This window comes from Ochotona princeps, chromosome 21 (genome assembly GCF_030435755.1).
Source record: "Ochotona princeps isolate mOchPri1 chromosome 21, mOchPri1.hap1, whole genome shotgun sequence".
NCBI lineage: Eukaryota > Metazoa > Chordata > Mammalia > Lagomorpha > Ochotonidae > Ochotona > Ochotona princeps.
In genome coordinates this window covers 29,414,216-29,702,573 of record NC_080852.1, presented here as the reverse complement: position 1 = coordinate 29,702,573, position 288,358 = coordinate 29,414,216, and positions in this window count along the sequence as shown.

The window sequence follows — 288,358 nt, the reverse complement described above, 5'->3', positions numbered from 1 at the left end:
AGTCCTGGCCAAGATGGCAGCCAATCCACTTTTAAGTTCACTCCTATGGGAGACTTGAAAATTTTTTGTGGAAAATCAAAATTAAAAGATATCTGTCTTGGTGCAAAAATTTCTTGAAAATTTATGCATGTTTTTTTTGTCATAGTTACACATTTCCCATAAACTTTTTGAAGACTCCTCTTATACATTGGTTTTGAAATTATTTTGCATCAGAATAAGCTCATCTTGAGAAATATTTCAAAATTTACTTCTTTGAAAGGCAGAGGCCCAAGCAGAGAGCTCCTGTCTGTTGGTACAGTCCCCAGATGTCCCTGCATGGCCAGGGCTGCAACCTGGAGCTGGCACTGTGTTCCAGGCCTCTGATATGGGTGGAAGGAACCAAACTACTTCGATCATCATCACTACCTCTCTCAGTCTGCCTTAGCAGAAGCAGGACTTTAGGACAAGAGGCCAGCCCCTGCACCTGGCCCTGTGGGCTGGGGCTTGCCGGCCCTTATTCTAAATGTTCATCCCTGTTGTGCCAAATGCAATGCATGGTTGTCTCCATGTCCTCACCTGCGATGTGACCTTGTCTCAAGTGTTTTTTTTTTTTTCTTTTTTTAAAAAGGTCCTTCGTTTTTGGACCTTGCCTGGAGATTGCGTTGTTGAAGCTCCTCCTGACAGCCCAATGACTCACTCCCTGCTTTCATCATTCCTGTGAACTCCGCATCACTGCCGGCTTCCGTGCTGCGGAGGCCTGGGGTTGGCCCAGCACTGGCATCTGGCTAGGGGACAAGAGATGCGGCTTTAGTCTGCCCCCTGGTGTGAGCTCTACACACACACACACACCCCTACACTCCCTCTCTCTCTCTCCTTCACTCTCACACACACACACACACACATACATACACACACAGACACGCAGATGAAGCCTTACATAGGAAAACCAAAGGCTGAGCTGGAAGCTCTCCCCCTGGCAGTGCGTGGCTGGCGCTCTGGGCTCCCCCGGTCACCTAGCCTCAACGCTCTTGCCCTGTCCCAGGGCTTTCTTGTCACTGACATGCAGTCCTCTGTTGGCACGGGAGGAGGGCTGTCTTCATGTTGTGTGTCTCACCTCCAATATCAGCTGCTTGCCGATCCCAGCGCTGAGCTGGTCGTGTCCAATGGGACAGTACCGCTCTCACGCGTGTATCTGTTTGTCGTCCACCTCTCTCCAATAGAATATGGGTTCCACGGGAGACAGGGGGCAGAGGCCCCACACCATGTTATGGGCTAGTTCCTGCCTGCTTCGTACTTGGCATGGGTAGGCCTGCACGGAAGAAAGAGTTCCAAGAGAAATAGAACAAATGATTGGGTGTCATTGATTCGTCCATGGGCAGTGGGTCAGTAGACCACAGTGCCATTGTCTAGCAAGTCCCCCTGCCCTCTGACAGTGACCAGAAGGAGAGGGGAAGTTGTCCTTCAACCCCACCCTGCTGTCTGCTTCACCATTAGATGAAACTACTCGGGAGCTTCAACGTACTTTCTGCACCTGCCTTTAGTTGCAGTTTGATCCTGAAAGCCCTTGTTAACTCCCTTAAAATATCTGATTGAATTTCACGGGCAAGCGAATGCCACAGATTAAATATATGTTGTGTTAAGAAGTTTCCCATTTTATCCCAGCCTGTGCAGTGCCAGAAAAGCATTCTGCATGTTAATTAAGATAGCTGGGGATTTGAGCAAAACTGCTCACTCACTCTCTCGCTTTAACTTTGTAACACACACAGGGGAAGGGACATTGAAGTTGAGCCGGGCAGCGTGTGGGGTCCCTGGGAGTGGGGCCAGGGCACCGCCCCTGCATCTGGCTGCCATGGGGCCGCGGGGAACGTCTCGACTTCTGACTTCAGTGGGCATAGTGCCCTTTTGGCTACGACTGGACGTAGGCCCAGCGCACTGTTAGGCAAGAAGAGGGATGGGAAGTGAGAAAGTTCAAGATTCCGAGCAGAACGGCTGAATTGGGATACTGAGAACGGGTAATGCTCTGATCTTCCTCCCAACTGCCACCTCGGCTTGGTGCAGTGCACACTGCTGGGACTGCTGGCACTGCTGCATCAGTACCTCCAGGGGCCCCAGCTCAGAGGCATCATGGTGGCATGACTCAATCATGGACTTTGAGGGGTGAAGTCCTGGCTCAGACACAGATCGCCTCCTGGGCCTCTGTGCCCCCTTCTGTGAAATGAGCCCACCGGCATTGCTCAATGTGGGATGCACACACGGGTGCAGCTTTGTGCTGGCAGGGATGCATGCTCCTCCTTCCCCTCCGGTTCCACCTTGGGCTCCCGTGTCAGACAAGGGTGGGGGGGTCCTCTGGATGTGGAAGGCAAGTTCCAGCCATGCACACAATCCCAGCTTTGCCTAGGAAGACCCCCCGCACTTGTGGTTGCACAGAACATTGTTGTGCGTCTTGGACTCCCTGTGCTTGAGCAAAACGGTGTTGCAACTGGAGTCAGGCAGAAAGCAACAAGCAGATGCCCGCCCGCAATTCCTGCAGGTTTCTCTTTGCCTGCACCCATTTTATTGTGGCGCCATTCCCAGCCGTGACCAGCAGGGGGAGGCACCACTCTCTTATGTCCATTGACCCAAGGCCGGAGGCAGGATGCACTGCCTCCCGTGCCCAACGGGGTCTCCTCCCAGGCGACACCTCTCACACACCCCACTGGCAGCCCTGGCTCCGTCCTCTTTCCTGTGGTGGAGGCTTGTGGGGCTGCTGCAACGCCTGTAGCAGAGAGCAAGGGCTCATCCCTGGGCTGGGGAGCAGACGCCCTGGGCACCGACATGGCTGCTCTCTCTTGCATCCTGATTTGGGTGCAAGCTTGACTGGACAGAGATGAGGGACCCTTGACCGTGAGACACGCCTGTCGGAGATGAGAGGTCCTTCAGAAGGCATGTCACAGCCCAGAGGCTACATGCCTGTGAAGCCACAGCATGCTCTGAGCAGAGGTGGCATAGCCCCCAGTATGACATGACCCACATCGGTAGCATGTTTCACAGAGGGCACAAGAACCCTAGCAATGACATGATCCAGGGCACTGACACGACAGAGAGGTGACTCTTTCCCCAAATGTCACAGCCCACAGAGTGGCGAGGTCCACCAAGGTGACATTCTCCACAGAGGTGCCACAGCTTGCAGAAGTCACAGAGGTGATGTGGCAGTGGAGGCTCGGCGTCCGAGCCACGTGGGAGACACAGCGGGCCGTGTGGTGCGCCACCCCCAAACCTGGCTGCTCAAATCCTATAGCCCAGAGACCTGCAGGAAGTCCCCGGTGCTCCCTGTCACCCCATGGCATCTCCTTTGTGTGGCATGCCGCTGCTGTGGGCTGTCACTCAGCGTAATTGTCTAAGCCCTGGAGGTGGGTGCCCCATCGTGGGGTCCCCAGAACAGGGCACTGGGGACCGTCACTCAAGTGCAGGAGACAGAGAGAGGAATCTGTGAGAGGAAGAGTCATTTATGATTTATGAATAACGAACTAATTTAATCCCCGGTTTCTCTTGGGCCTCCCATTTAGTAATTTGTTCCATTTCTTAATGGCTCGATTCTTTATCAGGCTGCGACAGAGAGGAGCGGTGAGTCATTAAGCTACAGAACTGGAAGGATGACCTATATATCAGGCCCCGAGAAGTGGGCGTCAGCTCCTCCCTCCACGCCCTCCCACGGGGTTGGGGACAGTGCCCACCCCTGCACAGAAGCGGTTGGAAGGACAACGGTGTGGGCAGCCATGCTGTCTGTGTTGTGGCTGGGGTGTGTCTGATGCCGTGTGTGAGACAGCATGTGTGTGCACACCCTTTGCCTGTGCTGAGATCGGGTGCAGGGGCAAGCAGCCCAGACACAGGCCATCCTTCCTGCACAGTGGAGGGGACTGGACCCTGGAGACGGCTTTGCTGCTGGTGCCTGGCCTCCTGCTCAGAGAAAAGGCCCCCCACGTGGAGGCTCTCCGCTCTGTCCCCACTGCACTGTCTGTGCTCTGAGATCTGCTGTTTCTTTTCTGTTTACACAAAAGGATGAAGGTCCCTGAACAGAGAAGGGGGGAGATCAAGCCTGTAATGGCCTAGAATCAGGGTCCTGAGGTTGTAGGGGAGTGACCCACATCCTGCTGAGCCTGCAGTCCCAACGGTGCCCTCACACAGGGTGAGCAAGCAGGGGGCCCACACGCAGCTGGGAGGCCTACAGCAGCCTCTGGTCGTCTAGCTGGGAGGAGGAGGAGGGAGGAGCAGCACGGGCAATGGGAGGAGGCAGTGGCTGGTGTTTGCGTAGTCACTGTTTAAGACACTGGTAGCATCATTAGCGATACGCCCCTAGCATTTAGCGTGGGCAGCAAACGTGCCTGCTTTACAGGCAGGTAAGCTTTGGAGTGCCTACAGCACACAGCTGGGGCGGGGTGGGGTCTGTCTTCTCCCAGCCTCTTCCCTGAATGCTGTCACACAGCCTCCTGCCAGGGCCTGGGTCTGTCAGGAGCTGCGTGGTGCGGAGCGTCCTTCCCTGACACCTGATGGTCATGGCCACGCGCCTCGGCCCCTCCAAGCCTCACGGTGTTTCTGGCAGGTAGATATGAGCAGGGATGGTGATGGAGAGAAACTAGAGACACGAGGACTACCAAATGTTTTTTGGGGAAAGTGGAATTAAATGCTAAGTTTATTTTGGTGCATTTTTTGAAGTCTACATATATGAGGGATCTTGAATAAGTAAATAGAAAATGCATATTATGGGAAAGCGACTCATATGTTTGAACCTCAACATTTTTGGCACCAAACAAATGTATCGTTAAATTCTATTTTTCCAAAAACATTTGCAAGTACGCGAATGGACAGGCAGATTGAAGATGGGTTATGAAAGCGTACTATGCAAGCAGCAAGCACGCATTTGTAAATACACAGCTCTCTGGATATTCATAAGGGCTGTTTTTAAAATCTAGTTTCACTTATTTGAAAAAGTTACAGAGAGAGGAGATGGCAGAGCGAGAAAGAACTTCCACCTGCTGGTTCACTCCCAAAATGACCACAATGGCCAGGAGTAGACCACGCCTGGAGCCCAGACCTTCTTCCAGGTCTCCCACGTGGGCAGCAGGGGCCCGGCCACTTGGGCCATCTTCTGTTGCTTTTCCCAAGCCATTAGCATGCAGCTGGATTAGAAGTAGAGCAACTGGGATGCGAGCCAGCACCCTTATGGGAGGCTGGCATTGCAGGTGGCGCTGTGCCTGCTTTACCACACACCAGCCCTGCCACCCACCTTTTTAAGATTTATTTTCTTTACTTGGACAGTGGAGTCACAGAGAGAAAGGGACACTTCCATCTGGTAGTTCACTACCCACATGGCCTCAAGGGTCTAGGCCAGGCCTGGAACTCCACCGGGGCCTCCGTGTGGGCAGCAGGGGCTCTAGGACTTGGGGGCCACGTTCCTCGGCTTTGCCAGTTGCGTTAGCAGGGAGCTGCAGCGGATGCTGGAGCAGTCATGACTCAAGCCAGTACTCGTATGGGGTGCGGGCACCCGCTGTGCCACCATGCTGGCCCAGGGCTATTCTTTTAGCCTCGTTTTACTAAAAGAAAACTGGGGCATATGATACGGGATCAGTGAAGCTCCAAGGCCTGTTTGTGAGAGAGACAATGGAAGTTGTGTTTCTGCCTGTCTGTGTTTTGAGGTGGTTTTTGTATTTCAAGCTTCGATTTTGATTTCTTTTGAGAGCAGTGCAATTGAATGGAAAATGGGAATGCTTTCCTCTCATCCACTTCATTACCACAAGTGCTTGTGGGAGAGGGAGAGCAGGTGTCCGAGCGACCCGCTCCTGCGCTCCTGCGTGCTCAGCCGCTTGGCTTTGGGGAGGCGAGTGCCCGCCGGAGGTGGGGGACAAGCGGCTGAGTGGAAACCACAGCTTTGGGAAGGCCGGTGGAGGGGCTATTTGCATCGGGTCCAGTTCAGCACTTTGGGGTGTATTGTGACCAACAATCTCCTAGGGAGCCTTGTGAGGAATGATCTGGTTTTCTGCTTGCCAGTCTGGCTGTGAGCAGTGAGGTGGCTTCCGAAGCCCTCTGTTTCAGTCGTCAGTGAGGTGAGGGGAGACGGGAGGGTCTCCCAGCTGCTGCACTGCGCAGGAACACCGACCCCCTCCCCCTTAGGATGCTCTGTTTGCCTCCTTGGGGGAGTTGGGAGGGGGATGAGAGCGCTCACTCACTCACTCACCCACTTCCCTGGATGGTATCGTGGCGCCCCTGAGTGAAAGAGGGTGGCAGGGGCTTTCCAGAGCTGGCTCCAGGTCCCCGAGAGGCCCGCTGGGGACAATTAAAGACCTCCTTAGGCATCTTTTCCTTTTTAAGAGGCGTCCCCGGGCCCGGCGGCGTGACCTAGCGGCTAAAGTCCTCGCCTTGACTGCCCCGGGATCCCATATGGGCGCCGGTTCTAATCCCAGCAGCCTCACTTCCCATCCGGCTCTCTGCTTGTGGCCTGGGAAAGCAGTTGAGGACGGCCCAATGCATTGGGACACTGCACCCGCGTGGGAGACCTAGAAGAGGTTCCTGGTTCCCGGCTTCGGATCGGCGCGCACCGGCCCGTTGCGGCTCACTTGGGGAGTGAATCATCGGATGGAAGATCTTCCTCTCTGTCTCTCCTCCTCTCTGTATATCTGGCTGTAATAAAATGAATAAATCTTTTTTTTTTTTTTTTTAAAAAAAGAGGCGTCCCCAGGATTTCCCTGCTCGGCCCTAGAACGGGAGCAACAGAGCCCAATCAATTAACCAATATCCGCAGACCCAGAAGACAGGCTGTGTCTGTCTGGGATTTGCCGGGCAAGCAGAACCTGGAGATGAAGCCCATATGGCAGGAGAGCGGAGAGGAGGGAACATAACCTCCTGAGGACTGGGAGGGCGACACCCGTGGCCTTGTAGCCCCCAGAACCATAGCAGTTGGTCTGGTGAGAGGTCCCAGGGGGCTGACTAAGGCGGCAGCAGCAGCAGCAGCGAGAGGCACTGCCCTGCTCCAGCCAAGCAGGAGACGACTATGCCAGCAAAAGCTGCAAGTCATCCTGCCGTGCCGTAGCTGCTGGTCTGCAGAGACGCGGCCCAGTGGCCAGGAGCGGCTGTGGGAGGAGGGAGCCTCTCCCAGCCTTGGTGCAGGCTAGAACTTGCCAGTCAGCTTTCAAGTGGACCACCCCCACCCCACACTGGCTCCCCCAGTGGCCGTGGGGATGATGGGATTTTGTCCCACTGTGCCATCACCCTGGGACTGCTGGACTCCTGAGCCCAAGGCTCCCCTCCCAGAGTCATAGGCACATGGAGAAGGTTTGGTTTGTTCCGGAAAGAGCTGGCTAGACGATTTTGCTATTTTAATGCAACCAGTGGTTCACTTTATAAAAATGGGAAATTTCACCTATAAACCCAGACCGACATCCCACTTGTTCTGCAAGCCCTCGGGCATGAGTGCTCTGTGGCGGCGGGGTATCTCTTGAATTTTGAGATGTGATTCTCATCTTCATGATCTGAGGAAGACTAGATGGGTCCAGTGATTTTGGTCTCAGTGGTTTCTTGGGATAGCACAGCTGACCTGTGCCACCAAGGAGCCTTTGCAGCATGGCCTCTTGCTCTGGGCTCTTCCACGAAGAGCATCCCAGGGAATGGTCCCTGAGCCACAGAAAAGGTGTCTGCTAGCCCCAGGCTGCTGTTTCAAGAGGACCCCGGTAGAGGGGGCTGCCTGGCACCCCGGGAGCCAGTGATCCAACAGGCCAGCCACTGGGGCTGACCATATTGAAAGCCCGCTTGCCACAGCCACAGACTGTGCTGGGAGCCGAGCCCAGCAGACCCCTTGCCAGTGCCGGTTCTGTGCCATCAACAGCAGCAGCACAGGGAAGTGACTCAGGGATGCTTTAGGGTGACTCATCATGAGCCGGGGGTGGGGGGGAAGGGGGGGAGATGAATTTCTGGCTGTTTTTATTTGCGTTTGGTCTGCCTAGCTGCTCAGACATGGGAGTCCTTTAAAACGCTTCTCCTCTCAGAAACAACATCCACAGTGAGAGAAATATTCTTCTAGCCCAAACTGGAGCCAGCATTTCCTGCTGCTCAAACCAGAAACTGTGGCTTGGAAACGATGGAAGACATTGCTGCACATAGCTGATGTTGAGTATCCCGGGGTCACACATCCTGGGGCAGACGGGCACGTGTGTGCCCTTCCTGAAGGCTTGCCAGAGGTGTTGGGCTTCCCTTCATGCCCTGTGGGAGCCCTGAGCAGTCAGGAGTGGTGATGATCCCCCTCCCTGCTGCCTGGAGGTGATTGGCCCCTGGCGTCCTGGGGATCAGCTAAGGCTGCGAGTCAGAGTTCATGTCTTGCTGAAGCATATCAGCTCTACGTCCAGGAACTTGCCTGATCCTTTGTTCCAAAGTGGGGCTCAAAGTGGGGGAGCTGTAGCCCAGGATCCCTAGAAAGGGCTTCCTACCAGAAGCAGCTGTGAAGGCCCCCCCGCCCGGGAGACTCCCCAGGAAGCCACCAAATCCACAGCCAGCACAGCCTGGAGCCTGATGGCATGCAGGCTCCTCTCCATTGACCTGCAGTGTGTGCCTTGTGTCTGGGGAAAAAGGAATGGTGCGGCAAGACTGGATGCAAGAGAAATTCAGAGCTGTACTTTCCGTGTTTACAACAAACCTGCTCCCAGAGGTCCCACGAGAACGACCTCATCACTTTCCCATGGGCTCCAGGACCACCTCTGAAGGTTTTCACCACCTCCCTACACTGCCACATGAGGATGGAGCTTCCAGCACCCTGGTCAAGGGAGAACACTGAAACGATTTGCAACATATAGCACAGATCACACCGTGATTTGTCGAAAGGCAGGTGCAGATTCGGGAGGCTGCTTTAGAACTGAGTTCTGTCTTTCAAACAAGTTCCCAGGTGATGTCCTTGGTCTATAGACCATGAGCTGTGTGCAGTAGGGGATTATACAACACTATGCCATTTATGCCTTCCCAAAGGGAAGATGGTACCCTCCAGATGTGTCTCACCTACTTACCCTCTGCCTGCAGCGGCAGGTCCCTTCTGGATCTCCAGTGAAAATTTTCCCCATCCAAGTGACTGCCCAGGCCTAATTCCAGCTCCAAGGGATTCAGGGGTGACAGAGACAGTGTCTGTTTTGTGGGATCTTACAGGGATGAATCAGGCTAACCAACAAACTGATAGAGTAATGAAGTTGGGGATGGGGCTGCTTCTCATCCTGGGATTGAGATCAGGTGGGAAAACTGGGAGGGCTCAGGGGTAGGGCGGTAGACAGTCTTGGAGGGAGCAGTATGCGTTGGGCAGAGGGAGACAATGCTGTGGGAGGAGGGAGGAAAACAGGATATTCACAGGGTCAGGGATTTCCAAGTCCCCTGGTTAAGTTTGGAAGGGACAGGGAACAGGTGATTCATGATTCCTGCCTCTTGATACATTCATATAGTCTGCTCCCCTTCAGTGTGGGCAGGACTTGCTTCTAACCAATGGAGTTGGGAGCCACTGGATGTGTCCAGGTGGCAAACGAGGCTGACCTGGCCAGTAGTAGGATAGGGATAAGATCAGACACAACACAGAGGGGGTGAGGTTGACAGGTTGGAGCCTGTCGGAGTGTATGGGTGATGGGCATGGCAAAGACCCCTCTGGCTGTAGGCAATAGAGGTGACCCTGGTGCAGGCTGACTCTCCAGCTCTGGGTTTAAGCAGCAGGTTCCTGCCTGGGAATACTGGATCCCTGAGACTGGGGGTCTTCTCTGTGAAGGCAGAGGGGACCTGGCATTGGGGCTTGTGCATTTCCCAGCCTGGGGCAGAACACAGATGCAGAAAATGTCCTGCCCCACATCCCCCCTTCAACACTTACTCATGACTGACCTTTGTTTTTGCCGGGTATCCTACTTGCCCTCTGCTGGATATGGCCACATGGCCGAAGCCTGGCCTACAGGAAGTGAAGGAAATTCACATACTTTTTGGGTCATACCTTCATCTTTTTTCCTTTCTTTATCCTTCTTGCTATTAGGGATGAGGGCACTGCCCGAGAAGGGCAGAGCATCCGGATAGGGTCATGACTTGGCAGAACCCAGCTGTTGTACAGCTAGGGATGCTGTGTGAATGAGGACTGTGTCTCAGCTAAGCCCTTACTGCTTTGGGTCCCTGTGATGGGGACCTTCCACAAGGGTGATGGAAGAAGTTGTCAAAGATGAATGTCTCAGTATGTGTTGTGTCTTTTCTCCCTCGATAAGGTTTTTTGTTGTTGTTGTTTTGCTTTTAAATTAGGCAATGAGTTAAGTAGGGAAATTGGAACATGGACAGAACTGTTTTTCATGGATTTGATAGTCTTGGCATGGAGCGAGTTGGGGTCAGTGAGGCACCATCGTGTGTGTTAAGATCTGATTCACAAGGGACATTTGGCATGTATGAGATGTAAACTTTTGGCTAATAGGCAGCTGAGTTTGGGGGATTGTTATTGCGGGATAGTTTAGTTTACCGTGACTAATGTGAAGGCCTTGACTGAGATGCATGCAAAAGATGATGGTCAAAATTAAAGAGGACAGAGAGAGGATGCAGGGATACAGCAAAGTAAGGTATAACTTAGGAAGTGGAATCACTGGGACTTGGAGGGATTTCTGAGGAACAGAAAGAGGTTTAGATGGCCTACCTGGTGTATGGTGGCGCCACACATTGAAACAGGTATCATTGGCCTAAGCTCAAGCCAAGAGACATGTGATCATAAAGCAGATGAAATTGGGACAGAGTGGCAGGTGACCCCGACACTGCTCCCCTGAGTGGCAGCGGTGGGGGCAGGTGAGGCCTTAGTGTTGAGAGCTTTGCTGGTGGAAGGCTGTGCTTCTCAGGAGACACCTGCTGTTGGCTTCGGGATTACCAGGTGAACCCTCCTGCCAGCATGCCACACATCCATGACAACATGACAAATCTCAGGCCTTGCCTTCCCCTCATCCTTCTCTACCAGGGTTAAATACTCCTCCATGAAATTCCATAGCTACCTCTCACCCTTCCCCGTAGGAAAATGGTACTAAGCCCTTATGCTCCAGCAAACTGTTCTTTCTTTTTTTTTTTTTTTCACTGAGAAACTTCATACATGGCACAGTGCCCTCCCCAACCTGACACTGATTGAGTGAAGAAAAGAATGTGTAAATGCATGAATCTTGAGTGAAGGACTGTATAATCCCAGAGATACTTGAAAACATGGGGAAAGGGATTGTTCATGGTGTGTGATGACCAAGAACCTGTAATGTACCAGCTAGAGACTCTGCTGAGATACTGACCAGTGGAAAGCTAACAGCAGCTACCTGTGAGTGGGGTCCCCACTGCAGCGTCCCCCAGGCTTCCCCGGAGCTTGTCTCCCGACCTTCTACCACTTTCCACAGGCACTACAGAGACACCTCCAAACCTGCTTGGAGGAAGCTGCAGAGTTACAGGGTGGCAGAGACGTCCTACCCACAAGGCCAAAGCTGCCAGCACCCTGGACAGAGTCCTACGGTCCTGGCCCAGTGTCCTTGAGCCTCACAAAGGTCTCTGTGTGCTTGATGGGGGAAGTTTTGAAGGTTGAACTTGACTGCTCTGCCCTGAGAGGCAAAGCAGGTGGCTCTGCCAATGACGCATTTCCACTTCTGCCCAGATGGGCTTCCCAGGCTTTGGCCTCATTCCCTGCAGAGCCAGCTCCTGGGGAGTTTGGCCTTTGGTTCCCATTTTTTGCCAAGCTCTTCCTGGCTGGGACTGGCAGGTTCTTGGGGACAGTGCTGACTCAGGGTCAGCGGCAGGAGGTGGGGACTGTAGTGTGTGGAAGAAGAGCCCAGGTGATGGCAATAGCCGGGACTGGCCTGGTGCCTGTGCGTAGCCTCCTCCACTCTCACTTGCAGGGGCCAGGGAGGAAGAGGACACCAACCCTTAGCTGGGAGGTCCACAGTGACCTCTAGGGCTGGGGCAGACTCCCTGGTGACCAGAATCAATCTATTCACAAGCAGATGAGACCCAAGAAGCATTTGGGAGTGGGTGGCAGTGGGAAGAAGGGAGGCAAAGTGCATGGTAACCTGTGTTCCTATGGACCCACTGCAGTTGCAGAAGATGGCTTTGTCAGAATTTAACACCGCAGCTGAGTTGAGGAGGGTTATGCAGGGGACCACAGGCTGTGCCATCTAGTCACTGTCTTCCCCCTTCCCACTCATCTGGGACCCCTGTATAGTGAGCTGTGCCATAGGAGCCTTCTGTGCTCAGGGCACTCGTCTTCTCCCTAGGCTGCAGCTAGAAGCTGGTGACTGAGAGCCAGGGTCCTCCCCTAGTGGGCAGGACACAGAGCCCTTGCTATAGCCACCCTTCCTCTCACTCCTCACTCAGTTTCCCAGGCTGTCAGCAAGAACATCAATGGCAGTTCAATCAATAATCAAAACTCAAATCCTGTGCTGTCAGTCGATTCATCGTAGGCTTAGCGAGTGCTAAGCACCTCTAACTGCTCAGGTAGAGATGGTGAATGAAGCAGAGGCACTGCCCAGAGCTGAGGGTGAGACGTGGGGTCAGCGAATAGTCATGCCAATAAAGACACTGTGAACTATTGGGAGCAAGGCTACCAAGGAAGGACAGAGAGGACACCAGAGGGTGAGCTTCAGCTTGGAGAGGCAGGGGACAAGGAACACCTCTCTGAGGATGGGGCACTGGTGCCAAGACCTAAAGGAGAAGGAGTTGTTGGAGGAGGGATGGTAGGGGATGCTATGGATGTAGTTCCAAGGTGAGGATAACTTGGGAGCCCTGAGCAGAGCTCCACAAGGCGGGTATGGCAGGTACTGGGACCAACTGCTGTGGTGGACATGCTGGGGCAGCATGTAAGTGTCCATTGTGTCCCTATACCTGCCGTCTCTTCACCTGGGCAGAGGCCATCTGAACACATGCCTGAGGTGACATGGAGCTGTTAGGCTCGTCCTGGGGGTTCAGTCTGATGGGTGCCCAGTTCTATGCAGTGCCCTTTGACATCTGAGGGGGCTGGCCGTAGGGTCTCTGAGTGAGTGGGAGGGTCTTGCGTCACTGTGCATATGGGTGACTTTATGGTTCGGGATCTAGAACCTAGCAGAGCACCCTGGGAAAGCCCAGGAATAGGAGTGGTGATGTGGGTGGGGCCTGAACCCTTGCTTACCTTGCAGTTAGTTGCCCATGCCCCGGTTGTGGGTGTCTCCCACCTGTGTTTCAGTAAATAACAATCATTGTTGAGGGGCGAGTGTTTAGCCTCATGGCTAAGAAGTCCATGTCCCACATCAGAGCACTCAAGCTTGATTCCTGGTCCTGGCTTCCTGTCGATGCAGACCCTGGGAAGCAGTGGCCATGACCAAAGTAGTTGGGTTCCTGACAGCACTGTGGGAAACCTGGATTGAGTTTTGAGAGCCTGGCTTTGGCCTAGTCCAGTCCTGGCTGTTTTAGGCATTTGGAGAGTGAACCAGTGGATGGGGGTTCTCTCTGTCATTTTTCTGCCACGCAAATGAATTGATCCGAAAAAAGAATAACCATTGGGCTGTCAGCCCGCCAGGGCCCCTCAGGATAGACTGACACTGCTGAGCTAGGAGAAGCCAGCACACCAAATGAGTGAAGGCTTGCAGTTGGAACATTTACTATTTTAAAAAGGTTTTTTTAAAAAATTATTTAAATCAAATTTAGAGTTACCAAAGAGAGAGGCAGGGAAAGGCTGGTTCATTCCCCAAATGACTGCAGTGACAAGGACTGGGCCAAACAGAAGCCAGGGGCTGGGAGATGCATCTGGATCTCCTGCATGGGTGGCCATCATCTGCTGCTTTCTCAGCTCATTAGCAAGGACCTTAGTTAGAAGTGGAGCAGTGGGGCCTCCAACTGGTGCCTGTATGGGAGACTGGAATTTTAAGCAGTGGCTTTACTTCCTATACCACAATGCAGGCCCTAGTCTGGACATTTCTTAAGCATTCTCTATGTGTCAAATTCTTGTTATGACCATGACCCCTCCAGGGCACACCTGCTGCTGCCCAACACCCACTCCCCGCCCACAGTAGGCTCATAGGCAGTTCCCTGGCACAAACCTCTGAACTTGGCCATGTTACTTGCTTTGGCTTAGTGGAGTGTCATCAAATGTGACACACGCAAAGGCTTGCCCTCCTGGACCCCAGCAGCCAGGTGAAGGATTCTGACCAAGGTGGCCCTGGTCATGGCTGGCCAAGTGCCCAAGCTGTGAGGAAGGTTGCCTTGGCTTTCCCCAGGCCTGGTCCAACCTCAGATGACTGGGGTTTTTGTAATCTCTGCAGGCAAGAGCATAGCAACACCCACTGGAGAACAAGCTGCAGTATGGGAGCAAAGAGTAGAGGGTGTTTAATGCAAGTGAGTGTTCAGGTGGCTTGTAAGTGATTGACACGGGCTGGGGTAGACATCTGCTATTTCATCTCCTGGATCTGCCCAAGCCCTGCGAGGACCAAGGTTGTGTAGTGAGCAAACCGTGACCCCACCAGGTCTGCAGCTTCCTCACTGGTTCTTGCTATCACCCTGAAAATGAGGCAACTGCGTCAATCTCCATTACCCAGTCAACAAGGGCACAGTTGGTCTGCCCATACCTCTCCTGCTTGTGAAACTCTGGCCAGTGTCAGATGCCACTGTCCAGCTCTGTGTCCACCCTGTGGGCCTGGTACAAGATTTTGGAGAAGTCTCATTTGTCTCTGTGACTCTCCCATGACCTTCACCTTTATTTTCTATTTTCATCTTCCCTAAATTATAACTCCTTCTTGATTCTACTCCCAAAGCAACCACAAGCATGGGGTGGCGGCTTCAAACAGTTCCTTTGCTAACGATCTGTGGGTTGTGAAGTGTTGGCTCAACCCCGCCTTCAGCTACTTAGAATCAGCAGCCAGGGACCTTGTCCTTAACCAGCCATTTTCCCCTAGATGCTGCATCCCACTTGGCACCTGCAGCATGTCATCATCTCCTCCCCACCTGGCTGACGCTCCTCCTGTAAGTGCCAAAGTCCTTTCTCTCCCTGTCATCTGGCTTCCAAATCAGGTGACACCCACATCACCCAGGGGTCTTCTGTTCAACCAGAGGCTCCCCTTCTGAGAAGACATTTGCAGGTGCAACCGCACGTGCATGCTTGGGGCTCAGCAAAGGGGCAGCAGACAGCATGTCTCCGACATCTGCCATTTGACAGCTGGCGCCCAGAGCCAGGCCTAGGGAGACGCAGGCTTCTTCACTTCTGGAAGGTTGAGTCTCTTCCACGTGGCAGGCAGAATCAGTGGAATTTGCCTGAGACAGAGGCAAATTCTGGGCTAGGACCTCGAAGGAAAGCCACACCAACATGCTGACCTGTGCCATTCTACTCCACCACCCACCCCTGTCTCCATCCCCGAGGTAATGCGCGCATGCCCAGCCCATAAATATCTTATTTTGTGTTCCTGCCAGCCCCCACTAATAGGGCTAATGCTTCCTGAGGTACAGCCCAAAGCTGCATTAGTCTCAGATGTTTGATTGATTTAAAACAAAAAGCCTGACCACCACCTTCTCCCTATGGTTTCTCTTCCTGCCACTTGGCTTGCAGGGTTATCTCTGAAATGCAATTAAGGCAGCTTCAAAGTACATTTTCAGGAAGATGCAGAATTGATGAGGGGAGCTGGCCCCTGTGGGTGCCTCCAGATTATTCCAGTTTCGGGCCAGGGAGCTGGAACTTGGCTCCAAGTGGAGTCTACACACCATGAAGTTTTGGGTCTCACAACCCAAACAAACTCCGGCTGGCCCCAGGAGCCATGTTGCGGCTGGGATGAGGGGCCACCTGCTGGTGGAGCTGCTGATTTGGCCTTCGTCCTGAACTTTGCCAAGTGCAGAGCCCCCTTTGGCGGAGGTGAGGAAGGTGGGATCACAGGCTGGGAACTCTCACCTACTATCCCAAGGCCTTCTGTGACTCAACCCTGTGAGCTGGAGGCTCCTGCTAAGTAGGGAGACAAGAATGGGTTCCACATTGGACAGAGTCCTTTAGCTCAGAATCCCCATTGTGATCATCACACCTGCTCCAGCTAAGACCAATTAAGCTGCCAAGGTCGGAGAACAGAGGGACAGGTTATCAATGCGGGCCACCTATGGGAGTCAGAGAGTCAACCATCAGGCACAGCTCAGCTGGCTCCGGAAAACCCTTTGTAAGCTCAGCTAAGTCCTGGACACTGTGCAAGGGGTCACAGGGCTGAAAAGGTAGACATAGTCAAGCAGAAGAAATAGGCATCCCCAAACCATCACACGGGAGCAGGTGGCTGCACAGCGGCCAAGAGCTGTTGACCTGTTAGAGTGACTACAGCACACAGAGAGTGCAAGGGGGAAAGACGAAGCTAGGTTCCAGAATGGAATGCTCTAATGGAAGGGCTCTCCTAGGTGGAAGAAGAACTTGAGATGGTGAGCAAGTGGGGTGGAGAACATCCATGGGTTGGCGCAGGCGACAGGAGAGCATTGCTTGGGCCAGTTGTGCTGGAGTTGGCGACTGGAGCTGACTTCCAGAGGTTGCCCATCCAAGTTGCCTGTATCCTGCTTTCCCAGCTCCCCTACCTCAACCCCGCCCAGCATCCTTAGTACAGGGTGGTTTTTAAAATGCCAGTTTTAAGGACACCCCCGTTTTTAGCCCTATGTGAATCACGTTCTTATCTCAGTCCTGTTCTGGCAGCAGACACGGGCGTGAGGTCACTGCAGGCAGTTTTCTCCTGAATTGTGCTGAGGGAGGCCTGGGGACAGGGCAAGTGCTGATGCTGGCACTGGGCAGAGTCTCTTGGGTCAAAGCATCAAGGCAGCTGTGAGAACTGTCTGGAAGGCTGCGTGTTGCCAAGTACAGGTGCTAGGTTCACTAAGTACAGAGCAGGTTGAAGGAAGAAGGCGATGGTATTCAGGGGCTTGGCCTCTTTGCCTCGGTGACGGGGAAGCATCTAAGATTCTAAGCATCTAAGCCAGGGACAGCAGGCTTCTGAATGACTTGAGCTGGCTGGAAGTGAGGAGAGAACATAGAACAGCTTCTATGGGCTCCTGGGGGCAGGAAATGATGTCAGCCTTTATAGGACAGGCACCTTTGGCATCAGGGTGATGACATGTGTCAATCACCAGGCCCAGTGCTCACCCACCTCAAATACATGGTCTACCCCTCCACTCCTCACTCTTCTAGAACCTTCCAGAATGTGACGGTTTTCTCTGATGACTGACCTGATTCTTTTGAGGAGCTCATGGCATTCAGTCACCCATGTCTGTTGTCATCCACTGAACTTCCAAACCCTCCCTTCATTCATCCAGGACTGGGGCAGGGACACAGACAGATGCTAGTGTCTCTCTGGCCATAAGTTCCATCTTTGTTATGGGAGATATCCACACTCCCATAGACACCGGCTCCCCGGCCTCTCAGCATCTCATCCTTCTTGTCCTTCTCCCCTTCTAGCCACTTGCAGGCTACACCCTGACCTTGATCACTGTTGGCCAAGGTCATCAACCCCAGTCCCCCCTGTGCCCACTGGGAATGCAACTGAACTGGAACTTGGCCCTGCCCATTCACATTTTGACCAGAACTGTTTTCTTGCTACGATGCAGAAACTAGTGGTTGCAAGAGAGACTGCAGGGCCCACCAAGCCTTGAACATGAAGTTTGCCAACCTTCTCAGCATCTTCTCTCTTTTCCTGCTCCGTGCCCAGCCTCCCTCTCACCCCCACTGGCCACATCATCCAGCAGAAGCTGGCTTGGATCCTTACTGGGATGTGGTCCCCAGCTCTAGAGCTAGCTCCATCTCTACTAACTGACACAGCTTCATGTGAGTCCTCTAAGCCAATAACATTGAGCAAGAAATCAGCAGATCTTAATGAAAGGATGAGGGGAGAGGCTCGACTCTCCTTGGGGTGATTTACCTACCAAGGGAGCATTGCCAGTTGCTTTGTCTCTATCTCCACGGTGCCGTCTTTGGGGAGAATGGGGTGAAGATGTTATTTCTTTCTGTCAGGGAGGATGAAATTTGATTTCTTAAATATGAACTTTAAAGTCAGAAGATGGGTAGCAAAATGTTTTCGAGTGGCCAAGAGCTTGAGCCCTTTTTGTGCATTCTGTAGGTTTCTTTGGGTCTCATTTTCCACAGGGATAAGGAGGAATCAGAAGGCGAATTTCTTTGGGCAGGGAGGAGGGCAAGGCCGGGTACCCTTCCAATCTTGATTCCAAGTTAGCGCTGAGAAAGTTGTGTGCTGGCCCTGCCCTCATTTTCAGCTCTTCCCTCTCCCACGTTATTCTGTGGGGAGGGTTGTTGGAGTCCTGGAAAGCTCCATTTCCACTTTTCGCACTCTTACATTCCTGGATTTTACCTTGGTCTGCCCACCATCCTGGAAGGTTTTCCAGAGAAGAAAGTTGAAGAGAGGGGGCCCCTCTTAGTGCCAGAGCTTTTTGCTAGCCGCAGTTATGTTTTCTGTAGAGTGATTCATGGGCATGCATTTACAGCTGAAGTTGTAGATCTGTTTTTAGAAATTATTAGCGGGCATTAAACAAAAACAGGCTTTATTAATAATTCATCAGAAAAAAAAGATATGGCGCAATATCCTGCAATAGTAATCTTTAGTGCCGGAATAAGTATTCCACTTATTTGCGTTTTTTTCCTTTCCTTCAGCCTGAGTAAGACCTGCATACTCTGTCAATGGAAAGAGAGGCAGCTTTGCAGGCACATCTGAGCTGGCTGAGCAGGGTAGAGTTCTTTGCTAAGAGTCCCCAAAAATGCAGGATGAATTCTCGGTGCCCACAGCTAGAAATCAGGTGGAAGCATCCGAAGCAAGAGGGAGGCATGAGGTCGATGTGGCTGTCATTGGCAGCTGCTACTCGTCAGCCTTCAGCATTGCTTTGCCTTCCAGGCTCCCCAATCTATGCATGGGTCGCATCCCAACAGCCCCCAAACTGCACCTCTCTGGCCCACCCAAGTGTACTTCCTGTTCTCGACCTCTTCCAACTGCAGGAAGGCTTGCTGCAGCACAGAAGTGTGCTTGGTGCACCTGTTTCTTCCTCAGAAAGTGCTCTAGAGAAGTGGGTAGATTCCCTCCCTTGCTTCCCCGCCTCTGTACTGACGTACTGTATATGCGAGGTGGCTGCCCAAAGTCCATGGAAAAGGAGAACCAGCACCATTTACTGGCATCAAGACAACGCCCTGATTTCTCAACCTAGATAATGTTAGAAGGATCCACAGGTAAGCTGGACCCCTCTGCCCAGCCACCTTCGTGAGATGGTGCCAGGCATGGCTTGTCACTACCACGTTTCATCCCCTGTCTTTGGTGTGAGTGTGCCCGGCAGACTGCTGAGCCTTCACCTCCATCTGGCACCACAGGGTGAAGTGCGTGATAGCTGATGGGGTTGGGTGGCACTCTCTTTCCCTTTTCTCCTCTCCCAGGCCCTTAGGAATAGATTTAAGAAAGGAGGTGGAAGCCTTCTATCCTAAAAACAACACAAGATTGTTGAAAGAAATTAAACCTCATCTATCAGGAAAAGCCTCCTGTGTTTATGGGTCAAAAGGCATATTGCTAAGAGAGCAACACCACCCACACTGCCCTATTCAAGTTCAAGCTGCCCTATTTGCAGAAATTGGCAACATTATTTTAAAATTCACATGGAAATACAACTGGCAACACAAAAGACTTCAAACAACTAAAGCAATCTTGAAAAAGAGAGTCAGTCCTGATTTCCAAGCATACTATGTTGCTATAAAGACAGTGTCAAACTAGCATGAGATAGACCCATAGATCAGTGAGGCTGAACTGAGGGCCAAGAAAGAAGTCCTTACCTCTGTGATGGATTGATTGTACGTGTAACTACCCTTCATCCTTCCCTCTTGTCTGGCAGGGAACTGATTTCACACCCTTGCTTGGCATCAAAAGACAGAAATGTAAGTCAATTCAATGGGAAAAGTGTAGCTTTCCAAAAAGGGGCACTGGGACAACTGGATATCCATATGTGAAAGAATAAGTTGAACCCCATCTCAACTCATATACAAAATTGAACTTAAAACAGGTTGTGTATCTAAGTATCAGAAGTAAAACTATAAAACTTTTAAAAGAAAACGTAGGAATTCACCTCCATGGCCTTGGATTAGGCAATGAATTCTTAGGTATGACACTAAAAGCACAATCAACAAATGAAAAATTAGACCTGTTGGATTTCATCAAAATAAAATCTTTAGTGCTTCAAACAATAGCATCGAGAAAATGAAAAGATAATCCACAAAATGAGAAAAAAAATTGTGCTTTGCCCCTCAAAGATTTAGTTATTTTTATTGGAAAGGCAGACTTACAGAGGGAGGAGGTAGAGAGAGAGGACTAGTTAGTGAGAGAGCTCTGTTTGCCGGTTCACTCCCCAGATGGCTGCAGCTGGGCCATTCTTAAGCTAGGAGCCTGTTGGCTGTAGGGGCCCAAAGACTCAGGCCAGCTCCCACTGTCTTCCCAGGTGCATCAGCAGGGAGCTGGAGCAGAAGTCGAGCAGCCAGGACACAAACTGGTGCCCATAGAATATCCTGGCACATGCAAGGTGAGGATTTAGCCATTGAGCCATCACATCAGCTCCAAACACCAGTTTCTTTCTTTCTTTTTTTTTATTTCATTATACAATTCCATTGGCTCTGGGATTTCCCTTACCCTTTCCCCATATTCCCTCCCCTCCCCACTGATTTTCCCTATATTATTACAATAGCATAGCCCTTGATAAACAGTCATAAGTCCATTATTCTCCTGTCTAAGTGTTTTCTGACATGTAGGTGTAGGCAATGGCAGAGAGTCCGGCATGCTATTGTCAAAATATACTGAACAGTTTCCTTGGGAGTCCATCTTTGATTTGGAAGTAAAGATGCATACGGCATCATACCTTTCCATCTGGATATGACAGTCTCCATTACACAGTTACTATACATTCCCTTAAATGAAAAGCCATAAAGTAAAATCAAAAGCAAGAAGAAAGTTTAAAAAAATGTACAAAGCCATGAAGTTCAATAACGCTACTGAATGACCAACGCAAACACGGGTTTCTACAGGGGTGTTTGTATACCTTAGAACTTACGTGCAGCAACAACATGAATCGATGTTCTCCATAGGAAAACGGTACTCTCCAATTTTGCATTATCTGAATTGTATAGCTAGGTCACAGAATAAGGCACAAGCAATGCAAAGGAGGATACAAATTTCCAGCCTGTATTAGATAAGAAGGCCAAAAATTGTTTTGAAAAAGTGTACATTTGGCCATATTTTTATAAAACCAGTTAGGAAGGTTCTCTACATGCCCACCAGGGCTAGTGTTTTACAAGACATGTGTAGAGGAGTGGAGTTGGTGGGTCACTCTCTCTGGCTTTTCTGGCCTTCTTGCCATACCTGCTAGCCCCACCTAATGGGAATGCTGCATAGCTTTTCTGAGGTCTGTTGGCTCCTGCAGTTACTCTAACGGGGGAGTTTTCTGACTGGTTTCTTTTTAATAGATGGTGCTTCAAGGGTAGAAATTGAGATCAGGCAGGGAAAGGCCTCAGGAGGGCACTGATTCATTGCTCCAAGCAAAGAGCCATTAGTTTTTCCTGCTGGATGCTCTGCCCATATTAGTCTCTCAGTCTCACAGGTGCCAGTATTGTAGCAGAGTGGGTTAAGCCACCGCTTGGGATGCCAACACTCCCTACTGGAGTGCTGGTTTGAGTTCTGGCTATGCTGATTCTGATCTAGTTTCCTACTAATCTGCTTAGACCAAGATGGAGTTCCTGGCCCCCAGTTTCTACCTGATCCAAACGTGCTGCTGTAGCTATTTAGGAAGTAAACCAGCAGCCCCACCTCTCTCATTCTCTTTATCTCTCCCTCGCTCCTTTTCTCCCTCCATTCTCATTTACTCTGCCTTTCAAATAAACAAGTAATTTTAAAAACATAAGACAAGCTTTATTAGATACACAATAATGTATTTATTTCCCTGTGATTTGATCCCAGGCAAAACGTGAACACTGTTCATACCGCAAAATGGCCCAACCTCACTCCTGTCCTGGCTGGATCAGAGTGACGGCTGCTGCCTGCCTTGCAGTTACCCCTGTCCCTTTGCCCTCTGTGGCCAATCATAGGCCCAATCATAGATCCCCAATCATAGGCCTGCCCTTACTTCCTGGCAGCATTCAATCCAGAGCCAAGTCCAGTTTCCTTAGTCCCTCCCCCAAACCGCCTGACCCAAGTCCAGATCCTGTCACCCTGTCATTGAGATGCACCATGCTGTGAGTTCTTCCTGGGAGTGAGCCGGAGGTGATGCTGGGAGGCCTCTGGCAGGCAGCGGCTGACTGGCAAGCCTTTGCCCTACCCTGGACCTCCCACTGTGCCTGCCCTCAAGGACCAAAAACCCCAGGGCTAAAGTTACTTTCCACCTGTAACAGCATCAGCCTCCCCTCTCAATACCAGTGTGTAGAGGGGGAAAAAGACCCTCAGTTTGTTTTCTACAAGAAGTTTAACTTCTGATTTCAAACTCCTCTTCCCTGGGATTCAACCGCAAGCTGCTCCGCTGCGGTTGGATTAAGGTTCTGCTGACTCATCAAATGAGGGCAGTTGCTTCTTAATCATTATTGTGTGTGGGTTTCCTGACCTCCCCAGCTTTGCCTGCCAGGGCCCTGCAGGGGTGGGGCTCTCAGCTCAGTTCTGGAGTGGAGGAATCTTCTGGGAGGCAGCCTGTGGATGTAGCTTGGGCAGCGCTATGTAGTCATTAACTTCTGGGGTCCTCCGGATCTCCCGGGTAGAGCTGTTGAGCAGGAGAAGGCTAAGCCTCCATTATCTTGTCATCCCCCCAGATGCTCCACCTCACCTATAGCTCTTTATCCCAGATGTCTATTGCAATGTGGCAGTATTGCTGTAAAGTTAGCATCCTAAAGTAACACACATTTGCCGTGTCACAGTGGGTCAGGAATTCAGGCACAGCATAGCTGGGTCAACTGCTTAGAGTCTCACCAGGCTATGCCAAGAACGCAGCTCAGTGCTCAGTGCTCCACTGGCCGCGCGTTACATCAGGAATGCATGGTGGGGAAAGGCAGTCAGAGAAACCTTCCTGGCTCCCTTGGTGTAGAGACCAAGTGTGCAGGTTTGCAGGCACGCACACCAGCATGCCCGCAGGCTGAGGATTACAAACCTGCACCTCCTACCAGGCCTCTAGTCAAGCTCTTTGGGGCCAGCATGACAAAGCAAAAGAAACCCCCAGATACTACTGGCAGAAAAGGTCAACTTGCTGGATATTTAGAACTGACCCAGTCTCCAAAGCAGGCTCCTTAGGAATCATCAGGTTGGCAGCAGCCATGGATGGCAGGAGACTGCAGCCAGGGACAATGCGGGGAAGATGCGTTATGGAGAGAACGCATCACCCCTGCTCAAGCTTGCTGCTGGAGAACAAGATGAACATCTACTTGTCCACTGCGGCAGGAGCTGGAATCACAGAGTGACAGGTTTCAGTCCTGCTGATTGTCCCTGGGTACCCACGTGAGACTGGCAGGATGCATGCTCGGGTAGACCCTGGTCAGTTCCCATGAGACTTGCTGATGCTGGGGCATCGCCAGTGTCTGGGTCCCCTCTGAGACCCCCTGGTCTCCTTTGTCGCTTTCCCTCTGCCTCAGCCTATCCTTTCTGGGGATCCTTTCAGAATTCCAGGGACAAGAAAGCATGCTAGTTGTCTTTGTGTGTTTCTCAAATGTTTCCTCTATGTTCTGAATCCTTTATCTCAATTTAAAACATATCAACAAGGAATCAAAATAAAATTAAAACTGACTATAGGCTGCTTAATCCCCCAGTGGCCAATACAATGCTTGTGTCCAGGCTGCAGTCTGCTGCTGGGACTTCCAGTGTTTTAGCTGCCAGTCACATCAGGCTGGGGTTAGAGATAGCATTCTCAGGATCATTGGAAGGATGAGGAGCAGGTGGGGCAGGAAGGAGAGACGGCCAAGCAAGGCTGCCAAGGTGAATAGAGTTCTACTGAGGGGCGTGTGCAGTAACCCTGCTGGAGGCAGTGGTGGCTGTAAGAGCACTGTTGGAGGCAAGGGTGTGGTGGTGCTTTTACCCCTACACTCATGAACCATTGGCCCGGGACCAAGTATGGCCACTTTCTGCTCCCCATGCACTCGGGCAAAGGAGATAGCCTTCTGAGAAAGTTGGGTGGGTGTTAACTGTTGGCCCACAGAAGCCACAAACAGAACATTGGAGGAGCACCAAATAAACTCTCACAGGGGTGAGACTCACTTGAGAGAAACTGGTCGTGGATAGAGTGAGTTTCCTCGCCTCAGGTGTCACAGGCTAGGAGTCACAGATCACCAACGACCCATTTCCTCAGGGTCCATCGACATCATCAGGGGCAGAGTCCACCTTGAAAAGGATGAGGGAACTTCCTAAAGTCCACGGAAAATAACATATGCTGCAAAAGGATGCTTGGGTGTCAAATGTTTTGCACCCTCAATAAATTTACCTTTGAAGCCCCCTGGCTCATGCATTTTCAGGATAGCTGTAAACTAGTGACTTCTTGCCAATGACGCCAGTAGCACATAAAGCCCTGAAGCCCAGAACAGAGAAGACAGCTTGGAAACCCAAGTCCAGAGACATCAGGGCCACAGCAAGTCACAGAGGTCAAAGATGCGGCATAAAGGATGAAAGAGGTCCTACACAGCTTCTCTTACATACCTGAGTCCAAATGCTAAGATCATGATTATGTAGCAGAGAGTGGGATGGTGTGAGGATTTCCCTAGAATTCCTCCTCGTCACACTAGACTCCACAGGGTTTAGAACAAAAATGTTCACCGTATGTATCTCTTCTCTGAATTTCTACACAGAACTTGGGAAGATCTGCCACCTTGGGATCAGAGGATTTTGATTTGCCTGTTGACACTATAATGGTTTTCTTGGCAGTTAAACCAATAGGCAGGATTAGTCCTTCCTTGGTTTGCTGGTTTTTGAATCCAGTAACTCCAGGAGAGTTGAATCACTCTAGTCTGACTCATGTGTTCTGAAAGCCCAAGTCATCAATACGTGTTCCTGGTGCTGGGATTGGCCCGGTAGTAAAGTCAATACTCTTTTGTTCAAATCCAGTAACAGTAATGAAGTGCTTACTCTACTCCCACCATTGCCATGTCTTGAAGGATATAACACTAATCAGATTTAGGTGCTAGTTCTGGAAGTTCTAGGTTTCAGAAGATCAGTAACACGAAATGCACTACTCTCTGTAGGAATTACACCTACTCGACCATGGCTGAGTGAGTCAGAGGGTTTATATCTTTGTTACAGAAAGGCTGATGGAACAGTCCTGGGGAGATCACCCAACCTCTTCAAAGCTGTAAAACCAGAATTCAAGGGAAGCCCCTCAGGCCAGAGAGAAGGCGAGGAAGAATTTTATTAAGCTGAGAAAACAAGAAATAATCTTGAAAACCTTCTGTGCCTGAGACCAGAAGCAATTTGAGGTATCAACTGACAGATCTATAACACAGTGGTTTTCTCCAGAGGATAGGATTCTGGTTGAGTTTAATTTTCTTTTTCTTTTTTTCATTCTTTTCTCTCTCTCTCTCTCTCTCTCTCTTCCTTTCTTCCTTCCTTCCATCCTCCCCTTCTTAGAGCCTTCTTTAGGTCCTCCTTCCTCCCCCTTATTTTATTTGTGTATTGTTTAATTCTTGTTCGTATAATTTACATTTGTTTGCAGCTTGACTGAGGGAAAATTGGCCAAAGTCGTGTCTCCCTACGGTGTCCAATCTAGACACTTATGGCTACATCAAATTCATCAACACATCCGTCCCTACCCACAGTTGTTACTTCATCTCTCTTTTTTCCTTATGCTATGTTAACATCCGATACACTTTCTATAGTGTGGCTTTATTTGCTTTTGAACTAAAGAGATCTGACTTATAAAATGCAGTTATGAGAAAGGAATCTGAGGCAACCTCTATGGGGGCTGAAGGCCGGGTCAGTCGACTCAAGGATGAACTCTGGGGTGGTGGGATTTAGCTCTGTGGATAAGATACTGCTTGGATTTCCCAGGCTCCACACTGGAGAGTGGTGGTGCCATTTCTTGGTTCCGCTTTGGAGTCTACCTCTCTGTTGATGGGCACCCTGGGAGGCAGCCGGTGATGGCTCAAGTACAGGCACCCCCGTGAGGAGACCTGGGGTGAATGTGGGACTCCTGGATTCTGTGTGGCCTAGCCCTGACTCTGTGGGCATTATAATGGAAAATGAGTCAGCAGATGGAAGATATCTGTTTCTGTTACTCTCTGTGCCTTTCAAATAGCAATATTTTTAAACAGCGATATTTTTTAAAAGATAAGCTAACTCTGTCCCGGGTTCCTCATTTCTCCCTACGCCTCTCCTACCCTCCAGCATTCCACTGTACTTCCTGCAGTGGCGTCAGTTCAGGGGAACTAGTGTTAGCTTAAAACATTTCCATTTCAAAATGTCTATTTGCTGAGATAATTCATGGGCCCTGCTGCCTATTTTTCTTCATACTACTGCTTCTCATTGAGAATGAACATAATTAGGAACCCAAGAGGCCACCCTGGCCAATTACTGATGTGGCTCCATTGTCATTCTTGAGTGCCCAAGGCTCACCTACAATAACCGTAGCCATAGTGCTCTATGGAATTCTCAATCACAGAGAGAAGCATCCTAGGTATAGTGGGAAGAGTGTTAACATCCATTCTATGTAGAAATAACATCCCACCTACCAAACACAGAAGTAAAATTATTTGTGTAGATTTAAAGCCAAAGGAAAAGTAGACTTCTGGCTGCTCCCAAGGAGTTAAGTCAAAGCGACCATCTGAGGCAGAAAGGATCGTGTTGGTTCTGTCTGTTTGACCCCTGAGGATGAGGGCTTTGTGTGCTGAGAAATACTTTTTCAAGTTTTAGGTTATAACTCATTAGTGAGCTCCACACTCCATTTAGTGGACTAAGCACATCTTTCTCTACAATGAAACAGAATAGGACAGAATAGGATGCAACATAAGCCGGAAGAGTGAGACCTGTTTCAGAGGAGTGCTCTGTGGGTGTGATGATGTGGTATGGTGTGTGGTGGGATGGTGGGTAAGCTCATTTCTCACTGTGTATTGTAGTGAAAAATCTGCGTGCCTGGATTCAAGACTTGGCTCTGTCCCTGATTAAAGCTTCCAGGTTATGCTGTAAGTGGGTAATGGCTCAAGCAATTGGGTCCCTGTTACCCACGTGGGAGACCTACATAGAGTTCCTGATTCCTGGTTTTGACCTGATTGTTGCGGGCATTTGGGAAGTAAACCAGTGAATGGCAGGTCTCCTTCTCTCTGCTTCTCCCTCCTCAAAGAAATCAAATGTTTTGGAAATCACTGCACTGGCCAGTCTGTGGTGCCATAGCCACCTCCTGCTGCCTTGGGGTGCGTGTGTGCTGCCTGGGAAGGCTTGATTGTTTTGATGGAGGTGAGGCAGTTGAACAAGCTGGCCTTTGAGGCACCTTTTAACTTAGAAATCCTGATTCAAGCATTCAAGAGTTTGTAAGAGGCTGATCACTGGGAGTTGGCTGTCCCAGATTTTAAAAGCAGGCTGTATCGAATCCATGAGCAAAATCATGGGCTTTTCAGCTAAATGTCTTTAAAGACCACCACAGGGGACATGAGTGTATTTTTTGAAAGTCCCAGTCCCCGTGAGAGCTCTGTTAGCTGTGGGCTCTCACACTGGCAGGATGGGAAGCCCTGGTATTGGCAGGCCACCCCCTTCAGTGTCCTCTGATACTCCTACCACAGCAACAGGTGTGAAAGCCGGGGAACTGGTGGGCAGTCTGGGTACTAAGTGGGCAGATGGGGCCAAACCCTCCTTCGCAGAGTGCACCCCCCTCCTTGGAGGAGACCAAATAGTGAACAGAGACAGGCAGGAACTCCTCCTTTTTCCCGCCATCCTCGCCTCTCCTCATCTCAGCCATGACGCCCTTTAGAGCGGTCTAGGAGCACCTAGACTCCTCGCTCCACCTCCTTTCCTGTCTTGAGATCTGGACTAGGACAAGAAGGAACAAGACCAGTAGTTGGAAGGAGATATTTGTCGTCATGGCATTGAGTCTCCTAATAGCCCGAACAGATTCGGGCCGGGACCCTGTGTGTCCTTGGAAATTCAGTTCCGTTTCGCAGTCCGCACCCAGCTGGAGCAAGGAGAGCTCAGGAGATGGGCAGCAGCGATCCCCGCCTCCGACGGGGGCGGGGGGGGGGCTGGCAGTCACATCAAAGTGGAGGATCAGAGTGATGTGGTCCATGAAGTGTGAAGTGCTTGTTCCGCACTCCGCAGCACCGTTTAGCACCTGGCCCCGAGTTTCAGGGAAAAGAAAATCTCGCGGAATCGATGCTGCTCTCATTTCACAAAATTACAGTATTGTGTGTGCTGTAAATGAGCCAGGAGCCTACTCCAGGCTTCTCTGGCTGGTGGAAACAGCTTTCCTGGAAGTGTGACTGTGCGCTGGGGTTCTTCTGCCACAGTCTCCCCTCCCAGAAAGGCTGGTGACCTGCGGTCAGAAGCGTCCTGCTAGTGAGGAGGTGTGGATTTCTGTCCCTGCTGTCAGCTGCTCCACGGCAGGTTGCCTTAAAGACTTTCTCTTCTTTTTCAGTTTTGTCTGCTGCTGATTCATTGAAGGCCAGAGGGCTGAGCTTGGTGGTCCTGGGTACCTTTCACTTCAGGCAGCCCAGGGACACGGTGGGTGTGGCCTCAGGGGTTGGGGTGGGGTGTGTCAGAAACATAATCCCATCCTCTCCTCCCCAGCAATGCGAACCTGGCTACCCAGCCTGGGAATATCCCCACGTTCCTTATATTTATTTGAAAGAGAGACAGAAGGATTGACAAAGGGAGAGCGATTTCACGTACAAGTTCCCTGCCCAGATGGCTGCAATGGCTGGTGCTGGGCCAACTTGAAGCCAGGAGCCAGGAGTTTCTTCCAGGCCTCTCACATGGGAAGTAAGGACTCAAACCTGGGTCATCCTCCACTGTTTTCTCCAGGTTATTAGCAAGGATCTGGTGGAACAGCCAGGACTTGAACCAGCACCCATATGGGTTGTCACCATTGCAGGCAGTGGCCTTACTCACTATGCCACAACCCTGACCCCTCCAAGTAGTATCTTAATCGCTATGCCAGATGTCCACCGCTGCCCACAGAGCATGCTCCCCAGTCTCCTTTTTATACCTGTCTCTGGTCCTAGCATGGTGAAAAGTACCAAATATGGCTGCCATGATTGCCAATGAAATAAATCCCATAGCTTTCTGATTGCCAAAACAAGAAGGGAAAAATAAATCCAAGTGATGGAATTCCAATTATCTGGGTTTTTAATGGCTACAAGTTCAAAATGCAACTTATGCTGATAGGTAGTTATAAAAGCACATTGGAAATCTAATGAAAGTATCTTTGATGCGGTTTTTACAAAAGATCAAGAAATATTAGGAACAGAGTAGATCCCTGAAAAAAAATAAGAGGAAAAAATAAGAGCAAGTCTACTGTTATGGTTGGACTATCGCAGTATTGTTACACATTTTAGAAAGTGGACATAGATGAATATCCTTTTAAATAGTATTTGTTTGCTATACTGATTTAAAAGGAAAAGAGGGAAATTGAACTCCTTCATCCACTGGTTTACTCCTGAAGCTGTGCCAGGCTGAAGCTGGGGGCTAGGAGTTCATTTGGGGGCTTCCATGTGAGCTACAGGGAGCCATGCACTTGAAACGTCACCCTGCCTCCCAGGAGCTGATTAGCAGAAAACTGGAGTTTGAAGCACAAAAGCTGAGCGTCAGACACAGGCTTTCTGACACAGGCCACAGGCCACAGGCCAAATGCCTCCCCTCATTCACACCTTGGGTCTCCAAGTCTCTCATTATGTATGAGATCAGACAAGAGTGGCCAGTCAAGGGCTGAGGTTGTGGCCTAGCCGATAAAGCCGCTGCCTCCAATGCCGGCATCCCGTATGTGGGTGCCGGTTCAAGTCCCGGCTATTCCACTTCTGACCCAGCTCCCTACTAATGGCCTGGGGAAAGCAGCAGAAGATGACCCAATTGCTTGGGCCCCTGCTCCACATGGGAGGCCTGGATGAAGTGCCTGTGTCCTGGCTTTGACCTTGCCCAGCCCTGGGCATTGCAGCCATTTGGGGGAATAAACCAGCAGAAAAAAGATGTTTCTCTCTCCCTCCTTCCTCTTCACCTCCTACTTCTTTCAAATAAATATCTCTTTTAAAAAGAGAATGGCCATATTCTAACGTTTCTTCCCCCCCCCCCCAACAGAACCTTCTAATCCTAAGTGTATTTTATTTATCCTTAATTATATTTTATCTATTTTATATGAGAGACAAATAGGACTGCTGTATCACTCGCAGCCTCGTCAAGCAAGTAAGAGCCACTCCAGGCATTTTAAACAGCGGGCAGTTAGCACAGTTCATTCAGAGATGAACCAAGCAGAGGCTGTGGCCCTGGCGCTGGAGAAGCTGGGACCTCAGTGAGCCGGAGAGGCCACTTACAGTGTCCTTCTTGAACCCCAACTTCCTCTCCAGTCTCACCATTCATCGTCCAAAGCTCCCAGAAACCTGGTAAGCAGGAAATGGGAGAAGTGGAGTGCACGGCAGCCCAGGGCCTGGCAGGGAAGGCTGTGTGGGCCAACGGGCACGTGGCTGGCACAGACGCCTGGACTGCTGCACCTGTTCGTGGCTCGTGCAGCCCCTCAGGCATTGCTGCTAAACCCAGGCTGCCTGAGAACAGTTTCATGGCATCAGCAGCTGTTTGTGCTCTGTATTTTTCCATGACTCACCTGTCTCTTGAGAACCGAACAGCATGCTTTCCTTTATCTAAAACCAACACCCATGGAAGGTAAGTAGGAAGGCGTGTTTCCAATCTCCTTCCACTTGTAATCATTGCCTTGCCTTTTGCTTCTCCTCTTCCCATGCTTGCCTGTATGTACTTCTTTCTTAGCCTAGAACTCCAACCTAATGTGTCCACCAACACTGGACCATCCAAGCAGGAGCTCTCCATGACCTCTTTCTTCCCTCACCCCCACCTTAAAATCCCATTTACCCTGTAAGGGGTCTTCTCTGGCTGTCTGGAGCAGAGAACAAGCTTGAGCGTCAAGGCCAGCCCCCTGCATGCCTGCTCTACTGCTGCCCTATCCTCACCACCTCCACTCTAGGTCCTTGACTCCAAGGGTCCCCAAGAAGGGATTATGTGAAGAGACATGACCTAGCGACTCTGGGGATCCAGCATAAAGTCAGCCTCTCTGAGTATCATGTTCTGGCTTCACGCACCACTCAAGCCTGGTGACTCACCCTCCACCTTGTACTTCCAGGAACCGAGTAGCTGCAAACAATTACTGAACCCCTGCCTGGCCTCTTGGGACTAGTGTCTGCCTTGTCACGTTGCCGGGTACTGTGTGCTATAACTTTTCTCGGCTTCCTTCCTCCCACCTATAGAATGTTCCTTGTTGAAGGATGCTCAGGTTCCTATAATGGGAAGAAGCCTGCTTGGAACCCTGGGTTAATGCTACTTAAAGCCATGAGGGGTAGACCCAGATTGTCAACCCATTTCCACTCCCAAGTTTGGCCACATGGAGCCTTTGGAAGTCTGTCTGTGACTCCGTCAATTTCTTTCCTTTGTCCTCCTGTCCATTCTTTTGTTCTCCATCTGTGTCTTGGTTCAGAGAAGTCTCTCCTGACCTCCCCAGGCTGGGTTCAATCCCTGCTGTCTTCTCCTGTGGTGCTCTATTTGCAAATTTGGCAGAGACTTAGCATGCCCGCCAGAACCGTGTTTGTTGATGCGGTGGGTGATTCCTGCCTCCAAAGGCTCTGACCTCAGCACCTCTCCTTCCTGTGTGTAAAAACGGAAACATTTTCAAGGCAAGCGATCAGGGTGGAAGGTCAGGGAATGACTTGTGATTTGCAAAGTTAATGCTTTCAAGTTGGCTTTCTGTGGCCCCCCCTCCTCATCTACGTCACTCCCCGGTTCACTGCATCTCCCTTACCTTGGAATGCAAGGTCTGAAGCAGAGTGGAAATGAGATTTTGTCTTGTGCGGATGTTGGAAGTCACTTGTAAAAAGTCCTATTGCTGTGGTTGAGATAATAGCTTGCATGTTGAACGCCCCACCTCCAAAACTTGGTGTGTTTTAGGCCTGGTCCCAGGAGGATGGAGCTGTTGGAAGGTGGTGGAGCTTTCAGGAGGTGGGGCCTCATGAGTGAGGGCCTTAGGTTGTTGGTTGTGTGTGCTGGGAAGGTGGTTCTTGGGAGATGGTTGTTACAAAGCCCGAGTCGGGCCCATTGTCTTCCTTGCTTTCACCTCGTCATCCTTATTCTAAATGCACTGTGTCATGGCCATCCACTCCTTTCACCAGACATCCAACAAATGGGGCCACTTGATCTTGAACTTGAATCCTCCCTCCCCCAAACCACATATCAACTAAATTTTAAAATTTAGTTGACCCAAGTATTTCATGGGAGTAAGAAAGAGCTGACTAATACACACGTCCTATTCCTCTGATTTCCATCTCTGTAAGGACTGAGGTGTGCAGACACTCGGCAGAGCACATGGAGAAGCCTGAGAGTATTTAGCCCTGCGTGCCATTTACCCACGATCTCTGACCCATCACAGAGCTGGGGGGTCCCTACAGGGAATCCCAGGATGCACAATTGCCTACTCCTCCCTCTCCCCCCTCACCCTTCCTGCCATCCTGGAATGTGTCCTCAGAGCAGCATCACAGAAGCCACAGTTAGATCCCTTCTAAGCATACCCCACCCCTGAATGTAGTAGTAGTAAACCCTTGCGGTGGGGGCAGGGGGCTCTCTATCTTCTGGCTTGGACTGTACTTGGTTACACTAGATGGATAAACAAATTCTAGGCCATTTCAAAAACTGAAATAATGCATCTTATTTCAAAGACTGACAGTTACTGGTTCATTCTGGTGTCCTCATGCTCCTGTAGTTCCTCTAGTCTCTGAAATTAATGGAGACAGGAGGCAGCCACGTGAACCCACAAGCATATATCCTAAGCTGTCCCCAAGAGATCAGGGCTATGTGGGAAGGAAGATTTATTCCACCGCTGGCTTACTCCACCCTGCAAGGCTCCCCATACCTGGCTGTCCTACACACACCTCTGGGCTTGGCTCTGCTACTTGCCGTGTAAGTCTGAGCATGTGTGCCCCAAGAGAATCAACATGTGGAGTTGGGTTGAAGAGGTTGAAGAGCTTGATACCCTAGCTCTGGGACTCATGGCAGTACTTACAAATGTTCCCTTCTGGTCTCTCTCAGTGCCTGACTCTCTGAGGATAGGAACTTGGCTTTTAACCTCCCAGGGGCTCCTTCCCCACATCTTTACCAGGGATACCCTAGCAGTGATCATCACAAAGGCCTTCCAGGAAACTTTAGGAAGATTTTTCTTTAAACAGGCAAATACTTTGTGAACACTTGATCACAAAAACTCAAAGCATCGTCCATGGCCCCCAAGAGTTTCTGAGACCTTTGTGGAGGATCTGAGTGATAGAAATCATTTTTTACAGATAGTAACGCAAAGGGGACCAGCGCGATGGCTCAACTGGCTAATCATTCCACCTGCAAGAACCAGCATCCCACACGGGTCCTGGTTCCATGTTCTGGCTGCTCTACTTCCCATCCGGCTCCCTGCTTATGGCCTAGGAAAGCTGTAGAGGACGGTCCAAGTCCTTGTGACCCTGCACACATGTGGGAGATCCGGAAGAAGATCTAGATTCCTGGCTTCTGATTAGCTCAGTTCTGACCGATGTGGCTATTTGGGGAATAAACCAACAGATAGAAGATCTTTTTCCTTCTATCTGTAAATCTGCCTTTTTCAACAAAAATAAATAAATCTTTCAATAAAATTAGTAAACTGAAGATGTCAGTTCCCCTTTTCCACTCATTCCCTGTTTGCACTGATGCCACAGGAGTGATGGTGAAACAACTGGTAGCTTTGCCTGAACTTGGGCAGTGCAAGCTGTGCAAGCGTCATTGCACATTTACCTTGCTAGAACTTGCAGACAATGCCAGTTGAAATTAAGAATGTCCTTGATGCACTAGAAAAGTTAGAGTCTCATAAAAACTATGTGTGCCTCTCTGAGCCTGCTGCAGTGGTGTGCTCATGACGCTGTGATGGCGTTGACACCTGCCGGCTTCTGATGCAGCATCCTGAAGCGTTGCAGTGGGGGCTGGTGTTTGGCCTCTGGGATTAAGATGCCTGTTAAACGTGTGCCCCCCCTTGTGAGGGTGTGAGTCCTCCTTCTGCTCCATGAAGGCAGATCCCCGGAGGCAGCAGTCATGGCTCAAGCAGCTAGGTCCCTGTTACCCATGTGGAAAATGGGGATGGAATTTCCACCTGCCAGCTTTGGGCAGACACAGACATTGCCAGGTTTTTGAAGGACTCTCTTTCTCTGTGTGTGTTGGTTTCTTTCTCTACCTCTTAAATAAATAAAAACTTGAAAAGAAATTAACATTTAGAATACCTGAGGGCCCGGCGGCATGGCCTAGCGGCTAAAGTCCTCGCCTTGAACGCACCAGGATCCCATATGGGCGCTGGTTCTAGTCCCGGCAGCTCCACTTCCCATCCAGCTCCCTGCTTGTGGCCTGGGAAAGCAGTCGAGGACGGCCCAATGCCTTGGGACCCTGCACCCGCGTGGGAGACCTGGAAAAGGTTCCTGGTTCCCGGCATTGGATCGGCGCGCACCGGCCCGTTGTGGCTCACTTGGGGAGTGAATCATCGGACGGAAGATCTTGCTCTCTGTCTCTCCTCCTCTCTGTATATCTGACTTTGTAATAAAATAAATAAATCTTAAAAAAAAAAAGAAGACCTGTATAGCCACTTGAACAAATATTTTCCAAATGAAAATAAAAAGATCCACTCAGAAGATTTCAAGAAAACAATCTATGATTTTAATATTGGATTAATGCAGGATTTGAATTCCATAATGCATGACAAGGCTACTTATATATGTTTAGAGTTCCCACTGCAATTAATCTTTAATAAATAAGTGCTAGCTGTAGAGTTTTAAAGTAATAGCTTCGTTTTTCTGAAGGTTGGTTTTTTTTTTAAAGATTTATTTATTTTTATTCAAAAGGCAGATATACAGAGAGGAGGAGAGACAGAGAGAAAGATCTTCTGTCCGATGGCTCACTCCCCAAGTGATCGCAACGGCTGGAGCTGAGCCAATCCTAAGCCAGGAGCTAGGAGATTCTTTCGGGTCTCCCACGCAGGTGCAGGGTCCCAAGGCTTTGGGCCGTCTTCGACTACTTTCCCAGGCCACAAGCAGGGAGCTAGATGGGAAGCAGGGCCGCTGGAATTAGAACCAGCTCCCATATGGGATCCTGGTGTGTTCAAGGTGAGGACTTTAACTGCTACGCTATCATGCCGGGCACTGAAGGTTGTTTTAAGATGACTTCTTTTTTCCTAATTCCATGATTATTTTAAACAAAACAACATATCCATATCCTAATAGATTGAATGAAGAAATGGTCATGAGAATCCAGCTACCTACGATTTGTAGGTATGTGAAAGATGAGACACAGAGGAGAGAGAAAGAAAGAGAGAGAGAAATGGAGATGATAGCAATGATTGGGGCAGGAGCCTGGAATTCCAGCTGGGTCTCCCCTGTGGGTGGCTGGTACCCAAGTACTTGGGCCGTCTGCTTTCCTAGATACGTTAACAGGACACTGGATTGAAAGCAGAGATCCCAGGACTTGGACTGATGCTGGCGTGGGATGCTAGCATTGCAAGCAGTGGCTTAACCGACTGTGCCCCAACACTGAACCCCAGCTGCCTACACTAAAGAGGCTGTAAAAATGTAAAACAATGCCATTTTCTATATTTCTCTTTCAAGGCAAAATAATCTTTTAATAAAAACTATTAACGTGGAATGGCTTTATTTTTGGTATCTTTTAAAGACAAATTAGTAAAATATTTAAATTTTTCTTACTCTCAACTTCTAAAATGGTAAATTGCTATAGATATAACTCATAAAAATTCTTAAGACTTGTGAAGAGTCTTATATTACTCCTGACACTAAATGTTTGAGAACTACTGCTCTGGAACACAGTATGAATCTCAGACTTAAAAAAAAAAAAAAATCACTTTCTCCTCCAATTCCCAAAATGTATTTCTAATGGGAGTTCTCAGACTAAAGATTCTGCTCTCCAAGTGTCACTGCCCAGCTTTCTTTTTCTAGAAATTTGAGGGTTCCAGCAAAGCTCTCCAAATATTCTCTACAAAAATATGTAGTCTTAAAGATAGATTTCTTGTCTAAGCCAGGGAATACAGTCTTAAAGATATATGCCTTAGAGTCACTCAAAAATTGTCCTCAAAGTCGTGAGATTTTCCCATGGATCCTTACAAGCACAGGAGCCAGTCAGTTTCATAGCAGGTGGCTTTCTACGGCTTCCGTCATGGGCACAGGTTTATCTTCAAAGGAGTGTGAATGTGGGTAAGGCTATTCCATCCACATCTTCATTGTTTTTATGCTAGATACGTGGCTCCACCTGCCCTGCCCCCTACTCCGTCTGTTTTTACTTCTGCTAGGTGCCCTCTGTGTGAGGTTCCAGGACTGGCTTTTTTTCCCCCTACAAGACTCTGTCCTTCTGACCGTGGCTGATTGGCCAATAAGAGCATGTCTCTATGATTTGGGTAGTAGGCGTCAGGGAGCCAAATCAGTATCAATTCAGGTCATGAAAGCCACAACTCAAAGCTTAAAAGTCTTTTATCCGGCCCCATTGTGACAGTCTAGTGGCTAAAGTCCTCACCTTGCATGTGCTGGGATCCCAAGTGGGCTCTGGTTCATATCCTAGCTACTCTACTTCCCATCGAGCCCCCTGCTTGTGGCCTGGGAAAGCAGTTGAGGATGGCCCAAGACCTTGGGACTCTGGACATGAATGGCAGACCTGGAGAGTCTAGGATAGCCCAAGACCTTGGGACCCTGCACTTGTGTGGAAGACCTGGAGGAAGCTCCTGTCTTTTGGCTTCAGATCAGCTCAGCTCCAGTCATTGCAGCCACTTTCTGTAAATCTGACTTTCAATAAAAATAAATAAATCTCTTTTTTTAAGTCTTGTGCAAAAACAAACAAAAAAAAGTCTTGGGTCTGGCGTGATAACGTAGTGGCTTAAGTCCTCACTTTGCATGCACTGGGATCCCATATGGGCGCCGGTTCTAATCCCATCAGTCCCATTTCCCATCTAGCTCCCTGCTTATGGCCTGGGAAAACAGTTGAGGATGGCTCAAAGCCTTGGGACCCTGCACCTGCATGGGAGACCCGAAAGAATCTCCTAGCTTCTGGCTTAGGATTGGCTCAGCTCCCTTGTTTGCTGCCACTTGGGGAGTGAACCATCAGACGGAAGATCTTTCTCTCTGTCTTTCCTCCTCTCTGTATATCTGCCTTTTGAATAAAAATAAATAAATCTTTTTTTAAAAGTCTTTCATCCGTGTTTTCTGCCACATCCACTGGGTCTGTCCCAAAGGATGGGCAAAGGCAATGTACAGAAAGAAGCCAACTCTGGAAGACAGAAAGAAACAGAGTTCTGCATCCTGGCATGCGTTGAGCTCTTCCTGTGGTCCTGCCACGTCCCTACGTTTCCTGTGGTTTAGCTGCCTTACACTTCCTAGTTTCTATGAGTCTCTGCTCCCACAATGTCATTTCCCTAACCTCATTTATGTTGTTTTTTCACTTCAGTGCATCTCGGTTGCTACTTAGTTCCAGACATGTCTCTTGCTAGCTTTGGCGATACACATCAACGGGAAATACAGTCATTTCCTGTGCTAAATGGACGGTGGCTAACTGCCATGGATGGGGGCGGTGAATCTGTTGTTTTTGGTTTTAGTAGACCGTGCTGATGTGCGGTGTGTGTGTGTGTGTGTGTGTGTGTGTGTGTGTGTGTGTGAATGTATGGAAGCATGTGTGTGCTTGGGCCAGAATCACCTGATGCCCCATGCTGCCCCAGGCAGCTGGACAATGTCCCCATCTTAGACCATCCACGGAGTCTCAGGTTTCCCTGGGGCTTGTGAGATGCTGCTAACGAGTGGGCAGATTCAGTCTGCCCTGGTCTGCCAGCTTCCACTGCCCCTCTGCACTCATGGATGGATGACTTTCAGGCCCAGAGTCTTTACTAAGAAGCACCAAGCTGTTCAGTGGCCAACTAGGTAGGTCTTAGTTCTCAACCCGAGATTTGAGAGTGGAATTAAAGTAGTCTGTGCATGAAACAAACAAGCCAACCTCTCTGCTTGCATTTACTTTTAAGTGAAAGAATCACCTTCGATATCTCTTAGGAAACTGTGACTGTTTGAGCAGATTCCACCAATGGAAATGTGAGATGCTATCCCATCAGACAGTTCCAGGCATCTCGACAAGTTCCTTGAGCTCATATCATTAGGATTACAAGTTTATAGCAGCTACTGAACTAATTCTCTTGTTTCACACATGTATCCCTTTATGAAATATTTCAGTGTTTTGAAGACTATATTTCTAACTTTATTGGTATATTTTGGGTTATGTATAGGAGAACACTATTCTAAGAATGGACTGACGGCATCCAAGCAAGTGTTCTATACAACCCATTTTCCAAAGCTGATGAAAGAAATAAATCCTAAATTTCAGAGATCACAATAAAATCAATGTAGTAAACTTGAAACAGCAAAACTAAAAAAATTTAAAAGTAAGCAAAGAGAAAGAAATACCTAAAAAGAACTACTATAAAATCAACCATAGATTTCTTATCAACTGTGATAAAAGCCCCATCCAGAGGAAGATTATCTTCAAAGTGTTGAGGGGGTGGGAAACAATTCAAGTGAGTTTTATATGACCATTTTTGCCTAGCGTGGTTTAGTTAAAATTATAAGTTACTATCCTTTTTGATCAAAGAATTATAATTACATATTACTTTAAAAGATAATGAAATATTTTGATAGATGTTACAGTGTGATGTATTTGGTCTTAGCCAAAAGGCCAAAAAGTGATGAGGTGTATGTTAACAATGGACATCAAGCACCGGGGTGAGAAAAACACACTTAAGAACTAGCAAAATGGTCGTGGATTATTTTCCAGGGACCTCAACTTCAGGCACTTCTAAAGATTGTCATATGGGAAGGCAACTGAACCCAGAAGGAAAATGGCACTGCAGTTCAGAGTGGGGCTTACGGAGCCCACAAACCGAGGGGAATGTAGACAGTGCGGCTTGCGTGTTTGTTGCATACTCTGTTATTGTATGGTTTGTGTATGTTATTGGATGAATGTTAATTCCCACAGGTGGAAAGAAAGTGTTTTGAGAAAGAAACACCTTAATTTGTACAGAAAAAAAAACGCCTTGTGGGTTTGTAGCAGCATAGCCCAAATATGTGGGCAAAAGGCAACAAATATTGACTGTGTACGAAACATCAACAGAGGCAATAATTTGTGATATAGAAATGAAACAAGGAAAGTACTGGATCCAAATAACATTTCAGAAGGGAAAGGTTGCTAGACAGAAAATGCTCTGAGGTTCTTCTGTTGTCCTGGAGCAGAAAAAGATTTGTAAAGATTCTCTGTTGCAAAAGAAAAAAAAAAACCACCTTTTTTATATGAGGTATTTTAAAATAGGGCAGACATTCTAACAGGCAGACTGCACATACACCTGCTTTCTCACCACTTAAAGGACACATGATGAAGAAGACAGGGCAGCAGCCAACTCCCGGGAGGGTAGAGACAGAGACGTGGTGCTCCCACCTGGGCTGCATCTGTCAGGGCTCCCCGCTCTCCCAGGAGCACCCTCCCCTTGCCACTTCCTGGGATCTTCCCCACTGAGCTTCCTTTGGTGTCTTCAAGATTGTCCTCTGTGGTTTTGGAGGCAACCCCAGGCCTCCCCTGGCTGCCTGGAGGGCTGAAGTTCAGCACACTGCAACCCCGACCCAGCAGGAAGCAGCACCCTGGGAAGGCTCTGTGTGAACCCAAGCCACTCAGCAAAAGTGGATGCTTCTCAAAAAACAGATTGCTCAGCACCCAAGTGACAAGAATTTGCATACATATGTCATTTATTGGAGGCTAAAAAACAGGGGCAACATTGCTATAGATTACTTAGGAATATGTTCCTATATAGAAACTATCTAAAGGCAGGAATGAAGTTAATCAACAGAATTGGAGACAGCGATTCCTGTTAGGTAAAAGTGACTGGGTGTAGTAAATCCAGGTGTTCAATTGTACTCACAATATCCACTGCTTACACTGAGTGATGGGCACCCAGCAGTCATAGTATTGGTCAACTTGACTTTTGGTCAACTTGAAAGCAGATTGGGGTTTTCGCACTGGAGTCACCACAGCCCAAGCAGTGTGGATAACAATGTATTGATACCTATTCATCATAATGGAATGAGAGAGTGTCTGTCGAAGATAGAAACATCTGAATATCACCAGCAGGTAACCCAGAAAAAGAGAAGGAAGGAAAAATAACAGTAGCTTTAAAAGGAGTGTAACTTTAGATATAGACTGTCTCAAATCTTGAAGTGGATGTACATATTCCATTAATTTTGTAAGCTAAAGTAGCAGCAATTTGGAAGTATATGTAGACTTGAACTAGGTATTAAAATATTGAATGGACCAACAAAACAAATTTTAGTGGTAGACGAACACCCTGTCAATATTTTGAAAATTCATCTGGTACCTTTGAAAAATGGGGCAGCTTCGAAGTTATAAGCAAAATTAGTTCTTGCTAACGTGCCTGGGAAGGCAGCGACACATGGCCCAAGTGCTGCTCCTAGTCAAATGGGAAATCTGGGTGGAGTTTTAGGCTCCTAGCTTTGGCCAGGAAGATTCTTTCTGTCTCTCCTTCTCCCTGTCACTCTGCCTTTCAAACAAATAAAGCTTTGACATTAAGCCTCTGTTCACATCATAGCCTCTCTCCCCTTCTGTGATGACAGCAGGTCACATGGCTGTGCTGAAGCCGGAGAGGCAGCCTCGGATCTCAGAGCCAAGAGAAGGAGGGCAGTGAGCATGAACCGAACAATAGACTGACTTCCTCCAGGTGCCTTGGAGGATGTGTCTGCAAAGTCCCAGCCTTTAGTTCAGTTGCTGCATGGCATGCATTTAGTAAATGTCGAATGAATGGAGGCAAGCATGTTGTGTTGTCGTTACCATGGTCCTAGGGATGGGCAGCTCAGAGACACACCACTGCACGAAAGTCAGAGCTCCGTTCCGTGAGTAGATCCCCACTCACCCCGACCATGTTTGAGCTCAGGTTTCTTCCCCTTGATGTACGCATTTTAATGCCTGCTTCATCAGCTGATTATGTAAATTGAGATTATACATGTGAAACACAAAGCACCGCTTCTGGAATTTCCTAAATACTCGTGTGTCTCTGTTATTATTGTTGCATCTACTTTATCCCTTTCTGCCAATCCGGGGTGGGGGGAACCCTGTTTCTATCAACTAGACAGAGGACAATCTCTCTGGTCTGAGTGTTAACACTTCCAATGGGACTCAACAGTCATAAGTGGATTCCTTAGTAACTTAGATTTGGAGATTAGGTGAAAGAAAGAAGTATACGCATAATAATGGGTAATCTACAAAGACCTAAATTATTTCTCTGTCCTAAGCCTTGGTACTAGGACGTGGTAAAGTGAGGAAGAGATTGCCAAAGAGCATCATGGTCATCCCCTCTGCTCTGAGACCTGGTGCTTCCCTGCGGAGAGAAGCGTGTCCAGGCTCTGCTTGGATGGAGGCCATTCCTGGACTACACAGGATGGTAACGTGAGGCTCCTGAGTCCAAAGTGCTGCAGATAGGCACCACAGGGTAACACTTCTGGGCCCTGGCGGGGCTGCTCCCATGTCTCCACAGGGGACCTCTTGTGCCCGCAGCAAATCATGCTGCCAAGGCAGAATCTTGATAGGACTGGGAGCAAGAATCAAGGGGGAGTTTGTGACCCAGTCTGGTACAGCTAGGAGCATCCTGATAGGAGCTTAGCAGGCCAGTGTGGGCTGCCACTACCACTGCATCCACCCAGCACCAGGATCCTCCCAGAAGTCAGAAACAGAGCCAGAACATGAACCAGGCTTTGCAGCATGGATACAGGCATCCCAAGCATCAGCTTAACCACGGCGCCGAATGCCCACCGCACAGCCATTCCTGACCAGCCAGATGCTGTCTGAAGCCATGGAGACAAAAGATCATCACTGAAGAGGCTGGCCCAAAGAACAGCCGGTTTGCTAAGATAACAAACAAAGCAAGTCTGGAGATTTGCAGGTGAGAGCCGCTGTAGTGGCTCCTCAATCACCAGGCACCCGGGCTACTTCTGTGGCTCTGCTGTGCTATTCTTGGCACATGACGTCCACCTTCAAGGTCACCTCATGGCCCCAAGATGGCGAATGAAACCCCAACCATTGCATCAGATTACAAGCAGCAGGAAGGAAGAAGAAAATGGTAAAGACAGAGCTCCCCCGCCCCCAGCTAAAAGCTTTCCAAGAAGCCTACAGAATTATTTATACGTGTATCTGATTGATCGCTTCCGTCAGTAAAACAGGCTGGGGGAGCAGCTTTCAAAGCTAGAGAAGGAAGACAGGATAGGAAATGCAATCTAGAAGTTCCGTCACAGCCGACAAGTTCTTGCCTCTCGAGCTGCAGCAGGAAAGTTAGAGAAACAACCAGAAAACAAGTACATCCAAAGTCCACTGCAGTAAGTTCTCAGCTTTGCCAGGGACATGGAATGTGGTGACAGCCTCCGGAGGCTGGAGGGAGCCCAGGGTGCGCCGGGAGGTCAGAAAACTTCCCTGGAATGTTCTCCAAACCCTTCTCATTCCCACTCTGATTTGCATTCAAAGAGCAAAGTAATACAGGCGAACAGGAAGGAGTTTTCCATAAGTAACATGGGCTTCCATGTCCTCTGTCAGCTCTTCCTTTCTCTGGGTACCTACATTCATACATCAGATGTGCACAGAGGGTCTCAGATCCTTCCAGCTGGCTTGGACTTTGGGAAATGGCTTAGATGTTGAGGAAGAGTGCTGTGTGACAGATCTGGAGATCCAGAGACAAGGATGATTCCGGGGTCACTGGCATCATCAGCTTGGTGGTTGCGTGGCTGCTGCTTGGCTCTGCCATGCTCCAGGGCTGGTCCGTCGTCTGCCCGATGGGGGGATGGCCGCTCCCCTCCCAACACTCTTTCCTTTTGACAACATCTAGAGGGAGAAGAATCTCTTCCTGTGTGACTTCAAATTCACTGATTTCTGAAATCTAGTTGAACCTGTCTAGCAAAAACTTCCGTTTGCTTTTCTTTTTGAAAAAGACACACATTTATTTGAAAAGCACAGAGTTAGAGAATCTTACATCTGCTGATTCACATCACAACGACCGGGACTGTGCTAGGCTGAAGCAAGCCAGCAAGCAGGAGCTTCTTCTGGGTTCCCACATGGGGACAGGGGGCCAAGCACTTGGGCCACCCTACACCGCTTTCCTGGGCGCAGAAGCAGGGAGCTGGATGGGAAGTGGAGCAGCTGGGCACTCTAGGCAGTGGCTTAACGTGCTATGCCAATCCCCGAATCTTTGCTTGCTAATTTCTTTTCTCTGACCTTGTCTTTTCCTTCCCTTCTCCAGATGATTTAGAAGTGTGTTGTTGACTTTTTTACATGATAGGGGATTTTCCAGATGACTCTGCTGTTAATTTCTCATTGAATCCACAAACTAATCAGAAAAAAAAAATCACGTTTGTATTTGTTGAGATGTTTTTTTCGGTTTCAAATACAGTCTGTTATAGAATGTTCTAGATGTAGTTGCAAAGAGTGTTCTGGTGCCGTCAGATGGGCAGGTCTACAGATCTCAATTAGACCAAGTTGTTTGACAATACTTTCCAAGTCTTCCCTGGCTCCGTGAATTCTACCTGCAGAGAGCGGAGGGCTGACGTCTCCCCTGCTAACCGCGGGCTTGTTTCTCCCTGCAGTTCCAGCTGTCTTTGATTTATGGTATTTGAAGATCTATTATTAGGTAGATACCATTTGGGTCTTTTACAATTTCTTGATTATTTGATCCCTCTGTAATTATGAAATTTCCCTATTTGTCTCTGGTAGTAATTGCTAGTCCTGGATCCTCCTCTGCCTGGTGTGAATTTGGCTACTCTCGCTTTCTTAGGGGGAGTGCTTGCTTGCCATCACATCCTCCAGCCTTTAGCTTTGAATGTATCTGTGAATGCGCTTAAAGTGTCTTCCTTGTACCTAGCACACAGCCAAGGCTTGCTTTTTAAAATTCTGACAATCTCTGTCTTTTAATTGCAGTACTTAGACAATTTACATTCAGTTTAATTAAGCATATAGTTGAATTTAAGCTATCCTCTTGCTGGTGATTTTGTTATTTTGGCCCATCTGTTCTGCTTTTCATATTTTTCTTTTACTAACTTCTTTTGAATAGAGTATTTTGTTGGGTCTGCTGTCCTGCTACCATTGGCTAATAATTTTTAAGCACATTCTAAAAATAATTTTTAAAATAATTTTTAAATGACTTTTTGTTCAAGTTCACAAAATATTCTTTTTAAAAAGATTTATTTATTTTTATTGGAAAGATTTACAGAAAGAAGGATCTTCCAACCACTGGCTCACTCTCGAACTGGACACAATAGCACCAATCCGAAGCCAGGAGCCTCTTCTGGGTCTCCCACGTGGGTGCAAGGTCCCAAGGCCTTGGGCCATACTCTACAGTTTTCCCAGGCCACAAGCAGGGAGCTGGATGGGAAGTGGAGCAGCCAGGACACAAACTGGTGCCCATATGAGCTCCCAGTTCATTCACAGTAAGGATTTAGCCACTGAGCTATCGTACCGGGCCCACAAAATATTCCTTTATCTTATTCTGTGGTTTATTTAAAAATTGTGAAATCACCTCGTGTATGGTATAGAAGGAACCTTACCACACCGGAGTGCTCTTTCTCCTGGCTATCTTTTGTCGTACATTTTTTCCAAGTATGCTATAAATCACATAAAATGTTATCCACATAAAATAAAGAAAAGAAGAATTTAAATGAGGGAAAAAACTATGCTTTCTGTTGACTTGTGTATTTAGTATTCCTTTAGGTAGATCTGAATTCCCATCTTAGATCGCTTATTTCTACCTGGAGAGCTACTCCTAACGTATTTTTAAGATGATCTGCGTAGTCGTTTGAAAGGCAGAGTGACAGAAGGAACACACACACACACACACACACACACACACACACACCCCATCTGTTTGGTCACTGCCCAGACGAACTTAACAGCTAACAGATAGTGGTGGGCAACGCCGAGGCAGGAGCCCGGAACTCCATCTGGGTCTCCTACGGGAGTGGCAGGGCTCCAACCACTTGGGCCATCCATCACTGCCTTCCCAGGTGCAATAGTAGAAAGATGGATCAGGAACAGAGCAGACAAAACTCTGATACAGCACTCCTATATCATATGTAGGTGTCACAAACAGTGGCTTAACCCACAGTACCACAGCATGCTGTTGCAATGCAAATTTACTGGTGATAAATTATTTTATTTTTTCTCTCTGAAGGTCTTTATTTTTGGACCCGGTGCGATGGCCTAGCAGCTAAATCCTCACCTTGTGTGCACCGGGATCCCATATGGGTGGCACTTCATGTCCCAGATGTTCCATTTCCCATCCAGCTCCCTGCTTGCGACCTGGGAAAGTAGACGAAGATGGCCCAAAGCTTTGGAACCCTGTATTTGCATAGGAGACCCATGAGAAGCTCCTGGCTCCTGGCTCTGGATTGGAGCCATTGTGGCCACTGGGGCACGAACCGAGAGGTCTGTGGAACTGGTACATTTATTCCTCTCTAAGTTATGTGTGTATTTTCTTTGGTTGTTGCAATGATTTGAGTGTTGAATGTCCAAGGACTCACGTGTTAAAGGATTGGTCCCCAACTGACCCTACTGAGTGGTGATGGCAAGTTTAGGCCCTGAACCTTCGGAGCGTCTTGTGTCGTTGGAGATGCCCTGGAAGGCAGTTCTTGTGAGACCGTAGCTGTGAGCCCCTGATTTGGGGAGAAGCTGCCTGCTCCCTGGCCCCTCGTGGGACTTGTGTCTATTCCATCGAATGCCATGAGACTTCCACCAAAATCATCAAGTAGTTTTCACTGGAAACTTACAGAAGTATCAACTAACTAAACCTCTTTTCTTTAGAGTTAGGCTGCCTCAGGTTTTTCATCATGCAATGCACAGTGAAGTAACAGGCTTTCAAAAATTTCCCTTTAGTCATGCATTTTCAAAAAAAAATTTTAAAGATTTATTTTTATTGGAAAGGCAGATATATAAAGAGGGAGAGACACAGAGGAAGATTTTCCATCTGCTAGTTCACTCCCTAAGTGACTACAATGGCCAGAGCTGAACCAATCTGAAGTCAGGAGCCAAGAGCTTCTTCCAGGTCTCCCACGGGGGTGCAGGGACCCATGGTCCTGGGCCATCCTCAACTACTTTCCCGGGCCACAAGCAGGGAGCTGGATGGGAAGTGGGGCTGCCAGAAGATGAACTGGTGCCCATATGGGATCCCAGTGCATGCAAGATGAGGACTTTAGCTACTAGGCTACCGCGCCGGGCCCAATTGTGGGGTTTTGTACTTCCGCCACATCACAGGTGAGCTAGTCAGTCCACCTTCTTCACTGCCAGGTCTCCAGCACCTCGTGCCTAACCTGGCCTGGTGGATACTTGCGGAACACATGCTGGAAAGTGAGGGTGGCGGTGACAAAATCAAATGTGCCGTCAGCCCCACCAGGTACGGGTCCTCGGAAGGATCTAGAGATGGGCTTTGCTGCTCCTCTCTGCTCTAGTCCCACCTCAGTGCAGGGCGCACTTCCTCATTGCCCACTTCATCATTCAATTATTCATCAGCCGTGCCTCATGGAACTTCCTCCTCCTCCTCCTCCTTCTCATAGCTGGCACAGTTCCAGAAAGCTCAGCTCTGCAGCTGTAATCAGAACGATTAGCAGCCCATTACGGGGCTCAGCCTGCCTGGTGCCAGGGGTACCCCTGCCCTCAAGTTTTCAGCCCTGCCCTGAACTTGGGTGTTTTCCTGTGTGTTTGGGGCTAGCCAGCCCCCTGGAAACTCAGCAGGCTCCTCATCTTCCTTGGTCAGGATCAACTAATCCAGTAATTGTGTGTGACCAGCTGGCACCTTTAGGTCCCAGTTTCCTTAGGTCTGGACAAACGGGGACACACACACACACACACACACACACACACACACACACACACACCCCACACCCCCCCACACCCCCCCACACCCCCCCACACCCCCCCACACACCCCCCCCCTCTGTCAGCTCTTTTGCAGACACTCCTTGATAGGTCCCGCCACCAGAGGGCGCTGGAGAGAGCAGAAGTGCTGGGGCAGGAAGCAGGGACTGCTGAATCCAGGGCTGCAGCTCTGCCTGCCATTCCTCACTCTGCCAGTGTTTGACTCCTGGCCAGAGACACTGCGCAGAAGTCCAACAGGCCTTCCTCAGAGGTCTCGGGCAGCCGCAGAGGTGCCTGTGAGTCTATCGGCTGCGCTCCGCACCTCCCCCAGCCAAGTGGGTCCCAGCTTTGCCGCAGGTCCTTAGAAGCCTCCCTTAGTGCCTCCAGATCTGAAGTAGCGACTGCCTTCTCCAGCTGCTACATTCTCTTCCCATCCTTTTAAATGTCCCGGTGAACAATTCTTGATGCTACCAATCTCTTGGTCCCGTGAACAGGTAGTTTCTGAACCCTCCTGAGGCATGAAATGATCTGGAAATGGAAGCCAGGAATAGAGGCAGGGAGGACAGCCAGCGGAGGATATGGGTCAGAGCAGAGGACGAGGGGGAGGATGGCAGAGAGCAGGTGCAGGATGCTGGGCGGAGCCACTCCTGAGACTGTGAGGATCCAGTTAAACCAATGGCAGCTGATGTTTGGTAAGCAATTACTGAGTGACTAGGTGGGTGGATGGACAGCCTCCATCTTCACCAACACAGGGTCAGGCAGCCTCGGGCAGAGCCACCTAGCCACCTATCACTGAGACTTTCTTGAGTTCCCGATACCCAGCTCCGTGGCACGTGTGCTGTCTACCCTTAGGGACACCTGTCTGGCTTTGGGCAAGTTTGTGATGGGTCAGGGCAAGGAGGAAAGGTGTAGAAGGAACAATACATAAATGATGGGGAGACTTAGACTCCAGACCCGTGCGCTCTCAGCCTCTGCCCCTGCAATTTGGCCATTGGGCCCTCCTGGGCATAACGCGGCATTCTCTGCCAATCATCTTCTCTGCTGTAAGAGTCAAGAGGATGGTTTAGAGCTTTTCTGTTATAGGAGGGACCCCAGTCCTGGAGATTCTGGGGGTCTGCGGAAAAACAGGAGAGAAGCCTTGGGGGTTGTATATGGGGACAGGCCAGGGTGATGAGGCGACAGTGGGCACAGGGTCCCACACAACCCCTTGCGTCTCAAGGACAGTGGGAGTGAAATTTCCAGGCGGAGCTGGAATTTCATTTGTGGGAATGCATTCAATGGGAGGAGGTCAGGCCCTGGCCTGGGTGAGACACACCTCAAGCAAACCCTAAGTTCAAGGTCAGTGTGCGGGACCACCTGCTGTGGGGACAGCCTTTAAGGGATCCACCCTGGCGGGTGGGCAAGGCCGGGCTAAGAACGGTTTCCATGGGGGCTCTGCAGAATGTGCTGGTTCCGTGGGCTGGGGGCCTGTGTCTGCTGGTATTGATCAGGGATCAGATGCCCTGAGGAGGGAGGGCTGTGACCTTGGGGGAGGGCCATGCTTATCTGTGCTGGCATCTGTGAGCAAGTGGAGGCAGGGCAGCTAGGCAAACAAGGCTTCCCCTCTGGGCATAGGGATTGAAGAAAGCTCCAGCACCTTGCTCCCAGCCCTTCTGCCCAAGGTGGGGCTCTGCAGGGAGCCTACGTGCTCTGGCTCTCCCTGGCCTCCCTGCCTCTCTCTCCCCTCCCCTGCCCTACCTGCTACCGGCCCCCTACTGCTCCCCCTGCAGCTCCCCAGCCCCCACCCTGCAGCAGGCCCAGCTTGGCATTAGCAGCTGCCGCTGCTAGGAAGATCAGCTCTCCAGAGAAGTGCGTGTGAATTACTAAATCAATAAACACAGCCAAGCTCTTGATTCACTGCTCTACTCTGCGGCCTGCGCTTCCCTGGGAGGGAGGGGGGAAGTGCTTAGCGGGCACAACCCACAGCAGGGCACAGCAGAGCAGGGCAACCCCCAGTGTCCAGGACCCAGGGAAAGGGACAAGCCTCCACCATGGCCGTGCCACCTGGCACATAGCAGTACTCAGAGGTGAGCACCCGATGGCCCCAATAGCCTCAGCCCAGATTCCAGCCTGGTGAGGTCTCAGGGAGGACCAGTCAGGGAAGAAGGGTGCAGGCTCTCTCATTTGTTCCAAGCAGGAAGTTTTGTCTGAACACTCAAAACTGTTTCAAAAAAGAAAATGATGTCATGTAAATTCATGCAAAGTCAGATATATATACAGAGAGAAGGAGAGACAGAGAGGAAAATCTTCCTTCTGCTGATTCACTCCCTAAGTGACCGCAATGGCCGGAGCTGAGCCGATCCAAAGCCAGGAGCCCAGAACCTCTTCCAGGTCTCCCACGTGAGTGCAGGGTCCCAAGGCTTTGGGCTGTCCTCTGCTGCTTTCCCAGGCCACAAGCAGGGAGCTGGATGGGAAGCAGGGCCTCTGGGTTTAGGGGCAATGTCTATATGGGATCCTGGTGCATGCAAGGTGAGGATTTTAGCCACTAGGCTATTGCACTGGGCCCTCAAAATGGACAGTTTTTAAAAAGATTTGTTTATTTGAAAGGGGAGAAAGAGAGAGAGGGAGAGAGAGAGAAAGAGAGAAGGGAAGAGAGAAAGAGAGAGAGCGAGAGAGAGAGAGATCTTCACTTAATGGTTCTCTCTCCAATTGCCTATAACAGCTAGAGTTGTGCCAGGCTGAAACCAGAAACCAGAAACCCCATCCGAGTCTCCCACATGGGTGGCAGGAACCCAAGTCATGAAGCCATCCTCTGCGGCCTCGCAGACACGCAGGCAGGAAGTGCTGAGTGGCCTGGGTTTGAACCAGGCACTTTGGTTAATCTGCCATACCACGATGCCAGTCTCCAAAATGAGGAAATTTGAATGACTAACACCTTCAATCACTTAATCCTGCAGTGTTCTCTTCCAGAATCTTCTGTGCACACACGCAAGTCAGCCAGATGCCACAAAGATGGGCTGCGTCTCTCTAAGTCCTCTCGCTGTGCCGTCTTCTGTGGGCTGGGTCACACACACTTGGAATATGTGGCAAGGTCAATGCTTTATTGTGTTCTGCTGTGTCCATTGCACTGGGGAGGGGACAAGCTCCCCAGACCCCACCTCAGTTAAGCCCCAGGGACCCTTCACCATCTTCTCTGAAAGCAAAGGGTCTCCAACCGAGGTCTGGCTGAGGACCCCTTTCCCACCCACTCTGATTCAATTTCTGTTACTTCTGGGTCCAATGACAGACACAAGGTGGTGGCCACTTCGCTGACCTCGGGGAAAACAGCAGGCGTCAGCTAAGATGACCCTGGACCAGCTCGCACACCTGTTTCCCCTGGTCCTAGCTGCTGTCATTAACAGAAAGCAAACATCGCTGTGAAGGGTGTGCTTGTCATACCCTCCTCTCGGCTCCCTTTGTGCTTGCTCTGATTGACCAAGCAGCAGGGCCTGGGCTCCTGAACCTTCTTGAACCTTCTAGACAGACTAGGGGCAGTTTGAAAGGGCGGGGGGAGTGTGACCTCTTGGGAGAGGCAGGAGAGGCAGCTCTGGTCTCTTGCGAGGTGGCGAGGACATGTCCTACAGGGGTGTGCAGTATGGAAACTCCGCAGGGTGGCGCCTGGGCCGTCTGCACGGGCTCTACTTCCCACAAGGCTGGCAGGGCACATGGAGGCTCAGGGGACGTTTGACTTGTGTTATGTGGTCAAGTGGACTTTCGCCCAAGATTCCCTCCTGGGTGGCAGAAGTTTAAGCCAGAAGTCAGCATGCTGCACCTGCAGGGAAGTCTGAGCAGTCCTCCCACTCCTCCTTCCTGCCACCTGTACTCTCTGAGACCCAGGAATCTGTATTTCCCATTGGATTTCCCACCTGGGTGCTGGAGTCTGTTAGGAGAGACGATGTGGCTCAGAGCAAAGAACTGGGGTTTTGGAGTTGGAAAGGCTGCGACTCAAATCCTGACAGTGTCCTTGGACAAGCCACTTTCTCCACTTACTTAGGAGGGAGTGTGTGCCACATGATTGTGGCCCAAGCACTTGTGTTTTCTGTGTAACCCACGCACATAGCACTCTAGGTGAGAAACCTTGGCCCTGCTAGTTAGTGCAAGGCTGGGACCAGGACCCAGATCGGGATGTTCTGCCCTCAGCCAGCATGCTGCCCACCTTCCTTATCCTAGGGGCCAGAGCTGTGGCTCAACAGGCTAGTCCTCCACCTTTAAGTGCTAGGATCCCATATGGGTGCCGGTTTATGTCCTGGCTGCTCCACTTCCCATCTAGCTCCCTGCTTGTGGCCTGGGAGAGCAGTGGGGGACGGCCCAAAGCCTTGGGACCCTACACCTGCATGGGAGACCTGGAAGAAGCTCTTGGTTGTTGGCTTCGGATTGGCTCAGCTCTGGTCATCTGAGGAGTGAACCAGCAGATGGAAGATCGTTCTCTGTCTCCCCTTCTCTCTGTAAATCTGCCTTCCCAATAAAAATAAATAAATCTTTTGAGATAAAAAGGAGTGATAGGTCATGTTTGGTGCTTTTGGCAAGGCCCTACAGGAATAAAATTGTTTTGGAGTGGAGAGATTGGGAGGAAAGGAAGAAGAAGGGTCAGAGTGAGAAACTTCTGGGTCTCCAGATCTCTTTGATGTTTTTCACTCAGCTTCCAAATTTGGCAAAGGAAGCTAATGAGGCCCCCAAATTAAAAGAAAAAAAAAGCCTGGCTAGGTTTTCCATCAGTGAGCTAAGGACAGAGCTGTCTTCCAACGGAACCATGGGGTACCAAAGACAGCACAGCAGCTGGCACCAAACAAGGAGTGGGTTGATGTCTTGGGGTTTAAAGTTTCATTTGTTCTTTGGCAGTTTGCTGCTGATGTGCACAGAAAGTGAGGTCACTGTGTCCCTACCTACATGGGTCAGGGTCAACAGTCCCTGCTTCTGCATGTAGCACAAAGCTTACCTCTCCCTGGACCCTCACACACTAGCCCTCTTGCTATGCAGGACCTGCCCCTGGACTACAGCCCTAGGGCACCTGCTCTCCATGCCAGGGAAATAAACAAATAAGGCCAAGAACAAAGAGCTCTCAAGCCACATCCAAGGTGTGTGATGCGACAGGCTGGCTTTTGCCAGGAGATGACAGTTATAAATCAGACCACGCTGGATGGAAATTCTGCTGCCTTTTCAAGTCCATTTGGTCTCATTGCTTGTTCAGCTTCTTAATGCATTAATGATAAAACATTAGAGTGCATATGCAGTCCAAAAAAAATTGCAGTTAATCAATACTGCACTTAATCCATTTGGCTGCAACTAAGTAATAAACAGGGGGAGTCAGGCAGTCTCTGTGAGCAGCGGGCTGTCCGGTCTTTAGGCCTTTCCAGGTAGAGGGTGGAGGAGCCCGGGGGCGTCAACTCCCAGGCAAGAATCGGCCCAGTCCTGAGAGCCTGGCCCTGCGCTAATGCCTGCACCCCTTTCTCATCAGGGAAAAAAGGCCTGTGGTGCCAGACCCACACCCACAATGGAGCCCAAGAACTAAGAGCCCAAGAACTAAGGAGGTGTTCTGGGTATTACTAGGGGCTGTGCCACCTGCCGTGGGGCATGCTCAGTGGGGCCTTCTTGCTGAATGTCCTTCCAATGGGGACAAGAGGAGTAGGTGGGCAACATGAGCTGCTGGTCCACTAGAGCAGGGCCATTGAGCACACCAAGGCCCAGCTCCACATCTGATTGAGCGAGATGAATTCTGTGACCCAGACAAGATGAAGACTGTGTTGAGGCTGCTACAGCACTGGACACAAGGCCATGCTAACATTTTAGTGGCCCGTGGGCCTTAGAATATCCAGGGCTTGCATCAGAGTCATCCTCTGCTGGGTGTGGCTATCACCTCCCAAGATGGCATGCACCCCTCCCCTAGGACCAGCTTGTGCAGCCAAATCCATTTGTCAGAATTGCTCTCCGTCTTGGTGCAGGCATGTGGTGCACTTTGCTTCCAGGGCAGCGTCTCAGCTACTCCCAGCTGAGTTCAGATGAAAGAGGTAGAACCTTGGGTTTTATGCTGCATTCAGTTCTACCCTGGGAATCTTCACACTGTGATCATGCTAAGAGCCGATGGCATCACCAATGTGCTTATGCCGAGACAAGAGAGCAGAAGTTGAGAGAGAATGGGCAGAAACATGCAATACCACCCTAGGGCCTTGATTCAGTGTGGCGAACACTGAGTTTCATCCTCTTCCCATTGCTTGAGGCCGAAGTCAAGGGTAGAAGAACTGCTTGGGGACAGAGAAAGGAAAGGAAACAATAGGCAAATAATACGATCTGTCACTGATAACAAGGGGATTTTCACAGTCAGATCACTGTGTAGCAAAGCAGCTAAAGTTACAGGTTAAAGTTACAGTTAAAGGACAGGTTTTTGGCCAAGTAGTTAAAATGCCTATGTCCCATATTTAGGGCCTGGATTCAGGGCCAGCTCTGGCTCCCGGTCCCAGCTTCCTGTCGTCGTAAGCCCTGGGAGGCAGAAGAAGTTCCAGCATCCAGCTCCTGTCCTGGACCCAACCCTGGCCACTGCGGGCATTTGGGGGGACGATTCAGTTGATGAAGACTCTCTGTCTCTCAAATAAGCAAATAAAGGAAGAGAAAACTGAGATGGGTTTGGGTTCTGTCTCTGCTACTGCTAAATGGCCTTGAGTAACTTCTCTGGGCTCCAGTTTGGTCATCTGGAAAATGGGAACATTAATAGCCCATCACTTTTAACATGATTGGAGGGATGAGAGGAATGACACAAAATGCTGAGCCTGGGGCCTGGCTTGCAAATAGATGCTGGGCTGGTACGTGATTAGGAAATTGTGCCAGGTAGCAAGAAGCGAGGAGGCGCAGGGGCTGCAGGGCTGGCTGCCTGTACAGCCGCAGGTGCACAGCCTGGAGGTCACGGCTTCTTCTCCCAGCTGCTCATTCTGCTGCACCCTCAGCCCCTTGCACACGAGGGCCTAGCACTTCATCACTCAATATCTAGCTGAGCAGGAATGGGGGTCACGACCTCTTCCACCTACAGTGAAGTAGTTTCAGAACCAGTGTCCAAGACCTACCGGCCCTTACGCTTGCTTTTCCTGTCTTTAAGGAAGGGATTCAACTCAAGCAGCTCCTCCAAAAACCCTCCTGGAGGCCCAGCCTCTGGCTCCCAGCCCAGGCTGTAGCCTCCACTGCCGGCCTCTCCCCCTTGCCTTCACAAGCACCCCTGGCCCCCACGCGTCCCTCATCCGAGCGCTGTCTGTGAGTGCCGAGTGCTGTTGTGCGTCCTGTACTTTGAGGCTTGGGAGGAATAAAGCTAATAGTGACAGCAGGTGGAACGGGCAACTTCCAGCACCAACCTGGAGTTGACTGCTCTTGGCTGCCCCCAGTTCTTAGCATTCCCTGGGGGGCTGTCCTTCACCAAGGGTCTCCCTGGCCCTTTGTTCCCAGCTACTGAGCCCCTCTCTCCTGACCCTCCTCTTTCCAGGGCTCCTACCATGAGTTTGACCCTCTCCCACCACCGTGTCCATGCTGGCTGTGACACTGAGGTCTCATGACCCCACCCTGCCACCGTTTAGCTCAGTATCACCTTCCCTCACAACCCCAGAGCAGGGGTCTTATATTCTCAACCACCATTAAGGAAAAGAGAAGAAAGGAAAGAAAGAGAGACCATTCCTCAGTTTGGGCCTTGTTCTTGTTTTGTTATTAAGTTTAACAAACAAGCAAGCTGAGTCCAGAGGTGAGCTGGCCCAGCCACGTGATTTCTGCAGTAGCCACCCCTTCGTATGGCTTCTCCCTTTGTGTGTGTGTGTGTGTGTGTGTGTGTGTGTAGGGGTGGGGCAGGCTGCATGCCTCCCCAAGCCTGTGGGGTGCCCTCCCCCCTGCTCCAGCTGCTTTCCCAACTCCGCCCTGCACACATGCTTTGTCTGTCTTCCTGTAGCTCCTGAATTGCTCCTATGGCAGCAAGCCCGAGCTGCAGCTCCCCTGCCTCTTTAAGGTGACTTGACATTTCTCTGCATGGATCCATGTTTGCTGGCTTCGTGGCTCGGCTGCTTTCCGTACTTTCTCAGGCATGTCCCCATGCAGCTGAGGCCTTAGTCACCCATCCCTCCTGCAGGGAGGTGGAGGGTGGGGTGGGATGGGGGGCCGGGAGCTGCACACCTGTCCCCAGGGACACAGCTGCTGCTGAGCCCCCTCCTCGCTCCTCCACTTTCCAATGACACCCAGGACTTTCACCCCATCACGCCTCCCCCCATCACCTGTGCACCTCTGGAATGCTTTGGCAACTGGTAATCGTTTTCATGGCAATGAGTGTCCATGTTTGTTGCAGAAGCAAAACAGAAAACTGCAGACCCACAAATGCCACTATCTGGATTGTCTGCCTTCAGGGAGCATGTGGACACAGTGGTCCCTATGATGCTAAAATGATTTTATCAGCCATGAGAAAGCATCATATAGTCAAAACTCAGGTCCTATCCTTCCAGGGGCATACCTTCCCCAGCCTCCAGAATCGTGCGTGGGTGCCCTCACTCTCAGTGCCTCAGAACCTGTGTTTAGGGGAAAGTAAGTGGGTAATTCAATTAAGATGAAGTCCTTCGGGTGGGCTCCCATCCAACATAACTGGTGTCCTCAGAAGGAAGTGAGGACCACAGCAAAGAGAGGAAGCAGCCATGTGAGGGTTCCAGAAGGGTAGGAGACCATCTGCAAGCCAGGGAGAGAGGCCTCAGAGAAGCCAGCCCCACAGACCCCTTGACCTTGGACCCCGGCCTCTAGAACTATGGCATGATCACTCAGACCTTGCATCCTGCCTTGTGGCAGCCCAGGAAAAGTATTACACCCTGCAAACCAACGGCTTCCCCAGGGGCACAAAGAATCGCAATAGCAGGACCAGCTGGGACATGGCTGGGCCGCCGGGCAGCTAGAGAGCCACTGGAGTACACCTGTCTTCATCCCTGCTTCTTGTCAGTTGCAACCTCAGAGCTAGCTTCCCCATGCAAGACCGTTTCCAACCTCTGGCCCCACCTCTACAGAGGCACTGCAAGCTCACAACATCCTGGGAAGGACTTTGACCGGCTCAGCTCTGCTAATGTGCACCCCAGGAAGCAATGGTTGATGATGGGTCAAGGACTTGGGGTCCTGCCACCTTCGTGAGAGGTCCTGGTTAAGTCCCCAGTTGCTGACTTAGGCCTGGTACGGTCTTGGGGACGAGAAGCATTTAGGGAGTGAATCAGCAGATGGAAGATTCTGTCTCCCTGTGCCTCTCAAATGAAATGAAAATGACTAAATAAATAAAAGAAAAGCCCGAACAGCACACTGCAGCTCCCGGGCTGTCTGCCTGTTTTATTCAGTCAGTTGTCTGAGTTACTGTTGCTCATCTACTCTGGAGCCGAGCCAAAGACAGAGAGCGTGGCCCCGAGCCAGCTCACGTTCCTTGGGACAGCGGCTGAGGTCGTCTGCTGGCTGAGTTCCTTCTCGCTCAGCGGAGGACAGTCTTTCTGTGTTCTGACCTTCAACTGATTGGACGAGGCCCACTTCAGGGTCTCTTGACTCAGAAGCCCACTCGTACCTTTGTGGATGATGTTGTGGCCACATGTTAAGCTTGTGATTGTGACCGTGGCATCTGCTAGGAATGCTGCTTTGAGTCCTGGCTGCTCTGCATCCCATCCAGCTTCCTGCTAATACAGCTGGGAAGGCAGCAGAAGAGGTCCCATGTACTTGGGCCCCTGCCACGTACACGGGAGACCTGGAGAGAGTTTCTATCTTCTGGCTTTGGCCTGTTCCAGCCCTGGCAGGTGCAAGCATTTGGGGAGTGAACCAGGGGTTGGAAGATCTCTCTGCCGCTCCTTCTTTCTCTTTCACTCTCCCTTTCAAACAAATGAAGTAAAATCTTAACAACAACATGAACAAATACCTTCAAAGAAACATCTAGAATGTTGCTGAGTAAAATACTTGGCCGCTGTTGCTGAGCCAAATTGGCACAGAAAATGAATCCCTGCAGACACCTCTTATTGCCATGACTGAAATTCTAATTGTTTTTTTCCTTCTGTATGCACACTGCACGAATCCTTTTTCTCCATAGAAAAGAATAATTCTCTGCATTTAAAAGGAAGAGACATCATTTTACATATCTTCGCATTTTTCTAGCAGAGTGCTTTGTATCAAGTAGCCCTTAAACGTGTGTTGCTTGGGGCCTAGCGCCATAGCCCAGTGGCTGAATCCTTGCCTTGCATTCACTGAGATCCCAAGTGGAGCTGGTTCATGTGCTGGCAGCTCCACTTCCCATCTAGCTCCCTGCTTGTGGCCTGGGAAAACAGAGGAGGGTGTCTCAAACCCTTGGGACCCTGCACCTGCGAGGGAGATTTGGAAAGAAACTCCTGGTTTAGGATTGGCTTAATTCTGGCCATTGCGGCCACTTGGGAGTGAACCAGAGATGGATGATCTTTCTGTATCTCCTGCTCTCTCTAGATCTGCCTTTCCGATTAAAACAAACAAACAAAACGGTGTGTTGCATGGTGGGTAGCTGTTTGTTCAGCCACTTTGGGGGCCTCTGTGTCTTATCTTTCCTTTTTGGCCAAAATTTCATGCAACCTTGTGGGGACATTTTGGTTGCTTTTCAAGACTCTAATACAAACTAGTCCAGGCACAAATATCAGAAAAGCAGACCTTTCAAGATTTTTTTTTTTCTCTTGCTTTTTAAATTCCTGTCTTTAAAATCAGCCTCCAGCACTTGACCTTTGAGAAAACCAGAACAGGACAAATCAAAGACCAGGCAGTCTTTCTGTGAGAAACATAGAAACTACTCCTCTGCAATTTCTTTCTCATCTCAAACGTAATCCTAGTAATGAAAACGATTTATCAGATTAAGACACAAATTAATCCTGTCTGAACAACTTGATGCTATCATGTTTAATTTCAAATTTAATTATTTTGGTATTTAATTACAAAACAGCTAATTACTTCATTGTAATTGTGTATCTTCTTAAAGTAGAAAGAGGAAAAAAAAATCCTTGATAATGGGCTACCCTCCGGTCAGAGCCACTTCCTGGTGTATCTCCAGCACGCATCAGTCCTGCATCTGAGTCCTCCCGGGGTTTAAGCTTCTCTTTTATGTCCTTTTCAATTTCTCACTTCCTATCGGGTTTTGGTCTCTTCTGCGTGCGCCTGGAACCACTCGCCTCATTCTGTAGTTCTGCCTGGTTTCCACCACCAAGCCCTCCACAGCCTTTCTTTTTTTTTTTTTGTAGGCATACGGCCACCGGAGTCAGGTGGTTAATTTATTTATTTTTTTAACATATATTTTTATTGCATTTCCTTTTTTTTTTTAAAACTAATTACATTGCATTATGTGATACATTTTTTTTATGCACTGGGATTCCCCCCCGCCCCTCCCCAAACCTTCCCCCCAAGGTGGATTGCTCCACCTTGTTGCATTTCCATAGTTCAAATTCATTTGACATTCTTTCATTGGAGGTATTTACCAAGCATAAAGTCCAGCATCTTATTGTCCTGGTAAGTTCAATGGTTTCTTGGTGAGACCATCTCTGGTCTGAAGGTAGAGCCGGCAGAGTATCATTCCAATCAATTAAAAGCCCCAACATAATATTTCCAACCATTTACAACATTATGGCATTAATTGACATGGTATTGATTAACCAATATGTTAATAGGAAAATGCAGGTTCTCAACCACAACCTGTGACTTCTCCATAGACATTTCAATTTTGGTTTACATTCAACCGTATTCTATACACCTTAAAATGGCTTAGATTGCTATTCAGCTGTCTTGTGCCTATTTTAATTTTAGTATTTAGCAGTTTATAGCATTGAAGCAGGTTTTCGCTGAACCTGGCTGTTTTTCGGGTGGTCTAACGCTATAATTCTAACAGGATATATGTCAACAGTTTAGGTGAGCATGTTTAGGAGGGATGTGCAGAGAAATCTTCCATACCCCAGTGAGGAGTAACTAATCTTTGTGTCCCACCCAGTGAGGTATAAGTGCATCCCCGCTGACCGTTTCCTGTCTGTTTCTAAGCTTTTCTTGTTCTCTGTCTATCTATTCTAGTTTTGTTTGTTTGTTTGTTTTGAGGGGTTTCTGGAGCGCTCCTGATGGTTATTACGAGAGGGGGTGGGGACCCAAAGTTGGAAGCAGGCAAGGACCAGAGAAAGCTCCTCTCCCTAGTCCCGAAGGAAGTTTACTGTTCTTCTGTTTCTGCGGACTGCTCAGGGATCCTGGTTGTTGTTCCAATGACCTTGGATCCTGCTAGGCAGGATTTGGGCTTCTTCCATCCCATGTGGTAGATCCAAATGGGGGTGGGTGACCTCAGAGTTCTTGGTCTCTGAAGGCACTCCATTTCCCCGTGGTCTCCTTGGCAGCAGGGATGTAGTCCTCGGTGCTCCTTGGTGAGGATCTGGGAGTCTTCAGGATTGGGATAAAAGCCTCCTCCTGTCCGCCTGCTCCACTCTGGGGTCCCCCCCTGCTCTATGCGTATGACCTCCTGTTAAGAGGTTGTTAGGATTACTCCTGATTCCCCCATCTGCCTTTGTAGTTTTGCTATTGTCTAATGCTAATTCAAGTCTGTTGTCTATGAGTTACCAGTTATGATCCTGATAGGTTATATTTCCCATCTTCCTCACACCTTCTAGGGTGATGTAAGATTTCTCTGCTCTCCCTCCCCATTTCCAAGTATCATGGGGCCTTACAAGTATATTAGGTTTTACAATTCTTTGATGTAGATCATAAGCAATCCCTCCACAGCCTTTTATCTGCCTGCCTCCACCTTCTCACAGCCAGATCCACACCAGCCAGGTCAGCACTTACAAAGCTGTTGTGAGCCTCATGCTGTCCCAGGCATCTAACCCTGGAGCAGGCACCAGCCAGCCCACCATGTGCCAGTCACAGCTCTGCTGGGGCCAAGGGAAGCGGCCAGTGTGGTTGATGCTGAGGAAGTTCCCCAGGGCAGGGGACACGTCCACTGGCATGGAGTATGAGGTGTCTTTGCAAAGTGCTTGGGAAGCAGATATCATGCAGAAACTGTGAATTTCTAAAGTGTTCTCCCCAGACTTCTCTTTAAATTCCATTCCCCCCTACCAAGGACTTCTTAAAGGACCCTTTGGATTTCAATATTTTCACTACTGTTAGACCCTTAGCCAAACCAAGTGGCTCAACCTCATCTCTGTCTGTGGGGCAGTCCTGGGGAAGCCAGCCTAGGTTGCAGAAATAAGAAGGAATGACGCACACTGCCTCACACCAAGGAAATAGCCTGTGCAAGAAGGCAGCTGGCAATTTTTTCTGAAAAAACCAAAAATCTAAATTATATTATGAGACCATTTCAGATTTGAAAATGTTCGAGGGCAGTTCAAGTTCTTTGTTGAACTCCTGTGAAGCGATGAAATATCATGGGCTGGGAGGTGAGTGTTGTGTGTGCTGACGCTGACCACTGGGCAGTCCTCTCCCCAGTTTTAAGTTATAGCCGTGGAGCCCGCCTGGGAGCTCTGTCTTCCATACTCTGTCTCACAGGGAGGCTGGACTTTGGCCTTCTTCTTCAGCTGCGTATAGCTGAGAAGACATCTTGGCCACCCTTGCGTTCATTCCCTGCTGATGTGCCCCTGGGTCCCTGCACCCACTGGGGACACCCAGTTGGATTCTACTTTCCCGGCTTCAGCCCTGTCCTGGCTTTTGAGGCTATGTGGGGAGTGAAGCACTGTACAGGAGATTCTCTCTTTCTTTCTCATGCATAGTTTTCATTTATAAAATGCCCGTTCTCCATCAATGTTTTGGAGAGCTCTCAAGGCCTCCTGTAGCTGGGGATGGCTCCGAATCCTCAGAAGGCCTCACTCCTGAGACATGGCAGTGTAGCACCTGGCCAGGGCTGAGGCTGAATGAGAACACAAAAGGCACGTTCCTGAGCCCACCCTGGGTCCTGGCTCTCCTGCCCCTACCCTCTGGGCTGTGGTCAAGCAAAAAGGCCCCAAGATAGTCTGGTCATCAGGTGGAGCAGCAGCAGCACCTGCGGCCAGAGAACTGTGAACTTGGGTCCTGCTGGTATTCCTGGAAGAGGCTAGCGTCTTTATTGGGTTAGAACGGGTCTTGCTGGAGTGGACGGAAGGCAGCGTTTCTGCTGCCAAGTGGCAATGAGAGCTCATTAAGGGAAGTACATGCAATTATTATTATTTTGTAAGTGCAGTTGGCCTCTCCAAGGCCCCACTTTAATTTGGCCATGAGCCTTGTCCTTGAGCATGAACCCCAAGAAGAGTCAAGCAGCCTCTGGCACTTGGGCAGTGGTGCCCATTTCTTTGACAACCATAACAGGGCTGGGGAGCCTCATCCGGGTGCTGGTGGCAGAAACTGCATGCCCCTGGGTGCTCCTGGCCACAGTGATTGGGGGAGGGAAGGTGATATCAGCATGGCAAGGGTTTTAATTTGAAAAGCAGATTTACAGAGAGAAGGAGAGACACAACGAGAGAGATCTTCCTTTTGCTGGTTTACTCCCCCAAATGGCTGCAATGGCTGCCACCAGGCCTATCCAAATTCAGGAGCCTCCTCTGGGTGGCCCAAGTGGGTATAGAGTCCCAAGGCATTGGGCTATTCTCTTTCCTCCCAGTCCACAAATAGGGAGCGAGGCTGAAAATGGAGAAGCTGGGACACAAACTGGTGCCCATATGAGATGCCGGTGGTGCAAGGTGGAGGATTAACTTATTGAGCCATATTGCTGGTCCCAGCAAGCATTTTTTTAAAACCATACTCTGCTGTTTGCATTCACTGTGAGCACAGCCTCAACACTTCAGTCAGCTTTGTGTGTGTGTGTGTAACAGGTAGGAGCTCAGTTGCTCTGTCACACAGACCTGAGCTTGAGGCCCAACCCTGTCACCAGCAATACTAAGGGTGAGCAGGATCTTAGTCCATAAGGGCTCAGCTCATCATGGAAAGCAGAAAGGTGCCATCAATGACACAGTGACCAGAGAGGACTGTGTCAACATGCACAAGCTCACCCTGGCATGGGTGCAGGGAGTGTGCCCTCTTGGCACTTAGAGACACCTGGATGCTCATCATGAAGGAAGCTGGGACTCCAGATGGACACACTGATACCAGACCCAACAAAACCATCAGGGCCAAGGGAATAAGCAGTTCTCTTTCCTGTGCTGCCCAGGAGATGCAATGAGGATGGGCCACCCAACACACTCTCTCCACTTTGGTTAGCCGTGCACCTGTCATCTCTTTCCAAAATCAACAGTCAGTGTGAATGAAAACTCACTACCAATGGATGTTATAACACTGAACCCCCTCCAAATAATAGTACATTGGGAATTATTTTTTTTTCCAGAAATTGTGAGTCTCTGTCATTATAGATGACTATCACTTTCCCAACCCAACTTGCTGTAGACACACACCGCTGGTGGCCCCATGGCCAGTGTAGCGCCCATGAGAAGGACTGAGTCATGCAATGGGAAGTGATCGGCATGGGAACAGGCACACCTTTGTGGGATGGCTATGCTTAGACGGGACCTGTGTCATCTGGCAGCAACAGCTCCTAACATATGGTGACTGCCACCACGGAGGAAAGTGTTTCTTCTTCAACAACCCAGGCGTTTCCCATAAGGTCTGCCATTTATCTGCTTGCAAATGAAGGCGAGGCTTCCTTACATTGGAACTGTCTCCTGTGCTCTGCAGACAGGAAGCCAAGCTTGTTTTAAAAGAGAAAGGATGGACACTCAGCCCCGATGCGAACATCAAGTGCTTCCAAAAGTCCCATCTTCAAATTGCAAGCATTTGAAAAATGACTCCGGTGGAATCTGGCAGGGATTTTCCAATCAAGAGGCTGAGCAAGGAAGACAGAACATAGCGCTTTTCTTTTAAAAATAGAACATGCCAGAAAGCTGGGTTCAACTTCTTCCTGCCCTCAACTCCACCCACCCCACACACAGTCACATTCACACCCCTCTACTCATACGGCCTCCCACGCACGTCAGTCCCCACCTGCTGCCCTCAGTTACGGAGTAGGATGGCAGGTCCAGCTCCGAGTCCTCTGGCATCAGGAAGCTTGCTGTTCCCTGCACAAAGCAATCCGGCCTGTGACAAGATTTTGTCACATCTGCTAGAGCTGTGCTACTTAGGATCAGGCAAGACCGATGACAAAATTTATTTTTAAAAACCCTTCTTGCTATTTAAGTCACAACAGATGATGGATGGGCTGTGCTGGGAAACGCAGAGGGGTGCCCTGCCGGGTGGGGGTGCCACTTCAGCTTGCTTCTAGAACTTGGGCGAGGGAAAATAACTCTAAGAAACATACTTGGGACATCATCTAGAATCTGAGTTCCTCTGAGGCAGCCTGTCGAATGCCCACATGCCAGGCTGTCCTAGTCCCTGTTTGGAGGCAAGACAGCTGTGGGGCTGTAGCAGTGCTACCCAGAAGCCACGGACCTTGGGGAAGCATCAGGTTGGAGAAATGCCAGGACTCCCTGCTCCTCCCCGCTCCCCGGGACTTCCAGGTGATGCATTCCAGAGGTGGAATATCAGCTCTTTCTCTGGCCCCCAAAACTCCCCCACACCATACAACATTCTCACTTTACCCCCCTCCCATAGCCCAAACAGATCATCAGGCCAAAGGGTATTTTGCACAACATCGAAAAGTCTCAACCATTTATTTCAATGTGGAATTGAATTCATCCCATCACTATTCCAGTAGTCCCCCTTCAGAGACAAATCCTTCATATGCAAGGGGAGACATATGAATTTCTCATTCCAAATAGGCACCTGTTTTGGTAATTGAAGCAGCATCAAAGCCTGTGTAGATCTGTATAGCCTTACACACTGTGAGGTTCCCAGTAACGTTCAATGTTCAAGTACCTTCCCTTTGAGAGCAAAACGTCACAGCAGGGATGGGTGCTAATGGATCTCTGCACAGGATGGGTGCAAAAGTCAGAGCTGCAAGGAATCAAAAGCCCACTTTTGTAACTCACCTGGGGTTTGCAGAGAAACGCCACCTAGGGCAGGAAATGGGGCCTTGAGTTAAAAAAATAAATAAATAATAGCCTACTCTCTCTGTGTTACAATGACAGTGTTCTTTCTTTTTTTAAAGCTTTATTTGTTTTTATTGGGAAGGCAGATTTACAGAGAGAAAAAGAGACAGAGGGAGAGATCTTCCATCCACTGGTTTACTTCCCAAGTGGCCACAACGGCCAGAGCTGAGCTGATCTGAAGCCAGGAGCCAGGAGCTTCTTCCAGGCCTCCCATGCAGGTGCAGGGTCCCAAGGTTTTGGGCCGTCCTCCACAGCTTTCCTAGGCCGTAAGCAGGGAGTTGGGTGGGAAATGGCTGGGACATGAACCAACGCCCGTATGGGATCCCAGCACCTGAAAGTGGAGGACCAGCCAGTTGAACTGTTGCAGCTGTCTTGACGGTGCTGTTTCTTTAAGGACCTGTGCTAAGTATAGTAATGAAAAGAAGTTCAGGTTTATTTTTAAAAAAATGGTTTTAAGCATTTCAATCTGATGCTACAGAATTCTGGGTAAACCTTCAGGTAAACCAAGCCTTCAGGGATTTTTCTGGGGCCATGCAATGACCTATAGTTATTTCTAACACTTTCCTCCCAACCCCACCAGGCCTCTTACAGCCCCTGATCATCTCCACAGCAGACACAGATGTCACATATCAGGGAGAAAGAATAGATGAAGATGAAATTGGTATTGCCCTTATTTCATAAGTTGCTTTAATAATTCATCTGAAAGAGAATTTTTAGCAGCATGGTTTGCATATAAAAGGGAACATGGCTTCCCTAAATAGGCATCTGTGATTTGTTTCATCTCAGAGAGGGCTGGAAGAAGACCGGGCAGCGGCCAATTGTGATGGCTTGCTGGCTAAATCCTCACCTTGCAAGTACTGGGATCCCTAATGCGTACCAGTTCATGTCCCTGCTGCTCTGTTTCCCATCCAGATCCCTGCTTGTGGCCTGGGAAAGCAGTCGAAAATGGCCCAAAGCATTGGGGGTCTATACCCATGTGGGAAACCCAGAAGAGGTTTCTGGCTTCAGTTTGGCTCATCTCTAGCCACTGCGGCTACTTGGGGAGCGAACCAGTGGATGCAAGATCATTTCTGTCTCTCCTTCTCTTTGTAAATATGCTTTTCCAATAAAAATGATTTACTCTTAAAAAAAATAAATAAAAAGGCCAGTTGGGTCCAAGTGCCTCTCTGACATTTGCTTGGGAGAGTACCATCTGCAGCCTATTGGACAGTTATTTCAGGGCAAAGCTTTGGGATGGAAAGAATCCACACCACACCCTGAACAGCTCTGTCACCCCACCAACACACCTATTCCACGAACACCTGCAGATTTTCACCTGTTCACGTCCTGATCCTAAGATTCACCCTGCCCTGACCCCTCCCTTCTCTGTCCTCATTGCCTCCAATAGCAAGCTAGTGGTGTCTTGGGAGGCAGCCAGCAGCTGGCAGCCGGCTTGAGGTCCAAAGGTCTCTAGACACACCCAAAGTGGTTGGGAATGTCGAGAAAATCAGTCACTCACACATCTGCTCCTCGTGCATAAAGGGCTGACTTTAAATATCCCTCCCTCCAACCTGCTGGTAGGGCGAGGAAGGGAAGCTGGTGTCTTGAAAGGAAAGACAAGGAACAGAAACCTCTAATTACCTATGTTGGCTGATTGAATATTGCTGTAGCAGCTCTGCTGCAGGCAGCATGGGCAATGCCCACAGCCCTGACAGCGGGAAAGGTGCCAGCGGCTAAGGCTTAGCAAGAGCAATGAACCTCGCCCTCTTTGTCTGGGCAGCATCTGCCCCTTGGCTTTCCAATGCCAGCTTTGCTAGTTGCTCTTTCTAAACTGTTCCTAGGTTATTGTTTCGTCTCCTTGCATCAGATAAGCATCCGAGTAGATTGAATTTTCTCAGCATTTTAAGCATCTGCAATCCTATGCAGTCTTTTCCCTGGAAACGCAGCACACTGCAGCAACTTTACCTGGTGGTTTTTTTTTTTCTCTAAGCAGGAGATCTGGTTATTAATAAAGGTCCTCTTGAGCCAAAGCATTGCTTTTTTGCAGAGGTATGTGGGCCTTGGGCTGAGTCCAAGGAAGTGGGGCTGGTTTGACGCGTTCTGTGTCCTGGCGGTTCCACTGCTCCTCGGCTGCCTAAGAGGGCTGCACATTGCTGCTGCTCTCTGGCCACAAAATGCAAGGAGCACTGCAAACATCACCAGAATGGGTGGCCCTGGAGTCTTTCTTGTTTTTGTTTAAGTTATACCTTAAAAAAATAATTTATTGGGAAAGCAGATCGGATTTATGAGAGAAGGAGATACAGAAAGATCTTCCATCCATGGTTTATTCCCCAAGTGGCCACAATGGCCAGAGCTGAGCTGAGCCGAATTCAGGAGCTTCTTCTAGGTCTCTCATGCAGATACAGGGTCCCAAGGTTGTGGGCCATCTTCAATTGCTTTCCCAGGCCACAAGCAGGGATCTGGATGGGAAGCGTAGTAGCTGGGAATTGAACCAGTGCCCATATGGAATGCTGGTGCTTGCAAGGTGAAGGTTTATCCACTGAGCCATTGCACCGGGCTTGATCCTTGAGTCTTACAGGAACTGCAGTGATGATCTTTTTGATGGAAGATCGTGGAGATGAGAAAGATCCCTTTCAAAGAGGGGGTGGTGTTGTGTTTACAAAATAACCAGGAGTGGTGGAAATGATGTTTCTGGGGCCACGCCCCATGCAAAGTCTCCCAGCAGCTGGGCCACTTAACCTCCTTGTGCTTTGCCTCCTCATCTCCAACGGACAGGAATCATAGTGTGGGTTGTTGCTGGGGGCTCCCTGGATCCTGGGGCACCTCTGGCATGGCCCTGGGCTAGGACACCCAAGATCGGGAAAAAGGCAGCCATGTTCTCCTCTACCGAGGTGGTGGGGATCCAGCTTGTGGCCACAACCACGCACTGTCTGCCCTGTCGAAATCTCACCTGGCTCCTTACCCGAGGCCTTTTTTTTTTTTTTTTTGGAATGAAAATTGATTTCGTTGTTAACACTTCCCGGAAAAATCGATCATCGCTTTTGTGATAGAAATGTCAAGCACTAAAATTGCAAATTTTATGTTGGCTCAGGCCTGCTTTCTCTCAGCAGCTTTTGAGCTTTTCAGAATAATAAAAAAAAAATCATCTTTACTACTTTTACTCAAGAACCAAAAGCAATGTTGACATAGTACAGTCTTGAATGGCAAAACTGCATTCATGGTCAGGTGAATTGGAACAGTTGGACCAATTTAGGGAGGGAAAAATGGACAGAAAAGTATAATCAACAATGAGACTGTGAATTCACCCAGTGTTCTGGGCTTGGAATCAACGCCTTTGCATCTTCCTTCTGTCCCATCCCTGTGTGTGTTAGCATCTGACAGATAACGGGGTCTCCCTCGGTGCTGCTTTAACCGTATTCCCCTTTTGGCAAAGCTTGTCTTTGTGTTTCCCATGCGCTCCCAACACCTTTGTAAATTACCAACAGTTTGGGCATGACAGCGTCATTTATTACATTAGCAGGTGCTGGCACTCAGGGCCCACCGCCCAGCACCAGCCCCCGCCCCCTTCCCGTCGGGCCCGTCCATCCACTGCTCACACTGCAAAGGACAGAATGCGAGATCCCAGATGAAGGGTGCATCAGAACCCCATGGGTGGCATTATTATTGTTGTTATTATTAATATTGCTGGAAGTAAAAGATTGCTGAGCTCAGTTTCCTAGTTTCCTTGGTCTTTGTGGTCCCCTTTGATACGCTTTGATAATGAGGATGATGGCAATGATTTGCTGAATATGGACTGTCTATTAGCCCCTATACTTTTTTTTTAAGGATTGCTCAATCCCTACAACAACCCTAGAGGGAGCGATCACTATTAATACATTTAACAGATGAGCAAACTGAGGCTCTGTGTTGAATGTCACTTGGTCTGTTGTCACCCATGTATGTCATAAGGAGAGGTGACCCCCAGCCCATGCATGTGAGAATTCTTCAAAGATTTCATGGAGCATGTGCCTGTGCTAACAGAAACTGTATGTGTCTTTCAGGCTGTTTTGCGCTAAAATCTGTTTTTCAAGTACATTTTACTTTTTCCGAGAACCGTTTTCTTTGCAAGCATGTCTTTGAGAATCAGTGGCACAAAGACTGTACTCGTGTGTGCCGGCTCGCTTCCCAAGTACATAAGGCTGAGCCTGGACCACGGACCCCATCTCAATGTCCCCATCACCTGCCGAGCCATCACCTACTGCTTTCCAGGGTCTGCCTCAGTGGGAAGATAACCCGGGAGCTGCGGCCAGGAATTAAACCCAGACACTCCAATACGAGACACAATGATCTTAACCTTAGTCTAAACATGGATCTCACACCAACTTGTTGATACACAGATGTGTGGGGGACAGTTTCTTTGTCCTCTGATGATGCAAGGCAAGGGGCTTATCACTTGTCACGGCAGCTGAATTACTTAATTTTTCAAAAGTTATCAAAACAATACATAATTGGCATGAAAAAATCCAAGCTGTGCAGAGAAATAAAAACATGTCAGGGCCCTTTCACACTCCTCATCTTACCATCGCATTCTAGCAATAACTGCTGTGGACAATTTCTTGTTGATTCAAAGGAGCCTAATGCTTCTTTCCTGAACTTGATGGGATGGAGTTGGGTACGGTGATAGCTTCAAAGGACGTGGCCCACAGGAAAGCTGGCACTACAGCACGGATAGGGGTCCTGGCTATTGGCTTTCAAAATCATTCTGAGTGGTAATTTTCTGATGTCTTATCATTGACTTCTGCCATCTGCAATATACAGAGGCCGAGATGGATGATATTTGCATGTTATTGTTCAAGACCCAGTGACCAGGGACAAACTATCGTGCCATCCTCTAGATGTGGGGTTCGAGGCTTAGAGGCCTAATGTGTTCACTGATTGCTGTTGCACTTCAGCCTGGGCTAACAGTAATGTGTGTATGTTAAATTGACATTGAATTAGTGGATTCAGAACCTTGGCAGATGTGACAGGTGCATTATTTTTTTAAAGATTTATTCATTTTATTACAGCCAGATATACAGAGAGAAGGAGCGACAGAGAGGAAGATCTTCCGTCCTATGATTCATTCCCCAAGTGAGCCGCAACGGGCCCATGCGCGCCGATCCGAAGCTGGGAACCTGGAACCTCTTCCGGGTCTCCCACGCGGGTGCAGGGTCCCAATGCACTGGGCCATCCTCAACTGCTTTCCCAGGCCACAAGCAGGGAGCTGGATGGGGAGTGGAGCTGCCGGGATTAGAACCGGTGCCCATATGGGATCCCGGGGCATTCAAGGCTAGGCCACGCCGCCTGGCCCTCTCTTATTCTTTTTATGTTGGCTCTGGTGGCTATCACACAATATTATAGAGCAGGTAGCTTACAAACACCATGCATTTATGGCTTACCATTTTGTCGATGGGTGAGCGTAAGATGAAGGCTCTGGCAGATGCCAGCTGGTGAGTGGCTGTCCCCTGTGTGTACCCCGCCCCCTTCCTAATGCTGCACAATGACGTGGCAGAAAGGGTGAGGGAGCTTTTAGAAGGGCACTGTTCCCAGTTGTGAGAGCTCCATGCTCATGACCAATCAGGCACCGAAAATCACCCTGTCCATGCCGCCTTCTGACACCGTCATGTTGTGGGTTAGTGTGTGAATGTGGGGAAGACACAAACATTTGGTCCCACCATTGCTACTGTAATATCCTCTGTTCCCTGGCTTTCCCCCCTCTCCGGTTCCTCCTGCCTCCAAAATAGAAGAGATACCATCAGCTGCAGATCTGTGGTAGTTCGTGCACTTGTGATCTTAAGCAGACAGCAAGCCTCACTCATTCCTCTCTGAGTGATTCACTAAAGCTCTAAGTCAAAGGAGGGGGGTCTCTTGAGGGGATGCTAGAAGGTTAAACCTGGTCTGAGTTTGCATTCAATCACCTGAAAACAGAAAGACATTTTGTGCAGCAGCGACCGGTGAGAGAGTTGTTGAATCTACGCCCTCTTCTCCCAGGGAACACAAAACTCCATTTCTCAGGTTGCTTTGCAGGGCCCCATGTCCATGTGCCAGTGGCAGCCAATGGAATACAAGCAGGAGTGATGGCTTCACTTCCAGATGGAAGAGCCCTGGGTCCCTAATTACCACCTGGAGGGGAGCTGCTCACCCAGCAAGAAATCCATTCTAGACTTGACCTGGCAGACAAAGAACCACTGCGAAACCACTGTTTGTTATAGCGGTGAGCCAACCATGGCTAATACACTGTTAATCTCTCCTGTCTGCTAAGCTTTTCTCATCACCACACTCTGAATGAATCCCTAAAGTTGGATGGCAGAGAGCAACGAAGCTCCACTTCCTTGACTAGCCAACAGGGCTCTGAGCAGTCCTCCTGCAGGGAACGTGGCCTTGATGTTCCCAGTTCTCCATGGACATTCAGGGAACTGTATCTTTCTCCAGTGGTGGCGGCTTTAGTCAGGGATCCTCAATTCCCTGCCCCTCCTTGTCAGGATGACACATCGGTCAGTCAATCAACCCTTACAAGCCTCAGAAAATCCCCTGGTTCGTGTGCAAGATGGACAGCAGTAACAAGAATCACAGTCGATTGTGGTTGACATAGAGACCAAGTTAGTATGTTAATAAGTTCACTCACTTAGTTGCCCTAGGCACCAATAACCTAGGTGACGTTATCACTATTTTGGCAAGAAGAGAAACCAAGGCACAGAGAAATAAAAATGTTGATCAGAGCTATCACTAGTAAATATCAGATTTCAACCTGGGCCATCTAACTCCTGGGCCCAAACCCACGTTCCTTGGATTGTAATATGCTGAGATGTGCATCAACATGGAGTCTCGTGTGGTTGCAGGGCTCCTGGTGCTGGCCCTGTGATAGGCCAGCCCTGGTCCATTTCCTGCTGTTCTCTGGGGCGCCCACCCTGCCATGAACATCTAGTTTTCTCCCACTGATGTCATCTGCTCTAGAAATGTACAGCTCTGGAAGCCATGGGATGACCGCCCTCTTCTTTGGTTGATTTAATCTGATTAGACACACATCATAATAGGTCTTGATTCAGAGAATTGCCCTTCACCAAATTAAGTCCCCCAAGAACTCTCACATGTGAAACTTGATTTATGAACACCAGACTCTTTCAGTCCTTTATGATTTTCTTTATTGAATCCAGGCAATGTCAACTTTCAAGCAAAAGAAACCCAGAGCCAACATCTTGGTTTCCTATAAATTTAGGGGAATTGGAGGACATCAGAGGTCATACATTAGAAATGCAGAGTTAAATTGCCTTGACTTTACTCAATGGGAAAAACAATTAGAAAATGACAACCAAATGAGTCCTGGGCTTTAATAGGACACCTGTCTCAACACTGAAATACTAATAACACTATTTGCTCTGACTGTTTTCCGTAATTCAACATTTTATTCGTCAAATGCCTCATCCATTCTGAATGTCTCCAATTGTATGAGATTGGAGACATTTTTTACCCTCCTGGACTGTGAGGAGGGTAAAAATATTAGCCACTCATTGTGATCCCAAGACTGTGCCAAGCAAACAGCATCTATTTATCTTTCCCTCTCCATTTTTTAGATAAGAAACTGGCCTTCCAAGGGGTTCAAGATGTCGTAGGCAAAGCAACAGCACCCCAAAGATGTTTGCGCTCTAATTCCCAGAACTTGTGCGTATGTAACTCTACGTGGCAAAAGCAGTTAGGCAGCTGAATTTGGAGTTTTCAGATAGGACGGTTATCCTGGATTATTTCAGTGGGCTCAGTGTAATCCCAGGGATTTTTGTAAAAGGAAGAAGGGAGGAGAAGCAGATGAGGAGCTGGGACAACGGGAGCAGAGATCGTCGTGATGTGGGACTGCAAGTTAAGGAATACAACAATCTTGATCCTGGAAAAAGCAAGCATGCGGGCTCTCCCCAAGTGCCCTGTAACTAGATTTATCACCTGCAGAACTGAAAAATAATAAGTGTGTCTAAATGTGAGCCTCGGAGGTTGTATACAGCAGCGACAGGAGACTGCTCCCCAAGGCCACATGGATGCTGAGTGACAGGGGCACAAGCTGAACCCTGTTCCCTGGGAGACATAGGCCATGCCTCTCGTTTCTGGGTTAAGTGGCCTTGGAGTTCAAATCAACAACTTGGAAAATATAAATCCCTTGTTACCACCAACATGATAATGTTCAACAAAAGGTGAACCCTGAAATCCTTTTAAAAGGTAAAATGTAAATGAAAAAGTAGATCAAAGGAACTTAAGAGAGAGCAGAGAGTCAGACTGTCTTTGCGGGGTTAGTTGGTTCAGATGATGGGGAAGGGTTGGATCGCTGTGCAGTAACATGCAACCAGAGCCCTACCCCACACAGCCTAGAGCAGGGCTGGGAATATGTTTTGTTGCCAAGGGCCACTTGGAAAATCGTAACATCATTTGTGGGCTGTACAAAATCATCAGCTGTTGTAGATTTATTGATGTTCAAGTCCCACCTGTGGTTGCCTTGGCAGGGCCAGGATAAAGGATATCATGGGCTTTAAACCCTGACCTAGAGGAAGATTCCAGAACAATTAAAGTCTTTTTTTATATATATATTTTTTAAAGATTTATTTATTTATTACAAATTCAGATATACAGAGGAGGAGAGACAGAGAGGAAGATCTTCCATCCGATGATTCACTCCCCAAGTGAGCTATAATGACCGGTGTGCGCCGATCCGAAGCCAGGAACCAGGAACTGCTTCTGGGTGTCCCAAGTGGGTGCAGGGTCCCAAATCTTTGGGCTGTCCTCGACTGCTTTCCCAGGCCACAAGCAGGGAGCTGGATGGGAAGTGGAACTGCCGGGATTAGAACTGGCGCCCATATGGGATCCTGGGGCGTTCAAGGCAAGGACTTTAGCTGCTAGGCCACGCTACCGGGCCCAACAATTAAAGTCTTAAATACGTAGAGGGAAGGTGATAAGGGCAACAGAGGCAAAAAAAAAAAAAAAAAAATCTAGACACCCAAGAGATGGGCAAAGACAGATAATTTTTTAAACCAATGGATTTGACTACATGAAAAAAATATCATGAAACAATAGTACATCGATTCAGTACAGATATCTTAAATAGATGTTACCCCGGGAAAAGATGTTTCCAATGATTGGAAAGAATAAAGAGCATTTCTTATCTACAAAATTCAGGCAGATGAATAGAAGGAAAGAAACCTAACAGACTAGGCAAAGCCTGGCTATAGTTTGTCCAGATAAGATTCTCTAACTCACTAATAATAGGTAAATGCATTGAAAATGATGAGATGACATATATATTACACCCGCAAGAACAGAGGCAAAATAGAAGCAAAATGAGCAGAAATTGGGAAATTGTGTGCACTGCTGATGGAAGCGTGAACAGGAATGGGCCTGAAGAACGTGTCCCAGGACAAGGACACCTTCATGCGCTATAGAGCGTGGATGTACCACAATGTGCCCTGCAGTACTTGGCTGTGTATTCACTGTACAGCAATATGGATCTCTTTGGAAGGCAGCTATGCTCACCACTATACCACCAATGCAATATGGATCTCTTTGAAATTAAAAAAAAAAAAATCACAAATCTTAAAAAAATTTTTTTGGAGCTAACACCATTGGGTTGTATGCTAAGTTCGCATTTGCAGCACCAGCATCCATATGGTCTAACTCCCAACCGCTCCATCCCAATCTAGCTCCCTGATAATGAATTTGGGAAAACAGCAAATGATGGCTCAAGCCCTTGGGCCCCTGCACCCAGCGAGGAAACCAGGAAGAAGCTTCTGGCTTTTGTCAGGCCTAGCTCCAGCCATTGTGGCCATGTGGGGGAATAAGGCAATAGATGGAGGATCTCCTGTCTTTCCTTCTTCCTATCTCTGCCTTTCAACTCCACCTTAATTTTTTTTTTTTTTTTTTAACCAGCATGATAGCCTAGTGGCTAAAGTCCTCGCCTTACACATGCCGGGATCTCATATGGGTACCAGTTCTAACCTTGGCGACCCTGCTTCCCATCCAGCTCTCTGCTTGTGGCCTGGAAAGTAGTCGAGGACGGCCCAAACACTTGGGACCCTGCACCTACATCGGAGTCTCAGAAAAAGCTCCTGGCTCCTGGCTTTGGATCGGCTCATCTTTGACCACGTTGTGGCCACTTTGGGAGTGAATCAGTGGACAGAAGATCTTTCTCTGTCTCTCCTCCTCTGTATATTTGACTTTCCAATAAAAATAAGTAAATCTGGTTCAATCCTCAAATGGCTGCAAAGGCCAATACCAGGCCAGGCTGAAGACAGGAGCCTAAAGCTGAACTGTCCATAGGGAATGCCAGCCTTCATATATCTTAAAGGACAGTATTGAGTGAAGAAAGAAAAGAAACAAGTTCTGATGCCATCAAACACATTGAAACAAGGACTCATACAGGGTGTTTAAAAATATGTGGAAACATGAAATTAAAAGATGATTTTATGTTGATGCAAAAATTCTCGAAATTCACACATCCAGTACGTCTTCAGAGAGTCCTTGTCCATTAGGAAAAGACTAGACGTGGATTTCAAAATTATTCTGTACTACCATGAGCTTACACTGTCAATCTTTTCCCACAAACTTTCGAAGTATTTTGGACTTAAGAACTTTTTTTCTTCTTTTTGATTAAGCCCATGCAGGTGGGTGCCCATGGAAGAGAACAGAAGAAAGGATCAGAAATGACAAGGAAAAAACCAAGAGAGTTGGAGGGATGCCTCTTATCAAGCAGTGATGTAAATATCTCAACAAGCTCCTCCTGCGCCTGAATCCTGGCTGAAAACCAGATACCCATTCTTGCGGTGAGTCACACCAAACTACAGGAGCCAGGGGTAGCCGTTTGACCCTGCTGTTTGGGTAGAAAATGTGAATTTAGGGACCGTCACCTGATTCCTAAATAGCAGGACCCGTGTCTAGAAAAGGCTTTTTAAAGTCACTCCACTTCAAACAAGGATCAAAATGATATTTGAAAAAGTGGAAAAAAAAAAAAGGTAAAGGATCTTTTTAAGCCTGAAAAGTGAAGCTGCATGTATTTTGCCTCCTATTTCACAAAATTGTATTTTCAGCACAACCCTGGTTGGCTGTATGCCTAGGGCTCAGAGGCAAAAGTGAGCAGTGAACATTTGTTGATTGTGTATTGGATGACCAGATGTTCTGAAAAAAAAAAAAAAAAAGCAAAGAAGGAATCAGGTATTACTGTCTCTCTATAACTTTTCACCATTTTTCTTTCCGAGTTTTCACTGGTTTTATTTTGCAAGGGTTTTGTTTTTTGCCGGTTTACATATAGGTCTGCCATTTTTCTAGTGTCACTTGCCTCATCTTTGTGAAACATTGACTGTAATTTTCCCCCGTAGTTTTCCTGCCTTGCATTTGCAGTGCCAGCATAGCCAGGACAATTTCTGATAGTATTCAGGACTGACAAATTGGGTGTCGTGTTCCCAACTGGATCATCATGTTGACTGAGCTCTCCATGCACCCATGCTCCTGTGCGAACTCTAAGAATACTTAAATGTCAAAGATGCTCTCTGCCACCCCTGACTTTGTGAATGAGGAAACTGGGGCTCGCCAAAGCTACGTGATTGCCCATGGCTTGAAGGGGGCAAATCACAGGAAAGTCAGTGGGAGAGAGACCCAGAAGACAGATCAGAACCAAGGAACTGCAGAGAATCTAAAGATTGGGGCTAGGGCTGGTGTGAAAGGGTGGGTCCACCTGTTACAAACAATTGTCCTAGTAGGAGTTATGACTAGGGAAATATTAGCAGAGCTGCTCTTCCTCTCTTCCTGCTATCCTCCACGGAGCAAGGAAACCTCCAAGTGTCAATATGTGATCTTTCCTTCTCCCTGGATCCAGAAAAGGTAGCAAGCCTTATAAGGAGTTTGCCAAATCTGGGAGCCAAAGAGACAGGGTCAGGGAGAGGGGTCCCTGGATCTCCCTAGCTTCTGTGGATATAGTGTCTCCCTCCTTCTGTCACTGCCACCAAGACTACAGCATTTGAAGATTGGGGATGAATCTGCTCTCTCTTGGTTATTCCAAGCGTCCAGTGACCCTGTCACAGCTGTAGCCCTAGGGACTCAGTTCATGGTTCCTGTGTCCTGTCCAGGACCTCCTCCTGCTCTGCACCGGTCCAACCCATAATCCTGGCCCACATTCGTAGCCTTTGTAAATGCTGAGCATTTGCTAATCATTTGCACATATGTGTTAGTCTGGTCAGCGTCTGAGGCAAGGACATGGGTGCAGGTGGGTGTTTTTGGCACGTGTGATGGTGGGGATTGAGGGGGATGAAAGCCACTTGAAAACTGTCACATTGAGATCATCACTCAGAGCACCTGGGAGTGTAGAGGATGTTCCTTAGAATTGCCCCTTCGTGGACAAGATCATGACCCGTCAGCTCCCACCCTCCATGGATGGAAACACTCCTGCACCTGCGGGCTGTGCAGATACTGCAGGTGACATCCAGGACTCCAGCAGGAACAGAGTCCTGTGTCCTCAGCTGTCCTCGGAGGCCCTGAGCTATCAGCACCGTAGAGGTGCTGCATCTGAGATCACACCATATCTCCAGGGGCAGCCCACATGCTGATCCACGCTGGGATGTGGGATGAAGCCTGGCCCTTCTGGAACTTCTGGAGGTGGCGTGGACTCTTGGAGGCACTGCATGCCAGCCCCACTGCTTCCTCTGTCCAGACCTGTCTTTGTACCCTCCCTTCTTGGGAGCACTCACTTTCTAGCAAGCACCCTGCACCATACTCTGCTCTCTCCAGAGAACCAGGCCTGCCATAGGTACTGTGCCACACAGCTGCCCCAGGGTAAGGGAAGCTCAGAGAAGGAAGCAGAGAACACACAGATGAGAGAGAGCATGTGGGGTAGAAGCTCCGAGTGACGAGGCTGCACACTGCCCTGGTGTGGCTCCCCTGTGCAGAGAGGGCTGGAGGCAACAGGGCCAAGAGTCTGATTCAAAAGTGATTCCAAAACCATTCAACACATCTGGCCTTTGCCTTGCTGAAGCTTGATGACTGAAGAACGTGACATTGTATCTTGGGCTTGTATCTCAGTGTGCCCAGCTGAAGAGGTGTTTGTGGGAGGGTGATGTGGATAATGACAACAGACATCTTGCCCTGGCAAAGATCCTGAGCCCCACAGTTGCCTTCTGGCTGCAGGTCTGTCCCCTGAACCCAGAAAAGAAACATTTGGTGCTCAGAAAAATGCTGAGTCACAGAGGGGGGATCCTGAGGGGGGATCCTGGAGCCAGTTCCTCAGAAAAGGCTGACTCTCCGAGGGAGTCTGGGAGCCAATTCCTTTCCTCCCAAATCGCTTATGTTTAGAATTACTCAGAATCAGAGGTCCAGGGACTCAGGCCACAGGGCCAGACTGTGGATGGAGGGAGTGGGAGGAACAGAAACCCAGTGCTCAGTGCTCCTGGGACTCCCCAGCTCTGTGTCCGGTGCTTCCTGTTTGCGTGTATTGGAAGGACAACTTCAGCTTGTTTAGCAATCCACTGCAAGGGACACTCCTTGCCGGTGACAAACCTGCAAAGGACCACAGGTTCAAAATTAGGAGACAGAGAAATTCTCTTTTTCTAAACAAGATTGGGAGTGAGAAGGAGTGAGGATAGTGGAGACGAAGGGGAGGACCAGAATAATGGAAAAAATAATGGCAGCACACATCGTGGAAAAACGGCTGACCCAAGGAGCTAGGAAGGACCACAGGTGACTGAGCTGTGTGGCAGGGTCTCTGTCACTTCTCTCTTGCATGTGTATGAAGTCTGGGCGGGGTTGGTCTGAGAGGACAGCCATCTCCAAATGGCACCTGCAGAAAGCAGGTCCCTTCATCTTATGACAGAGGTGGACCGCCGTGAAGGGGTCTGCACAACTCCTGCGGCATCTTTAGCTTTGTCTTGCTGGCCCTAGCCGAGAGCTGGGCACGGCCTCCGTCTTCCCTTCCGTATGAGAATTAAGCAGACAGTCCTCAGGAGAGGGAGCTATGGCAGACCTCTGAGGACTGGACTTGGACAAAGTGAGCCTCCAAGTTTTCCACAGCTAAGCTGTTTGCAGTGGACGCTCCTGGAAAAGTAGGCATCGGGCTTGGCAACGTTAAGGATTTCCCAGGTCACTCGGAAGAAGACAAAATTACGTAGTCTCATTTCTACCTAGCTTACTCTCTGATCTTCCCAACGGACAGAGGCTTTGAGTGGATGAGTCATTACAGTTCAGTTGCTACCTGATCATCCATCATCAGAAGGAATGCACCTGCTGTAAATCCCCCCCGATGCTGTCCCCTGCCTGATGACTGTGCCATCAGGGCAGGTAGCTGATGTGACCATCCAGCCTTCCCCACCCTCCACTAATGTCTCAGGGCTTGCGTCTCAGATCCACCCTAGCTGCCCCTGGGATTTGGTTTGAGCCTAGGTGTTCTAGACAATCTCATTCAGATGTTTTCAAAAAAAAAAAAAAAAAAAAAAAAGAGTGGGAAATAAAAGAGCAAAAAGCCATGGGCAGTGATATTGAAACAGGAGAAATCCCAAGCAATTAGAATAAAAATTAGGGAGGCGAGGCGGGGGGACACAGTGCGGAGAAGGGGGATCAGTAATCCTGGTTTTGGAAAATTTAATAGAACATATAATTGACCCTCATTAGATTCATTCACATGACAAAAAGGAAAAAAGAAAAAGGAAAGCTGTTTGCTAATGAGAAAAGCTTTATTCCCTAAATTTCAGATCATGAATTCATTTTCCCTCCTTGCCGGTTTGGCACATTTTTTAATGGCTTGGTTAAAACAATTATTAATCCCAAATTAAATATCCATGACAATTAATCCCCTAAGAGCTAAGAAAAGTTGCCACTTCTTCTCACCTCATTTTCTCTAGGTCCAACGAGTCATTTTCTTTCTCTGATGTTACATAGGAGCTACTTTGAAGCAGAAGAAATATACTCCAGGTTAAGAGAGAGTAGATAAATAAAAATAAAGCAGAAACAATGAAAAGGCTTGTTTAACGGGGCACAGGCAAGCATTTTTTTTAGCTTTGTTACTGTGGACTTTTTGCATTAGGGATTATATTTTAAAAGCGCAGGCTTTATTACTAGTTGTGTACCTCATCTGCAAGTTATGAATGGTAATTGTAGCTAATAAATTACTTCAAGGTTTAAATGAGTTAACCAATGTCAAGTGCTTAAACACTGCAGGGCATACTGCAAGGGCCATTTCCCTGTCAGCCCCTATCATTCATTCTCCCACATTGTCATGAGCCACTTAAGCTCCTATTTGGGTACTTCTTCAAATTATATTGTGTATATATATGTGCATGTGCGCACACATGTGTATATATGTAAATACATATATGTATATGTCTCCATATATGTATATGTACATATACAGTGTATATACATATCTACCTACACATTTGTATGTGTGTATGCGTTTGTGTTCATTCAGGAGCAGGAGTTTAGCCGAGCAGTAAAGACATATCTCACGTATTAGAGTCCCTGGGTTGGATTCCCAGCTCCGGCTCCTGACTCCCGCTTCCTGCCCATGTAGACCCCAGAAGGCAACACTGATGGTTAAAGGATATAGGTTCCTGCCCCCAGTCCAGTTCAGCTATCGCCCAGTTCCAGCCATCAAACATATTTGAGGCGAATCAGTAAGCGAGAGCTGACTCTCTCTTGCCTCTCAACTAAACAAATATGACAATTTTAAAAAATTTCCCCTCCATTCAATTTCTAGTGACTCTGAGAAACTAACATTGTGTTCATAAACCTATTTTTCTATGTTGAAAGTCAAAGTGGTCATATCTGTGGTTACATGCAGTTTTGTGAGCCAGAAAAACTGGGCAGCGTTTTGAAAGGTTTTGATATTTAGCTGATGAGCTATTCCTTCCACAGCTTACTTTTTTTTTTGCTTTGAAAACTTCAGAATCGGTAGCTACACTTGCAGGTTGTGGCATTCCCCCTCTGATAAGTAAATGACAAAATACACAGCAGAGTGCAGCCAGTCTTGGTCAGACATTTTTTGCTTGAGGTCCCATCTTCCTTAGCAGGAACAGAACCAATTCCTTTTTGTGGATTAGAACAGACATCCTGACAGCAAGAAAGCGTTTTCTTTCCACAGGAAGATGTTCCTCCTGGGGCACTTGACAGGGCTGCTGAGTTTCTGCTTCACCCAACACATGCAAGGAATGTCCTGCTCAATGTCCTGAGTTACAGGATAGCTGATTTCTCAGGTGTGTTTGAGCATCCCCTCCTGCTGGTACATCCGATTCGTTGCCCCAGTGGCCCACCCTGTGACGCAGCCTCAGATGACCCCACTCCCTATCTAGCCAGCACCAGCCTCATTAACACTCTTAAAATTCCCCATGTCCTGAAGCCTGGTTCTTTTAGCAGGACCCTCAAAGGGTTACAACACACAGATAAAGCAAACAGAAAGCAAGCAGAGGAAGGTGGAGGCCAAGAGATCAAGGAGTAGAATATTCTGGATAGAATATTCTGATAGTAGAATAATTTCTGGATGCATATTTCACCCTGAACTAGTAATGATTTGTTCTTTGGATTCCTGTAAAATCTGTGCTGTTCATCTGCCGACTCTCCGAGGTGAACTGGAGCATGGCTCTGTGGTAGTCACCTTGACCCTGAAATAGGCAATTTCTACACTTGTCCAAGTTGTTATGCCTGCCACTTTATCATAATTGCATTCACCCACCACTCAGAGTAACCCTAGTAGAGTGCTTTAACCAAAACAAAGGTTTCTTTCTCTCATATGATTAGAAAGTCACACATGGCAGTCTTGGGCTGGCACAGCTGCTTGAGGGTCATTAGGAACCCAAGACCCGGTTCCATTCCCCAAGCAGGTGGTTTCTGTCACCCTTGCTGAAAGACGACTGTCCCTGCCTCTTAACTGAACCATTGCCTACCCAACAGGGGCAGGGTCCTGTTGGTAAGAACAAGGGAGAGAATGGAGCAGTGTCTGCCACTGGTTTGCCTATGAGCAAACAGACACGGAGAAGACTTGACATCCCTTCTGGGGCAGGCAGCTGCCCATACACCCACCATGATGTAGATGCAATCCAAATGCACTTGGTGGCAGTGACTCAGGTTCTGTGTCCTTGGGTGAGCTCTTGGGCTTGTTTGCCAATGAGATGGATATAATTTATGCTTGCACCTGTTTTGCTCGTGGAAAAAAAGTTCAAGTGACTTACTCCAACTCTCCATTGAGTTGGTAGAGGCCCCAGAAGTAGTTTCTTGATGAACCGATGAGGAGATGAGCTGTCCCTCCTGTTGGAAATACAACTGTACCCCAGGAAAGAAACTCCAGAAAAGCCACAGGTGTATAAAGGTTCCTGGCCGATAAACAGCATCTCCACTGTGCTTTTATTTTTTTTAATGATAGTGACATAAAAATTCAAGAGAACGTCCAGGGATGGATGGACTTGGATCTATGATGATTGCTGGGGGTAGGAGGTTCTCTGGCAGAGCGGGCTGGAGAGTTATTTAGGTCCACTGCAGTTCTAGAATGCTGCAGTTTTCTGTCTAATTTCATAGCCATGTGGGCTGCACAGCGACAGAATCGGTCCCAGCACAAACCCTGGACTTGGGTGTTGTAATTTAGTTCTCCCTGCTAATCTACTCAGCCTTACTCCTTTTCTTGGCCATCTATGCTCTTTGACTTATTGTAATTTTTTTATTAGTAATTTTGGGCCCTCATCCTAGTCATAGAGTCACAGAATACAAACACAAATCTCTAGTGGCCCTAATGGTCGGTCCATGACCAGAACTACTGTCCTACTATGGCTTAGCACCTCTACCATGTAATTCTATTCCTGAAGGTTGGAGCCATCCCCCAGACCTTTGCATGGAGTAGGTCCTCTGCTGGCCTGACTCCTTCGCTTAGCCGCCACCAGTTAGTCCCTTCTCATCCTTTAGGTGCAGCTTGGTCATCACTGATTCTGAGACTGAGTTAGGATCCGATGTAAACAGCTCCTAAAGTCAGACCCTGACACCCTCTATGAATTATGGGTTCACACAAATCAGCTACTATAATCATACAAGAACAGTGAACATAGATGGAGACACATGCTCTACCCCAAGTATCCCAGAGATGTTAAAATGAATGAAGACTGGGTGCCTCCCACAATCAGAGGAATGTGGCATTGAACTTTGAAGGCTCTGCTCGGACAAGTGAAGACCTGGCCCTGCTATGCCCTTTGTGACCCATCTCTTTGTTGTTGCTTCTTTGCTAAGTGATGGACCCTGGAGTAAGCAAGCGTTAGAAATGGCAGCAACCATTTTGGTACAAGAGTGGAAAGCATCTCGATGGACCTGGAAAATATTTGATATTGTGCACCAAAAGCTTTAATAATCATTCATAACTTCTGGCTCAGCAATTCCACCTCTAGATTATTCCACTAAAAAATAATGAAAGGCCCAAAAACATGTTCTTTATAGTATTAGAGAAAAAGGAAATATTTGAAGTTTTCAACCTACAAAGTGTGTTAAATCCATTATGGTACCATTCTTTCGACAGAATACAAACCTTCTCTTGGATAGTTGCTCCACTGCCTGACTATGTTCTTGAACATACTCTTTTCTATCACTAAGCATCATCTTATAATTCATGTTGCTTAGTCCTTAGTACCATGGGATTTGGGGCCTCCATTTCCCTTTCAAATTTGATGTTTTGATGGATTTTTTTCCCCTTGGTTTTGCTAGACTCCCATATTCTGATAGGCTAGAAGGAAGTCCCAACCCAGAGAAAAGAACCGAGTCCCTCCATTTTCCTTCCTGCCCAGGAGACAGCGTGGGGCTGTCCCAGTCCTGAGGGGAGCAGGGAGGGTGGAAAAGACATTTGGGGGACCAGATTTATAATCCAGTGTTGCGGGAACTAAGGGCCAGTTCTGCATCTCCATTTTTGCTTCATCTCAACAAATTGTCCGCACCCAGCGAATGTTTACCGAATCCAATTTGGTTTGCACTGTTGCGCATCTTTTCTGTAGTCTCTCCACGGGAAAGCACTTTGCAGTTCTGTTTCTGAGCCAACGTACACACCACCATTGCTTTTAGCAACCTTCTGGGACTTGGATTAGCTCTGAGAAATCCACCAGCGCTGGGGAGTCCTAGGAAAGCGTGTGAGGACAAAGAGAACACAGCTAGTGATCAACAGCGGTGCGCTGATGGGCACGTGCAGTTGGGATGTTAACTAGCAGGTCTCCTCAGACTTACAAGAGCAGCCGAGGAGCTCAGCTCACTGCTCGGGCGAGACTAACTTGAAATGTCGGAGAAGAATGGAGGGATGGGATGAGCTTCTCCTTCCGAGAAGTGCATTGGCAGAGCTGACTAATTAAAGTTAAAAGCAAATGTCTGAGTCACACTTCCTGGCTTTCTGGCTCCCTTTCTGGGGTGTGCTACTCCACTAGAAAACACTGCGAATAACACATTTGACACTAATGTAGACACTAATGATTTTAAGTTTCTCCAGCCCAATCTGAGGAGTTTTCTGTGATACAAATAAATATGTGCTTTGGGCTGTGATTTTTCCCAGCTAAGCGATTCGGAGTTCCACATGCTTGTTTTTCTTTTCTTTTTTTAAGCATAAAGGTTTTCACAACGGCAGGATGGTGGAGGGGATGGTGAGGGGACTTACAAACCTTTTGTGGCTAAAGTCCTGTGGGAAGATGAATGTCATTGTCACTTTTTTCTCAGATAAATGGAGTGGAAATTTCCCATCCTTGGTTTCACAGCATATATTTCAGAAGGAGTCTCCTTATGGTGTTGTAATTAGTTTTCAAATCTTTTTTTTTTTTTTTTTGGTAAATGACATAATACTGCCAGTGTGGCAGTGAAAATCACTGATTCCATCTCTCCCCAAAGGCAAACATTTCAGTTATTGGTCCTGCAAATTCATCTTGCTGTTTGCAACTAATAGTATGATGAACGTCTTGATTCATCCGTATTAGAGATGATCTGCTGACCTCATGTTTAGACTACACGAGGATTTAACACTTGAACACACACTTCTCCCCCCTCCTCCCACTCCCTTGCCATTTTACCTTTTCTTCTCTTTCAGGAGTGACACAAGCAACCAAGGATTACATTGTGATGACTGTAAATATTGTTCACTGCTGAGGCAGGGACATATTCTCATCTTTCCATCTCTTAAACACGCTTTTGTTTTTCCTGGAATTGGTTGTTGCCTCAACTTTTCCCATCTACTTCATTTTCTATGTACTTATTTCTGCTTTTTCCTCCAAGCTTCTAAAAGACCTATACCAATGCCTTTGAACTACATTTTCTAAATGATCAAGGATGCTGATTGTTTTGTGAGTTCTGCTTTTTTAGAGGCCTCTCTTCATCATTCTATTTCCTGCTTTGTTCTTGACTGGATGTAGGCTTCCTAGTTTCCCTTCGAAATCCTCTGAGTTATTTATCCGGGTTTTGGATCTAATATCTTCCTCTTACTTTTCTGTTTTCTCTCTTACGTTGATTATACACATTCTCCAATAGCTTCCTAATACCAGCTGCTGAGCAAACTTCTGAGTCTGTATCGATCTGCAAATATTCTATTCCAAACTTGATGATTGTAGAAATACAGATTTCTTTATTCATACTTATTTCTCTTCATACGTCTAATTCATAGCTTAGGGTCACCTGGCATCCATTATGGTCTTACATTTAATGCCACAAATGCATTCTACTTCTTTACATGGGGCTTGTTTCTTTGCCAGCCAGGAAGCTTTTAAAATGTTCTCTTTATTCCTGATATCACTAGGCTGTGGATTTTTTCCACCTTCATTGCCTGGGTGACTATTGTACCTCAAAGAAAAGCTTTTGGAAATTTTTTTTGTACTGCTTCTTTATCATTCTTTTTTTTCTTATTGTTTTATTTTTTGGGAGACCTCCTGTATTTTAATCTTCTAATTCTGTTACACAATTTTTATGATTTTAAGATACTGTTTTTAATTTTCATGGCTGCCATTATATTCTGTTGCTTCTTATCTGTGATATTCTGTCCTTTGAAGCTATTTTTGGATTACATATATCTTCTGTCTCAGAGGGGATTAAGTTAATGAGCATGCTCACTTGCGCCGTGGGGGCAGGGCTGTCTGCCTGCATTTTCAGGCAGGCTGGCTGACATTGGCAGGAGGTGCTGAGGTTGTTCACAAGTGGAGCCTCAACCTCAGTGCCAGCATCAGGAGACTTCTTCTGCAGGCTGTGCAGTGTCTCCAGACAAGAATATTCAGCCTCCTGCCTGAAGCAGAGGTGCCCAGGTACCACTCCAGAGGACAAGGAAGCAACAGAGGGCCCTGCTCAGGAGGCACACTTCCTGGGCATATGCCTGCTGCATGCCACACACATCTCTGTCACGTGCAACACACCCAGGCCCTTGAATCTGAAAAGTCTAAAGGAAATAATTTTCTCTACGCAAGAAAACTTCTCACAAGGGCATGAGGGAAACCCTGGGATCTTGCACTGTGTATAGAGACAAAGTTAATGTATCATTACCTTCCCCCCTCCAATTTGTGCAGTTCTGGCATTTTGAAGCTCAAGACTTTTCCAGAACCCTGTAGAGTGGTCTCATTCCTTCTTAGTAACTGAGCCATGCCTACCTCCATGTCAGAGACTGCACCTTAAAGTGTTTTCTTCAAAACATTTTTAGAAATCCCTTGTTTCTTTTTGCTTCTATCCTAAGTGAATCCAATTTGTTTATTTATTTTTACCATCATTTTAGGGAAATTTTAGGATAGAGCAAGGATAAAGGTTTCTCTAAGATATTTGCACATGATACATTCGTTAGGGAACTAGTATCCAAAATAAAGAATGCCTACATCTCAACAATGACAACGTAAACAATCCAGTCAAGAAGTAGAAAAAGAAGTTATAGAAATGGACAGTAAGTACATGAGAAAATGTTGAACATCACTCGTCATTAGGGAAACACAAATTATTACCTCAATGAAATACCATTTCATATCCACTAAGTTGGAGACACATCAAGATGGAGTATTCCTAATTTTGAAATCCACAATCCAAATTGCTCCGCAATGCAAAGCTTCTGAGTGCCAATGTGATGCCCCAAGTGGAAAATTCTCCACCAGATCTCCTAGGTCACAGCCTAAATGCAAGCAAGCTAAAAATGTTGTGGAATGTTATCTTCAGTGTGTATGTCAAAGGTACCAATGTTGATAAAGTAATTTCATATCCAGATTTGGGTCCCATCTCCAAGATAGCTCATTATGGATATACTAATATTTCAGTCTGAGATAGTCTCATGCAGTTTGGATATGAATGTTTGACTTGTTTTCTCTCTCTCTCTCTCTCTCTCTCTATATATATATATATACACATATATATACACACATATATACACATATAATAATTCACACACATATAATTTATATTATAATTTACACACATGCAACTCAGAAAATAGTAAGTGTTGACAAGGATGTAGAAAAGATGGTACCTGCCTGCTGCTCTCATGGAAATGCAAAATAGTACTGTAATTTCCCCTACACAGTTTGCAATCAAGAAGGGGAGATGGGTACTGACCAAGCAGGTGCAGGAACACTGGACTGTAGCCACAACAGGTGCTGCTTGCTGCAAAGGCCAAGTACCTCTCTCTCGCATGGGAGAGTACAGCAGGAGGGCTGCCCTGGGAAGGCCTCCCTAAGAAAGTCCCCTCTGAAGCGTGCTGTGCTCTGTGTCCTCCAAAACGCTTGCTGGAGGCTCCATCCCTCTGTGAGGCAGTAAGAGGGTGGGAGCTCGCTGGATTCGAGGAGATTCTCCCTGGAGCTCCCTTGGTCCGGTCCCAAGGGCTGTGTAGGAAGAGGGAGCAAGACCACAGGAGACACACACCAGGCAGGGGGAAGATAAGATGGCAAGGCCTCTGAACGGGGGAGGCACAAGATTTCTTGTCATTCTCCCAGGGATTCTGCCTTGCACCCCCAACCCAGGCTTCTCTAGCGTTCTCCAAAGCCAAGTTCTTGAGCAGGTGTCTCCTCTCAGGCACTCCTGCTGCTTTTCTTCCTGGAAGGAGATGCTTTCCTGCCACTCAGAACCAAAGAATCAAGTTCCTGAATCTATACTAAACACAGTGTCACCCATGCACTGCCCAAACACCTCAGAGCTTGATATCCAAGTGCCAGCTGCAGGGCAGGGTTGGGTTCCAGACTTGGGGAAATCCGAATATGGGCCATATAGTGGATAATAACATGATAGATAAGTTAAATTTCTCTCCTGCTACCCTCGAACTGTTTGTCAGAAAATACCCTTTGTCTTAGGGGATATGTCTGAAGTGTTGAAGAATCTAAGGTCTTGTTCTTTACAATTTACTCTCAAATGTCCACAGATAAAAATAGGAGCAAATATAAAGAATACTGATAAAAATATGAAAAATAACAAGGCAGAAAATATACATAGTACATGAAAAATATTAAAATAGGAATAATGATGTCTATGTTTCACAGGGCTCAACCTTAGCTATTGACGAAACAGAAGTAAATGTGGCAAAATGTGAGTGATAAGCCAGAGCCCAGTGAGATGTTCTGGCAACTCTCTGAGGTGTCTGGCATTTGTTTCTCCTTAGAAGGGTGGCATTTTTAAAGGCACTCAGGTGGAATAGCATCCTGGATCACGCAATACAAAGAAGATAACGTGATAGCAGTGGTTTTCCTGGTCCCCTTGGAAGTCTCCCTCCCTTGTCTTTGAAGCATGACTGCAAATACATCGTTGGATCCCACCCAATTTCAAAATCACTCAGAAGGTTCTACAAACCTGCAAGTCTCCAAAGTATTGCTAATGGCTTCTGCTAGAAGCTGCCTTGACATTTGACTTACGATTTTCACTCACTCCCCGTTTGCTTTGAAAGACTAAATGGTTTTCCAAACTTGGCAACGCCTGTCTGGCCTTTCAAGACAGAGTCTAATGGAGAGCTCCATGCATTTACACTTTGCCTCCAAAAGTTCCGTTAGGTTTTCCGGGGAGTTGCTCCATCTACTACTACAGTTAATATGAAATGGCTTGGCAAAGGGCTTCAGAGTGAGTGCTTCTAGAAATTGGTCCATCAAGTGACTCTTCCCTTATGCTTTCTTCAAGTGCACTTCTTTGTGAGCCCAGTGAACCTGAGATGCTGGGAAGGCACCCATTCAGTCCATTTCACAGAAGCCACAATGCCCTCTACCCACCCCTGTGTGGGGAGAGGGTCTTGGAAAGATGGGTCACTAGAATCCAAAGAAATGAGACTTGTACAGAGCTTTGAGGGAAATTGTAGGCTGGTACCATGCAGGCTGGCTGGAGGTACCCTCACTGAGAAGTGGGCCAGGGGAGAAGCCATGATCCCACACACCTCCCACCTCTGCTGTCTTTGGGGGGCTCCTCTTCTAACCCCAATCAGAAGCCTTAGGATAGACTTTCCCTGGTCAAATGATCACTGACCGGACTCTGCAGTGTAAGGTATGTGGGGAGCCCTGTAATGCCTGCCTGAAGGGGCAAGGGGAGGTGGCTTACCTGTTCTGCTTCCTTGCCTGTAAAGTAGGAATAACAAAAATGACACCAACCTCATAGTGCTGTCAGCACTATAAATGAGACACCCATAAGTGGACAGACTGGCTGCCTTTATAACGTTCGGGAAGGAAGCCTTCAAGGGAGGGCTCTCCCGGGACAGTCTTCGCCCTTCTCTTGGCTTCCCCAGAAATGAAAGACCTCCCACAAACACTGCTGGTTGGAAGACTCATTTCAAGACCTATTGCACAGCTGTAGTCATGAATAAGCCATGGTGCTGGAGGAAGGACACATGCATCCCAGTGAAACGGAATTCACATTCTAGAAATAAACGCTTATGTTTGTGGCTGATATTAGACAAAGGCACTCTTTTTTTTCTTATTTGAACAGCAAACACACACACACACACACACACACACACACACACACACACACACACGCAAGATCCTCCATCCACTATCTCATTCCCCAAGTGTCTGCAACAGCCAGAATTGGGCCAGTTGGAAGGCAAGAACTCCATCGGAGTCTCCCACACAGATGGGAGGGACCTAAATCCTGGAGCCATCACCCGCTGCCTCCCATGGTGCACATTGGCAGGAAGCTAGGCACTCCGATAGGCTGTGCGGGGTCCTGAGCATTGAACACCCATCCCTGGTCAATGCATTCTGCGCAAGCTGGAGTCCCATGGTGAGTGCTCAGTAAATGCGTGCCAAATGAATTACTTGGTGGAGTTGGCATTTATAACAACCTTAGAGAGTCAAAAGGGATTTTCAAGTTCTTCTCAGGGGCAGTATTTTGTTATTTTAAATCTAAATTTGTCTTTATACCTGACAGATAGCAGCCCTGTATTTCTGGACACAGCTATGTTCTGTAAGATGGTTTATGGCGGAGTGTTGGGTGTCAGCTTATTGTTCCCAGTCTTATGGTGAGCCCCACCAACCACTAGAAACTCACCGGAAGCATTTTCATATGAACCCCAGAACTCAGCAACAAACCCATTAGCAGAACTGGTTATTTTTTTAAAATCTGTATTTCCAGCATCTGTTAGTTCATCAATAAAGTAATATGACTAGATTTTCAATTCAGAAAAGATTGCCCAAATATAAAGAACTGCATTTTTAAAAAATGCAGTTAAAGAACCGAACACACCCCACAGGAATTTTTCTAGCCTCAAATTCTCATGGCAGGAGATTCCTGGGTGTGCAACACTGGAACTAATTTAAACCTCTATCCTGTAATTTATAGTTCAAGAACTCATGTTGCCCTGGTATTCCTGGTCTGCCCGGCTCAGTGAACTTGGCACTCTGCAATGCTGGCATTTAGACCCATGGTTAAGTGTGTTCAGCAGTAGCCACCCCGGAGCCTTCCCTGATTTCTCCCTCCTCCCTCCTTTCTTCCCCAGCTCCTCTTCCCTTTCTCAGACAGCACTACGGTGTGTGGATCTGGCTCTGCCCCAAGTTCCAGTGAACATCTGGAGCAATTTTTCTATTGTTCTTGAACTGGCTTGGGAAAAAAATAACCACAAGTAACTTGACAAAGCACCATTTCCCCCTCACATTTAAACCTACCTAAGTCTCATCCATGGCATTGACCACGCTTCTGACTCCTGGACACCCATCTCATCCAGGTACCTTTTGACCTGGGTTTTAATGAGACATTTGCTACCTGGGATTCTGGGGCAAACTGTACAGCTGTTGTCAAGGTTGTGCTTTTTCTCTTCTGGTAAAGTGGCTTCAATATACCCTCTCCTATACCACCTCCCTCCCTCCCCGACCCCCCAGTAAAACGGGTGATCGTGAACCTCATGGTGTTTAGCAACGTGGCCCTCTGGACTCACACACAGAAAAATGGGATTGTTAGTGCTTTGCAGCAATACATGCAGAGAAACTAAAATGATAGAATTTTTGCACCCATAATCAAAGTGTAGGAACCAGCACTGTGGGTTAAGCCACTGCTCACAACACTGGTATCACCTGAATGCCAGTTCCCTGCTAATGTGCCTGCGAAAACAGTCAAAGATGGCCCAAGCACATGGGCTCCTGCCATCCTTGTGGAGACTAAGATGGTGTTCCAGGTTCCTGGCTTCCACCTAGCCCAGCTCAAGCCATTGTAAACATTTGGGGAGTAAACCAGAAGATCTTGGAAGATCTCTCTGCAACTCTGCCTTTCAAATAAATAAATAATTTTTTATGATAAAAATGTTATTGAGTGACTTTTTCTTCACTTTTAGAGGCAGGGACATAGAGCTCTCCCATCTACTAGTTTACTCCCCAGATGCTCGTTGCAACCAGGGGACAGCAAGGTCAAACCAGAACCCCAAACCTCGAACCCAATTCAGGTCTCTTATATGACTGTCAAGGATCCAACCACTTTAAGTCTTTGCCACTGCTTCCCAGGATATACATTAACTGGTAGCTGGAATCAACGGAGTTGGTACTTGAATCCTCACAGAGTCCCAAAGAGCATCCTAACTGCCAGGTCACCTGCTCACCCCATCTCCTCCTCCTTTGTTATTGGTTGCACTTACAGTTGGAACCATTTGCACACGTTGGAGTCACCACCCCATCATTTCATATCAGAACTCTTCCCATTAAACCATACCTTCCTATTCTTCCTCCTCTTGACTTCTGGGGACCAGTGTTTATTTTCTGCAAAGCCCATTCCTGCGCTACATCTCCACATGGATGCCACTACATATCTCCCCCTCCAAGCAGCTCGTCTGAGATCTACCCCCACTCCCACCCCCACCCAAGCACATGGTCCCAGGAACCCATCAGACTCCCGTGTGATGAGGGCCAGGAAGCGGCCTTTGCCTGAGATAGTCCCTAGAAGTAACCACACGACCAAAAGGGTGTGTGACTCAGGGCAAGCCCCAGGCACCACGCTTTGCATCGGGGTGTCCTTCACTCCTGCGCTCTGTGGCTGTGTTGGAGATTTTTCAGGGGGCATTCTAACCAACTCCTGTCTTAGGAATGCTGGCTTCTGCTTTAGATTCATTTTTCTCTTAAGAAGCCGGAGGGAAGCAGGTTGTGTAACCACAGACAGATCAGCCTTACAGACTATAAACTGAGCCAGGGTGGCCCATTTCAAGGGCATGGAGGGGGTCAGGGCAAGAAAGCAAAGTGGCAATTTCCTCCAGCCACATCATAGACATGCCAGCCAGGTTATATCTAAGCTATCACAGAGAAAGTGGAGGAGAACGCCAAGTCACAGGCCAGCCCCAGGCAGCAGTAATTACACCCCTTTTGGCCCAGCATGCAGAGGGGTTCCCAGTGCAGTGTGTGACCTTCAAACCAGGCCAGAAAGCTCAGGATGGGAGTGCCTGGGGCAAGCCAGGGACTTCACAGTATCATGAGTCCCAGAGGCCCCCTGTCCTAGGGGGTGGTCAGCAAAGGACAGTCATGTTCCAGACACTCCATGAGACCACATGAGATGCATTAGAGAAGGCATTATTTTGGAGTCATCCAGATGTGGGTTCATATTCCAGCTCTGTGCCCATCTATTCCCTGGCCACAGACTAGGAGACCAGGAGTTGGTTGCAGGTAGTTGGCTAGGAGATGATTCCAAGGAAACGCCAGTTAGGGATGTGGGTGTGAGAAGAGGCAAGACATAGAGGGGCCAGAGCTGTGGGGCATGAGGCTCCAAGTTTTGTCCCCATTCTCAGCCCAAGGCGAGGGAGCTGAGATATATGTCCAGCACCAACACCCACCCATCGTCAGCTGAGAACATTCACTCCCCAGCATGTCAACTTGACCTAGATGTCTTAGCGGCACAGAGGAGCCCTTAGGTAGGAAGTTCAGAGCTGACATTGGAAGTTGATTGGATGCCTTCACATTCAACCTTGACCCATGGTTGCCCATGTTGTGCTTTTAAGCTCTGGTCCTGCCTGGGGAAGTTTGAATGGAAATACAGCTGTTTTGGAAGTTTGATGAACAGCTACTTGTTTGCCAATGGCTTTGGTTGGCCTTGCTTTGGTTTCTTAGGAGGCAGAGTAGGGTCCAGGGCATGGTTGCTCTGGAGAGAGACAGGGTGGAGAACAGAGAGCTCTAGGCCCATGCCAAAAGGAAGGGTATAGGAGATGGCAAGAAGAGTGGGAGCAAGCCCGAAAGATGGCAAGGCCTTGGTATTCTTGTGCCCAGGGGTCTTCTGTGCCATCTGCAAGATTTGAGAAGAGACTACTGGGAGTAGATTTCTTTCGAAAGTTATGGGACTGTGTTGGATGTCCAGGCTGAGATGAGGCAAGAATAGAAATAGCCTCAACGTCCTGGGTTGGGGTAGCTAATGCATCTGGGAAGGGCTTTGGACTTCTCTAGGCCAAGGAGCTGGGGCAAGATCAGTCCCCCCAAAGACAACCTTGATACTAGGACCTGGGGCACATCTGCCATCCATTATACTCCACACACCTATGGGCCTGGGGAGGTGGTCCTAGGGAGAGAACTGTATTGGTGAGTGGGTGTCCACTGTGAACATCCAGGATTCTGCCTGGCTGGGGCCCTCTGAGGAAGCTCATAGGACATACCCTGTTATTGTTGCACAAGAGTTCACAAGAGTTCATTCTTTATACACTGTTCCCACAGCTCCGATGAGAGCTGCCCTAGGTGTACAAACATACAGGCTGAGCACACTGCTGCCAGAGAAAATCTTAGGCAAGGAAGGCCAGGGGCAGACCCTAGGTATGGCAGCTTTCAGCGCATGGGAACTCCCACTGACTCATTTCCTACATGACCACAACATCCAGGGCTGGACCAGGCCAAATCCAGGCGTTAGGATTTCCACCTTCGTTTCTCATGTGGGTGGTGGGACCCAAGCAGTTAGGCTGTCTCTTCTACTCCCTTCCCTGCTCATTAGCAGGAAGTTGGGTCAGAAATGGAGCAGCTGGGACTTGAACCAACATTCTGATATAAGATTCTGGCTGCAATTTAACCTACTCTAACACAACAGTAGTCTTGTAAGAGTATTTTAGTAAGACAAAAAAAATTGAAACCCATGCAGTCTGTAATTCATATTTTCTACATAGTTTCTGAAGACTCTTTGCATATGTACATAAATCAACATGAAGAATGTGTTACTGTGGGCTTTATGAGGTATCTGTGTTCCCAAGAGCAGGTTGGCAACGGCTACATGGAGCGTGGCAATGCTTGACAGACTACAGCCTCTGCCTGGGGTATGGCGAGCCAGCATAAGGGGTCCCTAGTTCCATTGCCTATAATGGAGGTGGTTTGTATCTGTTAGGATGAGCTTAGCTTTAGTAACCAGAGACTTCAAAATGTTATGACTTGCATGAGATGAATGTGACTCCTACTCCAACATAGGGCCTAACTAGCAAACCTACATAGGTTAAACCAAGCAGTCTTCCACCCCAGGCGCACAATGGTTCTGATGTCTTGGCAGACCTGGCTGAGTTGGGTGAGTTGGGAAGCAGTCTTCCCTTGTTCTTTGACACTTCCTGGGAAGCCTACTCACTGTCCCACCGGTAAATGGGCAAAAATCCACGTAGGATTACAGAGGCCCCAAACGCGATGTGGGCTCTGCAGCTGGACCCTTAGAAAGCACCTGACCATGCTTTGCCCCTGCCTGAGCCTCCCTCAGGACATGTTCTCAAAATCAGCATGGGGGGGAAGAGAAAGAACGGTGTGGGGGAGGGCAGAACATTTAACAACGATCTGGGAGTTGTTGCTTCCAGCCAGCAGACTCTTTCAATTTTTATACGTGGCAATGTGGTGATTAAGTGCTGCTCGTGCCAGCGGCTTACTGGAAGGAGGAGAGACAGAGCAGGGGCAGGAAGGGTGGCGCATCCGATGGAGCAGCCTCACTGGAGGCTAAGCCCAACTTCCGCCCAGTCTGAACCCTAAGGATGCCTCAGTGCTCCTTTAAGTGCCCTCCTGCCTTCCCAGACATCAATCATGAATCTTATGACTTCTGCCTCCTTTCTGTTTAAAGTGTGTGTTTTGGGTCAGGGGTGGTGACAAGGAGAAGGTGGAATGCACACTCTGTCCTGGCTGTTTGCTAGGAAAACAGGTACCTTGGTGAATGTAGACTTCAGCCTGGCCCAGTCCCAAATGTCATGGATATTTAGAGAGTGAACCAGCAGATGCTGGCCTCTCTCTCTCTTTCTCTCTCTCTCTGCTTTTGGTTTTTGTTTTGGTTTTGGAAGGGGAGACTGATTATGCTTGTAGTTTTATTCAGGTTCAATTTTAGCAAATGCGTCAGGGTGGGAGCCTGCAGGAGGAAGATGAAGCCATGGAGCAGGATTAACTCTCAGCTTAAGGTCCTTCTCATCCACATAAAAACTCCCAGGACAGAATGGAGTGTCCAACAGGGACTTGCCCCCATAAGCACCATCACACAGACAGCAAAAGAGCTTAACTGTGGATGTCCATTCTTTTTTTCAACAAAGCTGTAAAGTTTTGCTGATTTTCCTCTTAGATTCAATGGTCTTTCCAGCTGTGTGGAAGAGAGCTACAAGAGGAAGAGAAAGAACAATTTCGAGTAGGGGAGAGAGAAGGAGCTATCTATGAGATGATAATAGAATTGCTGGGTTGAAGCATTTTCTATTGTTTTGCTTTTCTTTTGCATTTTAGGATACAAGAAAGGGGAGATTGCAAATGTTGTTTGAAAAGGATTTTTTTTTTTTGGTTCAGAAAGAAATCCAGAGTTGCTTTGATTTCATGTTGTTTGTGTTTTTGTAGCTGGAAATCTTTGCCCATTTGGAACCCTCTAGACAGGGAAGATCTGCCTATCTTGGATTCATGGGCACCAAGCCCAGAGAACAAGGTCAACTTGACAAATCATGAACATTTATCCAGGTCGTGGGAACATAATAATAAGTTATTGGACGGGAGTTCCACAGAGTGTATCTGAGCTGGATGTGATTTTGTCAGGAGATGGTTGGCATCCTTAGCTAAAGAGTGCTTAGAAGCGAGCCTAAGACAGACTCTTGTTTGGGGATGCTCTTGGGGGGACTGAAGCAGATATACAAGGCAAAAAACTGAGGAAGGGCACAGGCTCATTTAGACCCTCATCCCCAGCCTGTCCCCACCGGGGAGTCCTAGAGCACAAAGTATCCCATTGCTGAGATAGGGTGGAGTAAGGGGATGAAGAACAAGGTGGTTCCTGTTTCCGAGGCCCCAGCTAGTACCAAGGAGGGGGACCTGCAGGTCTCACTCCCAAGGGATCTGAGTAAGGTCCCCACAGTGCCCACTGCAAAAAGAGATCCCCAACTTTAGACTCCCATCCACATTAATGGCTGACACCAAAAAGCACATTTAAAACTATTGTGAAGGGAGATGCATGGGGTGATGACCCTTGCCTGGAACTCTTCTGATTCCCAGCATGTTGAGAAAGATGGGTTCCTGGGACCAGTCTTGCGGTACAGTGGGTTAAGCTACAGCTGCCAGCGATAATAACATCCTATATGAGCACCAGTCTGAGTTCCGGCTGCTCTGCTTCTGATCCAATTCCCTGTGGATGTATGTGGAAAAACAATAGAAGGTGGCCCAAATACTGGGCCTCTTCCTCCCATGTGGATGACCCAGTTGGAGTTATGGGCTGCTGGCTTTGGTCCAATCCCACTGTCACGGTCATTTGAGGAGTGAATGAACAATTGGAATCTCTCTCTTTCTGTCCCTACCCCACTCTCCTTTTCTTTTTGTCACTTATTTTTAAAATGAATCTTAAAAAAAAGCAGAAGATGGACTCCTGAAAATTTTGATCTCATTTCCCTATGAGTCAGTGTAAGTTCCTGAACTTTCCATCCACTCAATCCTAATATTTAATGATCTTCATTAGTAACTGGATGATTGACCCCAGGGAGCTTTGCCATACTAAAATGTGTGTTTCTGATCTAGTGCTTACGTATGCCACCCTAGGTGAGAACGAAACCCAGGGTGAAAAGATTAGTTGATGAAATTCAAATGGAATTAGATCCATATTCTTTTCATGAGAGTGTGAATCAAAAGCTTAGATCAGAAGCAAATTTATATACTTTCCTAAAAGACTAAAACCAAGAAAAGCCTGAATGTCAAAATACTCTCAAAACTGAAACTGGTATTTTGGGTGCCATTTCATTTGGTTCAAGTCACGTGTGAATATGTGTCCCCCATAAGCAATGCGGTGAATTTTGTCACAATGTCTTCACCTCGGTTTCCTGAATCAACAGTCACTCAACATCTCACCGCTTCCCTTTTCAACTTGCCCTGTAATGTAAAGGAGGAAGAGAGAGGAAGGGCTTCCGTTTTAGAATTGCTGGAATAGGTAGGAAGGAAAGGAGCCAATCAGGAGACAAGATGCTTGCTTAAAAGCCACAGAACTAAGCCAGGGTGAGGGTTTGGCACAGCAGGTAGAAGTCCACTGGGGATGTTTATAGGCCGCCTTGGAGTGTCTGACTTCAGAAGTCCTGCTTCTGCTTCTGTTCCCAGCCCCTGCCCCTGCCCCAGGAGGCAGCAGGGTCTCTGCCACTCGCATGGGAAACCTAGACTGAGTTCCAGGGTTCTGCATTCGGCCTGTCACAGTGCTGACTGTGGCAGGCATTTAGCGAATGAACCAGCTGATTGAGAGGTCTCTGTTCTTCTCGCCTTTTCTCTGCCTTTCAAACGAAATTAACTCATCCCTTTTATGAGTCCCCTTCCTGCCTCTCTCTGTGTCAGCCTCAGTTCCTGTCAGCACACCCCACTGAAGTACAGCTTGGCACTGCCATGAGCTTGATGGATTCCAGGCATCCTTCTGGAATGGAATAGAACAGAACCGGCCTCTGCCATTTGGGAGGTATAGCTCTAGGGCCTTCAGGCCATTTCCAGGCAGGTGGGAGGAGACACAGATGACCTTCACTTCCCAAAAATGCCCAGGCTGTACCCAGACTGCAACTGGCACTCCTTCTCTTCCCTGCCTTGGGCTACCAAGGGACACAGGGCCTGCTGTTCTTTTTGGGGTCTGGCAGGATCACATCCATTATTTTATAATGCTGTTTAAAGAATGAGCTTTCCCCTCTTGCCTTTGAAGTATTTGCTTACATACATTTTCTCACTTTTCTTCCAGTCTTCCCACCCTTCCCACATATGCACACAGAAATAGCTCAGCTCTCTGGAGCGGGAGGCCAGGGCTCCGAGCTGTGCAGGCAGGGCTGCGGAAGCCCATGGCGTCTTCCCAGAGCTGGCAACCAGCCGGGTAGGGAGAGGAGGTTTTGGCCTTGAACCAAGGACGTAATTATGGACATGTTTAGCATCCGGCCACTCTTTTCCTGTGAGGGCTCTGCTAATGAGATAATCCGCCACGCACATCTTCTGCTGTGTTCATTTTGCAGAGAGAGAAAGAAAGAGAAAGGAGGGGGAGGGGGACAGAAGGAAAAATGGGACCCTAAGATGGCTCTTGAGGAGACTGCCGAAGAGAGGAAGCCCTGTGGCCCGGCAGAGAGTTCAGAAGGAACAAAAACCTGTATAAATCTAGGCTAAGTGCCCACCTGCACAGCTTAGTACCTACATGTAGTGTAAGCACCTACACTCAGTACCTACACTTAGGCTGCCAAGGTGTCACTTAACCAAAGCACAGTGACGTATTCGACTCTAAAATGAAGAAAAATTCAGTTTTGCAACCCTGGCCAGAGACCTGTGCCCGGAGATGGGGGTTGTGTTAAGTGACATGTGAGGTCCAGGCACTCCCTGGGACCTAGGCTGGGATACAGGGTATGCTCATGGCACCTGCTGTGCCTCTCCAGGTAAGATGAGCCACATGTAGAGACACAGCCAGGGGCTGCCGACAGCTGGCACTTTTGGGGGGCAAAGTCAAAAAAAAACTCCCTAAAAATTTTACATGAAATTTCTAATCTTTAAATGACTGTTGCTAAATACTTTGGTTTTTTTTTTTTTTTTTTTTTTTTTTTGAGATCTCTACAGGCCACACAGTGTCCTGAACTTTGCTTCAGTGCAGAGTTTTTGAGATCACTGCAAGTTTTTCAACCTTTTGGAAGATCCTTTCTATGCATGGATTTTGGCATGTTTGCACTAAAATAAATGTATCTTTTACTATTTTCCCCATGAATCTTTAGAAGTCTTCTTGTGTGGCCACATGGACTCTGTGTGTGTGTGTGTGTGTGTGTGTGTGTGTGTGTGTGTGTGTGTGTAGTCAGAGTGCAGGAGGTTTACTAGAAGGGTATCGCGAGGAGGGGTAGGAGCTGCAAAGCGCAGGACTGAGCTGGAAGGGCATTAGCTTGCCCAGCAAACACGCCCAAATTCCTGCCACCCTAGAGGAGTTCCAGAGCAGAGCTTGTCCGCTAGAAGAGTTCTGGGTTGACAAAATGGTTGGGCCCTAGTGCTCTTCACTGCTCAGTTGTCAGCTGCGGCTGCGTGGGTAATCACGTGGTCAGGGCTGGCAGCTGGGGTTGAGCTTAGGGCAATAACAGCTGGAGGGTCATCCTTGCACCTGCTCTGCCCCAGCTGAACAGCAGGCCCTTTCGTGACTCAAGATCCAGGCTCCATACTGTGGAGGCTGCCACACACTGTGCCTTTCCCCTTGGAGATTGTAAGGGGCCAGTTTCTCCAGGGACTGCTAGGGGCTAACTGTGGCATCTTCCCACTGTTTCAGCTGCCTCTTGAGAGGGACGCAAGAACACACTTTATCTCCTCTTCCACATTTTGAGGTTGGACATGAACCAGGAGGGAGCCCTGCCGGCTGATGTACCTCCCATCATGGGCTCAGTGGACATGTAAGTGCCTTTCCCACTCATGTCCACTCTCAGAAACCAAACCCAGGTTTGCTAGGATCTTGGCCTACAGAGTGAACTACAGAGTTCACTCCATTCATTCGTTCAACCCCCAATGTCTCTGGTGTATAGCAGATGTAATTGGGGTTCACCCCTGGAACATGGGGCCTCATTTGGATGAGCCACCATTCTGGCAGTGGGAGCTCGTCTGTATATGTATGGAAGCTGAAGATGCTTGAAACATCATGAATTTGAGGGAGGCCCTTACATTTGCCATCTTTTTCTATTGAAGCCCAAAGGAGCTGCTATTTACCACTGTGGAATATGTAAATTGGGGAATTATTGAAGATCTGAGGTCAGGTCTCTGTAAAATATCAACTCTTCCGTAATCACCATCATCATTTTCCTCCACGCTGTACATTCAACAGATTAACTTAATGAGTACTCACTGACGCCAGGCGCTGGCCTGGGAACTGGAGATGGAATTGTCCATGTGATTTGGCTCCAGGCCTCAAAGAGATCCCCACGGGTTGCTTGCACCCTGCTCATCACCAGTGCACATGCCACTGCACCTCTCTCTCTTTTGGAGATGGGAGTTCAGTGACTAGGCTTTCAACTCAGTGCTGGTGGCACAATTGGCACTCTGCTTAACACGACCAAGTTGGCAGTGTTTGTGTCAGCCCTGGGAACCCTGACAACACCCAGCAGCAGCAACAGCAGCTTCAGGGATACCTAAGAGTTTCATCTTCATGCCAGACTTGGTCCAGGAGGCAAGATTATGGAAGATGACACAGCTCTCCAGTTCATGGTCCTGTTTAATATGGATCTGCAAGGTTCTGCAGAAGTCACTCTGACCCAGTCTGAACCCATTCGCCAAGGCATCTTCAAAACAGCTCATAGAGAATGTGTATTATGAAAAAACTCTACATAGATCTCAAATAATTTTGCACCAAAGTAAACTTACCTTTTGTGTCCATTCTCTATCAACTTGTGTGTGGGGGGGGTCAAGACTCCATTTGGGAGATGGGGTCCCAGTTCCCCTGGCCAAGTACATTCCCTAGAGTTGCATGTCAAGTGTTCCACCGTGTCTGTGTACCACGGAAGTGGCCATTTGCTCACGTACTCCGTCTGTCAATCACAGACTCTACATCTGTCACTGAATGGCTGTGCATTAGGGAGCACACACACAGGAAGTTGGTCTCCGACCAGCAGAGCTGCAAAGTCAGTGATTGTAGGAGTTCTGGAGATGGACAGACCCTGACTCCATTCCCTATCTCTTCCCATGCTGGGGACATAGTGTTCCTAACTCTCATGGAACAACCACCATCGTTATTCTTATCACCATTCTGTTGTCCCAGAGTGGGATTAAATGGATTAACCAGCAGAATTGGTGAGCAGGATGAAGACGGCATGAGGGAGGTTGAGCGGAGGATCAGGAGACAGACATATGGAATTGTGTCTATAGCCTGCCACGCATCTCCACAGCAGTGCCCACGTGGCCTTTTAGTCACCCTGAAGACACCCGTGGCAAGTTCATCAGTGTCCTGCCAGTGTCACATGTGGGCAGTCCTTAAAGATGCAGGCCAATGTTCAAGGCAGGTCAGAGTGGTCTTGAATGGATGAAGGAGCTCCAAGAACACAACTCAGGCCCATCCACTGATGGGGACTAGTCATGTAAGAACCCTATCCCTCTACCTGCCCAAAGAGTCTCCGGTGAAACTTACCCTGTTGCCACTTGCCTTCCGTTAAGGCCTCTTCCCATCTTCTTGAGGTCACCTTCCAAGTAAAACACAAAAGGATTTCCAAAAGTTCAATGAAAGTGAAATGAAAAGAAAATTTTATTTTGGTGCAGAAACATTTGAAACCCACGCCTACATATTTTCCCACGAACGTTCTAAAGATCCTTTGTCCTTTGGCCCAGATCTTCGTGTCTAGGTCTGTTTCTTAGATGAGCATACTGAGACACCGAGACCCGCGGGAACTTCAAGGTCACAGGGCTGTGTGGGTAAGCCAGACAGTCAGAACCTGAGCTCCCAATCTCTAGCACAGGAGTTCACAAACTCAACCATGCCCATCTGAGGGTCCGAGCCCCTAGTATCTGTCATTCATCAAGCATGGGAGGGAGCCTAGAGTTGACAGTTCTAGCAGACTCCAGGAACTGCTGCTGGTTCTGACACTGAGCCGTTGGCATCTCTAAGGTCAATACTGAGGGCTCAGCAATGGGAACCCTGGTCCTCATGCTGCCGGAGGTGTTTGTTAGACTGGGTCCGTTTTATCAGAATGGTGGGGGCCTGTTCCCAGGCAGATCTCATGTCCTAGGGGAAGCTGCTGGGCTCTGGTGTGACTCTTGTAATCTGTAGTATAGCCACACACACACACTACCCATGTGGTCCCCCCCCCCCCCCCGGCCTGCTTTTTTTCTGGCGTATCTACCAAGGCAGGCTTTGTGTTAGATGCTCTAGGGACATGAAACCGCTAAGGTCAGATGTCTCACTTGGAGAATGTGGGGCTAGTTTGGAGTGAAACACTCGAATCCAGACCCTCACCAGGGTACGAGGCAGCCAGGTTTAAAAAACGGAGCTGTGGGCATTTGGCCTAGGCAGGTGCCCGGGAGGCCTGCATCCCCCATTGGAGCAGCTGGGTTAGAGCTCCAGCTTCTCTGCCGCTGCACGCCATGGGACACAGTAGGTGATGCCTCAAGCCCTTGAGTCGCTGCAGGTGACGTGGGGAACCCAGATGGGATGCAGGGCTGCTGGCTTTGGCTTGGCGCATAGAAGTGAACCAAAGAATGTATGTCAATTCTTTCTTTCTCTTTGGCTTCTAAATAAAAAGAAATGAATATTTTTAAAATTTTAAAAAACCCTCAGAGCAGAATTTGGTGCCGATTAATATCTTGGAAGAGAGAAGGCAAGATCCAGAAGATGAGCAGCCCATGCTTCAGGGGCAGGGTGGAAGTCAGGTCTGGCAGGTGGCCGGAGCGGGAGGGAACCATGGACACGGCTTTGGATTCTGTGATTTCTGTGTTATCTGCGGTTAACACTGCGCCCTGGAATGAAAGTCTACTGCGGTTCTGACTCCTGACATTGGAATTCGTTCCCTTGCTGTCTTTATTGTGCTGGCAAAAAGAGATTAACGCAAGTGATGAAAAGAACCCATATTCATGGAAGCCACCACAGGAATTTGCATTCGGGAGAGGCTCAGCAGGGTTCTGCTCCGACAGCAGCGAGAGGCAGGGAATGGCATGTGAAATTACCCCTGTCTTGGGCTGTCAGTTTCTAACACCTTTTGTGCATTCCGTTCTAAGACCAAAAAAATATGTGCATTTCACTCACAGTGGGAAAGCCACACGCTAACCTGAAGCACGAGCCCCTCCCTCAGATACAAAGAGCTCACGAGAAAGGCTTCTAAGTTTAACCAAAGAAATTGTTCCTATTAGCAGCATATTTCATGTAGATACATAAGATAGCTATTCATGTGTGTGTTGTATGTGTGTGTGCATGGATGTGCGTGACTTAGTGGCAATTTAAAAATAAAAAGGACAGCAGTGGCTTGAATCATAATGATTTGCAACTAAAAATCCATTAGCGCTGTCTATGGATAATGCTAAATATACCAAATGTCAGGATGTGGCAGGCTGCAAGGACAGCCTTAAAATAGTTCCTTTGAAAATAGCCCCTCCGGATGGCTTTTCTGCACAGATCTATCTCCTTGACATATATTCCTAGAGAAATAAAGCAAACGAGCACACTGCGGGGCAGATTCTAAGGAAGGAGAGAGGGGGGACAAAAGCCAGAATCTTCTGCAATACAAAGCCCTGGCAGTCCCAGGCTGGAGGGCCCCACACTTGGGGTCGCTGGCTCCCCAAGGCCTGTCAGTAGCCTGAATCTTGTCTACACTGGCCTGCGTGAGAAGCACATGGTCTCCTTGTAGCACATCTTCCCTGAAGCTCTGGGCTCGGGTGCTGGTCCAAGGGGCTGCAGCTGGAGGGAGCTGCTGGAAGAAGTTGAAGGCTGCTCATGACTTTTGAGTTTCCTGCACAACTTTGAGCGCTCTCTCTCTCTCTGTCTCTCTCTTGTCTCTCTCTCTCTCTCTCTCTCTCTCTCTCTCTCTCTATCTCTATCTCTATCTCTATCTCTATCTCTATCTCTATCTCTGCAAGGCCTCTCTTTGCTCTCTGAGCTACAGGTCCTGGACGCCATGGAACTCTGCCTGGAGAAACCCGTCTCCACAGACTGACTGTCTAAATAGATACACCAGCTCCTTCGCCCTCCGGTGGTACAGATGGGAGGTGCGCATCTTCAGCTGATTCCTGGAGCTGAGTGGCCTTCCCTTCCCTGCCTCCCCTCCTCCACTGCCCTCCTGCTGTTCCCTGGGATTCCCTTCTCAAGTCAGCCATGTGTGCTTGATGTCTCATCTCAGGGTTGTTTCCTGGAGGAATGAAAAGTGAGGCAAACACATCTCCTGCTACAGGGAGAGTCCTGCCTTATCTTTTCAGAGTGCAGATGGAAACCATGGGGACGGTGTGGAGTAGGGGGGAACTGCCAGGTGGGTGAATTTTGTATGCACTATGATTGTGTGCCAGAGCCTGTGGGCGGATGGCAGCTGGGAGCTAGCTCAATGGAAAGAGATGGAGTGGAGGCAGAAGGACTGTGCCAGTCCCAACCACGGCCCATCCCAGTTCCTGAGTTTGCGAGAGCTGCTTTGGAGGAGTTGAACTCTGCGTCTTGAAAACTCCAGAAGTTAGATCAGCCACCAGCATCTTTTGACTCTGAGATGGGGCGGAAGATGCAGAGCCGTGCTTATCAGATCAGAGGCTGATCCATGAGCATCCCTCTCGTGCTGGCTCTACGCTTAAGGCAGGGGCCTCTCATAGTCTGACTCCTGCCTCAGAACCTGTTTTATTCATACCATGATAACACAATGCATGCATGAAGAAGCCAATGTCATAAAGATGATACAGTTCTAACATTTCTAGAGGTTCAGGTGGCCTCATTGCTCTGATTACAGATGGGAATGGCCTTGGTAGTCACGTGGCAAGCTGGAAAGCAGAGATTGCTGGGCCCTATTCAGCATGCTGGGTGCAGGCATGAGAAATACCTTCCAAGAGTAGACCCCAAAGTGACCTTAGGGCCTCTCCCGGGACTCACCTCCTAAATACCATGACTGGTTCAAGCTTCTACCCTCTTAATACCATTACCTTACAGCTTGAGGTTCAAAGTCATGCATGACTTTAGGAGCCAAATCCTGTTCAAATCATTGCAGGATCCACACTCGTATGACTTGGCATTGCAGATTCTCAGCCTTTCTGTAGGCCTGAGGTTGCAGGCTTGTGTTTCAGTGGGCCACTCACTGTCTCACCTGCGCATCTGGAAGTTAGCGAGGGATGGTCACCTCGAGAGGGGACTCAGAAGGAAGCAAGAACTCAAATTAGTGCCCCCGGGATGCTGCCATCACAATGCTAACCCCTACACCACATTGCTGACCTTGCCAATCCTTTATTCTCTGCTACCACCAACAGTCCTGCCTCTTGGTGCCCACAGATAGAAATGCCACGGATCCATGTCATTTCACTATGTAACTTTCAGACATCCGAGAGTGAACGAGTGAGCGCTAACTTAATAGCATTTCTGTATACTTGTCTGATTACTCATTGACATACTCTTCCCTTCACATATTCATCTATTTTCCTACATATTTCCAAGTAGATTTGAGAAATCAATCGCTGAATTTTGGTAAATTTCACGCCTGAGCCTCACTAAGCTCGATCAAAATACAGGACATTTGCACCTCCCCGTAAAGTTCTCTCTTACCTGTCTACCCCTCCTCCCAGAGGCAGCTGGTTTTTGATATTGTCTTCCATCCTTTGGCCTCTCCCAGAACGTCATACATTTTAGATCATACAGTCTGAACTCTTTCTATATGAATTTTTATCACTCTGAATGCTTACCAACACTTGGCACTACTGGTCTTTTATTCTGAGCCTGTTTGAGAGGTGCATCGTGCTGGATGGGACTGTGTTCTTTTGAATTGTCCTTCTTTCATGACAGTTGGACACCAACTGCTTTCACGTGCTTATTGGATAGTCACGAATTTTCTTTCGTAAGGTATCCATTCAAATTTTGCCTGTTTTTCTCCACTTGTTCTGTCTTTTCATTGTCACAAAGATTATTTTTTTTGAATATGTGATGAATGCCAAGACTCTACTAGATATTTTTGATACTTCAAAAACCTCATGGGAAATAGGACTTAAAGTATGAATTCATTTAGACACAAAATATTTTTCCATGACACATGGAAGATGTATCTTATGAAAAAACTATGTGTGGATTTCAAAAAATGGTTGGCACCAAAATAAACTCATATTTTCAATTCCATTTGCCCATGAACTTTCTGATGTGCCCTTATCTGTCTCTCAGGTATTTATATAACTCCCAATTTATGGTTTGCATGTTTACTTTTCTATTAGTCTTTTGTGATGAATATGTTTTAAATTAGGAGGAAGGCCAGTGTATCAGTTGTTTGTTACGGCTTTCTATAAGCTGAGAAACCTTTTCTACGCTAGTTCGAGAAAGAGTCTTCAGCGCTTTCTTATACGGACCTCTTGGCTTTAGCCTTTACATTTTAGCATGTTGAATTAAGTTTGCAGTGTGGAGTAATGTAAAAGTTAAATTTCAGGATTTTTCATATGAATATCCAGTTCTTTTGCTGTAGTTGTAGAATGAATTATTTGGGTTATCATAGTTTTTGTAGTTGTTGTTGTTAAACATCACCAGATTATATAACTTGACTAGATTGCTGGGTTCCATTTTCTAACCTCTTTGCTAATGATCATTCCAGTACTACTCTGTGTTATTATTTTTTTTTAAAGATTTTATTATTATTGGAAAGCCGGATATACAGAGAGGAGGAGAGACAGAGAGGAAGATCTTCCATCCGATGTTTCACTCCCCAAGTGAGCCGCAACGGGCCGGTACGCGCCAATCCGATGCCGGGACCAGGAACCTCTTGTGGGTCTCCCACGCGGGTGCAGTGTCCCGAAGCTTTGGGCCGTCCTCGACTGCCTTCCCAGGTCACAAGCAGAGAGCTGGATGGAAAGTGGAGCTGCTGGGATTAGAACCAGTGCCTATATGGGATCCCGGGGCTTTCAAGGTGAGGACCTTAGCCGCTAGGCCACGCCGCCGGGCCCTGCTCTGTATTATTATGTCAGAGTCAGTATTTCAGGCAGCCAGTGTCAGTTCTCTGACTTCGGGATTGTTTGGGATATTTTAAGTTAACTGAATTTCCACGTAAATTTTAAAGTCCTGGAGCCTGCATCATGACTTAGCAGGTGTCACTGCCGCCTGCAGCATCAGCATCCCTCATGAGCGCTAGTTCATGTCTCCACTCCATTTCTGGTCCAGCTCCTTGCTAACAGCCCTGAGAATGCACAGGAATGCCGCGGTTCTCGGGTACCTGCTATCCATGTGGCTGACCTGGAAGAAGTTCCTGGCTCCTGGCTTTGGTCTGGCTTAAAGCCAGAACATTGGCCATTTAGGGAGTGACCCAGAAAACAAGATCAAGTCGATCTCTGTCTCTCTCCCTTTACATGAGAACTCGGGTTTTTTTTTTTTAAGATTTATTTATTTTTGTTGGAAAGACAGAATCAAATTTACAGAGAGAAGGAGATACAGAGAGAAAAATCTTCCATCCATTGGTTCACTGCCCAGGTGGTTGCCCTGGCCAGAGCTGAGCCAATCTGAAGCCAGGAGCTTCCACATGGGTGCAAGGTCCCGAGGCTTTAGGCCATCCTCTCCTGCTTTTCCCAGGCCACAAGAACTTGAGACATCACTTCCTGTCACCCAGGGTATGCATTGACAGGAAGCTAGAATCATGAGCAGAGCCTGGACTTGAACCCAGGAATTCCAATACAGGATATAATTGTCCCAAGAGGCATCTTACGCCCAAATGCCCTGCATGAAATATTCTTTTGCTATCCTTTATTTGCTTATTTGAAAGTCAGCGTTGCAAAGAGAGAGAGGGGGAGGGAGGGAAAAGGTGGCGTGTGGTGGGGGCGGGTAGAGAGGAAGAATATGAATGGATGAGAATCTCCTACCTGCTGGTTCACTCCCTGACAGCCAAAAAGTTACCACGTGAGAGGGGAGAGACAGAGAGATCTTCCATCCGCTAGTTCACTCCTCAGATGGCCACCATGGCTGAGGTTGGATCAGACTGAAGCCAGGAGCCGGAAGCTTCATCTGGGTCTCCCACATGGATGGCAGGGGCCCAAGCATTTGAGCCATCTTCCACTGCTTTTCCTAGGTCATTAGCTGGGAGTTAGATAGGAAGTGGAACAGCCGGGACTCGAACCAGCACCCATGAATGATACTGGTGTCACAGGCAGCTGCCTTATTTGCTACGTAACAATTACCAGCCCCCATTGGTTAGCCTTTCAATGGCTCTAGGATATTTTTCTTTCATGTTTGATATTGATGATTTGCATTGGTTTTTTTTTCTAGCTCTGAATAGCTGTTTGATTAATCTTACTTAATAGCAAACTTATAATGTTACTTTGTAGCATTTTTTGTTAGCTTTAATTTTATCATTTTTTCTCGTGTAAGTTTTAAAACATACTGTCCAATACACTTCCAAAAATCTACCAATATTTATTCCCAATAATGTATACAAAAACACCATTCAATCCATTCCCATTATTCAATCTTTGGATTGCATTAGACTGGGTTTTGGTTTTCACTTTCCTATTCAACTTTGAGTTATGACACGTATTTATTAGTCATTTGTCTTTCTATTTCTTTGAATTACTATTCATAATTTTTATGCTTTTAATTGAGCCGTGTTGGCTGTGTTATTGAATTAGTCAATTTTGACATATTCTTAATGTAAATTGCTTTAAAATATATTTACTCTTTATATTATTAGTATCAAGAAAAGATATTTTTGCTGTTATTCTATGTAGCAGATTTGTTGTATCCTTTATTAACTCAAATAATTCTAGAAGATGCAGTGTAAATAAATTAACTGAAAATGTACTACTAATAATTCATAAAGATGATTTTAATTGGTTATGGTGCTTATCATCCATAGCTATATCATTTCCAATTACGTTTAGGATTAGGCATGTTTAATAATGGGATACTACAATACCAAGTGCTGTCTGGACATCTTTGGGCCATACAATGTGTGCCCCAGGAGATTTCTGGGTCATGATGTGGTGTGCCCACACACTCACAGCCAACAGGAAAATCTCCCCAGCCAGCTAGTTTTCTAATCAGCCAGGCTGGATGCATCCTAGCCAACGTTGAATCCAAAAGGTCTCACCTCCCTCCCAGCCAGCCTGTGGACTTAAACGCCTCACATGTTTCTGTGGGGTCCAGGGGTATCCTAGCCTCTGAAATATTTATGTAAGAAAACTGACACTAAAATGTTTCTTTTGATTCCATTTTTCCATGAGCTGTTTGAAGAACCCTCGTGTGTGTGTGTGTGTGTGTGTGTGTGTGTGTGTGTGTGTGTGTAGCCTATTAGCTTCCCTGGAGAACCCAGACAGCACCACGCTCAGGGGGCTGTCTGCTGCTGTGTTTTGCTCACAAAGTCTTCAGACCTTGGGAGCTGGGTGCATCACCATTTTGGAGTTCTCTGTCATTCAAACAGCTCTCGTCTCTCTTTCCTTTTAAGATTCCCTGTCTCCAAAGAGAAGAGTCTTAGAAGCAGCCTAGTATATCAGTTTTCCTTTGTTCAGACACAGGTCTACTGGCACCCCTCTCCAGGTGTGCTGACCAGCTGCTGGCCAGGGCTGTGGCCTCGTCGGGGACATGGTGTCCTATGCCTGCATTCCTTGACTTGCCAACGGAACACAGTTCCCAAGAGCAGCAGCATTCGTAGTGGTTTCCTGGTTTTTCTAGGCACACAGGAAAGCACCTGCTTCAGCTAGGATCTTTCTGGCTTCTGTCCCCTTCTAGACCCAGGCTTTCGGAGTTTACATGGTCACATCAGTCCAGCTGAGCGAGTCTCCCTTTGGAGGAACTCAAACTGATTAGGGGTAGGGATTACATCTTGGCTGTGTGATGGAATCCACGCCTGGGAATGATACTGGGTCCTTTTCATTAGTCCTGCTTCCTCTCGGGGGGAAGAGATTAAACGAGGAGTGTTGCCGGAGGTGGGATGCATAGCACCATTTGCAGAAGCTTGTGGAAAATGGGATTACAAGGTAAATTTATTTTGGTGCAGAACATTTTGGGTTTTGTTTCCTTTTAAAGTTTATTTTCTTTTTAATATTATTTACATGGTTGAGAGGGAGGCACACCCATGTGAGCTTCTGATTAGCATAGGGAGGGCGGAGGTGTGGAGGAAGGTGGGGCGGGGTAAATGTTTCACTTCCTTTTCCTTCTGTGTTGGCAGCGGAGAAAAGACAAGAGGCCGCTCCTTGCTGCTGAACTATGTGGGCAGCCAGGGGTGGGGGGCAGTCATTCGGTGTCACCATAGAGAGCCTGATGTGGGGGAATGCTGTTCTGAGGGTGTTACCTGAGTGATCTTGATAGTTCTGAGATGTTGGCTTCGTTGTACCGTGGTTGAGAAAATCTTTCCAAGGTCTATTGGCTGACCAGGAGGTCCACCTTAGTGTATTCACAGACCCAGACTCTTGCCGCAAAGATCAACCAGGAGTGTTTTCCAACTTATTCTGCTTCTTATCCTCTGACAAGGCATTTGCTATCCTCTCTTGGCCTAGATGAGCTGGCTGTCATGTCCCCCATGTGCATCTGAGCATGCTCATCAGCAGCTGAGGAGACCCAGTCCTGACACATGCACACCAAAGGTCAGACCACATATCTTGTGATTTTCCCTGTGCCTGGGGTCTGAGTCCAGCGATCTAGTTGGGGAGTCCCCTCAAGAAACCTCACTAGGGTGACCTCAGACTTGATTCATATGTGTCAGTGCAGGGTCAGGTTCAGTCCATCACCTACACCAACCAGCATGGTGCAAAGCATTTTGAAATCCATGCATGTGATGGCTCTTCCAAGAGTTAATACAAAATGCATAGTGGGTACAGAGATAGCCTAGTGGCTAAAGTCTTCACCTTGCACATCCAGGATCCCATATGGGCACTAATTCATGTCCCGGCTGCTCCACCTGCCATCCATCTACCCTGCTTGTGGCCTGGGATAGCAGTGGAGGATAGTCTATGGCCTTGAAATCCTGCACCTTAATGGGAGACCCAGAGGAATCTCTTGGCTCCTGGCTTCAGATCAGTTAAACTCTGGCCGTTGTAGCCAGGTGGAGAATGGACCAGCAGGCAGAAGATTTTTCTCTGTAACTCCTCTCTGTATATCTACCTTTCCAATAAAAAAATCTAATGCATAGTATGCAAAAAAAAATAAAAACCCTAACCATGGAATTTCAAATCCATTGCACCAAAAAAAAAACCAAAAACTCATTTTTGCAAACACTTTCGTATGAGCTGTGTGAAGTACTCTCACACACAGTCTCTGCCTTTCTCAGCTCAGCTTCAATGGCTCCTGAGCCCTCCATGTAAAGTGTCTCCAGTAAAGGATCGCTGCTCTCCTTATTACCACTGCCCACCATCCCTCTGACCAGGGGAAAAGTACAACTTTTGTCCCTGCTCCATGTTAGAGTGCTGTCATTTTTGCCTTGAACATCACTATTTCTGGCCTTCATGAAAACTTTGTTTGTTTTATTTGAGAGGAAGATACAGAGGATGACAGATGCTAGAGCTCTCCCATCTCTTGTTCACGTCTCGACTATCCACGACAGCCAGGGTTGGGTCGAGCCAAAGCAAAGGGACACAACTTAGTCTGGTTCTCCCTCATGCATGGCAATGACCCAACTATTTCAGTCACCTCCTGCTGCCACCCGGGGTGTGAGTTCACAGAAAGTGGGACTGGAGTGTGGAGATGGGACTCAATGCCTGGCATTCCATCAGGGGGTGCTGCTGATATTCCAAGTGGAAGTTTAATGCTGCTCCAAACACCCACCCTGTTATCTCTTTTTATAAACTTTGGATTGCTAACAAGCAATTGTCTTATTGTGTCTCTCTCTTTTTTTTTTTTTTTAAGATTTATTTATCTCTATTGCGAAGTCAGATATACAAAGAGAAGGAGAGACAGAGAGGAATATCTTCCGTCCAATAATTCACTCCCCAAGTGACCACAACAGCTGGTGCTATGCAGATCTGAAGCCAGGAGCCAGGACATCTCAAAAATTCTGTTATTTAACTGAAATTTCACATCCTTTGACCAGCATCTCCCTCTCCCCTCTATTCCCTGTAGCCATCATTTTACTCTACTTCTGCGAGTTGAATGTTTTTCAATTCTACAAAAGATAAAGTGGTATCTGTCCTTCAGGGCCTGGCTGGTTTCACTTCATAGAAGGCCTTCTGTCACCACCCATGTTGTCACAGCGTTTCCTTCTTTTTAAAGGCCAAGTAGTCTTCCATTACATGCATAATGTATGCATGCTATACAGTCAGTAGTATATATTGGAATTACAGATGTATGTATATTCAGCATATTTTTCTTTATTCATTCTTGTGTTTATGGCTGCCTGGGTATATCTACTAGCTTGGCTAATGTGATTAACAATGGAACAAACAAGAGCATACAGATATCTCTTTTTGGCAAAGTAATTTCAGTTCTTTTAAAATACATACCCAGAAGTGAGTTCACTGGGTCACATGGTAATTCTATTTTGAGTTTTTTTTTGGGAAACTCCATCCAGTTTTCTGTAATAGCACAGTGTCTGAGCAATGTCCATGTGTTTGCTTCCTCCACATCCCCCCAGAGCTGGTTACCTCTCATCTTTTAGGTGGTAGCCATTCAGACAGGTGAGAGGGAACATCTTGTTGTGGTTTTAATTTGCATTTCCCTAGTGATTGGTGACAGGGAGCATTTTGTTTATTACTATTTTTTTAATGTATCTGTTGGTCACTTGATTGTCACACAAATGTCCTTTCAGATCCTCTATCCATGTATTCATTGGGTTATTTCTTTTCTCACTATTGAGTTGAGTGCCTTACAGATTTGGGGTATTAGTTCCTCATCAGGCATAGAGTTTGCCAGTGTCTGGTCACTCTGTTCATTGTTTTGAGTGAGAAGAAGCTTATTTGGTTTTATGCAATCCCATCTGCGTGTTTTTTGGTTATCTGAGTTTTTGGATCAAATTCAATGTCAAGGTTTTTTTCTTTTAGTAGCTTTACAGTGTCAGGTTTTATATTTAAGCCTTCAGTTCATTTATAGTTGACTTTTTTATGTACTGCATAAAATAATTGTTCAATTTCCTTCTTCTATATGTGGATATCCAGTTTTTCCCAACGCTGTTTATTAAACAGTCCACCCTCCTCTCACTGTTTGTTCTTCGCACCTTCACTGAAAATCAACTGATTCTAAGTTTACAACCTCGTTTCTGGGCTCTATTCTGTTCCATAAGTCACAAGGTTTGTTTTTATGCCAGTTCAAGGCAGTTTTAGTTACTATAGCTTTGAAATACAGCTTTAAACCAAGTAGTGTAATGCCTTTAGCTTTGTTCTTTTGTTCAAGCTGCCTGGCTATTCAGGGTGTTTTATGTATGAATTCACAAACACAAATTCATGTGAATTCAAGGATTGTTTCTTCTGTTTATATAAAAACAATACTAGTATTTACATAAGAATTGCATAGAATCTATGGATTGTTCTAGGTAATATGAATACTTTAAGAATAATATTTCTTGTGACACATGAACATGGAATATCTTTCTGTTTATATCTTCTTCAATTTTTAATTAAAGTCTTATAGTTTAGTGTATAGATATTTCAATTGCTTGGTTAAATGTATTTCTAACTATTTTTTTTTGTAAGTGGAGTTTTATTATCTTTTTTTTAGATAGCTCCTTGCTAGCATATAAAAATCCTATATGCTTTGGGTATTGCCTCTGTGTCTTGTGACTTTACTGTATTCATGTTTTAATTCCAACAACTATTTGACAAAAATCTTTGATTTCCTCTACATAAGATTTTGTCATCAACGAGCAATGACAATTTTATTCCTTTTCTTTTTTTAAAAAAGGGTTTATTTATTTTTATTGGAAAGGCAGATATACAGAGAGGAGGAGAGACAGAGAGGAAGATCTTCCATTTGCTGATTCACTTCCCAAGGGGCCACAATGGTCGGAGCTGCACCAATCTGAAGCCAGAAGCCCGGGACCTCTTCCAGGTCTCCCACATGGGTACAGGGTCGGTCCTAAAGCTTTGCAAAGTACATATAGAATGATTCCACAGAATAGATCATCCCATGTACTTTGCAACAATGTGTATTCTGTTGCTGCTGAACAAAAGTTCCCTATTTGTTTATTAGGTCCCATACATTGTTAGTAGCCCTTTGTCTGGAAGATCTGGCTGCTGTTGAAAGTGGGTTGGGGCTGGCACTGTGGCACACAAGGCAAATCCTCCACCCTGTGGCGTTGGAATCCTATATGGGTGCTGGTTAGTGTCCTGGCTGCTCCACCTATGACCCAGCTCCCTGCTTACGGCCTGAAAAAACAACAGCGGATGATGGAAGTCCTTGGGGCCCTGCACCCACATGGGAGACCCAGAAGAAGCTCCTGGCCTTCCAGTTTGTGATCAGCTCAGTTCTGGCCATGGCAGCTATTTTGGGGATTGAACCAGCAAATGAAAGGTCTTTTTCTCTCTGTAAAATCTGTCTTTGAGATAAAAATAAATTCTTTAAAAAAAAAAAGTGGGTCATTAAAGTCTTCTGCTACTCGTTGCTATCTCTGCAGGTCCTAGGTGCCCCTTGTTGGCTCAGCCCTTTGTAATTGGTACAATGATGTATTGACCTCTGGCTCATGCTCTTGCCATCTTTACTAATGCTGACTTAGAATCGATTCTCTTTGACATCAGGATGGCTGCTGCTGCTCTCTTGGCCTTCCACCAGCACAGAATACCTTCTTTTCATTTCAGCCCTTGAAAAACAGGATGGGTCCTTCTCCAGCAGGCTGCATACAGTTGGGTCTTGCTTACTTATCCAATCAGTCACATTATGTCTTTTTAATTTCTGAAATCCCAAGTCATGATTCAAGGAGGACTTCCTTCTGTAATTTGTCGCCTGGTTACTGTGCAGATAGCTCGTCTCTTGCTTTCTTCTCCCATGGCTCGGTGGCTTTCTGCTGTGCTACTCTGAATTATTTTTGTGTTTTGCATCCATTATATTTTTGTCTTTGGGCCAACACGAAGCTTGTAAAAACATCTTATAGAGGGTATTTCAAGCTCAGCTGATAACAGCTTAGCTTTGGTTGCATACAACACATGTACACTTTTACTCCCCCATCATACACATTTTGGTTTTGAAGTCAAAATTTATATCATTTTTCCAGTTTGCGTTCCTAAACAATTTATGTGGCTATAGCTATTTTTAATTGTGTTATCATTTAACTCTAAGTACTAGAGGGTTAGTATAAGTGATATTTTTATCACAATTACAGTAACAGCGTATTCTTCATTGATTCTATCATTTATATCGTGAAGTCTTATGATTCTTATTTTATATTATTAATCAGTAGCCTTTTCCTATGAGTTTAAAAACTCCTTTCAACAATTCTTATATAGCAGGTTTAGTGATAAACTCTTCTTTTCCTGGCTTGGGATAACTTTTTTCCCTCCCTCACTTGGCTAGGTATTCTTTCTGGTTGCTGAATTTTCCCTTCAGGTTTGGTCTGCTGAGAGCTTGGAGGACAGCTGTTTGGAGACTCTGTATGTGATCAGTATCTTACTTCCCTTGGTCTCTGAATTTTCTCCTACCTTGGATTTTTTTTTATAGTTGATTACTTAGTGTATTTATAAACCCCTTTGGGATTGAATTCAACTGGAGATTCTGAGCTTTCTGGACCTGGATGTTGATATCTTTCCCCAGATGCAGGAAAATTTCAGCCACTGTTTAGTTTTTTTTTTTTTAAGATTTATTTTAGTTTTATTGGAAAGGCAGATTTACAGAGAAAAGGAGAGACAGAAAGATCTTCTGTTTACTGGTTCGCTCCCCAAAGTGGCCACAATGACTGGAGCTGAGCCAATCTGAAGCCAGGAGTCCGGAGCCTTTTCCAGGTCTCCCATGCAGGTGCCTGGTCCCAAGGCTTTGGGCTGTTCTTGACTGCTTTCCCAGGCCACAAGCAGGGAGCTGGATGGGAAGTAGATGCAAACAGGCAAGCTAGATGAGATCCCAGCATGTGCAAGGTGAGGATTTAGCTACTAAGCCATCACACCAGGGTCACTGCTGTTTACTTATGCTTTCTGGGACCTTTTTCTGTCTTCTTTTTAACTCCTGTTATATAGATGTTGGTTCTCTTCATGTTGTCACATTGTTTTCATAGACTTTCCTCATTGCTTTTTCATTGTTCCCCTTAACTGTATAATTTCAAATGTTCTGCCATCAAACTGATGAATTACTCCTTCTCTTTATCGAATTTGCTAATAAAGATTTTTCTATTGAATTTTTGAGTCCAGATATTCTATTCTTCAGCTCTACAGTTTTTTTAATTGCCTCTTTTCATTGTCAAGCTTTCATTTTGTTCATGTGTTGTTTTCCAAATTTAACTTTCTTATCTGTATATTCTTTCATTTCCTGAACTTCTTTAAGCAAATTATTCTGAATTCCCTGTCAGTATTGTCATGGACCTCCTATTCTTCAGGGATCGTTATTGGAATTTCATTCATTTCATTCAGTGGTGTCATGAATCCCTGATCCTTTTTATTCGTGTGTGTTTTCATTGATGTCTGTACATTTTAGACACCACTTCTTCTGGTCTGTATGGACATAATTAGTTGGCAGAAACCTTCACTGTTTAGCTTCTGCATAAGCTAGCTAATGACAACCCGGGGCAGACAGAGGCTGTTGAATGAACCTCTGGCTTTGCTCGGAAGTCAGGGGCAAATGGGGCAGGGAGGGGCAATGTTGGCTGGCTTCCATGGCTTCACAGGGCCCCTCTGCGCTGTACAGGCATCTCCCAGCCTGGGCATCGCCTTGGGGTGGGTTTTGAGGTTATGCAGAGCTGCTGTTTGTACTCCTGGGTTGGGAATGTCTAACTTCTTTGTCCTGTAAAAATGTCTTCTTGTGGGCATTGGTCTGTCTGGACCAGGCCTTGGATGTCAATTTGTTTTCATTTATTTATTTGTTTATTTTAAAGATTTATTAATTTTTATTGGAAAGTTGGTTCACGCCTCAAGAGGCTGCAATGCCTGGAACAGAGCCAATTTGAAGCCAGGAGCCAGGAACTTCTTCCAAGTCTCCCACACAAGTACAGGATCCCAAGGCTTCGGGGCACCCTCCATTGCTTTCCAGACCACAAGCAGGGAGCTGGAAGGGAAGTGGAGCAGCTGGGACAAAAACTGGCACCCATATGGGATCCCAGCACATACAAGACAAGGGCTTAAGTCACTAGTCTACCATGCCAGGCCTGTCAATCTGTTTTTAAATTGGGTTTAATTGTGGGAATTATTTATGCTGTCTTGCCTTTAATTCCTTATCACATACATGATTTACAAATGCATGTTCCCATTTTGTATGTGACGTTGTCACTTTCTTGATAGTGTCCCATTGCCAAATCCAATAGCATAAAACCACACACTCTTTATTGGAAAATTAAAAGAAATTTCATAAATTTCCAAGAAGCATTTTATACTCATATGCTCAAATGCCATGGTATAGGCTTAATTGAAAGGGATGGTGACATAGCTATAGTTCGGTTTTTAATGAAAACAAGGGAACACCATGAAGATTTCAATCAAATATTTGAAAATTCTAAACTAACAAGGCTCAACCTGAATAAGATAATCTGAATAGTTCTAGAACCATTGCAAAGTCAAATTCATAACTTAGAAGCCGATTAAAGAAATTTCCAGGGATAAATGTCTGAAGAATTAACTGATGTTTGATCCATTTCTTCCAAAAGACACAGGAAGAAACACCTCTAGATTCACTTTTTGAGCCCAAATATCAAACCCAAACAGGAAAGAAAGTAAGGCACATCCCATTACCTATGATGACGTCAGGAGCAAACCCCATCAATATTGAACCCAAGTAGAAGAGTTAACGTACCACACAGAACCAAGGGGGATTTATTGCAGGTGATCAAGTCTGGTGCAACATTTGAAAATCTGTCATTGAATTACATCATACGGTCATATCTGCTGAGACAGAAAAAGCATTCAACAAAATCTCACACAGAAAAAGCATTCGATAAAATCTTATAAAGTAAGGAATAAAGGAGAATTTTTTTCAGCTTGATAAAACAGCATCTACGAACATCTCTACATCTAGTGTACTTTGAAGATTGACTGCTCTGCCCTTAAGGTCAGAAATAAGCTGGGGCTATTTGTTTTTGCCACTTTTATCCAGCATAACACTGAAAGCTCTAACCACTGAACTAAGTTTAAAAAAAAGAAGAAGAAGAAGAAAAGAATGGGGCCAGCCTTGCTATGGTGACGTGGCTGGTGTCCCATGTCACAGCAGCGCTTCTGTTTCTTCTGCTAAGGTGCCTAGGGGAGCAGAGGTAGGGTGGTCCACGTGCTTGGGTGGGGAGGCCCAGACTGGGTCTCAGGCTGGGGGCTTCAGCCTGGCCCAGCCATGGTTGTTGCTGTCATTTGGGGAGTAAACTAGTGGATGGTATCTCTCTCTCTCAGAAGACATAGAGATTGGAAAGGAAGAAATAAAACTAGCCGTATTCTCAAATAACGTGATTATTCCCACAAAAAAACCCTCCTAGAGTAAGTATTCATCATGACTTCAGGATACAAGATCAACGCAGAAATTGTAATTACATTTTATAGATTAGCAATGATCATGTGGAAACCAAAACAAAAATACAATAACGTTTGCAGTTAACCCCACAGAACATGAAATCCTTAGGTATAAATCTGACAAAATGAAAACGAGCTATATGCTGTCAGTGGTAAAATGCTGCTGAAATGAATCAATGAAGACCTTAATAAGTGGAGTGAGATACCGTACTCAAAGACTCGACGTGGAAAAGACATCAGCTTTCCCTCCGCTTGATGCGTAGACAGGCAGTTTCTAACAAAATCCCACTTTTTTTTTTTTTTTTTTTTTTGCAGACACAGAAAGGTCTGTTATCAAATGAATGAGGGATGGCACACGACACAGGACGGTCAGGACAGCCCTTCAAAAAGCACAAAACGGGAGGGCTCATCCACCTGGCATCAAGGCTTATGAACATTAACATTAACCGAGATAGTGTCGTATTGGAAAATAGATCAATACACTGCTTGACGAGGCAGCACAGGGAATGCTGAAAGAGACCCCCCCATGGATGCCAACTGTGTCCTGGAAGGCAGTTCAACAGAGAAGCAACATCCTTTTCAACAAACGATACCAGGATAACAGGATATTCAGAGAACTTGGTTCAAAATAGATCCCAGACTTCACGTAAAAACGTGAAAGTATAAAGCTTACTTTAAAAAGAAGTATTTATTGGGCCCAGCGGCGTGGCCTAGCGGCTAAAGTCCTCACCTTGAAAGCCCCGGGACCCCTTTTGGGCGCTGGTTCTGATCCCGGCAGCTCCACTTCCCATCCAGCTCCCTGCTTGTGGCCTGGGAAAGCAGTCGAGGACGGCCCAAAGATTTGGGACCCTGCACCCGTGTGGGAGACCCGGAAGAGGTTCCTGGTTCCCGGCATCGGATTGGCGCGCACCGACCCATTGCGGCTCACTTGGGGAGTGAATCATCGGACAGAAGATCTTCCTCTCTGTCTCTTCTCCTCTCTCTATATCTGACTTTGTAATAAAAATAAATCTTTAAAAAAAAAGAAGTATTTATTGAAGAGGTAAGGAGATATACAGAGAGACACAGAGCTGTCGTCTGCCCGCAGGATCAGGGCGGGCTGGGCCGTGGCTGGGAGCTTAGGATCAAATGCAGGCACGGAGATGTGGAACGCTCATGTGGGACGTGGGTGTCACAACCTGCATCCCAGCCACTAAGCCAAAGGCCTATCTCCAAAGTTAATTTTGAAATTGTTGGGAAACCACCTTAGGATTTAAAACTGGGCAGACATTTTTAGATGACGCTGTAAGCAAAATACATATGAGATTGATCAGTGGAGTACAGACAAAACGAAGATTTTTCTTCCATGATGAGGATGAAAAGACAAGCTAGAAGCTCAGAAAACAAACAAAATACCTTGCCAACTACATTATCTCCCCAAGGATGTTTTCTAGATTGTATAAAGCAATTTTCAAAAAACAATAATAAATGAACAAACCCAAAGCCCTCTAATTACAATATGGATAAAAAAGAGTTGAGTGGATAACATGAGAAAAGATAAAAAGAAAGGGGGTACAGATGGCCTTTCCACATATCAAAACGATGTTTAATACCACTAGCCATTTCGTCAATGCAAACGTCCTTGAGATAGTCCCTTGCCTGTCAGGATGGCCAAAGTAAAAACAGGGAGAAACAGTAAGAGTTATGAAGATGAGAAGCTAGGTTACCCATGTACCGCTGCAGGGAAGGTCACATCCCTGGACAACAGCATGGCAGCTTTTATTATTATTTTTTAAGATTGATTTACTTTTATTGGAAAGACAGATTTACAGAGAGAAGAGACAGAGAAGATCCTCCATCTACTGGTTCACTACCCAAGTATCCTCAACAGCCCATCCAAAGCCAGGAGCTAGGAGCCTCCTCCGGGTCTCCTATGCGGGTGCAGGGACCCAAGGCTTTGGGCCGTCCTTGACTGTTTTCCATTAAGCAGGGAGCTGGATGGAAAATGGAGCAGCAGGGACATGAACCAGTGCCTGTATGGGATTCTGCCGCATGGAAGGTGAGGATTTTAAGCCACTGAGTCATTGCACCGCTGCCCAAGCCTGGCAGCTTCTTTTTTTTTTTTTTTTTTTTTTTTAAGATTTTATTATTATTGGAAAGCCGGATATACAGAGAGGAGGAGAGACAGAGAGGAAGATCTTCCGTCCGATGTTTCACTCCTCAAGTGAGCCGCAACGGGCCGGTACGCGCCAATCCGATGCCGGGAGCCAGGAACCTCTTCCGGGTCTCCCACGCAGGTGCAGGGTCCCAAATTTTTGGGCCGTCCTTGACGGCTTTCCCAGGCCACAAGCAGGGAGCTGGATGGGAAGTGGAGCTGCCGGGATCAGAACCAGCGCCCATATGGGATCCCGGGGGTGGCAGCTTCTTAACAAATCAAAATGTATGCCTGGCATTTGATCTCTTATGTGTTTATCCCATAGATATCTTACATCCTTATGCCCCTGCCCCGCCCAACAACAACCTGTCCACTATACCGCAGAGCAGCCTTATTCTGGTAGCCCCAATCGGGAATTGACCCTTTGATGAGTGAATGGTTAAACTGTGTATCTGAGCCATGCCTTTGATAACTCCCTACCCCAGAAACCCTTAGTTATACCTTACCTGTGTGACCTCAAGAGAACCATGCTGAGTCAAGAATGACGGTGCCCCAAAGGCTACATCTCTAAGGAATTCCATGGGCATAACATTCTTGAGATGTCAACACTGGAAAATGTGGAGGACAGATCAGGGTGTCGTCTGGGATAACCCCCTTCAGGTGTGGCTGAAGGCTTCTTGTGTTGAGTTCAGTTGAGGGTCCTGTGGATGGATTCGTGACATTTCATGTTTTAAAAAATTGCATAGAAATAATCCCACACACATCCACACACACGAGGTAGGAAGGGAGAGGGAAGGGGGAGTTTGAACGAGATGTGCACACTGTATTGGTGCTAAGATCCTGCTTGTGCTAAGGGCTGGGGAATTGCTAACACTGGGGAAACCTGGCTGTGCAAATCTACAATTCTCTCAAAACGCCGCTCCTTGAATGTCTGAAAGCTTCTGGGTTATATGTTTACAAAAAATAAGCGCAATCCTCTTAGAAACCGCGAGGGCCAGGGCGCAAGGTTATTTCTGAAATGTTAAATAAGAAGGCACCACCTAGGTGAGAAGTGCCAGCCCCTCACCTTGCCCTCAGTGACGCGCTACACGCTGCAAGGTGCGGCAATGAGGAGAGGGAGGCGCTGGCCCTGGCCTCTCCATGTTCAGGTGTGTGCATAGGTGGGCGCTGATGTGAGAGCCAGAACAGGCGGAGCGCGAGCGATGCCTCCTGCTGTCAGGGAGGGTGGCCGGCTGCTGAGGGAAGGGGTGCCGGAGGGTGCTGCCGCCTCGGGGACACCCTCCTGCTGCACCCTCCGGAGGCCGTGGGCGGCGGATGGACAGCCCAGGTGAAGTGACTGAACCCCCCCACTCACACACACAAAAAGGTGAGCTCGGGCGACGGGGCGGGAGCTGAGGCCTCCAGGCTGTGGTTCAGGACCCCCGCGCTGGGCAGCCTGGCTCCCGGAGGCGACACTTCATTCTGGAAGCCTAAGAGGCTGAGAAAGCCTGGAGCAAGGCACAGTAGCCAGGGAGGGTGGGGCCGCCCGGAAATCCCGGCGGCGCCAGCCCGGTGGCATCTGCAGGCCGGGGGGCGCGCACACGAGGGGCACGTGGGTGTGGAGGACCCGGCGGCGCCCGCCTCCTCCCTGCAGCGCCGCGGCTGCCGGTGCGGGCGCTGGAGGAACAAGGGGTGGGGCGCGTGCCCCCGCGCAGACTGTCCCCTCCATCTCCAGTCCCGCACCCAGCGAGCAGGGACTAGGGACCACACGCTAGTCCGGCGACTGGAGGCGCCTTCCACGCGTGTCTCTTTCCCGATGCGAGAGCCTCCTTCTCGTTCATACTGTGGGAAGCCGGGCGGCTTTGTGCGGGGATGGCTGGGGGTTCGGGCTGGGGAAGAACAGGTTTCCTAAGTCGGACACCCCCGGACGAAAGCATGGTATAGGACGCAGCCCAGGGCGTGGGACAGGGAGCACCCTGGGGTTTCGAGGAAAGTGCACCCCTGGACACTGGCGCTGGGGACCTGAGGGGTCCACGTGGGCGGACCCCTAGCCACCGGCGGCAGTGGGGTCGCGGGTGGCCATTGTGCGTGCTCCCCCAGACTTACACATGGAACCCTCCCCACTGACCAAAGCCTCTGCCCGCCCCTGGTTGGGCGGTCGCCGGGAGCGCGCAGGAGCAGAGGCGGCCGAGCGTGGTGGCGGAGGGTGGAGGCAAGCCCGCGCGGCGTGGCGAGGGCGCGCAGAAGCTGGCCCCACCACCCCCCGCTGTCGCAGCGCCCCCTCCACCCCCGGTCGGCGCGGAGGAGGCGGCGGGGCTGCGTGTACCCGCACTGCGGTCTCTGCCACGCTAGGAATGGAAAGAATATGAAAAAAGGACCAGGGTACGGGGGCGTGGAAAGGCGGCCAGAGACTTGCAGATACCAGCGAGAGCGCAGGGATTTGGCTGCAGGGGCGAGAAGTGAAGCGCGGGGCGTTGCCTGCGGGCCACCGGGTGCAGGGTGGTTCCCCTTGGGGACAGAGACACCTGAGAGCGGGCACGGCCGCCTGTTCTGGCGTCCGCCCGTCTCGCCCCTCCACGCTGCTAGCACAGAGGCAGCAAAGCGCCCAGTTCTGCCATTTCATTTTGGGTTAAGAACCAGGACAAACCCGGCACTTTTTACCCTTCCTGCCGCAAAGTCACCACCAGGCAGCTTTTCCAGCCTCAAGGCGTGGTCACACAAACCCCGCAGCAAGTTGCTTGGAGGTCGCTGAAGGCCCAGGGTCGCAGCAGCTTCGCGACCCCCTCCCGGGGCGATCTTGGTCCAGATGCCCGGGTGAGAGTGTGGGGGGCGCACTTGGGCAGCGGCAAGTGTGGACACAGTGTGACCTGCAACCTAGCACACCGGCACTGTGCACCTTGCCCTTGGCTGCGGCCAGCTCTGGGCGCACCCCAGCACTGCCCAGCACCGCCCAGCACTTGGCTCCATACTTTCTAAGCGCTCGGGCAGCCACGCCCAGGCGGTCCCCACAGGCACTGCGTCCCAAGGGCGGAGCCCGTCCAAGTCCGTGGATCCGGTGATCTGCAACCTGCGCGCTGAAATCGTGCACGCGTGTGCCAAGCGTTTAACCGAGTAGTCTTCCGCAGGCTTGTGAGACAAAGCGTTTCCAGCAAAGATGGTCCAGAGTTCAAGTAAAAAAAAAAAGAAAAGAAAAAGAAAACTTGAGGCACGGAATCAGTGCCCGCTGCCCCTTGTGGCTTTGGGGGGGGGGGGGCGTGAACATGCGTTGTGTCCTGAAGAAGGGATTTAAGTTCTAAATCCCTGCAGATTCTGCCGGGAAGCCTTCGCTTCTGGTGGTGCCGCAACAAGTGACCCCCGCTGCCTCTCTGGCGCGCCTGAAGGGGCCACAGCCTCACCTGTCCCGGTGCCCCGTGCTTGGGGGAAGGGGTGCGAGTCATTTTTTTTTTTCCACTGTGAAAATTCTGTGTGCGTCCTATGTTTTGAATTTCTCTTGTCATAATCAACCTTTAATTTTAATTTGGTGGTCCCATCAATACCTGAATATGAATATTTTAACCACCTGCTTTATGGAAGGGTTAAAAAAAAAATACAGGACTTTGATATTTCCCCAACCTTTGGGGTTTGGAAAAATGCGGGTTGGGGGTGGGGAGGAAGGTGGGACAGAGTGTCATTGCCCAGAGAACAAGACGCCTCTTATTCATTTAGCGGGGCCCTTTATTTTCCCATCGGTGTTGCCTCCAAAACTCCTGAACTAGGGTCTGTACCCCCAAAGCTCCTTTTCCAAGTAAATTTGCTCCCTAACTCCACGCCCAGCCAAGTGCCGGAGCCACAGGTCTGGGTAGCCAACAGCGTTGGGAAGGCCCTGGGGTGAGGAAGGCGTCGTCAGGTGGGCGCCAGCCGGGAACCGAGGCGGAGACCACCTCCGCAAGCCCCCGGGGCCTCGGCCTCCGTGGCGAGCGCTGAAGTAATTCCCGGGGACCAAAGTTTGCAGGAATCCGGCGTGGAGACAAACGGCTCCCTCCAAGTCGGTTAGGAGAGATGGGCACCCGGACCACCACCCGAGAGGCCAGCGGACGCCCGCATGCTCGGCCCCGCTTGGCGCAGACGCCATCCGCGGGCAGGGCGGCGGGCGTGACACCGCATTTTCTGCGGATTCCGGCCATCCAGGGTGGCGCAGCCCGGAGAGAGGGGTCAGCGGCTGCGGCGCCCTCTCTCACTCTGGGCGCGCGCTCCGGAGCCGACCCGCGCGCCGCTCCCCGGGGTGGGGGAGTCTCGCCCAGTCGCACACCCACACCCCCGTGAGAGAAAAGCGCTCGTCTCTGGGGGTGCTCGAGGGCTGCGCTTCCCAGGCCCTCGCGGCCCCTCCACCTTCCTCGTTTCACTGCGACCTGTGTTGCTGAGGCGCTCCCAGAGGCTGCAGCCGCGTCCGAGTGACCTCCCTCTCCCCTTCCACCTGGCCTGCTTCCGGGGGTAGGGTGGCCCGAGACTGAGCTCCCCAGGGAGTAGGCCCGAGTCCCTCCGCCTCGGCGGCACCCCCGGGGCGTGGTCGCGGGGGGTACCCCGAACCTGGGCGGTGTCTGCCATGCGCCCCCCCGTCCCTCCCCGTGAGCACCTTTCTCGCGGACCACGCGCCGGTGTGCGCAGGGGAGGGGCGGAGCGGCTCCCAGGTGGCACTGGCGTCGAAGGGGCGGCGGTGTGGGCTACCACCGACAGTGCCCGCGCGCGCCTGGGGGTGGGGGGCTGGGGGACGCGCACTGCGGCCAAGAGGACCCCGGAGGCTGGAGGGCGGGGTGGGAACCTTGGCGTGTCCGGGCTCCGCCGCAGCGCGGCTGCAAGGCCTCCAGACGAGCCTGCGCCCCGTGCGCGCTATCCCTCCGCCTTCCCTGGGTACCCCCGGCTTTTCCAGGAGGAAGATGGGGTGCCCATCGCGGGAGGCGCGCGCCGGGCGGTCACGTGTCCCCCGCCCCCGCCACTGCGGCGGGAGTTCCAATCAGAGCGCGCCAGGGGGCTCCTCCCGGGCAGGAACCACCCGGCTCGGCGGCGCAGGGTGGGCCGCCGTCACCTGACCGCCCGCCCCCGCCCCCCGCGAGTAAGGGGCGGTGGTAGCGTCTGCTCGGTTACAAATGGCCCCTCCCGCCCGGCTCGCCCGCTCGCCGGAGCTCGGCGCGGACCCGCCCGGGTGTGCTCCTCCGGCCGGCTTCCCGGGGTCCCGGCGCGGCGTCTGGCTCGCGGGTCCGGCCACCGCCGAGGACGTGCCGGGTGCGCAGAGCCAAGGCCTTGCCGGCCCGAGGGGCGCGAGGGGATGTCTGCGCCGCCGAGGCGTGGGGCTCGCCCTCCGGCAGGTGAGTGGACGGCCGCGGGATGCTGCGGGAGCGGTGCGGGACACAGCCGGGGGTTGTTGGGTGTGGACGCGGGCCTTTTGCGACGTCCAACCCAGGTCAAGTTTGCAGGGCGAATCCCGGGTCTCCCCCTCTACTTCGGTTTTCTCTTTGCCACTGCCTTGGGGGTCGGGGTGGGGAATAGGGGGTGGGGGGCAGGTTTGGGCTAAAGCTTCGTCTCGAGGGGTGGGGCAGGAGGTGGGGTGGGCTTCGGAAAATTTTTGAGATACTTGACAAAGGTGGAAAAGACACCTCAGGTGGGAGCGAGTGACCGCAGCTGGTGGAGGCGAGACAGGTGCGTGTGAGTGTGTCTGCATGTGTGGGTGTGTGGCGAGAATCGGCCCCACGGCGGGTCCTTCTGCTCCCCAAAACCACTTGGAATAGGGAGAGGACAGGGTAGTGCAGGGAGTAAAGCCAGCAGCCGGTGGGTGTCCCCAAGCATTTCTACCACAGGTGTCCCTGTGGTAGAAATGTGTGTGTGGGGGGCGGCGGTCAAGGTTGCTGGGACGAGGGGTCCGAGGGCAGCCGGAGAAAATCCTTTTCATCTTGTAACTTCCTGCCAGAAATTAGTAGGAAAGTGCTGAATCACACAAAAGAAATGCGTGGAAAAAATAAGGTACTTGATGTCTTGGTAAAGTTGAGCCTTTTCCCCGCAAGGTGTGGACGCCGCGTTGAAAATGCTATTGGGTGACCATGCCCTTGGCTTTATGTCTGTGGTTCCTTTGCTTTCTGCAGGGTGAGTGGAATACAGGCTTGTTTCTTGCCACCCTCATCACCCTTCTCTCCTTAACACACACACACACACACACACACACACTCCCCTGGGGTGGGGGGGAAGGAAGGGAAAGAAATCCAAGACGTGTGTGTGTGCACGCGTGCCCGTGTGTGCTCACGATTGTATGAGGAGTGGAGGAAGCACTGCTGAGAGAAAACGCCCTTGCTGAGTGTGTGCGGTGATGGCCAATGTGATTTGTCATATGCCACCAAAGGGAATGTCAGACTGATAACATGCACATAGGAGAGAAAATGAAACCCGAGTTGTCCATTGAGGAAGAAATAAGCCGTAATCCAATTGCGCCCAGCCCAGGAGTGTTCAGGGTTAAAAGCCTCTAGTCTTGCCCCCAGCCTGGGTCCCCTATGGTGGGGTCCTAGAGAGGTCATTTTTGATAGGGGTGCTGAGGTCTGACCCCTAAATAGCTTCATGATGATTTTATTAATACTTTTTTTTTTTTAAGTCAGAGTCGGGGTTAGTAAAATGGGTGTGTCCAGCCGTGGCTGCAGCCGGGTTACTCCTGGCCACACTGTTGGAGCTGCCTGCTCCGTGGCCTGCTGACTCACGAGGGAACTAGCATAGCTTAGCACAGTTGGATTTGAGCTAAACTCCAGTTTCAAAGGGGAAAAAAAATTTTTTTTTCTTAAAAGCTGGAGAGAAGCAGCCCCTCAGGTTTACAGGGAGGCTGTTCCCGGTTCCTTGACGGGTCACCTTCCTTTGGGTAGCTATCAGCCAAGCTTGTGAGGTGACTACGAGAGCTGAACACAAAGGTGTTCATGTCAATCCGAATGCTGGAAACCGAGGTGCTTGCCGACTCCACAGCAGCTGCTGGGGGAAGTGGGATCTGAAGGTTCGTGGACAGCTACGGTCTCACTGCAGGCTAGACCAGTGAGCCCCACCCTGTTTGAGCATCTGCAGGCAAGACCAGCAAGGCACTGGGTGATGCCAATGGTGCAGGGAGAGGCGGTGGCTCAGCTGCTACATTCCTGCAAAGACTTGCAACCTTCCCGAGGGTCAGCTGGACCACACAGCAGAGAGCTGCAGCGTGTGAAAATGCCCACTTAACTTTTCAAGGTTGATTTTGCTAAAAAAAAAAAAAAAGGGAGGGGGTAGGAGCCCAGAGGTGCTTCCCAATGTTGAGATCCTAGAGCTGAGAGACGTGATGGAGAGGACGAATTTCAAACCGCACAAGGATGCCCAAAGAGAATTCACACTCTGGTGCAGTTCATTAAAAAACATTTTTTTTAAATGAGTTTTTTTTTTTTTTAAGAGCGGGGGCTCATTTCTCGGGGCTGTATGGATTCAGCCAGCTTGGGAGAGGCAAGCACCTGGCATCGCAGCCATGAGATGTGTGAACTGGAGCGAGACACAGATGTTTGCCATGGACTCGCTGGTCCTTCCCGCAGCCCCACGGTGGCACAGCAGGTTGAACGCAGGCCACTGCTAGAACGAGGCGAGGACGTTTCAAATCTGATTTCAGCTTTATGGGGAAGGAAATGTCCTGAGATCCACAGTTCACGATGGTCGCAGCCATGCTTGCCTGCAGCGTTGGCTGCAGATGGCGGATCCGACCTGGAGGGCTGTTGCTCTTTCCCTTTTTTTTTCCAAAGCCAAAACATGGCAAAACAACACCCCTCCCATTGCACCTTCCATTTTTTTTTTTTTTTTTTTTTTAGGGTAAATACAATTGCTTAAAGAAATGGAGACTTCTTCTCTGAGCAGCTGCAGGGGATTAACACATTCCCAGCTCTGAAAGCAGGTCTCAGCAGATATTGCAGTTTGTGGTGATTCCGCGTGTAAATTGCATGTTGTGTTCTAAAGTAATCCTGTCAAGCTCAAAGCCACTGAAGCTACCTTGCACTGTTCTTGCTGAATTATGCTACGCTTGCTCCCTCTCTTAAAGCCGCAAGCCACACCTGTCAATGCTGGCACCTAGGAGGCTGTGTGAGTCGCATCATCAGGTAAATTGCCTGTGATTGCTGGTCATTCTCAGATCAAAATAGATTTCAGCTGCGGCCTCAAGAATCCCCCTGGGAGAGCATCTCTGGTGTTGTGGCTGAGGTGCCGGCAGTCTGGTTTCAAAAAGGGTCTTTTCCCAGGAATACGCAATGGTGTGCAAACTCTGCCCGCTTATGCAGTTGATTGCGGCGGGAGAAGCTTCCAGAATGGGTACCGCCTTGAGTTCCAACCGTGAAGACGCACACAGCATTATGGGAGGAATGTTCGAGAACATCCACCTCCCAGTGAAATGCGTGTACTGGTGCGACAAACACCTGGACTGCTGTTATCATCAACAACCTTTTTTTTTTTTTTAACCACAAGAGATGGTGGTAATGTCCACTGAGCTTTAAAACAAAACAAAAGAAAAATAAGTTTTCAAAATCTGTTTTTGCTTGAAAGTCAGAATTAGAGGAGAGACAGACGTCTTCTGTCTGTGGTCCATTCCCCAAATGGATTCCACAGGCAGAGCGGAGGCAATCTGAAGCCAGGAGCTGCTTCTGGGTCTCCTACGTGAGTGCAGGGTCCCAAGGCTTTGGGCCATCCTCGACTGCTTTCCCGGGCCACAAGCAGGGAGCTGGATGGGAAGTGGAGCAGCAGGGGAAACAAAATGGCGCCCATATGAGATTCCAGCACCACAAGCTGAGGATTAGCCTGTTACGCCACTGTGCCTGCACCTCCATTGAGTTTGTTTGTTTGTTTGTTTGTTTGTTTGTTTAAAGAAAACCAGAGAGCCTTATAAGTTGGAGAGAGGCATCTGGTGTCTGATTTCTTTTGGAGTTGGCTTCCAAGCACCTACCTTTTTCCGTTTGAGGAAGTCAGATGAAGTGTGTTTTGCAAGAATTTGCAGGAAATAATATTTGCTCCACCACCTATCACAGGGAGTGTAAGGTTAGCAATACTAGTGGCTTTCAGGTTGAAGTTAGTATATGCTTGCATCTGGGGTTGTACTGAGGCCATGAAATGCAGTTTTTTGTTTTGTTTACTTCCTTTGGAAACCTCTCCTTTGAGTTCTGTGACATTAAACATTCACATGTACATCTTTGCATATCCCAGCAATGTGCTGGGTGAGCACATGGTGCTGCACACACACACAGCCTACACAAGCCAGACTTGCTAGCGAGGATTCTTCAGCGCTTCCTTGGGGAATCCATGCTGTGTGGAGACTGGTATTTCCTTTCTGGGGGCAGTAGGCCCTGATTCTTTGGGCGCAGTGTTGTTGGAGTTTAGGACCAGCCAAAAAGGACAGTGAATGAATATGTATTATAAATCAGAAAAGTATGTTTTTTTTGCAAAGGGTCCTATTTTAAATTGTTTATTTCTTACTTAAACATTTATTTATTTGAAAGGCAGAGTGACAGTGAGATCTTGCATCTGCTGGTTCCTGCCCCAAGTGGCCACAACAGCTGGGGCTGGGTCAGGCTGAAGCCAGTAGTGTGGAACTAACTGCATGCAGGTCACCCACAGGGATACCAGGAACGGACATTTAGGCCATCTGCTGCTGAAGCTGAGTGAGAAACCTGGAGGAACCAGGCCTCGAGGTGGTACTCTGAAATGGGTTGTGGATATTCCACAGAGCAGCTTAGTGTGCTGTGCCACAGCCCATGTGGGTTTGGTAGTTTCAGACTAGCCCAGCGCTGCATTTTAGAACTAAGAGTGTGGTGAATAACAGCCTTTGTTCCGTTGTAGCTCCGGCTGCTAGCTCCTCCATCTGCCATAAACCTCCTTTGATTTGGAATTTGGAAACCAGCCAGGCTGTTAATGCTCAAACTACGTTGGTCTTGCAGGTGTCGACGCTGATAGCACGGACAGGGACTCTGCTCTGCGACCTGAGAGTGGTTCAAAATGTAAGTTCAGCAAACCATGTAAGTCAGTCCGGGGACCTCTGGAGATCCATTCAGAGAAGTCCTTCCACCCAAGACTAGTCTCCTAAAGAAGAATCTAGAAGAAGGCAGCACAGTCGCTCGGGGAAGGGTGGGGGACACCTAACCTGACGCACACTTGCCGGCAGCTCAGCAGTACAGCCGTTGGTTGACATTCTTCTCCACCCGCCACCCTCTGATTGCTTATGATAGCAGATTGTGAACTGCTGGTGTCTGTGTGATGCCAGCTTGATGTGTCCCCAGATGTCACCTCTTCTGAGTGGCCCTGATGAGCAGCCACACCCAGGCTCAGGGGCAGAGTTCCCCTGGGCAGGCTGAGCTCCTAAGGGTCTTGTGCTGCCACACATATGAACCCCACTGCACTGTAGCCCAGCTGATTCAGGTCACACTGCTAGGCTCTGGTAAGTTCTAAACTGGAAAGTGTGGGGGTAGGTGGGAGGCTACTACTTTTCACACAAAGCCCTTGGAGAGTGTGGGGTTTGGCAGATTGACTGGGGCTCCAGTCGCTCTTTGTGATTCTTCCAAGTGTGGCGCTTGGTGCAGGGAGCTGTCTGCTCTCCGGAAGGGGGGTGCTGCAGTTGCAGACCGCCCTCCTTCCATAGAGATCCCAGCCTGTAATGTATTATCGCAAACGCCGCAGCCAGTTAACTGCTTGTGGTTCTTCTCTTGTCCCTTGCTTTGCTGCCTTACTCCCAGTGTGAATTTCCCCGTCGTTCAGTTCTCTTAAATATCACTTCCACTTGCGTTTCTCTGCAGAGTTCACTGCAAAGCTGCTAATAGACTTTCAACACAAATAGTATATTGATCAGTTGAAATCTCATTTGAGCTTGACTGAATATACATAATGGGGTGTCAGTCGGAGAAAAATCTCATAATAAATGGCAGGTGACTTGTATTCATGAGAAAAATGTCTTGGGCAGCGCACGAAATACCATGTTTACTGTAGCATGACGGAGTGATTCCGTGGGCCTCTGTCTCCTTTGACGGCTGTTTAATGGCAAAGGCAGGGTTAGCATACCAAGATGCTGGAAGTCCCTCTCTTTGTTTATATGGGAAGCGTTTTTGTACACGCTATGAAGTGTATAAACATCTAGAAGCCCAGCCAGCAAGAAAGAGCTTTTCTACCTGAGGAGCTCAGAAATTGCAAACAAATCTGTTGAAGTTGCTGTGTATTTCAAAGCAGCCCCTGATTTATGCATTCCACATATTCCAAGTTTTTACCATGTGTGTATCAGTGCATATACTCATTGTATGCAAATACCATTTTCTGCACAAATACGGGAATACGCGGTGTGTTGAGGGAAAACCCTGTTTTACATAAATTAATTTTTTTCATTAATTGTTTTTTAAGGACAACCAAGCGGCGAAGTAGCTGTAAAGTTTTGGAAAGCTGACTCCCCCACCCCTTTCTGGTTCCCAGTGAATAAGAAGTGAAGCACTCTCGTCTTTAAATTTTTGCGTGTGATTCTTTTTTTTTTTTTTTAGATTTATTTATTTTTTTATTGGAAAGGCAGATATATACAGAGAGGAGGAGAGACAGAGAGGAAGATCTACTGTTTGATGGTTCCACTCCCCAAGCGGCCGCAATGGCTGGAGCTGAGCCAATCCAAAGCTAGGAGCCAGGAGCTCTTCCGGGTCATCTCCCACGCGGGTGCAGGGTCCCAAGGCCTTGGGCCGTCCTTGACTGCTTTTCCAGGCCACAAGCAGGGAGCTGGATGGGAAGTGGGACCACCGGGATTAGAACCGGCGCCCATATGGTATCCCGGCACTAGCAAGGCGAGGACTTTAACCACTACGCTATCGCGCTGGGCCCTACATGTGATTCTTTAAAACTGGTTTTCATGATCCCACAGCGATGCTGGTGGTAGTTCTATCTGGGGAGGTGATGTTGGCATGATGTTAGCCAAGTGGATCGTTGACTCTCTCCCTTGCCAGCTCTCTGGGGAACCTGGCTACAGAAGGGTTGTAGGGTGTCTGTCCGATCCACCGTAACCCTGCTCCACCCAGACCCTGTCAGGGCATAGCTTCTTCCCAGTCTGGCGTGGATTCCATGCCAGCTTCCATCAGAAATTCGTTGCCTCCTGCAAATGATGCTAACAAGCTCTTGCTGCTCAAATTACACCGGCACCAATGTCTCCTAATTCCTGTGCCACATTGAGGATTTTTGAAAGTGTGTTTGTGGGACTTTCTACCTTTTCGTCTTGTGATCTGTCTGGTAGCCATCAGGATCCACTTATCATAAAGAATATGGAAAACATGACAGAAAAGGCTGTTGAGACAGCAAAAGACAGAGCGAGAGCCCATACCTGTTGTCATGGACTTTGTGGAAAAGCTCCTGGTTTCTTTTTCAGGTGTCTGATCTTAGGAACAAGTACGGTTTGGTGAGCAACTGGGGTCATGTGAGAGCTCACTGGATGCAGAAGTTCAGCATTGCATAGTCCTGGGAGAACTATACTTTCTGTAGTGGTGTCTTTTATAAGTAAACTCTTACATCTTGTGGATTCCGTTTTAAAAGAAATCTTCAAAATATGAAAACTTGCACTATGAAAAAAACTGGCCATAGATTTCATTTTTGTTTTCACCAAAATACATGTGTGTTCTGATTCTGTTTTCTATGAATTTCTTAAAGTATTCTCATGCATATATATGTATATATATATGTATGTATATATAGGTATGATTTTGTACCAATCAGTATTCGTAGGATGTGGCTTTTTGTACAGAGAATCAAATTGGATAGCATATGCTTGGTTAATGATGTCATTGAGATTATGGCAAAGCTAGGTTATGTAAGAACTTTAAATTCAGGAATTACCTATTTGAGCTTCATGAATTTTAGTGTACAGAGAAATGTACATCTATGCAATTTTTTAAAAGGTTTATAATTTTTATTGGAGAGTCAGATACACAGAGAAAAGACAGAAGAAAGATCCTCTATCCACTGGTTTACTCCCCAAGTGTCTGCAATGGCTGGAGCTGAGCCGATCTGAAGCCAGGCAGGAGCCAGGAGCCTCTTCCAGGTCTCCCACAAGGGTGCAGGGTCCCAAGGCTCTGGGCTTCCTCAACTGCTTTCCCAGGCCACAGGCCGGGAGCCGGATGGGAAGTGGAGTAGCTGGGATATGAAACAGGGCCCTCATGGGATACTGGTGCATACAAGGTGAGGAATTTAGCCACTAGACTACCGCCGGGCCCCAACTGCAAATTTTAAAGCCTGGAATTATTGGATATCATCGATATAAGGGAAAATCAAGTCACAAAGAATAAAACCTTTCTAGAGAAAGTTGCATCAGAAATCTACAGTTCTAGACCTTGCTGTTATCCTAAATTTTGGATTGTCTTAATATGAACTGAGAAAACCTGAGGTATTGAAAGAAAGGATTGCAGTTTTGGTCCCACGTACCCAGTTTGGTAGTACAGCTACTCACTGCCACTGGGTTCCTTTCTGCTGGTTGTGAACACGGGCAGGGAGCGTGTATAAGACAGAGAGAGCCAGTGTCAGCTCTCATCTTCTGTAACTAGCTCTTAACCGTAGAATGAAAGACGCCACCAGTAATACTCATCAAGTTCTTGATCTTCATCACTTTAAAGAATATTGAGCAAATTTTAATAACGTGCTATTTATAATCGTTTGATAGAAATGAACATAAAATTCTTGGGATTTTGGTTTGGACAGAGGACAAAGCAAGGGTAGAAAGTGATGGAAACACCTGGATTTTTCCTTCTTTTCCGTTGCAACCAGTGCATCTTCAAGCAACCAAGAGTCCAGTCCCGTCTGTTCCATGTGTATTTCAAGTTCTGTTCGCTTAGTACAAGAGCTACGTTGGGCTGACTCTTCTGATGATCTCAGTAAGAACTAGGTTGATGCAATGAATTAAGGATAATATGCCTTTTAAAAATTAGTAATTTTTTTCACTTTAATAAACACATCTGGGTAAGAAAAATAGCAGTGTATGTACTAACTCAATTATCAGTGAAGTCGTAGTTTGGTATAAATGACTTGGAATAAATTTAGCTTTCCTGTTAATAAAAAGTTAATTTTGAGGTTTAATTGCTTGCTAAAAGAAAATCACCAGGAAAACTGCTGAGCTTCGTGCATGTTAGTTGCACTAAAGGGAAATCCAGTAACACAGGAAAAGCCTACACACCTCCAGGTGCCTTTGAAGGGGCTGTGCCCTCATGGACAGCTGGATGATTTACTGTTTCACAGTTACCAGTGTGCCAGTATGTTCAGACTGCGAACACATGTGTAGTAAGCATATATTAAGAGTATATTATTCTGCTGAACTTAATGCGAACTGATAGTGTATGCGCCATTTCAAGGGAGCCTATCCATTTCTGTTTAGTTGAGCCTATTTCTGTTTATTTACTCAACTGTTCACCTTGCTGGTTTTTCATTTTTCAAAGATACATGCTGCTATGAAGGCTGCCTTTTTATTAATAGACCAATCTGTTGTAGTTACATAGGAATTTGGTGGAGAAGTCATGGAGATATTTGTTTGGCTTTCCAGTTTTTGAAGGAGAGGGCTTTAAAGGAGTGACTTTTAAAAACAGATTTTGAAAAAGGATTTATTTATTTGGAAGTCAAGAGATAGAGAGATCTTTCACCCATTGGTCTGCTTCCCCCAAGGCTACAGTGGCCAGGACTGAGGCCAGGAGCTTCACCTGGGGCTGCCACGTGGAAGGTGGCGGGGTCCCAAGCACGCAGGCCATCGCAGGCCGTTAGCAGGGGGCTTGGTCAGAAGCAGAGCAGCCAGGACAAGAGCAGGTGCCTGTATGGAATGCCTGCTATGTGATAGTGCTGGCCCCAGGGTTCTCATTAAAGTACTACTACTACCATTAATAATAATCCAGCAAAAGCAGTGTGCCACTGTCAGGGTCAGTTTCCCGCTCCATTTTGCTGTGGTCTGGGTCCCTTTCATTGTATTTGGTTCCCACTGATGTGTGACCACAGGACATGCAAACCCTGTATCCGAGGGATTGATTTTGTCTCATCCAAGCACAGGGGGTGTCAGGTCCCTGTATCCCATCCCCAAGGATTGGCATCTGCAGTATTACAACCAAAGTCCTTCTCCATCCAGGTGGCTATGCCCTCTCCCTAATCACCTTTGGACGGATGACATTCATTTTCTCCGTGTCTTTGCTCAAGTTCATTTTTCTTTTTGTACAAGAAGGCTTAAGATGAGACTTACCCAGAGGAACTCTACTGCAGATCCACCATCTCAGACTCTTCCGGAAGTCCCGGGGAGGCATGAACTTGAGCAAAGCTCTAGCCTCTGTGAATCCTCTCAGCAGGTGCCCCTTCACCCACTGTTTAAAGAGCCAGGATGTTAGGCAAAAGCGGACAGACACACCACAACCCTCCGAGGCTGGGGTTGAAATGAATGGTAAAAATCCAAACAGTCCAAGGTGAACCCTTTGAACAGATGACAGATGCTGCTGTTGGCAGGTGCAGGGAGGTCAGTTGAATTGTAGTGGGCTCTTCTCCTTTGTGCTACTCCAACAACAGAGGTGGCTTCAGTGCCTAAGCCTTCCCCTACCGTCTAGACTTGCCCAAGGAGCCCTTTCCTCGGGCAGCACTGTGCTGTGGAGCATTCTGCAGCTGTGGCCATGTTCTTCCTCTTCGCTGTTCCACGCAGGGCCACACTCTCCACTTGTACGCACTGGGCACTTGAAATGCGGCCAACGTGCCTGAGAAACTGGTTTATTTTTTAATCTTAATTAAAAATTGAAATTTAAAAAGCCACCAGTGGCTTGTGGGTGTGCATTGGACTGCATGGTTTTAGAGCATCGGAGAGGCGAGTGGACTGTGCCATGAAGTCTCCTTTGGGGACTGGGCACTCGGAGTGAATGCCTGCCTGAGAAGCCATAGCCCGCTCAGTGGTGCCCCAGCTTGCTAGCAACATGGTGGGCTACTGCAACACTAGCTTACAAATCACACTTGTGCTCACTGGGTTTTTGCTTTTACATTCAATTAAAAAAGAATTTTGTTTATTATCTTATTTGAAAAGCAGAGACAAAGATAGTCTGGCGCTTCCATCTGCGTGTTCACTCCCCAAATGTCTGCAACAGCCAGACTGAAGGCAGCACGGCCTGGACCTCAATCCACATCAGGTGTGTGCGTGGCAGGAACCCAAATCCATGAGTTCCCAACTTCTGCCTTCCGGGGTGCACATTAGCAGGGAACTAAATTGGATGAGGAGCGGGGACGCCCACCCAGACACTCCACTAGACACTCCATAATCCTGCACCTGCTCTTCCATTGCCAAGTGCAGTCCTGTGCCCTGATGTGCAGTCTCACTGGAATACCCTTGATCCTTCTAGAACTGCTCCAGGCCCTGGCTGACTCATCTGACTTGGAGCACATATGGGACCTGTGCTCTAAGAAAGGGTTCAGGGATAGAAGTCTGGATTTGCTCTTGCTAGGTCTCCTCATCACTGCACACCCTGTGTTGCGCATGACAAGCCTTCCTCTGCTTTGCCTTTGGATCCCTGTGTCTGAAGGGATTATAGCTTGAGCACATGTAAAACATAACACCGACAACCTCTGTCATGGCAAGATGGGTTAAGTAGTTGCAACAGCGATTCACTGCAGACACAGACCTCAGCTGCCTTCTCCCATGCCCCCAGCTTAACCCTGTTGCATCCACGTAGTGTGTCTCCTGACTTGGGAATGACCATGAACATTCTGAAGCCTCTCGAGGACACAGGAAGTCCAGACATTGCACCTGTTTCTGGTGCAGTGTGGTTTGTTATGCTACGCCATCCCAAGGCTTTAAGATGAGTGTGTGGGGAGGGCCACGGGATGCAGGGTACCTTGCAGCTGCAACCACCCCCACTGGGTGAGGGTGAACCCATGCTTCCCAGAACTCACAGGCCTTAAGAGAGGTTAGCACTGGGTGAAGCTGGGCGAAGAAGCTCTCCACTAACACCTCGCCATGTTCTGTTGAGAACAGAGATCCTGCAGGCTGACCAGCTTTCTGAGTCGCTCAGATTTATTTAGGGGAAAAAAAGTCTAGACCCACCCTGCATGGGCAGAATCGAAGCGTTCCCCTTTTTTGTCCCAACTCTGCTTTCGTGGCTGATGTCAGAGCACCCCGTAGGCTGAATCAGGACCTCGAGGATGGCCCTGGGCACTGGCAGGTGCTTCTGAGGAGGCTTGCGTGGAGGCTCTGTCCCATACCAGAGAAGGTTTAGGGAGTGTGACTTGCATTTCTGCTGGCGTGTCCATCCCCAGAGCTTGGCTGCCTCTGTAGGTCACCCGCTGTGCATCAGAACCATTCCTGTACCTTTTGCAGTCTCATTCCTTCTGTTGTGTCCACTGGGCCAGGGACCCCTGCGCTCATGGCCCCAGCAGTGCCCCATCCAAACCCAGCTTTCTGGTTCCTGCCAGGCATCCCCTGCGGTGTGGAGGAACCTAAGCCTTCCTCTCCCCCTTCCAGTGCTGCTCCTGGGAGTCGCCTGCAATCTTCAGGGGCCCCTGAGTCCTGTCACTTCTTGCCAGTGGTCCCTCCCATGCTTGCACCGCTGTGTTCACAGCACTTCACAGCTCCTGGGAGCTTCGCTCGGCCTTCCCAGCAGTCCCTCCCCATTAGGCTTGCGTGCCCAGCCCACCAGGCCCTACCTGCAGCCCAGGCCCTTCTGCTGGCCTGCCTTCCTCTTCCCTGTCTCCTCATCTTCTCCTTCCTCCAGATCTGGCTTAGAGGTCACCCTGCAAGCGTCCCCTGATGGCTGTAGTCAAACCTTGTTAAGACCTTGCGCCCTCTTCTGCACCTCAGGGCCTCCCCTCTCGCGTGACTGCTTGGGCCTCTGTTCATGCTGCAGGCATGCCTTGCAGTTGGGCCCTGCTTCCCTCAGCTCCTGGGCTTCATGGGTTCTCGTGCTGCCTGTGGCGTTGCTAAGGGCTGGAGGCTGCAGGCAGGGCCAGAGGTCCAGGAGTGTAGATGTGATGGGTCTTTATCTTGGGCCCCAGCCTGCTGCTCTTGTCTTCCTGCCCAACAAGTGTGCATGTGCATACACACACACACAGAGCACACAGTGTGCACACACAGGGCACCCTTTTGCATTCACACAGGCACTGTTGTATACACACACACATTTGCACACACAGGGCACTCTTCTGCATGCACATGTAAGTACATAGGCCCCTTTGCACACACATATATATGCACACATATCCCTGTGGTTAAAATCTATCCTTCCTGCATTTGCCTTCACCCCCCCCACCCCCGTCTAAGCAGCCCATCCTCACCCTTGGCCTCTCCCTACCTTCACTAGCCATCCTTGACTGTGTGGGAAGCTTTGTGCAACAGCTCTGTTTGGAGTTATCCTGTCTGTCCCCAGGGAGACCCCTTCTCGGGCTGTTACTTGGAGGATAGCCTCCGAGAGCTGAGCTGGGAACCTCAGGGCCAGCCCCCTCCTGCTCTGGGCCATCCCCGCCTGCAGAGCCTGGGGGAGACTGGGAAAGCAGGGCTTATTCTGGGAACTGCAAGTATGTCAAGTATTTCCATGTGGGGTGGCAGTGGAGGTGGGACAGGCAGTGCCCTGACAGCAGTTCCTGGGCCTGCCCCTTCTGGCACAGTCCAAGCCCCATGCTGCTCCCTGTCAGGCTGGGCAGGCTGGGCCTGGGCATGCCTCCCTTGGTGGGGTCCCTTGGGGTCCCCTGCTATATAGTGCCTACAGCCAAGGGAGGACACCCCTGGGGCTCCACACCCCCAGCCCCTGCACACTGATGGTTCTCTTGTTCCCCTCATCCTCCACTGGGAAAGGACAGCTGAGTCTGGAGGGACGAGGGCAACAGATCCCCAGCCTAGAGTGGCCGTGCCAGTGGGCAGTGGCACCTTGTACACGTGCCTTCCTCCAAGAAGCTCCCGAGTACTTCCACCCTGTTTGCAGCTTTCTTTGTAGGAGACTGCTCAGGAAGCGGGGCCATGAGTTGGTATGGTGCTTGGTCATCGCACTGAGAGTGCCAGCACAGGCTGCATTGTCCCTGGGCAGCAGCCCTGTGGCACAGGGCCAGCAGCCTAAGCTCGTCAGTGGGTGGCAGAGCCTCTGTCGCTGCATCTGGGGGTGGGAGGGCCAGGCACGTGCCCAGCCTGGCCCTGTGGCCCCACTGCAGGAAGACAGAGCAGCTCTGATGGGCCGCGAGGAGCTGCTGCACCTACACCTGCAGACCCAGGGGATGTGTGGGTGTCTTAGCCATTGGAGGGAATGATGTCGGTTGGTGGTGTGAACACCTCAGATGCCATAAATGCCCTGTGACCTTGGCAGGATGGTCTTGTAAGAGAGCCTGGTGGTGGTTTGGGAGGCAGTTCAGCCTACAAGAGGCTCCAGAGTGTCCAGAAATGTCTCACCTTCGCTACCATGCCATGCTATACCATTCCCTGCCTCGCCTCCCTCCACCTGACCGTGTCAGGTTACTGCTTCCCCACCTGCCAGCTTCTGTGCCTGCTGTGTCCCCAGGGGCCAGTGGACAAGTAGTTCTGGATCATGCCCCCTGGCTGACTCATGCCTGGGAGACCTCGTTGAAGGGAGATCGCCTAGGTGGGCGCACTCTTCCTCAGGCTGAGCTGGCCACCTGCTCCTTGAGCATACCCTGGGCGTCTAGGGCCGTGGCTGTGTCTCCCACCCCCAGGGTCTGTAACCCCTGCTGCTGTTAGCTGCACTCTAGCATTTCCTGAGCTCAGCCCTTGGCCATGAACTGGTTATTTTCAGAACCACATATGTACTAGGGCTGTGATCGCCACTTTGATGAAACTGACTCAGAGAGGGCAGGCCCAAGGCTCAAGGTCACACGGCTAGGAGGAAGTGGAGCTGGGTCATGTAACCATTTTGTCCTCAGAGGTCTGGGCTCTGGGCTGCTTCCAGCCGGCCTCCTGGGCCCCTCTCATACCTACTGCAGGTGTTTATGAATCACGAGCCACGGAACATGATGAGGGAGGCGTGAGGCAGAGGCCCAGGTGTGCGTGCTCCAGTGGCCTCTTTTCCTAGCCACCCCCTCCAGGCTGGGTCCCCAGGCTGCCATCACCGCATCCTTGAGGCTCCAGGGCTGTACTTAGTACTGAGTCATATCCGCTTGTTTTTTATCTGAAAGTTTCATTCCCACTGGAAGGAAACATTCCCTTCATAGCCGTTCATATCTGCCTCTGCAGATCATTTCATAAAGTGTTCCCAAGACCCCCAGGGCCACGTCTGCCCCTGACAGCAGAATTCCACCCCTGCATACTCCATGATTGTGTGCCACAAGCCCCGGGGTTTTTCACCCCCATAGCCTTCCGTCTCGGGCCCATCCAAATCTCGGCTGGAGAACTACCGAGTGGTTGGGGAGCAGTTTCACACACACAGCAGCCCATCATGTCTGTTGTTTCTTATCCCTTGTTGAACCTATGTGAGCAAGTGCAGGGGCCAGAGCAGGTACACCCAGACTCCAGAGAGAGGGGGATGAGGCAGCTGAGAGATGTGGAGGACACCCTTGTACAGCGCTGAGCCCCTGAGGCTGGTGCTCAGTGCAGGCTCTGCTTCTGCTGGCCTAGGTTCAAATCCCAGCTCTGCTACTTGCTCACTGCTGGGCTGGGTGCCTTTGGGCAAGTACCTTAGTTTCTCTGAGAATAGAAATGAGAATTGACTGAATGTGTGTGGGTCATACCCTGCCTTGCCAGCCAGAGGCACAGACTGGTTCCCCGGAGAGGCTGCTCAGCACAAATGGCTGGGGACATTGTCATCCCGGAAAAAAAAAGACCCAGTAGTAATCTCCATTCTCTGGAGACGGACATGGGTGACAGCTGTAGCAGAGGACCCTGCCAGCCACATCACAGGCTCCGGGGAAATTACATGATTGATTGATTATTTATTTCTTCCATGTCAAGCTCCATGCAGGGTCCGAGCTGTCTGCTCTTGGCTTTTTCTCAATGGGCTGTTGCTTCTTGATGAATGAGGTTAAGGCATGAATTGGCCCCAATTCTGGAAGTGGGACCGGGCCTGTCAGCAGAGTTCCATTGTTGGTGTGTTTGCCTGCAACTGCTGCATTGCTCCTGCTGTTGAGCCCCTCCGCCTGGCAGGGCGGGGAGAGAGATGTGCCCCGCGCTTTCTGAAGGACCCCAGCTGCTGATGCTGTTGAGGATGTCATTGTGTTTATGAGCTTGACCTCATCCAGTTGTGCAGGCCTCGCTGGGCTGGCAGGGAAGCTACCACATCAGATGGTGGCCTCAGGGTTCAAGCCATTATGTGCAGCAAGAGAGGTGGGGAGGTTGTGGCATGCAGACTGTACCCAGTGGCTCTCCCTGCCTGAACTGCTGTGTTGGAGGGAACAGTAAATCACTCCTGCTATCACCAAACACCAGGATCCCTAGACAGCCACCTGAGCCAGGCCCGATCCTTCTGCCATCCCGGGCACTCTCATCTCTCTCAGTCCTCGGAGTCACCTTGGCCGCCCTCCGGGAACCCTGCCCTGGCTCCCATCAGGCTTCTCTCGGGTGGCCTAAGGTGGTCTGCAGAAACATCCATGTTTGTGCCGTGCCTCTCCTCCCCCACCGTCATCCTGGATCCAGTTCCCTCTGTCCCTTCGTAACACCCTTGTGTGTTCCTGGGGTCTGATGGGCTCTTCTTGGTCCCCCTGGACTATCAGGGCCACACGGGCAGTCCCATATCTGGGTCACTCCGTCTGAATTTTGGTACCTAGCTTGGGCTCCCTGTTGGGGGAGGGGACAGGGCTGGGGTGGGCAGGTGGAGGGAAGAATCCCACTCCCTCCCTCCCTCCCTCCCTCCCTCCCTCCTTCCTGCCCATTCACCTACCATTTCTGCCTCTTGCAACCAGCTGGGAGAGCCCTGTCAAGGAGGCATAGTTGCTTTCTCCCCCTGGGAAAGGATGGTGAGCTTGGTCCAGCCCCTGAGTGAGTGAAATACCAGGTTAATCGGTCAAAGCAGACTCAGGACCAGGACATTTCTCACACACTGGCTCAGCGTTAGCTCAGGACAGCTATGCCTTAACTTGGAGCTCTTGGTTGTATCATCTATTCGGTTGTTGGGGTGGAAGTAGGGTGTCAGCCCTCATTGTTTGGGACTGTTGAGGGCTGATCAGAAATAAGGTCAGAAACAGTCGGGGAATGGACAGCACCAGGGAAGCAAGTCCTGGTGGAATTGGAAGAGACGATAGAATCCCAACTGTGGGTGGAGTCCTGGCCTTGGCTCTCCCGGCGTATCTGGGTTTTGAGATGTGAGCTCAGCCAAGAGCAGCAACTGGTATAAACTGGGGTGTGCATGTTGAGGCTGCGCAGTAACAAGGAGTGAGAGAGCGGCTGTCAAAATGGAGGGAGACGGACAGGAGAAAAAGCAAGAAGCTAAGATCACAGCAACCAAAACTTGTGGCTCACGCGCAGGCCAGTCCTGGGCTTGGTGAGTGTGAGGATTCCAGCACCTGTGCTTGCTGGCCCCTTGCCCCCCAGTGTCTGCAGCATTGGCACATGCTCTCAGCAGCGGGCAGTTGCTCCTGCAGCTACCAGGGAGCTGAGCTGGCATTCACAGGTCTCTAGCTGTGGGATCCCCGCTATTGGGATACTCACAGGTCAACATGAACAGCTGGACTTGGTTGTCACAGCTGCATAATTCCCCCAGGAGTGCCACGGTCATGGCCAGCTTCTTGAGTTTCCTGCCCAATCCTCTTACCTCTCCCTCTCCGCTCCCTGCTAGCTTGCCTACCCCCAGCTAGCTCCTCCCTCCACCCTCTGCCCTCCCCAGGCCTCATCCCTCCCCGCCAGAGCCCTTCGCTGCTGTAGGTGACACAGTTATCCTGAAGGATTTGATTCTTGCCCTTGCAAGATCTGCATTTGTCACCCCCACATCCCATCCTGCTTGCTGCAGGAGCTGCTCACGAGAGGAGCCTGCAAAACCTGGATCTCCTCCTGAGACCAGTCTGAACCGTCTTGTCTGATTCTTGCTTGCTGATCAGAATCTGGACAAGGCCAGTGGTGGGCGAGGAAGGCGGGTTCTGTTGTGCACACGTGGATGGAGTGATAGGGGAAGGGCTGTATCCTCACAGAGGTCTCCTTCCTCTGCTCTTGGGGGAAGGTCCCCTAGAGCCAACGCCCAGGCAGAGAGTAGGAGTGATCTTGAGAGTGATGGAGGCGCTGGGGCTCAGGGTTCTGGGAGTATTTGTGGGCCCCAGGCTTGATTTCCAAAGGGAACAAGGCTGGCCCCTGCCCACGCTCTGAGGGAGAACACCCTGATATCATGGCCATTCTGCAAGATGCATGGCTGGGTCACCTCCTCTCTTGCTGCGTGGCCACGCTGGCAGCCTGGAACCACCGCCGGCCACTGACCATCACCATGTCTCCCGCCTGTTGTGTTTCTCATTCTGACTTTGACCCTGGAGTCCAAACACTGGCGTTGGTTTTTGTGTTTCTCATGACAGACTCACAGGGCACAGGTGGTCCAGCTGGACTGCCTCCTGAATCATATGCAGCTCTCACATGGCTAGGGATGCTCAGTGCCAAGGCCGAGTGAGCGAGCAGCTAGAGGTAGAGGTGGGCTGGCTGAACTGTGCCCAGTGGTGCAGCACACCCCAGGGAGGCCTCCCGATTGCCAGTCCCGGTCTCCCCTGAGCCTCACCAGCGCAGTCAGCCAGGCTCACGGTCCCGGCCGTCTTTGCGACTCCAGCCACTCTGGTTCAGAGCCATTGACGGCTCTTTGGCTCCAGCTGGGGAATGATTCTGCCTTAGTCTGTTTGCGTTAGGGTCGTGGACAGATGCTCCCCTAACTTCCTATCTTGTACTACTGTGTGACAAAAGCAGAGGGAAATGCTAACACAAGAATTTTTTGCCCAAGCCCCAGTAAGGAAAGTGGACTTTGTCCAGCAAGCAGGTGAACAGAATGGTGGGATAGGTCCAGTTGTAGCCAGCGGCAGTCGAGATTAAGCAAAAACAAAACGAATCAAAAACAAAAACAAAAACCAAAAAAACCCTAAATGTTTAAACAGCTGTGAATCCTGTGAACCGTGCAAATGTCCCCAACATCCTAAGAGATTTCTCCTATGTGCTAATCACTAAAATAAGCATTTTTCTACAGAGGATTAAAAAAAAAATCCCAAATTGACACATGCCTGTGTTTTGTGCGATGCCGCGTGTGGTGAGATTTTGTTTTTCCCTCAGATATGAGAAATGCCCCTGCATTCTGCTTAATTAAAAATAAAATACCAAAGAGGAAATTGTTTATAATTAGCATTTGTCTTTCTAGTGAATATAGCTTAATAGGAAACCTGTGTTTTTCCTAGAAGACAATCTCTTAATGTGAGATACGGCGAGGGCGTTTGGTTTTCCTCCTGGCGAGAAGAATTTTCTCATGTTTTCCATGGCATTGCCAGACAGCTTGGTGGTGGTTCTTTCGGTGGAAACAGCAATGGCCCTGCAGTCTCACGCGGGTCGGTTTATGCGCCCTTCTGGCTTCCATGAATTCTCCCATGCAGGCTTTGTTCTGTGGCACACCTGAGCTGTGACGGTGGTAACCACTAAGCCAGGTAGAGGCTTTCAGCCAACCCACACTGCTTACTTCCTAAGGAAGGGATTTCGGGGGCTCTTTCCTTGCACGTAGATGCTATAACACGGTCGCCGATGTTTCCAGATAGAAATTTGAGGAGTTGATTACAAATCCTGGGGCCGCTTGCCAGGGGTTGTTAGGTGACATGCGGAATGGAGGGATAAAATGCCACAGCTTCTCAAGCTCTAGGTTAGAATGTAGTTACCCTGCCCGCCCTGGTCAAAAGCAAAACCAAAAAATGAAACAATGGATTTAAAGTAAAAGGAAAATTTGTTTTTTAAACATCAGCAGATTTCAAAATTCTAGGCCCCACTGGGAAGCAGGGAAGAGAATCTCCGTGTACTATTACGAGATGACTGCGTACGTGGCCAATATAAATTGATTCTCATGTTCAAATAAGCAGTGTCATTGTAACGCCGAGCCCAAAGTACATCTGTCGTCTCTCCTGGCCTGTGCCTTGTTTGCTGGGCTAACCTTGTCACCACGCCTCGCAAGGGGCATGGGTCAGGGAGTGGGCCGCCACAGCTGCTGCTCGCACACATAGTTCCCATCCGGCTGCCAGGTCCCGCAGTGAGTGCTGAAGAATCAAGAGCCAAAGTGATGCCTCCCATCCTGGGCCAAACACCTTCAACATCGGCATAGATGTGACAGTCGTAGGAAAGCAGAGAAGGCCGCGGGAAGCGTGTCTGCTGGCCTTGCCTCTAACATGGCTTTTGAAAGAAGACAGGTCTTCATGATGGATCTGAAACGGAGTTTTCTAAAACCTCTGATTGATCCGGTGGCGTGACAGGGAAGCCCGAGAGCCAATGCAGTCCCGCTGGAGTGCGGTCTACAGAAGAGCTGCAGCAGACACTAAGGGAGAGATTTCCTGAGCAGTTTCTGGTTTTAGGAACGAGAACAACGAGGCAGTGTGCTTTGTCTGCGTAGGGGCACAGTCCACGGAGGCCCCAGCTAGAAAACACAGTCGTCTCAGCACGCCACCTTGCCTCGGTCCACTAAATTAACTTGAACAGCAGCTTCTTCCAGGGGCTCCGTCTGCCTGGGTTCTCTGCTCGGGCCTGTTTCTCCTTTCCTGGCTGGCCCCGTGCTCTACTGGAAACACATGAGGAAGGTGATGTGCTGTTCGGGATCCCCTCTCCTGCGGTGGATCCCGAGCTCGCTGGCCCGCAGATGATTGGCAGCTACCAGGCAGACATTCCTTCTCCCTCATTCCCGTGAAAAGAACCCCGTGGAGGGAGCTGAGTGTGGCTTTTTTTCCCCCAGCAATCATGGTAAATAATTAGAGAGCTGGAGAGCGAGCCAGCAAGCGAAGGATCACCCTGGTGCTGTGTCTTGCTGCCGACAGAGCCCAGATCCTGTGATGCCATCATGGCTGCGGTTCTTAGAAAAGCTGCAGGCAGAGGGTGAGGTTGCAGCCAAACAGGTTCTTGGATTTGTTGAAAGAACTAAGGGCCATTTGTCCTTTATCCCTTGGGTAACAAACAGGAAAACAGCTGAGGCTCTTGAGCCGTGTCTAAGAACAGGTATCGTCGTCCGCCTCTCCCTGCCAGGGTTCGCGTATCCTTGTGCAAGGAGTCGGGCCTGTTGGTTGCTTTGTCCAACTGTATTGCCTCCTGTTTGTCTGCACGTGCAGGTCCCCTGGTGTGCAGGGGGTTCACATTTCTTACAAGAGACCCTGAGGGGGTTAATGGGTTGTTGTTGAATTTAGCACAGTTGTTCCTTAAAAGCCAATGAAAAGAAGAAAAAGCACTTGGGCTGTGTGTGTGTGTGTGTGTGTGTGTGTGTGTGCACGCGTGCGCACATAGCCTCTCTCCTGGCAATTTCTTCCATCTTACCCTGTTCTGGGCATTGCCCATGGAGGGAGAAAAGGGGAGAACTGAGGAGAGTGAGTAGTCTGAAGTCCTAGGGAAATTTCCAGGCTTTCCAACTTGAAGTTCATGGTAAGAAGAAAGATCTGATTTATGATAAAATAGTGGTTACAGCCACAGCATTTCATCACTTTTGAGAAAGGTACACCAGTTAGCAAAGAACCCAAAAAGATAATAAAGTCATCTGAATCTACAACAGGCATGTGTAACATGAGTATGTGTTAACCACCAAGCAACTCCTGGACCAAGACCTGAGAGGACACAGTAGGGCGACCAAGGTTCTTAGCCTGGTGGCCTCCCTGGAGGGGATACAGGAGACCCCTGGTTGCTGGAGAGTCAGCCAGTAGCCCCCCAGGCCAGGGACTGGCACAGATCAATGGGTTGCCATAAGCAGATAGGAAGCTGCCTGCTTCATACAGTTGTGTGACACGGCTGCTCCCATTCCTGCTGGGTGCGTGCTGTGTGGCCAGCCTCGACAGCGTGGCACATCCCAGGGCTAGATGACCCATCATCCGAGGAGCACTGCAAGGCAGCCCTGGTGTTTTCCCTGCAGTGTAGACTGGATCTCTTGGCTCAAAATGTTTGCTGCTACTGTCAACAATGTAGTGGGCTTAGTAAAGCCATGCAGTAGCCGATTATGCTTAGCCATGGTGCCTGGAAGTGGACAGACCCTAGAGTCTTCTGCCCTCCTTCCCGAATCTCTTCCTTTTCCCCTCTTCTCCCTGCTCAACTCTCCTCCCCTCCCTCTTTCTCTTCTTCCGCTCCTTCCCTCACTCTTCTCCCTCCTCTTCTTCCTGCTCCCTCTCTCCCTCCCCTGCTTCTCTTCCCTTCCTTCTCCTCCTCCTTCCCCCGCCCCTCCTTCTCTCCCTCCTAATCTACACGACTTTCCGAGGCTGTCCAGTGGCAGCTGAGGACAGTGTTTGGAGACAGACCAGCAGCCGAGATGGAGGATGAATTAGGACAAGGGATGTCAAGGAGATGGGTGGAGCAGGAGGCTTCCGGGGTGCCCTCCTGCCACACAGGTGTTGAAAATGGTCTTTGCAGAATCTGTGTCACTGCGTCCTGTGGCATAGACAGTGTCAGGATCCAAGTGTTTCGGGTGTCATCTAAGATGCTCCCCATACACTCCACCTCCAAGAAAACCTCGGCGTGGGCACCCTCTGCCAGCTCACTGCTCAGAGCCATGCAGAAACCACACTGGCCCTCTGTGGGGTGGGAAGGCTTTGTCTGCCTGCGCGCCTGAGCGCTCTCCCTCTCCAGCTTCCTATTGATTTTTGGTCCCTGCTGCCTGCTGCAAGTTGGGGGCTGGCGGGGAGTGAGGCTGTGGTGGCTGGGGGTGGAGTGCAGACTCCAGGACTTGGGATTTCCATGGGGTGAAAAGGAAAGGGTATCCTCCTGGAGCTAACTGAGCCATTTGCATCCATTTATGATGCTGCCGGGGTAAGTAGAGGTGCATACCTCTGGGCCCCACTGGCCAGCCTGGGGGAGGCCGCATCCTTGCTCCTGCCCAGCTGGCTTGCTCCTTTGGGGAGCGCTTGCTCTCGGTGGGCGAGAGGACCAAGCCCTGAGCCGGGTTGGAGCCTCAAGTGCTCTGCCCACCATCCTTGTGCAAGGTGCCGGTGGGTGGTGGGGGGGGGTGGGGAGAGCATGTGCATTGTTGGGGATGACGCACAGAGATGCTCCTGCACCCCACCCTGACCCCCAGCCCCTGCACTTCATTTTCTAGCTGGTGACCATTGACTTTTGTTTGTGGGAGGCCAATCAGGAATGGTGAATTCTCCTCCCAGAGAGATTGCTGATCTAAGTGTTGGTGTTCCTGAAGCCCGCAGCTCCTCCCCTCTCCCTTCTTCATTTTACACACAAAGTGCACCACTGTATCACCTGTGACTACCGGGGCAGGTGCAGAGCTGGGCAGTGTGTTGGGTGCAGGGTTGCAGGTTAGGGAGGACTCCAAGATTGATTTTGCTCTTCTGAAGTCGCTATTAGGTTTCCACTCCGGGACTTGAATGTCAGCCTTGCCCTCGCTTTACAAAGAATATAGCGGCGAACGGGGAAGTGTCACTCAGTCTGTCTGTCCTGTCTCCTTATTTTATTCTTTAGCCTCTGACCTCCATTTCTCACTGTCTTCACCCTTCTACTCATCCCTTCACCATCTTATTAAAAACTTTATCTGCATAGACTTTGCTGCTGGCTTGCAGAAACTCAGATTATGTCTGTACACTTGCCTGGATCGTGTTACTCGTTTGGAAGGTTGTTCTGTCATGCAGGAGATCACAGTCGGGGTCGCGAACACATGGGAACCCTTCTGCCAGGGACCTAAAAGAAACCTAAAAGGTTTCTGAAAAAGATGCTTCCAGGCCAGAAAACATTTCACAAAAAGAACAGGTTCGGACAGACCTGTTTTTGTAGTAGTCATACTTGAAAAGCTTATCCACACCCCTGCCAGCTGCAGTCAATGTAAAACATGCTCTAACAAGACATTGATACTGTTCATGATTAAAAATTATGAATTTCTTTTATGGGAATAGTTGATCCAACAATAGAAATTCAGCACCATAAAGTACTGCTCTGATTTGCTATTCTGGGAAATATGTGCATTTATTGTGTTTTAAGAGGAAGAGCCATGAAGGAATGAGTAAGTCCAATACATTGGTTTGGGGTTTATGGTTTCTATAAACTTCTACATTCTATTTGATCTGTTTCTGTTCCTTTTTACAAATGAGCCCCACGTGTTGCCAGTTTGTATCTGGAATAGACAAACACAACATACATCCGTACATGCATGCTTTAGTGGCTGTGTGAAAATGACGGCCGTTAGGGTAAGAATAATGAAGTGTTTGCCTCAGTGAGGAAGAATGAGAGAGAAACCGGCTCAGATTGATAACTTTATAAATAACCAGCGTGAAAAAGGGACAAGCCCTTTCCATTTGCTTCAGGTCTTCAACCAGCTTTTCCCCAGTGGTGTTACATTTGCGTTGAAGTGACTTAAAAACAAGAGAGGCGGTACGTGGTTTCCCTTCTGTATATTTGCTGCAGAAGTGCCTTTATCCACTGGAAGGTGATGGTCCACTGACGAAGGGAAGCGCAGTGCTTTTTAAGAGTGGCACTAGTAGCTATGCATGGGGACGCAGCTCTTGAGCTGCCGGCGTACCCGGCTGTGTTCTGCCAGCCTTCAAGGAGGCGTGTTGGCTCTGTGAACCGCAGCGCTGCTGAGTCCTCAGTGTTACAAACGTGTGAGAATGCGGCCACAGGGCACGCAGTCTTGCGTGCGGGACGCAGAGCTTTCCTGTGGCCTGGCGAGCGGGAGCAGCTGGCGCCAGAGAAAGTAAAGAAGGAAGGCTGTCGAGTTGCCTGCCCCCCCGCACAAAGGGACATTATGCCTTGCTTTAGTGGCACTGTCTCTGCGTGGCCTTTTGTTGATTGTAGAGGGTACTGGCGCTAGATCCCTGGGGAGGGGCATGGTGTCTGCATTTCACTGGGTGTTGAATGCTATTGTGCCTCTACCATGAGAGGCCACATACAAACATACATTCTTTATTAATACTCCCCCCCCCCCCCAGGATGTGCTCATTCAGTCTCTTCGTTTAAAAGACTGGATGAGAATTTTTTCCCCAAATCCCTGCTCCGAACCATTCCCCTTCAGATCTGTCATTCTGATTTTTTTTTTTTTTTTTAAAAAACCTAGAAAATGACCTTCTCATTGCCAGAAGCTCTTGTCATTGGAAAGGGATCATTTTGTTCTGTTGATTGCATAGGTTTGTGTGCTAAGAACAAAATAGGGTATTCCTCCAGAGCAGACACATTTCAGATGAACACCCTATTTGATATTGAACCCTTGACTCAAGGAGTCCCTGAAAAAAATAAATAGTACTTTCCTTGTTTTGGTGCCTGGTTCCAAAGGGACAGCTTAAGATGAAAGGCTTTCCCTAGAAAACTGAGCTGATATCATGGTCTGTTGGGGCTGAAGCATGGCACGGGGAAGGGAGATCGTTTCTACCTTGTCAGGTGCTGTGGGTCACCTCCCGTTTGTCAGGCTGATGGAGGGAGTATGGGAAATTATTTGTGGAAATGTCCACTGGCGCACAGCTCTATTGACTTTTTGCTGAGAAGTAAGATGGATTCTCTGAGTGGCTGGCTATGTTGGCCTCCCACTTGTCAGGGGCAGGGCCCTTCCTATTAGCGCAGGAGGCAGTCTCGGAGTGTGCAAAATGAGGCGCAATGCAAAGACTTTCCCACGGAGGTGGAGCTGGCCAGCCTGGGATGTAGAGATGGGCCAAGCCGTCTCTGGGCTCTCATGATTCCTTCCCCCTACTTAAAAAAAGAAAAACAAAACCCACTACCTCTTCTGTGTATTTGCAGAGGACACCATTCTGGTGTAGGCTTATAGAACTCCAGCCTAAGAAGACAGTGAAATACCTTAGAGGTTTCCTTTTTATGTAATTTACATATTTTCAGCACTCTATTTCAGGTCACTGGCCTATTTTGTTCCTCTAGATGATTGACCAATGTGAATCAAACCCAGTGTGTCTTAGAATCAATTAAGAACGGCTCTGCAAGGCCCCAGAGGCCCTCCTGTAACTAGTTTCTGATAAATTCAAGGAGAAAAACTTTTGCCCGTCTTTCCAACTTCATCCCAAATAGTGTTTTCATGATTCATAATCAATGACAACTCAGGCAGGACTTGATTTGTAATGTGTAATGAAGTGTCAGCCCCCCTCCCAGTAGGGTTTGTCTAAAATAGTCTGCAAGTGGTTAAGGCTCAAGTCAAAGTACCTTCTGCTGTGCTTGGGGATAGCCTCTAATTCAACAGAACAGTGGTAATAGGGTGCACATAGCCACTAAATGGTTTTTGGCTGTAGACATGAAGAAGGGTACTAGCAGGACCAGCATGATGGCTCAGTGGCTAAATCCTCACATGGGATCCCATGTGGATGCTGATTCATATCCCAGCGTCCCATCCAGCTCCCTGCCTGTGGCCTGGGAAAGCAGGCAAGGATGGTCCAAAGCCTTAAGACCCTGTACCCACTTAGGAAAACCCAGAAGATGCTCTGGGCTCCTAGATTCAGATTAGCTCAGCTCCAGCCATTGTGGCCACTTGGGGAGTGAACCAGTGGATGGAAGATATTTCTGTCTCCTCTTCTCTCTGTAAATCTGTCTTTCCAATACAAATAAATCTTTAAAAAAAAAAAAAAAGAAGAGTAATAGCAGCCTCTTGGAATATCTAGAGCTCTGTGGCAAACACTGCGTGTGGGAAGCAGCTCTGCAGCCTAAAGACAGACCTTTGGGTTGTGTTCTTTGCTTTTTACAGCATAACTTTTGGCACTTTGTGGAGCTTTTATATGTAATTAAGTAAAAGGCAAATGGATGGGAAAATAGGAATGCTCATTACTCCTGTCGGAGCACTAGATGAGGAATGGGAATGGACCAGCCTGCGTTTATCCTGAATCCTTGACGGGCACCTGTCCGGGGTAGGTTGGAGGCTTGTCGCTCTACAGAACAGATGATCGGTCACACGGGTTCTCAGTCACCTCTCTGGTTTTGCCATGAGGAGCTTCCCTCCTTCCAGAGAAGCTGCAGGAAGTAGGGGAAGTGAGAGCAAAACCAAGAACCTCGTGTCACTAGGGGCATGGATAAGGCGATTGTTGCAAAGCGTGAGGCGCCCAGCAGGCTGGAAGATGGTGGAAGGCAAACCTGGGCTCAGTCTTTCATGCTGGTCATTTGTGGAGACCTGGTGAGACCTCGTGTCTTCTTGCTCTGCCTGTACCACCAGCCCCATGGGCATGTCTGGCATGAAGGTGGTTGCTGGCACCCCCAGCCATCAGGGTAGGCGATTGTTTTCAGTGGCACTGCAGTAGTAGGACCGATTCACCGGAATTGGGTTGAGCCAGTGTTCGGCTGTTGCTGCCCTACTTAAAAAGAAATTCCTGTTTCTTCCTATTTCTGATCGTGCTCTACTTCTTTACACAGCAACCAGCTCATGTAATTCCCCTGCCTAAAAAATTGTCCCATCGGCTTCTCAGTGCACTCAGAATAACATCCTCGCCGTTGACCTTGACCTCCCCAGGGGTCCTCCAGACGCCCTAGGCCTGCCTCCCCTCCCCCCCCCGCCCTCCCTTGCATCTCAAGCTTCCTCTCTTCCTCTTAAGCTGGTCTGCTAGTGATTCCAAGAACCCACCAGCTCTCTTGTGGCCACAGATTTTTGAGCTTGCTTGTTAGCCTTCCGTCTCAAGCCTCATTCTCATACTTCAGCTTCTCAGGCCATTCCTGATCATCACAGCTACAGGAAGCCTCCCGTCTAGACCCCGCCCCCCCCCAGCCCACTGTGTCTTCTTCCAAGAGCTTTCTCTGAAATGACCCCTTTCCTTTGTGACAGGGGAGGAAGGCCTAGGCACCTTGCCTGTGTTCTCTGCCGTGTCACACCTGCCAGGAACCCAGCAGGTGCTTCCTGAGCCCGTGGGGTCTGATGTTGTTGAGAATGCTTATGGTGAAGAACTTAGGCACTGAGTTCAATTTTTTTTTTCCTTTTGGGCAACAAGATAAGTTTGTCTTTTAATTTCATTTTCTGTGAATTTTTGAGGTGCCCTTGTGTGTGGTAAGCCAGTCTCCTGGGCATCTTGTGCCCGGTGACAAGTCCTCAGCCGTAGCCAAGGCACACACTCTTAAAGATAAGCAGCGTCCAGCAAGTGCAGCTAGAATTGCCCTGCCGGGAGGAACTTCTACCTCTTGTTCTTGGCCCCGGGTTGGGACGCCCCTCCCTCTGGGGGCGAGCGGGGTGGGGGTGAAGGAACTGACTGACGTTTGCTTTCCCGTTCATTCTGTGATACTTCTGACGCCTGTTTGGTTAGAGTCCCTGCCTTGCGCAACACCCGTTCTCCTCACCTCTCACCCTGCCTCCTGCCCTAGGCCTGGGGCATCCCAAGCTAACGAATGCAGGAGCCTCATCCCAAGCTAATGAATACATGAGATCAAAAAGGGACCTGAGGTCTTACCTTTTTTTTTTTCTTTTAAAAAAATAAAATCATGTTTAGTAAGTTGCTCTCCAACTCCAGTCAGTGTGGTAATAGCTGGTAGTTGATAAGGACCTGCAGTTATAAGTCAAACAGTGTAATCTCACAGCAGCTATGTGAGAGAGAATCCCCACTGAATCGATGAGAAAAATCAGAGCACTGTGACCTTGGGCCACCCTTTACTCTCCAGGTTCACAGTTCCACTACGGGGATCCCTGTGCCCTCCTCCAGCAGACTTCCCTGCCCAAGGCTCACCTCCCTGATCTGGGCAAGAAGGAGCATCCCCACACACTGGTGACAGATGCATGCCAGTTTTGCTCCCTGGTCTCTGCAGGTGCAGGTGGATGTGTTGTCAGCATCCTTCCTCATTACAGATAGTGTCATCATAGACTGTGTTATTAGAGCTTGACACTGAGGGTGTTTCTTACCCAGGGACATACCAACAACTGGATGATAGCCCCTTTGCTTCAATGCAGAGGACTCTTAACTTGATGGCCAGGACTTTGGCTGTCCAGGCACACAGCACAGAGTCCAGGGCATTTCATATGGCATTTGCAAAACCCAGGAATGACAGTCAGGCAAAAATAGCTGATGTGGAAAATACCGCCCCCCCCCCCTTTCTCACCAGTTGCTTCCTTTGGAAGAGGTAGAACCTTTGAAAGGGCAATAAGGTAAATTAATGTAGTGTCTCTTAGTCCATGGAATTGCTGATGAAAAATGAAATCACCCTTGGAGAGATGCGTCTTTTGACTTTGCCCCATGCTTAGGGAAGGTGCCAGGGTCTTTGAGAAGAGCTGGTTTTCTCTTTAAGTTGTTCCGCCTTTGTGCCTAGACAAGGACCCTCTGTCATGGCGACAAGGACCTTCTGTCACAGCATTGTTTCCCTATTGTCTCTGGATCTTAGTGACCCACATAGTCATGCTGCCCAGCATGACTGTTGTCTGTTGACTATTTTGTGACTTTTTAAAAATTACCTTATTTATTTACTTTTTGGAAAGGCAGATATACAGAGAGAAAGGTCTTCTATCTGCTGGTTCACTCCTCAAGCTGCCACAACAGCAAAAGCTGAGCTTATCTGAAGCCAGCAGCCAGGAGACTCTTCCAGGTCTCCTATGTGGGTGTAGGGTCATAAGACTTTGGGCCATCCTCCACTGCTTTCCCAGACCACAAGCAGGGAGTTAGAAGGGAATTAGAACAGCCAGAGACAAGAATTGGCGCCCATATGGGATCCCAGGGGATGCAAGGCGAGGACTTTAAGCCACTAGGCTACCGTGCTGGGCCCTGAAAGATTATTGTTGAGTCTTCATTGTGACTCTGCTCTGCTCTTTCTCGTTCATACAGGAATTTTGATTTTTTTTTAAAGGGTTGATTTGTTTTAAGGACAGACTGAACGAAAGAGAATCATCCACTGGATGACTCCCCAAATGGCTGTAACAGCCTAAGTCTGGATGGGCTGCAGTCAGCAGCCTGGAACTCCATCCGGGTCTTCCCTGTGGCTGCAGGGGCCCAAGCTCTTGAGCCGTCCTCTGCTGTTTTCCCAGACCATCGCCAGGGAGCTGGGTCAGAAGGAGTGCCTACATCATGGGCAGCGGTTGAATTCGCCGTCCCACAGCGTTGGCCCCCGGAGTTGGGTGTATTGGAAGCAAGGTTATCCGGGCCCCCTTCTTCTGTTGAAGTGTGTTCCTATGTGTAGGTTCTGTGTGTTTCCGCCGCCTGCCGGAGGGTGACGGTGTGCACAGCTATTGCGTTTGAATCTACATGTGGTCTAATCATCTTTTCTAGATGAGCCGGGTCCTTATCTATCCTAGACTTTATAGTTCCAATTTGTTTGTGATTCCATGCTTCGTCTGGTCCGTTGTCTTTGAGGAAATGTCTGAGTGTTTTCAAGCCCCGCAGGGGAACTGGGTCAGATGTTTTAGAGTGTTTGGTTTTTTCATGTTACTCAAAACCTCCAAAAGGAGAAGCAGGTACTTGGAGGGATGTCGCTGTTCACTGGTTGTTGGCTTTGATGTGCAGCATTGCCAGCGATGAGCACGCTGGGCTACATGTGCAGGGGTGTGGCTGCCTGGCGCGGTGCATTCGAAGGCTGTCTCCAAGGACGGTGACTTGTCCTGCATACTGTTGACTGACACGAGTTGACTCTCACCCCTCTTCCATTCGGTTCTTTGTCCCAGTCCAGGGCCACTCTCTAAATTCCACCAGTTTTTCTTGGGCATCATTTTTCAAATCCATCTTGACGTCAGTACCATGTGAGTGACATTGCATGAATTTGTGACACTGTGTAAAGGAGTAAGACAGGCTGGTTGGGATCACCTGCGCTGGTCTCCCTGAGGCTCTCGACCGGCTTAGCCCCTGCAGTGGTGTTTTAAATCCCTGCCTGGTGGAACTTACCAAATAAGGGACAGTGCTCCAAGTGACCACTGGGTACATGGGAAGGGAAAGGTGGAGTGTGTCGGGGTGGGGGACGCCTAGCCCTGGGGTCAGCCAGGGACCTTCCCTTCTCCCCCATCTGAGGGTCGTCACTGCGCTCCTGTGACAGCTGATGAGCAGCCTGGCTGAGCTTCCCAGCTTCGGTTTCCAGAGCCTTAAAATGAAGGTGGCGGCATGGAGCCCACAGAGGTGGTGGAGAGAACTGAAAGCCCGGGTGTGGAAGGGCCGTGGGAACCAGGAAGTGAGAGCGGCAGCCTTGGTTCTCGGTCTCCTCCCCACAGGAGTTCTTCCCCTCTCTGCCTCAGACTGCGGTAGGCCTGCCGTGGGTCCCTGGATGCTGAGAAGTGTTTTGTTCCCAGGAGGATGCTAGTCTCAGTTTTCGTTTTTCTTCCTTAAAATGCCGGGAGAAGCCTTCTGGCCCCCAGCTCCCTCCGTCTCCCTCACCTGTCCCTCCCCTCCTTCCTTCTCTCCTTTGCTCCTCCCCTCTAATCCTCACATACAAGTGTATGCTTGTCATGTGCTTCTTTTTTTTTTAAAGGATTGCCTGAAAAAATTCTTTTAAGATGTATTTATTTTTATTGGTAACTCAAATATACAGAGAGGAGGAGAGACAGAAAGATCTTCCATCTGCTGGTTCACTCCCCAAGTGGCTACAGCGGCTGGAGCTGAGCTGATCTGAAGCCAGGAGCCAGGAGCTTCTTCCATGTCTCCACGCAGGTGCAGGGTCCCAAGGCTTTGAGCCATGCTCAATTGCTTTCCCAGGCTACAAGCAGGGAGCTGGATGGGAAGTGGGGTTGCCAGGATACGAACCGGTGCCCATATGGGATCCCAGGCATTCAAGGTGAAGCTACCACACCAGGGTTGTCCTGTGATTCTTGACCCAGTGTAGGACACATCCAAGAAAGAATGAGGTCTGATTTCTGCAACTTTACAGATAACCCTTAAGACTGTGTTGGCTCTAAGTAGTCTCCAGTGGTTCCCGAACACACTTCCTAGGAGAAAACAAGTGGCTCAAGATCATCTGGCCCAGCAGGTGGGGAGGAGAGCCTGTCCTGGTCCTAGTGCCTGGCCCCTGGCACCTGCAGCTTATAGAGATGGTCATGTCTCCCTCATTCAGCGTCTCAGCTTTATGATGAACACCAGTCCATGGAGAAGATATTCCAGATGATTCTTACGAGTTGCTGGAACCACGTTAGGATCCCAAAGAGTATGCTTTAATGAGGTTGCCTCGCCGCCATTGAGGAAAACAGCCATACAATTCCAGCTGGAATGGCATGGGAGGTCCTTCCGTGCTATGTGAGAATAGTAATACAGTATTGGTGCTCAGTCAACAGAGGAAAACCTGTGTCAGGCTGCATGGGAAATCTCAGAGAGGAAGAAGTCACGGGGACCGGCACGGAGGAAGTAGTGCACCTGGAGGGTCTGGCTGGTGAGCGGGAAGAGCTGAGATCGCCATCCAAGGGTGGGTGAGCCCCAGACAGACCACCTGCCTCTCCCAGCATGGATGGTGCAACTTGGTGTCCAGCTGATTTGGCCATGGAACCCTGGGTTAGGGACTTAATACCTTAGGGGCTTACACTCTCGTACTGGGATCCAGACTGACAGCCTTTCCCAGGTAGTTCCATGCAAGGACAAAGCCCATCTGTTGGAATAAGGCATTGATGCATCTGCATCTTACCAGCTCTGAAAATCCTCCTTCTTGGGCGAATAAGGAAACAGCCTCTGCAAAGCCCTCCATCCACTTTTAAAGGAAGAACAGAATCCTTTCCGCTGTGCTCAGGGCCCTCCCCTGTCACATGCACTTCCCGTGGAGGAGAGCTGTGCTGATGTGGAGTTCTTGCCTTACAATCCACACCGTCTGCTCTTTAGTCACTCTTCAGAACACAGCTCCCCAAGTGTTCCTTCTCGCTGTTATCGTTTAAGACGGTTCCATGAGAGAGGGAATGCCAAGGGGTCGAGGGACCTGCTCACTCCCGTGCCCCCCAAAACACTTCCTGGCCCCCGGCCCCCAGCTGCATCTGCTGGCGTGCTTCCATAGGAGGTGGAAGGACTTGAGGGACAAGGAATCGGGAGCCGGAACATGACTCGTCGAGTTTTGCAATTTGCCAGTCATCCCGAAATAAGAGGCAGGAGTGAGGTTCGGCTATGAATTTGGCTTCAGCTGTTCCAGCGCCAAATCTATCATCCTCTCCCCGGGTCGGCTCCTCACCACCACGTGTCTGTTCAGCACACCGCCCACCACCCTCTCCCCGGGTCGGCGCCTCACCACCACGTGTCTGTTCAGCACACCGCCCACCACCGGACCGCGCCAGCCGCAGCTCTCAGCATCACCCTTGCCCTTTGCTTCCTTCCTTCGGCTCATCTCTGATCTTTGCTTCCTCTCAGGTCCCCTGCCCGCAGGCACAGGTGTTGGGAGCCCTCCTCCACATCCCGCTAATGCAGTGCTCATAGGTGAGGCGGCAGCTTGGAAACCTAGTCCTCCAGCATAACAGATGACTCAGGGCAGGGGTCTAGGTGATTGGAAGTAGAATTTTTAATATTATCATTTTGTGTTTGGAGACAGAAAAAAGAAAAGAAAAATGCATGAGGAGAGGCGTGGTGGATCTTCCTGAGTGGTGGGTTTGTGCAATGTGTACCAGAGACCACCATCCTGAGCTCTGTGTGTGTGGGGGGGGACTTGGCATTTCAGAATTTCTCAAGGGGTTTAAAGTGGGTCATTTCTGTTCCATACCCCTGTTTGTCTCATCCACTCTGATCATTGCTGCTGGCACATCTTCCTGTGCCAGCACGGTGGGGGTAGTTGGGTAGATAGAAGGCTAGGAGGGAAGAAGTCGGGAATGTTGCTGGTTTTTGGAAGATGGATGATGGGAGTGGTTGCATGTTTGCTGAAAGACAGGGCCAGGGATGTCCCGTGCTGGAGAGCTCTTTGTGGATGATAGTGTCACTGCTGTGGTCTGCAGTGTTCACTGTGGAAGGATCCAGAACCTTTGGGCGTGTTCTGTAATGTGTGCAGTTCCTCTCATGTGGGAAAGGAGCCTGCTCCATCCTTGGAATTTCCAGGCGTCTCTCTCACCTTCCTGTCTTGTTGACCACTCACTGGCTTCCTCTGGGGAGCGGATGCCATCTAGCCCCTGCACCCGTCGTGGCTTTGGGGTGTGACTGGGCCTCCTCCTGAGCAAGGCCAGGGCCAGCTCCTCACTCGCAGGGTCCGCTGAAGATAGCTGGCAAGCCAGGGTGACCGTGGGCTGCACAGGGAGGGAGTTACGAAGCTTTGGACTCTAAGGTGCCCCTGCCTTAGCAGTGGTTTCTAACCATGCTACCTCAAGAGTTACATTTAAAACATTTTTTAAAGGTTATTTATTTTTATTGGAAAATCAGATTTGCAGAGAGGAGAGACAGAAATGAAGATCTTGCATCCACTGGTTCGTACCCCAAGTGGCCGTAATGGCTGGAGCTGAGCCGAACCAAAGCCAGGAGCAAGGAGCTTCTTCCATGTTTCCCATGCAAGGTGCAGGGTCCCAAGGCCTTGGCCCTTCCTCAGCTGCTTTCCCAGGCCACAAGCAGGGAGCTGGATGGGCAGTGGAGCAGCTGGACACGAACCGGGCTATGGACTGGCACCCATATGGACTCCCAGTGCATGCAAGGCGAGAACTTTTAGCCGCTAGGCTACCATGCTGGGCCCACATTTTCCAATTTTTAATTATTTGTTTTGTTTGAAAGACGAGAGACAAATAGATCAAGATCTCCCATCCCCTGGATCACACCCACATGCCCACAAAAGCTGGGGCAGAGCTGTGCCAAAGTCAGAAATTCAGTCTGGGCCTCCCACCTTGTGGCAGGGATCCAAATACTGGAGGCCTTTACCCAGTGTCTGCATGGGCAGGCAGCCGGGATCAGGAGCAGAGCCAGGATGAGGGCACCCCAAGCGGAATATTAACCACTGTGCCAAGCACCTGGCCCACCCCAATAATCAACCAGACCCGCCTTCTCCTGGTGGAGGGCGGAGTGGCTAGATCAGAGGCAGTTCACTCCTTTGGCCTTCTTTAATGTGATGCCCCCAGGAACTTCAGACATTTTGACAAAAAGAGCAGATATCAAAGATGATGCTGCACTTCAGATCCGTGGGTTAAAAAAAAAAAAGGAAGGTTGTGAGTACAAAATCCTGCTCCGTCGAAGCACTCGGAGCTGCGGACCTTTCCTGGGCTTTTGATTTGGAGATAAATTCGACTTTCCCATTGTTAAGATTGAGAAATCTAAGGCCATCCTCATTTCCAGAGAGCTTCCTGTTTTACAGAAAATATCCAGGATAATAGGAATTAACGCAAGGCCCTCCACGAGCAATTTTCCAAATCCCTTAGAAACATTGCCTTTGTCCTGTGACATCCTAAGATCGTTCTGAAGGCTTCGGCAATGTGCTGGATGTCTTGGACTTTGAGCCTGTGATCTTGAAATTATCAAAAGCCTGGGAGCAGCTCCTTGATGTTGGGGTCCCTGTCCCCATGCCCTCTGCTGAGTTTTTCCTGCTAGGAGCAACCCCCGTGACCACTTCGGACCCGTCCTCATTTCCCCACGACCACCTCTTGTGAGTGCCGTGAACGCGCAGTTCTTCCTGGCTGCGTGTCCCGTCTCTGATTCCAGCAGTAATGTATGTTCAGTGTAGAACGTTTGGAAAATGCAGAAAAATAAAAGGAAAAATAGATGCCCCAGGCAGTCGCAGCCATGGCTGCTGGCAGCCCCTCCCTCTGATTCCCTCCGTCTTGCTCTGTGCAGAAACAAGCCGTCAGTCAGTTCTGTGCAGCACACTTCCCGTCCTGCTTTCTTCCCACTTTGCATTTTTATCTCGAACACATTCTCGTGACAAAGCGGTCCCTGGAAAATGTGGTTTTGAGTAGATACATTTCTACCGTGCAGCAATACCTAAATTTATCCATTTGTTCACCCACCGCTGTATTTTCAGTGGCTCCTGTTTCTTCTCCCCTCGACCCCTCCTTGATTGAATGAGTTGTTTGTTGTTCAAAAAAACCTGCATCCCTGTCTGTGCACTTCGTTTTCAAATCGTGGTTGCTTGTGCCAACAGTGCATGTTTTCAACATTATGAATACACCGTGTGTTGTGTTAAAGGCCCTGGTAGCTGTTTCCCTGTATATCATCTTTGCTGGTGGGTGTTTGCAAATATTCAAACATGCAGTTACCAACGGCTTCTCCTTGAAGGTGTCATTTAATGACCGTGGGTACCCTGGGTTGCAGATGCTGCAGCTCTTCCAATTTTCTAGTTCAGAAAGTTGAGATTGTAACCACCCATATTGGCGTTGCCAGAGTTACATAGAAAGTAGGGGCAGAGTTAAAATCAGATCCCAGATTTGCCTGCACCCAGAGCTTCAGGCCTGTGTGTGAGGTTTTCTTCCAACATTCTTTGATGACAAAGGAAGCTATTGGGTTTCCTTTTGTTGGCTTTTCCCCTTGCCCTCATTCTCTGGGTTATAGCTTCTGGAGGTCAGCAGCAGGGAGTTGGTCTCGCCACTCTGCAGCTTGGGTGGTGGTTTGCTGGAACATTTTGCTCGGTGCTGGCAAGCGCTGGCAGCTGTCTCAGAGCTCCAGGCCCTAACCCACCCACTCACACCCCTCCCACACACGCGGGCTTTCCCCGGTTCTGTTCCCAAGGAGAGAAGCTGATGACAGCCAGTTCACAAGTTGTCTTGGATTTGGTTGCCAAGACACAGAGGGAGACAGCCTCCGTTAAGGTGCACAGTTTAGCTGGGAGGCGTGAGAGAAACTTCCAGTCTGTCTTGCCCAGCCTGTCCAGGTGACAGCCAGTGATGGGCAGCTCTGACACCAGAGGCAAAGGCCTCTGCCTGGTTCCAGCGCAGAAAGCCTCTCACAGGGCCAGTGGACATAGCCAGGGATGGATGGCTAGGTCTGCCAGAAGACCCTGTTTTCTCTTGAGGGCACAAAGACGAGAGGCAGTCAGCTTGGTTGGTGGACAGTCGAACAACGTGGGGCAGTTGTCTTCCCGGAGTTCCTTGGTGCATGAGTGAGGAATAAGCCGGTGGGGCAGGATGGAAGGAGAGCCCCTTCCCCACTCCAGGTGCCGGCGGGAGAGCAGTGGCTCAACAATGAGCTGTTTTCCACGGCAGAGGAAACCAGTGAGTTCTAGAGCTGTGGTTTGCGGCCTGGGCTGTGCCAGTCCACGTGCTGGTCTGGGGCAGCACTGCGCGTGATAGGCCGGGCCACACCCGGCAGTCCCAGCAGAGCAGCACGGTTTGTGTCCTGGTCGGAAGCCTGAGCCAGTTGCTCCACTTCAAGTGCAGCCCTGCGACTCCAGCTGAAGTCACTACCTGTGGCCCCAGAGAAGGTTGCTTTTGTGGGGTGCTTTCACCATCTTTGGGGAAGCAGAGCTGCGAGCTGTTGGGGCTCCCAGGCTGCCTCTGTTTCCTGTTTCCTATGGGACTTCAAGGATAACAATTATGTCCCTGTGGAAGAGGATGAGAATTAAATGAGACTGGGGGTGGAAATGATTGGGTTCTGTTTCTTTTTTTTTTTTTAAGATTTATTTATTTTTATTACAAAGTCAGATATAGAGAGAGGAGAAGAGACAGAGAGGAAGATCTTCTGTCCGATGATTCACTCCCCAAGTGAGCGCAACAGCCAGTGCTGTGCTGATCCGGAGCCAGGAGCCAGGAACTTCTTCCATGTCTCCCACACGGGTGCAGGGTCCCAAGGCTTTGGGCCGTCCTCGCCTGCTTTCCCAGGCCACAAGCAGGGAGCTGGATGGGAAGTGGAGCTGCCAGGATTAGAACCAGCGCCCATATGGGATCCTGGTGCGTTCAAGGCGAGGACTTTAGCTGCTAGGCCACGCCGCCGGGCCTGGGTTTTGTTTCCTCTTCCTGACTCTGACCCTGAATTCTACAGTTTTGGGTTTTTGTTGTTGTTGATGATGATGATTTTTCTTCCTGTTCTCTGTCACTGACACCGGGCCAGTGGTTTTGACAGATGGCTTTAACCTCGCTGCTACTCTGAGATTCGCATTGCTTTGCTTAAATTATTTAGAGTTAAGCCTCCCCTGTTTTTTCCTCCATAATTCTCCACATTTTTTCTTTTAAAGGACCCCAAACCGTATTAGTCAGTCACTAGACTGTGTTCCTAGAAGGTGGACCCTGCAGTACTTCGCCAAGATCATGGCTCAGAGAAGATGCTAGCAAACATTCACTAGGCAGTCATCTTCCTTACAGGGCAGGTGTTCAGCCGCGTAGCTGAGATACCCACATCCTACCTCTGAGCACCTGGCTTGACCTCTGCCACCACATCCTTGCTCCATCTTCTTGCTCATACAGCTCCCAGGAGGCAGAGATGATGGCTCAGCTCATGGGGCTGTGGGAATCCTGGCTTGAGTTCCTGGCTGTGGCTTTGACCTGACCCAGTCACAGCATTGCAGGCACTCAGGCAGTGAACCGGTGCAGAGGTGCTGTCTCTATTCCTCTCTCTCTGTGTCTCTTTGCGTCTCTTGCACACCCGGTGATAATCCATTCTAAATCACACGGACGGAAGGTGAACCTAGTGGTTTACTAGTAAGTGGTGCGTTGTGGTGAGAAGGTGGAAGGATGGCTTTCCAAGAGAAAACCTGTCGGCAGAATCAAACACGAGCACAGATTGAAGCATGAAAGGCTGCTTAGTTATCTCAGTGCATAATAATCTTACACAAATTTCATGCTTATTATCAATTAAAAAATTATTGACCAACATAAAAGGAGGAGGACCTGAGAAAAATCATCTAAAAGTCCAGCAGACACCTTGTGTGGGAAAATGAGATCTTGGGGAGAAGAGTACCATGCCAGGTTTCACTAGTGGGCCTGGCAGGGCAAGCCACCCGACACAGCAGGGAGAAGCACTGTCGGGTGGGAGGATTTCATTTTTTGAAACCCATAGGATAGTCTACTTAAAAAAAAAAGCCATATAATCTGCATGATTAAAACGATTTAAAGATTCAGTGGATTCAAAGTATGATTTCAGTAATAGCTTTGATAAAAATTTTCCATGCTATTTAACAAGCTGATCCAAAAATTCATGTGCAAAGATTGTGGGGCCAAGGAAACCCTGGGTAAAGAAGAGGGAAGGTCTCTCACACAACGAAGATCTGGTTTGAAAAGCGTGTGAGGAGCAGTGTTTGCCCTAACACTTGGATGTCTGTGTTCTACGTGGGAATACCTGGGTTAGAATGTGGCTTCAGTTCCCCCCAGTGAGGACTTCAGCAATGGCAGATGTGACTCCTATCATGAGATGTCCCCCCTCCCAGTCTCTGTAGGAGAAGTGGATTGGGGTCCCAGCTCCTGGTTCCAGCCCCAGCCATTACGGTATTCAAAGCCTGGATCAGAGGGCAGGCGATCTCAATGTCTGCCTGCCTTTCAAAAATAAAGAAGAAAGATGGACTTTTCAGAAATCCCCAGGCTGTCTTTGGGTCCGCTCATCCATCCTTGAGACTTCGAGGCATCTCCGAGTTCTGTTTCCGAGGCGCCGTTATCAATCAGTGGGAGGAGGGAGCCAAGTAAGGATAGGCAAGTGCTAGGATGACTGATTTCTCATACAGGGAAATATAAACTTAGAAAGTTTTGTCACATCTCACATAAAAATACATTCCAGATGGAAGTCCAACCTAGATGTGAAAGACCAAGTTTTAAAATGTTTCCAGGAGGGGGTAGGCAAAGATCTCGATGACCTCAGAGATGGAGGGGCTTCTTACACAGGACGACCCTCCCAGAAAAAGAAGACAGATGATGAAGGAAACAAGTGATCCGTATCATGCAAGAAAGTTCTAACCTAAGAACAGTAGGAGCCATTTTTTAAAGGTGACCCAGAAAAGGTCCTCATTGGTATTCGCAACTTGGAACAGGAATGAATTCAGACTGCTTGAGGACTTCCTCCTTCGATTCAGTGAGAAACCACACCGAGCGGCACAGAGATGACCCAGGCGTTGGCAGGTGCGCTGTGCACGGGGGCAGTTCTGAGTCATGCATCCACCGCCAAGGACAGACCCTAGAGGAGAAGGCACGTTGACACTGCGGCAGGCAGCACTGCCATAGCCAACAGATGAGTAACGTGTTGCTGTGGGAGAGGAAGTCTTGCAGGAGCCCCCGAAACGCCTGGGTGGCAGGATGGGAAATTTGCACAGGGCGTCAGCATCTGGTTCTTGTGCTGTGCCTCCTACCCGGCAGCTCAGCTTTAGTTTTGACTCCAGAGAGAGAAAAAAATGCTCTCTGAGCACAAGGAGAAGCACCAGAAGGTATACCCTGCAGTGTCTGTTCTAGAAAAACAGGAAACCACCCAATATCCATCTACAGGAGGGGGGAAAGAAGTGCTTCATGCTACAGCCAGTGGATACATTTCTGAGAGGCAGTAAAAAATGACAGGAACCCATGTTAGTATAGCAGCAAAGTGCAGCGATGTCTAGAAAGTCTGAATCACCTGTGTGTAGTGATGGCATCTGTAGATAGAAGAAACTGTAAATCCAAAGTAGGCATGTGTCGGTACAGTGGCCAGGTACAGCTGATGGTTGACCAGTCCATATAGCTCGAAGGTGCAGGGGGGGCAGATCCTGGCCACCTTCCAGGGAGGGACTGCTTCCAGGGAAGCCTACCGGCAGAATTTCCTGTGAGTCGGGAGCCTGTGTCAGGATTTATGAAACTTGAATTTGGACGCCAGGGTAGTTTCTGCCTCGTTCTCTAGACCTTCCCTACCTGCAGCCAACGCCAAGGAGGCACCGGAAAGCAAGGCCCATGGAGGGCACGTGCAGGTGTGGTCCAACAGGTCCCTGTTCTTCCTGTATCTGTGCTTCCTTCTCAGCTTGGGTGGTGTTGTTTCCGGCTGGGTGTGCTGAATGTGACAATGAACCAAGGAAGAGAGAAGCTTCTAGAGTCTTTTATGCAGATGAGAACTATCTTCCCTACAAAGCCCCACAGAACCTCTCCCTCAATCTCATAGGTTATGTGTTGAAAGCTGAGTTGTATCATGGGGCCAGGGAATGCCACCAGCTGAGATGTGTTCCTGAGCCCCGATCCCAGGCAACGAGGGGTGGGGCCTGAGGGGCAAGGACACTTGGTGATGGGATTATTACTGGGTCCTTGAAACGGGCTTTACCCAAAGATCAGTGTTAGGAGCCAAGTGGATACCTGAAGGATGTGAGAAAGAGGAAAGGGGAAACAGAGGCAGACCAGGAAATCAGCCCAACTGTGCCTACCAAAAGAAAGGTTGCCAGGCATGAGATTCAAGTCTATGAGAATATGTACTTTAAGCTGAAATCTGTGTTGTCAGATTGCTTTCTTAAAAACAGAATTAATTTAGACTTCCATCAGTGATACTGAACCACACCCTGCCTGACCCTCCAGTGGTGAGGTTTCTCACTTATCGAATCGGGGAAAAAATTAAACACAGCGAGAAGTGATCGCTCATTGTTACTGTGGTTTGTGTTTCCTTGGCAACTCCCTGGGTTGAGCATCTTTCCTCGTGTTCATTGGCCATTTGAACGTGCTCTGCTCTGAACTGCCTCCTCTTCTCTCTTGCCAAAACGAATGTTCTTGTCGTCAAGTTTTTGGATCCTTAAGCTGTGGATGCGCTTTCACGAAGGTCTCTGAGCTGGGAGGCGAGAAGACGTGATTCTCAGTAGCTGAGAGTGGCTGGGCAGCTTGGTAGAAAGAATGACCCCACACGCAGGACAGCCAGCATTCGTGTCCTCCCTGCCCTGTCCTGGTCACTGGTGTACAGTGCATGTGAAGCAGGTCGGGCCCAGAGGAGGAATGCAGCTTGCCTAGGCGAGTGGTCTGGAAAAGTTTCATGGGAGATGCAAGTTAGGAAGAAGCCGTGTGTAGTTTGCAAAATGACTTGCACCAAAATACATGTAAAGTCCAGTTCTCTGCTGACTCTTGGAAGGCTCTTTATCAGGTGGATGTGCTGCTTGATTATCTGTGAGGATTTTGTAGTCGTGATCTCTGCCGCTGCCTTGACATACCCAAAGTTCAAGTCTGTCTGTCCCACCTTGTTGCAGTTTCTCACTGTGTGGTCAACCTCTGTGACTGGAGGTTTCTTTGGCGATTCTTGATTCTTGATTCTAGCCCTCGGTTGGTTATTCCCATCTTGGACTTGCATCTCATCCGTCTCGCCCTCCCCACCCAGGGTGGCTCCTGTGTAGGGACCAGGAGGTGGGGGATTCTGTTTTGGGAGGTAGGTTAGATCCTTTTCTCTTGTCAGAGCAGCCCTCCTGAAGCCAAGGATGGCTTCAGGGCCAGTGCTTCACAAGGCAACAACAGTCATTGTTGGGTTTCCTCCCAGGCTAACTTCTAAATGTGCCAGTATGTGAAGACTGCAAATCCACTTGGCATCCTTTTGGTTACCACCTGAACAGGTAGGATACAGATTATGAAAGTCTGCTGGCTGGGCATGTGCTGGAAGCGACTCAGGGAAAGGTAGGGAGTTTACGGGAGCTGCCCCAGGTCAGGAAACTGACATTCATGCCCCAGAATTTCTGGAAGAAGGTGTTGGAGAGCAGAGCAAGCCACCCTCCTCTCCTTGCGACCGTGTTTGCAGTGCATGTGAAATGACGGGGTCAGCTTGCCAAGGTCATCCTCTTGCCTGCCCACATGGCCTTTTGGACACTGGCTTGCTAGAGCTGAGCCCTGTCTCTAGCTCAGAAAACACCTGCTTCCAGACTCTCCCTGTTTCCGTCCTATAGAATAGGGCTCATGCAGAATGCTAACAGTGTCCACCCTCAGAACCTCCTAGTGTGTGCCACCAGGAGTGGCAGATGCCAGTTCCTTCCAGTCCACAGGCTGTGGCATTTCTGCACCAGACTTGCTACCTTTCCCTTGGTGACAACAAAGAGGGGAAGGAGAGAAGTAGTGTTTTGTTTTGTTTTTTTGCCTGCACCCCACACAGTGTTCTTGATGGTCCTGGTTTGTACCATCACAAGCCTTGATGCTTTCTGTAGTTGTGTCACCTTCTAGAGAAATCCGAGTCATTATTTTGCTTATAGCTGCTCCCATTGAACTCTTACAATGCTCACATTCCCAAGCTTACATAGGCAGCCTCTCAAGGTGGGGCTGCAGGGCAGGCGTTGGCACAGCGGGTAAGGTGCTGCCTGGGCTGCCTGTGGTCTGTGTCCAAGTGCCCGCCTTTGAGTCCTGATTGTGTTCCTAATTCCAGCTCCCTGCTAGTGCCCACTCTGACAGCTGGCAGTGATGGCTCAAGCATTTGAGTCCATGCCACCCACACGGGAGACCCAGACTGAATTCAGGGTTGTAGCTTCAGCCTGGCCCAGGGGCTGGCACTTGAGGTGATAGAACATCTCTGAATGCTTGTCTCAGTTTCATTTTCAAATTAAAAAAAAAAAAAGTGGAATTCTTTATTCTCTTTGAATCATCAACTCATTGCATTCAATATGAGAATGCTTCAGAAAGTTAATGGTAAATGGAATTAAAAGATACGTTTAATGCAAAAATGTCAACATTTGGGCATAAGAGAGGGTCTTCAAAAAAATTCCTGGGTGTGATACTATGGGTTTAATTATTTTTAACTTTCAAATGAACTTATGATTAAATCCCATTCTTTGCGAGCATTGTTGGGATCCCCTCCTATAACGCACGCACAGAATGAGCACCACGTCCAGCCTGCTGCGCTCAGCACGCGGTAGATTCCCATCGATCACAAAGTTATTCTGCCCTGGTATTAAAGACTCAGAACCAGGATGTTGAGATCAAAGAACAAAAATTGTAAAGACAGATCTGGATGCTGCATGCCTCCTCAGTGTTTTGACTTTTCTGGGTGCCCCACTTGACACCAGAATTTGGGGGGAAGCATCCAGAAACCTGTGATGCACCTGCTCTGACAGCTTTCCGTTTGGTAGCTGTAGATTTCTGAGCAGAAAAAGAATCATCTTTCACTTAATCATCCGCTGGATAAACCAGCTGGCACAGATAGAGAAATGTGTCCTTCTCACTGTCTTTGCAGCGCCTTAGACCTCGGCCAGCTGCCCTGACGTCCCCCAGATCCTTGAGCCTTGTGGTGGGGGTGGGACTTTGAGCCTAGGCTGGAAGGAGATGCTGTGGGTCAGCTGCCAGGCACAGATGGTAGCGTCCGCTCTGCACATCTGCTTGGGGATTCCGAAGATGCTGGCTGGAGAGGGGTGTGGTTGGCGGGCTTTCTGGAGCCCCAGCAGTCCCCCAGTTAGTGGATCCCCAGCAGCCATATCATACTGCACTTTCTCCTCTCAGCTGCTTAAACTTGAGATCTCCTGTATGGGGGACACACAAGGGGATCCACATGGTGCAAGAGAAATTCAGACCATTCGACTAGAACAGCTGTATTCTTGTGCATTTGATAAAGGGCCTGCCATGGTGTTGTAGTAAAACACACACCTGCTTTATAAGTAAAGGTGCACCCAAGGCTTCTTCCTAAAGTTCTTGGAAATGGAATTAAAAGTTAACGGATTTTTTTGGGTGCAAAAAAATGTGATTTCACATAGTGTTTTGGTAATACACATTTTCTGCCAGCTTTTAAAAGACCCTTTGTAAGTTGCTGATCTGATCGGAGCTTTTCATCTTCCGTTTGGAGTTAAGCAGTCCAGAGATGACTGCGTTAGCCAGTTGCTGTTTGTCTAGAACAGCGGTGAGGGGTTTTCAGTTGAATGGATGAAGAGACTTCAAAGCAGACACCAGTTGTCTAAATTAAAGACTGTTCCCCGTGACACTGTGGTATGTTCAGAGTTCCCATAGAAGCCCAGGTGTGTTCCAGATCCTGCTCTCTTGGCATCATTAGCCTCTGTGTGTGTAACAGTAGAGTGAAGAAATTTCTGGAGGGGACTGAGTGCAGGCACCACCATCATTCTGCCTGCTACGAAAGCCACAGGAGTCAGTGGTAGATGGGATCACCACCGGCATTTCCCTTCCCAGTACACGGTATTTTTCTTCAGACATAGGCTTAATGCTTATCAAATGGTGATTATGTTGAACAACACTTTATAGCTTCAATTTTTTTTTCTTAGAAGAGATTTTAAACCTAATTTATTGGAGCAGCAGGGAGACACTCAGAGGGAGAATGAGATAAATAGACCAGTCATCTGTTGACTCATTCTCTGATTACCCATGACGGCCAGAGCTGGACTGAGGACAAAGCCAGGACTTGGGAACTCAACCCCAGGTCCCCAACGTGTGTGGCAGGGAGGGTCTGCATTGTTACCAAGCTGTCATCAGTAACCCAACTCAGGTGCTGTAATGTGCCAGGCAGGTGTCTTCACCTGCTAGCCTAAACGCCTACCCCTCCTCCCCATTTTTTGTTTAGCCAAATATGTATTTTTCCTTATTACAAGGTGCAGAAGACATGGTACATGAACACGTTGTTGATCATGAAGGTCACTTTCTGTGGTTTGGCTTGTTTGTGCAAGAATGAGAAAGCTTGCCCTTGCTGCATGGGCTTCTTTTGAAAAGCCACCAATTCAGGTGTGTTGCTGTGAGGACCACGGGATCCATCCGCACCGTGATTCCAGTAAACCTGGCAGTGCTTTCTCTTCCCAGTATTAAAATCACCTTAGAAAAAAATAGAGTGAGGGGAGGAGGCTCCGGAAGTCCTCCCAAGCCAGGCAGGACCTCAGGCTTCCAGGCTGAGCCCTAAGCAGCTGCCTCAAACACTGAACTACTTCTTCCCATTCCAAACTCTCGGACTAAAGAATCTGGGGGCTGTCTCCCCACCTCCACCCCAGACCCGGGCTTGTCTCCCCACCTCCACCCCAGTCACGGGCATTAGAGAAGATTGACCCATGAAATGCACTTCCATAGGTGTCCTTAGGAATGAGGGTCTCAGGGTCTCTAACACCCAGACCCCCAGGGGTGGTCACCCCTGTTAGCAGGGCAGAGGGAATTGGTGTGTTCCCCTGCAGCCCTGGTGCACTGCAGGCTGCCAGCTTTGAGCAGCTCCCTGCAGTCACCAGGAGTCACCCCCTCTCTCATTGGAATGCAAGAGATAGACTTGACAGTACTATTTTGGAAACTCAGTCTTGTTCTTGAACAGTTTAACCCTTTGTCAGCCGTGCCTGCACATCCTGGCTATGACTGTACCCTAATGTCCCTGAGTTTGAGGTCGTTGTCTGCCACCAACCAAACCTGCTCTAACTCAACACGGAGGGGATTAGGAGCCTGGCAAAACTTGCTGGGTTTTTGCAGCCCACTGTTTCACTGGGTTAGTATCCACTCATCTACATTCTTCTCTCTGTCTCTTAAAGTTTATTTGTATTTATTTGAAAGAGAGAGAAAGATCTTTGTGTGAAAAAAATTTTTTTTTTTTAATTTGAAAGAGCTACTGCGAGAAGGAGAGCGAGAAGAGAAATCTTCCACCCTCTGTTGCTTTCTGAGGAGTGTTAGCAGGGAGCTGGATCAGAAGTGGAGCAGCCGGACTGAAACCACCCCTATACGGGAAGCACTCCTAAAGGTGGCAGCTTGACATGCTGTGCCACTGCATTGTTCCTCTTTTTCTTTCTTTCTTTTTTTTTTCCTTTTTTAAAAGATTTTTTTGGAAGTCAGAGAATGAGAGCATGCATCCATATTTTTCTTTTTTCTTTTCAGATTTACGAATTTATTTGAAAGAGTTAAAGAGTGAGAGGGAAAGACGGAGAAGGAGACTTTCTGTGTGCTAGTTCACTTTCCAAGTGGCTGCCCCTGCAGAGCTGGGCCAGTGGACACCAGCAGCCGGGAACTTCCTTAAAGTCTTCCATGTGGGCAGTAGAGCTCTAAGCATCTGGCTCGTCCTTTTGCTGCTTTTCCCAGCCTCATTAGGGCACAAACCAGTGTACCTGTGGGGTGCTGGTGCCATGGTGTTACTGGCTACATCACGACGCTCCCCTCCTCCCCTCCTCCATGTTTCTTACCACTCCACTAAAAGCTGGGCACCTTTGTGGGGAGCTATGGATGCCTCTCTCTCCATCAAGTATTTAGTTCTCAGGATTAAAGGGGCAGGTGGGCTCCCACAGTCACTCCAGGGCGCCGCGGGTTCCCTTTCTCTTCACCAACAAGGCTTTCGATGGAGACTGGGGAGGGGGAGCTGGGCCAGCACCCAAGGAACGGCCACCCTGGAGCACCTTCCTAGTCATCTTTGGAATGCAGTGTGGACAGAAGACCCTTGGCTTCTAAATCATTTGAATTGTGTGTGTCTTCTCCAGTGGTTGACCTCCGGTGGCTAATCAGTTCAGGGAACCCTAGAGGTCTTTGGTGAATGGTCATCTCAGCTCTTTGTGGACGCTTCTGAATCAGGGCATTTCTCTATGAACAGCCCAGATCAACAAAGAGTCCTGTGTGTTGGGTTTCGTTGGTGTTTTTACCCAGTCTGTCAGGCCAGCCCTCTTCCCTGCCAAGCCAATTCTTGCAGAGCTGGAAGGCTTTTTTCAAGCACAAAAGCTTGTATAATTTGCTTCCTTTGTCATGGTCCGAAATCCCTAGATGAGGACATTGGCTTTTTGGGTGTAGCCTGGTTGAAGAGTTCTTGTGCATAAAAGGAGATGCTGCCAGGTTTCCGTGTCCAGAGGTGTGCCATTGTATTGGATTGATTCGTCATGCCTTCCATGGGAGCAGGTGGTGGTTGCCCAACTGTCACCCTACCCATTTAAAGTCCTGCCCCCGAGAGTACCTGGTTGCAGTCAGCCACAGGGAGGGCTCTTGTAAGTTGCAGGGTTAACCTGAGGGCCTCTGGAACCTGGGCAGGGTCTGTCTAAAGCCTCCCTTGTCTCCCAAGGTAAAGTGACTTTCCTGCGGTCAAGTCTGCTCAGCCTGGGTGTTCGGGGTCCTCTCGGGAGCAAAACGCTTACAATTCCATGAGGTTCCCTTCCGGAGCTGAGCCTGAGTTGATCGTTTTCGTGTAGGCAGAGCTGTCAAGTCTGATCCGGGCTTCTCCCACAAATCCCTCTCGCACAGGGCGATAAGAACTTCTCATACAGATTAAACCCCGCAGCAGCAAACTCCCAGAGCTCCTCTGAGTGCCATTAGGACACCATGGCGTGGAAAAAAAAAAAAACCAAACTTAGAGATGTTAAGTAGAGATCTCCTGGTAACAGGATGTTTTTTTAAAAGAGGATTTGATTTGGGGATAAAATTTCCCTGATGATTTTGGCTCACTTGTGCCTTTGCATACAATTCTTGAAAACTGGAGCAAATACAGAGATTTTTTTCATTTACTTCCTGGCCGTATCTTCATCCATCCTTTTTTTCGACTAATGTCAGAAAGGGGTTTTTTTCCCGCCTTTAAAGGGATTTTTATCAACACATCCATTCATCGTTACTTTCTGGGCTTCATGTTTGAAGGGTGATTGTTTTAAAAACTGTCCAGGGCTGGCATGTTTACTTCAAACATCAACTTGGGTTCCCATTCAGAAAGCAACACATTGTTAAACCACTGAGATTCACACCTACAGATTCAGGGGCTCACAACAAAAGGGGTCCATACCCTGGTGCTCTTGGCAATCCGTACCAGGTGGGGATTACGGGCGTGCAGAGGAGAGAGCATCAGGGCAGGGTGGCGGGGGAGTCGTCTTGGCATCCTGACGTTTCTGCAACATCCACATTGGGGCTGGTAGAGGGCCAGTGGTCCTTGGAGATGCACCGTGTGGGGTGAGGAATGTGCTCTTATGGGCAAAAGCCCAGAGGAGCCCAACTCAGAAGGCACAGTGGTGCCAGCTCAGGCGTGAGTGGTTTGATTGGCAGGGACAGTGCCAGACAAAGAAGCCCGCGGCTCCATCGGTGCAGTGCGACGCCAGGGGCTCGTGTGACTTGGATGCTGTTGAGCCTTGCCGAGACTGACTCTTCTGTCCCACAGCTGAGTGCAGTGCCTGCACCTGCTAGGACCTCAATACTTTTTTTGTTGAATTGAAACGGGTCCTTCATCATGGTCCTTCCAGCCCTGGCCCCGGGGGGTTGGGACCATCACAAAGGGCTTTCCATGGAACGCTGTCAGTCTCCAACACATCCTCATACTTCTCTGGGACCTCTGTGGCTGCTCCTCTCTCCATCCTCCCCTCCCACCCCAGGCAGCACATCTGTCCCCGTCACTGGCACAAAGGACAGAGCAAGGAGACCAGAATGGTCGCCAGCAATCCCCTCACTGTCTGTGGGCACTGCCGAAGCAGCAAGCCGTGTGCATCTTCAGCCTCGCAAGTGGACTCAGCCTGGATTTGGATTGTTTTTTTAAATCGGGCATTTATTTGAGAAGCAGCGAAACGGAGTGTGTGTGTGTGTGTGTGTGTGTGTGTGTGCATTTGTACATGCTCATTCTCTGGCTTATTCCCTTATGCCTGCAATGGCTAGGATGGGGGACTGTACTAGAGTGAAGCCACATGGGTAGCAGGGACCCCACTACTTAAATCATCACTGCTTGTTTCCCAGATGTTAGGAGCTGGAAGCAAGTCTTGAACCCAGGCTCTCTGATGTGGCCACACGGGCTCCAGAACAGGTGACCCGTTGACCTCCATCCCCTTTGTGACAGTGCCACTCTCTGCTCCGGGGAGACAGGCAGGGAGGGGGCAGTTGCAGCTCAGAGTGACAAGTGACAGGGGTCCCTTGGAGCTGCAGAAGCTTCTGGGAGAGGCAGGGACCTAGCCTTCAGGGTCAGGGCAGTGCTGGAGACCCCCTACTTGTCTCAGACCAGAGCGTGCAGGCCCAAGGGGCTATGGAGTGTCCAAGTCTAGGAGGAGAAGCAGAGCTGCAGCTCTGGCTTAGCTGTGCCTGGGCTCCTGGACCAAGAGGCAACCAAGCATAAAAACCCCAGGGGCTCCGGGGGTTCTTGGGCTGTGGTCCTGTGTGGCCTCTCTGGGAGGTGTGAGGTCCCCAGGGCTGGCGTGGGCTACATTGTACCCTGCAGGCAACCAAGGCATGGGTCTCCCTGTGCAGCTCTGTTTATTTTTATTGGATAGGCAGGTTTATGGGGAGAAGGAGAAACAGAAGGATCTTCTATCCACTGGTTCATTCCTCAGATGGATGCACTAACCTGAACTGAGCCAACCCAAAGCCAGAAGCCAGGAGCTTTTTCTGGGTCTCCCACATGGGTGCAGGGTCCCAAGGCTTTGGGCTGTTCTCTACTGCTTTCCCAGGCCACAATCAGGGAGCTGGAAGGGACGTGGAACATCCATGGTATGAACTGGCACCTATATGAGATGCTGATGCTTGAAGGGCATGTGGAGGATTATCCAATTGAGCCATCATACCACCCCCCACCTCCATGCAGCTGTTCCTCTGGCTTTCTGACTTGGAAGGAATCCTCCAGTCTCTGGAGGAGGAGACAGAAGTGCCATCGGGGTCGGGGAGGGAGAGTACGTGCCATTTGGAGAGTATGTGCTCAGTGCTGGCGTAGTTGTCATAAAGGTCCTACCCCCGCCCCAGTGACCTGATAGTGCCGAATGTATGCACACCAGGCACTATCTTATCTCAAGCTCAGGGTTCAGATCAGACTGTAACTTGCTTCCAGTTGAGGTCAGGAGGGTGCATTGTCAGAGAAGGCAGAAAGTAGTTGGGGAAGGGTGGACAGTCGGACAGATGAATGGAAGGAAGGGAGGGAGGTAAGGAGGGAGGAAAGACTTGCTGTGTAGGGTGTAGGAAAAATTATTTCTCTCTGCCCCTCCTGGGTTCTCTGGCTGTGACTGTATAAATCACATTGGCAAGACAGATTAACAGGAGGAAACAGGCATTGGCACACTGTGGCTCAATCCTCCACCTGCAAGCACCAGCATTCCAAATGGGCACCGGTTCGTATCCCGGTTGCTGCACTTCCCATCCAGCTCCCTGCTTGTGGCCTGGGAAAGCAAAGGAGGACCACCCAAAGCCTTGGGATCCTGCACCCTCATGGGAGACCTGCAGGGGGATCCTGGCTCAGCTCTGGCCATTGTGACCTTTTGGGAAGTGAACCAGCAAATGGAAGATCTTTCTGTCTCCCTCTCTGTATAAATCTGCCTTTCCAATAAAATTAATTAAATCATTAATTTTTTTAAAAATGCTGGGAGATGATAGCAGTGAGAAACCACCCCCTGCTCACCTTAAAAAAATTGGTAGTAAAACAGACATTTGAATTGTAGCGCATCTCCAGTGTACACACAGGTGTACCCAACTCCAGACAACCCGGAGGAAAACAGCTCCAGGCAAACTCTGGGAAAGGGGGGCTTTTGGATTTTTAAGCCAGGAAGGTAGGTTAGGGAGAGGGTACCGGGAAAATGGGGGCCAGTGGGGGCTGTTGCCTTCTACCTGGTAGAAGTAATTTTCACTTACAAAAGGAGAAGCCGTGGCCCCGTTTTAGAGCTTTTCCTGTGTCTACCCAGCAGTTCTTTAGCTCAAAATAATTGTATGCCAAAGCAGCAGGTGGTGGGACGGGGCGGGGCGGGCCTTCCAGTGGAAGGAGGGGGTGGGAGGCACTGTCCATCTTACCTTTGAGCTTCTGCTCTGTCTCCTTTTCCCCACAGCAGTACAAAGGTCAGTGAGACGTGCCTACTTTTTTAAAATGTAATAGATTTGTTGCACACTAATTACATCCCCAGTACTCACACCTATCCCGAAGAATAGGCACAATGGCCGCTTCCTCACTAGAATGACTGGCAGTTTTGCCGAGGGTCCCGTGCAAGGGGCATAGAAATGAGACCAGAAGTTTTGTCAGCCAGGAGCTGACCTTAACCATCAACTTGCAGAGGAGGGGGAATTTTTTTTTTCCCACCAAGGGCCATTTGGGTAGTATCATTCATGGGCCATTACCAACTTAAAGATTAGCCTGCTAAGAGATGCGCTGAATCGAGTCCCACCTGTGGTTGCCTCTTCAGGGCTGGACCAAATGACTTTGCTGGCTTCTATGTGGCCCATTGGTGGGATCTGTCTTCCCCACCCTTGCCTTTCCCCTCCACTGAAATGCCTGTCTCTCCCTTCTGGGAACTGCAAATGGTTCCTCTGGGTTTGTGTATGGTTTCCTTGGAAGTGGAGGGGAGAGCTGGCAGGCACAAAATAGAAAATGGAGATTAGGCCTTTATTATAAACAGCTGTAAATACCAGGCTAGGAAGCGTGGACACTTTTTTTCTGCCGAGCCTGGAGTCATCGACTCGCTGTCTTGGAATACCACGCCGTGCTTAGCATATGCACCGACAGGAATCGATTTCCGAGACCTAATGTTTAGCAAAAGAAAAAAAAAAAACAACCCCACATGCGAATTGCAGGAAAATCTGCCCAGTGTGCTATCAGCAGCGGAGAAACACTGCACACGACGAGTTTCTGTGTTTGTGTTTCCCTGTGGGTCTGCAAGGACCCACACCAGACAGCTAACAGCAGTTACCTTTGGGGCAGAATGAGTGAGCTGGGAGTGTGAAGAGGCTTGTCAGCATTTTTGGGTGACTCTTGGTTTTATCTTAACAGGGAATATGTTATCTCGCCAGTAAAATGTGAGTTTAAAATGCAGAAAGAGAAGGGAGTCCCTGGCTTGCTTCCTGCCTGAAAATTTCCAATGAGCACTTGCACAGTCTGACACTGTTCTCTTGTACTCAAAATCCATGGGTTTCAAAAAGAGGGGAAAAAAAAATCCCCGTGCCTTCGTTGGCCCACTTGCCTCCCAGGACCCTGGGGCCTCATCCAAGCGGCTCGCCAGGCTGCGGGATGCTCTTGACCCACGTGAACCTCAGTCCCTCGGCTGTGCTGCCTGGGCACCGGATGCCACCCTGTGGCACGTGGCGGTGGCTGGCTCCAGGCAGCCGTGGGGAGTGTTTTTTCTCTTCCCTGGCACCGGGATCATTTCTTGGAGAGTCTCTGTGGACGCTGGCAAATAGTTTTGGCCTTCGTCCAAGAGATTGGGTTTCTACCAGTCTAAATAAGGCAGGCATTTAAGCGGGCTGCAGCCCCTCTGGTGTCTTCTTGATAATTAATTTTTTAACATTTGTTTTCAGTATAAAATCTGGGCCTTTATCCTCTTTGCAATAAAAACATAGCATGCATATTAGACCGTATTGGCACCCAACTTCACACACCACTCTTTTATTCCCTTCCAACTGTTAACTCCTATTAAGCAAGGCGAGGGATTTAATCAGATCCCCCTGCCTGCTCCCCCGGCTCTCCGGCGCGTGCCGTGTCTCATCCTCTGTAATTGCCTGTTGCGGCCAGGCGCTTGCCTGTCATTACACCACATCAGAGGCCACTTGTTAGCGACCCGGCCAGCTCCCAAGCTGTCCACTTTGCCATGCATCCCAGCTACTGGGAGGCCCTGGTGGTTGACCATGGCTGCTGTTGGAGACTGGGGAAAGGTAATTTTTTTTTGTTTTTGTTTTTGTTTTTAACTTGATCTACCAGAGGTGATTGCCTGTTTGTGCCTTTGATTGCTTGTCCTTGGCTCCCCAGAATCCAGGTTTAGGTCTAGGAGACCAGAGCAGCACATGGTCCTGACCATGGCCCTGGTCGCCTGTCGGGTCTCCCAGGGTCTGGAGGCACTATTTATGGGCACGGTGTTGGTGTTGGTGAGGCCCGCCTTGAGCTAGGAGGGCAGTTGTGTTGGACTCAGGAACCCACGGCTGCCAGCGCAAGCTTGGAATGCTCCAAAAGGGGCCTCTCATTTTCCAGAGGGCCACTTCTGGGCTGCTGTGGGCCAGGCTGTCTCCCTCCTGAGGTGGGGGCTCACCTGGAGCACTGGTCTGGTAGGAGCTGGGTGGAGGAGGTAGGTGCACTGCTACGTCGGCTGAATGGTGGGCTCCTCCCGCTGCAGAAGCCACCCTGGTCTCTGTCTCTTGTGTGTGTGAGTCTGCCGCTGGTCTCTGTGCTGAGTGGGCATCTAGGTGTTTGATTAACAAAGACATTGAAGAAGCATTCATTGGCAGGTGATTTAGATCCCAGCAGCGCTGGTTAGTGGGCAGAAGAGAGGGCATGAGAATTCACTGGAGCCGCTGGGGGGTGAAGGAACAGGACAGGGCCTGCAGTTATCCAAGTAAATTCTCCAAGGCTGCTTGGTGCTTCCCTGAATGAGGCCACCTGCCACCCATGGGTACCGGTATGCCTCACTCAGCCTCGTCACCTCCACAGCAGCAGCGACAGGGCAGCTTTCTGGGCATCACAGCTCAGGTGAACTTGAGATGACAGTGGAGCTTTCCTGGCACTACAGGGAAGTCCATGCCCACACATGCCCTGCCTTCCTGTGAATTCCAACTGAGTCAGTGATGTCTTGAAGACAGTGAAATTGGTGCTCTGAGGACCTGGCTGGCATGAGAACTTTTCCGCATTGATGCAAAGAACTTGGACTCCGTGTTTCAGGCAAGAGGGCGCACGCCTGGGGCCTCACTGAGCATGCCCAGGGAGACACCTGCAGGCTGGCTTGCTGACGGTGCTGGTGCGGGAAGCTGACAGGGAACAGCAGGATCTGATTGGCTTTTTAAAACATCTCTTGCTGCCTTGGGGACAGAGAATTGGCCTGAGTGTGAGGAGAGGCAGCCAGTGAGCAGTGACTGCAACCTTCCAGGGAAGAGGGGTGGATGGCTGGTGCCTTAGCACAAGGTGGCATTCCTGATCCCACATGAAGGTCCGGGAAGAGGACACCTCAGCATGTCTGAGAAAAGCATCTGTAGTATCTCTTCGGGTTCCCAAGATGGCCTTTGCCGTCTTCCATTCGCCTACACCCCTGGGGGCGGGGCGTCATGCACCTGTCCCACAGCGCCTTTGGATGTGGAGGAAGACAGAAGGTTCACCTCATCACTCCAGAGATGTGGAGGGGACACGGCTGACCCAGAGCTAAATGTGTCTTCCGTAGCTGTTCTAGGCAGGCAGAAGTGGGACATGATTAATTGTTTAGTGATAAATGGCACAGAAAACAAGGAACCATAGGAAATGAGAGCGCGAGCAGTGGAGAGAAAAGTGAGTGCCTTCCCAAGGGTTTCTGGAGCCAGAGCTGGCCTGAAAAGGCTCCGGGTGAGAGGCTGGGCTGGGTGCTGTGATGATCTGTGTGCACGGCTAAGAGGAGGCCGTGGCTATGCTAGGCTGCATGCCACGGCGAGCAGCTTGTGTAACCTGTGAAGCCAACAGAGGTCTCCCCAGTGGGTAAGTGACAGGTTGAAAGCAGTGGGTCTAAGGACCCGTTTGCCACCGTAAGTGGGATGGCTAGCATGAGAGGCTGGGGTGGAGAGGCCACTCCCCAGGCTGAGGAGGGAACAGGGAACTTGATACAGGGCCTGTGAGGGGTGGAGGGGCCAGAGAGCTGCAGCTGGGCCTACCGCAGCTGGGCAGTCCTGGGACTGATGGGGCAGGGGGCAAAAGGAGCCATACCTTAAGTCCCTCCTGAGCACCTGTCTCTGGGAGTCCAGACAAAGGGGGTGATGGAATGGGGAGGGGAAGGCAAGCAGAGCGGGGGCGGGGTTGAGGCTGAGAGCAGGAGATGGACAGAGGCCAGGAGCCAGCTGGGGTGCCCATGTCCCATGGAGATGGAAGGGCTGTGGGGATAAGGGGGAGAGAGCTATTGATTTGGGAGAAGGTAGACTCAAGCATGGTGACCAGGCACAGGCTGTGTCACTGATCAGCCTCGGAGAGCCGTAAGGGAGAATGAAAAAATAGACTGGAGTCGCCCTTGGAGATGAGGAGGATGAGGATGGCCAGCAGCCAGCGGGCCTTTGTAGGCACTGCACAGGAGCCAGGACATCCCAACTCTGCCCCTTGTCGCTCCACCTTAATGCCTCTTACCTGAGTGCCTGCTCCAACTGGGCCCTGGAAGCATTTTTCTGATACCTGCAGCCTGCGAGGAGGGGGCCCTTTCTTCAGGGTGGAAGTAATAAGGCTGGCAGCACGAGGTCCTGAGAGGTGCATTCTAATGGTGTAGAAAGATAAGCAAGAGGCTAGGTGATCACGGGTAGGAGAAGCAGGCATCACACAGCCACGAGCCTCCTGGACCTGGAGTAAAGCCCGACGTTTCCCGGTAGACACGCTGCGCTGGTACCCGCCTGCTGCGGCCACTTCACCGCAGATGCTGCTGGTGGCCAAAGCCCCTCCTGCACCTTGTAAATTACCTGCTATACAAATAGCTTGGCCTAGTGGTTTGCACATTTTCTTCTTGAAATGATTCTTCCACACGGGAACCAATTTCACCTGCCAACCCTCTCACCCTGCCCTTGGTACACATTTAAGAAAAAAAAAAGTCTCTTTCCTTCTGCTTTTCTGGGAGTTCATGGAGGGAGACAGATCCTTTGCGCGAGTTCCTTTAATCACCTGCTGAACACCGCTAACTGCGAGGCTGGCCTCCCTGCTGCGCTTCTGACTGCTTCCAATAAATTTCAGGAGCCACAGATCCCGCTGCAGCCACTGTACTCCAAGGGGAGAGGGCTGTTTCAGTTTCCCTGGACGTGAAGGGCACAGGGCATCAGGGCAGCCAGCACTCTGGCTTCTCCGTTCGCAGGGTCCAGAGCTGGACGCACCTCTCTCAGGACCTCTTGTTTACTCCTAATCCCTGCAGCAAGGAGCTGGGGGGTAAGGGAAGGAGTTACCGTCATGACACAGCTTGTTTTGAAAGTTAAGCTGTCTGGCCCCTTCCCTCTGGCTCCCCTACCCCATCCCATCCTATCCAGTGCCTCTGGAACTTTTCATTTTCGAAAAAGCAGACAGTGGCATTGGTTTAGCCCACATGAGTCCAGCCGCTGCCGCCGCCTATTCCCAAGTCCTTGACTGTGCTCTCAAGAGCACAAGTTCACCTGAAATCCCTGTCTTGTGCTGGAGTGAGAGGACTTCATCTACTCCCTCCCCACCCTGGCTGCTGTCCTAGTAGGGGTTTGTCGCTGAGCACTCCCTGGGAGCCAGGGATGGTGGCTAGCACTTGGTGAGGTGGGGCTAGTGGCACGTTCCCATTTTTCCAGAAGAGCAGTCTGGGACTTGGTTTGGACTGGTACATAGGTGAGGGGTGCCCAGCCCCTACAGCACGCTAGTGTCTGATCCAGTGTGGCTGCTGGTGGCCTAAGTGTACTCCCTGCAGGCCACTGGCATTTGGGGATTTGGAAGTCAGGCGGCCTGAGTTTGAGCAGCCCCTCCCTTACACCAGGGCAGATGGACCATGTCAAGGTCTCCAGGTAGAACTGGCTGTTGAGTGTTCTCTGCTAGGTCCCTCTCCTCTCCCCCCCAACACACACACACACACACACACACACACACACACCGGCTTCTGGCTGGGCACTTGTCCCACTCCCACTATAGGCCCATGGCCAAGGAACCCCCCACTCCCAGGGATGCTTGGGGAGGGTGTTCCTTCCCAAAGTCTGGCTGCAGCTGTGTTGCCAGAGGCCTCAGCGGGTGTGGGCCCGTCTGCACTTCTGGGTCTGGACCCAGGGGCTGTACTTTGTTGGAGTTGGGCACTTGCTTTGTAAAACTGTCAGAGTCTGACTTGGGGTGCTGAGAAAGCTGGCCTGAGACAGCAGGACAGGTCAGCAGGAGCATCCCTAGCCCGCACCACACTGACTTATGACAAGTACTGGCAGGCCAGTGAAGGAGGAACCAGAGAGGGGTGGCCGGGCGGGGTGAGAGCCAGGAGGCATCCTGAAGGAGGTGGCCTTTGAGAAAAGACTAGGATTCAGGGCTCTGCGGGGAGAAGTGGGAGGCCTGTGCAAGGCGTGTGAAACTTGAAGTCATGACCCATGGGCTTAAAGAGGACAGCCATGGAAACCTCTCTAATGACCGAGCCAGCTGCTGGAGCCCAGGCCCATAGGCAGTGTCATTTTTTTTCTCCCATCTAGCCTCAGGCGTAGGTTTGGTTATACCCATTTCACAGATGCAGAAACCGAGGCCTTTCAGCTAAGAAGTTGCAAGGAGTTGAGTGAAACCCAAGCAGGTGCTGTCCAGGTGCCCTACCCCTCACCTGGCTTTGGAGTTGACCTATTTTTTTTTTTTTTCATTTAAACCACACAGAACTGAATCTGGCCTGCAGTACTGAAAGGTATGGAAGACTCCACCCCACACGTAATCAGGCCAGATGAACCTTTGAGCCCACACCCTCCTTGTATAGATTCTCAGGACCTCACAGGCTCAGTGTCACAAGCCTCACCATGGGACAGCGGCACCAAGAACTGTCCTGGCAGAGAGCCCCTAGGAGCCCTGGTGAGGCTCTGGGAGAGGGGACCCAGGAAGTTAAAGCAAGTGAGGTCATATGACTTGTGCTTTTGGGAGACGACCATAAATACATCAATTCTGGAGCCTCCTGTTCTGATTCCAGCTAGTATGTTTCATCCGTGGTCTGTGGGGTCCCAGAAAGCAGCTGTGAGGAGCAGAGCAGTAAATTGGATTGTGAAAGTGCAGGAGAGAGAAATGATTGCAGTGGGTTTTTTGTTTGTTTTTCTTTTTGTTTTTACAATTACTTGGTTTGCCTTGGTCTGCAGAAGAAAGAGTCTGCTCTCGCTCGCTCGCTGTGCTTCTTGCTCTAACAACACATCCAGGTTAAACCCCTGCCATTATTGTATCACCATCATCTGGCACAGACTGATGCCTTGGCACTGACCTGGACCTGACCACTCCCTGGGACACACAGCCGCACGCCTGGCACGCACAGCACTCAGCTGCGACCCTGTGCAGGTTCGAATCCACGCGGGGCGCTGGTGCCCATGGCAGCCAGGACCCCTCCCCAAGTCACCTCGGGATCCAGAGCCCACTCCTCCCAAGGGTGAAAGCTCCGTTTATTGGTGCAGGAAAATAAAACAGTTCTCATTTTTTTTAGGTCGTGTTTTCCTTCCACACCTGGCAGGGGTCGGGGGGTGACCATGCCCCCCAGGGCTCCCAGAAACTCCAGTATCTGTTCTCCCCAGCGCCCCCCACTTTGTGCGGGAGGCGTTGGTGCCAGCGGTTGTGTTCAGGCCTCCTCTTTGCTTCATCTCTCTGCACATTATTAAGAATCTCACAAAAGTGAACTTAAATCTATTGTACCAAGCACAAACCGCCCTTTTTTTTCTCTTCTACTTAAATTTTCACAGACTCTAAAATAGCAGTTGCCATTTTGGGCCACCTTCTCTTCTGAAATATTTAATTCTTCCTTGGGCGGTTTAACGTTCTGTTGCCCAAGGATTAACTTCCATTTTCCAAGAGAGTCTATTAGCCGAGAGAGGCAGAAAATGTGTTTCATCAAGTGGGAGAGATGGGGCTGGCCGCGCAAGCAAAGAGAACCTTTTTTTTCTTTTCTGAACTCGCTCACCCATCAGCAGAGCTGGGACCAACTGCTTTTATTAAACGCATGGTGATTTTTAAAAAAGCAAAGTTTCCCTGCAAAGGACCAATTTTAAGGGGATTAATGCTGGATGAATAATGCATCAGGGGAGCACCACCACAGTAATACTTAATTGGAAGGGAAAAGATCCATAGGGCTGCCAGGTGTGACTCCCGTCCACGTGGGAGGCAGTTCCTGAGCCTGCAGCCTACAGGGGGACGGCCAGGGTCACAGTGGCCACTGTTTCCCTAACTGGAAAAGAGGAGGGGGAAAAACGCGGACCAGAGAGGCCAGCTTTTGGTGACTCCGGCCTCTCCACTGGAAGGCCCTCATCAAAAGCCCAGTCCGTCCCTCCTAGATGGTTGAGTCTGACGATGCCACTCTAGGGTGACTGTGCTGCACGCCTGCGTGACTGTGGACCAGGAGAAAATGTGATGGCACCACCCTCAGCCCCTCAGCTGCTGGCAACTCCCCTGTGCCCTGCCGTGGGCAGCTGCGAGGGTTTTTTTTTTTTTCTTCCTTCCCTCCCTCTGCCTGCCTGCCTGCCTTTCTCTCTTCTGCTCAGCAAACTGGACCTCATTTCACCTGTGAGGGCAGGGAGGGGGCACACTGATGTTCTCTTTCTCAGACAAAATTGTTGGAATTTACTTACATAGCGGCAGTAGTCGGGGAACGCGCCGATTCCCTCGCTGGATCCACACGAGCCCCACGCCCTAGGCTCTCCAAGGAAGGGTCTAATGTACTCGCCAAGGCAGTTTGCGCCAGCATCACCCTGACGCTTTACAAGGCAGATTTTCCCCAATCCAGACGGGGCTGGGGGAACTGCTAACCCCTGCCAATGACTATCTCCCCACTTATTCTTCCTCTCCTTGAAAAATGCACTGGGAGAGGAGCCTCTAAGATCCCGTTTTCAGCATCTTTCCAGCCTACTGCTGACCAGGCACTATAAGATGCTTCCTGTTGCCCACTTGGTCCAAGAACCACAGATTTCTGAGGTTCAGCGGGTAGCAGCCTCCAGGGGTGCGCTGGGAGTGTTGGGCTCCCAGATACTTCACACATGGCATGTTTCACCTGTAAAACGGGACAACCCCGGGCCCTGGTGTTGTGGCAGATTGGGTAAAACCACCGTCTGTGATGCCGGCATCCCATATGGACACAGGTTGGTGTTACTCCACTTCTGATCTAGCCCCATGCCTGGGGAAAGCAACAGAGGACAACCCAATTTTTTTAGGCCCCTGTTACCTAGTTGGGAGACCAGGAAGAAGCTCCTGGGCTCCAGCATGGCCCAGCCCTGGCCACTGCGTGTATCCTGGCCACCTGATGTGGAGCAGGCTCTCTGGGGCACTTTTTACCTACCTTCCCCATCGCTGCTTATTTTGTTTTTGACATATTCCATTCTGTAGCTACCTTTCCTCTCCACACCCATTCAGGCATAGCCTTCTATGGGCATATTTCTTACCAAGTAGACAGTGCGGTCTTAGGCAATATGGGTGCTTGCACTGCGTCTGAGGCGGTGAATTGGCTGGCTTTTAACAATGGTAACAGCGATCTCACAATGGCCTTGCCACTGCTCTGATGCGTTTTATCCACTGTAAGAAGAAGGATGTGTTTTGGCTTTGCTTTTGATAAGATCATTTCAGACAGACTATTTTAGAAAAATAATTAAAGATGCTTAAAAAAAGATTTATTTGAAAATCAGAATTAAAGAGAGAGAAACAGACAGATCTTCCATCCTTTGGTTCACTGCTAAGGTGGCTGTAATGGCCAGTCCAAAGCCAGGAACCGAGTTTCTTCTGGGTCTCCCATTTGGGCACAAGAGCCCAAGTCCTTGGGTCAATCTCTGCTGCTTTTCCCAGGCCTTTAGCAGGGAGCTGGAGCAGAAGTGGAGCAACTGGGACTTCAACTGGTGCCCACATAGGATCCCAGCCCCAGGATGCATTTGTGCTTTATTTTGGAATTCTGCCACCAGAGTTTCTTTAGAAAACAAATAAGGCACTTTCATAGCTAGAATGCAGGCATGTCTGCATTAATACAGTGGGTTGCTAATAAATACTTATCATTCAGATGTTGCCATTTGAGAAGAACAGGTGGAATGCAGAAGCTTTCTGTGACTTGGGAGGAACGCAGTGCAAAGGCCGTCACCATGTGATGGCTCGGAGACAGCCTGGAAAGCAGGGCGGGGTCCAGCAGTGAGAATATACAGTGGTGCACCACAGCCTGCCCGTCGCTCAGGACAGCGGGCTGCAGGGCATGCCCGTATGCATATCCATATTCATGTTTCTGGGAAAAGCATGTAGAGTAGCCCTTCCTTTTCTGAGGTCTTGCTTTCTTCAGTCAACCAGGATCTGAAAAACAGTTCTATAATGCAATAAGGAAGTAACCAGGGTCTGAAAATAGTAATGTTAGAGAGAACATTTGCATAATTTGTACTGTATCATGTTATCATTGTTCTAGTTCAGCATTGGCTGTTAAGCTCTTAGTGTATGCCATTAAACCCAAACCATGATCCCATGTTGGTACAGGAACAACACAGGGTCAGGATCTGGCACTCTGAGGATCTTGGGATGTCCCCCCTAGACAGAGGGGGGACTGTGGTGTTACAGTGCTCAGATACAGAAGATGAGGCTGGTCTTCTTTCAGAATAATGGGGGTATGAATCAGAAAAGTAGCCATCGTGTACTGCTCCGTTCTCGGTAAGGGGGCCCTTCTCAACACTCACCTTCTCCCAGCTTCATCTTCCCACTGCTGCCACCTTCCTGGGGCTACCCACCCGGCACCAGGCAGTGTTGGTGGGTTGTCATCGACCATTTACAGTCCTGGCCCTTTAATAATCAAAACCAAAATGGGGACTGCATTAGGTTCGGTTTCATCTAGTTCCCACACTTATGGAACACCTACTATGGGCCAGGTGCTGGCAGGGGACAACATCAAAACACATCTGAAATTCGTGTCCTCTTGGCGCCTGGTACTCTGCGACTTAACAACTTTAAATAAACACAAATCTTTGGACTCTGAAATAATTCTGCAGTCACAGTATAGCGACATCCTGGGGTCCTGCATAGCCACTCCACTCTTCTCCACGCTGGTTCCCTCTTACAGAGCCGAGGTTCAACAAGCAGGGAGACCAGCATTGCCCTGGCCTGTGTGTGATCGCGTCTGTTACATGTGCATATGCGTGGCGGCAGCAGCCTAGTCGGGACCCAACCACAGAGATCTCCTGTAGACACACCCATCCCACTCGCTCCGAACCCCAGCCTCCTAGTTTTTTGGAGAATGTTGTGTCAATGAAATCTGGAGCGTATGTGCTCTTTTTGTTGGTTAACTTGAAGCAAAACCAAACTTGGCACATCGCGCTTGAGAGGCACCTGTATGCGTCGATAGTTTATTCCTTTGTATTTCTGACTAATACTGCGTGAATAGATGTTACCGTCGTTTGCTTAACCACTTGCTTATTGCCAGACCTTTGGAGTGCTGCTGCTGGGTCATGGAAACCAAGGAACGTTTAGTTCTTGAAGAAGCTGTCATGAGTAGCTGAACCAGGTGACGTCTGTGCAGACCGTGTAGGAGAGACGTGTTTCTCCCCGTCATCTCCAGGACTGTGTGCTCTCCCTGACTTTTTAACCAGCATTAAGTGATGTGCAGCATATTTAAATCTGGCTTCAACTGGCATCTCCCTGGTGATAGTTCTGTTGCATTTTCTCATGTGCTTCTTTGCTCTCTGTATAGGTGTCCTTTTCAATGTATTGTCCTGACCTTCAATTTCTTTTTAATGAAAGACTTTTTTATTAGTCTACTCCTCAGAAGCCTGCAGGGGTCAAGGCGGGGCCAGGTAGATGTGGGAGACAGGGATTTGGTCTGGGTCTCCTGTGAGTGGCAGAGGCCTAGGACTTGAGCCCTCATCTGGTGCCTCTCAGGGTGTGCACTGGCAGAAAGCTGGAATCAGGAGTGGAACCAGGATTCCAAGTGACATCTAAGCCACTAGCTCCAGCGCCTGCTTCTGCCCGTTTCTAATTGGAATGTCACTGTACCACTAAAGAGTTCCTTGTCCAAATATCTCCCAGTGTGTATACTGTCTGCTCCTCGTCTTCACTGAGTTTGTGGTAGAGCAAGAGGTCTGAACGTTGGTCAGAGTCATTGTCACATGGTCTCCAAGGAGTCTTTGTCTAAGGCACATCTTGACATCCTCTCCTGTGCTCCTATCCATGTGGCATAGTTCTACATTTATACATCCAGCTGCATTGTCCCTTTTGCGCTCAAGAGAATGTGAGGTGTGACGTTTGTGGTTCATGTTTTGTCTGTGAACACTGCTGCAGCAGCATTTGTAACAATGATGTCCTTCCCCTCCTGAAGTATTTTTGCACTACGGTCAAAAATCAATCTGGGGCAATTATGCGGGGTTGTTTGTGGGTTCCCTCTTCTTCCCATTGATCTGTGTGTCTCTTCTCCCACCAGTGGCAGTCTTAATGACTGGCTGGCCGGATAAGAAGTCTTGAAATCAGATTATTCTCACTTTATTCCAAATTGTTTTAGCTATTCTAGTTCCTTCACTTTTACTCACACATTTTAGAAATCTCTGAAGAATCACTTTAAACCTGCATCAACTTGGGAGGAATTGACATTATTGACTATGTTGTGTTTCCAAATCCTTTTGAATGTAGTATTCATGTGCTTAGCTCATTTCTGTGATTAGCATTTTACAGTGTGGCTTGTGTTTTGCTAGATTTACACATGAGTGAATGAAGGCAGGGTGTATTTTCCCTCTTCCCGTACACAACCTAACTCCTCCAGCACCAAATGTGTGGACTTTGCCACCCATGAAGCAGGTCCTCGTGGGCACCTGCTGGGATCCTCTGACTGTATTCCTGGAGTTAACGTGAGACTCACAGGTTAACAGCTCAGGCCAACCACACGGCCCTCAGTTCATTCTCCAGCGACAAGCCCAGCTGGACTCTGTGCTGACTGTGCAGGGCAGTCAGGCCCCACAGCCAAGCCCCTCTGGTTGGGCCAGTCTTCTACAGCGGCTCAACAGAAGCCAGGAAAACACCTGCCTTCTGTTTACCAACTGTTAATAAAGAATGTAATAAATGATACTGATGGCCCCAACACAAAGTAATGATAAATGAGTGATGAACAGGCCAGTTACCCTGACCTTACCCTAACATATTGTAGGTAGGTACTGAAATGTCACACTGTGCCGCACTTCACAATTAACTATGTGTCAAAATTAGGGGCAGGCATTTATTTGGCCTGGCAGTTAAACTGCCTGAATTAAGTTCCTGCTTCTGACTTCCTGCTAATGCACCCCTTAGGAGGCAGCAGGTGCTGGTTCCAGTGGTCAGGCTCCTGTCACCTATATGGGAAAGGCCATTGTCCTTCCTGGCTCCCAGCTTTGGCTCTCTCAGGCCACTGCAAGCATTTGAGGAGTAAACCAGAAGAGAAAAGGCAGTTAATGAGGTACACAGGGCTAAGTCTTCAGGGGTCCCAAGCCCTGCAGTTTCTGAAGCTGTGTGATTGGAGGGCACACCCTCCCAGGAACACTGAGGCTCTCGGAACCTCATGGCTCAGGAAAATGGACTTTTTGTTAAGATTTATTCCCCCAAATGGTCAGAGTTGGGTCCAGCCAAAGCCAGGAGTCAGGAGCTTCTTCTGGGTCTCCCTCTTGGGTGGCAGGGGCCCACGCACTTGGGTCCTTTTCTGCTTTCCCAGGCACATAAGCAGGGAGCTGGATCAGGAATAGAGCAGTCAGGACTCAAACCCAGCACCCATATGGGATGCTGGCATCATGGATAGCAGCTTATCGTGCTCTTCCACAACACTGGCCCCAGCTTTGCGGATTTTTATGGAGGCTTCAGCTCAGCTGTGTGGTCAAGGACTACATTTTCTGCCCCTTTCCCTTCTTTGGAGGGTGGGTGTAAGGTGAAACTGAAAGCTTCAAACTTCTGCTCCTGGCTTGGTGTCTCGGGTAACCAGCCCCAAGCAGGAGTCCGCTCCTTAGAACAGCAGGTGCTGCTGTCCGGACCCAGGGTTTGTGATCAGGTATTGGAACCAGAGGTTCCCTAGCACTCTTACAGGAAATGATAACGATCTGAGGGCCGTGCCAGGAACAGAAAGCAGAGACCGTCTTGTGTATCTCCCATTTCACTGCATGCATTTCTGCTCGTGATTGTGAAGGGCATTGTAGTTTTAAATTTGGCATTCACACGTTCACTGCTAGCATGCACACACAGTTTTTAATGTTCATGTTTCCCTTGTATTCTCTGACCCGGAATCTAACAGCTAGTTTTTGTTTTTTAGATTTCTTGGGATTAGCCTACCAATCTCATGCCATTTAGAAATGTGGGGGTCGCCTTTTGTTCTTTTTACCTTTTTATCCCCCTGCTTTTAACTACGTTGGTTAAAACTTGAACTACTGTGCTGGGCCGCCGTGGTGAAAGCAGGCGGGAAGAGGGACTTCAGTGTGACAGTAGCAGGAGAGCATTCCTTAGGCGCCTGCATCAAGCGGGGAAAATTTCTCTCTTTTCCTGCTTTTCCCACATAAATGGATATGTTCGTGTCTTTTCTTCTTTAGCCTGTTAGTACGAGTACGGGGGGACTGGATGGATGGAGTTCTGAATATCAAGGCAGCTTGGATCTCTGGAATAAATCCACTTGGTAATATTGCTGAATGTTATGTGCTAATTTAGGGAGCTTTACATCTAAATTTAGAGCGAGCATGATCTGTTGGAGTTTTTTGTACTGTCCCTTTCTGGTTCAGAGCTAGCTTAATAATCTAGGTATCCTGAGCTGGGAATTGTTTCTGTGTTTCCTCTTGCTGTGTCTACTAGAACAGGGTCTGAAGAACTGATCTAGTATTCATTCTTTTGGTGGGATTGCCCTGTGAGTCCACATGGACCAAAGATGCCTTTTTCAGGATATTTTCAATTACAAATTTGGTTTCCTAAACAGTTACAGGTCTATTCAAACTCTTTAATATTGTGTGAGTTTGTAGTGGGTTTTTTTTTTGTTTGCTTGTTTGTTGAGGTCTGCTTCATGCAAGTTGTCAAATGTATGTAGCTTAAGGTTGTTCCTAGGAACCCTGTAATAGCTTCCTGGTGTCTGCAGGGTCTCTGCTAATATCCTGTGTTTCAATTCCTGACGCCAGGAGCTGCTGCTTTCTTGTCTTGCATTACCAGTCTCGCTAGAAACTTGTCAGTTTTCATGATCTTCTCCCGAGGCTTACATTTTTACTCATCCATTTTCCCTGCGTTTCTATTTTCAGTTTTACCAATCTCTGCTCTTCATGAATTCCGTTCTCTGCTGACTCTGGGCTCATTTGAAAATGAACAGTCACATGCAAGGATATTTCAAAACGCCCGTGGAACATGGAATTCAGATGCTTGTTGTAGTGCAAAAAAAATAATAGTAAGTTGACATCAATGTACAATTTCTTGATAGAATGCATTTTCCCTAAATTTTCTCAGACCCACCCCCTCATACTTTGAACTTGCTTTCTCCTTCTTCCCAGTATTTGGATGACACTGCCTTTCCCAGGACCACTGGTGAACCGGGGACTAGCTGTGGCAGCAGTGAGTGCCCACCGCCTCCTGCTTTTCATCTTTCAGTGTGAAGTGGGTTATTTTGCAGGCTTCTGAATGGGATGTAAAGTTTTAACCAGCATCTTCACTGAGTGTATCCAGTTGATCTATTAAAAACTTGGTTTGTGGTAATAAGTGTTTCTAATATTGGATCACTGTAAGAATAAACCCTCTAAGAGCATGCTCTGTTGTTTTAAGACACTGCTAACTCTGATTTAGGAAATGCTGTTGTGATTCCTGCTTATGTGTGCATAAATACAATGGTGCTTATAGGCACTGTGGTTCGCCAAGCCCATGACCTCTTTTACATGGGTCATCTGTTCTCCCTGTGGTCACTCTATTGAATTAATATTAACATTCTGATTAGATATTAAATTTCTTCCTGTTCCGTGTCCTGCCTGGTTGAACTTGGGTCTGTTCCTCGCTATTTTGGTGCCGTCTTACCCATGTCTGGTATGCAAGTTATCCTTGCATCTTGTCTTTTAATCTATAAACTGAGAAGTTTCATATATTTTTTCTGCTCTGTGCAGTGTAGCACAGGAAAGAATATGTACTTTATAAACGTTGCTGAAAGTTTAAAAAAAAAAAAACAACGGCAGTTGTAAAATATGTGCCTGGGAAATGACTGGGAGGGGGCGGATCTTCCCCTACGTTTCCATGTTGTTCTGCCTTTAGATGCTGATCTGTCCATGGTGTCAGTATCTGCTTGAGTCGCTTCATTCCAGCAGTTTCTTAAATTATCTATTCCTATGTTTAAATTTCTTCTATATTTTTGAATGCGTGTCTGTTCTCCAATGATTACGCTATGAAGCCCATTTCCTTAATGATACACTCTTCATCATCCTTCATTTTGCTTTCTTTATATTTCTTCTTGGTGCTTTTCATCAGACTGGTCTCTTATTGGTCTTCATATCCTGTGAGCTTAATATTCAAACTGAGTTGCTTGCTTTCTGTTTCACCATTCTGATTTTTCCTTATTGAATCTAATTTTTCTAGATTTTTTTTCCCAAGTTCTTGAGATGATTACTTAGTGAATTTTTAACCTTCGCTGTTTTCAGAGTCCCTTCATGATGCAGCTTACAGCTTTGGAGTTGGCTACCCTCATTATTATTCATTGCTCTATGGTTTGTAGTTTCTGTGTTGATTTCTTTTGTAAATTATTCTTGGGTTACAGCTCCAAAAGGCCTATTATGTTTCTCTTTTGACATTCTACTGAGAATTTTTATTTGTGGCTGAATGATTGGTCGTGTTCTTGAAGTGTTCCACAGGAATTTGAACATACATGCTGTCTGAGTTTAAACATGAAAATCATCTTGCTTGATATGACTGTGTGTACAGAAACCATCCACATCCTTGCCTGTTTTCTAGTCTTTTAGAGAGAGGTGCTACTTTCCTGGCATGGTGATGGGTTTGACAGCTTCTGCCGTCATTTCTAACACCTGTTACACTGTCCCTTGCTGTATGATTGGAGTGGGAGTATTTTATGGATTGTGTCTTTAATCCATGTAATATTCCCATTGCTTGTGGCCCTGAATTCTATTTTTGAATAACACTAATTTTGCATCTTTTTTTTTCCTGACACCACTAGGTTTCTCTCTGGTCATTCTCTCGTTTTAACTCTTGAATATAACATGTGAAGGTACTTCCAAAAAGTCTGTGGAAAATGGAGTTCAAAGTTAAGTTTATCCTTCAGCGAAACATGTTGAAATCCATGCGCACTTGTTCCATATAGGCATCTTCGGGCACTTTGTGAAGATCCCATGTATATGTCTTTAAATTGGTTTTTTTTGCAAATATCTTTTAATTCCATTTTCCTCAAACTTTCTCAAGCACCCTCATCTCGTTTCATACTGGAAAGTCTTTTGCTGCACAGAATTTGAGCTAGCTGTCTTTCTTATGAATGTGATCTTTCTGGCTGCACTCTGGTCGTTTGCTTCCATTTTGTCCTTTACATGCCATGCCTTGTTGCTCTCCCGGCTTCCCTGCTCTTTGCTTGCTGGACTCATCATTGGGGTTTCTTTTTCTTTTTTATCTTTTGGTGCTTTGGAAGTGCTACAACCTGTGCTGCTGGTTTTGTTCTTAAAAAAGGACTATTTCATCTCTGTCGTTTGCAAGGAAAATACCATTTTAATTAGGAGGTTTCATTTACCCTCCCTTTAAGCCAAACTCTTCAGCACATTTGTTACATGCTTTTAACTTTTAAGGACCTTTTCCTGCCCCGACTGTTGGCTTTGCGTAATAGCCCTTTTTATTTAGCCACGCTACTGTGCATCTCTGAGGCTTTGCTTTTCTTTCCTGGTGAGAAGCAGAAAACAGACGTGCTTGGTCTACCATTTTGGACCAGAAGTCGGAAAGTAGCTTTAGGATATTGAAACATGTATTTTTGGGAGCAAACAGTCTCTGAAATACTGTCTCTATAACTGATTCCTACAGAGAAGTACCTTGTCACGTAAATGTAAGACTGATAAGTGAAATATAAGAGAGGGAGCCGCGTCTGTCTGCGGTGAGTGGACTGGGCAGCAGGGCTGGTGGCAGAGGCTGGGTAGGGGGCCGCGTTTGTGTTGGCAGCACTGGGTAGATACACTAGCTGCCTCTATTAAAATGTAGCTATTAGCAAATGAAATTAAATACTTCGGTTGCCTAGTAACTAATCCAATCTGAGAAAGAGGCAAAAATAGAATACATAAATTTAGAACTTTTAGACCACCTGCCAAACAAAATATTCTTGCTTGTATCCTTTTGATCATCCGTGATTTGGAGGGAAGAAAGTGCTTTGGTGTCAAAGAGGCACCACAGGCGTTGACATTTCTTGCTGAACGTGCAGGACAGTCAGGCTTCCCCCAGAGACCTCGGCCACAGCGGCCCTCAGAGTACCAAACAGAAGCTTGTACAAACTACCGGGAATTTGGTTTTGTTTTGTGATTTAATTAAAATGCCAAAGGGCATTTTGAGATTTCAGCCACATTCTGCCATGGCAAGAAAAGTATAAACCATCTGCTTTATCCATTTTTATGTAAAATAAGCACATCATTTTGCCTACCAATCAGTTTTTCAATAAGACAGAACATTAACAGCTTAAGATGATTTGGTAACATTAATTACTTAGCTTTAAGCGCTAATATTATATGATCTATGTACCACAGTAAATTAAAAAAAAATAATAGTGTATTTATACACTGACTCCAAGTACAAACACTTGAACGCTTCGGGTGGTAAGAGTAATGCAGTTAATTTCTGTATTCTTTGGAGCCAAATTAATTTATCACTTCTCTCCCTCTTTCTCACATACACATACACACAGAGAAAGTTTCTTAAGCCTTTTGAGTTTGTCTGTACATATATCAGCATGTATTTTCTGAGAACATAACCAAGTGTAATTCTACAGTCCTGAAAAATTGAACATTAAGCCTGAATTGTTACAATTGTATTGGTGTCATATTGACATCCATACAACCCATCTCAGATTCTGTCCCATATTTCAAAAATGTCCTTTATAGAAATTTCTCCCACCCTGAATCCAAGATTCAGTGCAGTGGTGCATGTTGCCCTGGGATGTGTCTCTTAGACCTTCTGTAATCCCAGAGTGTCTCTCAGGTTTCCTTGCCCTTCCTGACACTGGCATTTTTGAAGGCAATAAGAGAATGAGCTTCATGTGGGATTTAGATGGAAGGCATTTTTTGATCTTTAATCGATACTCTTCCAGATCATTACAGGCCTGAAGAAACTCGTGCAGATGATCAGCCAGCCTCCACACCCTCTCACCCCCAAGTGGGGCTTAAGGAGCTGTGGTTTCCAGTTGGGAGGACACTGGCTTCTCGGTGTCCCCACTGAACACCTGGGAAATGTCTCCTGACAGTGCCAGGGACTCATCCCACCAGAGGAAAGCAACAATCCCGTGAGCGGGAAACCTGTTTCTTTTGCTCAGTATAGAGCCGTAAACGCTCATCCAAAAGGATGGAGACCAGCTCAGTATTCTGACACCAACTGGAAATGTCTTAAGAAAGGCTGGCTGCTAAACTGCAGGGCTGAGCTGAAAGTAAACTTCCCTGGCCCTGCAAAGGGACTAGTGGGGTTGGGAGGGGAGGGGTGGCGGGGAGTTCATGGTTGGGTCATTGTAAATACTGCCTTCCTGCCTTAAAGTTAATTCTTACTACACATCCAGATTTTCAATGATGGATTCAGTTAGGAAGGGTTTTTATGGGAAGCATGTGTGTGTCTGAGTGTACGTTTTTACACAGGGTTAGGACTGGAACAACCTCGCCAAAGAACTTTCTGGCCCTTGGCACTCGGGCGTCTCGGGTCTGCACCTCCTGCAGTCACAGGCTTCCCGTGAGCAGGAGCCATTTCCCACCATGGCTGCACACACCTTCTACATCCCGGCAGCATCGGCCATCTTCACAGCCTCTGTGTGTGCTCTCTGCTGAGTGCGCTTCATCCTTTAACATGCTGCTTTTCCTCTGCTCCTCCTCCTCTCCATCCCTTTGCAGTATTTCCAGTCTGAAAAGTGCAGGCAGGAGGAAAGGATGTTTGGTGCAGTGACTAAGACCCCGCACCCCCATTGGAGGTCCAGCTCTACCCTCGATTCCTGCTGCAGCAGCAGGTGATGGCTCAAGCACTTGTGTCCCAGACACTCACAGGCCACTTGCCTTCAGCCTGGTCCAGTCCCAATTGTTGGGAGCATGTGGGCAGTAAGACATCAGACAGAAGATCTGTGTTTGCCTTTTAAATAAAGTGAAAAAGGAAAAAATTTTTCTAAAGAAGCGTACATGGGAAGCATCATGGCAGTGGCTTCCAGGCAGGGATGCCGGAATCTTGGAGCATCTCATCGTGGTGGTGCATGCCTCCCTCTGTGCTGGAACTCTGAGCGGGGCCCTGGGCTGGAGGCTGTCCCCTGCTCTCCTTGAGCTTTCCAACCCCTCCAGAGCAAGGCAGAAGTGAGCAGTGACATGGAATGTAGATTTAATTTCCCATTGTTTCCATCTGCCGCTCAGTCCTTCATTCAACAGGCGTGCTCCTTGCCCTGCAGCTGGAGGTGCTGTTAGCTAGAAGCAGGACTCCGGCGTGTAGAGGCCGACCCTGGCAGCAGAGAAGCAAGCAGTCCTTTCATAATCTGAGCAGTTTACGTCCTGCAGTTGTTCGAGGCAAAGCTAACAGAGCATGACTTGGGAGTCTCACCTTGTGTGTGCTTTCTAGACACACTGTGGGTTAATTCAAATGATGCTTCTCTACTGTGATTCGTTCACATGCTTGTCTGCACCTTAGTAATTACCATTCCAGTCACATCTGCCCCTAAAACCGGGCCATATGCCAGTCTCTTTTGTTACTACTCTTAAAATCGCAAGGTAACAGACTGAGATGATGATGTGAAATGGTGTAGGTGTCACTTCTTCACCTCTTTCCAAAAGGTCTCCTCTTCGAGCTAAGGTGTGAATTATGAGTGTGCACCTGGAGAGCCTGGCTCCGGCATGACGGCACAGGACAGCAGTATCAGGGTAGCTGCTAACGGGCCTGCAAGCCACGGAACCACAGCAGCGGGAGCAAGGCAGCTCTCATGCCTCTGGGAGGACAGAGCCTTTGCACCTTCTGTACACGAGTGCCTGATGTGTGTGAGAGGGAGACAATGAGAAAGGAACCTGAAAGAGAAAAGGGGAAACTTCAAGATTCAGAGAAGGTGAACTGCAGTGCGTACACTCTTGCTCTCCCTGGCTGTCAAAACTAAGCAAGGAGGACCATTGTTCCTTGATAATTGTGCGCATCCGTGAGCAGGACACCCATTCTTCCCAGCAGCTGGGATGACAGCCTCCCTCCTTGGCAGCTCACGTGGCCTTCTGTTCCCCAGCCGTGCCGCCCCCCTCCCAGGACGGGGAGACACCGCGCCCCCCGCCATAGGACAGGCAGTGTTTGTCGGGTGTGCCGTCATGGGTATGTGTTTCAGTCTCAGACACTGGAGCGCAGACACAGGATGTTTGTTGTCATCTTCTAGACACGGCTAACAAAAGCTTCACTCGTGCAGGAAAGCTAAACGTTGAGGCTGCACACCCCATGGCGGGGGTGGAGGCAGCGAGCTGCAGCAGGGCACAGGAAGTATCATTTCCTTTCCTCTAGGAAAGGAAAATACAGCGCTGGCCCTGCCCAGAGTTTCATCCCCCAGCTGTCAATTCTTGCAGTTAATGTGTTTTGTCAGGCAAGTCTTCAATACAGATTAAAATGAAATGCCAAGTAATTTCCACCTCTCGGCCATTGGTGTCTGGGAACAATGGAGTGTTTTGGTGAATGTCAGTTAATGGCACTTAGGGCTCGCCGCCAGGACCCCATCTCCCAGTCTAAGGACTGGGGAGGGGAGACTGTAGCAGGAGGGGTGGGGATGGGCCTCTGTAATCCGACTGCCTGATCACAGAGATGCAACATGAACCAGGATGCATCCCTTGCCAGGACCCACCGTTGTTAATGGAACACAGTTCCTTCACACCCAGGGCGCTGGCCAGGCAGATCATGGTTCCAGGGGAAGAACACGGGATGCTGAGTGTCTGTTTCCTTTTTGATGGAAGCAGGCACTACAGAGCCCCTGGGTGGAGCTGCGATGTCCCCCATCCTGTTGTAGGGTTTTTTAACCCCAAATACAGCAGCAACCTAAATTCTTGTCTCGCCGGAAAGAAGAATTTTTGTGCGGACACAGTTTGGTTTTTTTTTTTTTTTTTTAAAGATTTATTCATTTTATTACAGCCAGATATACGCAGAGGAGGGGAGAGAGAGAGGAAGATCTTCCGTCCGATGATTCACTCCCCAAGTGAGCCACAACGGGCCCATGCGCGCCGATCCGAAGCCGGGAACCAGGATCCTCTTCCGGGTCTCCCACGCAGGTGCAGGGTCCCAATGCATTGGGCCGTCCTCAACTGCTTTCCCAGGCCACAAGCAGGGAGCTGGATGGAAAGTGGAGCTGCTGGGATTAGAACCCGCGCCCATATGGGATCCCAGGGCTTTCAAGGCGAGGACTTTAACCGCTAGGCCACGCCGCCGGGCCCCACAGTTTAGTTTTAAAGCAAGATTTATTAGAAAAGTTGAGAAAGGAGACTCCCTTCCTAGTGACGGGAGGGGGCTCTGAGATAGAAAGGACCCTTACCCCCTGCCATAGTGGCAGGAGGAAAAGTGGAAAAAAGAGACCCCACCTTTTAAAGGTTTACTTCAAAGGGGCTCCCCAAGGACAAAAGGAAATTCCTGGTCTCCCCTGGTATTTGGCTTTGGGGCAAAAGACCAGACAGGTGTCAGACATTGGACATTCCTGGCCTTGGGAACAGGGGTACTGCACTTCCTGCAGTCCTCTTTTCAATGATAAGGAGATCAGCCTGAGGCCCTCCCACACAATGGCCAGAGATGCTTCGGGTGGGGAATTGATACGCTAATGTCACCCTTGTTCCTTGGAAGAGAGGTGCTCTGGTGAATCTAAGACTTGGTGGGGGATTTTATATTTGAGAAAAAAATGACTTGGGGACCCAGAATACCCTAACTGCCTACTACCCAGTCTAACTCCTCTCACAATCCAATGCATGTCGCTGCCTCTGCCATCACCCAGGGTGGGTAGTACTGGAGAGGGGGATAAAAACGGAAGCACCGGAACCCTTTGCCCTGTGGATTTCCATCCTCACCTTCCCCAAACTGGCATATGCAACAGGTTCATTTCTCTGGCTCCATTCTTAAACTTGATTGGGAAGATTTCCTTTTTGTTTATTCTTCATTCCTGTGGGGGAAAGGAGCTTTAGCTAGAAACTGCTGACTTACAATTTTATAGTTGTGCAGGTAACAGTGAATAATTCTGAGCAGTAGTCACTCAAAGGCTCAGGTCACGGCCGGCCCCCCGTGCAGTCACAACTAGCGGCCTGTTGCTCTACTTTGGTTTATGCGTGAGTGTTGTTGTTTTGTGTTTTTTTTTTAAAGTTATTTGAGAGGCAGAGAGTGCTTGAGCTCCCATCTACCAGTTCATTCCGCAGATGCCCAGACAGCAGGGACCAGACTGGGTGGAGCAGAAGCCAGGAGTGGGAGAACTTAATTCAGATCTCCCACGGGAATGGCAGGAGCCCACCATGGAGCCATCAGCTGCTGCCTCCCCGAATCTCCATTACCAGGAAGGTGCAGTCAGGAACCAGAGCTGGGACTCGAACCCAGCAACCTCCAGTGTAGGAACCAGGTACCTCCATGACGAGGAAAAATACCCTGTTGGCTTGTTCATTGAACCCCTAGTTGCCAAATGTTGTATGAAATGCAGCTCGCTTAGACAAAATTAGAAGGAAGTTCTTCCGCAGTGTGCTGAGCTCACTGGTTCTCATGCGCCTCTGAGCCTGGTCCCTTCTCCCCCACTGCACCAGGATTGATCCACAGAAAGATCCTGAGAGCATTACTGTCCCATTCTACCCACAAGGGGTCCTAGCCCACTGGCTCACTCAAGACCCCACACAGTAAGGAGTTAAGGGTACAGTCTTGTTATCCTTCCACCAATGCCTGGTCTTCAATAGTTCATAAGGGGAAGTCAAGAATTGAACCTCCTTGCGGGAAAAAAAAAAAAAAAACTTAGTACTTGTTACCAATGCTGAATTCTGTCTTAAGACTTAACTTTGTACCCTTGGGTCAATTAGTCTCAAGGCAGGTGTTGCGATGCATCTGGGTCAGCCACCATGCAGGGTGTCCTAATCCTGGATCAGAAAACCCGGTTTGTGTCCCAGCTACCTGCTAATGCACATCCTGGGAGGCAGCTCAAGTACTTGGGTCCCTGCCACCCATGGGAGACCCGGAAGTAGGTTCCAGCTTTTGGCTTCAGCCTAGGCAGCATAGTCCTGGCTGTTGGCTGGCTTTTGAGGAGGGAACAAGCAAATGGAAAATCTCTTTTGCTCTCTCTTGCTCTTTCAAATAAGTATTTTCCTTAAAAAAAAAAAAGATTTTTAAAAGTAATAGTCGCACAGCACAAAACCTAATTTCTGAACCTAATTAGCTGAAGCCACTCAGCTAAGGACTTCTCCACCATCAGGAATCGTATCCTGTCTCATGTTCGCATCCGAAACAGAATGAGTTTTGAAATTCCTATATGACCAAGAAGGTCCATTTTGCTGCCAATTCCAGGCTTTTCAAAACTACAGTCTTAACGGAGATGCATCTGAATACAGCAAGAATAAGACAGAGTGACAGGAGCAGGCGACCCGCCAGCCAGTGAGAGAATGGGGGCTGGCATGTGCTGAGGATGTCTGGGGGGCTGGTGAGCTATGCAGGGGCTGGAGGGGGGCTGTGTCTATTTCCTCACCCGTCAGTGGGGGCAGTGACACCCACTCCCAGGGGTCTGCTGCTGCAAGGCTTGGAGAGGAGGTGTGGGGAAGCACCTGACCCTGTCTGGCTTGAGGAATTTGGTTCCTGCAGCAAGAGTGTCCCAGAAACTGCTGGCCTTGCCAGGCGTCGCTGTGCTGCCGGACAGGCCTGCACACCTTGTCTGCTGGTTCCACGATGTGCCTCTGACGGCTCCAGGCCTGCTGGCCTTTGCAGGGAGCATGGAGTGTGAGGTCAGGTACTGAGGAGGCAAATATGGAGTCTTCAGCCCCAGCCTGCCGAGATCTGCTTGGTCAGGTGAGAGAGCTCCAGGACACTTGTGACTTCCTCTGGGATTCTTCAATTTCAATATCAAAGTAAAATCTCTGGCGAAACACTAAAGTAGAGCTGAGTGTCTCCATCAGCAAATTGTGCTTCCTCAGGAAGCATGTCCACAGCAGTCACTGGAGAAGCCTGACCTCGGCCTTGACCTCTGCTCTGGGCAGGGGAGCAAGTGGCACCAGCTCTCCAGGACCCGTGGGGTGGAGAGAGGCCGTGAGGGGCATCGCTGTGCACAGGGATGGCACAAGCCTGTGAATGTCAAACGTGTGTGAGAAATGGAACCAAAATTTTTTTTTGTACAAAAATAAGTTGAAATCCACAAATATGTGGGAATCTTCCTCATGTTCATGGAAAAGGCAAAGGGTGAAAAAAACTACGCTTAGATTTCCAAATTCCATCGCAGAAAGACCAACAACTTTTAATGCCATTTTCCCATGAGCTTTTGGAAGTTCCTTGGTGTATTTTTAAAAACTTAGGGGCTGTGTGTAGAAACAGACTCATAAACATATTTGACCTTGGAGGATGGGGTAGGGAGGTTATGGATTTAAGGTGTCATCTGGAAGCAGCTTTCAGAGGTTGCTTGACTGGCTGAAATTGGGGCCTGATGGTTGGACATTCATTGAGATTTCCCAAAGTTCTCTGACATGAAGTAGAGGGGAGGAGGTGAAGGCTGAAGGCACTGGGCCAGTGGGGTGGATTCACGTGGACACCCTGTACACGTGATTTCCCACTGTGAGCAGCCTTGGAAGGACAGTCCCTTTAATGAGACCAGGAGACATGCAGCAGCGAGGGGAGTGCCCACTGCCCACACTGGTGGGAACGCTGCCACAGGGATGGGCTCTGATTCTTGTGAGGAAGATGAAGTTACTGCATGGCAGAGGGCAGAGGTGAGCACGTGACTGCCAGGTGCAAGGCGGGCATGGCTCTCTAATGGGCACTGGAGTTGTTTCTTGGCGTAGCTGTTCAGCTTGCCTAGCCCTGATTGTGTCGCGCTTCCTTTCTCCGTTGCCTTTTTGTTGCTTTGCATGTAAGGCCGTAGTTGCTGCCTTAGCTGGGTAGTAAGTGATGCTCTATGAGGACTCCTGTCCTTATACAGGATGGACCCCACCCACGTGTCACAATTTGCATAACAGACCCTGATCCCAGAGGCATTCTTAGGCTGTTCCGCCTGGGCACTCCATGGCCATAGCTGGGTCCACTTCTGTGGCATTAGGGTTGGCTGCCAATGAGTACAATGTGAATATTCACTGAGCCCAAGAACTGTCTGTTTCCCTCTAAGAGCCTAGGAAACCGTGATCATCCCATTCTGCAAATAAACTATCCTCCAATCTTTGTGTCTTGTGGATCCCAACCCTTTACCCAGGGATGCAGAGTGGCTCAGCAGGAGGCTCCAGACTGGCTAAAGTGTGGTGCAGCCACCCGAATGTCCCTGCCACCGCACTGAATCGGAATAGATGTTATGAAAGCGCTGCCTGCTTCCGCCTCACTTGGCTGGTCTGAGCCCTTTACAGGGAGGAAAATGTAAAGCATCAACTGTGATACAGAGATAGCTTCAAAGGAAAGGCACAGAGGTTTCCGAAATGTGAATTAGCCCTCCCAGCCTGTGGTTTCCAGAAGGGTGAAGAGACTGCCCCAAACAAGTTCGCTTTGAGCTCCATCCCCTCCATTTCCACACGTGGCACAGTGCAGACAAAGCTATGACTGGTCCCTCACCTCCTCCTGCCCCATGTTATTACCTCGCATGGACAGGGGAACTGAGCCGCACACCTTCAACTGAGAAGATGAGCTCTGCTGGAGGAATTTTTCCTCACTTAGACCCTTCTCCTTAGAAGAGTGAGAGCAGCCAGGCTGTGGGCGCAAGGCTTTGGACTGTCTTGTGCCATCCTTTCCTTTCCAGCAAAGTGGAATGGGGTGGGCTTGGAGTCAGGGCAGCACAGCCCTCGCAGGAAGCCCTGCATCCTCTCACTGCTGCGCCTGAAAGCCTTGCGAATGCAGCTCGCTCACAGCCCTACTGCTGGCAGAGTGAAGAGGCACTTGAGGGTGCTGTGATAATGTCACTTTGTCAGAGAATTTGCAAGATTCCAGCAGTGAGTGCCCCCGGCTGGCATGGCTTCCCACCTGCCGCACGCTCCCTCCTCTCAGCCCGGCGTCACCTGCAGCTCTTCAGCACCAGGCTAAGCCAGCCTCAATGGATGGTGTTTGGACTGTGAAATGAAGCTGGGTCTCACGGTTGCTTTACCTGAGTCCCATAGAACTTCCCCTGAAGCTAGGGTGACAGAGTAACACTTTCTGGAAATTTCTTGCAGAATAAAGAAGGAGGTGGACATTCCATCGTGCATCCAGACAGGCAGGGAGATGCTCAGCGGTACGCACAGGTCAGTGGCATTTTTCTGTGACAAGTGACTGGGTCCTGAGTGGGCTGCGCCAGATGTATGAGTTCTTATTTTCAGATTTAAGAGTGTTTTGACTCCCATGTTAGCAAAAAGGAAACGAAGGCATGACACAAGGGGGGAGTGCTGGGCAGCCCCATGAGGCTTTAAGGTGCAGTACGGGTCGGGGGGCATCAGCTCTGGGTGGGTGTAGGGTCAAGATGCACCTATAACCCTGCTCTCTGCCCCTTCCTCTGCATCCCTACACTCCCATGGGGAAGAGTCCTTGACGTTTTCTGTGTCCCACGTGGTCCTTAAATGCCAGAATTACAGTACGCAGGGTCACAGAAGTGCTGTGCTTGGAACAGTTTCAAGGCTGCCTGCTGCACATTGCTCCTTCAATACCATGGATGGTTGCACAAAGAGTTGTTTGGCTTTGTGTTACCAAGGAAGCTGCGCCAGACCCTGCACAGGATTCTCTTCTCTGCCTTTTGCCCATCTCGCCTTCTGAGGAAGTCCCTGACCCCAGGTGTGGGAGCACCTCTCTTTCAGGAAAGCTGTTCTGTCCTCCCCAGAGGCACTTGCGAGGTGTGGCGGGCATGAGCTGCAGGTGCAGAGGAACTTACTCCTTCCTTTGGGAGCCAGCAAGTAGCTGTCCAATAATGGAGCATTGTGGCAGGCCACCAGGCCACACTGTGCCTGGTTCAGCGTAGAGTCGGGGGAAAGGGGTAAGGAGGAATCCTCATCAGGTGATAAGCCAGAGAACAGTCTGGACTTGCTAGCGGCCTCTCGGTTTTACAGTGTGCACCAGCATCTCCCTCACTTGGGGATGAGGGTGAAGGAGACCTGCTCCGCATCCTCACCCCGAGCACGCCGTGGTGCTGTGGAGGGAGCCTGTTCTGTTTAGAAGCAACACTAGTCCTGCCACTCTGCACACGCCATATTACATCAAAGGGTCTCCTATCCTCTAAGACCTGATCAGTGGTTGCATTTTTTTTTAAAGATTTATTCATTTTATTACAGCCAGATATACAGAGAGGAGGAGAGACAGAGAGGAAGATCTTCCGTCCGATGATTCACTCCCCAAGTGAGCCACAACGGGCCGATGCGCGCCGATCCTAAGCCAGGAACCTGGAACCTCTTCCAGGTCTCCCACGCAGGTGCAGGGTCCCAATGCATTGGGCCGTCCTCAACTGCTTTCCCAGGCCACAAGCAGGGAGCTGGATGGAAAGTGGAGCTGCCGGGATTAGAACCGGCACCCATATGGGATCCTGGGGCGTTCAAGGCGAGGACTTTAGCCGCTAGGCCACGCCACCGGGCCCCAGTGGTTGCATTTTTAAAAAGAGAATGTCCTGGCACAGACCGCTGAAACAGTGTTGTGACAGAGACCTTGGAGGCTGGTAGGGGTCGTTTTGTGGGGCTGTGATGCCAGCAAGTGTGGGCCTAAGAGCACCACAGTGTGGTCAGACAATAGACGTACCCAGGGCCCAGACCAGGGATGCCCAAAAGGAAGTGAGAGCAACTCTGCTCCATGTCCTGGCCAGAGTCTGAGATATGTCCAGAAAGTTCTCTGGAATCCCCCCAACCCCATCCCTCTGGCACCACCACCACCACGGACCTGGGCAAGACAGTGGGGTCGGTAACCCTGTGGACTCTGACCCTGGCCACAGAGAAGATTCTCTTGTTCACTTATTAGCAGGCAGTAGTCACACACCAGGTTAGGCAGTAATCCTCCCTTTGTCAATGTGCCTTAATCCTCCTGCTGTCAATAGGGCTCCTGGAGCTCCGGGTTGGGGGAAATGCTTTTTTCAGGCGGAAATCCCTATTCCGAGATAAAGGCACCCTCCCTCTTAAACTACCGAAGTGCCCAAAGCCAAGCTTGGTGCCCTGTGCACACATACCCACCGTCCCTCCCTCCGGCAGCTGAGGCAGCCAGCAGAGGCCCCCAAGAGTTCAGGAGGAAATCACTCCTTCCCGGGCTTTGTATTAATATTCTCTTGTATCAATATTCTTCAAGCAAGGTTTTCCTGTGTGTGACACAGTTCCTGAAATAGTAACCAGTGACCTTGTTCAGTGAGGTGCTCTTAGCACCCCGATGAAGGCGTGAGATCTTCACATGCCTGCTCTCACATCCTGCCTCCCCTCAGCAGGCCCCATCCCTGAGAAGGCCACAGTGTAAAAAGGAGAGAAAGGAAGATTCAGCCAGCTTCAAACACCTTAAAACTCTATAATGAATTAGCAAAACAGGGTTCTGAGCGCAAGCTCAGAAGGGAGTTCTCCTTCAGCTGTATGAAATAGAGCTCTATCCTTCGGCACAGAGAACCCAAGCCTTCCAGAGAGGCCAAGACCCACTCGTGAAGCACTGAAGTCAGTTTAGAAAGAAGAAATCTTAACCCCCCTCCTAATGCCAGGGTGGCATTTCATGACAAAAGCGGGTTCTCTGACACTAAATCAGCCACTGAGAGCACGCGGCTTGCCGCAGCCTTCCGGAGCCTCATGGCAGAGCTGCTTATTCTACACCAGGCCTGCACTTCCCTCCCCGCTCCTCCCAGCCAGCGGCAGTCAGATACAGCAGTCCACGAGAGCCACACCTCCCAGATTCATCCCAGCCAGAGGCCAAGCAGCTGGCCCCATGATGTGAGATTGATCCTTCGGGAGGAAATGCAAGGAAAGCTAATGAGAAGCGAATGCTGCCTGTCATCCAGGAAGCAAAGTACAGAGGGGTTTGCCTTCTGCGAGGTGATCACAGCTTCTCTCATAACCCATGGTGGCATCAATCCTTGCCAAGGCAACTGAGTTTGTGTGTGCCATGGTGGGCGTCACCTGTGCTGCAGGGGCCAGATGGCCAGGATGGCTAATTGTGCAAATAGCTTGATTCCATTATGTTTTAATTAGCATGAAGTATTTATTACATGTTGATTCCATTCAGGAAACTGCCAAGTGAAAACTAGCTTACAGTCAGCACCACAGACATGCTTCTACTGGGTTCTTGCTGACCACTGCAGTGTGCTGGCTGCAGGTGTCGCCCAGTACTTGCAGTAAGGATTCGCCAGAAACAACAGCAGGAAAATAATGTGTGTGGCAAAGCTGTGAGGTGGGATGCAGAAATCACAGAGAAGTGGTGATCCAGGAGACCCCCCCCATTGCCTTAGACACCCTGTAGGAGTGACATGACAGCAAGGACATGTCATGCAACTTTGAGGCCAGGAGAGCCAAAGCCCAGCAGCCCCTTTACTTGCTGCTTCAGGTGAACCGTTACTGCCAGGCTTCCATTTCCCTAAGCAGGAAATTGATAAAACAGTACTGTCTGCCTCTGTAGAACCAAAGGAGCTAGCAAGATGAAGTGTTGAGCCTGCCCTCGGAGCATAGTGAGTGTTCAGCTAAAGAAGGGATGCATTTACTGGAAGATCCAGCAGGATCCAGGAAAGGGGGTGGGGGAAGCGGCACTCACAGGTAAGGGGAGCCCCACCACTGTCCCCTGGAGTAGAATATCCTCACCAACGTCTGTCCAGACTTTGAATCCCTATGCTTCTGTCCTCAAGATGACATGGGCTCATGCTGGGGTGTGTGTTCAGATCTGTCCGTGCATGGGACACCACCAATTTCTACATCTCTCCAGCCTTCGCAAGGGTGACTTGCAGAGCTGACAATGGCTGGAATATTAAGGAACCAGAGGGGCTGTGGTCTGACAGCCACCAATGGTGCTTCATTTCCTAAGCCTGCAGTGAGAGCCATGCCCTATGCTGCCAGCTCTACTTCATGATCCAGCTAACTCACATCTCCCTGGGGCCTGGGACAGGGAAGCCCTGGTGCCGTGCAGGAACTCCAAGGTGATCACAGGCCTTCACTTTGGGCACTGACTGTCCCCAGTGGCATACCAGGCACCTCACCTGGATCTTTGTCCTTGAGTCCTCACAGTAACCCTGCAATGTGGAACCAAGTCCCACCCCAACCCCAGCCCCATATTGTGGGGATTCTGAGAGCCTTAGAGGCTAAGTATGAGAGTACTTCAAAAGTTCACAGAAAACAGTGTCACGGTAAGTCAAGCTGCTGCTTGGGATGTTGGAATCCTAAGATCTGGCCCCTCTGCTTCCAGTACGCCTGGGAGGTAGCAGACGATGGCTCAAAGGCTTGGTTCCCTTACACCCACATGAAAGACCCAGGTGGAGATCTTGGCTGCTATGCACATTTGGGGAGTGAACCAGCAAAAGGCAAGGTTTTTCTCTCTGCCCCCTGCCTCTCTGCAACTTTGCCTTTCAAAGAAGAATTTTTTATAAGATTATTTGTATTTGAAAGGCAGATATTATATATAAAGAAGACAAGACAGAGATCTCTCATCTGCTGGTTTACTCCCCAAATGTCTGCAACAACCAGAACTGAGCTAATCCAACTCAGGAGCCAGGAGCTTCCTCCGGGTCTTCCATGTGGGTACAGGTGCCCAAGGAGTTGAGGCATCCTCTGCTGCTCACCCAGGCCATAAACAAGGAGCTGAGTCAGAAGCTGGCGCTCCTGTCGGATACTGATGCTAGCAGGTGGAAGATGAGTTGGCAATACCACTATACCAGTCCTTCAATTTTTTAAATGAATTTTTATTTTTAAAATTAAGTTTTAGTATAAATCTTTTTTGAGATCTATGGATATGAAGGAACTCCTAAAAAGTTCACAGAAAATATGAGAAAATTATGCATAGATTTCAAAATTTCTTTGCACCAAAATAATTTTACTTTAGTTGCATCTTCCACCGGGTTTCTGAAGTGCCTGTGTAACTTGTTGAAGTTACACAACAGCACACCCAGGACTCAGTTGCTGGAGGTCTAATCACAAACCCTGTACCTTTCCACCCTGGAAGGCCTGCTTATATCCCACAAAGGCTGCCACTTTTCAGGAATTAAGAGACAAGATTGCATTCCTCAGAGCTTTAATTCTGTAGTTAGCAGGTAAGAGAGTGCCATTCACACATGAAGACCCTAAGAGATGTGCCATGGGGAATTTTCCCATGCACTTTGCATATGTTCCACAGGAAGCTGCAAATGACAGTGAGTTTTGACAAATTTCCCAATCTGTGCTAATATTATCTTACACCTACCCAGTGCCTGCCAGCATCATTCCAAGTGACTGACACGTCCAGAGGGCCCCCTACACCTCCAAGTTCCAGGTCTACATATCCAGCCAAACACATGGAAAAAAGTTAACTATACTCAACATGCATAATTTTTCCTTGTTACTCTCTGAACAATAACTGCAGAACATTTACATTAGATTAGACATTGTAAGTCATCTAGTGATGATTTAACACATATAGGAAGATGGGAGGATGGCATAAGTTATGTAAAATGGTGTAATATTTGCAGAGTTTGGTATCTGCTGGGAATCCTGAAAGCAATCTCTTACAAATTGTAAAGGATGATTGTGTCGGAGCCATGAATCCTTGGGATCGGGCAATGGGCTCAGGTCCATTTAGTCAATGAGCAAAGTGAGGCCAAAAAGGTAAGACATGCTTGAAATCACAGAAGTGGAAAGTGGTCTAGTGGGGATTTGCACTGGGACAAGCCTGCCCACAGGGTTCACCAATGCTCTTAATCCCACAGGGCAACACCCCAAGGGACATGTGTTAGGTGGACACCTGCCGAGGGTCCTGCAGGAGCAATGACCGAGGTCCGTGATTCTGCTGTGCCTTGCAGAGGATGGCACTGGTGGCAGTGACTGATTCCTGTGCCTTCCCTTCAGCTGCTCTGGAGCTCCTGCCTGGGAGGAGCCTTAGAAAAGAGGTGCTATAATATCCCTGTCCTAACCCTTTCTGTTTAGCATACTTAGCACATGGCTGGGTGGGGTACCAGACACAGTCTGGAGGCACCCTGGGCCCTGTGACATCTTGTCTGAAAGACCTTGGTGTTGGCAAGTATCCAAATACTGTGGCTGACTTTAAAACCACTTCATTGAAACCATATGTTTTTTTTTTAAAGGTGTGCCAGTGCAGGAGAAAGATGTTGGCAGAAACCTTACATGCACTTTTCACAGCATTGGATTGACCAGACAGAGCCACAAAGCTGATACAACAGGATTAGCAAAATTGCTTTGTTGGACATAGGCACAGCGTGACATGTGCTACAGCTGAGACATTTGGCAGGATTAACCTGCCAAGGATAAAGATGTAGCCGACAAGGGCCTGAATTAATGGATTGGCATGACCAAAGCGGGGAAATCTATTTGCATGTGATACTAACTGTGCTAATAAACCCTGGGCTGAGCTCAGCAAGTTGGGCAGCCTCTCTGACTGGGAGGATTTTTTTGTTATTTTAATATTTGTTTTTATTTATTTTAAAGGCAGAGCAGGAGAAAGGTCTTCCATCTGCTGATTCACTGCCCAAATGGCCACCACAGCTGGCACCAGGAACATTAGCTAAGAGCCCTGAACTCCGTGAGTCTTGCGTGTGTTACAGGTGCTCAAGCACGTAAGTCATCTGCTGCCTCCCAGGATGCGTTAGTGGGAAGCTGGAAGCAAAGAAGCCAGGACTTAAACTTAGGGTATTCTAAGGGGCAGCTTGTCCCACCAAGCCATACTGTCTGTTGTGGGGACTTTTATGTTAAAGGTAGGCTCTCTATTTTGGGTATTGTCTTAAAGTAGATGTGCTGTATAAATGCGGCCCACAGCCTGTTTGCTATATTGACTGCACAATCACCCTAAGGCCTCAGGACTGGGCACTAAGAGGTCCCCACCATTATCACCTATGCAAAATACACACTGGGAAACAGCTACTCTGAATGGTTTCTTTAACCTGATTTGAGAATTCTGATTCCCTGCAAGTCGGGACTGGAGCAAAGTGAGCCAGTAGGATGTCCAGGTTAGAAGGTGTGAGGAGGCCCCAGGGTCTGGCTCCTGCCAACATGCTGGCGAGGTCAGCACCTGTCAGGGTCTCTTCACTCTGGCCCTGCCCCCCTGAAAGTAGCCATGGGAACAGAGTAAGATATACCTGTTTAAAACGCGAAGGCAGTTGAGCATGCTAGATGCATACACTACCTGCACACTGAGTGTGGGGAGGTAGTCCCAGAAAACAGTAGGAGACAGGGAAAGGAACAGGTGGGATTGTGTTACCTAGCAGTTGGTGCTGTGGTACAAACCACTCCCTGTCTGTTCTCCAATTCCCCATCCTCGATGGCTGACAGCTGCTGAAGGCAGACTGACCTGAGGAAGCCGTGCGCTGCACGCACCCTACCCTGCTCTGCTGCATCCCTGCACAGGAACAGCAGTGTGGGCAAACAGAAATGCCTGCCACTGGGCACTACTCAGTCTTCATCCGAAGATGCTGCAGCCTTATCAGCCCCTTGCTATGCTGAGCCTCCTTAGAATATTGATTTTTGGTTTTGTTTGTTTTTAAATCAGAGTCGTGGATTTAGAGCAGCCATCCCAAATCCAAGTAATCAGACTCCCTGGTGTGAGGGGGTAGGTGTTGGACTCTGTGACCTGAGCAGTGGAATCAGGATCCCAGCATTGGGGCACAGCCCTGACTCACCCATCCCCTCACACAGTCCTTGGGAGGCAGTGGCCATCCCATGGTGATGCCCTGGAGGTTGTTACTGAAGAAACACAGCCTGCCTTTCTGTCCCATTCATCTCTTTCCAGAACCAAGAGGCAGAAAAACGCTTCACTCATTGGAGACCTCTGACGCAGTAAGGCTTGGATAAATGCCATGTCCTTGTGTTGCCTATACCCAGGAATCACTCTGGCATGTTTAAAGAAGCAAAGCAGAATGGGCTGCCCTGACCCTGCCATCCTACTAGTGCAGAACTCATGTAAGTGGGCCACAGTGGAAAATGAAGAGACAGAGACTTTGTTTAAAAGGGGTGCAGTGCATAGTATCAGAATACTGGGTAGCTTGCTTTCTCCTAAAATGCTCCTGGAGTGACTGCAACCTTAAAGAGACAACAGCAAGTGAAACAGCCCTGCACCATTCCAAGCAGGGCCCCTGTCTGTGAGTAAATGAGTATGGGAGTTCAATCCAGGCAGCACTGGGCAGGTCACACACCCTGCCCAGGTGCTGAGGACATTGTGAAGTAACTAAAGGCCCATCCACAGGAAAGACCCAGTGTGTTAGATTGCATAAGGCACCAGATGGCCCAGCACTGCATGTCCAGAGCTCAAAGCAAACACCGCCAGAGTCTACAAGGAGGGAAGTGGCGGTACATACACAGCCAGAACTCGTAGATTTTATTAGAGGTCGTGGGAAGCGATGAGAGTATGAAGCTACAGCTGGGACACGATCTGCTCCCCAACTCACCAGTTAGTGGTACTGGGAAGGTATAAACTCCATCCAGTGGAGGCAGGCCTGGTGGGAGGTCCTAAAGTCACAGGGGACATGTTCGGTAGAGATGGGTGATCCCATAGACCGGAGTGGGGCCCAGCCACACACTAGACAGTGGGCTTTCGGGCCCACCTTAGGCCAACTGAAGGACTCATCTCAGAACATTGACACCGTGCACCAACCTCCCTCAGCATCCTCCCTTGGGTGTTTAGTTGTAGCAATGAGAAGTTGGTGGGGGAGAGGAAGGGGAAGAGATCATGTGTTTTAAGGGTCATCCCAGCTACAAGGATAGGAATGCCTCACTGAGGGACCAGCTGAACACTGTATGCTCTGAATATTCCCTCAACAGATGAGCAACACCAACCAACCGAGAGGCATGGGGACTTGGCTGTGTTCATCCAGACCAGCTGTTGCCACAGCTAGAGCACATACCAGGTACCCTCTCCGCCTGGACAGTGCACGTTCCTTTGGCCCTGCCCCCCTCACCCTGTGAGCACAGTCACGGGATTCAGACCGTGAGATGCCCAGTGTGGTGCCTGGCACAGATGCCAGCCTTCTCTCTGCCACAGCACCCAGTGCTGTGCATCTGGTACTCTGTCCTCCCTGGGCTTTTGGCAAGAACAACCCAGAATGTGGGTCCTGCACACCAGAGGAGCCCCCAGGGATGGGGGCAGAGCCTGCAGCCTCGAGTCCCCACAGGGCTTCTCTGTCAGCAGGAAAACCCACTTTCCTAAACTCCAAAGCCATGGTGGTTCTAACTTTCTGCCTCCCCAAACTGTGGTAAGAACGTCTGGCGTGACTCCTGTGCCACATCCAGTATAAGGAACTTAAGAGAAAGAGGATCCCTCCTGAGACAGACGGCAGAGAAGTGAGAAATGATATTTTCTTGATTGGGCAGCTGAGAACCCCACAGCAGGCAGGGGCTATTTGGGCCTAGGGCTGCTCATTTTGAAAGTGTTTCTCAGCACCTGGGGACACGGCTTTGAGTTGCGATTCTCAGGCTGGTGTACACTACATGATTTCACAATGGTGGTGAAATCCAGGCAAGGCACCAAAGGGAGTGTTCCCAAGTTGTCTCACTTGATTTCCCTGTACCAGCTAGAGCTGGGAGGGCACGGCTCCTGCTGATGGAAAGCCAGGCCCCGTCATGCTTTCCTGCTTTTATGGTGACCACTGACTGCTTTTCAGCTTGTCCCTAGCCCAGCCTCAGCAATCACACTACTCTTGTGTTTGTATTGTGTTCCCCATTCAGAGCACACCCCAGCTGGGAGAGACACCACTGACTGACCATCCTCAGAACATGAGGGCCACACCTGGAGGAGCTCCCACAAGGTCTGGGGACCCGGGAGAAGCATTCTGATCGAGAGGGCAGAGGCTCCAATGAAGCTCCCACTCAGAACACAAGGTGAGGCAGTGGGTTCTAGGGTAATGGGAGTCCCTGTGTTCCTTCCAGCTAAGCATCAGTGCCAGCGGGGGGCACTTCATGGTGGTCCTGCACCTCTGCACCCCCACCGCAGCCCAAAATAGAGATGTCTAAGCTGTCCAGGACAGATCCCCTTCCCAGGCTGTGTCCATGGCCCAGGGATCCCTGGAGCCACCAATCCCCAACCCGTAACACCAGGAGATGGCAAAGCTGGCAGTAGACATCACCAAAAAAAGACGTCTTGCAGATGGGGCCAGGGAGGGAGATGCAAGGTGAGAAACCAGCATATCTCGTTCTAACCGCACTGCTCTAGCTCCCTCTCCAGCAGCTCACAGGCAGCACAGGTGACGCCACAACCACGTCCGCCACCTCCGAGCCAGCATGGTCCGGTGCGGCAGCTGGTGTTGTGAATCAGGCCGTTGCCAATCAGAGAACGGCTACTTCACAACACCAGGGTTGCACCCCACCACAGGCAACACCAGCCTCAGAACCAGCAATGGTGTTGGCAGCCACACAGCCATGCCCTCTGCCGGGAGTCCTCAGAGGACACTTCCATCTGGCCCTACAACTCCAACCCAAGAATTTTCGGTCCCAATCCTGCTGGGGCAGCCCTGCATGCACAGGCACCTGACAGCCCTACCCACCGTGACAGAAAAGGTCACTCCTGGCAGCACTGCAGTGGGCCCTGGGAAGGGTTTAGTGCCCTCAAACAGCATTTCCTTGCAGGTGCTGGGACCATGGCTGTAAGACTAATAACCTTTGTTTTGATGCTTTGTGGAGGGAAGGGAAGGCGCAGTTTTAGCATGGTGCCCTCAGGGGACATTTCTAAGGCCAACTGTAGCCACATCTGTTTCCTGGATGGTTCCAGCTCCCCTGAAGCATAAAGGCTGACCCTGGATGGGGGACAGTCCACATGTCCCTTGAAGTACAGGCCAGGGAAGGCCAAGTGCAAGCCGGTTCCTGGGCACTGGTGTGGCTGATGCTCTTGTGGGCATAGCAGATGCCAGAACTATGCTGACAGCTGGGCTCCCCAGAGTGGGAGTGTTTCCATGCCTGGGCAGTCTCACCATGCTCCAGGGCCCAAGTAGGTCCCCAGACTGGAGCTCCGGGCTGTTGAGGTCCTCGTGGAGGCCCTGAGAGAGGAGAGGCCATGGGCTGCTCTTGCTAACCTCGGGGCTGGCAGTGTTTGCTCAGGGCTTTGCTGCTGTCCCCTAGAAAGCCAGGCAGAGGACAAAGTCAAGCCCTGTGCCAACACTGCCCAGTGTCAAGGTTACACAGACAGAGCCTGGGTGTGGTGGAGCCGCCCAGATCTGTCTTCCCTTAGGGTTCTGGGAGGTGCGTGGGTTGCTCCCATGTCCTTCATCCCATCACCAAGTCACTAAAGGCTTCCCTGTTGTGCTTGGGAAGAAAAATACACCTTCAGAGAGATAACAGCTCATGTTTTCTGAAAGACCAGCCTGCCAGTTCCTTAAGTGCTGAAGCTGTCCCTACTTGCCCCTGAGCCCAAACACCTGCAATTCATGGTGTTTTGCCAGCATCTGGGGCTGCAGTTGTGACGTGGCTCTGGCTCAGCACCTGTGCTAGCAGGCCTTCCACGCAACCCTCAGCATCACAGCCACCCCCTCTTAAAATCCTCCTCCCCCTCCATGTCCTCTCCAGCTTCATCCTAGCCCCATCTCTTCCTCATACCCTGGCCAGGAGGATGGCAAAACACACCTGTCAAATCCTAGGGCTCGCTCCACTGCCAGCCCTCTCTGAGTGCCTCCTCTCTCTGGACTTGGGCCCCCTCTCCTTCCAGGAAGCCTCAGTTCCTCATTCTAGGCAGGCCATGGCACCACCTTCTCAGGTAAGTGCCAAGTCCACACCACACATACCGTTGGGAGTTGATGCCAACCCTTGCCCAGAATCTATTCCTTAAACCGCTGCCCCCTGTGCTGAGGGGACAGGGACATCCACTGGACTGACTCCCCAGGACTGAGCAATGCTGTCTCCCTTCTATAGGCTGTCACTCCGGCTTCTCAAATCAGGCAGGCTAGGCTGTGCTCTTTATGAAATGTTAGATGCTAACCTTGTTTCTAGACACTTCATCAGACCCTGATTATAAACCTCATGAAATAAATGGGGCCAAGTCCTGAGAGACAGCTGTTCACCATCCAGAGAGGAAGCACTGCTTAATTTCCGTGTTGGGCTGGAGGACTCATCTGAGGTTTGCACAGCAACTTCAGAGGCTGAGGCTACAGTGGCAGGTGGGAGGCGACCCCAAGGCTGCCTTCCCAGCTCTCAGCTGCGGCCAAAGCCCCTTCCAGGCCACATGGCTCTGTCCACAGCATGGCATCTTTTCCAAAATGTGTTGTAGCTCACTGGCAACAGCCTTTCCTACTCCTGCAATGTTACAGAACCTCTACTCAGTTCTCAACTTGATGGCACCTGGCCACAAAGTGTACATACACACACATGCACAATCTCTTGAACCGTGAATTAGCCCCAGGTTGAGGCTCTCCATTTTGAGGCCCACTGCAGACCACTGGAAGCCTTGTTGACATAGGAAACGCATGCTTTTTTACCTGCCACCTTGTCCTCTCTAACTGGACACAGTCTTATGAGAATTCTTGGAACAGCTGGATTTGGAGAAGAAGCTTCCTGAGCAAATACCAAACACGGCAGTGCTGCTCCAAGTGTAATCCCTGCAGCACCTCAGAGCCTGCCCCAGCCCCACTGAATCGGAAACCATTGGTTCTGAATTCCTCTGTGGTCTGAGAGCCTTGACACGAGAGTTAAAACATGGAAAGGAGATAAAGCTCCCCAGGCCTCAAAGACCCAGGCATGGCGTCCCCATGCCTGCCACCTGCAGCAATGTGTTTAGAGTATTTTATCGCAAGTCAAAGGATTGTTTCCATTAAATCTGCTGCTGATTGTCGAAAGTGAGTCGTCAGGTGCCCCAGGCTGAGCATGCCCAGGGCCGCCTCCACCGGGACTTTACATCAGCACTACTTTTCACACTGGGCTCAGCTCCTACCGCAGGCCACAGCACAGGGCAAAGGTGTTGCATTCCTGTACCCGTGGCTTCTCGCGGCCCCACTGCTGAGAAGAGGAACAAGCGGCTCAGAGGGGTTGGTAACATGCTCACCAGGGGTAGCTACGGAGTCTCTGGGCAGAGATTGGAGCCCCTGGGTGTCCCCAGACGCCTCTTTCGTGAGTACATGGGAACACCGCTCAGAACCTATGCCCACCTCAACAATAGAAAAGCCACTTCTAAGAGCTCCCTGGGGGGAGCCCTGGCCCTTATAGAGGTGGCCGTGAAGGCTGAATGTTGGGCAAGCACTAAGTTAAACTGGAGCATTCTGGCTATTGCTGGCGGGCGGTGTGGAGACGGACTTGTCTGCTCTGCTGCTGATGGTCCCACCCCTTTACCCTGGGCCCCACGGTTCGTCTTTTATATGTTCATTGTGTGAGCCACAAAGACCTTTTCAACCCCCAAACATCTGCCTCTTGTTAGTTAGGCAAGTGGCTTAAGAAAAAAAGGAAAAAGAAAATATAATTTGGGCAAACATTCCTACAAACTGTTTTACCAACATAGTGAGGCCACCAAGAAAGTTGCAATGCCCACCTCCCAAGAAAATGATGCATGCTCTTTGCTGAGATTTCATGGAGAGTTCGTGAGCCTTAGAGACAGCTCACGTTTGCAGCTTCCTGGTGGTTTTTAGTGGATTCTAAAGGGAAGGGAAAAGTCTGCTCCATTTTTCCCTCTGTTCCCTAAAGTTAACTCACAAGGATACTCACAGACCAGAGAGATCATTTGAAACTGCAATTTTAAACAAAATAATATTTTGAAATTTTTTAAATGGACTGCAATAAACACAAAACCTAACTTATGCTAACAGGTTGCCTAGCACACTGGTTCAGTTTCAAGATTTACCATTGACCCCAGTTTCCATGGCTGGCACTGGAGCCAAACCAGGCAGACCTATGGTAGACACCCATCAAGAGGTGGCCACAGGTGTCATGTCAGCCCTACCTTCCTAGAGGTCCAGGTGCAGGGAGCAGGGCTGGGTAACTGCCACTGTTTCATCACCCATTGTCTCAAGTGAGTGGTATTGAAGTGGGGACCAACTGAGGCAAAAGGAGCTCCTGTTGTGGCCGTAAGAGACACCCGCGGCCTGCTTTGGAGCTGCCTAACCCTGGCCTCATCCCACACTGCAAGTCCACTTGTAGTGGACCATACAGTGGCTCAGGAAGGTCAGGTAACCTGCTTGGCCACAGAGCCTGGCGCTCATAATTCCTGAGCTAGGCACGGTGGCCCCAACCGGAGTCACTGCAGTGCACAGAGCAGCCCTGGGAAGGGAAGCAGTGTTGTCTATCCTTTGCCCTTTAGCTGAAGAATAGACCGAGGCTGAGCAACTTGTTCCAGGTTTCAACTGGTGAACAGGGTGTCAGATTCCAAAGACCCCTGCCCTGGGGACTTCATCATCCTCTTTCCTCCTGACCACAGGCAGTGTGGGTAGGCCCACCCTGGAAACTGTTGTAGCTGCCTTCAACCTCAAAACACTAGGGCCAGGAAGGGGTGTGGGGAAAAATAGCACTTGCTGGATTGCACCCTTAGGGCTGCTCCTGGCACCTCACAGGACTGGAAGAGGCTGTGTGAGAGAGAGAACTATGACTTCATATTGTTTTACCATGTGTGTGTGCGCATGCTATGACTTCATCCTGTTTTACCTTTGCCTATACTGTTTCTTATACATTTACTATCTCAAAATGTCTAAAGGTACAAAATAGAAAGTAATGCCATTCAAGCAACAAACTATTTAAATAAAGATTGCAGCTGAACGAAGTAGAAAACAGAAGTCTCTTCTAGGCCTATCCCAGAGATAACCAATTGTCCTTTTTACAGTTTGAGTGTGTTTCTGACTACAGAATTCATATGCACTTTCAGGTTGGCAGGTGTCCACATCTGCCCACCTCTGACCCCGCCCCCATTAACTCCTTTAATGAGAGCCCCTTGACCTCCCCACTGAATGTGTGACACTGTCCCAGGGCTGCTCTTTCCCTCCTGTCCCTGCTCAGCCTTCATTCCACAGCAGATACCCACCCAGGTTATGTGGGGTCCTGTCTCCTCCCGTGGACCATCAGTGTCCCCAAGGGCAGGCACTGCTGTCTGCTTTGTTTGCTAACGTATCCCAGCACACAGACAATGCCTGGCACTTGGAAAGTGTCCCTTACAAATATGCTAGGTGAAAATCTGAGGGACCCACATTTCCCAAGGCCAGGAACCAAGCAACCCTTTGCCAGCCTGCCCTGTGACTGCACCATCCTGTGGGTACCTCCTCTCAGCTGCTGCCACCTGGGAGGCTGGAAGTTATTAGGTCCAGTTCCCACCAGGCCAGGAAAGCCCACAAGAGAGGACTCCTGCTTATCATGGGTGGAAGGATACCCTCCATGGGGAGGGAGGGGGTATTAAGACCACTCAGGAGCTATCAGACAAACCCTGGAATTCTGAAGTGCAAAACACAGACGAGGGCTCCCAGGCAGTGTCCCTGAGCCCCAGGGCAGGTCAGACTTCTCCATCACACACCTGCTTGGCTGCTGGACTGCAAAACATTACACATGTCCCAAGATTACACATGCCAAAGAGTAACAATGATATTGCCATTGTCCCTTCTCTGTCACACAGTAAGCTTCGGAAACGGGGATTGGAACCTGTTGTGCCCTTCCTAGGACCTGGCACAGTGCCCAGCACATAGCTGGGTTTCGAGAGACCAATGCCTTGCTGTCTCACACACGCCCAGTTCTGTTTGGCACATGGGATGCTCACCAGGGTCCCCATGTCCTAAAGGACACACACTGCCTCCTCCAAGAGCCACAGACATAGTCAGATGGCAGTGCCAAGGAGATGGCACTGGCAGCCTTAAGTTTGTTATAGCCAAAAAGCATATCTAACCGCAGCTGTCCTGTCAGAATTGCCACCTGCAAACAAGAAGACAGAAGAGAGGAGGCCAGATTTGACACAGTGCTGCAAGAATGCCACCCAGAGATCTGGCTTTACCCTTCTGCTCCACTATCCTTGCCACCTCATGAACACGAGAGGGCTGTTGCTATTCAAGTCATCACCTCCACATTCGGGGAGCAAGAAGAGGGAAGTGGAAGGGGCAGTATTATCCCCATCCATTTGCCAGGAGACACAGCTTTACCAGAAACTTTCACCTCCATCCCGGTCTCATCAGACAGCATTCCATCATCTTGCTAGCCCCAAGCTGTGAAAAGTTAGGTGAGGATTCCGCCACAGAAACCAGAAAACCTGAAGCAGCAAAATGGGAATGAGACAGCCATAGCTGTCAAGATTGCTGGCCAGAACTGGGTGTGGGTCTTCTCATTAGAAAAGCAATGAACATAGATTATTACTTCAGAAAAGAAAAGAGTTTTAAAATCTCCACAGTCTCAACACAAAGAAGTAACCACTGTTTATTCCTTTCCATCTTTGTCCTCTGGACTGCTCTGTAATTAGCGCTCACACATGATATTGTGAAAAATCTTTACAAATCATTAAATGTTCTTTGCAGAATCCCCTTTTAGGTCCGCATGTTCCATGGGAGGGAGAATCACAATTTGCTGGCGGAGCTCCCCAGGGGTAGGCATCCTGATGATTCTAGAAGCAAAGCAGGAGAAATCAACACCAGTGGTTCTCTTTGTGGCTAGATCTTTGCCTCAGCACCTCCCCCTCTAGATTTGTACCATGAGGAATGTTCCTTAGAGCCCTAGATGGGGTGCAATCCCTCCAGGAGAGAGGCGAGTCTGTGTTCCCCTCAACATTGTCGTCCATGCGGAAAAGGGGGTCCCCTGGGGGAACATAGATGGCGATTTAATTTAGCACCCTTGTGCTACAGATAAGAAATCACAAGGAAGCACCTGCACAAGGCCACCCACGCTGTAAGGCCAGTGCTAGGACCCTTGTAGGATCTCAAGAGAGGGCCAAGGCCCAGAGCTTAGAGGGTGTGATACCCCACAGGCCCTGGCCTGGGGGGCACCCTGGGCAGACATTTGCTTCTGACTTGTCACATACTGTCACTTGAGCTGTGTGACCCAGGTTTCTCACTTGAACAGTTCTGGGATTGGTAAAAGATATGGCTCAGGGCTAGGTTGTCCTGTCATCTTGGCCATCCTAGACTGAAATTGTGTCCCTGACCCCTCCATGTCACATGTTGAGATTCTAACCCCAAATACGGTGTGCCTGTATTTGGGAGGGGGAGCAAATAAAATTGGATGAGGTCTTAAGGATGAATCCCAAAGTACTAGTGTCCTCATAAGAAAAGGAAGAGACTCCAGCAAGGCAAATTCACAAGGGAAAGACCAGGCAGGGTCAGAGTGAGACAAGGACTGTCTGCAAACCAGAGAAGCCAAGCAAGCCTCCAGGACCTGCGAGGAATAAACTTTTGTTTCACCCACCCTGTCTATGGTATTTTGTTATTGAACTAGCAAACTGATACGATGCTCCAACAGGAAAGGTGACTACAACTGGTTAGCCTACCAGGACCAGACACCCTGAAACTGCAATTAGATTCTTCCATGAGCCCTAAATTTGCATGTTGCAGAAGCTGAGGCCACCTGTCCATCATCTATCTTCCCAGCACCCAAGTTTTCAAGGGTCGTGATGGACATTCCTCTGCATTGCTGACTGCACCCACCCAAGCCCAACCTAGCTCTGTACCTGACACCCTTTCTTGGTGCCCTAGGGAACTATACAGCTTACTCCACAAAGTTCATAGAAAATGGAATGTAAAAATCATGTGCAGGTCCGTGAACTTGCTGAAGATCACATGGATGTGCAAGGATCTCTGCATATCTGCCAGGAAGTGCCTAACAGGCCACACCCCATGTGGCTGTTTTGCTGGTGAGGACTGGAAGTCACAATTATCCCAGCATTCTGCACAGCCCCTTGGGGGGTCCCTGCAGGATGGCTCCCCAGCTGCTTACCCTGTCTGGTTCACTGATACCACTGAGTGGCTCCTGCTTCCTGGAATGTCCCCTTCTATAAGCTGCCTTTGAAAGACTCCAAATTAAAGCACTTGGCAGGGACAACTGGATTATTTTATTGTTTTGATAGGATTAAAAAGACTGGATTTTTTTAGAGCAGTTCTGGGTTCATGGAATCAAAGTAAAAGATTCCCCCGCCCCACAACAGCCATCACATTCTTGGCCTCCCCTATTAGCAGCAACAACCACCAGAGGAATGCACTTATTCTAGTTGACAAACGTGCACTGGCACATGCTTGTCACCTAGAGTGGACAGTGTCCATCAGCATCCACTTCAGGTGGTGTACATTTTAGGAACAAGGAGCACCGTGTAATCACCTTGATCCACCATGCCAGTATCACACACAATAGCTTCATGGCCCATTCTGTGCTCTTCCTGTTCTGTTCTTTTCCCAGCCTCTGGCAGCCACAAACACTTTCATTATCTTAGTTTTGCCTTTTCCAGATTGTTCTATGATTGTAATTATACAGTCCAGGCATTTCAGGCCAGACTGATAAACTGAGTGATAGAATTCAGTTTCCTCCATGTCTTTTCATAGTCTGACAGCTCAAGACCACTCTGGGTTTAGCAATGATTTTCAGATACAACACTAAAGTTATAATCCATTGATAAACTGGGCATCAATACAATGCGATTGTTCTCTGTGAAGAGAATGAAATGACAAGTCCCACATTGGGAGAAAATATGCAAAATTATCTGATAATGGGCTGATATCCAGAATATTAAAAAAAAAAAAAGACTTTTTAAAACTCAGCAATAATAAAGCAGTCCCATTTAAAACTGGGCCAAAGGTCTGATTGAGGATATACCAAAGAAGACAAATGAGGACACTAACAAGTTTGTGGAGGGGCAGGCATTTGGTGAAATAGTTAATAAGTCGCTGGGGATACTACATTGCATGTCAGAAGGACCTAGGTTTTATGACCTTGATTCTAGTTTTCTGTTAATACATACCCTGAGAAGCAGGGATGGTGACTCAGTTACTTGGGTCTTTACCACCTACACAAACATCTACATTCTCAACTCCTAGCTTCATCATAGCCCAGCCCCTACTGTTTTAAGCATCTAAGGAGTGGTTCTGCAAATATGTGACCTCTAGCTCTATACCTTTCCAACCAAGACATTTAAGCTCATGAAAAGAGGAACAAAAATATAAATTTAGTTTGGTGCAAAACTTTTAAATCCATGCACACTTTTTATAAGCCATGTTTTCCACAATATACATGATTTCTAGAATTTTTTTTTTACCAAATTACACTTTTTAAAGTCTATTTTCCACTTGTGAGCTCCCCTAAGTGACTTTGCACAGATAACAAATGGGTACTGGACAAGATGCTCTGTAGTGCCCATCATCAGGGAACTGCAACTTAGAGAACAACGATGAGATCCTGTTGCACGTGGATTACAATGGCCCAAGCCCAGAACGCCGACACCACCAAATGCCGGGGAGGTTGTGCAGCAGCAGGAGCTGTCATTCACTGTCGCTAAGAGTACAGAAAGGAGCAGCCGCTCTGGAAAACAGTTTGGCAATTTCTTAACAAAACCCAGTGTATCTGACTTTACAAGCCAGCAATCACACTTGTTGTTATGGTACCCAAAGGAGCTGGAACCTTACATCCACACAAAAGCCTGCATATGGATGTTTATAACATCCTTATTCTTAATTGGCAACTCTTGGAAGCAAACAAGATGCCCTTCAGTAGGGGAGCAGATAAATAAATTGTGATAGATCCAAACAAAGGAACAATATCCAGAGCTAAAAAGAAAACTCTTTTTGACCCAAGACAGCCCAAAGTGCACATACCAGCCAGCTACCGAGATAAAACATACACCTGACTACAGGAAGAAGGGCAGCTGAAGCAATGGCCCTTATGCTGGAGCCAGACAGACCCAAGTTCAAGTCCCAGCTCTCATACTCACTAGCAGGGCACTCTTGTTGGGTGAATAACTTTGGGTCTCCATTTCATCAGCAGTGGGAATGAAAATAGCACCAGCTTCACAGAACCAGAAAGGGGCCTGAACAAGATAAATTGGGGAGTGTCTGGCACAACAAAAACCAGACTTGCTGTTCAGCTTCAGAGAAATGTAGTCAGCCATTAGCCATGAGCCACAGCACCTTCAGATGGACCTGAGCTTCTGGGCCAGGACGATTTTCCTGATAGCCACAGCAAATGAGCAGAGCACCACACTTCTCTACGGGGAGCCTTCAACACAGGAGCTCCTGCTTGCACTGACAGAGACCATCAGGTCACTCCCATGGATTCTCCTTCCCTGTCCTTCCTCCTCCTTTCCTCTCACAGACATCCTCTCCTCCCCCACAGCCTCCAATCCCCTATCTTGGGTCCACACTCCACCTCTTCTCATTGCGTTTCCCTTCCTTCCCCTCTTCCTCCCTTCCTTCCTTTCTTCTCTCTCCCTTTCCCCCTCACTTCCTTCCTTCCCTCTTTCCTCACCAGGGAAACAACAGCAACAGAGACAGGTTTTCATGAGGCTTTGTTGGCAGGTCTTGGCAACAAAGGCATCAGTGTCAACTAGAGAAATAGAGCCTCATTGATTTAACAAAAGGTGTAAAATGAATTGGAACGCTATGAGGGCACTGAGAGAATTAAAAAAAAAAGTTAAAGAACCGAGCACTGACAAATTAGGTTCACAATCATCTGGAATCAGTACACTCTTATTTTTGTAATGCCACTATTGGCATCAGCATCAATTAACTCTGTTCAAATTTTTGTCTTTGTAACATCCAATTCCTGGCTAAAATTCCAGGGAGAAGTAGTTTCATTGGCCCACAAGGGGGTAGACACACTGATGGTATCCACAGGACCACCAGATACCTGTCAAGAAGGTCAATGGCTCTGCCAGGTGGCCGATTCCATCCTCAGGATCCCACAGAACCTGATGGGAAAAGGATGCCCACTGTGCTTTGATTCTGTCAGGAGTTCAAGCAATCTTGAGTTTATTCCACCTGCTCACCTTTGCCTAAACCTCCAGCCAAACCTCCCTCAAATTCCAATTTCTTCTTAAAAAAAAAAAATCATTTGAGAGGTAGACAGACAGAACTACAGCACTCCCACCTGCTGTTTCACTCCAAAATAACCAGAGCTGGATGGAAGCTGAAGCCTGAACTCAGGTCTCGCACAAGAACCCAAGTACTGGAACCGTCATTACTGTCTTCCAGGTTTTAGACAGCAGGAAGCCTTAACTCATCTGGAGGCAGGTGTCAAACAAAAGCAGTTAGATGTGGAATCAACCAGAGTTAACCTCTATGTCAAGCACACATCACTAACTGGAATTTCATGGTTTCAGTGTCAGTGTGCATAGTTTTTCTGCTCTCTGAAGTATTACATAAGGAGTCAAGAAGGACTCAGCCACTTTCAGAAATACCATTTGGGATGAAGTAAGCTGCTCCCTTTCCTCCTAAAGAGAATCACTCAGGACCTCACCTCCACAGTGGAGGACAACTGGCCTCAAGAGAACTGATAGCATCACCAGGATTTACTGAGATTTATAAAAAGGCCATTTCCCACCCCTTCCACTTTTTAGCTTAGACTCTTCACCCTAACACAGAAGCACTTGCCATGGGTGGGGAAATGTGCCGACATGCAGAGTGTGACAGGGCTGGCTCTGGGCCAGAAGGCAGGTGATGTGACTTCCGGCCCGTATCTCTAGGAAAGTATCCACCTTTCAGTGCCAGAGGCAGCTGCCTGCCAATGCCACGACACTCTGTGGAAGGATTTCTGCAGGCTTTTGGTTTTGCTTTAATAGCTCAGAGCTCAAGCTCAAAGTGCAGTTAATGCCTTTGGGAGGAGCCCTCTCACTCAATGACAGAGAGGGTTGTGCCAGACGAATGCGAGGGCCACCGTGAGCGACATGGTCTCCCAAGGTGTCTTAGGGGAACTGAGCTCCACTTGCCTGCGACAGTCACTTTCCACAGCATGCCATGCCCTCCCCATCTCACTTCCCATTCCTACTGATACTTCCCTGGACCACTACCCAAATAAAAATGACTTGCACATCAATCTTTACCTCAAGTTTGTCTTTTCCCAAAAACACAGACCTCAAAACAAAACCCATCTTTGATTGGCTAAACTTTTGGTCGAGGACCGCCCCCCGCCCCCATTTTCTAAGGGATCCAGGTGTCCCCCACTGTCAGAGTCACAGGTTCTGCTCTCTAGGCCTGGGTGTGCCAGGAGAATGCCTCTGGGCGAGGAAGGGTTGCACATGCCAACAGCCTTTCACTGTCTATAGGCAGTGTCATGCTGACAGGCTATGAGGGGGGGAGCTATGGTACTATTTTTATTTAAAATACTGGTTGCCATAGTAACACCCACATAGCCCAGTACTTATTCTAAATTGCACAGAAAATACCCTTGGGAGAGGAAAGAAAGAAGCCCCTGTGTGAGTGCAGGACAGTCCTAGGAAGCAAATGGCCAGCTGGCAATGACTAGACATGACTAGCCCATCTAACTCATCCTCCAAGCACCTGCCATGTTCTCTGACATTGAGTAAAAGGCTCTAGGGCACAAGGGAAGGGCTACGATCTACCCAGGTAGCCTCAGGAGAGAGAAAAATCTTGGGAGGTCAAGAGTTGTCTTTGGGCCTGGTGCAACAGCCTAGTTGCCAAAGCCATTGCTCTGCATGTGCTGGGATCCTATATGGGCACTGATTCTTGTCCAAGCTGCTCCATTTCCCATCCAGCTCCCTGCTTGTGGCCTGGGAAAGCAGTGAAGCACGGCCCAAAGCGTTGGGGCCCTGCACCTGTTTGGGAGACCCAGAAGAGGCTCCTGGCTCCTGGCTTCAGATCAGCTCAGCTCTGGCAATTGTGGCCACTTAGGGAACGAACCAGCAGATGGACGATCTTTTGTCTTTCTTTCCAGTAAAAACAAATAAATCTCTTTTTAAAAAAGAAAAGTTTTCTCTGGAGTGACCTCAGCTGTGAGTCAAAACTCAAGTTACAAGAACAACCTATGGCCTGGTGCACAGGATGCTGAAGCGACCAGGGAGCTCCTCTCACAGCCCCACTAAGCTCTGTACAACAGACAAGGAGTGGGCATTTGTTTGCCCCTGAAGGAGGGACTGGGGCTAAAAGATGCCCAGGCCTGCACCAAGCATCCTGGAGAGAACCCCCAAGGAGAGAAGGAAAATTTAAAAAGCAATAGTTTTTTGTTTTCAGGACCACCAAGAGAAAAGCAGAGAGAGAGTGCGCATGACAGAGCGAGAGCTCATTCCACTGATTCTATAGCAGTTCTCATTCACACGTGCCCTACACCTAACCCTGGGCCACTGGCAGTTCTGTTTCTGGCACCTTGATTCCCTTCACAGCAAAAGCCCAGGGCTGGCAGCGTTCACATTCAGGCCCTTCGGAGCATCCCCACAAGGCCTGCTGGACTTACATGCAGGCTTGGAGCTGACCAGCCTAGCTCCAGGGCAGCTCCACATATTTCGCCAGCATTGTGTTGGCACCTTACTCTGTAACTCTGAGTCAGGCTTTTCATGAGAATTAAGTCATGGCTGGCAAACACCTGGCACACAGAGTGCTCAGTGATTCATCATTGCTAATATTATGAGTGGGAGCGATGGGCAGGAATGGACCCTGTATTAGTCCAACTTTCACTACTATAACAAAATCCTGAGGCAGATCCACTTCGTGCAGTTCAGGGTGTTATGTAGGACACAACTGTGGAGGCTGCGAGTCCAAGATGCCATGGGGCCCCCAGAGGTTTGGCCTCTGGTGAGGGTCTGACATGGACGAATGATGTCATCACTATGGCTACAGGAAGAGATCACGTCTTGGGAAACAGGAGACCAGACAGCAAATAAGGTTCTACCACCCGTGTGAGAGCAGTCCCCCCCACCCCCCATGAACTCATTATTGGGTCCTCCTACCTCTTATAGATTCCATCACCTCTCATATCACTACACAGGGGATCAGGCCTCCAACAAAACAGTCTTTTAGGGAACAATTCACATCCAAACCACTACATCCCAACTTGGCAAGTCACACTGAGCCCTCTTCCAGAGGTTCAGTGATACTGATTATAATACTCACCACCACTGACAAGCATTAGATACTTACTGCACGCAAGCACCTGACTCACTGGATCATGACAAGACCCTGCTAGGGTCTGTTTTTGTGCACAGTCAACTGATGAGAACGTCCCATTCTCCATCCCAGAGATTTGGGAATCTGCCCAAGCAGCTGGTTAAGCATGGAACTGGGACATGGATCTGACTGCTAAATAAATATGTTTAACCATCCTGCTAGGACGGTGATGACTTTGCACTGCCTCACCCAAGAAGATAATAGGAAAAGAGTCGGTGTTCAAGGATGCAGGAAGGGCCATCCCTGGCTTTGCGAGTGAGGATGGGGCTGGCACTTGCAGAGTGTTCGTCTCAGATCTTTCCCCATCTTTGGTATTATTTCTTCACTCCCCAGGGCTGACCTGGCAGCCATGAGAAGCCCTCTAGACTGTTTATATCTACAGTTCCTTAACTAGACTTGAAAGAGGGAAGAATGGCCCATGAGATACAGTCAAGAAGGCGCTGCTATATGTTGATGCATCAATCTGTCCTGGATCACAAATATTGGGTCCCTTAGGAACAAGTGTCTGCAAGGTGTAGGACAGAGAGAGGCTCTTGCAGGAAGTCTCCGGCCCATGGGAGTGCTGCCACCATATGTGCCACAGAAGTGAGGGGAGGTTCCAGGGCTACAGCAAAACCCCATCAGAACCACAGGCTGCTCTTCCATGATCTGGAAGTCACTGGAATCACCTTGAAGATGCAGGTGAAAGTTTGATGGGCCCCATTACCTCCTCTTGGAGAATATTTTAATGGAAAAGACATCAAGCACTGTCTTAGTCCAAAAGATCCTAAAAAAACACTGATGCGACACTGGATGCTCTTTAGCCACTGAGTCTGTTTTTTCTCATCTTTCAGATGGAAATCATGTTCACCTATAGCAGATGCTGCTGGGTGACCCCTACAGCCACTTGCCCCACTCCTTAGCAAGTTGCCTGGGGACAGTTTCACAAAGCATGACTTCTGTTTCAAGTAGTTTACTGGCCACAACAGCAACACTGACTGCACATGCGGTACCAGCCACAAGAGCCAGAGAACGAACGGCCCCAGCATGGCACTCACCCAGTGAACAAAGGGAGTTGAAAATAGACACCCTAAGGACTCACAGTGTAACTTGCACAATAATGCACCCTGAGTTGGCTTTCCTCCCTGCCCCACATCACCACCACACCTTCCTGGGACCACCTCCAAAAACATCTGAGTCTGCTTCTAAATCAGTTCCATAGCATCTCCAACTTCCCAAAACAAAAGGCTGCATGGAGTTCATAGGGCCCTAAGCCAAAACATGTAGTTGGCACCACATCCCTTCGTCCTTCAGGTTCACAATGCCCTCCTGGTACCCATGTAGGATTGCCCCTGTGCTCCCTAACTGATCCCAGACATTGAAAACTAGATGATGTTGCAAACAAATTCATACTCAGGTATGACTGATCATGTTCCAGGGCAGTAGTGATGAAAGCAAGCAGGGCACCTTGACCGTCCTGGGAACGGCTGAAGGCAGAGGGTGCTCCGCTTTACACTTCTGCAAGTCTGTTTACTATCCTTCCCCCAGCTGAAGCTTTCAGGGGCTTTTCGAATTCTACTCTGTATATACTCACGTTTGTTTTAAAAATAGAGTTGCAATTTCTAACCTGCCAATACACTGTGAATCACATTCGCTGACTTTCCATATGAAACTCCTGGATTTTATCTAATGTGTTGGCTTTTGTCTCTAATTCCACAGGGTTGCTTTGTGTGTTTTCAGAGAATGAAAAAAGAAATCTGACACAAGAATATTTGAATCAGGAAGTCAAAGGCAGGTTTGTCTCCTCTGCCCACAACACCCTTTCCTGTCTAAATCAGAAACACTCAACCTGTATACAGGGACGAGTCGTGGGGAAAGCGGGGGTTTGTTAAAAAGCAGTTCCCAGGCTCAATCAAAGCTGATTCCCTCAGTGGGGAACAGGCTATGAGGTATGCCGTAAGCTGGGATGCTGGTCGTTCCAGGGAAAGCCATCTTTATACTCTCACTTTGTTCCTCTAAATCAGCACTTCCCAAAGAGAGGTGGCCCCTGATGCCCCCTCTGTCCATCCACTTTTTCCTCAGTTCCACTAAGCTTCCACCCATCCATATTTGGCAAGGTCAGAGAATGCTGCTTCTCACTGATCAGCAGTAAACGTGTTTGAAAATCTGATAATTCACAAAGAATTGCAGTCTTTAAGGATCAAAAACCCACAAAGGAAACCAGTTTGTTCATTCCTATTGTATTCTATTGCTTGAATATGACTTTTAAAAAAATCTATGATTATTTATAGAAATTCTCAAACTCTGAGCTCACTATAATGTACACCCCCTAAAGAGCAATCTTACTGCATCAAAAAGTAACAGAAGAATTTCACGGGCTGCCCCTGGGAAGCACTGGGCACAGACTTAGCAGGTGTTATGTTCTGCCTTCTGACAGCAGAAGGGAAATATCCCCACCACTGTCTGATATTGTTGGTAGATTCTGCTCAGAAGTCCTCCAGTTGAAGACTCCTCAGGCTTCTTGTCTGACATGCAGTCATCTCCGCTTGGATCAACATACAGAAAAATAAAAATAAAAACTACCAGCATTAGCATAGCTAAAGAGAAATTTTTTTCAGAAAGATTAAATAGACTGACACAGTTATCACCTTTCAGCATGGTCCACCGCAGAAGTACCTGCTGCTCTGTCGGATACAAAAGCTTCCTCTTTCGCATGAATCGAATCAGAGACATTAGGAAACAGGAGCTTCTTAGTACGGACTTGTGCTTTTCATTAGCATCGTACACTCAGCTGAAAGGAGGGAAGGGTCTACAGGGAGGCAGCGCCAGAACTCCAGTTAAAGAAAATAGCCTACATGGGCCCAGCGGTTAAAGTCCTCACCTTGAACACGCTGCGATCCCGTATGGGCACTGGTTCTAATCCTGGCAGCCCCGATTCCCATCCAGCTCCCTGCTTGGGCCTGGGAAAGCAGTGGAGGACAGCCCAAAGCATTGGGATCCAGCAGCCATGTGGGAGACCCTGAAGAAGTTCCTGGCTCCTGGCTTCAGATCGGTTCAGCTTTGGCCGTTTTGGCCACTTGGGGAGTGAATCATCGGATGGAAGATCTTCCTCTCTGTCTTTCCTCCTCTCTGTATATTGGACTTTGTTTTTAAAAAATTTAAAAAAAGGAAAAAAAGAAAACAGCCTTCTCACCAACTGATGCTGTCACAAACAGGAGGGCAGAGAGGCCACATATAGACTAGAGAACGTTCACTAAACCTGCCTGGGCTCAAAGAAGAGTTAAGTCCACCAATCTCCAGGAAAGCCCACCCTATTTTTTTTTTTAAATTTCATCTTATCTGAAAAGCAGAAAGAGAAGCACAGTAAGATCTTCCATCTACTTGGTCACAAGAGGCAGCTGGATCAGACTGAGACCAGGAGCCTAGCACTCAATCACGTTTCCCACATGGGTTATAGGGACACAAGCACTTGAACTATCACCTACTGCCTTCCAGGATGTGCAATAGCAGGAAACTGGAATAGAGGCAGAACTGGGACATGAACCCAGAGGTTCTAACACAGAATGCAGGTGACCCAAGTAGCACCTGAACCTCCGTGTTAAACGCCCACTCCAGGAAGTCATTACTCTTATGACTGCCAGACTTGAGTGCAACCTGGAATATACATTACTTCTCCATCATATCCCCATCAAATGGGTGTCTATGTCTTATTTCCAACCAATTAGCTATCTCCCCACTTCTCTTGAAAACCCACAGTCCAACATGTTTTCTCTTCCTCCCTCACCAGGATTTACCCAGAGAAGCAGCATGGCCCTGCTGCAGGGAGTTCTGGCTCTGTGTACTTCTAGCATCTCCTTTTGGAATACTCAGTCCCCTCAGAGCAGAGCTTGGGTAAGCTGTATCTCAATTTGAATCACAGATGCTCAGGCAAAAATTTGGGTGGAAGAAATCTGACTTGAGAACTGACTAAGAGTTTCCCACTCCTTGTTAGAGAAGTGGGAAAGTGGGACATGGAAGAATTCTTCATCAAATGAATTAACGCTGGGGCCACTAGTGTTTCATGCCTACCAACAAGACTGCTCTGAGAGCTTGTGCAGAACAAAAGCCTCAAAAGAACTGCAGTATCAGAAGCCCAGGGTTACTCTCTTGGGTTTTAGTTCCTTTGGTATCTGGGCCACCAGCACAATCTCTTCTGCTGCTGCTGGATCAACTTTCAGGCAACAAAATGCAGGTGTAGGTGTCTTCGAAGTTGAGAAGGCCAACGGCATGAAGGGAGGGAAGCAGCAGCAGGAGCTACAAACTGCGAGGCTGATCAAAGACACTTCCTATCACTTCTCAACCTTTTGGCTAAGATCAAGTGTAAAGACTACTTCCTGTATCAGTGAGATTAAGAATGGAAAGAGAGAGGGAAGAAGGGAAGGAGGAGAGAGATTCTAACATAGCAATCTTCAAAATGAAGGGAGAAGATGGACTTCCAGGGGCAGACAACTTGTATAAAAGCACTATGATTTCATTTCATATGGTACTGGCATGAAAAGCTTCACTTAGAATACAAATAGAAAGAGCCTGGCATGGTAGCCAAGTGGCTAAAGTCCTCACCTTGCATGCACCAGGATTCCATATGGGCACCAGTTTATGTTCTGGCAGCCCCACATCCCATCCAGCTCCTTGCTTGTGGCCTGGGAAAGCAGTGAAGGACAGCCCAAAGCCTTGCACCCATGTGGGTGACCCAGAAGAAGCTTCTGGCTCCTGACTTCGGATCGGCTCAGCTCTGTCCATTGTGGTCACATGGGGAGTGAACCAGTGGAGGGAAGATCTTCCTCTCTGTCTCTCCTCCTCTCTGTATTATCTGACTTTCCAATAAACATAAAATAAATCTTTCAAAAAATTTTTTCTTAAAGAATACAAATAGAGAAAGAAAAGCCCAGGAAAATCTCATGGGTTTGCTACACACAGAAAACAGAGCAATGATCCCAAGCCCATGAACCTTAAGGAACAGGCTCTCCAGATGTTGAGACGTTTGATGGCTATCAAAAGTTGTGATTTGTGTCCAGCACGGTAGCCTAATGACTAAAGTCCTTGCCTTGCATGTCTTAGGATCCCTATGTGTACCAATTCATATCTCGATTGCTCCAATTCCCATCCAGCTGCTTGTTTGTGGCCTGGGAAAGCAGCCAAGGACAGCCCAAAGCCTTGGGACCCTGTACCCATGTGGGAGACCCGGAAGAAGCTCCTGGCTCTCAGCTTCAGATCAGTTCAGCTCCAACTGTGCAGCCACATGGAGAGTAAACCAGTGCATGGAAGGTCTGTCTCTCCTCTCTGTAAATCTGACTTTCCAATAAAAATAAATATTTTTAAAAGTTGTGGTTTGGACTTTGAAATTTTGAGTAATGCTGTTCTTGGGAGCAACACCAAGAGGCCATCACCAAGTTAGCATGGACCCTGTGAAGGGGATGAGAGCCACTCTGTGAGAAAAAAAGATGTGGGTGTTAAGAACAGCATGTGAGCAAGCCCATCTCCCTGAATAAAACAAATCTGGCACCATCCGAGTTTCACGCTGGTAAAAATCTCAGCCCTGTATCCTCAAGTGTTGCTCCCATTTCAGGGTCTCTCACTCTTGGCACTGTCACTGCCCCCTGCTCAGAGGACTCCCCTTCTTGCCTGCGATACTTGGAGTTACCCCCAAAAGTAGATTCCAAGGAGAGGGCTTATATGAAGGCAGGTTTTCTTGCAAAACAGATGTGAAGGGTCTTGGGAGGCTCGGCTAACTGCTCTGGGAAATGGGCTTCATTTGGCAGGCTGTACTCACCCACAGGACCCCATGCCCTAGAAGCAGGAACTCCCTCACACTTGAGGGCTGAGTGTGTACTCTCTCTCAACGGGCTGCACGTAGCTTTGAGACAGCTCTGAGACAATGAGGCAGAAGGCAGCTATCCCCGCAGGTGTCTTTCAACAGAACCTGCTCCAGGAAGTCTCCTGCTGCCATACTCTCAGACACGCCATAGCTCTCATCTCAAGGCCATACTTTCCCCTGCTGCTCTCAGTCATCAACTGAGTACTAAAGTGGTCCCAGAATTATTTCTGCTCAGGTCACTCCTGTCCTCTAAATGGCAGTCTGCTCATTGACTCCCCATGGACCTAGCCAAGATTCTCAGAGATACTGAGGTCTGAGGCTCTTCCTACCCACTCCTTCCTTCCCACCTTCGAGTGTCACATCCACGTTGCAGTCTGAATCTCTTTGTTGACTCCTGCTTCCTCCCCTTCAACCTCCACAGGAGCTTCCCCAATAACCTCCTGTTCCTCTAATCCTGTTTTAGCATTTGCTTCTAGGATTGCAGTCCAGTTAAAAGTTTAGGGGATAACATCTGCTGGTTTGGAACTGTCCGTCACAGAGGTGCTGAAATCAGAAATCCACCAGGGAAATGTGTTCTCCCTCCATGACTGGGTGGCCACTAAATGGTGCAGCACATGGTTCTTCCTGGCTGGGAGAAGTAGATTGCACTTTCAAAGCACTTCTTCAGGTGTCCTGGGACGGGGGAGCAGTGGGAGAGGGATGAGGCAGACTTCAACAAGGCTACACAGTGGTTCCCGGGGTGCTGCAACTAGCAATATGGATGCTGCTGAAGTTTGCAGAATTGGCCTCAGTCATTTACAGCTCCAGAAACCAGAGCATGGGGGGCTACTGTGCCTCCTACTTTCCATCCTTATGACACTTCCTCATTAGCCAAGCCTGACAGAAACTCAACTGGCAAGATTAACTAAAAAACGCAGCTCCAAGTTTTCAGCCTTCAGGGATGGCAATGAGGCTGAAGACCTACAGGTACCTCCTATGATGGACAGAAATGTATACTTCAGTGTCAGCAGACAGCTCTGCCTTGTGCTGGGTCAAACAGAGGGAGATCATTGAGCTAGTAACCTCCCAATGAGGTATAACTTTCACCCCTGCTAGGAACCAACTACATGGCCTTGACTAAGAAACGTGACCTTTCTGAGCCTCAGCAACCACACCTGTAAAGCAGAAAGGAAGACTCAACCAGAGATTCCCCATCAGTGTTCCAGTGAATACTAGGGCACCAAAGCCACTTTGGGGGGTGATACTCACTACTATCTGATTCACACCTGAGGATTTTCTATGGTTCCCTTTGAAGATTTGAGACCCTTAGGCCCAAGGATCTTTAAGGTTTTTTCTATCCTTATCTTTCATGAGTTGATGGGACTTGACCCAAAATCTACGTCCTGTCATCTTCAGAACAGCAAGGTTGTCCCTAAACACATATCTGTGATGTATCTACCTACACATGCATCTATTTCACGCCCCCCCCCCCAGGAGAAGAAGCATCTTTATCCTTATTTCACTGACGGGGAATCAGGCCCAAAGAGGCTGAGAGGTATACCATATTAATCAGCCAGCAAATGGCTCACTATCGATGCCTGTAAGCCTCTAGTATCTATGTTTTTCCTCTTTCTCGCCTGCCCATTTTCGAGTACTATGAAGAATAAATAAGAATATAAACTCAAAATACAAATTGTGCTATCTATAATTTTGCTTCTAGAGTCAGAATTTCTATTTACCAAAATGGACCCACTTCTCTACCAACAGCTCCTAGGTGTAATACCTGAATAAAATGTCTCTGGTTTATAACCCACTTCTGACATATTGTTTATCATATGTGCTGGACCCAGTTCATGCACCATTCCTCATTTACTGGTTCCTGCCTTCTCCTTCTGCTGGGGTCCTAGCCTCCTAGCCCTTCCTCTTCTCCTGCCTAGTGGCTTCCCCACTGTTTCCACATTTATAAAGCATGCAGCACCTAACTACAAATTCATATACTCCTTATGTTGCCTTGTCACTTTTTCTAGGATCATTATGAATTCATAGCAAGAGATTCAAGTTGTTGCAATTATTTTTCACAGTTCTTTTTGACTCTCAAATTATCACAACATGGCCAGTGGGAGGCCCTTCAAGCTCATCTCCCTGTCCTTTTAGTGCTACCACAGGAAGGTTTTTTTTTGGGGGGGGGGGGGTTGTTTTTGTTTGTTTTTTAAGACTTATGGCTTTTCAACAATATCAAAACGTTCCTGCTCTCCACTGACTTTTCCTTCACCACCACCACCACACACATTCTCTAAGGGGGCACAAACATTCTGTTGGAGACTGGGAGGCAAAACCACAGCAGAGGTGCCTACAGACTGTTCCACTTAAACTCTGGCCGAAGACACAGTGACACTGCTGCTGCTCCACTTAGTATAAATGCTAAAAAGCCGTGAAGAAGGCTTTTTCACAGGAAAAAGCCGTGAAGCATTTATACTGAGTAGCCTGAGTTTCCTGGCTAATATTTCTTCTTTAACACTAACACAATTTTAGCTAATATTTAAACTCATTTTTCTTTCCTACATGTGAATGCCTCATTCAAAGTATAATTAGACAACACTTGCAGTATTTCTCTCTTCCTTTTTTGGTAAGATTTATTTGTTTTTCTATTGGAAAGTCATATTTACAGAGAGAAGGAAACACAGAAAGATCTTCTACCCACTGGTTCACTCCCCAAGTGGTCACAATGGCTGAAGTTGAACCAACTCGAGGCCAGGAGCCAGGAGCTTCTTGCAGGTCACACACAGAGGTGCAGGGTCCTCGACTGCTTTGCCAGGCCACAAGCAGGGAGTTGGAAGGGAAGTGGAGCAGCTAGGATACAAACTGGCACCTGTATAGGATCCCAGTGCATGCAAGGCGGGGACTTTAGCCACTAGGCTACTGTGCTGAGCCCTCTCTCTCTCTCTCTCTCTCTCTTTGATAATGTTTCTGTGTTACTGACCACAGTTCTATAGTCATTTTGACATAGAAAGAAAAACTCACCAAAAGAAAATGGGCAGAAGACAGAAAGAAGCCCTCACAGAAGAAAATACAGTGGATGAAAGCAAAAAAAAGTTCAAATTTATGATTAATGACTTAAAACAACAGCTTCATGGCCAATGATGGTATCAGACTTGTAAAAAAAAAAATCACCTACAAAGGACAATTTTTCACCAACTCCAATTTCCTCTGGGTTTCCCGTTTGTGGATTGACATTGCTATTTTCTCATAGTTTCTGCTCCAGTATCTCTGTGGTGGCCTATTCATCCCATTATGGCATTTGTGTTTCACTATCCACGGCTGCTTGCCTTACTGCTTTTTGAGTTTCTACAGTTCCCTAACAACAGATCTCATCCATCACATTCACATGTGTACACCAGGATGTGGCTAGCCTGTGATCTCTGGCTGATTCTGCTCACCTCTGATCCACACACAGCAGTGTATGTTATCACATGGCACACAGTAGGGCCACCTAGAATCAGGCATGGTAAGCCCCAGCTCTTCCCAGACTCTCTGAGAGAGATAAATGACATTCCTCCCATTTAAAATAATAACCATATGACATTCCTGATTCTTTAAAAAAATACATAAGAGAGACAAGAAATTTAGTTAAGAAATAAGCTCAGCATAAAGAGATTACCTCATTCATAATTTAAGAGGATAGATCTCTAAAATGTTCATGGAAATACATATCATAAAAATAAAACTATGCCCCAACTGCAGGCAACTGCTGAGGCTGCCTTGTACTGCGGCAAGTGTTACACTGCTGGGAGAAAAGCAGCCAAGGCTGGTGAGCATTCTGGGCACTCTGACACATTATACCAATGTGTTAGCACAGTTGTCTATCCTATTCTATTTCTTAAAACAAAGAAATGAGGTGGTGAGGAATGCCAGCAGGAGACACGCCACTCTGGCCCCCAGGCAGTGGGGCTGTAGAGTACCGGGGGGAAGGGAGTCTGTTGATGTGTGGAGTGGGAATGGCTGATGGCATGTTTGACAGGGAATGACTCCTGGGGCTTCCACAGACCCAGCCACTGCATTCACAAGTAGGCAAGGGAGCTGAGACAGAGTGGTTTAGAGGGTGGAAACCAGACAGCATGTCTGGGTCAGGCCAAGGCACACACTTATGTGGGAGACCTGGGCTGGGATAAATAGCATTGCCTGCCATCTGCTGTAGTTAGTATACAAAAGCTGGGACTAGGGGGCATGCTTGGCTGAGTGAGGCCACAGTACCCACCCACAAGTGTCAGAACAGGGAGTGGGTGACACCAGACTGAGTCGCAACACCCACCAGAATACAAGAAAATTGGATTTGGAGGCAGATTCTGCAAGAGATTTGGGGGTTCATCTCTGTGAGACTGCAGCACCCACTGATTTGCATGGAGAGGTGGGGGCGGCATGGACTGAACCATACTGGACCATGAAATTTACCTGAAAGGAGCAGACCTGACACTCATGGGAGCCAGAAGTTGGGAGGAGGCTTGGGTAGGCCAGGCTGTAGTACCTGTTGGCACATACAAATGCCAGGACTGAGAGTAAACCATGCCAAGCATGGCCAGAGCATCCACTGGCATATGTGAGATCCTTGGCCTGGTAGGGAATCTTCAGGAACTCATTTGCTAGGTCACAGTTCCCACTGGGGAACACAATAGTTAGGGCCGGGTGTAGGCCAGGCCTCAGCACCCATTGGCACAATAAAGAGTCAGGATGGGGTCCAGCATGGTAGCCTAGCAGCTAAAACCCTCATCTTGCACACACCGGGATCCCATATCGGCGCCGATTCATGTTCCGGCAGCCCCACTTCCCATCCAGCTCCCTGCTCGTGGCCTGGGAAAGCAGTCGAGGAAAACCCAAATCTTAGGACCCTGCACCCATGTGAGAGACCTGGAAGAAGCTCTTGGTTCCTGGCTTTGAATTGGCTCAGCTCCAGCTGTGCAACCACTTGGGGAGTGAATCAGCCTATGGAAAATCTTCCTCTTTGTCTCTCCTCCTCTCTGTATATCTGACTTTCCAATAAAAATAAATAAATCTTGAAAAAAAAAAAGTCAGGATGGGTTGCCGGCCAGGCCAGGCCAAGCCAGATTGGACAACAACACCTGCCAGTTCACATGAGGGCTGGGGATGGGCCAGGCTGGGTGAGGCTGCTGCTCTTGCTTCTGAAAGCTGGGACTAGGGGCGAGCTGGGCTAAGCTAAGCTGCAGGACCCACGGTGTGCACGAGAGCCAGACGGGATGTGGGATCGACCTGGCTAAGGCTGCAGCAAATGCTGGCATGCTCAAAAACGAAGGCCGGGAGGTGGGCCTGATGGGAGTTCCTGGGGGTTGCCCCTAGGCTGGAGCACCTACTAGTGTGTGTGAAGACCTGGCCTGTGGTGGCTTGGCTAGGCTAGGCTGCGGCACCCCATCAGTTTACATGAGATATGGGGCTGGGGGTGAACTGACCAGACAGCTGCATTCATTGGTTTGTGTGTGTGTTGGCTGGTGCAGGTAACAGACCGAACCTGACCTGCACTGGCTGGTACACATAGGAGTCAAGTCTGAGGTCACATCAGGTGAGGTTTCTTGTAGGGTCTACTCAATTAGATTGCTGGACTCTGAACCCAGCCACAGGGTAAAAAAAATCACAATATATGTGCTCTGACCTTTGGAGTACATGTGCCAGGACTGGGCCTCCTCAATTGCTGATGCCTGTGCAGTGGCCAGTATACCCAGATGCATGTGGGGAACATGGCAGCCAACTCATCCAGTCCAGCAGAGAATGTCAAATGCCTTGTCAGAGGACAGAAGAAAGAACAGGTTGAACCACTCTCCTGGCCAAGCTTTGCAAAATGTTCCTAGGCCTATGGAAGCACTAAGGTGGACTATGTCAGCCAATGGGTCTAAGATTTTTCCCAACTCTGATATATTGAAGTAGGTGACGACTTCTCAGAACTATCAAAATTACTCAAGTAACACCTCTGAAACACTCTTCTCTACATCAGGGTCTCTAAGTGTCTTCAAAGGACTGTCCCCCATCCCCGGGTGCTGATATAGTTTGACAGCAAGGAGTGACCGCCTCCCCTCCCCCCTATGGACAGAGGAGAAAAAGAAACTGAAACATCTGTGCCATCTACCAGTCTTCCTTCATACCTCAATCCTCCCTGCCTTAACCAGAGACCCATGTTCATCCCGCTCAACTATGTAAACAACATTAAAAATAAAACTATGAATTTCAAGACGATTTTGTACTAAAATAATCTTAATTCCATTCCCCTACAAATTTACTGCAATACTCTCATAGGTACATTCAGCAATGGGCTATTTGCTTGTTTACTTAAATCACTCCATAAACAGCCTTCCAGCTTCTAATAAGCAATGCACACCAACTGTTTCTGAAAGTCATTTACACTGTGTGCTACAAACAGATAAGGACGAGTTTGGTTCATAGCTTCCTCCATTTGCAATTCTTACAGCCTGCAGTCAGGTATTTTCCTCATCAGGAAAGAGGGGTTGCAGTGAGTTCAGGCAGATGAGCAGTCATCCCTTTGGGTTAATTCTTCAGGAAATAGTAACAGTTCCTATATCATGGGATCACCACAGGATTGAGCAAGGCAACACAAATCCATCACCTTTCATCTACAGTTTCAAAATCCCAAACGCTCTAAATTGGAAGGAATTTTTTTCCATAATATTGTTGAGATTATACATTTTTCAGGAGAGATATCACTATGTATAATTTTGGGGTGATGGTGCCACAACCATACTCTCCACCACCTGCCTCCAGGATGTAGCATCTGGTCATTACCTATAATATAATGCCTGTCTAAAATCCAGAAACGTATCTGGTTCCAGGGGCACTGGGTTAAGGACCCTTGGTAGCCCACAACTGTAGATGCTAATAGCAGTCTCTAACATACAGTGACTGCTCAACAAATACAAACTTTAATTTTCTGCCAAGATTAATGCAACAAAAAGAAAACATGTTGAAAATTAATCAAGTCCAAGCCAATCAGGATTTAAAATGTCAAAGAAGAAAGTGAAAATGTGCAAGAGCCCCATTATCTAAAGGAAGGGAAAACCATCTCTTGGGAAGAGGCCTCGGCAGGTGCATCACCATGCCACCTTCCTGCCTCCTAAAACCAGGTGGGAAACGGAGGGATGGGCACATACTGCCGGGTTCCCAATCCCCACATCCGAAAAGCTCTGACAACGAAAAGATTTCTTTGTAACCCACTTAGTTACAAACCTTGCCCTTAACTGGTGGGAGGCTATTTTTAGCCTTTATGCCTCTCACTGTGAATATTCATAAGTTTGCCTCATAATGTGTTAGATGGTGAGGTGCCTCACTCTGCACTGGGGGTGTTAAAGTGGCATTGATATACGGTGAATTCACTTTTCTAAAAAACAAAAAAAATTCACAATTCTGAAATAGACCAAGATGTTTGGGTAAAACATTACAGACTTGCACTGTACAAAATCTCAAAAAGGTGTTACCTTCATTTTAAAGATTATAAAACAAAGTTAGAAATATTAAACAGCTTGGGCAAGGTCACATACTTAGCAGCCAAATATCACACACTTTGACAGAACAAACCTATCAATTGTGATGCCTGACGGACAAGACTTCCCAGGGCACAGCCAGAGAGCTGATGATACCTGAGGGTGGGAACTGGCACTTTCTAATAGACTGAAAGTGACGGGAAGAAACGTTGTCATGAGCAAAGATTTAAAACCTGGCCCAGGAGCCTCCTCTTCTTTCTTTTCAAGGAAACTGTGCCCTCTGACTTTAAGGAGAAGCATTTCTTCTCATCTCGTAAAAGCAGAGGAATACAGAGGTTGCCTGGCAAATAGAAACAGAGAGGGAAACAACCACAAGACCAAAATCAAAACAAATCGTGTTTTGCATATTAATCAATTGCTTGATTGAAACTGTGCTCCCTGCTTCAGGAGAGTAGTACTAAGAGTAAAGTGCTGCTAATTTTAAAAGAAGTACCTAGAAACAGCCACATGAACGCATCGCTTAAGCTCCATGACCCTTGCATTCTGATAGGCTAAGCCTGGAGTGAGGGGTGGGAGAGCCTCAGCATCACATCACTGGAGTTGTCCCTGAGAGCAGACGTTGAATCCACAGCTGGGACTCTGCAGAGCTCTGGGTTTTATGCATTCCCTTTCCCACTCCTCATTTATTACTGCCTCCCAAGTGAGCCAGAGGGGCCTAGTGGGAACATTCTGACTGGAGGCCAAAAGGACTACCAAAGGAGCTGCCACTACCTCCCAGAAGCTGGACAGTCACCCCTTCCAAGAAGGCAGGTCCCTCCAAACCTTCGTGACCCTCTGGGGTCACGAGTCACGCTGACCTGCAGCAGACACCTTCTGGGCTCTTCCCAGAACTCCTTTCATCAGCTGATGTATCCCTCTCTCCGCGCTTGCAACCACAATTCCCTTCTCTCTTGGGAGGGTTGTGCAGAGGCTGGTGATGCAGCTTTTATATTTTTTATTCCTACCCTTTAATTATAGCTCCCACAAACTTTTTTAAAGCCCCTGTATTAGGTCTAAGAACTTTGAGATTCACTGGGATTTTCTGTGCAGAGATTGCTTTATTTCTTCTTTTGAAATTGATATAGTTTTGGTTTTGCATTTTGTATTTTGTTTTGTATTTTGCTTCTTTTTTCACATTATGCTAGTTAAGGCTTCCAATGCGACTCTGTATGGCAGAGCTGATACAGAATCTTGACACTGTTTCTTGTATTAGGAGAGAATTACTTAGATTTTTCCCAAAAGGATGTTAGCTACATTTTTAAAAGCTGTCCTCTTACAGGTTGAGGAAAGTCTCCTCTGTTCCTCACGCATGAGAATTGTTGTTATAAATGGATGTTGAGATTTGTCTAAACCTTATTTTACTTCTACTGATCAATGATCAAACTGTATTTTGGATAAAATGGAAAATGGGAATCAGTCCTCTATCAAACAAATTTAATTTATGGTTATTTCCAAGATAACATACCTTCCTACCTGATTGCTGGTGGAGTTCCAGCCAGTGCAATTCAGATCATCACTTGCTGAATGCTGCTGGCATGTTGGGTCACTGCAGCACCACCCCATAGTGTCCGCTGCTCTCCTGTGTCTGTCAGACTCCAGGTGCCCCTCTGTTGTCATTCTGTCCTCTCCAATTTCCTGGAATGTGCCCTCTTTGCTTCACCCTGGCTAATGTTTTGCCATCTGTTTAAACATGTCTTTACCCTATTCTGCCATCTTGATTCTTACTTTTCATTCTTAAGGATTATATTTAATTCTTCTTTAGGTTCTCTCTGTGACAAGCTTTTCATTTTATCATTGTTTCAAGTGTTAGAATCTTAATTTTGGCCTCTTCAAAGTCTTTGTTGGATAATATTATCATCTGTGTTCTTTCTTGGATTGTTCCTTACTGTTAAATCCAATCCTTTAAAGTCCTTCACATGATTAATAATTCTGGATTGTACCCTAAATAGTTGAGATACAATAAGACTTTTGGACTTAAGTCCTACAGAGAAGACCAATATTCTTGCCAGCAGGCAATCAACCTGGTTGGGTTCAGCCTGAAGAGTACCAACATGAAGATTGCTCTAATTATCAGTCATCAAAACATGTGTGGCGCCCTTCAGATCCATTTTCAATGTGTATCATTCAATTTGCAATTCATTCGCTACTTACCTAAAATATGTGGTATGCATATCTTGAACAGATGTATACAGTAAGTTTCAGAGCTCATAACAGCCCTTATCATATACAAGATCACTTTCTGAAGTCCCTCCTTCTCTGGTATTACCTGGTTTTCTTAGGGTTTTGGACAGAAATATGGGTTTGTAATCATACCACTTTGCTTCATTCCTCCACAACTGGATTTGCATTTGGGTAAGTGGTAAGACAGATTTTTAAAAAGCAATATTAGCCTTACCCTCTTGATATAAGAATTGCACCACTGGTGTGTGTGTGTGTGTGTGTGTAAGTCCCTTCCAACTCCTCAAGCTGGAAGCACTCATATTGATGTCGATTCCACACGCAGAGCAAACAGAGCCGCTCTGTGTGCCACTCACGACAGAGCCCTGTTTTGGAAGCACTCATATTCTTTTGAAGCTTGTCTGATGTGGTTTCTGCCTGTGAGCATGTGTATTCAAGAATTTTCATTACAATATTAATGTAACTACATAGCTTGTACTATTCTTTGAAAGCAACAAAATCTAACTTATTTATGCATTAAAGAAAGGAATGTTAAATAATTTAAATAATGCCAAGAAGGGTGAGGATCAAGGAAAAGAGATGATGTGACATGAAAATACTGATTCCTGCTATAGATTTGACTCAGTGATGTACTTAACCACAGTCCTGTCCAGCTTTAGGCATCATGATCACCACAAATCCCACAGTGACCCCTGCTGAGTTTGCTGCCTCCGTTTCTGCCATGTGGGACAACTGCTTGGTTTGCCACTCGTTTGTATACCATAGACCCTTTCATGGCATCTCTTTCCTGTAATACTCCAACAAAGCCACTGAAAACTTTGATATTTTATAATTATAAGGCTATGTTTGAGTGGGAGAGAGACAAGGAAAAAGAGAACACAGGAAGCCAGAGGGAGAGATCACTTTGAGATCACTCCTCAGGGGCTCCCAACAGCTGGGGCTGGGAATCCAATCCAGGTCTCCTACAGGATGGCAGTGACCCAAGTATTTGAGCCATCACCTGCTGCTTCCTAACTGTCTCCATTAGCAGAAAACTAGAACTGGAAACAAGCGCTGGGAATGGCATCCAGGCACTCTGACGCGGGGCACAGCTGTCCTAACTTAAGTACCAGGCCAAGTATGCTTTTTAATTATTTTTAAATTAACAATAATATTAGCTTAAATCACTAAATTATTTACCAAAGGTGACAAAGGGATGTCATTGAGAACACAAATTGTGGAAAAGGAGGTTACCTATGAAGGATACAAGCTGGGATATGAATTAGGATTCCAAGAGGAGGGTTCTATTGGTGAAATGTTGCTATACGACTTACGTAAAACAAATCATCCCTGGATAATGTCTTTCATTCACGGATGTGGGGCCAACCAGGGCAGTTCTGCTTCAAATTTTAATTTTGTCCTCTCCACAGTTTCTGTGAGTTCCTGTGGCTTATGTCCTCTTTTTGTAGCTTTCAACTGGCAACATAAGGTGTCCTGAGTTTGTGCTCCATCAATCTGTTTTCACCAGTTTTCATAAAAATTTAGCAATAGCAAGCATTTTATGACCAAGCATCTGACAGGCCCTGTTGACAGTCACACCTTGGAACGTATGGTCTTTGTCACCTGGATGACTATTCTTAATCTCTCCCGCTCTTCCATTTCTCCCCAACCTCCCTTTTCTCCCAAACTTAAAAAATCAACCTGCAAATTCCTTTTCTTCTGCCTTTTCTTTCATAGACTATTTTATTCTTGCACAGGTATAAGGTTTCACATGTTTCCCAGTAGCTTCACAAAGTACTTCTTTCAAACACATGCAGTGTTCTCCACCATGGGTATATGTGGTAAAGGATGTATTATCTCAAAAGCAACTTAAGTTAGACAGTTTTCCTCTTATCCCTCCAACCAGTTCTTGTTCAAGGATAACTAAACATACTATAAGCAAATGATCTGTGGAAGATTTAACCTACTTAAAAGAGGGAGAAAAGAAAGGTGGCTACCTGTGTATTATCCCTTGAAGAAGCTTATAAAAGTATAACCCCAGTAGTCAGGATGTTCTGAGAGAACCCCAGTGGGGAGAACAATGGTTAAAAATAGTACTTGACCTTGGGTATCTGCAAGGGAAAAAAATGATAAAAAGAAATGTTGACCAAAGAGTTTAAAGCGTCTTTGAAGAAAAAAAGAAAAATAAAAGCACTCTCAAAAAAAAAAAAAAAAAAACTGCCTGGAAGTCACCTTCTACACCTTCTGGAAAGGAAAAGGTATTTAGTGAAAGTTTTCAGGCATATCCTTCAAAACAAGCAAGGGGAAGCCACGCCACATGCTGACTACACATTAAATACAATGCAGTTGGTATAGAAGGATGGTGCCAGGAGACACTGGAGAGAGACGGCAGCAGCAAATGGGCAACGGAAGCACTGTTACCATCACAGGACCGAAACGAGCCAGACCTGCTTTCATGCCAGCCAAGGGACAGGTGTTACACGAGCTGCCAGTTCCCGGTTGGGTGGCATTCGTGGAAACCAAATGTTTCCTCTTGGAAATGCGGAAGAGAGAATCTGTGGAAGCTAACGCTTGCTGCAAACATGAGAACGTCAGGGCTCCAACTTCCTTGACTCTCACCTGCCCCAAGCACCATCTTGCTCTGATCTTTCCCTTGCCCTATGTCGCTCGCTCTCTGAAATGGTTAAGGGCTTGTCAACGTGCTAGGAACTGTGATGAGCTGAAGAAGGAATGAGATCATCAGTGTTCAGGACCTACTGAGAGGAATGTGTGTTTAACAACAAGGAGGGAGATCCCAGCTCACACTCAGTGGAGACTTCACATAAGTAGGAACTTCAAACAAAGTCTTCAAAACTATGCCAAATATGTGGGGTGGAGCTGAGCTGCCAAGAAGGTACTCGAGATGAGAGTCTGTCATGAGCTGACACCAGGCACATGTCATATGGTATCCCAGTACGTGCAAGGCGAGGATTTAGTCACTGAGCCAGCACATGAGGCCCAACTACTTACCTATTAAAGGATCTTTGGCTTGTTCCTAGTTTTGGAGTATTGCACAATAAAGCTACTATAAACATTCACGTATAGGTTTGTGTGCCTACATAAATTTTCATCTCTCTGGCTATGCAGTGTGTGTATTTCCTGGGTTTCTATTCCTCCCAAGAAATACACTCCATTCTTTTCAATCTATCATACTGACCCTCTGAAATACCATCTCAATGACAGCTATATAATCCCACTTGAAGTCATATTCATGTCTTCTCCCCCTTTATTATCAGAATTGCTTTATCTATCAAGCTACTTTGTCTTTCCACACTAATCTTTAGATCTTGCCTTGCACACACCGGGATCCCATATGGGCGCCAGTTCTGATCCCAGCAGCCCTGCTTCTCATCTGGCTCCCTGCCTGTGACCTGGGAAAGCAGTTGAGGACGGCCCAAAGCTTTGGGACCCTGCACCCACGTGGGAGACCTGAAAGAAGTTCCTGGCTCCTGGCTTTGGATTGGCTCAGCTTTGGCTGTTGTGGCCATTTGGGGTGAATGAATGGATGGAAGATCTTTCTCTCTGTTTCTCCTCTCTGTATATCTGACTTTCAAAAAAAAGGAATAAGCTTGTGGGTGACTAAGAAAACCAACAAAATCCTGCTGGGATTTTTATAGGAAGTGCATTAAACCTATTAATTAATTTGGGCAGAACTGACATTTTTATCATTTTAAGTCCATGAACACAATATGAACTTCCATTGATTTAGATTGTTTAATTTATTGTATTTTGTAATTGTCTGCATATAAACCCTATACATGCTTTTGTCAGATTTACATGTAAGTTTATCTTATTTTCTTTGGCATGGCTATAAATGGCATTGTGTTTTTAATCTCAGTCTCCACATTTTTTGTTAGTATACAGAACCACAATTGATTTTGTATGTTTCTCTTGTAACCTGAAGCCAGACTAAAGTAAGTTATTAGTTCTAGCAGGATTTTTTCTTTTTTTTGTAAATATATTGGGACTTTTCACGCGGAGAAACATGTCTGCAAACAGGGACAGCTTTGTTCACCATTTTCAATCTGTATGCCTTTTACATTTGAAAAGATTTCTCTGCCTCTTGATGAAAGTATTTTAGGAGGACAACCAATTTCTAGATATAGCAAGTGTAAAATACAGATTTTATTTGTTGAAATGAGAAAGAGTAAGGGGAGAAAGTCGAAGGGAGATAGATTGAGGACTTTGCCTGATGCTCACCCAAGTGAAAACAGTGAGCTTTGGTGGTTAGAGACTGGAGGCCAAAGCCTCAGAGCGGAAGCCAAGGGTGGAGACCAAACTTGGGAGATTCACAGATTAGAAATGTCAAGCACAGAGCACCAAGGACCACAGGTATTCAGATGTTGACCACACAAGACGAAGTCTACAAAGAGGACCAGAGAGAGCATTTGCCAGTTTTAAATAGATTATTCCTTTGCACTACCTAATAAAACAGGAGTAGAGGCTGAAATACAGTTCTACTCAGCAGTGTTCAATAATTTTGTGGAGTTGTCAACAGCCAAGTGCTACATGGGAGAGGATCAGATAGTGAAGTCATTTCCTCATTCAATAAGACTTGGCATTTTGTGAATGGTAGGAATGTGGCTTCTTCGGAAACATAACACCCATCCTGATTTAGAAGACATCTGTCAAGCACCGCTCTTACTCAGCTCTTGGATAATTATGAAAAATGAATCCTGTCAGGCAAACAACCAAGTGTTTCATTGTTCAGAAGGAGCTGTCCGGGCTCCCGCAAAGCTTGGCAAGCCCAGCTACACCTGGCCTGGAGACTGCAATTCCCAACTGTGGAATCCTATGTGGTTCCAATCAGCTGTCCCAGTTCACCCCTTTAGAAGCAGGTGAAACTCCCAGGAATCTGATCTTTCTGAGCCAGGGAACTGAAGGGCTGGGGTATGCAAAGGCCCCCTCCAGAAGCAACTCAAGCCCTTAGATGACCAGTCCCTTGCTGCAGGTCCTCAGAGTCAGGGGTTCTGAGCCCTCCACTGAGGGAGTTTGTTTATGCAAAGTTTGTTTATCCCAGGGGGCAGGAGTGAGAGAAAAGAAAATGAGACAGAGAAGGGAAAGGCATTACAAAGATTTGTTACTGAATTGGCCACTATACAGGTAACTGGAGTTCAATTCCATAAGACCTCTGAGCCATTTTAAAACACATCTCAGTGCACCAGGGAGAGAAAATGCCAAGAGTTCATCCGAAGCTGCCATCCCCATTGGCTGAGGTGGCCATGTAGCCTCCACATGTGCCATGTCTCAGGTGTGCATGTGCGATTTCAGAGTATACCATCCCAGACACTCCCACCTCAGCATCACAGAAGCTCTGATAGAAAGGGGGAGGGTATAAAGTGGATATAAACCATGCAGGACTTTGGCAAGGTAATGTTAGGCCACCCTGATACAAAGCTGGTGGAAACCTGCCCATGACTGATGGATTTGGGGTGATCAGATTATGCCATTCTGCTGCTTAAAACTCAATTGTAGCTTCCATTTCTTTCACTGTTGCTTTCTTTCATATACTTTTTGTTGCTCATTACCACTAACATGTAAAATTTATGCAATCAGAAAACACAGACTGTCCATCTATGAGGAGCGCCTGTAAGACCATCCTGAGAAGGGCTGACACTTCTAGAACCATCAGAGGCAGCATTGCTGAACTGCAAGAGAGGTCCCAAGGCATCCAGGGAAGAACCATGTGCTTATTGGTCTGGACACGCTTCACAGCCTGGCCGCAATCTCCATGTGAATGCTCTGAGACTGTCTCCAAAGCCCTCCCAGACACCACAACTACAAACTAACTCTACTGATGTCAGCTATGAGGCACTTAATGGACGGACACACATACACACAATCTAGCACAAGCAAGGTGGCCCCTGCATAGGCTGTGATGATGGAATCACTGCTGACCTGTGGATCAGCCACAGGTTCAATCCAACCGTACACATTATGCTGCCCCATTGCTGGCGCCATTCATGTATGAGTATATATCTAAAATGAGAGGAAACTGAATGAAAAAATAAATTTTGGTGCAAAAAATTAAGACCTAGCTTTCTCATAATACACATTTTTACAGGGGCCAGTGTAATGGCTCAACTAGGTAATTCTCAGCTTGCACATGTAGGCAACCCATAAAGGCACTAGTCTGTGTCAGCTAACTGCTCCACTTCTCATTCAGCTCTCTGTGGTCTGGGAAAGCAGTCGAGGATGGCCCAGGGCCTTGGGACCCTATTCCATGTGGGAGACCAGGAAGAGGCTCAGCTCCTGCTAAGAGTGAAACAGCAGATGGAAGATCTTACTCTTTCTCTCTTTTTCTCTGTAAATATGCCTTTCCAATATTAAAAAAAATACATCTGAAAGAAACAAAATTAAGTTAGTTTTTAAAAAATACACATTTTTCTATAAACTTTTTGAAGACTCATATGAATGGATTTCAAAAATGTTTGCATCCGGGCTTGGCAGCGTGGCCTAGTGGCTAAGGTCCTCGCCTTGATCCCATATGGCTGCTGGTTCTAATCCCGGCAGCTCCACTTCCTCTCTATCTCTCCTCCTCTCAGTATATCTGACTTTGTAATAATAATAAAATAAATCTTTAAAAAAAAAATGTTTGCATCCAAATAGATTTTATCTTTTAATTCCATTTTCCAAAAATATTTTCACATAGTTCATAACCTGCAGGTTAGGATTATAATGCTTTCTGGCACTAACTTTGCAATTCCTCAGGACAACTATTGAAATGTGCATCTAACCAAATTCATCTTTAGCCAGACCTACACTTTAGGACTGGTTTATTAGCATAAGAAGTTGCTTTGATCAGGTTCATTAATTGGTGTTTAAGATGGGATGGGTTAGGAAAAACTCCAAAGGACCTTTCCTCTTACATAAAAATGACATTAAAAAACCAGAACACACAACAGCTTGTGCCCCCAAAGCTGCAGTGTTTGAATGTCTTTCCTCCAGAGTGCCTCTCTTTTAAGGAGACTTCTGTACCCCCAACCTTAAGATACCCAATCTGCTCGGGAGGGCTCCTTTTGTGCATGTTCTGGTAGGCCTGCCAGCAGGGGAAAACAGACGCAGAGACCTCCCACTCCAGGCAGGCTGGTAGACATCTGTGAGCACAGTCAGGACACGTGGTCAAATGTGGTCTGAGACTGAGTGGGCCACAAGGATACCAACTGTGGCATGCACACACACACACACACACACACACACAGAGGTTAGCCTTTGCCATTCAGGCAGACTGCTTCAGGCTGGTGAATGATGCATGGCTTACTCCCTTCTAATGCCTTGTTTCCTACCCTCCCTCCTAATCCTACCTTGCCAGCTGCAAGGGCTGCTGCAGCCCCTGTCCATGTTGGCAGCATTCTCTCCCATCTTTTCTCCCTCTCCTCTCTGTCTCTACACTGTCCAAAAGGAAAGCTGAGTGGCTCTGTTGATCCTTTCAAACAAGGCCACATTTTGAAGACTCTCCACTGTACTTTTAATTTGCTGCACTGCATTCTTCGTTTCTGATACATCGGCTTTCATTTGATTCATTTCCTTTGTGACATACTCCTTAAATTTCTTGAACTCCTGTATTATGTGCTTCTCGTTGTTGATCTTTATATCAAGTGTATTGAATTCTATATCCCCAATTTTCTCAATGTATTCATCAGTTAACCCTGAGGTTGGCAAAGGCTTTTGCTCCTTTGTAGAGGAGTCTTGAGTAATATTCATCGTGCCTTTGTCTCTTCTTTTGCTCTTGGTCATTGGACTTCTGGTTAGCAGATTCTTCTCCTTGGGACAGGTTTCTAAGCTATGTCGTCCATAGGTCTGCAGTTTGATTTTACTTATTGTGGTTGACTTGTGCCATTCCCTCCAGCAAGTTTCAGGTCTGGGTTCTTATGCTAGACTTCCACAATGGCCTCTGTAGCCCAGCTCCAGGCTCAGTGCTCCATCTCCTGTGATCCCGCACTAGTGTTGCACTGTTGTCTGTACATTTCTCCCAGTTTCAGTTTGCGCAGTTCCCAGGATGATAGCACATGCACAGCTCACTACTGTCACTGTAGTCTTAACATCTTTGCCACGCCATACAAAATGGCACCTGATGTGCCACTACTAGAGTTCTTGATCTGCTGGCCATCAGGTCTGATGGATACTCAAACCTAATCTTGAGTGGAACCTGTAGGGTGCCACGTTGTTACAGTTCACTGAACCAGAAATGAGTTAACTCCCAGCCCAGTACATGCACAGTACTGTCCATAGCCTTTGCCTCTCCATACAAAATAGCACCCTTTTCTACTCTAGGGGGTGGACTGGGCCTTGAAATCCACCCTGTTTCCGCACTGCCCATCTGGGACCTGCCACTCTGTCTCTGCTCCTGGGCAAATCAAACAGAACAACAGGACAAGCAGTTCTTGGTCTGGGTTCACCTCCTGAGCTCCCAGTGAACATACCTTCCTACCTGGTTGCTGGTGGAGTTCCAGCCAGTGCAATTCAGATCATCACTTGCTGAATGCTGCTGGCATGTTGGGTCACTGCAGCACCACCCCATAGTGTCCGCTGCTCTCCTGTGTCTGTCAGACTCCAGGTGCCCCTCTGTTGTCATTCTGTCCTCTCCTAGTTCCAGGAATGTGCCCTCTTTGCTTCACCCTGGCTAATGTTTGTTTAAACGTGTCCTTACCTTATTCTACCATTTTTATTCCCCCCACATTTTTTTAACACTTGTATTAGTCCTTCATATAAATCTCCTTATACTTGAAAATTCCAGAATAATTTCCTTTTTTTTTTTTGCCAGACACTGATTGACAATCATTTATATTGCTTACTTAATTCACTTCCAATCTGCCTGATTAGTATGATACCTCTGCGTGGGAAGGAGGAATATTTATTTCCTTTGTTTACCAACATATGGCAAGTGCCTACAACGATGCCTAGCAAGAAGTAGATGCCAATTAAACATTTGACGAGCAAACATCAGTTTCTGTGCTGGACACTGGGCCGTGGCTCAGGATCTTCTCTCAGGAGGGAGGATCTCAATACTCCTGCATCCAAGAGTGTTGCTAGCAGCCAGTTCTTAGCTTTCAGCCGTCTGAAAAAACTTCTCTTAGCTCAGAAAATCATTCCATAGTACCTAAGACCGGCCCATTTGGAAATATAAAAATGCAGTCCCTCACTGCATTCGGAGCTCACTCTGGAGTACCACTGCCTCAGTGATCACACCAGGGCACCACAGAAGTCCAATCTGTTGTCCTCTGTCCCCTTTCACTGATGTTGATTTATTTTATTTTTTGAAGATTTATTTTGAAAGTCAAAGTGACAGAGGGAGAGACATAGCTATTTATTCCCCAGATGCCCACGATCACCAAGGCAAGAGTTTCATTCAGCTCTCCACATCCCGGATGGCAGGGGTCCAAACTCTCGAGCCATCTTTCACTGCTTTACTCGGGCCACTAGCAGGGGGCTGGGACTGTCAGGACATGAACTGGTTCCCCTATGGAATGCAGGCATTGCAGGTAGTAGCTTTACCTGCCAAGCCACAATGCCAGCCCTATCACTATTGATTTCTAATAAAACTCCCACCTGCCAATCTGTCTTAATATCTGCTTTCCTACAAAGCTCTGGATCAAAGTTCTCTTCCTTCACTAATTTGAACCACTGTTTCTATTACCTTTTCCCAAAGATGTTGAGTAAGAATTTAAAATTGAGGGCCCAGTGCCATGGCCTAGAAGTTAAAGTCCTCGCCTTGAATGTGCCAGAATCCCATATGGACGCTGGTTCTGATCCCAGCAGCTCCACTTTCATCCAGCTCCCTGCTTGTGGCCTGGGAAAGCAGTCGAGAGCAGCCCAAAGCCTTGGGATCCTGCACCCACATAGAAGACCTGGAGGAAATTCCTGGCTCCTGGCTTCGGATCGGCACACACCGGCCGTTGTGGCTCACTTGGGAAGTGAATCATCGGACGGAAGATCTTCCTCTCTGTCTGTCCTCCTCTCTGTACATCTGACTTTGCAATAAATAAAATAAAAATCTTTAAAAAGTTATTTAAAAAAGAATTTAAATTTGATTTGATTCTAGCTCTTCTATAGGTGTGGCAATGCAGTGATCCCTGCAATTTCCTTGCTGACAGAACCAGAGAACTGTTCTGGCTTCTGATGTTGGGTGTTTTAGGGTCTTCTCTCCATCCCTACTCGTGAACTGGAATTACCCTTACACATTGCTTTCCAACCTTTTGTGCATTAAGACCCACACAGAATAAGCTTCTTAGAAAGCAGCTTTTAAATATTCCCATTTTCCTGGGAGGTTTTAGGTACCCCAAATTCAACTGAGTCCCCAAGAACCAAGAGCACCAGATTCCCAGAACTGTATCCACTTACGACATTGGCCCACCAGTCCAGACTTTCTGGTCCAAGCCTATCATTCTGTCGTAACTGCACTTTCCCTGTCATGTAACTTTCAGTGTGGAAGATGGGTGCCTCTTTAAGCTTTTGGTCATCGTGTGGATAAATGATGCTTGGGGTAGGATCATCTCGTGGCCTGAGGGAAAAGGCATGTGCTCCATGGGAGGAAAAGCAATTCTGAATTTCGGATGATAGCGTTACATAATTGACACTGGAATTTTCCTACCTCAAATAGTTTTATTCATTCTCTATTTTATATGTTTTTTGTTGCTACTGTTGTTGCTGCTGCTGTTAGCCAAAAAGCATTTCCTTTGAGGTGGCAGGTAATTTTGCTTATTGCTAGGGCTTCAAGCAAAATTCTGTTAATTCTTCATGCATTGCCTTCCTGGGGCCAAGAATGTGAAGGCTTTACCCAAAACTCTCACAGCCCTGTGTCACTAAAAGGAAAAGGCCAAGTGGCTGCAAAAAGATTTGGCCTTGAACCAATGCCAGCAACCTGTTCCCTATGGGACTGTTGGAAAAGCAAACAAACCCTCCAGTCTTCAAGCCATGACAGGCAAGTCTCGTCACAATTAGTCAAACATGTGCCTGAATCCATATCCTTTGCATATTTGTCTAGCAGGTTGTCTACTTCTTGTCAAGTTTTATGAGCTCTTTATATATTATAGAGGCATGCCCTTATCTGCACTGTAAATATTTCCTCAGGCTGTCTCTTGTCTATCAACTTTTATAGTATTTTGCCATGCATTTTTTTCATATATTCAGACCCCCTCCATTTCCTCTGAGAGTATCTTTGGTCACTGATGCTTTAAGAGCTAGGGTACCCACAGATTCATTGAAACTCCTCCCACCAGGAGGTAGAGCTCAGTTCCCCATGCCTTGTGGGCTGAACTGAGTGATTCCTCGCTAGCAATACATCACAGGTCACATCTAAAACTAAATTAGAAGATGACTGAGGCTTCTCTTCCTTCTTGCGTTCCCCTCCCAGCCTACTTCTCTCTATACACTGCATGTCTTGCTTTTTCTCCCCACCAACCCTCACTCTCCCTATGATCATTCATCCTGGGAGAAGCAGACTGCCAGGATGCAGCAAACGGGGAGGCCCACATGTGGAGATGCCACAGCTGCCTGCTGACAGCCAGGAAGGAAGTGACCCTTGCCCAGAGTCCAGAGTGACCTTGGACACTGACTCTCCCTGCCCAAGTGTCTTCAGATGGCTGCAGTCCTAGCACACGGAACCCCAAGTTGAGTCACTCCCACATTCTTGAGCCTCAGAAACCCTGTGAGATAACAGATTCTAGAGGCTTTAAACTGCTACGTTTTTGAGTAATTTGTTGCACAGCAAAAGATAATACAATTCAAACCATCCCCTTTCTCCCACACTAGATTTGTACTCTTCCACATTTTCTTGCAAGGTTTTAACCTTTCAATAAGGACTACATTTTAGGGGTGGGCATTTCATCCAAAGATTAAGACATTGCTTGGAATGCCTGTGTCCACTGCGGGAGTGCCTGGGTTCAAATCTTGTTTCCAGTTCTGATTGCAACCTTCTGTTAGCCTGTACCCTGGAAAGTAGCAGTGATGGCCAAGTAATTGAATTTCTGCCACCCACAGGCCAGACCTGCACTGAGCTCTAGGTTCCTGGCTTCAGCTTAAGCCCCAGCTATAGTGCTACCTGGGACCCATTTTGGCACACGGAAGCTCACTCTTTCTTTCTCTCTCTCTCTCTCTTCCTGCCTTTCAAATAAATGGGAAAAAATTAAAACATTTTAAGTCTTCAGTCTGTTGGATTTGATTTTTTAAATGAAGTCCACATACTTTTTATTACATGACAATCATTTATTACATAATAAATCTATTAACTCCCTTGATACATTAAATTTTTAAATATACCATGTTCTCTTTTGAATTCTCTTGCACTGCGTCTCTGACAATCTCTAAGCCAATGGAAATCATCTGATTACAGTAGCCACTGGTCGGGACTAAAGCCTCAACGGAGAGAGACTGCAGAGAACGGGACCACGAAGGAAGGCGCTATATGAGGGTATTTTTTTAAAGTTTCAAGAAAATTCAATCTAAAAATGTTTATTCTGGGGCCTGGCACAGAGGTCTAGCAGCTAAAGTCCTTGCCTTGGACGTGCCGGGATCCCATAGGGATGCCAGTTCTAATTCTGGGTACTCCACTTCCCATCCAGCTCCCTGCTTGTGGCCTGGGAAAGCAGTCAAGGATGGCCCAAAGCCTTGGGACCCTGCACCCACATGGTAGACCCAGAAGCTCCTGGCTCCTGGCTTCGGACTGGCTCAGCTCCGGCCGTTTCGGCCACTTGGGGAGTGAATGAACAGATGGAAGATCTTCCTCTGACTCTCCTCCTCTCTGTATGTCTGGCTTTGCAATAAAAATAAAATCTTTGAAACATGTTTATTCTGATGCAAAATATCTGCAGTCCATGCAAACAATGCGGTCTCTCAAAAATTCAGAAATGCACATAAGAAAAATATAAAAATAAACATGGATTTGAAATTTTTTACACCAAAATCAACTTTTCCTTTACTGTCCTATTTCTTAGGAACTTTGTAAAGTCTCTTTATATTACTTGGAGGGAGATGGAGCCTTGGAGGAAACACATTTGGTGGGAGGTGCCACAGGAATCAGAGAGCAAAGCAGAAGGACACTGGCCTTTCTCCTTCCTGCCTTCCTCCAGTCTTCTGCCCATGGCTTCCACTGGCTGAACTTTCAGAGACAAAACAAAGGAGGAACAGGTTGGAGCAGCCTAAGAATACACTGAAGTTGCAGAAAAGCTTCAAGCCAGGCATGAGAAGTCCCCGCCCAAAAAAAACTTGCAGTTAGAGAAGCCCGTTGGGACCCCATTACTCCTGGTCACTGGCTGGTAGCAGCCATGGAGGAAGCTAATGTCAATGCAAACATGGTAGGGAAGCCAGAAGAGCACCAGTTGGAGCTTTCGGTTGTCTACACAGGAGACCTGGGCATGTCCAATCATCATCTTAGGTTTGAAAGTTCGATAAAGACTTAAAATGAATGGAAGAGAACTGTAAATGACCTCTAACTGCAATGCATGACTATATAAATATGTGGTCTGCAGCATCCATTAAATACCTTGTTACAGGGAAAATACATATTCTTTTCCATTTTTGTCAACTCTCACAAAATAACTACCTTTTATGACTGGGTCAGGGGGAAGAAAGCTAAATATATTTGATGGATTCGAACTGTCATAGAACTGCTGTCATGTTCCAGGCAATGCTCTTGGGATCTGCCCACATGAAGCTGACATTGTAGAGGGAGGATGTGGTTAGCTGCAAAACAGAAGAGACTTAGAAGAGAGAAATGCCAGTTTGTAGAGCAGAGTGCACCCAAGGAACCAGAGTAACACATTAGAAAAAATAGCTTAGTGAGCTCCCTGAAAAGATAACATCTGAACCAGAGTTTGAATGAGACCAGTTTTGTTCTCTCAAATATCTCATGACACATTCAATGCTTCAAGTACATTTGGATGGTCTTTATTAACAACAAATGGAAGACAGAATTAGATGTTTAGATGTTTGGATAAAAACAGCGGACTTGCTTTTATAACATCTTGGGACCTTTTTTATTTCTAACACTTCTGATACCAAGTATGTGGATTTTTTTTTCCTTACATAGGCAAGCTAACCAATATTCCAAACATCAATTGGTAATCAGGTAATTCAGTTCAGTTCTGCTACTACCTGTAGTGCACATCACATTCTACAGGTCCAAAGGCTCAGGCCCAGAGCATGACAGTTGTTGCATTTCAGGACCCCCAGGTAACACCTACCTCTGTCCAACTTATCTACAAACTGGGTTTTCATGAAACCCACTCCCATTCCCAGACTCAGTAATGCGCTGGAAGGGACCACACAAACCTTAGCAGTCTATTTTAATGAAATATTTGAAGGGTATAAATGAATGGTCAGTTAAAGGAGAATATAGGGCAATGCTCAGAGGGGTGCTTAAGACAGGAAGTCCCTGCCCTCAGAGATGGGTACACCATTCTCTTCATATGTAGATTCAATCACATTTCTTACAAGCTCCCCAAACCCCAGGGGTTTTAATACATAAGCATATTTGAATGAATCATAGGTTTGAAGGTGTAGGGAGGGATGGGGCTACAAGTCCAACCCTATAATTACAGAACAGGTCTTTCTGGCAACCACTCTCAGTCAGGAGCTACCCAGGAACCCTTGAGCCAAAACCATCTCAGTAACAATCCAAGAATTTTCAAAGTTTTAGGAAGCTGTGTAACAGGAATGGGTACAACAAAACTAAAAAGGGGGGGGGGGCAAAAACTAAATATATATGTATCATAACCTTCCTGATTTCCTATTTTAAATGACTACATTAGAAAGTTTTCTGTTACTATTTATAAGCATTTCTGAACAAATACAACAATATAGATGTGGCAGTACTTGTTGGAGTAATTTAACCATTTTCTCCCAACACCAGTTGCTAGAGTAAGAGAGACATGTTCATGAAGATCCTGATCATCAGATACATGCAACTTACAGACCTACAGAGAGCATCTTAAGACAAATTTAAAGAATTACTATTTGTTCTCTAACATATATTTCTGTATCAATGTTTTTCATATTTACTGCTTTAAATTACTTTTTCATTGTGGCTATAAATTCAACACTGAAAAAATAAGACTAATTAAGACATTAGTGTTATATAAAGGTAATTATAACCAAACGTAGCATTTACTAGCTATAGTAGATTTTAGTACAGATAGACAAACATCTAAGACATGAGAAGTCTTACATAGTACTAAATTTATTTGGCTTTATTAAAAGATAGGAGGCCTGCGATGTCCAGCATTACTTAGAATCAAGATGGCAGAATAAGGTAAGGACATGTTTAAACAGATGGCAAAACATTAGCCAGGGTGAAGCAAAGAGGGCACATTCCTGGAACTAGGAGAGGACAGAATGACAACAGAGGGGCACCTGGAGTCTGACAGACACAGGAGAGCAGCGGACACTATGGGGTGGTGCTGCAGTGACCCAACGTTCAGCAAGTGATGATCTGAATTGCACTGGCTAGAACTCCACCAGCAACCAGGTAGGAAGGTATGTTCACTGGGAGCTCAGGAGGTGAACCCAGACCAAGAACTGCTTGTCCTGTTGTTCTGTTTGATTTGCCCAGGAGCAGAGACAGAGTGGCAGGTCCCAGATGGGCAGTGCGGAAACAGGGTGGATTTCAAGGCCCAGTCCACCCCCTAGAGTAGAAAAGGGTGCTATTTTGTATGGGGAGGCAAAGGCTATGGACAGTACTGTGCACGTACTGGGCTGGGAGTTAACTCATTTCTGGTTCAGTGAACTGCAACAACGTGGCACCCTACACGTTCCACTCAAGATTAGGTTTGAGTATCCATCAGACCTGATGGCCAGCAGATCAAGAACTCTAGTAGTGGCACATCAGGTGCCATTTTGTATGGCGTGGCAAAGATGTTAAGACTGCAGTGATAGTAGTGAGCTGTGAGAAAACTCACTAAGCTCAGTGCATTGCACTGGTCCAACAGGGAAAAGAATACCAACTTTGGCATCGTATGGGTCAAAATAGGTCCATCTGGCTCCCATACCTAACAGTAAACAGGTTCCAGCAAGATCAGCACAACCAACAACCTACCTACGTAGGACTCCTGGTCCCTAATCCTGGGAACATAAGAACCAAGACCTGGAACTCACTGGAGGGAATGGCACAAGTGACTGCAAACAGAGAGTCAAGTACCAACCACAATAAGTAAAATCAAACTACAGACCCATGGGGGACACAGTTTAGAAACCTGTCCCAAAGAGAATATGATAACCAGAAGTTCAGAAGAAGAGAATTACTGTCTCCATGTTTCCAATGGCATACACACAAGATCAGCAGCCTTGGATACTCTGTCCTGTTACATGCTGCACACACAGTGATGGCATAGCAAAGGCTCTCTGACTCCCAGGGACAGTTACAGGCATCATGGCCATCCTAAACTTGGGACACATGTGGTTACAGGAGACAAGAATGAGTGGACACAGATCATCTCAGTTCTGACCCCTTTGAGCTTTCCGCCAGCCGGCTATGTAACCCTCAGGCATGTGACCCAGCTGGATCCTTCAGAGCAGCTGCATCTCGTCAATGCCAATTACTCCCCATCAATAGCCATCTCTGACATTATGCATGTACACATCAAGCAGTGGCACATGATCCTCAGCCAGATTCTATTTAGTTAATATTATACCCTCCCAGAATAATTCTGTGGGTTAATGTTGCAAAAAAAAAAATCTTTAGTTATCCCTGGGGGAGATGATGGGGCTGAAGTAAAGATCACAGAGCTGACTGTTAACCTCTTCCTCACAGCTCACCTCCTGATTGTTAAGAAATAAATTGTGAAATGTCCTAAATTAAGCTGCAGGTGCAGGATGGGAGGAAGGGATAGATAAAAGAGATTAAAGTGTTGGCTACCAACTGCCAGCCTTGAGTCCCACCACCACCAAAAGACAAAAGGGAATTGTTCCCCACCCCTTCCACGCATGTTGAAGATTATCCATCAAAGACCCAACACATCCCACACAGAGAAAAATTGGATGCAGTAAGTCTTCCTCTTCATGGACAACCCTTCCAGCCCAGGTCTTCACCCATTTTGCACTGGCCTGCCCCTTCTTGTCTACACCCAGGGCAGGGTCAATGTCACTGATGTACTTTCCTGTCCCCAAAGCTCCATTTAACGTGTCCTGACTTTACAGTGCCAGTGCACATTTCTTTTAAATTATCTGCCTTGCTGCTGTGGCTTAGGGAATTTATCCCAGAACTGGCCCTTTATTTTGGCTGGCATCTGTAATAACTGGTTCAATAAAACATTTTCATTTCACAGATCTCTTAGTAATCAAAGTTTACACTAGCTCAATTAAAACCCCCTTAATACATACGTACTTAAAATTGCTTTTAAACTGGAGAGGCAGAGCGACAGGCAGAGTGTTCCCACCCCCTGGCAGCCCCCTATGTGCCTGTGATGGCTAGGGCTGGCTGGGCTAGTAGCCAGCAGAAAACTCAATCCAGAGGTTTATCTCATTCCAGGTCCTTGCCTTCTATTCAAAGAAGCAATCCCAGTATGGGAACATATACATGCATAAAGTGATAGCTTATTCAAAAGGTGAGAAAGCAAACATATAAACATGGACATCATTAAGGAGCAAAGTGAGAGAGCAGTAGGGGAAGGAGAACAGAAAGAGCGGGAGCGTCTCAGTACCCCTTCTAGTCTTGGTCTCCAATGAAAGAGAGAGAGAGAACAAGAAGATGCCAGCGCCTCTATTATAAGATTAGAAGGGGAGCGCCTCCTGGCAACTCCCATCCCAGGTCCCAGGTAAAGGAAGATACAAATGGGAAGGGGGGTGTCTGCCTGACAAGCATAGGGCAAGGGAGAACGGGTGATGTCTACAACTCATGGCCTCTGTCTAGCTATGTGCCTTATTCTATACCCTCTGCACAACAGCCCCCATCTGTTTTTCCAACATTCTAGGGGAACCAGGTGGGACACGACTTCAACATCACGCAGAAATACATCCGACTTCCTTTCAAAATCCCTATGACAAGTACTAGTCAAACCTGTCCGATCTGCAGTTTGGACTACTGGACTTCCTAGAAAATTTTCCCTGCATGTGGTTTAGTGAGAAGCCTTAGTGACCAACACTTCAGAGTCACCTGTTTACTCCTAAGCCAAGATAACTGCACCAAGGGTTGAGAGATTACCACTTGTTTCTCCTTTGTTTCACTGACACTTAAGATTTGATTACAATATTATTTAATATTCAGTAGAAAGAGGTCATAGCAAGAAAAAGGGAGGGGAAATTATAATAGCCAAGAAGTGAGTTAGCATGTGTTAACAGCAATAGCAATGTGTTCAGTGAGCAGCTAAATACTCTGAGGCAGGCTTTCTTCTAATACACACTGGAATTGTATCAATAACCAGAAAGAGGCTGAGATTTCAAGTTAACAAATTTGTCCACCACAGTTTCACAGTAAAAGATTCAACACTCCACAGTCAAGGACTTAATCACTCACAGAGCAATGAGAAACATGAGTTCCCGGGTTCCCCCTCACACTGGATGGATGCTGCCTTGAAAGCAACAAAGGAGAAGAGGAGTTAGCAACTTCAAGAATAGAAGGAATATGGGAGGCTGGCCAGCAAGGAGACAAGCAGGATGAAACGATCAGCTAGGTAAGCTGGACTCCTGTTTACAGATCCCAAGGGTCAGGAGAACTCCCGGTTGTGAGATATTGAGAAGATGGGGAGTTACGGAAATCCTTCAAGCTCCAAGTGCCATAATCTGATTAACTCTCAGAGATCAGGCTGGTTGTAAAGTGGGGAAGAGATAGAAAAATGCCAAGAGGGAAACTTTCTTCAAGTGAGAGGATGGCTTGATTAGGAGAGGATGAGGAGGTGGAAAGATAGATTCAGAACAATGCAGAGCTAGAACTAACAAGTCTTACAAATGGATTGCTTAGGGACTCTGTTTTAGGGGTGAAGGAGGATTTATTGGTGATCTCAGGGTTTTGGCTTGAATAGGACAAACATATGACAGGTGGGTAGTTGGTAAATGAGGTTTAGGCAACCACGGAGGCTTTTAGATAAAAGCAATTTGGAATGCATATAAATTTGCAGGGTAGGTCGAAAGCCATGGACTAAGAGACTCGGGGAGTGGGTTTAGAGAAGAGATTAGAAGTGGGCAGAGATTTGGCTCAAAGAGTAGACCTTATGTTGTTTTTCACTAGAGGACAGTAGATCGAAATTCAGCAATAGCAGAGTGACTGAAAAATTCTGTGCCATCGATTGACATTGTGTTCTAATGACTGTGTACATTTACTTACAAAGGAATTTGTGACACTAAAGCAACTACTGAGCTTTGTGTATTCCAATCCCATTTGATTTTCACATGTGCAACAAAATAAGCTTTAAAGTATAAAGTTTTAAAAAGTATACATGAAACATAAAGCAAATATTAACTGTTAGCACTGACTGGTTAGATAGATTTTTCTAGCTATGTGTTTTCTCAATCTACAGTAAACATGTATCTTTTATGTAAAAAGAGAAATGCTAAGAGAAAATAATTAGATGCCTCACCAGTCACCTGCAGGACTAAATCCTTCTAGATACTCACATGTAGGCATTGAGCTAATCCCAGGAGATCAGGCCAGTCCAACTGTGTCCTATTTCTTGTTATCATGTGTGCAACCAGTGGTTCTGAGCCTTAGCCACACAGAATAAGCTGAGGAACCCAGGGACCCTTACGTAAGTGGGCTGGACCGTGGCCAGTCCAACTATCAGTGTGCCTCAGATGATTCTAACGGGCAGAAAAGGTAGGGGACCCCTGGGAAGCCCTGACGTGATCTTCAAAGCCTAAGTTCTGAAAACTCGGACAAGCGAGAGGAGGAACCACGGGAGAAGGGAGACATGGAAATAAAGGATGAGAAAGAAATTAATCAAGACACAACATTCAAAGAGGAAAGGTTGAGAACTCCTCCCTTCCCCAAAATAGCTTTTCTTTCACACCAGGAACTAGTGAGCTGCAAAAAATCTGATTCCTGCGCAGAAGCTGATAATAAGAGGCAGTTTGCAAAGCTGCTGGAGCAGGTGTTTCCTCCCCAAAAGGGGGTGGGCCAGAACTGCAAATCTCCTTTTGGAAGTTTTGAGCCCTGGGGATACTATTCTGTGGCGCTGCCATCTGGACTGAATCTCGGCTCCGTTTCTGGGGCAATCCTCCATCCAACTGGCAGCCCTGTGGTTTGCATTCTTGCACAGCCTGTGAATGGAGGGGATGGGCCTTGGCTAGGCAGCCCCTGGGTCTCCTTCCCTCAAAAGACTTGCCAGTGATCCTTGCCCTGCTGGCTTCCTCTTTAATTGGTCCACACTGTGGGGAGCAATTGAGATTAAATGGCTGCTTGCTGAGTGGCTGTAAGGCAAGGCCTGCCACACTAGGCAAGTGTGGCCCTATCTGGAGCATTTGTTGTACCCCAGGACTGAATGAAGCACCTGCTGTCACAGGAGCTCACCCAGCATGTTCCTGTAAGCCATGTCCAAGCAGACCCTTCACTTCTGCTTGCACAACAGACAAACCTGCTTGCACTAGCACCATTCTAAACAGAGGGATGTCATAGACAGAAGCCAGAAGGCACAGAAAAAAAACTGGGCAGAAGGAAATGCAGGGCTCTAATTAAGAAAATGGGCTACTGTGTCATTGCCAGGTAGCTCTGAGCAACCACTGGGTGATGGGGGAAAAAAAATCACCCTCTGCTCAGATGATTCCCGGAAGTCTTACATCTCTCAAACAATGCTGGGCAGCTTCGGAGCAAAGGTCATCCCTAAGATAGTCCCCAAATTCTGCATTTTGGACATCAGGAGCCCAGTTCATTGCACAGTGCTGAGTGGATGGGATGACCTCATTTAGACAGAGACCATGCTAATGACAATCTGTTGGCAAAACTACTACACAATCACCTCTTTCAGGGTCATCCCCTACACAGCCTCCTATGAACTTTCTGACCTCATCTTCTATTATTTATCCCCTTGTTCAAGTTGTTCCTCCATCCCTGTCCACACTCCTGCCCCAGGGCCTTTGCACTTGCTTTCCTCAATCAGACCCCTTCTGGAGAGTAAATTGAACTTCTAGCTTAAGGACACTCTAGTCTCTAATGCAAACGAGCTATGAAAGTAGGCATCAAGACCAAGCAGGAAAACTGCTGCTGAAGAGGACTGGCTCCACACCAATTATAAACCAGGAGGGAGGGTTCTTATTTAGCTCTTGGGTTCTGGATGAAATCAGCTGACAGGACCAATAGTTTACAGAGGTCTGTCACGTTTGGTTCATAGATGGCCTGCTTTTCACTTTCTTCTCTCTTTGTACCCAGCTAGGCCCAATGTGCAAGGCAATTGTTCAACTGAAGAGCAATCATGGCAGCCAGCTTGGAAGAGTCAAGGTAATGACACAGGAGCCAGGGTAGGAGTCTCTGACCCAGCACTTCGCAGGGAAGAGGAGAGCAGCATATCCAGATGGTGGCAAGCAGCAGAGATCAGGACCCATCTTGGGGGCAACTTGCACTCGGGCACCAGCCAATCATTGTGCCTGTGGCAATGCAGGTCTGCTGCTAGCCAGGCAGGACTTTCAGGGTTAATTAATTAAACAGGCAGGGCTACAGAAAGAGGAGAGACAAGAGCAAGAATTTCCATCCACTTGCTCACTTCCCAGATGGCTGCAAGAGCCAGAGTCATCTTTGTACTCTCACCCAGTGTAGATGCCTCCCAGGCTGCACTAAGATTGGTCTCTGCGTGTGATCAAATCTAAGAGAAATGTTGTGTCACCTACAGGACTGTGTTAAAAGGAACCTGGAGCTTCTGTCCCTCATTCTCTCTTGAGTCACTCACACTGGGTAAAGCTCTTGGGTTGTGGTAAAGGAAATGAATCCTCTAAGCATCAACTTATGAGAAACTAAGGCCATGGTCCAATGGTCCAAAAGGAGCCGATGCCTGCCGAGGACGGAGCAAGAGAACCTCAAGATGAGCACCGCTCCAGCTGACAGCGTCACCCCAGCCTCACGGGAGACTCTGAACAAGAACCTCCAGCACTTCCAGATTCTGAACCCACAGACTCTGAGATAACAAACATGTGGTGCTTTCAGCTGCTAAGTTTCAGGGTGATCTGTAACACAGCAACAGATAATTCACTCCCTCATGAATAGCTGAAGAAGCTCCTGAAGCCACAAACAAGGACTTTGATGACTGGCAGACCACAAGGTACAGGAGTACTGCCGCTCCCCACCACTACACATGATCAGCCCTCTGACAGAACAGAGGATTCACGACAGAGAACTCAGGTACACAGACAGGCACTGAAGTCAAACCATGCACTGTCCTAGGCACTGCTGGGCATCACAGAGCACATCTTGGGCAGAAATCCCACACCAGCAGAGGACAGTTTGCCAGCATGGCTCACACCAATTGAGAAAACAAGAGTTTCCAGGTATCTTGGCAATTTCTACCCAGAGCCCCACATGCTGGGAAGTACAGGCACTCGAGTCGGGTAATTTAAGGTAAGGAATAATTTTCAAGAGCAACAAATCTTTGCAAGTCACTTCTCTTTCCTCCTACTCTTTTCTCCCTCACAGAAGGGGAACATTTGCTGTTTTTTTAGTGCCTAGAGCCTTAGCATCTGCCCCCTTGTCATTTGGGAATTGCATAGTATGGTGCTTGCTGATTTTCAAAGTAGCCACTAATCACTTAGCTCCACACTCTGACAACAGGCTTGCAATTGTTAGAAACTGGAGCACTGGGTTGGGTTAACCCAACAGTTCATCTGCACTTGACTAAACTATTTCCTATAGTCTAGAAAGCTGGCAGGTGGAACTTAGAGACCAGAGAACTTGGGAGAGAAGTCTTTCCTTCAGAACCTCAGTTGTGGCCTGTGTGTGTTCCTCTGTCTTGACAAACATCCCTGTGGAGGACATTTCCACAGCAGTATCAGGGACTTGCCTACACCAGCGGTTGTAGAGGCCCCCGCCCCTTGCCTTCTATGTGTATTAGGTAAGTTTACACCACACAGTGCCAGGGACTTGCCTACACCAGGGGTTGCAGAAGGCCCCCCATTGCCTCAGGGACTTGCCTATACTATGGGTTATAGAAGAACCCCCCCTTGCCGTCTGTGCATATTAGGTAAGTTTATAATCCTATCCAAGATCACTTCAGATCCCAAGCCTTAAAAGCCTTCCTCTAAATTAGTCCACGGTTTTTCTCTCAAGGATTCACAGCATTTACCCTAATGAGCCTTCATTTTAGCCTGCAACCTGAGCATCATTCACACAGGCCGTATTTTCCTTTGCACTCTTATCTGGAACTTGGAAGGCTGGGAAATACTGAATGAGAGCTTGTGATGTCAAAAGAAGAGTGACTTGGGATGAGAGCCTCTGCCAAGGAGGATTGGCTTTTATCACTGGGTGTCTGGATGGTCTGATGGCCAGAGCAAGCCTCGTTGGAATCTTCTCTCTGTATTTATTGACACAAAGGGGCAGTACCTTCCTACGTGTAATAGAAGGGAGACACTGATCCAGGAGCTGGGAGGGAGGAACTGCATGCTAGAGGAGGCTCTTTTCCCGACTCCTATAACTGGATTTGGATACCTGTGGGTGTGGGCATCAGAATCAGTGAGAGCTACTTCAGAGCCCAGGAACAAAGCAGGACACTGCTGGAGAAGGCCATCGTCAACAAAAGGGAAGGGGAACTCCTGAAGCCATTTGCATCCCTAATTTCACCTCCATCTTGTGTATACCAACCTCGCCAGAACTACAATCCACCTAATTTTGGGGTCACTGTCAAAAAGTAGAAAAAAATTCTATCTCACCCTGAAGGAAAAATAAGAAGTCAATGTCACTAGTGTAAGCCTGGGGCCATGAGGATTTGAACAGTTGAGTGTCTGAAATAGCGAGTCCATTATTTGCTTTGGTCCTCCTGTGTGGGGAAACATAGCATCCACAGACCCTTAAGCCTGATTACAAGCCACATGGTAACGCAACATGGGATCCCTGTCCACATCAAGACTTGTTCCCTTTTGGAGGAATGACAGTCAACTGCAGGGGATCTTTGGCTCTACCAGCGGGACTAGCTGCAGCACCTGCAGGAGCCTGGAAGCTCTAGCCAGCAGTGGTGATGACTGCAGTGATTTAAGCGGCTACAAAATGCAGGACTAATACTGCAGTTTGGCATGTTGTCATCCGTGTGCCTTCAGGAGATTAGCTCTGTGAGGTCATCTGAGGTGTTGTTCCTGGCTGAGTAACTTTAAGATCTGTCATTTCATCTTTCCTGCAAATTCATTTTTTTCCTGTTGAATTATCCAGAATCAAGATTTGCATCCAAAAACTTGACTTTCAACAGCTTCAGTAAGAAACAATGGGAGAGAAAAAAAAAGACTCAGATGTCTCCTCAAACAAAATGAAGTGCCTGTCCCATACCTCCTTTCGGGTTTCTGTGTGGACCACAACTGTTTCGAGGATGCAGCACATGTACAGGGAGTGCTCTGGCAGGTACAAATGAACCACAGGCCCAGGGTGCTTGCTGAGAATGTACAAGGTGGATCTTCCACCTCTGATCTGTAATATTTAAAGAATTGGGGCAGGCATCTGGCTTAGTGTTAAAGATGCTCAGGATCTCTGGATCCCATGTTGGAGCACCTGTGTTTGATCCCTGGATCTGGCTCCAGCTTCCCGCTTCCTCAAAATGCAGATCCTGAGAGGCAACGGGTGATAGTCAACTGACTGGGTTCCAGCCACCACATGGGAGTCCTAGGATGAGTTCCTGGCTCCTGGCCTTTGCCTGGCCCAGCCCCAGCAGATGGGAGTGTGCTTTCTGCCTCTAAAATTAGTACAAATATTTTTTTTTAAAACTTAAAGAATGGTACAAAATAACCACTTTCTCTCCAGACACTGTTGTTTTCTGCCCTAAGTATCTCAGATAGCCCCTATCTCAGATGGCGGAGGTTGTGCTGCAAGCAGGAGGGTGCTGACTGTGCACCTTACCAGTTTTGGAATTAAATGCAAGATCAAGGGGCTGCAAGCTGCACGAGACATCTGGGGCCACTCCAATGCCACTCTCACATTTTGTTTTTCAGAAGGCAAGTAGCAGGATACACAGCCATCAAAAAGGGTAACCTTATCAATGGCCTTCCTGGGAAATGGACCCAATCAAGAAGGGAAGCACAGCACAGGTGCCACTAGGCCTTGGTCTGGCTTCCTTTTTTAACATACATATGAATGCACTTGGGGCTTAATCATAAGGCTAAGCATATTTGGGCTGAGGGTTTATAAGAAGTGACCCTATTTAGGGCTAGCTTTGTAGTGCCTCAAGCATGTCTCACACGCCAGCCCAGCCTCTCCAGATTAAATGTTCTGGACACTGGGGAGCGTGGGTCACAGTTTGCATGACATGCTGCTCACCCACATCCTATTGCTCCTTATGTGTGAAGCACCAACAAAGATAGTGTTGCTGGACCAGACACGCAGTGCCTCACCATCTTGATGCCAGCAAGACACTTGCCTTCCCCCACGACATTTGCAAAGGAGTGAAGGATTCTTTCATTCTAATGATAATCTGATGATCTTTATGTGGCTCAGCTTTTTACAGTTATCAGAACTATTTACCTTATATAATTTCCCAATAGATTTAAAGACCATCACCTCATCTTCTCCTGGGCAATGCCCTTTATCAAAATTACCAGTGCTTAAGGCAGTAGCAAAAAGCAGCCGAGGGGAAAATTCCAATCACGCTTATGTAATAATATCTCTGAATATATTATCATTGACAATGTGTGGAAGTAAATTATGAATGGAATGAAGACTTTGAGGTTCGCTCTTTTCCTGTAAAATTAAGTTCATGTTAATCTCACACATCATGCTAATTCTTACAGTCTCTTTAACCCTGTTACGGCATCAAATAACATCTCTCCAAGTCTGAAACCCTCCCCAACAAACCAATTATTTTCTCAAGTCCAAAAGAGAAAAGCTGTTCTAATACTTTTTCCGACAAGGATAAGGAAATTCAGTCAAACAGCATTGACAGGTCCGAAGACATCTAGAACATTCTTGCCATATACTCAAAGCATGCGCAGGTTTCAACACAGACTGAGCTCCCATCATGGGTCACAGGACTAACTCAAGGAAGCAGCAATCAGGCCAGTGCTAGAGTTGGGAACTGCGCAGGAGCTTCCAGCCCAGCACTCCCTTTCCTTCCCAGAGAGCCTTCCAAGTAGTTCCTCTACAACACACCAAAGCACCTTCCATCTGACTCAACTTTGATGCAGTGTTAGGGAACTCCTATCTTCACACCTGTACCTGGATTTGTTGGTATTCAACGCTTATAACACTGCTACCCAAGATTTTAAAATTTGGTTAAGGAAAATAAGATAGATCTTCTGCCCCTTTAAGGGACAAACGTATAACCATGCGCCCACATACATGATGTAACAGGGAAGATACAATACAATAAGATGTGTAGACAGGCCAGTGCACACAGAACTTGGCAGGGAGGGGGTATGCTAGTATTTTATCACAAGCAGTCACTCCTCTCTTCTCATTTTAGATAACTGGTCCCTTGTTATCTTGCATCTTATAGTTCCAACCTGCCTGCTAATCACAATGATTTTTTTTCATAGCCAAATAAAAGAACTGTTGTACAAAGTTTTAAATGGCAAGACAAGACACTTGGTCTGTATTTAATAGGCAGGAAAGAACCACCGTGTTTTTATTCATGTTTTTAAGGCATAATTTACATCCAGCCCTCATATAATGACACATGTTATATAGGTTCTCCAACAAAATGCTGATACAATGAATAGAGGGTTAAAAAAAATATGTGGCTAGCAGCAGAGCTCAAAATTTCACCAGGTGAGCCTCAGAGCAGATTTCAGATGACAGAAGGAAAAAAATGGCCCATGATAAAATTAGAATTTCAGAATTCAGTGTCAAGACCCAAAATGTTTGAAGAATAGTCTAAATTTTTCAAGTTCTATGGTGTATCTGAATATACAAATTAAAGAATCTTCATGAGTTCTAAAGAGGTTAAATACAAACTACAACCAGCAGCACTATAATTAGCTGTTAAAACTCAACATAAAGAAAAACTTTTCAAAGTAGCCAGGCAAAAATAAACTTAACATATAACAGGAAACTGGGAATGATTGCTTGTTTAAGAACCAGTGATGGTTAAAAGAAAAAAATCAGTGACATTGCAAAAACAAACAAAAACTGTGGAGCCAACATTCTATATCCAGCCATAATGCCCTTCCAGACATTTTCAGATAAACAAAACCTAAGTAAATTTATCGCCAATAGACCTGTTCTGCAAGAAATGTTACAGGTGTTCTTCACATAGATGGAGGCCTAGATCTTCAAGAAAGATGAAGATCAGCAGAAACAGAAAACATAGGGCCACCCATGAAGCATGAAACAGTATTTTTCAGTTTTTCAAAACACACTTAATACTTTAAAACAACAGCAGTTATACTGCTGGGACTCACATGTGGATAGTTACTCTGTCATAACTATAACATTAAATATGATCTAAGAATAAAATTAGTTGCTACCAAATATAATTTAGGTAAAATAGTCTGTATACACTCAAAGTAGACTTAGAAAATTAAAGATACATATTGCAATATTGCAATTGCCAAAGAAATATATAAAATAAAAATAAAAGCGAAATATAATTTAGGTTCCTGCCATGCCTCTGAGAGACTGAGTTTCTAGCTCCTGATCTGGACCTGGCTAAGACCCAGCAGTGGGGCATGTGGAGAGGGAGCCTGCAGACAGAAGCAATCATTTGACTAATACTATCTGCCTCTCAACTCTTTTTTTTTTTTTAATAATCAGTAGATAAATTACAATGGAATTCTAGAAAATGTTTGACCCAAAATAACATGGGAAAGAAAGAAATGAGGAACAACAGAAAATTAAGAAAAACAAGAAGCAAATAGCAAAACAATAGGCCTAACTCCAACCCTAGCAATAATCACATTAAATGTAAGTGGACCAAACAATCAAAAGCAGAGATTGTCAAACTGTCTAAGCAAGGCACATCATAATTAAATGTTACCTACAAGAAACATTTTAAACATGAAGAAACAGAATTAAAGTAGTCTATGGATATAGTATGCAAGCAAGAAGCAAGAAGCCTAAACAGAATGGCTGTGTCCATTAAGACTGGGGAAGCACATGGGATGTACCCTTCAGTCTCCTTGTTGCAGTGAAATGCTCTAAATAAGCTCTATCAGTCATGCAAGCACCAAGCAGCCAGAAAGAGTGAGATCCACAATGCTGGATCTTCATGCGTTCCACTGAGTGCAGTACAAATGATACTTACCTAAGGATCTATTATTAAATACTTTAGAATGGCAGGGGGAAAGGAAGTAGATTTTAGCAGCAAACAGGAGTTGGGGGCCCCACGTAGCTATGAAGGGAGCCTCAACAAGGAGACAACAGGCTGAAGAATGGGCAGTGTGACAGCAAACCGTGTCAGGAGATACATGTGATCGGCACCCAGAGGTCCTGCTAAAGATTCCAGACACTGTTTCATGGCAAGCCCAGTGTCACACTGTGCCTCACAGAAACAGCGAACAGCAGCATATTCATTACAGAAAGTTTTTATATTCATTATAGTATTTGCATACTGAATTATGCATATTTTCTGATAAACGCTAAAAAAATACATAATGCTTATTTGTGTTTCAAAGAAGAAGTGATTGGGAAAAGAGCAATCTGACAATGCAGATGCAATTCACGGCAGCTTCAAAGCAGGAACATACAGATGAGACAGAGTGAGACTTAGGTTTCTTTTAACTGGAAACTCCATACAGAAGCTTCAGAGCCCTGAACACGTATCACAAGCCTGATCGTCACCCGCTTTTCATTCTCTTCTGGAAGCCAGCAGCTCGGGACTGCAGGATATCTGCTCCAGGCATATAGGAACAGGAATGGGGCCCAAACAATTCATAATCCTATTATGTTTTCAATTCCCAAGTGAGAGAGAAGAGGCACCATTCCAGGGTAGCCATTTAGTGTGTGAATTATATATGATTTTAGATGAAGCTCTTTAGAGCAGAGACTCGTCTGAGCGTCTAACTGCAGGAAAGGGGGCAATAAAAATGCATTTACAACCCCGCAGAAATAGCACTGGCCATTAAAGCTGTACCACTGATTAAAGCAGGACTCATAACTCAGTGAGATTACTTTAGTCTCATTGTAGGCAGTAATACCCTCTGATTTTTTTTTTTCTAAGAACCGCCACTGGGTGCCTGAAACTGAGGACGGCACTGGACTCTACATTTGTACACACACACCCATGACAAAAGCATATTTTATAAGAGATTAGCCAAATTAGCCATACAACAGAACAGGTATAACAACCTGCCACGATCAAACCTATTTTAGAAAACTGAAGAATTCTTCATTGCTGGATTTCTCCATCTAATTTTTTTCAGGCCAAAGTTAAACTGCAGAAAACAACAAACTACAGAGGAGATTCCTGTACTCACCTGCGGTTTTAAAAGCACCAAGTCTTAGTGACACTAAACATAAAATGGGGAGATAACTGAACACTGTTGGCGATAGCAGGGAATGCGCAAGGAGGGTTTCACTTGGAAGGACAAAGTACATGACCAGGGAAAATGTAGAAGAGTATAAAATTCGTGACTCTCTACTGACTTCAGCAACAAAATGCGTCAACCCATGCCTGTGGACCCCATCATGTGTCTCAAGAGTCTGACGCACAGGATCTCTGCACTCCAAGGATCACTTTATAAAGACGGCATCAGGGCACAATGCCTTACTTACCATCTTTGTGAAACTAGTGCCACGTGCTCAGGACGTAGTTGTCACCTCTGCCGCAGATGCCCTGCAAGACGAAGCCCGGAATTACACTAGGCAACAGAGATGGGAGATGCATCACTTAAGCCAAACAGAAAACACACGGCTTGAATTGTTCAGAGCAAAGGTGGGATTAGGAGGACGAGAGGGGTTGGAAGAGGGTCCCATCTTACCCCTGCAATTACTGGCTGATTTTTGCCCCCCAGAGCAAAATTTAGATTCCTTCTAATTTTCTTAGAAAGATTTTTCTGCTGGGATTCCAAGTGGCATGCCGGCAGAAAATAGCCTTTGGCACACTACCATCTAGTGGCCTCTGAGGAGAACATAAAAGTCTATTTTCTTTAAACTTATTGGGGAGGGATGGGCCTGCAGCTTATGCAACCTGGGAACCTTTTTTTTTTTCCTGTGTTCAGTCTTCTCTAAAAAGCAGAGCCCCAGAGGAATTTGAGTCACAGAAGGGCAGACAGTCTTCGTTTGAGTGACTGCTGCCTTGCAGCACCTGGGGTGAGGACACAGCATCCACCCCAAAGCGTGCTATGAAGATAAAAATGAGTAGGCATCCAGACAGCTGGGCCAACCACCACAGTTGGAGCTGGTCACAGTTCTACATTTAAAACTCACTATGTGAGTCCCCTCAGAGTTCAATCAACCCATCGAGGCTTGCCAGGTTGGCCTATTCCAACTTTCCAAATAACAGAGCTGGTAAAAGCAGTGGGCAGACTACATTCTTTCTCCTAGGTCTAGGACCATAATTCATTCTTTGACTTCCAAGTTCTGTCCATTTTAAGGCACAAGGGTTCACCAGCAAATCACAAATGAAATCTTCCGTTTGATTTTGAGTGAAGTCCATGCTGCCTCAACTCGAAGCTGAAGGTCACCTGAAAATAGGAGAGCAAGGCCCTTTGAGACCCTTGCTTCCCACAGCGAGGGAAGAGTGGTTGATTAATATAGCGTCTGCTCCTATCAAGAGTACTTCAGAAAGTTTGTAGAAAAAAATGGAATTAAGGAAGCAGTTTACTTAGGAGTGCTTGGTCTAACAGGTGGCTTGTTGGACCACCAGCATCCCACTGGACTGTCCATGTTCAAGTCCTAGCTCTACTTGCTGCCAATTCCAGCTGCCCTGCTAATATGGACTCTAAGAGGCATCAGCAAATGACTCCAGCAGTTGAGTCCTTGGCACTCATGTCAGGAGACACTTTCAGTTCTTGACTCTTGCCTTTGGCCCGACCCAGCTTTGTCTGCTACAGACAGGCAGAAGTACATCAGCAAATGGGAGGAGCTTCTCCCTTGGACTCAAAGATTTTTAAGAAGAGCAACTTGATTTTTTTTACACAAAATTTGAAATTCACGTATAGTTTTTTCTAATATACATTTCCATGCTCTATTTTGAAATGTCATAGTTTTCATGTTCCGATCTCTGGGGGTACATGATGGGTGGGGAGGCTTGGTGCTACTGTTGTTCATAGTAACTTAACACACATCAGCAGTATCTGCAAAGAACACTTTCCCAAGATCCAGGAAGGAGATAACCAAAACACAGGCCAGTTGGGTTTTTTCTGTGAAAGTTCTAGATTCCTAATAAGGAAACTCGGGGTCCCTGAACTGTAAAGAATTGAGTTCACATCTCAAAAGCCTGTTGTAGGCCTGGCTGTGAGCACCAGAAGTGAGGAGACAACTCCTTCCAGTAAGAAGCCCTCCAGCAGAAGCCCTGGAGGCGATTTTTTGCTTTACTGCCTTCTACTTCCTGGCCAGGAAAAAGTGCTTAGGGGCTGCCCTCAGGCAATACAACAGTTATAAGCAAAGGATGAAAGGCCTAGAAAATACTGGGATTCTAAGACCCCAGCCTTCCAAAATCCAACAGGCACTCCAGGATTTTAAGCTATAAAAGAAATGTAGTCCAGGGATCTGAGTGTCTGGATCTGGGTATACAGTCAAGTACACTATTCTTCCAGGATCAAATATACCACATACCCAAGTGGTTAGTAGGCAAAAAAAAAGCTAAACAAAGGTAGCTTTAATGGAAGTATTAGGATTTATCCTCCAAGAGAATTTTAAATTCTATTTGATAATTTTGGTCTCCATTTCCCTGAATTCTGTGAAGGCCATGCACACTAAACCTGGGCACCTCTTTTTAACTAACTATAGCTTCACCCGTGCCTACTGTCTCCTAGACATTGTTTTATATCGTGTTTTTGTACATGTTTGTGCTTATCTGTTCCCTTCCTCCGACCTTTCACCTTACCAATTCTTCTGTTGTATCTATCACTGTTTGCCCACACTAACACCATTCCCCAGCTCCCTGCCAGCACATACATCGCTGCTGCTCTTCACTAGCACGTATGCACCAAACAACAGGATGGAAGTCCCCTGTAGCAAGTATTTGCGAGTAGACAGCAAGAGTTAGGTTTTGGCAAAAGTCAGTCAGAAAGGGCTCTGTTAAGACTGCCCCTGCCTTCATAGTAGCTAATGTACGACTGCCATACTTGTTCCATGGAGATACTAGCCTACAGATACACACATATCCCTAGACCTCAGAAGTTGGTTCTCTTCACCAGGCCCTCCCTTTTAATGGAGAGCCTCTCCTTTCATTGCTTAAATAAAACTGTTTTTTCTCCCCTCACCACTGCATTGTCATTGTATGAGAGTCATCTCACCAGTTCTCTTCCAACAATATAAAATGTCAGCCACTGATAGCCACCTAAGTGCTTCTTGGATTCTCCAAAAATTTAGTCTCATTTTCCAAAACTTCTGACAAGATCTAAGGTCATCCCAGTGGTGGACTGCCTGCTAGCAGTCTGCCTTTGAGACAAGAACAAATGTGACTTCCTACTGTCTAGCTTCAGCTGCCAGATCTCACTGGGGGAGTCCACAGGACACAGTAACTACTGCTATGCACGCGCTTCCCCACAGCAGGTTTCTTTATCCTGGAGGTTTCCTGTGGCACCAAAGAAGTGGTGTAGGTACTGCCGGAAGAGAGGGAAAAGGGGGATGGGAAAAAGAACAAAGAAATAGATGAATATTTCTGGGATGCATTTGATTATAACATCACCTATGAGGTTGTGGGCGAAAGGCTCTTCATTTTTATAGTTTCAGGCTCTGCCCAGAAATACGTACTTAGTAAATGAGCCAACCAGTACAAAACGAATCGGATCAGGAACTTGACAACTTGCTACAAACTCTAGCAGCCTCTACTTCCCAGATCAATTGTTCTAGTTTTGGCCATTTGAAAAACCTTGATGTTAACTCAGTTATAGTTAATGGAACCTAGAACTCTGAAACTCTACTTCAGAAAAAAAAAATTCACAGACTCACTCACAGCCAAGAATTTTAAGTCCAAACCCTGATGTTCATATATCTAGTAAACTCAACTTGAAAATGGTTAACTTTGTGTCAGTTCAATTGCTCAATTGGCTCATTTTTCATGTGAAAATGTGAGAGGAGTTAGACTGGGTGGTAGGCAGTTAGGGTTTTCTGGGTCCCCAAGTCATTTTTCTTTCCAAATATAAAGGGGTATTTTCCCCACCATGTCTTGGATTCACCAGAACACGTCTCTCCCAAGACAAATGCATATCTTATCAGGAGTGCTTCCCCCAGGAGACAAGGGTGACATTAACATATCTATTCCCCACCTGAAGCCTCCACCCAATTCTGTCTCCAGCCATTGCCAAGGGGGTGGGCTTCAGACTGGCCTCTTTATCATTAGAAAGGGACCAAGGAAGTTGGCCAGTGACACCTTGCTGGCCTTTTGTCCCAAGGCCAGGTACCAGGGAAACCAGGAATTTCCTTTGTTTATGGAGAAACATCTTTGAGGGGAACCTTTAAAAGATGCTTTCTCCACCATTAATATGGGTTTTTCTCTCTTGCCTTTCCCCCTGCCACTCTGGCAGAGGATCTCGAGGCCCCCTCCCATCACTAGGATGGGAGTCTACTTTCTCAACTATTTCTAATAAATCTTACTTTAAAACTAAACTGTGTCCGCATGAAAATTCTTCTTTCCTGCGAGACAAGAATTTGAGGTTGCTGCAGTATTCGGGGTTCAAAAACCCTACGACAAAAACACCAGAATCCCATATGGGTGCCAGGTCATGTCTCAGCTGCCCCACTTCCCATCCAGCTCCCTGCTAATGGCCTGGGAAAGCAGTGGAGGATAGCGCAAAGCCTTGGGACCCTGCACCTACATGGGCAACCCAGAAGAAGCTCCTGACTCCTGGTTTCAGCTTGGCTCAGCTCTGGCCATTGTGGCCATTTGAGGAGTAAGCCAGCAAATGGAAGATCCTTCTCTCCATCTCTCCTCCCTGTAAATCTACCTTTCAAATTTAAAAAAGTCTTTAAAAATAAAAAAAGAAAATGAGCAACTTTAACAGTGTACCTCTTGAGTAAAGAAATCAGAGAAAACAGATGAATGCAAAAATTGGTTTCTATTTTAAGTGCTAGAAGGATCTAGTACCTTTCCAGGATCACTTTTGAAAATGCAATAATCACTTGTACACAGAAATATCTACCACATTTCCTAGAAAACACCATTTTCAGAGGGATGCAATAACAAAACACGTGACTCTGGAGGACTCAAACTGTGATGAGCCTTCAACAGGAAGACGCTTTAGCAAGAAAGATGAGGATTTTGTTTTTAAGCTGCATTCAGCAGAGTCACTGTAGAATGAGTGAGTGCTTAAGAGGCTTCCTCCCCCAACTGTTATTCTTACTCCAGCTACCCAAAATAGCCTTTGGCCATCTAGAAAAAAATTGCCCAGGAGTCAACCCCAAAGTAAAGGGAATGATGGGAATCCTGTCATTATGACATATCTTCATGAATGCATAATTCATGAGGCTATAATTAAGAGGAGGAAGAGGTAGATTTTAAAAAGCTACAGGTTTGAGTCCTCTGTAGCTTTAAGCATGGCAGCTGGCCCTTGGGGATCAATGCTAAGAACATGGTTGAATCTTATCTGCCAAAAGCAAGAATTGCAATGCTGACCAAACTGGACTCTCCCACCAATACAGTTTTTAGATGACCAATGAGTCACCTAGGGTTTGATGAACTTATCCCAGCACGGAGGCAAGAGAGACAGATGGAGCCACAGTTCATGCACTAACACAGGAAATGGGGCCTGGTGTGACACCGTAATAGTTAAAGCCCTCGCCTTGCACGCGCCGGGATCCCACATGGGCGCTGGTTTTAGTTCCAGCAGCTCCACTTCCCATCCAGCTCCCTGCTTGTGGCCTGGGAAGGCAGTCGGGGTCGGCCCAAAGCCTTGGGACCCTGCACCCGCATGGGAGACCTGGAGGAAAGTTCCTTGCGCCTGGCTTCGGATCGGCGCAGCACTGGCCATTGTGGCCACTTGGGGAGTGAAACATCAGATGGAAGATCGTCCTCTCTGCCTTTCCTCCTCTCTGTATATCTCACTTTCCAATAAAAAAAATTTTTTTTAATAATACAAACAATAGGAAATAACCCCCTTTGACAAAGGAGGGTCTATGTGGAGAAATAAACGGGCATTTCTGACTCTACCAGCTATAGCACATGAAGAATCTGCTTGTTAAATATCCAAAGTATCTATACTAATAACAGGAAATACCAATCTGCAGAGGATGACCTGTCCCCACAATCCAGCCCAGCGACCTCCTGAAGGAAGATACAAAGTAGAGAGGCAATAATGCTATGAATTCACCACAGCTGTCTCTACCATAGGAGAGGATGGCATGGCCCGTGAGGTCACCATTAGAGCAGTCTCTCAGTGTCACCCCATCAGTAACTAGCGATGTAAAACTCCTCCATCTCTGGGATTCAGCTGTAAACATCTCAGAAGAAACAGTTTTTCCGAAAAAGCAGTGGCAGTACAGATTGGATTACACTCACTAACGCCCTTCCAGCTATTTCTCTAGCATCTCAAACACCTAGCAGATGCCCAACACAAGTTTGAGATAGTTTTCCCCAATAAAGCATTCTGTGACATGTTTTCATTTCCTTTTAGTTAGGGTGATTCACTGACTGCATATTTGCTGTAGTGTTCATTGGAGACTAGAGTCCTCTCAGAAGCATACCTGGGATTTTCTGAAGGCTTTCGAGTGCCAGGAAACCTGAGTCCTATTTCTAACCAACACTTGTCATGTGCATGCTGCACAGTCAACACTGCTAAGCTCTGAGTCATGGGGAACTTAACCTGTTTCTGGCCAGCAGTGTTGAGCCATCTGAAGGCATGAGAATTGTAGGGAGGAAACAGCAATTTAACGATTAATAATTTTAAAAAGCAATTATTTAATCAAAACAAACTCAGCATTAAAGATCTTTTATCTATATCCCAGGGACATGGGAAAAGCCAACATCTTTGAATGCTTCATTCTCAGCCTTCCTTCCCCAACACAAATACTAGGAAGGGAAAAACAATGCCACTCCATTTCAAAGTCAATGAGGTTTACTCACCGCACATGTTCCAAAGTACTGCAACAGCCTCCCACCAAAGGTCTTGATTTATAGACAGAGCTACTAGATGGACTTAACCAGAAACAACACCTCTTGAGGTTTGGGGCTTTTTGTAAGCTGATGAAATAGGCAGGGTACTGATGACATAGGCAGGGTACCCAGGTAGCCTAGACTGGTAACAGGTATCTTAAAATCAAGAGCTAACCATCTGCAGACATTGTCCAAGTAAGTATTACCTTATGTTTAGTAATAGTTGTGGTTGACAATGTCTTTAGGCAAATTACAACTGTAAGGTAAGGCAGATTCAAGATTCAATACCTGAACTGAGTTGAAAAATAACTATCATTGACAAAGATAGCATCCACCTGGTCTCTTAATAGGCTAGAACCAAAACTTAAGTGACTAGCCTTGCCATAGTGATTCAATCATCAGCATTGTAGAGTGGCCCATCTTTGAAAAGGAACAAATTTTTTCAGCCCTACGTGGTTCAGCATATTCTCCCTCCCCCCACCCATTACACTTTAACTAATTTCAAATTTCTCTAACCAAAATCTCAGAATCCATGACACATGCCAACAAACCACTCTTCTTTCAACTGTCATAATCCTGGGTAGACTGTGTAGGTTAAATTGCCCCAACTCCTACACTTCTCTCGGGAATGGCTCTAACGTTAGCTACAGAGTTTCTCTCTCCTTTGAAACTAAAAGCAAAGTCAGCGCCTAAACACTAAAACAGAAAAGATCAGATTGGAGTCAAAAGTCCTTCTGAGACAGCTGTGAATGGCCAGCCCTTAAGGCGTGGCTACCAGACCCAACACAAAACCAGAGACAGTTAACTTACTGCTTTGTTCTTTCTCTCCCAACTGTATAAAAAGCCACAACTTTTCTGGAGTGAAGGTTGACAGATGCTGTGCTGGCTTGAAGGTCTTCACAAAGCAGACTAAATACACCTAGCACTTCAACTCTATCAACACAGGCACACAACTGACACTGTATCTTCTCTTGGAAACAGCTTTTTCCACAATCCCATTTGTTTACCATGGGCCCAACTTCCAGAGTTCATTAAGCTCTCGTCATAGCCACCTATCAGGCAGCAAGGTTCAAAAAGAACAGCAGGCCCGGGCCAACTTACTTCACTGCAGGGAAGGCTAGAGGCAACTGGCAAAGAGCTTTCATAGCCTCTGGCTGGGCAGCCTGCAGGTGCAACTTGTAATTCCACTTACCTGCAATACATAAGTAAGAGAGGTGCTGTGTGAGCAACAGTGCAGTGTTTTCTAATTAGCAATCAATACTTCTTGATGATCACAAGAATACAGTGGTTTTGTTCTCTAGAAAACTCGGAAGTATAGGACCTCTTCCAAGATTCTGACAGGGAGAAGCAATTGTCCAACAACACTAGGAAGCATGAGTCAAGAAGGTTGTTCTCATAAACGTGGGTCATAGCCAGAAGCTTCTGGGCCTCACCCATGAGATGCTGAGTCAGTGGTCTATAATTCTTCTGCATTAAGTGTGTACAGCTCAGTTGGCTGATATTTCAGGAGTGTCTCACCAGGTTGTCTGGGATGCCACTGAACACTCAAATTAACTCCAAGCCTACAACTCTGCTGTGAGTGGTGGCTGCGTAGCCTCTCCAGAGGACAGGGACCAGGAAGACTGGAACCAAGGACCAGGATTCAGTGCTCAGGCTTAGATGGTGCGCCTGGGTGGAGAGGCTGGGGAACATGCCAACCTGATACTGACAGATGCAGGCAGTGCCTTACACATTGAAAGGCACCACAATAGATTTGATTAGACCAGTTAAGTTCTCCCAGGTCAAAGCTGCCATACAAAGTTGGGTAGAATGTACACTGCAAAGGGCACACTGAAGAGACAGTCATTTGCACTGCAGCCATCAAAGACCTAAGCCTGCAACTGCTAAAGCCACAGAACTCTTAGAAGAAAGCAAGTGTAAGCCTTCGTGTCTAGGACTCAGTCGTGATTTTTAGTGATGCTAAAGGAAAAAATCAGAAATTGGACTTAACAAAGTTTAAACATGCTTCAAAGCCACCGTACCAGGGCCTCTGCAATGGATGATCATGCGCAACTGCTCCAGCTTCTGGATCACGCGGACCATGCAGGTGTACAGCAGAGAATTCAGCAGCCTGGAGGCTGATAGCTCTGCCCACTCGAGTGGGCTGCTTCAACAGGAGAGGGGGAACGCACCCCGTGGCTGTGGAGGAAGGGGTCAGGGTGGCACTGATGTGGAGAGCTAGGAGTTGCTCACCACCAACAGAAAGGCAGCGGCCTTATTCACAAGACTAACCCCAGATCTGTGCCGGAAGGCCTGGGCAGCCAGAGACGCCCGTGATGGGGGAGAAGATGCATTCTCATCCCACCAAGAGTCTCCTCTCCCTCCAAAGGTGGTGGGTCGGACTTCTCAAAAAAAAAAAAAAAAGTTTCTCAATCTGATTTCAAAAAGTGAATACAAAAATTTTGTTCTCAAAAAACAAAACATATATTCATACATATACACTTGTTATATAAACATATTTTTATACATATATTTAAACAAATATTTGACACAACAGTTAAGAATGGTTAGAACACCACACTATGTCAGAAGGCCTGGGTTTGACTCCCAGTTCCCCACACAGTCTAGCTTCAGGCTAATGAGCACCCTGGAAAGCGACAATGATAGCTCAAGTGCTCAGGTCCCAGCCACCCAGGATGCCTAGATGTAGTTCCTGACCCCTGACTTCAGCCTGGCCCAACCCTGGTTATTATAAGCATTTGGGGAGTGAACCAGAAGATGGAAGATACCTGTCTGTTCTTTTGCCTTTCAAACAAAAAATGAAAATAAAATTTAAAGAGCTGTTTAAGAAATATAGTAAATGGGCACCAGTGCCATAGAGTAGTAAGCTAAGCTTCTGCCTATAGCGTTCAAGTCTCAGCTGTTCCACTTCTGATCCAGCTCCCCGTCAGTGCACTGTACCCTGTGGGAGACAAGGAAGAGGCTCCTGGCTCTTGGCTTTGGGCCGGCTCAGCTCCAACCATGGTGGCCATTTGGGGAGCAGATCAGCGGATGGAAGATCTAACTCTGTCTTTAAAAAAATAACAAAATAAATCTTTTTAAAAAGAAACTAATAAAGGAAAACACACAAGTCACATGATTCAATACATGCAAAATGTTTAGAATAGACAATTCCATAAAGACAATAAGTAAATTAACTGGTGGTTACCCATAGCTGAGTGGTCAGAGAGAAGTGGAGAGTGATTAATGGTACATGGATTCTTGTGGTTATAATAAAACAAAAAAGACTGTGTTGATGTTTATACACTAAAAATCATTGGATCATATACTTAAATGGGTTGACTGCATGGTATGTGAATCATATCTCAAAGTGGTATTTTTTTCCAAAGATTCTAATAAACCTGACACGAAAAAGTTCCAGATGGAACTTGTTCTATATTTTAAAAATCTTTTTTCATGGATTTGCTCATGATTTCATCTATGCAATAGAGATTTTGTCCACGACTGCCCAGGCACACTGTGTATGGCTGTGTTGGACACTCCACCGCGTTCTGAACAGCACACAGCAGCCCTGTCCAAGGAAAATTCCATCCCAGATCATGAGCTTTCTGTCCCGGGGCAGGAGAGCTGAGCTGCACCCTCAATCCTTCATTGGCTTAACCATCACACAGTGGTTATTTTTAAATTTCTATTCACCCTTCACCTGGTCCCCACTATAGGTAAGATGGCCCAAGTCACCTAAATTCCCTAAGAAGTTTTTAGAAAATGTGGGGCACAAAAAAGAGGGTCAGAACCCAGAATAGAATGAATGGACGGGGCCCAGCACAACAGTTCAACTGACTAATCTTCCCCTTGCAACTAACAGGATCCCAAACGGTTCATGTCCCACTCCACTGCCCATCCAGCTCCCTACTTAGGGCCTAGGAAAGCAACGGAGGAGGATGGCTCAAAACCCTGGGACCCTGCACCTGCGTGCGAGACCCAGAAGAAGCTCCTGGCTCCTGGCTTTGAATCGGCTCAGTTCCAGCCACGGCAGCCATGTGGGAGGTGAACCAGCTGATGGAAGATCTTTCTGTTTGTCTCTCCGTCTCTCCATAAATCTTATTTGCCTTTCCAATAATAAAAAAAAAAAAGGAATGGGTGGCTGTGGAAGTGAAACCCTAGTTTTCTTCCCTATTGGGCTTAACACATTTTTATTTTCATTTACTTCTTTTTTTTTTTAAAGACTTATTTTTCTTGCAAAGTCAGATATACAGAAAGGAGGAGAGACAGAGAGGAAGATCTTCCACCTGAGGACTCACTCCCCAGGCAGCTGCAATGGCCACAGCTGAGCCAATCTGAAGCCAGGATCCCAGAGCCTCTTCCAGGTCTCCCACACAGGTGCAAGGTCCCAAGACTTTGGGCCATTCTCGACTGCTTTCCCCAGCCACAAGCAGGGTGCTGGATGGGAAGGGCTGGCAGGACATGAACTGGTGCCCACGTGGGATCCTGGCATGTGCAAGGCAAGGACTTTAGCAATTAGGCTACCACACTGGGCCCCATTTTCATTTACTTCTTGAGTCCATATTAACCATCTGGGGCTCCCTCTCAGGTCCTGCAACCCTGGATATGACTCTTTCTCATAACTGGTTGCCACGATTCCGGGTCAACACAATGATTTGGAGCTTTATTTCATGTGTTGGCGTAGGCTTGATTAGCTCCTAATGGCCTAAACTAGAAAAGCCCTCCTAAGTGCTAAAGAAAATTGAACTCTGACTTAGGGTTTGGCATATGTTTTTTGAGGACAAAATCAAATGGAACAGATGAGAAGTGTTTATAGGGAATAACTGGGTTGATGGCCAGACACAATTAAGGAGTCCTTTCTGTGTCCTTAGGCCATGCTTCTCCTCTCTGGGCTTTGATCTATTCACCTATGAATGAACATTGTTTAGAAAGTTGTTGTAAGAATCAAAAGAACTAACATTACCAGGAACTTTAGAACCGTATTTAGCATATACTTTGCTATTTTTTCAGTGCTTGTTGCTACTACATAACAAATTCTACATTTTAGTTTGAACAGATGTAAGAGGGATCCATTTCGCTGCTGACCGTCAGCTTGTGGATCTCCTCCTATCCTGACGGAAGCCATGTTCTAACAACAGTTAACAGCCTGATTTTGAAGCTGCTCACCTGGATTTTAAACCTTGTCCTGTCATTATCCTGTGGTCTCTGAGACTCAGTTTCACACTCTGTTAAATGGGGTTCATGGTAGTACCTGACCTCACATAGTTGTTGTAAAGATTGAGTGAGTTAGTTAATGTGAAAACTTAGAAGGGACTATGATATTCAATAAGCACCACATAACTGCTTACTACCATTATCCAGTTAGATTTAAATACAATAGTTACTGCTGTTTTTATGAGCAGAATTTCTTACTCTTCTGGACTGCTACCAAAGCAGGGAAATAAAAGAGTTCTAAAGGAAGGCAATAATCTTATATATGTGCTCTCATGCCAAGGCAAACCTTGCTAGGGTAGCCATCTGGAGTTTAAAGCCCAGTATTTAAATCTGGCTAACTCTTTCAACAAATTAAGCATAAACAAAAGCAACTAACAGAAACTATTCCAGGTGGTTATTTCTCCAAGCAAATTCAGATTTCAGGAACACACAAATTATCCACATGTCCAAAGGACAAAAACACAGTTTTTGCTCTCACAGTGTTTCAGTAAGTTTGCCAGGAATGTACACGGGGGACAACAATGAATAACACAACACTTTCACAACAGCTCAATGACCGTTATTTTTCTCCTCAATGATTTCCAAAAGTCAGCTGGCACTGTGGTTAAGACAAACATCAGTAAGACACAAGGCCATAAGCACCAGAGCTGTGACTATCAGGCCACTTGTGACCTGGATACCAATGGGGACAGAGCCAGAGGAGTATCTTTGACAACAAGATTATTTTCAAAAACTTTAACAGCATTCTACTAGCAGGTCCTGGGAACAACACTTTCAGCCTATAAAAATTGAGAGATGAGTTCATATCAAAACCCAATCCATGACATTCAATGGTCTAATACAAAAAGACTGTCATTTGTTTAAAATTTAAGTACAATACTTGCAAATTAGAAAAAAATAAAATAAAAGCCCAAACAAGTGCAAGGCCTACAATTCCACAGGAGTATGGCCAGGCATACTACACCTTGCTTATTTCAAACAGGTTAAATTCACTTCTAAACATTGATTAGTTAGTTAGAATGAAAGTTGAAGGATCAGAGAGAATTTGGTAGAATGCCCACCTTCAAGAGATTACTTCTGAAGAGGTTCTTATTGATTCACACAGAAATTATTCAGTCAGCTAAAAAATTCAGTGAATCATAAAGTCACAAAGGGAATGTTAATGCCAGTGAAAGATAAAAAGAATGTATAAAACATTAAATCCTGAAATGCTACCTGGTTCCAGCAGTGTATATATATATACATATGAGATATTGGGCATTTAAACTCAATGAAGAAGATTCAACACCAACTTACTTATGGGTCTCTTTACTGCAGTAAAATGATTATACCTCAGAAAGGGGACTCAGCTTCCTTCAGATCCTGTGTCTCACAGACCGAGGACTCTTGGCAAAACCAAACATGCAGGACCCGGCCTAATACCCTAGTGGCTAAAGTCCTTGCCTTGCATGTGCCAGGATTCCATATGAGCACTGGTTCAAGTCCCAGCTGCTCCACTTCCCATCCAGCTCCCTGCTTGTGGCGTGAGAAAGCAGTGGAGGATGGGCCCATAGCCTTGGGACCCTGTGCCCATGTGGGAGGGCCAGAAAAAGCTCCTGGCTCCTGGCTCATGGCTTTAGATCAGCTCAACTCCAGCCTTTGCGGTCACTTGGAGAGTGAACCAGCAGATGGAAGATCTTCATCTCTGTCTCTCCTTCTCTTTGTAAATCTGCCTTTCCAATAAAAATAAATAAATCTTTTTCTAAAGTATGCAAAGAGAAACACTGACAAACTGAACACATAAAATCAAAATTTTGGCTTAATTAAATGCATGCTACACAGAATTAAAACAGGATACCAATGGGGAAAACACTAGTATATAGAGCCAAGAAGTTATCTTCTTAAGAGTATATACAACCCCATCAAAAAAGGACAACATCACCTCAAAATTGGCATAAAAATGTGAATATAAATCTTCATGAGAAACAAAAATAACCTGCTTTCTTTCTTTAAATTTATTTAGTTATTTCTTTGTATTTATGTTTTTCTAATACAGTTCCATAGGCTCTGGGATTTCCCTTCCCCCATTGATTTCCCCTACATTATTACAATAATATAGTCCTTCAAAATCAGTCATAGGCCCATCATTCTGCTACGTAAGTATATCCTGACATTGTGTGTATGCACAATAGAGGAGTCCAGCATCCTATTGCCAAGACATATTTAACAGTTTCATTGGAAGTCCATCTTTGATTTGGAAGTAGAGATGTATACTGCATCGTATCTTCACATCTCGATATGATAGTCTCTATTATACAGTTCTTCTAGATGACCATATGCACATGCATGTTCTATTGATCTTGTATTTTGCATGAAGGTTGCCTTACATCAGACAGAACATATGGTATTTGTCCTTTGGGGACTGGCTTATTTCATTGAACATAATGGATACCTGCTTTCTCTACAAAGTGCGTGGGTTTTAGCCCCACCTTGGCTCCCAATTCTCACTCCTTGCTAATGTGCACCCCAGGGAGGCAGCAGCTGATGGCTCCAAAAGGTGGACCCCTGCTAACCATGTGTGAGATTTATCCTGAGTTTCCAAGTTCCCAGTTTCATCACTAGCCCACTCTCAGTTGTAGGCATTTAGAGAGCAAACCAGAGGATGGGAGTTCTGTCTACCTTAGCTTCTCAAATAAAATAAAATTTTGAAAAAGTCTAAGGTACTTTGGCAATGAAATTAGAATATAGTTTTATACTGTAGTTTCCATCTCTGTTAAAATTAAATTTGAAAATCTCTTCATGATTACTTTCATTTATTCAGCAAAAAATTATTAAGTGATACTAAGGAACACCAGTATGGTGGGTAGCAAAACAGATAAAAAGACATCTTAAAGTCAGGGCAGCTAGTGGTTCACATACTAACCCTTCACCTGTGGTGCAGGCAATCCATATGGGTGTGGGTTCAAGGCCCAACTGCTCACTTCTGATCTAATTCCCTGCTAATGGCCTGGGAAAGCAGAGGAGGACAGCCTAATTCCTTGGACCCCTGCACCCATATAGGAGACCCAGAGGAAGCGCTTGGCTCCCAGCTTTGGATTGATCCAGCTCTGGATGTTTCGGCCATTTGGGGAGTGTAATAGCAGATGAAAAAAATCTCTCACTCTGTCTCTCCTTTTTAAGTCTCTGTCTTTAAAGTAAAATGAATAAATCTTTTTTAAAGAAAGATATCTAAATGTTAAATAGAGTCTAGTATAATAGACCCACATACAAAGAACCCACCAAATAAGTACATTCTGAAAGACTGAGAAATCAGAGGATTCCTACTGAGATACACCCTCAACAAAGGCTGGCATTTGAGCAGGGCCCAAAATATTGGGCTGAAATGAATTAGGCAGAAATTGAAGAAAGAACATTCATCCAGAGGCAAAAACCACAAAAATAAGAAAGGCCATGAGGAAGTCAATGAATTTTGAGGTTGGTGTGAAAAATTGTGACACTTGGTTTGCTGGTAATAAGACTAACAAGCAGAATGTGGCGCCAACAAATTCTCCTCACATTTACACAAGCATCTGCTACTAAACTTTTTTCTAAAAAGTGATCTAAGTGGACTATGTTTCTCAGGTAACACAAGCATCACATAAAGATGCAGCCAGTTTCATGTCATCTGTACTCTACAGAAAACTGCTTACAAAATAGTTCACCTACTCAAGATAAGTAGACAAAACTGAATAGCCCTATAGCAATTAAGTAAAGTGACTCAGTGGTAAAATAAATGGTTTACCCTCCTCACAAACATAAA